General features: G+C 40.9%; 7 protein-coding genes and 2 long non-coding RNA genes across 12 annotated transcripts; 5 read left to right on the forward strand and 4 right to left on the reverse strand.

The window, feature by feature from the left end:
• The first annotated feature begins 14,044 nt into the window (after positions 1 to 14,044).
• On the forward strand, positions 14,045 to 61,549 carry gsap (gamma-secretase activating protein). 3 transcript variants are annotated; one of them, XM_054739649.2, is made up of 33 exons: positions 14,048 to 14,212; positions 14,285 to 14,387; positions 14,912 to 14,982; positions 15,811 to 15,867; positions 15,943 to 16,012; positions 16,377 to 16,424; positions 16,509 to 16,597; positions 24,021 to 24,090; positions 24,168 to 24,217; positions 24,401 to 24,511; positions 24,677 to 24,733; positions 24,823 to 24,869; positions 25,006 to 25,091; positions 28,062 to 28,139; positions 28,246 to 28,332; positions 28,539 to 28,631; positions 28,745 to 28,913; positions 29,122 to 29,212; positions 33,657 to 33,726; positions 34,150 to 34,229; positions 34,434 to 34,514; positions 34,823 to 34,945; positions 35,074 to 35,129; positions 37,976 to 38,007; positions 40,991 to 41,052; positions 44,264 to 44,359; positions 50,141 to 50,211; positions 50,334 to 50,428; positions 52,015 to 52,134; positions 58,295 to 58,356; positions 59,714 to 59,818; positions 59,931 to 60,027; positions 60,175 to 61,549. In XM_054739649.2, exons 1-33 carry the CDS (start codon positions 14,210 to 14,212, stop codon positions 60,273 to 60,275), a joined length of 2,631 nt encoding a protein of 876 aa, XP_054595624.2. In that variant the 5' UTR covers positions 14,048 to 14,209; the 3' UTR covers positions 60,276 to 61,549. The 3 variants fall into 3 exon arrangements, with proteins under 3 accessions (XP_015813493.3, XP_054595623.2, XP_054595624.2); XM_015958007.3 differs by having other exon boundaries at positions 14,045 to 14,212; positions 59,931 to 61,549; XM_054739648.2 differs by having other exon boundaries at positions 14,045 to 14,387; positions 59,931 to 61,549.
• A 1,297-nt stretch (positions 61,550 to 62,846) lies between these two features.
• Positions 62,847 to 152,147, reverse strand: ccdc146 (coiled-coil domain containing 146). The gene is given in 24 exon segments (XM_015957976.3): positions 62,847 to 63,362; positions 63,364 to 63,504; positions 68,893 to 69,015; positions 79,941 to 80,066; positions 80,222 to 80,359; positions 80,444 to 80,554; positions 115,623 to 115,851; positions 115,946 to 116,094; positions 117,312 to 117,387; positions 117,500 to 117,664; positions 119,727 to 119,815; positions 119,968 to 120,135; positions 120,468 to 120,560; positions 121,378 to 121,474; positions 122,995 to 123,084; positions 123,179 to 123,406; positions 123,830 to 123,903; positions 124,144 to 124,234; positions 125,056 to 125,138; positions 127,294 to 127,345; positions 130,704 to 130,916; positions 132,574 to 132,656; positions 151,158 to 151,312; positions 151,831 to 152,147. Coding segments are annotated over 24 exon segments (2,826 nt in total). The 5' UTR covers positions 151,832 to 152,147; the 3' UTR covers positions 62,847 to 63,311.
• LOC139068070 (uncharacterized) lies at positions 77,336 to 79,920 on the reverse strand. The gene is made up of 2 exons (XR_011519731.1): positions 78,312 to 79,920; positions 77,336 to 77,582 (listed from the first exon to the last, which is right to left on the reverse strand). It is a non-coding gene; the product is annotated as an uncharacterized lncRNA (long non-coding RNA).
• On the forward strand, positions 107,251 to 115,881 carry LOC139068080 (uncharacterized). The gene is made up of 4 exons (XR_011519733.1): positions 107,251 to 107,579; positions 108,167 to 108,277; positions 109,437 to 109,494; positions 115,749 to 115,881. It is a non-coding gene; the product is annotated as an uncharacterized lncRNA (long non-coding RNA).
• On the forward strand, positions 136,994 to 151,094 carry fgl2a (fibrinogen-like 2a). Its single transcript, XM_015957988.3, has 5 exons — positions 136,994 to 137,830; positions 138,380 to 138,584; positions 146,333 to 146,552; positions 147,798 to 147,968; positions 149,531 to 151,094. The coding sequence occupies exons 1-5, from the start codon at positions 137,228 to 137,230 to the stop codon at positions 149,844 to 149,846; spliced, it is 1,515 nt and encodes a 504-aa protein (XP_015813474.3). The 5' UTR covers positions 136,994 to 137,227; the 3' UTR covers positions 149,847 to 151,094.
• A 32,102-nt stretch (positions 152,148 to 184,249) lies between the features above and the next one.
• On the forward strand, positions 184,250 to 208,415 carry lrrc17 (leucine rich repeat containing 17). Its single transcript, XM_015957969.3, has 5 exons — positions 184,250 to 184,542; positions 193,649 to 193,995; positions 195,156 to 195,636; positions 202,582 to 202,737; positions 207,292 to 208,415. Exons 2-5 carry the CDS (start codon positions 193,723 to 193,725, stop codon positions 207,729 to 207,731), a joined length of 1,350 nt encoding a protein of 449 aa, XP_015813455.3. The 5' UTR covers positions 184,250 to 184,542; positions 193,649 to 193,722; the 3' UTR covers positions 207,732 to 208,415.
• A 3,555-nt stretch (positions 208,416 to 211,970) lies between these two features.
• LOC107384610 (ras-related protein Rab-19) lies at positions 211,971 to 217,194 on the reverse strand. 2 transcript variants are annotated; one of them, XM_070549017.1, is made up of 5 exons: positions 216,532 to 217,194; positions 215,761 to 215,904; positions 212,948 to 213,131; positions 212,519 to 212,622; positions 211,971 to 212,433 (listed from the first exon to the last, which is right to left on the reverse strand). In XM_070549017.1, exons 2-5 carry the CDS (start codon positions 215,839 to 215,841, stop codon positions 212,242 to 212,244), a joined length of 561 nt encoding a protein of 186 aa, XP_070405118.1. In that variant the 5' UTR covers positions 215,842 to 215,904; positions 216,532 to 217,194; the 3' UTR covers positions 211,971 to 212,241. The 2 variants fall into 2 exon arrangements, with proteins under 2 accessions (XP_070405118.1, XP_015813443.3); XM_015957957.3 differs by having other exon boundaries at positions 215,761 to 217,194.
• A 1,087-nt stretch (positions 217,195 to 218,281) lies between these two features.
• Positions 218,282 to 229,674, forward strand: LOC107384600 (tetraspanin-8). Its single transcript, XM_015957944.3, has 9 exons — positions 218,282 to 218,538; positions 219,034 to 219,099; positions 219,364 to 219,477; positions 219,590 to 219,664; positions 219,741 to 219,839; positions 222,591 to 222,677; positions 223,104 to 223,163; positions 225,873 to 225,956; positions 226,041 to 229,674. The coding sequence occupies exons 1-9, from the start codon at positions 218,458 to 218,460 to the stop codon at positions 226,143 to 226,145; spliced, it is 771 nt and encodes a 256-aa protein (XP_015813430.1). The 5' UTR covers positions 218,282 to 218,457; the 3' UTR covers positions 226,146 to 229,674.
• A 13,776-nt stretch (positions 229,675 to 243,450) lies between these two features.
• On the reverse strand, positions 243,451 to 256,592 carry LOC139061514 (tetraspanin-8-like). Its single transcript, XM_070549016.1, has 9 exons — positions 256,473 to 256,592; positions 255,790 to 255,855; positions 255,374 to 255,490; positions 255,213 to 255,287; positions 254,981 to 255,076; positions 250,514 to 250,609; positions 250,309 to 250,347; positions 245,802 to 245,885; positions 243,451 to 244,503 (listed from the first exon to the last, which is right to left on the reverse strand). Exons 1-9 carry the CDS (start codon positions 256,530 to 256,532, stop codon positions 244,369 to 244,371), a joined length of 768 nt encoding a protein of 255 aa, XP_070405117.1. The 5' UTR covers positions 256,533 to 256,592; the 3' UTR covers positions 243,451 to 244,368.
• Positions 256,593 to 263,517: the final 6,925 nt, after the last annotated feature.

Here is a 263,517-nt window from a genome sequence, read left to right on the forward strand (position 1 = left end):
CGACCCCTGGTCTATGTCTATGCGAGGACAATAAAGTTTTGAGGTTTTACAATTACTTCTGGGGGCAGAGTTGCAATGACATGCGCACTGCGTTGTCCTAGAAGCAATTGGACAGGGATACAGGGCCAACATTACCAGTAATCAAAGATGTACCCGTTACATTTAAATCGGATGTCTGGACTAATTTCTGTTTTGGGATCCTGGATGTGAAAGAATCACTTAACACAGTATTTGTTTACTATTTTTAAGTTCAGTAATATTCTATCTTAAAGCTGCTCTACCGAAAACATTATTTCTTATATTATTTAAGTAATTATAGGCAGCACACTTTAAACATTATTGCTCACTATAGTGAATAGATGAATGTTCTGTTTTTCAGGGATTTCAAAATCAAAAAGAAATTGAAAACTATTCTTCTGCTTTTATTAAGTAATGAAAATTTTTGTGTGAAGAATCGTGATGCATTTCAGACTCAAATCGAATCGTTAGGCAGATTATCGGAATCGGATCGAATTGTGAGGCAGGTAGAGATGCACACCACTATTAGTTACACAGTGTTTATAAAAGCCCCTCAGACGTTACTGACATGTTCTAATATTATCAGATGAAAAACTAAATGATCAGACATGCGGTCTCATCTGCTTCTTTTCTAAACTTGCAAAAAGTAACAAAACCATTTGAAAGCCACTATTTGTGGAAAGTTTCCATGGAGTGTGTGACAACTTATTTCATCATTGATCCTATCGTCTAATCTCACAGCTGAAACAAGCATCCTTAATAATCTGCAGAGGCGGTTTTACCATTAGGCATAGGTAGGCGGCCGCCTGGGGTCCCCTTGTGTTGGGGGCCCCCTACCCTTGACCGCCGGCACTCCTCTGTTAATGCCACAATATTCTTATTACGAACCTGTGGCCGCAGACGGGATTGGACATGTGCAATTCTCATTACCATAATTCCTGAACCGTTCAAGATATCATTAAAATTCCAAAAGTGCTGAAAAGTTTACAAATGGGGCTTTTCGTGCATATACAATACATTACGGTAGCCACCGGGATTCCCTGCCTTGAGCGCAACAAATCACAACACAGATTCAGAGACGTGCTGAGTTTGTCATCCAAAATGCTCCGTTTTATAACTTTTGAATGGCTAATCAGATTCAAATAATTCCAACGATTCCTAAAAGTACATAAAAGCAGCTTTCCAACGATCTATAGCATGAAGCAATCAGAGTTAGGGAAAATATCACTACGAGCAAGGCCGGATTAACCATATGGGCAACTGGGCAATTGCCCAGGGCACACAAACTCTAAAGGGCCCAGGGCAGCAAGGGCACGAGCACATTACTGTATCTGTAATCTCCCGCTTTATATTAAACTAGTGTGACCGAACGTCCTGTTTACCCCGGGCATGTCCGCTTTTCACTCTGTCCGGGATGTCCGGACTGGGGGTTCTTGATGAAAATGTCCGGCTTTTCATCCAGGAGCAGGGATGGGGGAGCTGTATATCCTACACATCCAGGGGAGTCGGAAAAAAGTTTTCTACCTATATTACATCATTCATGGACTCTTTTCAGCAGAGAGCAGCAGAGCGATGATCGGTGCGCAGCGCTCCAGACTGCTGCGTCCAGCGCACGGTCCATTCTCAAAGTGGCGCAATCAAAAAAGTATGATTAACACACGATCGTTCATGTCCGCACATGTTCTCTACTTTCTGTCTTATTTGTGCCTGAAGCGCTCTGCGGAGCTCATCACCTGTGCTGCGGTGATTTCACCTCACTGACGCATCGAAACGCGCTCTCCGCTTTGCAGTCAGGAGATTCCTTTGATCTGCTCAAAAGTAACTGATGAGGTGAAAAAGTAAGAATCCAGGCAGCAGTTTTTCTGGAGAGTTTAGAGGAGATGCAGGAAGATGAGAGACAGACAGGACAGGAAAATATAGTTAAATAAATACAAGAAAACAAAACAAAGTGTTGAAAAGTAAAATGTAGGTAGATTTATCTCCACTACATGTTTTCCCTGCAAAACAATAAGTTATACATGTAATATTTATACATCTGATACAATTCAGATCACCTTCAAAACTCAGTCACACACCCAGGGCCGTTTCAAGACATTTTGGGGGCCAAGGCAAAATGACCCCCCCCTCCCCACCACCACCCCCACCACCCCACCCCCATAGCTGGGCTCCCCAGAAGCCTCTGTGTAATCCATACCCTCTCCAGGAGTATTAGTTATACAGTGTTTATAAAAGCCCCTCACACATTACTGACATGTTCTAATATTATCAGATGAAAAACTAAATTATCACACATGCTGTCTCATCTGCTGCTTTTCTAAACTTGCAAAAAGTAACAAAACCATTTGAAAGCCACTATTTGTGGATTCTCTGAAAGTTTCCAGTGTGACAACTTATTTTTCATTGATCCTATCGTCTAATCTCACAGCTGAAACAAGCATCCTTAATAATCTGTGCACAGGAAGCGTACCGATGCTGTAGTAAAACAAAAGTTATAATTTATTATTAATAAAACCTTATTGCAGCACTAAAGCAGAAAAATGAGATTTTGCAGTAAGTATTTCTTGTTTTAGAGCCCTTTTATTGGCAGAATCTGATATTAATTTAGTTCTTACAAAAAAATGGGTCCAAGCATTGTGTGGCGTTGCCATAGTGTGACATCATAGGCACAGATCCCCTGTCCTCTTTTTTGGAAATGGAAATATGATCACCCTATATTAAACAAACTGTCCACCCGGGCTTTTGCGCTGCACAGAGACTGTTTGCTGCCAATGACTTTGAACGTCAGTTGAGAGTCAGTCTCTTGCAGACTGACCAATGAAGAGAGGGTCTCAAGTTAAGACCCTCTCCTCATTGGTCAGTCCACACAAGGTGGGTCAAAGGTTACCCTGAGCGGGTTACGTGATGTCAGGCATTCAAGTATTGAGTATATTTACTGCATATTACAGTAAAATATTCTGTATGTGACCATATTATGGTGATCCGTGGGTCGTGATGATGGGGCCTTTGAATATTGTTGCCCAGGGTACGACGAAGTCTTAATTTGGCCCTGGCTACGAGGGGAAATCCTGCTGTACTACAGCCTGATTGAAACGGAGCGCAGCGCCACGGTGAAAGCGGATAACGGAACGGGGAAGCTAATCAGCATAAAAAGCAAGCATGAAATTATGGAAATGCCTCAAAGAAAATCAACACGATCTATTAGGTGTCCCAGAAGGCTTAAACAAAGTCTTTAGTGAAAATATTTAGTTTATTTAAAAATAAAGAAGTAAATAAATAAATAAATATCCTGGGTAAATGAATAAAGCCTTTACTAAATAAATTTGAAAAAAGCCTGTGTGAGTGGTAATTGCTGATAATGATCGCTGCAGCTGCTTAAGGAGTGAAGTTAAAGTGTAAAATAAAATTCTAAAGAAAAAATAAATAGGAGAGAAAAAAGCTTTGGCTCCGCCCACTCGGCTACTATGGCAACCATGTTGACAGCACTCAAACAATTAACTAGAACATTTCTGTAGAACTGAATTGTCCCATAAAGGTTTGAACAATACTTGTCAAATCCTTCAATGTTGGTTCCCTAATTTCCTCATCCTCAGTGTCCCCCAGGTCGACTGCAGCTCCATCCTCCATCTCCCCAACATCAGACTGTTGCACCGTCTCCTTGATTTCCCCTTTGTTGCCATGATTTCAGAAAGATACTGCTTGTTTCTACATGATATAAGAAAGATACTGCTTGTTTCTTTATGATGTCAGAAGGAGACTGCTTGTTTCTACATGATGTCAGAAGGAGACTGCTTGTTTCTTTATGATGTCAGAAGGATACTGCTTGTTTCTTTATGATGTCAGTAGGAGACTGCTTGTTTCTTTATGATGTCAGAAGGAGACTGCTCGTTTCTTTATGATGTCAGTAGGAGACTGCTTGTTTCTTTATGATGTCAGAAGGAGACTGCTTGTTTCTTTATGATGTCAGAAGGAGACTGCTTGTTTCTTTATGATGTCAGAAGGAGACCGCTTGTTTCTTTATGATGTCAGAAGGAGACCGCTTGTTTCTTTATGATGTCAGAAAGAGACTGCTTGTTTAGAAAAATGAACATTTTAACGTTTTAATGAACCTATAAACGTTTTTAAAAATGAACATTTAAACGTTTTAAAGAAAAATTTAACATTTTAATGAACCTTTAAACGTTTTAAAAAATGAACATTTGAACGTTTTAATGAACATTTAAAAATTTAATGAACATTTTAACATTTTAATGAAGAATTTAATGTTTTAATGAACATTTAAACATTTTAATGAACATTTTAACATTTTTAAAAATGAACATTTAAACATTTTAATGAAGATTTTAACATTTTAATGAACATTTTAACATTTTAATGAACATTTAAATGTTTTAATGAACATTTTAACGTTTTTAAAAAATGAACATTTAACCATTTTAATGAAGAATTTAACGTTTTAATGAACATTTAAACATTTCAATGATGATTTTAACGTTTTAATGAATATTTTAACATTTTAATGAACATTTTAACGTTTTAATGAACATTTAAACGTTTTAATGAACATTTTAACGTTTTAATGAACCTTTTAACGGTTTTAAAAATGAACATTTAAACGTTTGAATGAAGAATTTAACATTTTAATGGACATTTAAACGTTTTCTTGAAAATTTAAACGTTTTTAAAAATGAAGATTTTAACGTTCTAATGAAGATTTTAACATTTTAATGAACATTTAAACGTTTTAATGAACATTTTAACGTTTTTAAAAATGAACATTTAAAGGAGCATGAGGCAGGATGAAGAAACGAAACTCATTAGCGACGCACTCGGCGCTGTGAGTAACTGCAGCCCGGCACGAGAGCGCGCACAAACTCTTCACTAGAAAAAAAAAAGTTACAGTGATGTACGGCCAGAGCGCGGCTCGAACAAGGCACCATGTCGAGCGATGAAGTAAGTAACATTGTTACTTTAGTCTAATATTTGTAAAGTTCCATGACAACATTAGCATTTTAATTTAGCCATGACACTCGTGATGTAAAGCAAGTGCTCCTTCCTATGAAATATTCATAAGCCAGTTTTGTGACTGGTTAGCAAGACAGTAACATGATGCTACTTTATCAGCATAAGGCTTTGTGGCTGCAGGTGATTTCTGATGTTTTTAGACCAATTACAGTTATTATTTTGCACTAAGCTTACTAACAAGCTAATGTTATTGTTTATACATCATGTAAGAACATCCAATTTCAAGTCACTGACATCATTTGTGAAACCAATTTCATTACAGGACAGGCATCACAACAATGTAAATAAGAACATAAATATCAATGTTTAGTTCAAAAATGCATCAAAAATAAAATCATAATATCAACAAGACATACAGGGTAATAGTCATTTTTATCATTACTGTCATTGATTTTCAGGAATTCATATTGGAAGCAGTGATGGAAGACAGTTCAGATGGAGTGTGCCCGAGCCTGCCACAGACTTTGATGTGTCGTGGTAAAGTCTGAGACCAGGGGCTAAAGGAAAGGGGAGAGGAAAAGGTCGCTCTGAGGGTCGGGGAAGGACACGCTCAAGGGGTGAGGGCAGCAGGTTGAGGTCCAGAGCTCCTTCTAGAGGACCAGGGCGCCGGGGTAGGCAGCGAACAGCTTTCAGAGAAGAGGACCGAGACCGGCTTGCACAGCTGAGAGCTGCCAGTATAGCTGAGATGCAGGTTGGTTGTAGCCATTTGTGTAAAAAAATAAAATAATAGAGAGATGCCAAAAACGAAAACATCACTCACTGTAGATATGAATCTAGTCATGTAAACATATGCTCTTTAATTTCTAGACAGCTTTACAACACCTGAGCCAGGAGGAGAGAGATTATATTCTCGAGTGGTGACCCGTCTTCCAGGGGTGATGCTGGATATCCAGGAGTTTCGGCAAGAGATGCCAGGACACCGTCTTCCTGACTGAGGGCACCCTAACCCAAAAATCCAAACCGTTTATCTACAACTACAGTAGTTCCAAAACAGCACAATACCTCAAAATAACTTTAGCTGAAGACAGCATTTTCACCCAAAAATGAACAAACAGTTTGTGCAATATATTTATTTTTATTTATGTACAAAAAAGTTCTGTTATTTGCATTTGTACATAGTATTTTTTCTTAATTTCTAATAAATCTGTGTGCATGAAAGAAGTCATTCCTGTCTTTTGATGCTTCACGTAGCTGGGGCCTTTATGGAGAGGAGAACAGCAGCATTAGATCATACATGAGAATGTAATTCTGGAAACTCTCCAGTTCTGAAGTTGACCTGTAAAAAAACAAAAGCTACAACTTTATAGATTATTAGGAAACACACTTTTGATTGCCTTTTCACCCACAATTGTCATTTCTATATGTAAATTTTCAGCTTTGATATTGACACTTTAGCTTTTTTGCTTATGAAAATGTTATTAATATACCTAAAGGTCAGATTGGTGACATCCTTCAACCAGCGTCTGTTGAACATGATTCGTTGAAGAGCCTCGTGTGGTGGAGATCCTGGCACCATGCCACGTTGCATCAAGTGGTCCATGGTCACATTTGCCACGGGTCCATTCATGCTTCCCTGTGACATGGTGAAGCACACCCACCCACATGTCCTAACAGAAAAAATACGTTTTATTTGAAAACTTTACATGTGACAGAAGCGCTCACAAACAGAAACACGAGAGCTGGCACTATTATGAAAAGAAAGGTTATTATGTCAATGTGCGTTGTTGTCTTGTCCAAAAGATGTCACAATACTTACATTAAACATATCACGATGTTGTGCTTTCTGACAAATGTACCAAAATTGGTTGAAGATGTCATTCAGCCACACAAGTAGGATGGAAATTCCCTTTAGGATCCCAGCCTGTGAACAAGGATAAAACAACAATTCCATCTTTTAGTTCTTTTTAAAACATAGAAGGGTTTTATTTACCTGCAACGTTTTGTTTGCGGCTGCAAACTTCGTCAGCCTGACAAAGTTTTCATAACAGTTCTATTCTGTTATGAAAACAATAAATAAAAGTAGAATTAATATATTTTTTTAAGACGTTGGAGTTTAAAAAAAGAGTGTAGATAAGAATAGGGCTGGGCAATATGGCCTCAAATCTATATTGCGATATAATCTGAAGCATGTGCAGTAACGATATATATTGCGATATATTTTTTCATCTGTTTATAGATGTCAAATTGACATGCTTTTAGATATCCTCATGTGGCAAATATATGCCACTTGAGGCATATAGGCCTCCTCCTCCGCCCACTCCATGCTTGCAGTCACCGCCATTCTGTTGTCCCATTGTCAGCAGGGTGCACATCTTAGTGACGTCACGTGTTATCACAATATCGCCGTATTGCGATATAGCCAAAAACTATCATTACCTGTTACAGACGTTGTCTGTTTTGTGGCCACAAGGTGGCCTCAGAGCTCCTACCTGTTCACCTGGCTCTAGCTGAGCCAGGTGTCGCTAATCTTCTCAGTCAGGGAGCTTCCTATAAAAGGCAGCTCCCTCTGTCATTCGAGGAGGGAAGCTTAGCAGAGGCCTGGTGTTAAAGCGAGCGTTCCTCTTTTTCCCTCCTAGCAAACCAGACGTTAAAGTCTTCGTTTTGATTACCTGTGTGGTACACTTCCTAGTAGCCAGAGCTCGTTTTTGTCTCCATTAGAATACTCTTTAAAGAGTTCAGCTCACCCTTTTGGTGTAGCCTTTTGTGTTTGTCTCATTCCTTTACTTTCCCGGATTAGTACCGGCGTTTTGCGTTTATTAATAGTATTGTTATTTACCCTGTATTGGATGATCCTTCTGTTTAGTATTGTTAATTCCCCAGTGGGACGTCCTTTTGGTTTTGTATTCATTTTGTCTTAGCCTGCATAAAGCAGTGTTTTTTAGTTAATAAACTCCTCTAAGAGAGTAAATCTTGGTTTTGTCCGGTAATTCACATATCTTTCTTTACGCCCCCTTTAACATCATCTCCTAGACGAGCTGGGGGCCGTAAAATTACCCAATTTTATATCATTTCTACCTTATATCGTTTATATTGCCCACCCCTAGATAAGAAGACATTGCAACTCACACACTGTTGAGTAAGTTGTTTGCTTGGTCCTCATCAATTTGGACTGCATCCGTAGCTAGATCCATGGATTTGAAACTACAGACAACACAATAATATTTGTTGTATGTAAAGATAAATACTGGAACTTACCTGAAATGGTACTGATTCTAAAGAGATAAATGTGGAGCCTAATACATCTGTCATTAATTCTTTCTGCAAATAACAACAATCTGCTGTGAATTGACACTTCACAACATAAATATATATAATGACATATATTTGCTGAACTATTGTGTTTTTATCTTTTTTACACATATTACAGCAGTAATTTCCTGCATATATGGCAAGACTTCTCATGAACATATTTACCTTTCTTCAAAAGGATCCAAATCTAGGTCATCAGCTAAGGCCTCAACACCAGCCATTAGAAAATATTCCCTGTAAAGATAATGTCAGAAGTGTTTGGTGGTGTGATGTTAGTTCTGAACCAAGTGTGGATATGCAAGGTGTAATTTAATGTATGAAATATCATAGCACAAAAACGTGAATATTTGTTTTACAGAAAAGATACTAACCCCTCAGACACAGGTTCAGTTGGAGATAATCGATGAGACATTTTAGCTGCTGTTCGCTTACTGGGTGTTGAGGTTGACTGCACATTACCTCCCTGAATTGCAGTTTCAGGAGCCTGCTTCTCCGGGTAGCTGGAAAACACATTTTTAAGCAAAAATGTCAACAAGTTGGTTGAGACTCTACACCTTCTGTTTACATAGATCAATAATGGCTAAGCTTCTTTACCTGTGGCACAACTAGTAATATGAAAATGCATGTCAGTCATAAAAAAAATTTATTTATCATTTTCACAAACATATTTTATTCTGACCTACATTCAACTGGACAAATTTAGAAAAATAAATACAAACTTCTGCACAACTTTACTTTTAGTCAAACGTGTTGTTATGGCTGACTTATTATTTATTCTTATGTAGCACAGCAATAGCGCTAGGAAAATATATTCTGATGGGGTTCTGTTACACAAACCCCACGAATAACATTATCTACTGAAGTAACAGTCCTGCTTAGAGGTTGGACTGTAGATCAAATATGACATAATTCTAAAGACTCATCTTTGGTTTGGAAAATGTCCGTTCTCTTCTGTGGTACATACAAACTGAAACGTGATCGCAGCTAACATGCTAACGCACGCTAGCTCTCTCCGGCTGAGCGGTATAATCAAATCAAGCTCTGTTTACTTTTCTCGTCAGAATAAACGGAGCATCCATTTATCTCCAAACACATGCGGCGTGTCGTCCACAAAACGTAGAAGTGATCTGATTACACCTTAGTTGCTTTTAGCTGTTTTAAACTGATCAGGAAGCCATATGCTAAACACTGTTAGCTTAGATAAGTTTCTTGTTCATCTGCACAAAGATTTGTTAGATTACCTAAATCAGCATTATCTAAATCCATAAGTTTAATTTTATTTTCTCAAATTGTGCAGATACAGCTCTGATATGTTTACCTACTCGTTACTGAAACCTACAGCAGAAATAAGGAGACCAACACTTACCTGGTCACTAGAAAATGTGCCATGTCCGCATCCTTTTTCAGGCACCAAATCCAGTTCAAGCAGCCTCCATTCTTCCAGAGCGTAACCAATAGATATTCGGGTCCCTGACCGACTTTTATCATATTTTCTTTTTGACTCTCGAGATGCCGCTGATAAAACCTTTTTCTTTGTGCCACTCTTTAGTGGGCTTTGAGTTGCGCTTGGTCGTTTGCTAGTTGTTGAATCCATTTCCAGGGTTCTTCCTCTTCTGTTTGAGGTTTTAACGTGGCTAGTAGTGAAAGACGCATTACCGCCACCTAGCAAGCTTCCAAAAGTTTTTCCGGGTTTGAACCTTGTCGAGAACGCGCTTGAAGCGTCAAATAACGTCACATCCTTAAAACAGCGCGGGAAATTCGGATGCGACATGTTTTGCATTTTGAAGCACACAGCCTGTTTAACAAAATGGAATGATAAACTGGTTTCATCATTCTTTTTAGTTTAAAATGCTTCATCACCCATAAGCTTCACAAGAATGAACATTTACTTTTTGTTTTTGGACAATTCTACCCCATGCTCCTTTAACAAGCTAATTGTGTGCAGCTTGTTGATTGTGAGCAGGAGGGTTTAAACAAGCTGTAGACGGGTTTATTTCAGTTTGTTTGATTCTACGTTTTAAAAATATTCCCCACAGTTTGAGTAGGTTATAAACCTTTTACATTATTAGTTTTATTTGGGATTTTTTGTACAATACGTTGCTGGTTGCTGTATCAACACGAACACGCATCAGAAATGGAAGCACAAGAAGAAGAAGAAAATATCTTTTCTATAGCGCCTCTCAAGATAAAAATCACGAGGCACTTCACAAAAACAAAAAATGTAAAAATATAAAAAAGCTTTTAGAAAATGTTTAAAAATATATTAAAATGAGCAAAAATAGACAATTGGGATTTAAAAAATGTTAAGAAAGAGAGAGAGTGAACAGGAAAGAGGGAAATCAGTGGATCCTGAGGAAGGTGGAATAGGAGGGGAGAGCAGAATAAAGAGAGAGTGGTGAAGAAGGTCATACAAAAGCCAGCTTGAACAAGTGAGTCTTCAGCTGCTTTTTAAAGGAGACCACTGAGTCCACTGATCTCAGGCTCAGGGGGAGAGAGTTCCAGAGTCTGGGGGCCACAGCAGCAAATGATCTGTCACCTTTGGTCTTTAGCCTGGTGCGCTGCACAACCAGTAGGCTTTGATCACTGGACCTCAGGGACCTGCTGGGGGTGTAGGGACTAAGAAGATCACCAATGTAAGATGGTGCTTGTCCATGTAAGGCCCTATAGACCAGAACCAGGATCTTGAACTGAACCCTGAAGTTGACTGGCAGCCAGTGAAGCTGGAGGAGAAGCGGGATGATGTGGAGAGACCAATAATAAAGAAAAATGTGATTGTGAAGACAAGTGATTATTTAATATTTTTTCAGTTAATAACACTGACTACAACACACTGCTGAAGCATGAGACAAACAGGATTACGAGCGTAAGAAGATATGTTCTGTTTTGTGTACTCAATAAGAATAGAATTACGATATTTCAAGAACAGTAGTCGAACACAATAACTTTTAAAAATTAGACATTTTCCATAAAACTGCTCTTTTCCACTTGCTTTATAATATTAGCATTTGCAATTTTGTTATTAAGTAAGGAATATCAAGAAATAAGAATGAACAATAACATAAATATCAATAATTAAATGTCAAAGAATAACTAAAACAAAAATCTTATGTAACCATTAAAGGTTAAACTGTGCTGTGTGTCCATCTTCATGTTGTCATAGTGGCTGAGCGGAGAGCTGACCAGGAACAACGGTGGTGGCAAAACCCAGTTGGGTCTGTGATGGAGTGATGCACACCTGGAGTGATTGCCATCTCATCCACAGTGAGCACACTCTCTTCCCATCTCTGTCAGATTTTTAACCTTCAAACTGAGCATGTCACACACCTCTCCTAACACACCTGGTTCCAGCTTAATGGGCTGCATTTGTCTTTGCAGGGTTCTAACATCAGGCAGAGGGATACTCTTGTCCTGAAGAAACCTGCAGCCTGTTGAACCCACTGAAAAACAGAGTTGTACGGCCTTTTTGATTGTCTGTTTACTCCATTTAATGCCTCTTAAGTTTTTCATGCCTTTTGGATTTTCTATTTGCTCCCTTAGGGTTTCCAGCTGGGTTCCCTGGTTGCAGCCTGGTCCTGTCTCCTCCTGGCCCTGATGCCGGCTCCTCATGGCTTCCTGGGATGTCCACCCCTCTCCTGATACCATCTCATATCCCCCCTCACTGTCCCTCATCTCATTTGCCTCACTGCTGCTGCTGTTTTCCTCTTTCTCTGAAATTATAATAGCACTGTTAGAATAAAGAATCATTTTTCAATAAAATACATACAAATGTCTAATATTTCTAAAGATTCGTACCACAGTTTACTTGAGTACAACATGTGTGGTCACTGGTCAGTGGATCAACATGCAGTGGTTCTGCTGTGCTTCTCACTGAGGGATCCTTCCTCCTCCTTGGTTCAGGGCGATGAACAAGCACAGCATCAGCCCTGAGTCTCACCTTGCCTTGCCTAGTCTTAGTAAACTGTCCCTCCTCAAAATGTGCTTGTAGAGTGATGTATTACTGTAGTTTATTTCCTGCCACATTTAACAGTTTAATTACAGCCTTGTGCAGAGCCAGATGAAATAAATGGACTACACTAGGCAGGCTGCATTTTTTGCCCCCCCCCCCCCCCCCCATCGATGTTATTTAATGAATTAAAATGTTCAAAATATTAAATGATTGTTCCGTCTTTATATTTTTTTTATTTGAACAACCCTCAACTATTTGCTAATTGTAAGATTCAGCTTCATTCCAGCATTATTTATCTTTTTACCATAAATAATTATTTTTGCTAAAACAAAAGTTTTTGGTATAGCAGTGCACGGTGTGCAAGAGAAGCACCCCATGGCAGTGGGAGGTCCGCTCTGCCTGCAGCTGGAGAGAAACTGCTTCAAGGCCTACCATCAAATAAAAACGTCTGAAAGTTTACAAAAATGAATGGTCTTAAAAACAGCTAAAAAAAAGATACCAAGGTTCAAACTTTTTAAAGAACAGATGCATTACAGTTCAAAGTTTAAATTGTTTGCCCAGAAATTTTGAAGTTCCTGTTCAGTAATAAATGTAAAAAATTCAAATCCGTTTTTTGCTTTTTTCACTTTTAAGCTGATTTTTTAAAGGCTTTACTAGAAATAAATTCTAAATACAAACCATACACTGAAAGCTGAGGTTGTTCTGAAAAAGGAGAGAGTTACACACACTTTTCACTTTTTATTACAATTTTACAGCCATAAGATTAAAAAAATACCAGGCGGCCCTGTTATAATTATGGTCATAAGAGGGTTATTAAGACGGCGATGCACAAACTGGAAGTGATTGGTAGTCATTCCACTCCAATCCAGTTGGTGGCGGTAATGCACCAAATTGTTGTTTGCCAAGTGCCATAAGACCACAAATAATAAGAAGAAGAGAGGCAGGGGCGTTCGTAACAAACCCAAAGCGATAGTCAAACATTAAGCATGAAATGGAGTTATCCTAGTGGCTCCAATAAGAGAAAGAAGCAGCTTGCTTCATAAAAGCTTTTCACTTCTGAAAGTGACGTCATTTTTCAATGTAAACATCAAAAGGAAGCAGAAAGGAAAGACAATGGAAAATGTTTCAAGGGAGGAAAACAGACCAAAATGGAAAATTGAAAAAAAAAAAAAAAACTGAGGCTAAATCACAGGAGCACTGACAGGAAGAAGAAAGCAGAGCAAATATTGAAGGCACTCAAAGGGAGGGAAAAACAGGAAAAAAGAGGAGGACTAATAAAAAGTGAAAATAACTCGTGTCAGAAGAGGGGAGAGTTTCGCAAATCCAGTTAAAGGTAAGATTGTCGAAAATTTAGTGTAAGGGGCCCCATGTCTGTGTTCGCCTTGGGCCCCCAAATTGCTAAATCCGCCCCTGATAATCTGCACAGGAAACAAAATGTATCATAATTTATGTGACCATATTATGGTGATCCTTGGGTTGTGATGATGGGGCCCTTTAATATTGTTGCCCAGGGTACAACAAAGTCTTAATCTGGCCCTGGCCACAGTCTATATAGAAATGTAAAATTACAAGCTATAGGAATATTTAGAATATATAATGGAGATTAATAAAAATATGTAAAAGAAGGATGATTTTGTGAACTAAACACAGTTGTTACTCTGGCTTTAAACCACTGCAGCTGTCACACACCACTGTGTGAAGTTCCATGAGAGGCTGCCGAGGCGGTGAGATTCCAGCCCGCTGGATGGACGCTTTCACCGGCCAATGGCAGCCATCCTCCCGGGCTTGTGATCCAGGAGGAAGGAGGTGTTCATTTTGGACCAGCCAGCGTGCCATTTCCGCATCTTAGCACAAATAAGTTAAAGAAGAGGAAGTGGGAGACAGTCAAACCAGGCGCTGCAGCTGCTGTTTTCTGTTTCTGACGTGTGTCAGCGGAAAAAAAAAACAACCCGTTTCGGTCACGTGATTACGTCTATGGTGAGCGGAAACCAGGCGTTAGGTGCTGCTTTAGTTTAATGAGACTTTTTCTAACTGTACTTTTATGCTTAGCAACAAAGGGACAAAATGCTGAAATTAGAGGAAACGTTCGACCTGCAAAAAGATGTGGTGTTTGATATCCTGAGGAAAGAAGCGTCGGTTTGCCGAGTGAAAGGTGGGACGTTCAGGTGTTCACAACCGCTAAAGCTGTCTGTTATACGTCCAGTAACGCTACTTTCATGATGTTTGACATACATAGGTCAAATTAGCTATAATAACCGAGAAGTGAAATAGAACTCGCAGTTTCGGACAGTTGTTAACTGATAATGAGGCGGAATTTCTGTGATTTATTTTGCTATCACATAAATTAGCCAGCGGATGGCGCTGTTTCACTATTTTACCCTAGAGTTCTAGTCCTGCAGGATTTTAGACAAACACAATTTAATTTAGAGCATTTACCTGATCTAATCGATAACATGCATATTAATGAGTAATATAACAAACGTAATAATGTTTACAATAATCCAAATAGCAAATGTACACAACTGGACTCTTGCTAGTATGTAATAAAGGATTACACAGCAGAAAAAGACTATGCAGATTTTTGTTTACATGATTTGTGTGTTAATTCTGAGCTGTAGTTGTGCTATCTTGGGTTAATTATCATCTATAATAATTATAATAACGCTGTCTTCCCAGAATACTCTGAAGCAGTGGACACTCGCATCCTAAACATTGAAAGCGATGGGAGCATCCTTTACTCTTGGAAGGTAAAAGAGCATATTCTGCTGTTAGGGATGCATTTATTCTAATCTGATATTTCAGAGTTTCAAGAGGTTTCGAGATTTTCCTTGTTGGTTAGTAATACAGATAAAGAATAGAATGATCTTGCCATGAAACTTGCGTAATAAATTATAGATACATACATACATACATACAGTACACACACATACATACAGTACACACACATACATATATATATATATATATATATATATATATATATATATATATATATATACATACATATATACATACATACATACATACATATATATATATATATATATATATATATATATATATATATATACGTATATATAGATATATATGTATATATTTATATATATATATATATATATATATATATACATATATATATATGTATGCTTCTTGTCTCCTTCAAAGCGTTTTTATACTAAAACTATTAAATTCCTAGAAGCTGTTTTCTAAAACATCTATCCTCCTCACCTAGGCCCTACTGGATGAAAAATGTGACACATTTGCTATTTTTGGAATCCCTGCTAGAATTAAAAAGTACGATCTGAGTGTGAAACTGCGATCTTCGATACTACATGAATTTTTAACGAGGTGCGGCTGGAGAAGGTTAAAGAGGGCGTGCTACAGCAGCGGCCCATCTGAGCTGCTTTTGCAGCACCTGCTTTCACAGCTTCATCCAACTATGGCTTTGCTTGCAGATTTTCATAACAATATGGACACAGAAAGTTTAAAGAGAATGTGTGATTGGGGTAATAAAGAGGTCAAACATGCATGTTAGCACATACTGATGTGGGGTTTTCTCTGTTATGTCATGATAGGGATCAACCGGCACCACCAGGATCGGGAAATATAACTCTAACAACAAACAGAACAAGGTTTGTGTGTGTGTGTGTCTGCCTGTTTTGTCCCACTAAACGTGCATCTCCATAAACTCATTTTCCCTTCGATAGCTCCTCTACACCTTCGACAAGCAGGTGTGTGTCAGCAGCTGCTCCCTGAACAAGGAAGAGACGCTTTTAGGTGTGTGTTGACCTCAATTTTACCCTTTAGAACCCAACCCCTTTTGAATTAGAAAACAGATTGGTATAAATACATCTAAATGTAGGGAAAACATCTAACAAAGAAGTATAATAATTTACAATATATGTGTGGATAGAATGTCACTTGGGGTTTTAAATATTTGACATAAGAAGCAATTTTGCAGATGTTTGAAATTGGTTGTGACACCAGTGTCACCACGGGTCCCAAGGGTCAAGGTCTGGAAACAGTAAAGTACCAAACAGAACAGCAGATGGCGCCTTTTCATCACTATCTTCTCTATTTGTAAGGGTAAAATTTAAAGATTGAAATGAATGTAAATAAATAATTGCTTTTGTTTCTCCAGCTGTCAGTTTGACTCAAAACACCAGCGAAGAGGAACGTCTTAAGCCAAGTAAAGTCTCCACTCTCCTAAAATAGTTCAAATCTGTTGTTTACCGTTTGCCTTCATAATTGTTTCACCTTCCTGTTTGTGCAGTATCAAAGTGTCTGACACTCCTGATAGAAATCCATCCCATAAACAACACTAAAGTCCTCAAGGCGGTGGACTGCAGAGTCAAAGTGCAGGTAGAGTTTAATTGGGTTTTGCAGTTTCTGATTTGTACGGCGGCTGAAATAGCTCTTTATCTGAGCTCGGCGTGTGTGAAACAATTTCTGATTCACGGGCTTCCCCGAAAGTTCCCCGCTACCACTCCTTCAGTTTGCTTTGTGTTTACCCCAATCTGGTGTTCTCGGTCATGATTTGTTGTTATCAGCATATAAGTCATCGTTATGAAGCTTTTTTATGAAAACACAAAGACCAGGAAATTGATTTTTTGGAAGTTCAAGCAGAAAATCTGCAGAAACCTAATTGCTTTGTTTGAATTAATTCTCATTTGGATTTTTGTTCAGTTTAAAATAAAAAAGTGGTTTTTTTTGTCTTTTCTGAAAAACTTTTCGTTGACCCTGAAGGAACTTGTTACACAGTCCAAAAAAAGCTCGGCAGAATGCCTTTTTATTGACCCTTTGCATGTGACGTCATGCCATGGGACCACCCCCTTTGCCATGGTGGATGGCAAAAAGAGCATTTACACACGCTGAAACTCAAGTGAAGCTGGTCAAAACAAGCCAGTTTGTAGCCTTTTATCACTTATTTAGTTGATTTAACAGAAAAATGGTAACAGCTTGCTGCACGGTTGGCTGCACTAACTGACAAGGATGTAAAGTCAACTCGTTTTGTTTTTTCAAATAACTTTGATGGAGACTGAGAACGGATATAAACTGCAGCGAGCAATCAAACGGACTAGCAGCTCTCAAAGTATCTTCAGATTTGCAGCGAACATCCATTTTTTAGTTCTTATTTTACACAGTTTAGTAAAAATGATTAATTTTCCTTACATTAGGGCTGGGCAGTAAATTGAAAATTTATCATTATCGAAATTTCTGACTGTTATTGAGATAATTTTTCCCATGTCAATAAATCTGATAATAAAAAAATGAAAAGATGTGTGTAGGTTGGCAACATTCACATTCCTTTAAGAAGCTGCACCACCTTGAGTCACGTAAAAATGTGACTCAACGTAATATATGTGACACTCCCATCTAGTGGACAACTTTTGTTTCTGCGCATACCTGTAGTTATCGTCTATTTATCGTTATCGAGGTGAAATCCTCAATATATCGTGATATTGATTTTAGGCCATATCGTCCAGCCCAACCTTACATGTTTCAGCCAGTAGCTCTAGCCATCCTTATAGATATCCAGTGATGGTGGCATCACTTCCTTTTATCTGGAAAAAAAAGGATTACAGGCAAAACCACAAAATGAACGCACAAAACTGTTGCAGCGAACATGTTTTACTGGGTAAGATTAACTTTCATATATTTCATGAGGAAGACAGGGACAGGGATAGATGTGATGTGTTTATAATACTTATTGATGGATGGATATTTCATCACTAAGGACGTGCGGTGCCGTCCACTGTAGTGAAATGCGAGATCATTTTTCGCAATAACATTGTTCCAGTGTACAATTACGTGTTAACATCGCGTTATTTATTTAGTACGAGTGTTCGCCGTTCAGACATATCTTGTCTCATCCTGGTGGGAGAGCAGCAGCTGAACCCGGTGACACCACCACCAACAAAACTGGTAGGGATCCGTACTTTTTTTTAATCTGCTTCGGTGCAAAGTGAAACGATGTTTACAACACAATGCTATAAAGACAGTGGGGTGAATTTTGACAAAGTCAAGAACTTGTTTACATCAGTGAACAGAGAGAGGTATTTACAAAAGTTAAGTGTTAGCTAGCTTAAGAACATTAGCTTAAGTTCTCTCTGTGAGCTCCATAGGTGTGTTACTTCTTCTGATAACTGAACTGGGCTTGAACTAGTTGAAGGAATGCAAAATGTTGCTAAATACATCAACAAAAACAACCAAAAACAATTTCAAGCTCTACTTTTCCCTTTGTTTAGTACTTGTGTCGGACGCTCACTGTTTACATGCTTTTGCCATCCGTAGACCCATGTGATGAGGTGACGTCGGTGCAAAGAGTCAATATGAAATATAAGATTATTGCGTGTGCAAAGGGAATCAGACTACAATTAATTTTAGTAAAACCAACCAGAAAACCCTGGTGAGCACATTTACAACATTATTTCATGTGATATGTGAATATGTTTACTTAATTGAGTTGATTTGAGTGAATTTTAATAATAAAAATTCCTCCAAAAGGTCTTATAATTTAAAGTATAATAAAAAACTGTTAATCTAGACTTGCATTTCTTTAAATATTTTATTCCCTCAAAGCCTTTGCATGCCTTTGCATACAGTTACGATCCAGGCTGTCTAGGGAGCCTGGGGTAAAAATGTAGGATGCATGTTCTCGTGTTAAAATTAAAACATTTATTTACATAAATATAACACAAAACACAGACACATCAGCAGCAACTCAAAACTAGTAACAACTAAATTCTCTCGTTAACCAAATCATCACTAAAACTTCGAAAGACCATCACATAACTTCCTTAACCGAGTGATGTCTTATTTAAAGCAAAGCAAAGTGTAAAGTCTCCTTTCCACTTAAAACAGTTAAAGTTAAACACAGAGAGTTTTCTACTCACCCACCAAAGTTGTTACATAAAACTTAATTTCACAAAACCAAATGCTGCTGAGGAGACAACAGACCAGAGATATTCTCTCTGGTCTGCTGCTCCCTGAACTGAGGGCTGGCTAATTTTTATGTTGCTGGCAGAGGTGATCATCAGGAGCAGCTGGGAGAGTCTACCTGGGAAGCAATCTAGTGAGATGGGAGACAGGTGCTGAATCTCCTCACACACACACACACACACACACACACACACACACACACACACACACACACACACACACACACACACACACACACACACACACACACACACACACACACACACACACACACACACACACACACACACGGGAAACCCAAATAGGCCCTGGGCCATAACACTTCCCCTCTAAAAATAATTAAATTTCTCACACTTTAATTATACTACATCACATATCCCCCCCTTTCCTTTGTTTTTCTCAAGACCTGCTCTCAACTCAACTTTATTTATAAGTTGTGCCTTACAGGCAAAAAGATGCCACCAAGGCACTACACAGATCAAGTAAAAACATAAAAAATTAAATCCAGAAAATAAAAACATTATATCACAAGATATAGATAAAAATACAGTAAATGCACAGATCGCTATAAGTAAAACAATAAAAACTAGTTAGAAATGTTAAAAGACAGATCATAAAAATAGGTTTTTAGCCTTGCCTTAAAACCGCAACAGAGGTGGAGGCCCTTATGCTGAGACGAAGCTCGTTCCAAAGCTTAGGACCTGGCACAGCAAAGGCCCTATCACCACGTGTCTTTAGTCTCGATCTTGGGACCGAGAGGAGCATGAGGTTCTCCGAGCAGAGTGACCGTGCAGGGGTGTACGGTTGAAGCAGTGACACCATTTAACATTTTAAAAACCAGCAAAAATATTTTAAAACGAATCCTTACATCAATGGGCAGCCAATGAAGCGCAGCCAGGACAGGAGTAATGTGTTCATACCTGCGCCTGCCCTCTAAAAATCTGGCAGCAGCATTCTGCACCATTTGCAACCTGGCTATTGAGCCCTTGCTCACACAGAATAAAACAGAGTTACAGTAGTCCAATCGCATCATGATAAAAGCATGGACTACCGTCTCAAGATCACGTCGTGACAAGAAAGGTTTGATCTTTGCCAGCCGACGCAGGTGGAAAAAGGAGGAGGAGATCACTCTATCGATGTGGGTGTCAAAACTAAGGGCGCTATCCAGTTTAACACCAAGATTAGCCTACTGTGTCTACGGTGCCATCCGAAGCAACCCCTACTCCTGAAATTCCCTCAGTGGAACAACATGCAGCGGGAAAGTGACAATCAGTGCTGGGTTGATGATGCGGACTCAACGGTGCCCAAAAGTCCCACATCCACTGATCACGCAGGGTCCAGCTGAACTCTGTCTTCGATGGTGATCCACTGTCTGCTCACTCCGTTCTCCCAGACAGGATTCCATCAAAGTCTTAGTCCACAGTGAGAAGATAATGAATTCTGACCTCCTATTTCCAGAGTCGTTAGGCAGGCTTCCACAGCAGGAATATTCCATCTGTGAAAACAGGGGGGTGGGGGTTGGGGATGGGGTGGGTGGGGTTGGTGGGGGTGGGGGGCACCTGGCCGCTGGAGTAGTGTCCCTGTCAGACATTCCACCACCAAGCGGGTTCCTCTCACCCACTGAAGATCAATCCCTCTCATGATCCATCCTGTAGATCCGCCTTCCGGGCCACAACTGAAGTGTCATCTCCCCGCTCCCACACCATGCACCACCAAGGTTTCAGAATGGAGCGGCTGTGAACTATTCCAAAAGTAAAACATAAGTAATAACAATAAACCAGAGAACATGTGTCCAAGTAAGGTTTGGGATCAAAAGATCCCGGACGAGCCCCCATTTGTTACACCAGTTATTATGTTACCCCTCCACCACAACAAACTTCCATCTAAGGGTTTGTAACAAAAATGGGGGCTCGTCCGGGATTTGAACCGAGGACCTCTCGCAGTCAAGACACAAAACACAGAAGGTGTTTAAAAAACAGAGTCAATAACATTGCCACCAAGTTAACCTTTAAAACAATCCCCCTGGATCACTCAGAGTTTTACCCTTTAATTCAATTCAATTCAATTCAATTCAAAAATACTTTATTAATCCCAGAGGGAAATTGATTAAAAGCTCATCACTCAGAGTTAAAACTACCAAAGTTAAAACTCATCAAAAGAAAGAGGTTGAAACCAAAATCCGAGGCCTGGAGGACAGTAGAATCCCTGCACTGCTGCCTCCCAGACTGCTGAAGGCAGAGCCTTTTGTTTATTGTTTATTCTTATGTTACTGGAAATTTATTTTCTAAAAAGTAGAACTCAACTTACTTAGACGGAAAATCACGCAGACATCTTCTCCTAAATAATGTTTTTATATGTTCATTAGAGGTGGGAAAAGATAAAAAACATGTATCTAATTAATTAGCGGCTTTGTAATGAATGAATGTTGATGAGTTGCATTTTAATCATTCAAGACAATTTGCGCCCAAGCTATTTTTTTAACTCATTCACTGCTGTTGACGACCAAAGTCGTCATTTTAAATACAACCACTTGCTGCCATTGTGTTTTTTAATGGGGCGGACTTGGGAACGATCCTTATTTGAGAGTAAACATCACTGTTTGATGTTGATCTTCACCCGTGTGTGTCACATGTCATATGATCATGAAGCAGACAGTCCATGAATTAGGAGATCGTTTTGGGATGCTGCTGTGCTTAAAGCAAGGTACAAACCGGAAAAGCTTATGAAGCTCACAGTTTGACAACGGATTGTGAAAGAACATAAAAAGCTTGAAAAACACTGATTCTTCGTGATAACAGAAGTGAGTCTACTCTTCCTTTTGGTAGTGTTGGTGTTCACATGATCATAGAGCACAATATCCTGTGACTCTTCAAAAAAACAGTAAAAACGCTCAAAAACTATGGCAGTCAGGGGCCTTCTATTCAGAAAATGGCTGGCAGTTAATGAATTAATCAAAAATAATGTTATTGAGGCACAGATGACATACCCACATTTTAATGAGTATATTTCTGTAGCCACAAGGTCTGTTTGATTACTTTGGTTATATAGGTCAGTGGTTCCTAGCCTGGGGGTCCCGACCCCCACAAGGGGGCGCCAAAGCCTCTCAGTGGGTCGCCAGGACCTCTCCACTTTAAGGGGTTAAAACTTCATTTATTACTTGTTTATAGCCTACATTTTGCTCACATTTTTTTTCATGAGTGGAAAGTTTACTGATATTAAGACAGGAAATAATTAGTACAGAAAAAGTAACACACTTTTAAGAACATTTTGCTCAGCTCACTGTTTTATTTTCAAGTGTCAAAAGTTCATTAAAGATAGGACTGGTTGATTAATCACAGCCTTTACAGTAAATAATCTAGTATAAACAGTAATAAACACATTTAAGTACATTTTGCTCAGTGTATTTTTTATGTGTCAAACGTTTATTGAAAGGAATAATTGATTTATCAGTGTTTACAAGAAACTATTGTTCAGAAAAGTAACACAAACTGTCAAGCACATTATGCTCTGTTTGGTTTTGTTAATGACTTTGTTCTGTACTGGAGCCTACTATTACTGTTATCTATTGAATCAAAGCATATTAAAATGTGCTTGAACAATTTTATCATTTCTCAATAATGTTTGTACTGGAAGAGAGAATGGGAGGCGGTCGCCAAAAATTGTACTGGTAAAAAACGGGGTCCCTTGGGAAAAAGGTTGGGAACCACTGATATAGGTAACCATTGTAGGATTTGTTGGGATGTGTAAATGTTAGTATATGAGTTATTGATCAAGTGTAATGGACATGGAACATTGTAAATGTTGTGTAATGAACTGAACACTAGGTGGAAGCAGAGCACTGCTAATATATATAGAGGTGTAGTGTAGAGTTCAGGGGAAGTTCTGCTGAGAGTTACAAGATGAATGCTGCGCATATGCTTTTCCCTCCTGCCTGCCTGCTTCTGCCAACTAAAAAACATAACAGTAAATTAATTCTTTGCTACGTTTTTCTGTGTTTTTATCAGAAATCTTTTTTGTGGTTCTTCATCTAACACAGAGTAAGGTGAAAACAAGCTCCTCTTACTTTGTGTGAGACGAAGACCCACAAAAACTGTTAAATTATATTTTTCTTCCTAATTTTTCAACTTTGCAAAGCAAACAGAGTCCATGGTAGAGTTTCGTTGCAATCAGCCAATAAGAGGTGAGAAGTCCAAATATATCAGTAAATAAGACTCCAGATCCTGCCATCTGAATTTACTTTCTTCTCCAGCTGAATTCTACGTCCTGAAACAGGCGCACTAGTGCAAACTAGTTTTTGAATGGGAATCAAGATTTTAATGAAAATGATGAATATTCTCGTCAAGTTTTCTTCATTTTGCAGGAACCCCAGTCTGCCAGGCCTTAAATGTGGTTCATCTACAGGTGATTCAGCACCAGCAGGAAAAGAAGAACAAGCATTTTTCTGTTTGGAACTGGAACACGCTGCACTGCTCTTGATCAAATATTCCTAAATATATAAAATTAAGACAAAGAAAAACATGATTTTATTGTCCCTGAGTGTTTAAGTTCTCTTTTTCTCCTGTTTGATGTCGACACCTCAGCCCAAGAAAAGCCGACACATTTCCCTTCGCTGGTGCAGCTGTCTCCTGCTGAGATGCTTTACTGAAGCGAGATATTTCTTCCTTTTTTAAAAACAAAACACCAATTTATTCAAGCAGTCTGTTTCCTAGTGCAGTCAACAAAAGTCATATATTTGAGTGCTTTAAGTGCGCTTTGATGCAGATAATTGATGCTTGCAGCTTTATTTCCTTCTGTTTGATGCAAAAAACTAATGAACTTTATTTTTTTTTTAAATATATTTTAGTTTCTCCATCAAGAATGTGACAGGAAATCAGTGCTGGAGAGCCATCTACTTCTACTGACCGAAGATGGATGTATGTTTTTCATATTAATGGAAGGTTTAATGACAATCTGCTGCGTTGGTGTTAATTTAACATTTTTGCTTCTTCAGATGTGGATCTATACCATGTACTGCTGTGCAAACAGGAAGGCTACAGAGTGGTAAGTTGTATATATTTGTAGAAACTTCTTAATTAGCCAGTTAAATGATTGGGAGAGTGTTTTCATAACTCAAGCTTAAAGAACAGTCAGTTTCAGCCTTCTGCAGCCGGATATGATCTCCTCCTGAGGAGCTTTGGATAAAAGAGTCCGTGTGTCTGCAAGTGAATGTGTTTGTGCCAACAGGTGATGGCAAATCCAGACCGTTTGTCCAAGATAGCTGAGAGAATTGCGGACGATTTCTCCTGGGTTCAGTGGGACGGACACACACAAAGACTCTACTACCTCACGCTCAAGGTGGAACACAAACACACACACACACACACACACACACACACACACACACACACACACACACACACACACTCGGACCCTGGCGGTGCAGCGATTCGTGTGCATAAATATTAATGTGGATGTGAATAACACGGGCTAACGAAAGGTGTGTGAAAATGTGTTTGACAGGAGAAGTTCCTGCTGCGCTGCATTCAGTTCTACCTGACTCACACCTGGGAGACTGTGGTGAGTCTGTAGGTGCAGTATTTATGTCACATTATTATATTTTATTTTATTTTAATTGTACTTTTTCCTTCATGTTTTTCTCCAAACAGCTGGAGCTTACCTTAGAGTTACCTGTCAATTCTTTCCACACGGTCAAGTAAGACGATCAATGTTACTATGGTAGAAAAAAAAAAGATAAAAAATGAACTCAAAACACTTCAAAACCTGTATATTTTTCATATTTTTGCACCTTATTTAGTAGAAAAGGTATCCTGAGCTGCTTTCTCCAACAGGTTTGTTAATCTGGGTTTTGACCACTTTAATGCTGAGAAGTCTGACAAGGATCTCATCAGGATGCAGGTGTTCACAAACCAGATCGGTAATACACACATCTCATCTGATGACACACATTCTCGTGTTTTTATTTAAAAAAAAACACCCAGAGTTTTTGTATGTTTGTGTTTTCCATTTTTCTATGGGGCGAAATAAAGAAGGTAAGTCTGAGTCAACAAAATGATGCAGCAAACTGAAAAAGAAGATTATTGTTTGATTTAAATTCTACCTGGAGATTAACTGGATCGGGTTTTAGTGGAAGATCTGATTACCCAGCACAAGGGCTTTGCTTTCCAAAGGCAGTAGGAAACATAATAAACAAATAAGATCAAACTTTGTTATTTTTTCACAGTGGATAAGGCTCCAATGTTACATATTTGAGCTGCACACTTATGCAAATGTCAGAGATTAGCAGAAAAAAGAACATGTTTGTGGACCATTGGAGAAACTGAACTGCCATGTAGGAGTTTGTTACTTAACAGCAACTAAGTGTGTAATATTGGACTCATATCTTTAATACATATCTGTCTGTTAAATGTGATTTATTTGGTTTAGTGGCTTCTCTTCACTTACTTTTGGGGTTAGTGGTTTAAGATCATAAGGGTTATACTGAAAATGCAGAACATTTTAAAGGTGTCCTAGAATTTAAAACCACATTTACCGTAAATCCTCTAATACAGGCCGGTATTCAATTAAAGGCCGGGTCTCCAATTTTGGCCGGTGTCGGAGTCGGCGGAGGTGAATAATGGCCGGTCTCTTATTGTGGCCAGGTGGAATGTGGTAACAAGCAAGTACGGGGGGCGGTTGTGTCATCGTCTCACTTTTGATTTGCCAGTGATAGACCGCGAAGGTAACTAACCGTGCGGAGACAAAGAGGAGGCGAAAATTTGATATCAAGTTCAAAGAGAACGTGCTGATTATGCTGCAGAACACTGGGGAGCAGTAGCAGGGGTTGTATGAACTAGTCAACTTCACTATAGTGACTTTTTATGCCTGTCGTCGACTAGTCGCTGTCACATGATAATGACCGGCAAGATGCAGCCCTCGGAAAAGACAGAAGCCTGCTGTCAGCAGGTGACAAGCTCCTGCGCTTGGGGGGGGGAGGTTAACGCGCTTTGCCAGAGCGTCGGTACTGACACGCGATCGTTCATGTTGGTTCATTTCCTTTAATGTTTTCTGTCTTTTATTTGCGCCTGATGTGTTTCGCTGCTGTGGAGCGGGGCACTTCACCTTGTCCTCCGACGCACCGATCACTGATGCGGCCCCCAAGCAGGGAGCACTCCGCTGTTTTTGCGGTCGGTAGATCTGCCTCCTGAGCACGGCCACAGTAACAATCAGGTGTCGCCACCTCAAAAACTAAGTTAACACGCGATCGTTCATGTTGGTTCATTTCCTTTAATGTTTTCTGTCTTTTATTTGCGCCTGATGCGTTTTGCTGTGAGCGGGGCGCATCACCTTGTCATCCGGTGACGTACCGATCACTGATACGGCCACCAAGCAGCGAGCACTCCACTGTTTTTGCGGTCGGTAGATCTTTTAGAACTGCAGATCAAAGGTAACATGAGGTGAATATATATGAACCCAGGTAGCAGTTTCTCTTTAGGATTGAGAGGAGATGCAGGAAGATGATAAACAGGCAGGACAGAAAAATAGTCAAATAAGAACAAGTTAGTTTTTGTACCTGGTGGTTGCAACAAACAGACACCATTGAAGGTAATCAGAAGTGAGGAACAGAAAATGAAATAATTATTTTAATGTTTAGAGCAGCAGGAACTCCGAGAGGCTGCAGGCGCATCAGTGAGTTTGCCGCCGCTGCGCAGGGGGAGGGGAGAGAGGGCTGAAGCATAAACTATCGTTGTTAAAAGAAATGTGTTTAACTTTGACAATGTGGGCGCAATTTTAATTGTCAAAAACTCCAGCGAACCATTAGTTCATTTTGCTCAAATAGAAATAGAGAATACTGGCCCTCCTTCCAATAAAGGCCTGGAGCTTGAGTCAAATACAGGCCCGGGCCTGTATTAGAGGATTTACGGTAACTTGACTTTTCAGCTCGTAGTGTCTAATGTAGCAGACCAAAAAGTCTGTGTCCTCTCTGACCTGGTTTCCTATATAAGTTAGTAATTTTGAAATGGCCGCAGAGAAACGGTTTGTTCTGAGAAAAGCTGGTGTAACACTTCATAAGCTTTTTCTAGCTAGCCTGAGTTTCTGTTAAAGCTAGCCTGAGTTACTGCTAATGCTATACTGAATTACTGCCTATGCTAGCCTGAGCTACTGCTAATGCTAGCCTGAGTTACTACCAATGCTAGCCTGAGCTACTGCTAATGCTAGCCCGAGTTACTACTAATGCTAGCTTGAGCTACTGCTAATGCTAGCCTGTGGTACTGCTATTGCCATAGATTGACGAGAGGAAAACAACAAAGAAGAATGTCAGAGCTTACATAAAACGTTCCAGGATGTACTGGAAAAACCTCTTCCTTGTTTGTTCATCCCACCATCCCTCTCTTTTGTCCCTCATTCTTATACCCCCTACACACACCCACACGCACGCAAGCACGCGCGCACAGGGGCGGGGCAAACCAATGTTTCCATTATGGGACTTTATTATGGGATTGTGTTTGGGCATTTATCAGGGCTCCTGGGACACTGTGAGACCCAACAAAGTTTTATAAGCATTATAGAACGCTCAAAGAACAGGTCGTAATAGTAAAAAATACATTGTTCTAGTACACCTTTAAAAAACAACTTGTTTGCTGTAAATGCAGCAGACTGGTTTATCCTGGTTCATCCCCTGAGTTTTTTGCAATCTTTTGGGAACTTTAGTTTAAAATTTGAATTTTTAAAGCAGCTAATTAAAATTCTAAAGACTTTCACCAATGGCACTTTTTAAATGAGAATGCCTGGCTGCTTGGAAGCAAAATATGATGAAACAAGAGAATGTTCGTGTTTTTTTCTAAACACAAACTAGCAGCATATGGAGTCTGATGTTTGGTTCCCTAAATCTTTGGTGTAATTTCAGGAAGCATGTGTGTTTGCTATAGCCAGCTGCTGAAGGACAAACAGGACCTGATCTACAAGATCGTTTTAATTCACAAAGGTGTGTCGTCTTAGTAACTCTTCATCTCTCCATTAATTAACTTTTTTGTAAAAGTCATTTATCTTGAGCTAATGTTGACTCATTTGCTTCCTCTCGAATCTGGCAGATTGCAGCAAGAAGTTCAAAGTGTCTCTGAGCAGTGATAAGTCATCCCAGAAACACTCTCAGCTCCATCCGCTCTTCATCCCTATAGGTCACCACACACACTGAAATCCATAAACATACACACTTTTATTGACATATATGTTTTTGTTCCCAGCCAGTGTTAAACTGCATGTTTTACAGTCAGAACAGAAATAGCCCAAGCATAGAAGAATGTGTTCATCCTACAGAGGAGTAATACTAGGGTAGCTGCTCTGCAGGAAGCATGCAAACACAGACTGTGGCCTTATTGTGCAGGTTACTACATCCTGGTGTATCTGCAGGGTCATTTTCTCCACTGCATCAACACGAGACAGCCGGAGCTTCTCTGCCACTCTCTTTTCCTAGCCGGTAACTCTGGTTGACTTATGCGGCAAAAAAAACAAAAACAAAAAAAAAAAAAACAAGCGCCCCTCATTGTGATGTTCCTATATTTTTTTCTGTGTATCCCTCAAAAATAAAAGGTGACGAGGTGAACTTGGGCCTGCAGTGCGATCCGGTGACCGCCACCGTGCTGCACACGGAGGATCGGTCCAGTGGTCAGCTGCTGGACCTGGCAGGAGGAACGATCCACTCAGCCGAGCTCAGCCCCGTCTTCCTGCTACAGATTCTGCGTTCAGACGCACGTCCTAGGTGGGGATGATGTTTAAAGTTTGTGCAGAAAATGCAGGGTTGTTCATTAGGGCGTCTTAGAAAACACAAAGGAGAAATTCTGTAGGTGTTATTTTTGTGTGTGGGAATAAATACTTCTGTTTACTCATTCCAGCTAGCGTCTGTTCAGGTCGTTTCTCTCTTAGTGTTTCAGTCGTCTAAATGTTTTTTGTTCTACTCTCTGTTCAAGATGTCCCAGCAGTAAGAGTGACCCCCAGCGCCTGGCTGCCCTCCACTGCCTCCTGGTTTACATGGGAGATGATCCAAACCTGGAGCTGAAGGTGCAGACTGCAGACAGAACAGTTTACTCTTAAGCATGATACAAGAGAATAACAATCAGAAAATTATTCATCTTATATAATTATGAAAAACATGTTATAAGGTCAAAATACATTGTTACTACAGTAATAAATACAAATAAATGGTACTTGTGCAGTACTTTGATCTTCAACAAGAGGCGGACGACTTGTACAGAATTTGTTCATTGGAGCAAACGTTTAAGGAATGTACTAATCCTGTTAAGGAGTTCCAAGAAACTTTACAATATCCATCCATCCACCCCTCCATCCACTTCCCTTCTCTGTAGGGAGGCCCAGATTTCCCTCTCCCCAGCCGCTTGTGGCCAGCTCCTCTTGAGGATTCCCAAGGCGTTCCCTGGCCAGCCAAGAGACATAGTCCCTCCAGCATGTCCTGGGTCTTCCTTTTGGTCTTTTCCTGGTTGGATGTGCTTTACCAGATGCCCACACAACCTCAAGTGGCTTCTCTTGATGTGGAGGAGCAGCGGTTCTACTCGAGTCCCTCCCGAATGACTGAGCTTCCCACCCTATTGCTATTCCCGACACCCTGCGGAGAAAACCCATTTCGGCTGCTTGTATTCACAATCTGGTTCTTTCAGTCACTACCCAAAGCTCGTGACCATAGGTGAGGGTTGGAACGTAGATCAACCGGTAAATCAAGAGCTTTGCCTTTCAGTACAATGGATGCATCGCTGCAGACGCAGCACCAATCCGCCTGTCGAGCTTACGTTCCGTCTTTCCCTTACTTGACACCAAGATACTTAAACTCCTCCACTAAGGCAGGTCCTCATCCCTGACCTGGAGAAGGCATTCTACCATTTTCCGACTCAAGATCATGGTCTCAGATTTAAGAGAAACTGATTTTCATCCCAGCTGCTTCACTCTCAGCTGTGAACCACTTTAACAAAAGCTGGAGATCACGTTCTGATGAAGCCAACAGGAAGACATCCTCTGCAAAAAGCAGAGACCTGATCCTCATGCCACTAAAGCAGATGGCTGTGCCTACAAATCCTGTCCTTAAAAGTTATAAACGTAACATAAATATGAGACATTTTGCTTGAAATGATTAAAATCAGGATTTTTATTCTGCGTACCAGAACTTCCAGCTGAGATTCATTAACGGGTAGAAAAACACAAGGTTAATCGCAGTAGCTGAGGTGGATGGAAGAACTTTTTATTCAAGAAAAACTGATGCAGAGTTATTGGAGAGGTAGAAACTTCACCCTGTGCTTCTGCGTAACTTCAGTAGGTGTCAACCTTGAGCTGGGAGCCAGGAGTTGGTGGAAAGAAAGAAAATGATGAGTAAAAATAAAATCACATGATAAAAGAAGCGAGAAGGAGAAAGGTAAAAATGGGCAAGAGTCCAAGCAGAGCCACAGACAGAAACGAATGGCTGGATGTTCGGTTTGGGCACAGTGCTGACTATGACTAAGCCTTTATTAGTATTAGATCTAAAATAAAATGTTCCAGCTGCTCGATAGATGAAATAAATTATTTCTCTAAAGGTCACATGAGTCACCGGCTTCATTAGTGCACCTAGCGGGGGGAAATGGGACACAGAAGTCTTGCAGACTGTTTGGCCAACAGCAGCAAAGTAAAGCCTCTAATGAAGCTTCTTAACACAATTTCTTTGTTAATAGGAGTTTGTAACCTTAAGGAACGGCTGCGTTAATTAAACTCTCCAACTTCTAGCTTTTTTTATCCACTTTGTGTTCTGGTTACTGGAATCAAGACTGATCAAAGAAATGTGAAATTTGAGGTAATTATGAATCCTGAAGGATGTCATTTTAGTTTCATGTTTCTGGAAAGCAGACCATTTGTTCCAAAATGATACAATAATGAGAAAAGGCATAACTAAGAGCCGACTTTGCTGTAATAATTGGGCTGCATTGTGGCGCAGTGGTTAGCACTGTTGCCTCGCAGCACGAAGGTCGCAGGTTCGAAACTCGGCTGCAGCCTTTCTGCGTGGAGTTGCGTGTTCTCCCCATGCATGCGTGGGTTTCCTCTGGGTACTCCGGTTTCCCCCACAGATCACAACATGCCCTACAGGTTAAGAGTTGTAAATCACTTTGGATAAAGGCGTCTGCTAAATGAATAAACATGAACATAATAATACTCAGGCACCAAGTGAATCTCTTTGGTATGTTCTTACTCTGTCTGATTTCTAATTCCATTTTTGGTTCTTTTTCAAAACACAGAAAAGGTTTATTTTTTTTATTTTTTCATTTTTTTTACCTTGCTGATGGCGGTTTTGTTCGCGGCTGCAAACATCCTCAGAGCTGACGCTGATGGTGGCGGATAAACGGAGTAGGAACTGACGCCACCATCAGCGTCAGCTCTGAGGAAGTTTGCAGCCGTGAACGAAACCACCAACAGCAAGGTAAATAAATAAATAAATAAAATAAACCTTTTCTGTGTTTTGAAAAAGAACCAAAAATGGGACAAAGTGAATCTTATCCTGATGAGAGTCCAACTTAGCTTTATAAGTATTTGTTCATTATTCTATTTATTTGACGAAACTTTTAAATGATAAACAGTTTAAAGTTGAGGCAAGGCCAAGATCATGAATATCTGCAGCTGAAACTATAAAACTTATAAAGTTTGTGTGGATCTACAAAAATAAAAGTCTAATTAAACCTCCTGAATAGGTTTAGGCTACAAAAGTACTTGATTATGGTATTTAGAAATTAATTTTTGAAGTGGTTGTTGACACTAAACAATCAGAAACGTTATTAATCTATAACCTTTCAAAATCTGAATACTTCCACATATATTACACACATCAGTGTGTGAATGTGTGTGTGAATGGATGAATGATACACTGTAGTATAAAGCGCTTTGGAGTCCTTACTCTGAGAGGCGCTATACAAGTGCAGGTCATTTATCATTAAGATGTATTTGTTTCAATTATTGGACAATTTCTCCCTTCTCCCAGCTGGAATCTTTAATCACACATGTTTAATACTAGTAATAATGTGGGACGGAGCTGGAAACCCTGATCTTTTCAAGCAGGAAGACATTTCTGTCATTATTTGAACCTTAGGCTTTTCTTTGTTTTTATTTTCTATAGAATAACTAGTGATGGGAATAACGCCATTTAAAATGATGGCGTTACTAAAAAAGTAGTTTTTTCAGTAGCGAGTAAACTAATTATTTATCGTCTTCTTTTATCATAACGCCGTTTCTGTTACTGATCAGAAAATGCGTGCGTTACTAATTCAGCAGCGTGGTGTGTTGAAGCTGTCATCAGCTGATTGGGAGCTAAAGAGGCGGATGTTTTCATCCCAGCGCATCACGGCCCGTGAAGAACAAGGGAGACGTGATAAATAGTTACAGATGCAGACTCGCAGAGTCGCTGCTGCAGGTGTGGATCTACAGCCGTGTTTTTCTTGATGTGTCAGCGGGACGTCCCGAAGGTCTGCCCACCTGTTCACCGCCGAGACGTCCTGATCTTCTACCTTCCTAGATCATCCAGCTGTAACCTGTTTTTATCATGTCTTTAGCCCCGCTGTAACACTGATGCATCAGTCTCAGACGTCATGGAGCTCAGGTGTTATTAGAACTTCCTGTGTGTGTTTACCACCCAGCTTCAGCTCTTCTGTGATTGGGTCTGACCCACGTTAGTACATTTAAGTCCTCCATCATATTTGTGCCTCTTCTAGTGTCATTTTAAAGGGTTTTCATTCATTAATTTAACTATTACTAGATTAGCAGCAACAGAAATGCTGCTACAACACACAATTATGCAAAGCTGGAAAAATTAGAATACTGTACAAAATTACATTTATTTCAGTAATTTAACTAGACTGAGAGACCATTTAAAGGCACAGAAACCTTTACATGTGTTTCTATTTGCAATTAGAAATTTTAGCTGATTGGGGTCTTGTTAAATACCACACAGTGACATGTTAATAGTCTAGATTAGTGTAATGCTCCTGATTGTAGTTCCTCTTGTTAAGTGCCCATTTATTTCAATTATTCAGTTTTGTAACAAACATTTGGACATACATTTTATTATGTTCCAGTCATTAGTCTTTTACATTTCACTATTGGAGTAATTTATAGTAACTTAAGTATGATTAATTAAGAGGGGAACCCATTTTTCATGTCATTCTTTAATGAAAAAAGTAACGAAATAGTTATTTTTCTTAATAATTAGTTACTTTTATAATCTTGTGACTTGGTAAGTAACTGACAAAGAGATGTGTCTTTAGGTCTTACATGCACACTAAGCTAACTAGCTCAGCTAACTATAAGCATAGAAATAGGAGCTCTAACACTGATGCATCAGTCTCAGACGTGTCTCAGTTGGGATAAAGTCCTGCCTTACTCCTCCATATTTCTCTCATGCTGTAGGAAAACAAATGTTTTCATAATTGTTCTTAATGAGTGAAAAAGTAATAATTATCAACCTTCTGTTGTTTTTAAGATAATCGAGTGGCTGTGTGACAACATGAACCCGTTTGAATCCTTTGATCAAGTCCAGGAGTTCATTTTAGGTGAGTTGGAGCTAAACACGACTCATTGCTGCTCACATCTGTCCAGAGGACCTACACACATCTGCACAGCTAGAGAATGAAGTTAGTATGAGAACATTTTTCCACTAAGAGAAAACATTAGCCTGAGCATCGATGGTTACAGAACACCTGGATGAGTAAATACTCTTTTAGTGGAGCTTAGTTTGTGAATTGTTTGTTCACTAACAATGGCAATAAACCTATTCTGATTCTGATTAAATAACTACAGTATTGGCACAGTGTGATTATTGGAGGACACATTTCAGAAATTCTTTGTTGGTTTAGTAATTTGGCTCCAACTTGTGATTTCCCTTCCTGTTTAGGTCTAGATAAATCAAGAAATCTGCATAAATTTCTGAATGTCTAAATAACTAATTTGTGTTTGTGCTCCGTCTGCCTACACAGCCTCTTTGTACAGGATAGTTTATGAGAAGTGTCTCAGTTTGGATAAAGTCCTGCCTTACTCCTCCATATTTGAAAAGAAGGTACCACGCATGCACACAGACACACACACACACACACACACACACACACACACACACACACACACACACACACACACACACACACACACACACACACACACACACACACACACACACACACACACACACACACACACACACACACACACACACACACACACACACACACACACACTCATTGTGTGCTTGGTGTTTGTGTTGCAGGAGGTCCCAGTGTGTTTGCTGGAGATCCCTGGTGTGGTGTGTACCACTGAGCTGCATATTGAAACTGATTTTAAGGGCAAGGTAAGGACAAAATGTCCTAAACTTAATTACTTCTGAAAATGATATGACTCATAAATATTAGATAAGTGTGACCTTTTGGATGTTGATTTAAAGAAAATGTATTAAAATCAAAAGTTCTATGAATTTCTGATAGCATATTGGGGTGAATTCAGGGAAATATGATGACAGTTCTGAAAAGTATTTTATGTATACCTTTACATACTACACTGCAGGAGGCCATCAGCTACAGAACAGACCCCCTCTCCAGATATTACCTTTTTAATTTAACATAAAAACATTGAGAGTGTAATTATATGATTGATGTGCAGGCCAGAGGTGCCCAGAGGTTCTGGTCAGAGCTGCAGTGGAACGCAGAGAAGACAAAGTATTTGGATGCCGTTCCAAATCCCAGATACAGAACCACACACATCCAGGCTGAGAGGGAAAAAGCTGTGAGCGTCTTTCATCTGTCACCATAAATCACTTCTGACTATTAGAATCGGTCCTTCTCAGAATACCTGTGGGCTTTTGGTCACAGTGTATTTTCATCCTTCCCTTGTTGATGTTATTGTTGTTGCAGAGGTCAGAGAGAAGACTCTCCAGCCAATTGAATCACATAGAGGAGAACACAAAGAAGTAGGTCTGCCTCCCGCTGGAGCTTTCTTAGATAATGTCCTGAAACAGGAGGGAGGGAATGCATGACTGCTCCTCGGCACTGCCTGTAAAGGATGTGCTAAAAGGTTAAAACCTCGAAAAGCTGCTGTTTTAAAGGTTGAGCATATGGAGCTTTTATCCTTTAATCCTCGTCATTTCAAGTTTCATCTGAGTGTCCTTTATAATTGTTGTTAAGTGAAGTTTTAGTTTAACACACTTTCAGGTGTGTCCAACTTGACTGAGGAGGGTGGAATTAAATCCAAGAGTAAATCAGCTAATGTCCTAAAACAAAAGCAAAAGCAAATTCATAAAGTAAAGTAAAGTAAAGTAAAGTATGGTGGCCCATTAGGGTCAACAAAATAGAAAAACCACACCGTGATGACAAAACCTTCAGTAGCATTAATAAAAAATGGAAGATTTGGCTCATTGCAACTTACGCTAAAACGGAAGCTAAGCTAATTCACTAATTATGCCAAAACATACATGGACGACAGCAGCATTGGGGACCTGGTCATCGGTCTCACAACCCTACTGTAAAATCCCACATGTAGGCTTAGTGGTGTTGCAGCTTTGGTATTTCGTTGAACCTTCTGGGCCACCATAGTAAAACATGAAATTGAACAATGTGAGGCAAATCTAACTCTTCACACAGATGGTTAAGGTTAATGTGGTAGATAAGGTTAATGTGGTAGAGAAATCATACACAAAGATAAGGAGACCCAGGTGGACAGCTTGAGGGTGGGACAGGATCACAGGCGGGAAACACAAACAGGAGGGGGTCTGAAATGAAATAATGTGCAGAAAAGAAACAAGAAGTAAATAAAAGCCAAACACATAAATCAAGATTGAAAATATTAAAGCCCTATTAGTTATGACACACACTGATGTGTGGTGAAATGTGTTCTCTGAATTTGACCCGTCCCCTGGGGGAGCAGTGAGCTGCAGACACGGCTTTGCTCGGGAACTCTTTAGTGGTTTTACCCCCCAATCCAACCCCTTAAAGCTGAGTGTCATTTTTAATGTCTTTGGTATGACCCGACTGAGGATTTGAACCCACATTCTCCCAGTCATAGGGAGGACTCTAATACCATTAGGCCACTGAGCTGGCCAAAATCTAAAGTATAGGTAACAACCAGAAGAGATCGTAGGTTTGATAAAATGGCTCTAAAACAGGAGTTATTTAGCCTGGATGCTCTTATTGGTTCATTGAGCTCAGCTCAGTCACTAATCCTGGATTTCTTAATCCAATTTTTGTTCAGTAAAACCCCAGAAGTTCAGTTGATTATAAAAAAAAAACACTTTCAACAGTATGGTACATCTTACGTCAAATTTAACAAAAACAGAAACTAAATCTGTATTTATTAGTATTTACATAAATGCTCATTTTAAATATGGAGGAGTGTGAATGACTAAGTTCACTGAGAAACCATTTACTTGTTATTTTTCAAATAAAAATGGTCACTCTGAGTTTCACATACAGGCTAAAGGTAAAAATAGTCTTCTCCCCCTTTTTCCTGGTTTAGCCACGGATAGAAAATAGACAGTGAAATGCTCAGATTAGAAAAGTCTGACACATCTACGTCACACTAAAATTTAACATCCATGGACTCACACATTTTGGTAAGTGACGGGGAAGGCTGTTGTTGGTTTAGCGTTCAGGAAACAGCAAAGAACGTCTTGGCTAGTAGAAGCTAACCATTAGCATTAGCACCTCCACAACATGGCAGAACTCCTTCAGACTGAAACATCAACGTTTCAGAGCAAACTGAGTCATTCCAAGGGATTGCACATTCCTTCACTGCCTGATGCAGTTAAAAATCCCGGACGAGCCCCCATTTATGTTACGTCCCCAATAGGAGGTGTTGAAATGTGAAGGAGGGGGTAACATAAGAAACACAATAGTGGGTTTAAAATGGGTTTAATTGTCATAAAAGGTTCTAAAAACAATGCAAACAGGTGGCAAGCATTATTAAAATAATGCCAAACAAAAAACAAAACTCTCAAAAAAGGTTAACATTAAAAGAGCAATTACCAACATTAAAAAACACCTGGTTAAAACTTATTAAAAGTTTTACCAAATAGAAGGTGTTTCCAAAATCCACAAAGTTGATACAAGTTCTAAAACAATCTTTTGACATAAAACACCTGGTTAAAACTTATGTTAAAAGTTTTACCGGAACAGAAGGTGTTTTAAAACCAAGGTCAATAAAATTGCACCACCAAGTTAACCTTTAAAACGATCCCTCTGGATCACTCAGAGTTACAACAATAAAAGTTAAAACACATCTAATCAAAGGGGTTGGAAACAAACTGAGGCCTGGAGGACAGCAGAACACCTGCGCTTCTGCCTCCCAGACTGCTGAAGGCACAGCCTTTTTGTCCCAGGTGTCGGTCGTCAGAAGGATTCAGCTAAGCTGTGCTCCTCAGCAGCCTGGAAGAGAGGAGGAGGAAGGGCGGTGTCGGGGCCGGGTGATCCTGGCTCCTTCACCTGAAGAGGCAAGGCTGGTGGCCATAACAGTGGAGTCACGACTTTGTTAGCCAATCAAAGGAGAGATGTCTGAATATCAGGAAATAATAATGAGTAAGACTCCAAATCCTGACGACTTCGTCTCACCTTTGCTCCGGCTAACTGCTAGTTCCTGAAACAGGAGCGCCAAGGCTTTCTTCCCTACAGAGATCGACTCTCAAGACATGCATTTATACTAGACTACTGCAAATGTGTTGAGAAAATGAGTGAACTTGGTCTTTAATGCTTTTATTCTATGGAATAGCTATTCATAAAATACTGACTAACTGCTTTTCCTAAAGTTTTCTCTTTTTTCTTTTAGAGTTCTTTCTATGGTAGACACCTGGTGTCTTGGTAAGACACACACACACACACACACACACACACACACACACACACACACACACACACACACACACACACACACACACACACACACACACACACACACACACACACTATCTGGACTTCAGACTTCTAATGTTACACCAAACTCTGTGAGTGTGTTCCGGTTTGTGTATCCCTTTGAGCCTGCGCTCTTCTTTCCCATCGGAGATGTCACTGAACCTCCACACCAATTTATCTTGGAGGGAGAAGTTATGAAATAGAGATAATGCTAGGATTACATAACAATGAGGAGTTCGGTACTTCCCTCTCCCTCAACTCTTATTTCTACTTTCTGTTTTTGTCTCATGACCGTACTGCAGCTGTTTTAAGTCGGCCCGAACTCTGGACCTCCCCTTACCTCAGATGAAACAGATATGATCTCACACGTCCACAAGCCTTCCTAGATTCACAAGTAAACAGCGACCCAAACACTGCGCTACCATCCTCTCTACCTCCCAGAATCAGTAACATGACTACATAGCAACACACCACTTCATCAATAGTAAATAATTTTATTGGTGGATTAAAGGAATATGAAAATATTTTTCTCAGCTGGCAAAAAATTGATCTTTGTGTTTAATCTGGGAAAAATATAAACCATCATCTGCAAAATGTTTGGCTTTTCTGTCAGACTTAGTTGCAATAATGGGAATACTGGGAGTGAACAAATGTCAGTGTCAGTCAAATACAACATGATTTAAAACAAAATGTAGTTTTCAAATTATTATTTAATCGATTAGGAGGTAAAAGACTATTAAAACCACCCTTTTCCCACGTGTAAAGGAAATTTCTTTACTCATGAATTCACAAAAGACCGTAGGTCCAAATTTGGATTATGGTTACATTATAGATACAGTAGAATGGCACCGAATACAGCACTAAAAAACTTGACACACTTCCAAACCCATCAGTGTGCTCCATATTGACTGGTGGGCTGGCCCTCACTTCACACCCGGTGCCTCCATCGCTGGGTTCTCTTCATACAAGACAATCCTGGGAAAGACACCTCCCTACCTTTCATCTCTTCTTCATGCTACTCATGACACTTACCTAACAAGATCAAGTAACATTATCAAGTTTAACACCCAAACAAATAAACACTAAAAACTAATTAACAACTGTGTTAGCAAAGCTGAGTTCCTTTTACTATACCCCAGACCTGATTACAGTCAGATCTATAAGAATTAAGAAATCACTAGAATCAGTGGTTCAGTAGAACCTATCTGACAACATGACGTATGCTGAAAGATCTGAAAGATCTCAAAAAGCAATACAACATGCCCCATTGATACCCAGAACAACACCTAAAGCACTGTAGGCCCCACTTGGTTAAGGTCAGAGGTCATGATTCAACAATAGCAAAAGAGACGGTGGGCAACAAGTGGCATTCGTGGGAGAGGTCCAAGGCCAAAACCTTTGCGGACCAAAAAGACCACAAAAGCCAAAAATCCCCTTCATTTTCTAGAAGACTTTGGGGGAAACTCTTCTGTGGACTGATGAGACAAGAGTGGAATGTTGTGGGAGGTGTGTGTTATGTTATAGCATCATACCAACACTTACACATGGTGGTGGTAGAGTAATGGTCTGGGGCTGTTTTGCTGCTCTGAATTCCGCTCTACCAGAAAATCTTGAAGGAAGATCTCTGACCTTTGACCTTAAATAGCTCGTTCCAACTGGAAACCCCTCCAGTGTAGCTGTATCTCTCCCCGGTGATGTGAAAGACTTGTTACCTGTTATTATAAACCCATAAATGAAGTTGTCACAAACAACCAGTTATAAGGTTTAGGGGTCAAATGTTTTTGACTGGTTGGTTTAGATGTCTTGTTTGCTGATTTGAAACATTTAAGTGTGACAAAAAAAAAAAGAAGCAAAAACAGCACCATCTGTTAGTCAGCATGTAAAATTACTTATGATGTTGTTTTTTATATTAGATGCCAACCATAGATTATTCTAGGACTGGTTTTACAAACCTCAAATGCAGAAAGCTGTTAATCCTTGGAGATTCTTGTGAATGGAAAAGCAGCTAATTATCTCAGAAAACTCACCAATACTTAGCATTTTCTCCCCCCTCGGTAACCTGCTGAGGGTACAGTATATATGCAGTAAAATCATTGATGATTAATTCAAAGCTCTGGTGGGCTTATGAAAACAGTCTGCTGTCATTTAGTCAGATCATCGGTTTCCATCTTTCCCCGTCCTTTACGCCTTCCTCGGTCACACCAGCCGACCGCGCGTCCTCACCCACCGCATCCATAAAACTTCCTTCTCGGCTTGCCTCCTCGCTCCTAACTGTGTCGCTCCATCATCAGCATCCTTCACCCAGGACACCCAGCAAGTCTCTTTGGCACATCTGTTCAACCTGAGCCATGTAGTTCTAATCTTTCCCATCCCCATCACACCCAGTAAGATTAATAGATAAATATAGCAAAAATAAAAAAAAATATATATATATAATTGGTAGGCTTGTGAGAGTATCCTCTAGGCTGCTGTCTAGCATGCTTCAAATCAGGCAACACTTTCTGCAAGTTAGCCCTGCCCAAAGAGAGCTATTAATAGCTCTAGCATGTGATACTGTAACATCAAAAAGCTGCATTTTGTGTGCATGATCAAAGATGGTGCACAGTTGTGTGTGCGAGCAACTAAACCGAAGCACTTTCATGAGACTGACATAAAACGGCAGACGCGCTCTTTCCAGCACAGCAGGGATGCTGCCCCCCCCCCCCCCCCCAAGGCAAAGCGATGCATCTTTAAAGCAAAATATCCACCAAAAAGAATTGATAAATGAATCAGTTCTTTAAAAACCAAAGTCATAAACAGGTCAGGAGTTTTTTGTTTTTGACCAATGGCCTGGTTTAATGGTGGCGCTGCGCTGGTGCATTCAAGGCAACCTTTCATGTTCGCTTTTCAAAGCTGAAGCATCAAATCTTTCTTCTGTGTTTGTTTTGTGCAGATAAGAAGCTGGTGCCTCTTTTTCAGGAGGAAGATCATCAACAGAGGGCACTCATAGGCCTGGTGAGAGAACTGCCTGCCTGCATTCACACAAACTTAAAACTTTGTCAGGCAAATAAATCTGAACGCTTTGGTTGAGATTTCCAAATCAGAGGAAACAGATTTTGGAAAGGCCTTTTCCTGTTTAGAGGAAGCAGTGCACAGGGAAATGTTTTTGGAAAGTGTGCATACGTGACTTTTACTGGTCCTGACATCAACACTGGAGATGAATCAGACATCCAAGTTTGTGTATGTTTTATAAAATACCACAACTGTAAAGAAAACATGTTTAGGATGGAACGGTTAACAAAAAATAGACAAAACTGATTAAACAATACATTTGTGCTTTTATGTTTAAATAAATAAATAATCCTACCAACAAACAAACAAACAAAAATGAATAAATTCTATCAAAAGATAAAAAAAGTTAATAAAATCAGATCAATGTTTTTGCAAACTTTCCTCAAAAGACTCCTAATAATCAGTTTTGCATTTGATGCATCTATGTTGATGCTTCTTAAATAGTTTATTTTTTAATTTTTTTGGTCTTATTGGAAACATTTGTTGATCTTGTATATAAAACTGTATTGTTCTCACTCTTTTCGTCCCAGAGCAGTCAAAGGCAGCCCAGTCCTCATGCAGCCGCCTGTTTAAGGGCTGGTAACAATTCTATTAAGCTGTTAAGCTAATAGCTAATTACAAAGGAGCCAATTTATTTGTAGTTATAAATTTAACAAATAACAAATTATTTTACAAATAATTTAACTCATCTGTGGTGTGGGATGTGGACTGTTTCTCAAACACGAGCATCATGTTTTAGCTGCTTGCTATTGCAGTCCAGCTAGCAGTTTCTGCTAACTTATGATGTCACAGTAAAAACATTCTTGAACAATATTCCAAAGGAGGAACCATGTTTAATCTAAACTGCTAAATTAGTTTTAAAGCTACTAATGAAACTGCTAACATGATCACAAACACGGTCACGGAACACTCACCCTTCCCCTTTGGTGTCTTTCCTGGATCTGCCTCCCCCGGAAACCCGCATTGCCAGAGGAAATGAGATAGCGCTAAACACCAGTTGCTCTTTCATTGTTCGTGACTTCAAATGGTGTTTTTCTTTTTGGGACTCTGGTAGTTTGTCCTAAAGTTGAAGTGGTAGCAGCCGGCTGTTTCTCCTTCTCTGCAACACATTCTCACTCCCAGTGCCTCAAAAACAAACGCTTGGTCAGCCACCCTCCGCGTCAGACCCTTGACGCCAAAAGTGCCCTTTTTCGTCATTTATGTGCGAAAAGGGTTTTTCCCTTTTCTGACTGCAGATCCCAATGCAGCGTAAAACTGACGCAATGGGATATCTGCTGATGCGGCACCAAACCAGCTCATTTCACCACACCTAAACTTTAATGTTTTACAATTTATAACCTTCCCCTCACCCTCATCCTAACCTTAACCCTCTTGCTATCTAAAACGTTACTCACACTGTGATCAAGCATTTGTTTCCTATGCATTCTGACTGTGAATTTTCGTATTTGCCGCCCAAGGGGAACGTTGGAACATACCATCTGGCGAGGGGGAGGTTACAAATACCCTCTGCTTTAAACCTCCACCTTGGTAGTTGAAACCTCCCCCTCGCGTTGCCTCGGTCCAAACCCGACCAATGACGAGGTGGCTCCTGCCGTTCACTTCATAGAGCCGGCTTTTTGAGCGACGGACACATCACTAACGTGTTAGCTAGCAAGATGGTTAAGGTTAGGATAGGGGTGAGGGGAAGGTTAAATAACAAGAGGATAAGCTTAGGGTGAGGTACAATGAGCTTGTTTGGTGCCCTGGCTGCGCACATCCCATCGCGTCAGTTTTACGCTGCATTGGGATCTGCAATCAGAAAAGGGAAAAATCCCCTTTCACACATAAGTGACGAAAAAGGGCACTTTTGGCGTCAAGGGTCTGACGCGAAGGGTGGCTGACCAAGCGTTTGTTTTTGACGCGTTGGGAGTGAGAATGTGTTGTTCTCTGATATCATTGAGCGGAGAGCCTTTCACACCAGTAGTGTTTTCTTGCTAAATACATGAGTGCTTAATGAATGGAGGACCCAGGGAAGTGCGGAAGAGCGGTAGTTTGGCGAGACTGACAACCGGATGGTCCTGTGGTTGCTTTCTGTCCAAAACGTGCTATTGGCGGTGTTTTTGGACAAATGCAAGAGAACTTTTTTATTAATTTCTTTTTAATCTCCACAATATATTTATAGCTCTACTATGTTAAACGTTGTTAAGGGGCATGAAAAAAAGTTTTAAGCTAATTTGTTTTCCAAATTTGCCACTGGAGCTTTAAAATGCTAAAATAAACTGGGATTGGTTTTAACGCAGGAATAAAAGCCAAGTCAACGGGTGGATTTGCATCAAAACATGATGAATTCTAAAAGCAAACGGGGGAAAAACAAAAACTTAAAGTGTTTAGAATTTGATTTGTCTGGATGGGATTTTAAAGTGACACATTTAACGTTGATGGGAAAAGCTGTTTTGAGTTGAAACTGTTAGTATTGTTGATGCGATGCTGTTCATAAGTGCTTCAGTGTCACATGGCCTAGGAGCGGTTCAACACCAATCGAGAGTCCAACATTAACAGCAGTTGGTGGTGAATGCTTCCTTCAACACGAGCTGATATATAGACCATCGAGAATCTACGGCGAAATGCTGACAACTGATTATTTCTATCCGTAGTCATCTGTTAAAGTGAAGCTCCTGTTCCGCTTCAGATGAGTCGACACTTTAAAAAAGGAGGCATCTTAAGGTTCCTGTCCTGTTTTTTTTATGTTTGATGGACAATTTCATATCTTGTACTTTCCCCTGTACTCAGCATAGTTGGTAAAGAGCAGATAGCTTCAGTTTAATGGAGTTCAGAGGAGATGCAGTCTCTCAGCTATTCTTAGAATGACCTGGCTTTCTAGTTTCTGTTCGTTTTATTCCCTCCATTACTTCTTCCATTCACATCACCGTTACATTTGTCCTCCCATTTCTCCACTAGACCGTTTCCTTTTCATCTTTCACATTTATTTGACTCTTTTCCACCCCTCACATCCGCTGGTCTTTTGGAAAATGTCGCCTACGGGAAATGTAGCATGAACTCTATTTAACCCTCCTGGTACTTTCTAGAAGATGCATGAAAAAGCATGCAAACAGAAAGTTTGGCTTTACACCACATATACGGGAAATAATGAGTGTGCATGTTTTTACATTTACAGACGGTTGACAAGCTCCGAGAGCACCTCAACCGGCATCTGCCTCGACTGGGGAAGAAGAAGACTGACTTACTGGTTGTCAAATATGTAGCCAAACTGGTTGGTACAGCCTGTGTGTGTGAGTGTGTGTGTGTGTGTTGGTCACAGATGAAGAGGCTCTGCAGAAATTATATTTAATTTTAATTCTTACCCTTTTTACTGGAGGCTAAGTGGCGCAGCAGGGATCACTCAGTGGAAAAAAGGCTGTGAGTTTCCACATAAATGGTTTGACTTTACTTCAGAGAGGTCGCTAGAAGCCATCAGAGGACTCTCCCCACTCGCTAAAACAAACATCACTCTCGGAGCACATTACAGACACCTGATTTTGGAAAACTATTTTTGTGCTTTTGATAACATTTTTAAAGTGTCTTAAAGAGCAGCAGCAATGGATTCTCAGACTGAAATTCCCCAGGTTTTGCCTTCCAGCCTCTATGCACCTTATAGTTCATCCAAAGTGAAGCCAGGGCAGCGCCGGCATCACGCATTGTGTGTAGGGCGCCAAGTGGTCAAGGGGGCGGCAAACAGTCTGGCTTAGACAAAAAAAAAGACCTCCGTTAGATGCAATAAACAAAAAATACCAACATTTCTAAATCTCAGACTAGAGAATGGCACCAAGGTAAACATTTGACAAAAATAAATACATTTCTATGCATTTAATCTGCTGATGAATTTATGGGCATGATTTCTTAAGACAGCGTGAAGGGAGGTAACTTGTAAATATTTATAGAAGGAAAATATTGAGATATTTCAATTCAATTCAGTTTATTTATATAGCGCCAAATCAAAGCAAGAGTCGTCTCAAGGCACTTCACAAAGTAAACATCCCAATACAGGTGAGTTTATTATGCCAGTCAGGATAAAATTTCCTATATAAGGAACCCAGCAGATTGCGTCGAGGACTTTAGAGCAATCCCCAGCAAGCATGTAGCAACAACGGAGAAGGAGTAGTGTTTGTATGGCTACATTGTGATTTCTTACCTATTAAGAGATACATTTTATTGTCTTTATATGTGTATATATATATATATATATATATATATATATATATATATATATATATATGAGATATACGTTTTCGTTCATATCGCCCAGCCCTGGTCCTGATCCTTTAAACTATTAACCAGTAAAGGGTTAAAAACATAATACTGTCTAAAGGTTTAACTTAAAAAGAAGAAAATAAATGACTGCTGACAGGGGGAATTGAACCAGCGGCAGGACATGACAAAAACAGCCTGAAAGACAGATTCTCTGCCCACTGTACCACCAAACTGAATACAAAAGGACAGTTACCTTATAGATAGAAGATAGATAGATCTGCAGATGCAAATATGCTTCGAGCTAAATCTGGTATAATGCATCGAATTTCAATATTTATGCTTAGTATTGTACATGGTCCATAGATAGATAGATAGATAGATAGATAGATAGATAGATAGATAGATAGATAGATAGATAGATAGATAGATAGATAGATAGATAGATAGAGGCAGGTCTTGTGCATCCTTGTGGACAGGATGCGCAACAAACATCAGACGCCCCAGAGCACATCTGCTAGCAACCCACCTCTCACCCACCCAGTGATCCAGGTGAATGGCAATTGGGAGAAGCTTCGAAGGCAGAGCTGAAGCACAGCAGAGTGGGCAGGAGCTACAAGTTATATTGTTTATATACATTTTTAAAGTATTCTGTAAATTAGGTTTTAATCCCATGGTTCCAGATTTGGTTAGGGTTGGAGTTGAGTGGACCCAACTGTGCAGGTAAATGCAATGCATGAAGGCAGATAGAATCCAGGTCCCTCATTTAGTAACCGTACGTGCGAACACATCTGTGCGTATTTCGTGTGTGGGAACGATTTTACGCATTGGGTGGTATTTACCTGTCTGTACTTGTGTGTGAAGATGTTCCTAAATATAAGAACAGCTCTGACCACGCGTAGGAACAGCATCTAGTGGTTGAACGGGGAACAGCAGTACCAAAGGTCATCCACGCGTGCTCCTCATCCACAAATTATATTTACCCAGTATATAGTTATGTGGTGAAAAAACGGCTTTTACAATTGGTGCTAAAACCAATCAAAGACAAGTGACTGATGTGAATCTGACATATCGTGTATAATCTGTATTATTTGAGGATTTAACAGCACATGCACACTGGAGGGAACGCGTTCTCCGTGACCACGCTGATCTCAAAAGAAATCCTTCTGCTACGCTGAGATTGGGGACCCTTTGTGGTGCGACAGACAAACCACACAAATCTGATTTCAGTTCATTCATTCATTTCATTTCTTTATCTATTTAATAGGGACTGTGCATATTAATGAACTTCAACAATAACTTGCATCAGTAAATATGCCAGATTGTAGCACCAGTGCTAATTTACATCTGCAGTCCCTGGGCAGGTAATAAAAGCAATACATGAAAGTAAAGTATTATATTTAAAACTAGGAAAGAAAACACACAAAACACCACTGTGAGGACAAATTACTTGTGGATACAGGTTTGGTTCTCCTTCAACCATTGTTTAAGTTTGAATTTGAAGGAACTGTATGATTGTGAGTCTCTAATGCTGAGTGGTAGACTAATAGTTCCTATTTTATTTTAAAACTACGAGAACCCCCCAGAACCACCTCTGCTCCCCGGTCATTCACACAACCAGACTGAATGAGAGCTCAGGAGAGGCAGAAGCTGCATGCTCAGACATTTCCAAATGAAACTAACTCCAAACAGAACGACTCCTTAAATGTAAATGAAAGCCTGTGTTGCTGCCCCTTGGCATCCAAAAGAAATAAGGAGGAGAGCTTCGACAGGTGCAACGTTTTATTTGCGTCAGGCTGTAGATGCACACATCTCGTTCCCGGAATCGCACCGAGCACCTGGTGCCAGTCACTGTGCAAACACCGTGAAATCTGAAAATACATAATTTACAAACTAATTAAAGACAATCGCCGACAATCAGGAGCAACAAACAGAAACAAAGAACAAATACCTTGCTCCTCTTGCCATGGGGTGCAATCAAAGTAATATCACACAGAGGTTTGGCACAGCGAGACCATAGACTAAATGTACAAGCACTTGTTAGGGCGACACGTTCTTATTTAATCAATTTTAGTCAAAATACCCGCACTTACGTGGAGGTTTGGTCTGCTGCAACACGCCAAGCCAGGTGGAATGCCAACACCATGTCCACATCCGGGTTAACGCCCACTTACATGCAATTGAATGAGTGACGTTGACAATCCACCTGCTCGCAGCCATTTACAACCTGTTACTCGTGATTTATCAAATCCATTTTTATTCATTTCTGACGGGAACCTCTCCTCCGTCCCGACCGCGTTTATAACCTCTGCAACTTGTTTAGTTCTTTAGCGCTTCGGCAGCCAGTGTCTCCATCTCTCTGTCAATAAAGTTTTTATTTTTTCTAGACAAAAAACAGGGAATCCCTTCATGTGCTGAGGACGTAACGTGACCAAATATGGTTAATTGAGGGTGTTTCTGTATGTAAATGACGGTGAACAGACATGAGCACCTGGGTACGCACAGGTGGGATTTATCATCAGATGATTGCGGAGGAACATGCGTACGAGAGGCCACCGCACCTTTCATGAATCAATCTTTGTTCGTACACACATTCTACATTTTGGTCATGAGTATGGGACAGTTTCTACGAACGTTTGATAAATGAGGGCCCTGGTGTTTTGATTGAAGAGGGGAAAAAGGCTTCACAGGATAGCAAAGAGTGAATGAGAAGCAACAGTGGAAGAGGAAAACTGAGGAATATAAATACTGGGAGAGTTGGTAGCAGAGTGAAAGCAGCCGAGGGAGAATGAGCAAACAACAGCAATGAGAAAAATCAACAACAGTAAAACAGTAGTAGCGATGATGAAGAGACCAAGTATAAACAAAGAGAATAAAACAGGAAAACATCATTATGGCACAGAAACATACACTGAAAACACAAAGTACTCGGACCAAATGCTAAATAACAGACAGAAAAATAACATAAGTCTCAGCAGCTGAAGCACAGCAGAGAGGGAGGGGGAGGAAGTTTTTAACATGTCACAATCCAGACAGAATGGAGATAATAAACTGTAAAGGAGAAAATAAAAAGGAACTGGATTACAACTCAGCAGATATTTAGATTTATTTTTAGCTAATTATGTGACCAGAAGCAGTGAATATAAAAAAACTTTAAGCTGAAAATGTACCATTTCTTGCTTTAAAGAAAAGAAAGGCTACATTTATCATTTATTAAAGATGTCTTTTTGCATAACTAAGTAAAAAAACCTCTCCACCTTTCTGTCCCTGTCTCCTTGAGACTGCGGGTTCAGTAAAGTTGGTTTTTAGTATTCTTGTGAGGTAAATCCCTTCGCAGTTTTCAGGTGCTGAAAGCAGACGCGCGGCATATATCAGCACAGCTGTATGAATCAGGCCAAGGGTAAAGCAGGAATTGAATAGAAAGCAGAATGCGCCCCCGTTTTGGGACTTGCAAATGACAGAGCAAGAGAAATCCTCCACGCTCAGCGTCTCGCTGCGACAGGCTCTGGAGTTTAAACCCACGCCTTCAGAACCCGATTGAACGCAGAGGAAAGAGGTGCGCCTGCAATAATTTTGGCTTTGCTCTGGCTCAGACACACGAGGCGATTATTGGGTTTATTCAGCTGAGTGGAACACAGACAGACACTTATTAAAAACACAAACACGGGCCGACGAAGAGCAGCCTTCAGGGACGCTTCAGCTCGGAAGCTTCTAGTCCAGCTGACTCCTGCCGTGAGAACTTTCTTTGAAACTTCCCCTCTACAGATCCAGAGCATCTCCCTCTCCTGCTGGTGCTTATTGAGACTAATGGCGGCATTGACACGAGGGAGAATTTAGGCATGAAATAGATTACAGCTTTTAGGAGCCACGAAAGCCTCGCGTTGATGAATTACAACTCATTATCGTCACCGATATTTATTTCCTGCCCCACTTTCTGCAAACAACTGAGCACCAAAACGATGCTTTAAAGGCACAGAGAAACGAAGCTAAAGCAGTGAAATGAAACTGGATGCAGGATTCTTGTTTATTTGACCCTCATGGTTACTCACCGTTTCCGCTTACTGCTCGCTCATCAAGACAAATGGCTACGCCTAGGTTAGATTTATTAGAGTTTGGAAAGCCAACGGAGTCTGTGGCTGTTTGACTTTCCCCAGCACAAAAGAAACCCAACATGAGATTACGCAGCATATGCATGTTAGAAAACACCAACATAGGAGAAATCTGGTGCTAATAAAGGCTTTTGGTGACTAAAATCCTTTTGCTTCTTCGTGGGTGATTAGCTGTATGCAAATATGCAAAGTTTGATGAAACAGTGTAAGGGATAAAAGCCCAGAGGAACCTATTATAATGATTTTTTTTAGTTTTAGGCTAGTCTGTTACATAAGTGAAGCTAATTGAAATTCCCCCCCTCGGGTCATGGGGCGGCGTTGCTGCTGGCAGCAGGTGCACGTTTCCCACTGGTGCTCAGGATGTGGATGAGCCAGACCATCTTCCTGTTTTTGTTCAGCGTCAGTGGGAACACACGTGCAGCAGGCGGCTTTCAAACAAGCCCCTTCTGATAAATGTGCCGCTACAAAAGTGCTGCTCTTGAATGGGGGAATAGATTGTTAGAACAAGTGTACATTTCCGAGAAGAAAGGATCCTCGTAGCAGAGGAAAATGTCTGAATGGCGTGTTTTCAGGCACTGCAGAGGAAATGCTGGTGTTGTGCAAAGTTTCTGAGTGACTGGTTTCTGTAAAATATTTCATCCGAATCTAATGGAGCAAGGTGTGTGTGTGTGTGTGTGTGTGTGTGTGTGTGTGTGTAGCTGGAGCTCATCAGGCACATGCTGGAGTCGGTGTGGCTGAAGTCTAAACTTGGCCCTTGTGTTCTGTGCCTGTAAGTAGCTCTTTTAGTTTTTTCTAACTTGTTTTAGGTGTCAGATGTGAAGCTCAGTCTGTCGTTGTTAGGTAGAAATTATGCACAATGTTTTGTATCATGTTATATAAACAATCCTCCAGGATGCAGCAGGGCAGCCCAGCTGAGTGGTCTGTGCTTCACTTCATGCTTCGGATTCTAGAGTCAACTCGGGGCCTTTCCCTTCCCCTCCCTCCTGGTACCCCCCCTAACACACACACACACACACACACACACACACACACACACACACACACACACACACACTGTAATCCTGTCCGTCTCTCTTCTGTCGGGCTGCATGGTGGCGCAGTGGTTAGCACTGTTGCCTCGCAGCAAGAAGGTTGCAGGTTCGAAACTCGGCAGTGGCCCTTCTGCGTGGAGTTGCGTGTTCTCCCCATGCATGCGTGGGTTTCCTCCGGGTACTCCGGTTTCCCCCACAGATCACAACATGCCCTACAAGTTAAATAAATTGTACGTCGCTTTGGATAAAAGCGTCTGCTAAATGAATAAACATAAACCAAACAGAAGTGCTTCTACCGAGCAGGACCACCTGTTAGCATTAGCATTAGCTATGTGCTGACTCTGCTTAGGCAGCATGTGAATAAATCTTCACTGCACAGAGTTTGCTGATGCTTGTGGCACTTTTTTTCATTTCAGTCACTCATGAATAAAAATCAAAACTATTGTGAGAAAGAAGCAGGAAACAGGAAATGCCACCATGAAGTGTGATTGAGCGCAGGACGGTGTGCAGCAGGCATAGGGTGACCACATGTGTCGGTCTACACAGCTTTTTTTTCTTTTTGGGTTTTATCCAGTGAGCAGGACAAAAGCTCTTAAATATTTCTCCAACTGAGCCCATTTGGGGCGAACGCTCAGAGGAGAACCACTCCAGAGGAGATCCTGATAGGCCTACCCAGTCTCTCAGCCTCTCCAGTGGCAGGTGATGGTCAACAGTGTCAAAGGCTGCAGTCAGGTCCAGCAGGACCAGAACAGAACAGTCCCCTGCATCACTGTGAGTCAGAAGGTCGTTAGAGACCCTAAGCAGAGCTGTTTCAGTAGAATGAGCTCTACGGAAACCTGACTGGAAACTACCATAGATGCTATGTTCATCAAGAGCAGCTGTGAGTTGTTTAGCCACAACCTTTTCCAAGATCTTGGAGAGAATGGACGTAAGCAGCTCAGTGGCCTAGTGGTATGAGTGCCCACCCTGAGACTGAGAGATCATGGGTTCAAATCAATGGTCGGGTCATACCAAAGACTTTATAAACAGGACCCAATACCACCCCGCTTGACATTTAGGTTTAAAGAGTTTGACTGGGAGGCTAAACCACCAAAATGTCTCCAAACGCAGCCGTCTCTGCAGCTCAGTGCTACCCCCAGGAGATGGGTCAAATGCAGATCACCAGTGTGTGATGACTATTGGGACTTTAACTTTAAAAGTTGCTTGGCTAGAATTCTTAAAACCAGCAAAAGAATCTAAAATTAGATTTGTTGGTTCTCGTCAAGCGACTTTTGCTTACCCCGTTGGCAGATTTCCCTTTTTGCTCAAAACAAGAAAATTTGGATCATATGTAAGTATATTTATCTTATTTTAAAGTAATACTTTTTCCTACACTAAAAATAAGATAAAATGTCTAAAAATGAGTTGTTGTTTTTTTTAACCTTCCTCAGAAATCCGTTTTTGCAGTGTAGCACATTATGTAGTCAGTTTTAGCCTTGTTGTTTTTTGCTGGCGCCTTTTCCAGAAAGTTAAATCATTGTTTTTCTCCCCCACCCCTCCAGGCTATCACACTCTGCTTTCAGTGTTTGCCGTCCGCTGCCTCCCTCATCACACATTTTTACAGTACATTGACCACGGCTTCCTGCAGCTCACTGAAACGTTTGTGTCTCGGCTCATGACAGGTACATAAACACGTTCTCCTAACGGTAAAATGTAATCATGTACAAAAGACTGCAGTCATACCTGACTTATTTATAATTTGTCTTCAAATGAGCTTCTTGTAATCTCCTAAAGCGATCTGGAGCAATTGTTCTTCAGGCTCTTTGAAGGTCTTTTAATGTATTTTTCTTTGATCTGCTCTGCTTTTTCATTTATTTTCAATCCAGTTTGTGGAACAAACTGCATCTTTTCCGAACTAATTTACAAAATGCCAGAAATGTAAATGAAAAACGGGTTTATTTCTTTTTCTTTTATCCATCCTTGATGGATACATTGATGTTGCTACAGAAACTGGATCAAAGCTGATATCAGTGAAAATAGTTCTCTGTGATTCATAATTTTACTATTTTGGCACAAAATGTTTATTTTTGTGACACAATATCAGATTTTTTATTTGTAATGCAGTTTTGGAAGTTTAGATTCAGTCATGCTTGTTGCATTATTGTTGATGGTTTATATGTTTGAATTAGAGATCCACCAATATGGTTTTTTTAATTGCCGATGCCGATACGTAGCGGTCATGGTCAGCCTATGGCTGATTTTGGGGGCAGATTTTCACCTTATTTTCAAGCTAAAATGTCACTAAAAACATCAGTTCATGCTCCAAGTTTCTAAGTCTGAATCAGTTTCTGAACTCTGAATTTAATCAACTGTTAAATCTTAATTTTGTTCACTGGTCAGTGTTTAAATCAGACATTGAAAGTTAATCAAACAAATATCAATTAACTGCTCCAGAGTTAAATATTCAAACGTGGTGTATAAAAATACATTTTTAGAGCATTTATTAAGCAGATGTTACACAGGGACATAAATACACACTTAAATAAATTGTGCAGCAGCACCGGACTGCTCAAGGATGCGTCTGACTTCAAATCGGCTTCACTAAAGGAGGTATTTACACAAGAAATTGTAAATATCGGTCCGATATATCAGGCGACTGATACATCGATCTACCTCTAACCTGAATCCCACTCATTAAATGAAACATAACACTTTCCTCTGGTTCCCCACCTGCTAACATCTTTCTGACAAGTATGCTAATATTGTGTGTTAGCTCATGAGACTTTCCTTTTATCTCTGAACAGAGAAAATGTGTTTTTCCAACAAGCAGCCCCCTCATTTTAGAACTGGCTACAAAACCACCCAAACTGGTGCCACTAGAATAAATTGAGAGACTTTTGTAACAACTTGGTGGTAGGCGTAGCTGATTATCATCTATCACTGTCCCGTTTTTGACCCACAGTAACTGCTAACTGTAGTGTAGATGGGATGCAGTTGGTGTGATGGAGGGCCTAAATGCCGGGAAAGCTCCGGAGGCACAAAGATGTGGGAAAAATCATTTTAAGCTTAATCAGTTTTAATGAAAAAGGCAGAAAGTTCTAAATCAAATGTGAAAACTGAGCTTCAGTCTGGTCAAAGAAAATAGAATGAGTAAGAAGCAGCGATTATCATATTTATACACAGTGCAGGTGTGAAAGTGAGAATCATTTGTGCTTTTATGTTTAAATAAATAAATAATCCTACCAACAAACAAACAAACAACAAACAAACAAAAATGAATAAATTCTATTCTTGTTTGATCCCGAGAAGCAAAGAAATACTCCATTGGATTCAGACAGTGAATAAAAAAATATAAACACTCAATAGCTGTCGGCTTTATGCTAACGGAGAGCACTTTCTCTGATGCTGTGAGGCGCACTGTCACGTAGACGACGCGGGCCGTCAGAGGTAAAAAACCCAACAATGAGGGAGACCGCGATGATCCAACTGAAGAGTTAGGCAATTTTTTGCTTTTTCTCGTCAGACAGTTTAATTTTTCTGAGCCCTTGCACAAGCAGCTGGTAGCAACACAACCAGATGGCAAGCCACTATAAACACAATTTAGATGGCCTCCAGTAGTGCTGGGATTGGCTGACTCTTGCAGGACAGACCGTTGTTTGGTTCGGGTTCAGCGAGTGAAAACACAATTGGAAGCGCCGGAAGCACTGCGAGCATCCACACAGTGAAAAGTAAACCTTTGTAAAGGAGTTCATTTACATCTAATTAATGGACTGTAAGACATAAGATTCCATAGTAAATATGAAATCAATCTTACGGACCGTTGGGTTATTTTAACCAGAAGATTGGAACTTTTTATTGCAGGGATTATGTAACACTTGTATTAACTGAGAGACAAGAGAAGACAGAGTCACCTTTAAACCGTTTAAGAAGATTTATTTCTAACCATTTTACAGAATTTTAAACCAGACTAACTCTAAATGATGAATGGATCTGGTGTGAATGAGACATGAGATGGATGGTGTATGTGTGAGTGATGTTGGTATCAGAACTCTCGCATCCGGAGAAGCAAGTCTGATTGATGTTGTTATGTTTTGCTTTAGCTATGATCAGAGTTTGATAAGAGTTCCATAAACACATGAGACGCCATATTTGTCGCTCTGCACATACCCTTCAGATGAGACCTCCGTACAGATCCAGAATGCCAGGTCCTCTAACCCCCCTTTCAGTACTGGAGCCGAAGAAACAGCGTCAGCAGTACGACAGACTAGTCTTTGGATTGTCTCCAGGTAAAAAGCGACAGTTGGTTCACAGCATCAGATGGACCCCCCTTGGGTCTGGTGTGAGTTCAGCTTTTATTCTGAAAGGTACTGTTGCTTGGTTGGAAAAATGCAACAGATTTTGTCCAGCTTGTTGGTTCTTTACTTAAAAAGGAAGTCCGGGTGGCCGGTCCGATACTCCTCTAGCATGCGGTGAACTGCAGAGAACTCCAGTAAACTGTTAAGAACTGAACTAAGATGGCATGGGACTGGTTTTACTGATCTGGATGTTTTGATTTCTGGTCAAACCAAACCTGGCAGATATATAAACACCACAGAGACTATGCCACGCTTCAGAAAGGAAGGTTCTGATTGGTTGAGTAAACAATGTGTCATGCATTTACATTACGTGTAGTCAGAATGTCTAGTGCAGCTAGATTAAAGTCATATTACTTATTAAAGCATACTAATCATTACATTGTCATTTCACAGATTGGCCAACATTATATTATTGACTAATACTTTGTTTGATTAGCTTTATTAAAAATAGAGTTCTTTGATTTATTAAAAGGAAAGAGTCCTTTATCTTCATTCTTCTCTTGAGCTGGAAAGAAAGCAGTTTAGAAGCAAATGCATGACCTTGAGGCAGTCTCATGCAGATTAGTTCTGTGTCAGAGGTATCTGAGGAGAGAGGGTAAACAACCTTCGGTGGAATAGCTCCTTCATCTCGTTACACCCTGCTGCCAAATGTGATTCACTTTTTCCCACTTTGTATGATCAAGTATCTGGAAAGCAGAACAAATATTTTTAGATTGATCCTGTTCTCTGAAATGCTAAAAGATCAAGATCACACTTCTTAGAAAACGAGAGTCCCACTAAAGCCAGGAAAGTCAGTAAAGAGCTCTAAAGACTTAAGCCAGTGTCTCCGGGCTGCTACCGTTGGTGATGAATTTTTGCTCTGAGGTCAATGAAAGTTGAAATGTTTACTAAAGTCCTGTAAAACTAATTTTCTTTGTAAGGCAGGAATTCTTTCTGCCATTTTGAATCTCCAGAAATAAAATCTGTGCTGAGAAACCGTGATTCTGTTTTGACTAAATTATTTTTGTTTAATTGAATTTTACACTTTCTTTTTAATTAACTAAAAGTTTGAACATAATGTTCAGTTGCTAAGAATAGTTTTTTTAAATGAACATTTCCTAGTCTGCCAAACTCTTTTTGCAAGTTTCTCATTTCCTTTTCCTCAGAACCGTCAGCATACACAAAAAGATACACGTTGCTCAGAATGACCCGTTCCACTTCCTCTTCATTTCTAAAAACCTGAATATTTTAGTCGCGTACCTGGTAGTATCCCTGAATGCTTATCAGCACCAGGATGTTTAAGCTGGAGGTGATGTAGAAAAAGAGAAAGAAAAATAGAAACCAACAAAGCCCAGGTGTTAAAGGTGGTCCAGTGAAGAATAGAAGTTCACCAACTAGCAAACAGAGCAGAGAGAGGAGGTCCGACAGAGCTAAGATGAAGAAAAGGCGCTGCGACATGGAGGAGCCTCGCAGATGCCTGCTGCGTTTGATAATCACACTGATGTTAGCTGGAATACCCAACAGGCAGCTGATTGCTGAAATCACACCAGCAGCGATGTACCAGGGAGAAAGACAGACAGTCGCAGGGGTTCCTGAGGAGGAGCAGTTGTAAAGGAGGGAGGAAAAGGTGTGGGCACCATCAAAAAGAGCCATAGTGGAATAGGAGATGACCTGTTGCCCCATCTGTTGTTGAGCTTGTGACGGCTTCACTGTCATGGGCTCGTTTTGTTAGAATGTGTTGTGGTTTAGCGGTCTGCAGTCTGATGTGCATTTCAGAACATCTGTGGGCTTCTGTGTTAAAGTTACAAAGAGATCAGCAGTTACTAGAGAAAAGGACAGAGTCCACCTGGTATTTATGATGAAATTCTTATCAATACCTGATCTGTTATATTTTAATTTAAAGAAATATTGTTGGGAACTGCTCAGCTTCGGTCAGTATATTTTGCCAACCACGACCATCTGGGAGGTTGATTAGTGTCACACCTGTTGTGAATCAGTTTAGATTGCCCCAAAGACCCACAAAACCAGATGAGCACTTGAGAGCAGCTCTAAAATGGAACGATAAGAAATAAATTCCAGAAAACTGAAAGAGATGAGAAAAAAACTAGTTTGATATGGAGTTAAACTTCTATGCAACCATGTTCTCATTATAAAGCTGCAAACAGGACCCAAGTGGAGCAGAAACTTAAAACGAATTAGTACAAAATCCCAAAATAAAAGTAACAGCAACAACACTAGAAATGACACAGAAACAAGACAAGGAAGGAGCAGAACAAAGGGGCATATATACAGGTGTGGGTGATTGGTGAGTGAGAACAGGTGTGCTGAGAATAAATAAGAAACAGGTGCGAGACGATGGCGACATCTTGAGACATGCAGATTAGTTCTCTGGGATTAATAAAGTATCTTTGAATTAGAATTAGAATTTGAAAAATATTTCAAACTAAAACCTCAAATCCCAGTGAAAGTTAATAAAACCATAGAGGAAGTACTTCAAAAATAAACAAAAATCCATGACAGTAGTTCTAAATAATTAGCAGAAAGTGTCTGTTTGATATCTTTCAGATTCCCAAATGTCAGTGGGGGTTTTTTCTTCTGTTTAGTGGTGTGGCTGAGTTACATTTTTATTGCAAAAACATTAAATGCTAAAAATAAACCAGGCCTAATCAATTCATTATCCAGCTTGTTTTAGTTCTAACCCTGCTCCAACACACCTGATTTTACAGGTGACTGATGAGTTTTGAACTGTCGTGATGTGGCGCTATTCAAAGAAACTTGAATTGAATTGAAATTGAATGAGCTGATGCACAGGTGATTGAACCACTGAATCCAGTGTGTGGGAGCAGAGAAACCACAAAAACGTGCAGGACACCAGCCCTCAAGGCCCGGAACTGAATAGTCCTGCTCTAGAGTAGTTCTGTTACACCAAAGAATCATTAAGAAATCACAAAACAAACAGGGAAAGGGCCAGAGCTCTCGGTTCAATCGTATAATGTATTAGGTGTAAGAAAAAAAAACTAATGTTTCGACAGAATGTCCTTCACCATTAAGAAATCAGTGTGATGTCCAGTTTATTCAACACAATGTATAGCTGCTGCTTAGTGGAGTCCTGACTTGTGAACCTGTAAAAGCAGGTCACCGTACACTGTGTGGTGGCTGGCTGCCATGGTAACAAGGTTTTAACAGCATGCTGTTACCTGTTTACCAGACTGACTCATAAAAAAGGTCAAACAGTTTACATAAAAGTGGACCCTTATAGACCCGATGCTGTGACACGGCAGAACCAGAATATGCTGCTCTTTGGTTACAAACAGCAGTCTGGTGCAGACTTGTGATGTTCTCATCTACATACATTCTAAAGGTAAACAAATGCCCAGTGTAGATATGGATCAGTTCCTGAAGCACATCTTTGTGTTCAGGGTAAGTTGTGCAAAGATGATGTAGGAATTGCGTCCAGAGGAGTAACAAAGGACATATTTTCTGATATTTTTCTCATTTTTGTGTTTAGATTTGGACAACAGTGACGCCAACGAGAGTTTGAAGTTCAGCATACTCAAGAGACTCCCTCGGGTAAAGGGTGTTTGTGTGTGTGTGTGTGTGGGTGGGTGGGTGGGTGGGTGGGGGGTGGGGGGGTGGGGGGGTGGGTCTCTACAATTACACTGATGCCCAGTAGGAGGTAGTAAATTATTCCTATGAAAGATAAAAGCCTCAAACAAACAAAAATGATTTCTACATTTTACAGGAGATTTTATATAAATAATTATTTAAGCCTAAAACTTAACAATCAATTTTTCTTCAGCCTTGAGTTTAGAAAAACGAGTAGGAGAAAAAATAAATGGCTGCCAGCCACAAAAGTACAGAAACCAGAAATGGTAAAGCAACAGCCGGGTCAATAAGGTCTGCAGGAAGCAAAAAATCCAGGAAAGCAGCGTCCATCGTTTTCTTCGACTGGCGGTAATGTTCATCTTTCCTCTTGTGGCTCTCTCCCCAAACTTCCCGCTCTGCTCCAATTATGAGATTGAAGTTATTTTAGGTCTCGTCTCCCTGAAGCCCCCCTTGGGCTCATCGCAGAACACTTGTGTAACCAGCTGGGGTGTGTGTGTGTGTGTGGACAGGATGTTAGGTGCTGTAACTTCCACATTGTCCCTTTTTGTGGAAATTCTGTCTGTGTTTTGTTTACATTGTGATCAGACCAATAGACTGTTTTGTGTCTGGTTGCTCGATTACCATGATGGTCCTAAAGATAATCTTATCAGATATTCCTGCCATGTGTGGTGCGTTAAGAGTGCTCTGGTCTGCTCAGAAATATGTTGGGACTGCTCAGATCATACACTGGGGACATTAAACACATTGAATCGTCTTGTTCTGATTTTCAAGGGGAAGCAAACACGCTGCCTTTTAAATGTGACATGTAGCCAATCATCAGAAACCAAGGTTAAGGAACCATGCTGCATGCTCCTCCTTCGCCATGTTTGGAAATGTTTGTGTGTAGCTTTTGTTGCATGGGCGTACACCACACCCAGTAGGACCAAATCTAGTAACTAATAAATAAAAACAAATAGCCAGATTAAAAGTTTGTGTTCTGATGGTAAAGTATAGAAAGTGATTCTAATTTCCAAGGGAACAGAAAGTTTTTGTTTCACATTTGTGATTCAGCAGCTATTCATCAGCTCTGCATGTTTTAGAGTAAACTGGAGGAAAAGGCTGTATTTTCTCCTCCCGTCACTCACACCTGTAGTGTCTGTTTGCTTAAGCGTGATTTATTATTTCTCTGGAAGCCCTCATTAGCAGTCCGCTCCTCGATGACGCTTTCCATTTGGCAGGAAAAAAATAAAGACAGCTGTTCACAGTCACCGGGGATCAGTTTTGTGTTTTCCATGGAAACATGAACTACATGCCTTAAATATAAACATGTGTGTGTGTGTAGCATATGGAGCAGAGGATCTGTCACATGTGGGATCATCCTGTCAGTTCGGCCTCAATCTCCAGAGATTATGTCAAAACTCTGCTGGAGAAGCACAACAAATCTAAGGTGGGGATTGTGTTTGTTGTGACGAGTTAAGGTGACTCGTCTCAGTTGCTGCAGCAGAAATGTCTTAATGTGTCTTTTTTTTTTTTTTTTTTTTTTACCTTTTTCTCCTCAGGGATTTCATTTCACCGGGAGAGACAAGCCTGGCTTCAGACCAGAGTTTCTGCCTCTTACCTACTTGGCAAAAATGCTCTCTGATATTGAAGCAAAGGGTAGTGTGTGTGTGTGTGTGTGTGTGTGTGTGTGTGTCCAGTTCTGTTGGAGGATTTATTGTGGGGACATAAATGCAAAAGCCTCTATCTCTGAGGAGCAGAGAGTTTTTAAGGTGGTGTTTTATTTTCCGTCTTCCCTTCATGCAGCTTCAAACCCGTTCGAGGAACAGGAGAACGTGGACGCCAGGTTCGTGGAGGAGACGGCTCTGATGCAGACGCTGATCCTGCTGGGCTCTGAGACTAAATGAAGGATGTGTCGAGGGCTGCGATGGTTGACGAGGAAAACCTGTTTGTGGGATGGGAAAATGAAATTTTTGCGGCAGATTGCTCATAAACTATCTTTGCAGTTTACTAAATGACCTGCAGAATTCACTTAATTTAAAAAAGAAAAGCAAACATGCAGCCATGCTAGAGGCAGAGCAGCACTTTATTATAAAATAAAGGAGCACACGTGTGCTGTAATCAAAGCTAAGGGTGGTCCAACAAAATATTAGTGTGTGACCTTTTTTTTTATGGCTACTTGTGTTTTGGCCGGGCAGCATGCTGTCAGCAACCAAACAAAAACTCAGGGACACAGTTTCAGCTGGAGAAAAATGTATTTACCACAGGCAGCTCTACAACGTCTCCCCACAAGCTACAACCCAATTGCCTTCCTTCCATATGATTAATAAGCATCGACATCAAACATTAACTGTATTTATAAATCAAACGTGTGTTTTTTTTTAAATCCCCTCCTGCTGTGCTTCCTGTAACGCCGCTACATCCCATCAACTTGATTACGTGCTGACAAAAGCGCTGCAGACAGCGAGGCTCGATACGGTCTGCTGTGCATTAAATCAGATTTTGACACTGATTTGTACAGAAGCTTTGCAGCAGAATGCATAAATGCACAGAGTGGTACTCTGACGTTTTACCAAGTACCTGGATTTAACTTTGCTTCTGGGGGAGGAAAGTAAATCACTGCTTTTGATAAACAGAACAAGGTGGTTAATAATTAAAGTGTAAATAGAGGATGTGCTTTTAATCGTTTTACAGTTGTTTCCTCTACAAGTTCTTACTAAAAATATTTTTATATTTCTTATCCATGACTGGACTGATTTTCCAGTATTTTTTTTAAAGAAAAAAGGGATTTCCTAATCAAAGTTTACAGTAAAAACCTGAATAAATGCAATGTAAATAAATATATTTTTACTGAATTTCCTTCTCTTCATTTCCAAGTTTTAAAGTTGTTTAGCCACCTGCAGTCTTTGTCATTTTAAACTTAAGAAGCACTGTAAAAAAATCTTTTCTTCTTTTAGTCTTCAACAGTCAAAGGTTAGTCGTTCTCAATCAAGATTTACTGGTAACAAGCAGGATTGGTGGCTCCATGATGCGTACACCACCGTGTTTGACTGTTGTTACAATGACTGTTGCTTTTTGAGATCGTTTAACCTCAGCGATGGTGGCACAGGAGTTGGAAGTGTTTCTGAAGTGGGAAACTGGGTGGCACAAAGTGGCAGCTGCTACTGTATAAAACTACATGTACTGTAGATTTTTATAAAATAGAAACCCTCTTATTTTAAACTACAAAATGTCACCAACAAAATTAAAGTTCTCTCAGTGAAGAGCTAATAACTAATGTATGAAACCACATACTGAAATTATTCAAAGAAAAATATCAAAAGAGGTACGTAAAATATTTTTTATTGATTTCATCTTTTCTTTACTCCAGCACAGAGTAGCATCAACATTAGCATGAATGCTAATAGGACACATCACCGATTTATGCTAGGAGTAATAACCTAAACCTCTAGAATACCAAGTGAGAAGAAAATATATTTAAAAACGTGCACAAAACTAAATTAAAATAACTTTTTGTTTCAAAATCCATTAAACTTATTACAGTTTAAAGGCACACTGTTGGGGCAGCAATAACCTTCGCCCCCTTGCAGGAGTTATACCCCACAAATTTGCCACCGAAAGTAAAATCTGTAGATCTGCCACTGCTTTGAAGCCTGGAGACAAACAGAAACAAATTCCAGAGTTCATGAAAGGCTCTGAGGAGGAGGAAGTGAGCTGTCAGAATCCTAAAGCGTTTGGGACAAACCCAGCAGAGTTTCGCCAAACTCAGCTGAGTCATATTTAGTGACAAACACGCTCTGCTGCACGCTCAAAGCTTAGAGACACTGGAACCATTTGTTAATTTAAACTTCATTTCTTAGGGGGAGGGGTGTAAAATAAATGTGATCATGAAGAAACAAATTTACCCCCACACACACACACTCACACACAAACACACACACTGTTATGCAGTCAGTGTTATGTATCAGCTTAACAGCAAGGGGTTGAGTTAATCTGACAGCTTCCAGCATGATTGTGTCGTGGACGAACGCACACCACTGGGTTGACTCAGCAGCAGCAGCAGGTCTACCTGGTAGCACACCAGCTGTTCCATAACCAATTTAGGACTTTTCGAAACTTTATATACTCTCTTTATTTGAAGTTATTTATTACTTTTTAAGAATGTTTTCTTTATTTTCAGCTACATTACTTTTGCAGTTGCTGACAGACTTCCGCAGCCTTTAGTAAAGAGCTTCAAAGAGAACCAGCTTTGATTCCGGTCACAAGTAACCAACTCTAAACTCTCGACTCAATTTACAACCCCTCTTTCATCCTGCTCTGACTTTGACTCCCTTCTGCTGCTGCTTTCCTTTTCTGCTATCCGCTTCATTTAAATTCCTCTTTCTCTTTGTCATTCTCTATGCTTCCCCTCCAGTTTTATCATTTCAGGCATTATGCAAGCACCCCCCCCCCCCCCACACACACACACATATCCTTGCTCAAAGCTTAAACTCGTCACAATTTATTCAAAGATTACAGCCGTGAAGGGCGAGACAACAACGAGGTGGAAAAATGCGTGGAAATATCCAGGCATTCCTGAGGAATGGGATTGTTTTCGAGGTAAGGGAAGTCCGAACATTAGTGAAATTTACACTAAACCATGCTGCTGAAAATGATGTAACACATACCTAGAATTCCTTGTGTTTCCTGTCAGTGTTGCTGCAAGCTGAGTGTAAACACTGCCAGTAAATTTGTCAAAAACCAAACAATTGCTAACAGATGAAGCTCAAATGATAAAAAAGTCAATGAATTTATAAAGACGGGAAACAGGTTGCATTGGTTAGCACTGGAATTTCAAATGCATCCTTCAGATTCTCATATTTTTTATTTTAACAAGTAAATTTTTAGTGAATACCTTTGAATATGTAAAAAAAATATTCATTTCGCCGTCATTAATCAGTTTCCTAGGATCTGAGACTCGGTTCACGGATGTGTCTCATGTTGGCCCCTTGTTTTGGTGGGTTTGCAAGGGGCCAGGGCTCCGTAGGGTCTGGGGAGACCAAGCGGGTCGTTCTGGGGGATGTAAGAGTCGGGACGGGCTTCGGCTGTAGTATACTTTCCATTTGGCATCTGGTTCCATCCATTTGCCTCAAGAATCTGCACACATACACACACACACACACACACACACACACACACACACACACACACACACACACACACACACACACACACACACACACACACACACACACAGAGAGAGAGAGAGAGAGAGAGAGAGAGAAAACACACCAGCAGCAGATTTAATATTTAACCAGGATTGCATGACCTTGAATGGAACGCTTGAATTTTAAACTTTTCCCAAACTTAATCAAGTAAATGGAATAATCAACAATGCAATTCATCTTTTATAAGAACTAAAGACAGACACAAGGGCACTGGCTAACACAGAATATGAGTAGAGAATAACAAGGTTGGTCAAAGTTGGAGATAACAGAGATGGTCTGTTCGGTCCTTATTACAACATTTGGTATTTGGGGTTGGAGCCAAACAGGTAAAAAGGATTGTTGGCCAAAAACTATCAGCTTGTTTCCTGTAAAAATCATTTAGATATTTGTGTGTGGGAGTCCTCTAGACAACACCTGCACGGTTTTTGAAATACTTTGTTCAAAGTTTAGCAAATTATCAAAGCCGTAATCAAACCTAAGAGGCAATCATCAGTCTTCACTGATTTTCCCAAAAACAAAGAAAAGTCAGATGTTGTATCTCAGTTGTGGTTCAGTAGATGACTTTTAAAAAGCAAACTAATAAAATGGACAAAAGCAATGCTATACCTTGAACATTTAAAACTAATGTGACCACAAGGACATGTTAAACTAAGGTGTGTTCTGTATTTTGCATTCCAGGTGCCTTCGGTCTTGTAGTCAGTTGGTTTAAAACAAAAGTTGTCACAGTGCTGTTTGGGGTGAGAGTGTGTACCACACTGAACATGGACCATAGAAAGCTCAGGACAGAGTTGTCTCAGCAGAAATGAAAGACTGTTACTGACCAGCATGTTAAAAATAGAAAATAGAAGATCATCCCCAGCTAAAACCTAAAAGACCACCTCCACACAGCTAAAAGCTAGAAGACCATCTCCAAACAGCTAAAAGCTAGAAGACCACCTCCACACAGCTAAAAGCTAGAAGACCATCTCCAAACAGCTAAAAGCTAGAAGAGCATCTCCACACGGCTAAAAGCTAGAAGAGCACCCTCAAACAGCTAAAAGCTAGAAGAGCATCTCCAAACAGCTAAAAGCTAGAAGACCATTTCCACACGGCTAAAAGCTAGAAGACCATCTCCAAACAGCTAAAAGCTAGAAGACCATTTCCACACGGCTAAAAGCTAGAAGACCATCTCCAAACAGCTAAAAGCTAGAAGACCATCTCCAAACAGCTAAAAGCTAGAAGACCATCTCCACACGGCTGAAGGCTAGAAGACCATCTCCACACGGCTAAAAGCTAGAAGAGCATCCTCAAACAGCTAAAAGCTAGAAGAGCATCTCCACACGGCTAAAAGCTAGAAGACCATCTCCACACGGCTAAAAGCTAGAAGACCATCTCCACACAGCTAAAAGCTTGAAGACCATCTCCACACAGCTAAAAGCTAGAAGACCAACTCCACACAGCTAAAAGCTAGAAGACCAACTCCACACAGCTAAAAGCTTGAAGATCATCTCCACACAGCTAAAAGCTAGAAGACCATCTCCACACAGCTAAAAGCTAGACGACCATCTCCAAACAGCTAAAAGCTTGAAGATCATCTCCAAACAGCTAAAAGCTAGAGGACCATCTCCAAATTGTTAAAGGCTAGAAGACCATCTCCACACGGCTAAAAGCTAGAAGACCATCTCCACACAGCTAAAAGCTAGAAGACCATCTCCAAACAGGTAAAAGCTAGAAGACCATCTCCAAACAGGTAAAAGCTAGAAGACCATCTCCAAACAGCTAAAAGCTAGAAGACCATCTCCACACGGCTAAAAGCTAGAAGACCATCTCCAAACAGCTAAAAGCTAGAAGACCATCTCCAAACAGGTAAAAGCTAGAAGACCATCTCCAAACAGCTAAATGCTTGAAGACCATCTCCAAACAGCTAAATGCTTGAAGACCATCTCCAAACAGCTAAAAGCTATAAGATAATCTCCAAACAGGTAAAAGCTAGAAGACCATCTCCAAATAGTTAAAGGCTAGAAGACCATCTCCAAACAGGTAAAAGCTAGAAGATAATCTCCAAACAGCTAAAAGCTAGAAGACCATCTCCAAACAGCTAAAAGCTAGAAGACCATCTCCACACAGCTAAAAGCTAGAAGACCATCTTCACACAGCTAAAAGCTAGAAGACCATCTTCACACAGCTAAAAGCTAGAAGACCATCTCCAAACAGCTAAAAGCTAGAAGACCATCTCCAAACAGCTAAAAGCTAGAAGACCATCTCCAAACAGCTAAAAGCTAGAAGACCATCTCCACACAGCTAAAAGCTAGAAGACCATCTCCACACAGCTAAAAGCTAGAAGACCAACTCCACACAGCTAAAAGCTTGAAGATCATCTCCAAACAGCTAAAAGCTAGAGGACCATCTCCAAATTGTTAAAGGCTAGAAGACCATCTCCACACGGCTAAAAGCTAGAAGACCATCTCCAAACAGCTAAAAGCTAGAAGACCATCTCCAAACAGGTAAAAGCTAGAAGACCATCTCCAAACAGCTAAAAGCTAGAAGACCATCTCCAAACAGCTAAAAGCTAGAAGACCATCTCCACACAGCTAAAAGCTAGAAGACCATCTTCACACAGCTAAAAGCTAGAAGACCACCTCCAAACAGCTAAAAGCTAGAAGACCATCTCCAAACAGCTAAATGCTTGAAGACCATCTCCAAACAGCTAAATGCTTGAAGACCATCTCCAAACAGCTAAAAGCTAGAAGATAATCTCCAAACAGGTAAAAGCTAGAAGACCATCTCCAAATAGTTAAAGGCTAGAAGACCATCTCCAAACAGGTAAAAGCTAGAAGACAATCTCCAAACAGCTAAAAGCTAGAAGACCATCTCCAAACAGCTAAAAGCTAGAAGACCATCTCCACACAGCTAAAAGCTAGAAGACCATCTCCACAGAGCTAAAAGCTAGAAGACCAACTCCACACAGCTAAAAGCTTGAAGATCATCTCCAAACAGCTAAAAGCTAGACGACCATCTCCAAACAGCTAAAAGCTAGAAGATCATCTCCAAACAGCTAAAAGCTAGAGGACCATCTCCAAATTGTTAAAGGCTAGAAGACCATCTCCACACGGCTAAAAGCTAGAAGACCATCTCCAAACAGCTAAAAGCTAGAAGACCATCTCCACACAGCTAAAAGCTAGAAGACCATCTCCAAACAGCTAAAAGCTAGAAGACCATCTCCAAACAGGTAAAAGCTAGAAGACCATCTCCAAACAGCTAAAAGCTAGAAGACCATCTCCACACAGCTAAAAGCTAGAAGACCATCTCCAAACAGCTAAAAGCTAGAAGACCATCTCCACACAGCTAAAAGCTAGAAGACCATCTTCACACAGCTAAAAGCTAGAAGACCACCTCCAAACAGCTAAAAGCTAGAAGACCATCTCCAAACAGCTAAATGCTTGAAGACCATCTCCAAACAGCTAAATGCTAGAAGACCATCTCCAAACAGCTAAAAGCTAGAAGATAATCTCCAAACAGCTAAAAGCTAGAAGACCATCTCCAAACAGCTAAAAGCTAGAAGACCATCTCCAAACAGGTCAAAGGTAGAAGACCATCTCCAAACAGGTAAAAGCTAGAAGACCATCTCCAAACAGCTAAAAGCTAGAAGACGAACTCCACACAGCTAAAAGCTAGAAGACCATCTCCAAACAGCTAAAAGCTAGAAGGCCATCTCCAAACAGCTAAAAGCTAGAAGATCATCTTTGAAAGCAATCCAAGACTGGATTTACCAAGATGCAGACTGAAAAGCCACTAACTCAAGCCTCGTTCACACCAAAAGCAGGATGGACGCTCAAAGACAAAATAATAAAGCATTGATTGAATCTAGACAAACCATAGCTGAAGCTTTTTTTGCTCTGCAGGTCAGTCTAACGGCCTCAACAGTTTTGTGTCTTGCCAATCACAGCGCTCTATGTTTGTTAGGTGAGCTTAATGCTAGAGCTGTAACGGTGATAAGCTACAAAAATGGCCTCGTTTGATGTGGCTTTGGCAGCAACTTTGGACCATTTGGCTTGTCTTTGAGACATGTAGCGCTACTTAAGTTTTTTATTTAAAAAACAGACAAATTTGCTTCTTTGATAGCATATGGCAGACTGCCCTGTTGACTGACATCTGTAGTGGCGAGTATTTCACATTGTTTGTTACTTCAATTGATCCAAGTGCTGTCCAAATGCAATCTGAGACAGTCTGAAGGAGAACCGTATTCAGCCCAATGACTGGGATATACATGTTGGATGGCTTGCCAGGCTAAACAGACTGTTTATCAGTTTGACTTACAGACTGTAATTCATCTTTAGAACAAAGAATGATTGTAAAAATATTTTTAGTTTTTCAAAGAGTTCACAAACCAAATATTAAGCTAAACTTTTCTTTTGAGGCTAAAATAATTTTGGTCTTTTGGGATCCAGTGCTTGTAAACTACCAAAGATGTTGAAAAATTGTTTCAAAGTGTGCTCCATTTCTCTACAATGAAACCTCTGAACAGATGAAACACAAGCTGAAGCTCAAACTTCCTCATCTATGAGTGGTTCAGGAACACTTAAAACTAAACTGACCAAAACTACCTGTAAATGGTGCAGATAAAAAAGTAAACACACTTTAAGATACTTTAGTTGGGGGTGTATTTTTTTTACTGAGGAAGGAAAAGTTCCTTTTTCCTTTTCCAATAAAGTCGATAGCGCGGTTGACAGAACACAGACAGCAGCAGGCAGGATTGATTCAAACCCAATGTGGGTGATGGATCAATGCGTAATCTGTGTGGAGCCCTGCCGAGAAAAAAAATCTGGTTCAATTGTGTACATTTCCTTGTGACGCTCTCTTTGACTTCCAACACAACAGCATGCAAATGAACTGTGGCAAAATCTCACGGAGACTTCAAAGGGATGGCGGTTTTCTCATGGACACGGACAGTTTATCAGCTGGCGTGTGATGTGAGGAGCGCACAGAAAGCAGACGGGAATGGCTTTGAATGTAAAACTGAAATGGCTGATAAACAAGAAAAGAACATTTTTGGGGTCAAAAACCAAAAAGTGTCAAATGCTCAAATGAGAGTGACCCAAAATGAACATGTTTTTGCAGATTGTCTCCTATTTTGAGATATTTGGACATGTGCATTTATGAACCTGTGGCTGGAAGCAGCAAAATAATGCATAAAGCAGTCAGCTGGACTGATTTTATACATACTTAATCCCTAAATATGGACCACTTTTTGGTGCTTGCTTGAAAAGATTCCCGCTGGTGTGCTTTTGGGAATGTGCTTTAGTTTCTTGTTGCTGCTTCGCTCTGTTTCTACGTTTACCCTCTGCTTCTCTTCTTTGTCCTTCTGTCTCCTCTTCTTATCCTGGACCATCCTTCTCAACTCTTCCTCCATCTCAGGCCATGGCAACAGGCCCTGCTCCAGACGACGCTGGCATCTGTCCATCTGGAAACACAAAAAAGCTGCTTAGAAACTGCTCACTTCTTATTTGTGTGTTTATTTATTTAGAAGACAGTTTTTATTCAAAGTGACGTATGATTGAGAGTAAAGCAATACAGTTGATTATGTTTTTGGTTCTGTTGGAAGAAACTAGAGAACTCAGAAAAAAGACACTCCACGCTGAAATGTCACAGGCAGCTTTTGAACATGCAACCTCTTTCCAGAGACAATAGTGCTACCAACAGCGCCACAATGCAACCATATTACTTTCACTCTGTCCAGTCGACACTCGTGGACCGGCTCACCCAAAAGCAGATGGTTGAATAAGTGGCACAATATTGGCAACAATGTAATGTACATCTCCATTTTTCTACCTTTAGTTCATGTGGTGTGCTGCAGGCATGCATCCGCTGCAGGGGTTCAACAGGTTATTAATACAAATATCTTGAAGTGTTTACTGTGCATGTGAGGAATCCACAAATGTTTGCTAGGTCATTTTTTATAGAAATGGGAAGCAGAGACTTCTTTGATCTCTTAGTTGTTTTGAGCAAGCGATTACAGGCTATGATAATGTTTTTCATTGATTGTGTGAATGACCAAAGTGTGATGTGAGAAACTAAAATGAAAGTCTGGTACATCTTAAATGCTTAAATTTTAAACTAAGATCATCTAATGTTGAGAAACAATGGAGTTGTAGTTGTTTTAGTCAATAGTTTGTCCAATTATGTGTAATATCGCCCATGATGACCTGTACAAAGTTAGAGCCGTGTTTGGTTTTACTAAGGATGTTTAACAGTTGGGCTGAGCCCTCCAGGGAGCCAGCTCCCCCACTGGCCCCAATAGGCACCTCTGTTGTCAAATTGCCACCCAGGGCATGGAGACCCCAGCCCATCCTGCCAGGGCCCAAAGCAGCAGCATTACAGAGCCTCACAGAGTTCGAGGGCACCAACCCAGCCCCACACCAGCAGAATATCTATGCCCATCCCTGCATTTGCACAACTTCCAGAATATATAAGACATAGGACATCCAGGTAAGGTTGGGTCCTCCCCCTCCTGGACCTCCCCCTCCCCTGTGATGGAACAGCAGAGGAGCCAAGTCTACTCGAGACCCCTGAACCCGGGCCAGGCACTGCTGCATGTTCCTGCCTTCTTCCCGGCAGCATACATGTCAGGACCCGACCCCCAAGGCCACGCCCAGATCCCCACACAGGACCGGCCACCCCCACACCCCGAGCCCCCAGGCCCCCACCCAGGCCCGCCCAGGGGCAATGCAACTGCCAGGCAGTGATCCATGGCCGCCGCCAAGACCTCCAAGGGGCCCCACTCACAACCGCCATGAGTCCACCCCCCGAGGCAACCCAAGCACCTCCAGAGGGGGGCAACGGCCCCCCAGTCCCAGACACCCCCAGTGAACCCACCTCCAGGGAACATCTGGATACTCCAAACTCAGACCCTCCACCCCCCCACCCACATGATCCCGTAGGACAACATCAACGGCCCCCCATCATCGCTATGTGATGGAACCGATCCAAGGAGCCCAGAGAGATTGATTTGAAGTGGAAGCAGAGGCTATATCAAGTGTAATATGATCTAACAAAAGATTTCTATACTGGTTAATGCAGAGAGTTTCTCTATTTTTCCAATTCAAGAGGATAGTTTTCTTAGCGATGCATATGGCAGTCAGAACCACGTGAACCAAAGATGTTTCAATCGGGACATCGTCCAGGCTTCCCAGTAAACAACGAGAGGGGGAAGTGGGGATATGACATTTCAGACATTTTGACAGATCCTCACATACTCTACCCCAAAATTCCTGGACAGGTGGACAGGACCACAGTGCATGAATGTAATTGTCAGGAATGTTGTTTGTGCAGTGTGTACAAGTGTCAGATGACACAAACCCCATCTTGAACATCCGATGACCTGTATAGTGTACTCTGTGTAGAATTTTGTACTGAAATAATTGTAAATTGGGGTGTCTGATCATTTTAAAACTTTTTAAACAAGTGTAGCGTTATGAATATGCTATTTTCTGCCCTTAACAGCTGCCCTTTGACACAGTGACAGTGTGCATAAATTGCCAAGGTCGTGCGCTTGCTTCTGATGTTTACATTCTAGCAAAGAAAACAGAAGAAGGACGAAGAACGTTTTTCATTAGTTAATCAAAGAACTTTATTTTTAATAAAGCTAATCAAAACAACTGTTGGTCAATAATAATCAGGTGACTGATCTGTGAAATCACAATGTATGATTTATGTGTAATGAATGCTAGACATCCTGATCCACATAAGATAAACACATGACACATTGTTCATCCAATCAGAACTTCCGTTCTGTTGCGGGGCAGAGTTCTGTGGTGTTTACTTAATCTGTCCACTCCGGTTGGCTAAGATTCATAAACATCTAAGCTTAATAAAACAGAACCACGCCATTTTAATTCAGTTCCATCGAGTTCCACCGCAAGTTTCAACGTAGTTCCAACGTGAGCTCAACCAGCTCTCAAATCCATCATCGCTAAGTGAAGTGCAGACTGGCCAGCTGTATTTTCTACTTTAAGCTGAGAACTGTCAAGCTGGAAAAATTCTGTCGTTTATCAACAAGACGACGGTTCCTTCAGAATAAAAGCTGAACTCTCTACGTGACGCTGACACCTGCCGTTGCTACCGGGAGTCTATCTGTAGACTGGTTTGTCATGCTGCAGACGCTGTGCTATCAGTTCCAGCACCGAAACGAGGGTCAGAGGACCTGGCATTCCGGATCTAACACAGGAGTCTCCGAAGGTACGTAGACCGGCATAGATGGTGTTTCATGTCTCTTCCTCCTGAATTCCCTCGTGGTTAGTTAGTCAAAACAAAATCTTACACTCAGACTCGCCTGCATCAGAGGGAGATTCTGAACTGACACACACCAGGGTATCTGCAGGTTTAAGGGAGCCAAATTTAAGACTTTTTAAGACCTTTTTAAAGGCCACTTTGACCAAATTTAAGCTATTTTTGAAAATTTAATTTCTGCTATAATTTCCGGCTATTGCCTGGAACCGTTGCTAACCACGTCGCGAATGTGGGATTAGCCATCCAATTACCATTAAACTTGCACTTCCCCATGGCGCAAGCTCCCACTAGCTTAACCAGCTAATGTGCTCATCTAAAAATAGCCCCCTTTCACAACCAGCTGAACGTGTACGGTTCTGCTTACGCCAACATCATACACAAAAAATGCTGAACACTAACTAGAAATTCACGAAAATGTCATAGAAACAAAATAATCTAGTTTATTGGGTCTTTGGTAATTTAAGACCTTTGGAAACAGTATTTAAGGATTATTTGTCATCTTTAAGGACTTTCAAGGCCTTAAATTTGGAAAAGTAAATTTAAGACTTTTTAAGACTTTTTAAGGACCCGCGGATACCCTGACACACACACCAACACTTCAGCTCACATTCATCTTCATCCATCATTAGAGAGTTAGTCCTGGTGATTGTTTTGAATAATTATAAAATAAATATTCTTAAACGTCCCATCTCTCTCTTTTCTTGTCTCTAAGTCAATACAAAGTGTTTGAGTAAAACTCCCTGTGGTAAAAACAACCTCTTCTGATTCTAAGGTAAGATTAATATCTGTACCTTAATAAAGTGTAAGAACATACCGACTATGTTCCGCTACACAAGTTTGGGACCAGAAGTTCTGTCAAAGCTAACTGATAGATCCACCTCCCATTTTTCAATAGGGATTGCATTTTTATTGTCTATTTTGGACAGTGTCTTATATACTTTAGACAGTAGTTTGGGGGGGTTGAGATTATAGAAGTTAAATACCCTTGGTGGTGTTTGTAATTCTATTTATTGAGCTTAAATTTTTGTTTGACTACAGATTTAATTTGGTGATATTCTAAAAAGCTATTCTTATCCATTCCAAATTGGGAGACTATTCGATTAAATGGGATGAAGTCCAATCCTTCATAGATGTGTTCCAGGTATTCCTTTATTTTTCCAGTCTGGAAGGTTCATCATTTGGTTATTTTGCAAAATGTCAGGATTATTCCAGATAGGTGTGCGTCTGCATGGTACTAAAAAAAGAGTTTATCAGTTCTATTGAATGGGAGAGAGAAGATTGAGAATTCTGGAGAAAGAGTCCCTCCTCATGTCACCATCTACAGAAACAGCCTTCTGGGACACCTGACCAACCAGGTGGATTTTATTTGTGATGTTTCCATAACTTTATAAAAGCTGCTGATGAAGATGATCAGACTGTCTCCTCCCTTTGGTTCTCTGCTCTCCCGTCGCGGTTCGCTCCGTTTCTTTCAGTGACGATGCAAAGCTGGTTTCCTTCTAATAGCGATTTTTGGAGTAACAAGAATTACATCATGTAATACCTCATTGGAAGGCTCGCTTTATGTACTTTTAGAAACCATCTGAATTATTTTTATTTGATTAGTAATTCAGAAGTTATGACCCGGAGAATCTAGAGTGAGAAATATCAACATCTGTGATTCTTTATTGAGTTTGTTCAACACTTCAGGAGAAGTCTCTCTCATGTCTCATTTTCTGTCCCAGACAAGCAGCTACCTGACTCTGCTCCACACACACCAACCACCGACTCAAACACACGTAAACAAAAGCTCTGATATTAAAATCCATCCAGCTGACGTGAAGCAGGCAGAAAAAAAAACGTACAGGTAGATGAACGCAGACTCCTGCCCACAGGCAAAACACCGGTCTGTCGTCTCCATGGCTACAAGGTAGAGCGACAGCAGAGACAACCAATTACACGTTAGTATGATGCGGCAGAGCCAATCAATGACCTTGTTGGCGTGTCTAAGGGAAAATAGGCTTCAGCTTGAGGCGGCTGCCTCCGCATGGTCCTTTTGCCCGATAGGTATCACAGTATACCAGTTTTGTACGGTAAAATCTGACGAACGACCGGAAAAAGGGCATTCGGACAAAAGGGGCAGGTGCTCAAGGACCCCCCCCCCCCCCCCCCCCCCCGAGAGTAATGAATTACAGTAATCCATTCTTGATGTAATAAATGCATGACCTAGTTTTTCAGCATCACTCCTGGAAAGGATGCTTCTAATCTTAGCAATATTCCGAAGGTGGAAAAAGGAAATCCTACAAATCTGTTTAACGTGGGATTTGAATGACATGTTCTGGTCAAAGATAACACCAAGGTTCCTTACTTTGTTCTTGGAGATTAATTTAATGCCATTCCTGTCAGGTGATTGACTAAGCAATTTCCTTTTCTGAATTTCAGGTCCAAAGATGAGAACTTCAATCTCGTCTTGATTTAAAAGCAGAAAGTTTTGAGTCATTCAATTTTTTATGTCTTCAAGACAAGCCTGTAATCTAACTAACCATTTAAGTTAATCAGGGTTAATGGATAGATATAACTGAGTATTGGCAGCATAACAGTGGAAGTTTATCCCATGCTGTCTAATGATTTTACCAATTGGAAGCATATATATAGTAAAAATAATTGGTCCAAGCACTCAACCCTGTGGTACTCCAAAAGTAACCCTGGATTTTGAAGATGATTTGTCATGTACATTTACAAAATGAAATCTATCAGACAGGTAGGATTTAAACCAGGCTAACGCTGTTCCTTTGATCCCTACAACATGTTCAAGCCTTTCTAAAAGAACATTGTGATCAACTGTGATAACACTGACATCTAACAAGACATCTAACACTGACATCTAACAAGACTAGAACCGACACAAGATTCTTATCTGAGGCCATGAGAATATCATTTGTAACTCTCACTAATGCAGTTTCAGTGCTGTGATACTCTCTAAAACCAGACTGAAATTCCTCAAACAGAGCATTAGTGTTTAAATGCTCACATATTTGGATGGCCACTATTTTCTCCAGGACTTTGGATAAAAATGTAAGGTTGGATATTGATCTATAATTCATTGGGTCATCTGGATCCAGAGAAGGTTTCTTAAGTGAAGGTTTGATTACAGCAAACTTAAAATCTTGTGGTACATACCCATTTCGTAAGGATAGATTGATTATATCTAGAATGGGGGCAGTAACCAAAGGAAATGCTTCTTTAAATAATTTGGTTGGGATTGGATCTAAAATGCAAATGGAAGGTTTAGATGAAGCTAATATATTTGATAACTCTGAAAGCTCAACTGGATCAAAATGGTTCAAACACAGATGAGGTTGTACAGTTACCTCTGATGCTGCCTCACTAAAGCCGGGCGTACACTGTGCGACTTTTTCACTTGCAGCGTTCAGCTTCAGCTCAAACTGTACGACTTCCTCGCAGAGCAGATCTCACGAGTCATGTGTTCACACTGCACGACCCATTTCTCGCATGTGACCTGACTGCTCACACTGTACGTCTGATAGCAACACGTCGGCCCTAAAAATATGCTAAAAATAGCAGTTTTTACTCAACACGTCAGACTTTTTTGTCTTGTTTTAGCTGTTGTCCTTCAAGAGTGCTGCAGGAGGACACACGGGGTTTTATGGGGGTTGGATGAGGAAAACAAAATAAAGAAAGTGAATCTGTGTTTTGTGATCAGTTTAATTTGACATGAACATGACAAACACGCTTTCTTGACAATCTTTGTGAGTAAAAAAACGTGTAGAAACAAAAACGAACAGCGTGTGTTATTAGGGAAATAGCGAGCGAGCGGCGTTGATGCAGGATTGCGCATGCGCCCTGAGCAGTTCTGGTACTTTTTGGGTCGCAGCTGCTCGCAGCGCCACTTCAACAGTGCGATACCCTCACGAGGGACGAGCGAAATATTAAACACGCCAGAAGTCCGTGCGAGCTCACGACTGCTGATCGGCACGTGACCACCATGGTCATGTGGTGTTAATCGCCTCTCGTAACCCCCTGTACACTACACGACCGCTCGGCGCAAAACTCGCCCGATGTCGTGGATTCTCGCATGAGTGGAAAATCGGCTCAAAAAAGTGAAAAAGTCGCACAGTGTACGCCCGGCTTTACTGAGGAAGAAGAAATGACATTAGGGAGGATGCTAAAGATTTTGTTTCTAATAGAATTAATTTTACTCGTGAAAAATCCCATAAAGTCGTTGCTGCTGAGGGCTAAGGGAATAGATGGCTCAGAGCTATGATTCTGTGTAAGTTTGGCAACTGTACTGAAAATAAATTTAGGATTATTCTTATTCTCCTCAATTAGCGATGAAAAATAAGCAGTTCTAGCCTGTTGAAGCTTATTTTTATAAAGCGCAAGACTATTTTTCCAGGATAAGTAGGACTCCTCCTGGTGTGTAGAGCGCCATGTTCTCTCCAATTTTCTAGAGTTTTGTTTGAAGTTTGTAAATCAGAATAAAACCAGGGAGCCAACTTCCTGTGCTTAATTACCTTCTTTTTTAAAGGGGCAACATCATCTAATGCCACACGTAAAGAAGAAGTAACATTATGAACTAAATCATCTATTAGTGAAGGGCTAGAAATGAAAATATTGCCCTCTGCTACGTTCCTCTGAGATGCTGAGGACAGTGAAGATGGAACAGTTGATTTAAAAGATGCAACAGCATTGTCAGATAGAGACCGACTATAGTGAAATTTACTTTCATGTCTCGAGAACTCAGTTATAAAAACTCAAAGGTTATCAAAAAGTGGTCAGAGAGGACTGGATTATACAGAAATATCGTTATTTCCTCACACTCTATGCCATAAGTCAGCACAAGGTCTAATGTATGATGGCAGGAGTGGGTGTAGCTATGTATTCTTTCAGTAAAACCAATTGAGTCTAAGATATTACTAAAGGCTATATTGAGGCTTTCATTTTCAATGTCCACATGAATGTTAAAATCTTTAGTATATACCTAAAGTCAAGAAAGTAACATCACCTTGAGATCAAAAGAGTAATGACTGGGTTTTCTCATCAGAAATATAAGTAGACAGTTGACCAAGATGATAAGGGTGCACCAATGACCAAGCCTCCAGGTGGCCAAAGCAGGTGAACCCACCCTTCGGTAAAACTCACACTAACGTGTCAAATATTTGTAATGAATCTCAGTGAAACATGGAAAGTAGTGTCTATGCTATGGAGACCCTGACCCTTTCACTGAAAGCATACAGTCTGTATGAAAACATGACAGCATCAGTGTGTTTTCTTATGTTAAAATAAAACTTTCTGCAGAAAAAAGCGAGGCTGAGATGTAACCATAGCAGTGAATAATTGTGTCATCTATAGGGCTGCAACTAACGATTATTTTCATAATCGATTAATCTGTCGATTATTTTTTCGATTAATCGATTAATCGGTTTGTTACTGTTTAGCTATTTAACCTATACAAGTGATGGATGCATTTCAGTTAAGAAAAAAAAAACATAAGAGAATTGTGCAGTTGACTGCAATCTATTTTATTGCACATGAACACAGTCAGCAGTAGAAAATGAGCTAAACAGTGCAAAATATCAGTCCAGAATAATTTTTAGCATTAGCTGGAAGCCTGCTCCTTCCACCATGGATAGTGGCCTCATGTCTTTTACCAGCATGTTTAGAATAGAGTTTGTAAGTGGTATGAATTGCTGGGGGGTGAGTGTCTTGTTCCCCATGTAGTTGTCCATCGTTGCTTGTTTTTTTCTGCATAAGAAACACAAATAGACTGAAATAAGTACACATATAAAATAAAGCAGCACACACACTACAACACTAAATCAATGTTAAATTATTTGAATTAATTAACAATATACAGTGATCATTTATTTTGAGGGTTACGTTCTACAAAATAGCCCGCAACAGGAGATATTAAGAAAAAAAGTCTAATTTTTTTACTATTAAAAAGCTCTAAGTAAGAAGCTCATGAGGTTTTTACTTTGAGTCGGGAGTGTTTAAATTAGCTAGAGAAATGTGAAAAATGTTTATTTTGTGTAATACTGTTTAAGAAACATGATAAAAATGTGTTGTGAGGCGTTTTACAGCGTTAGACAGTAAAACAGCCTTTTAATAGTAAAAAAATGACTTTTTCTGAATTTCTCCTGTATTTAAAAATTGAAAGCGTACAACTATGCCGCGTTATATTCACCTGGACACAGCTCGTCTGTATATTTTTCACCGCAGAGTTGTCCTTTTTTGAATGAGGAACATAGTTATGGGTTTGTGCCGTTTTTCTCTTAACGAGAACATTCTTATAAACAGACGTGCTGAATTTGGCAAGCGCATGATTCACAACACGGAGGAGATTCACGATTGCATCTAGTCAATCAGAAGTAGAACACCGTAGACTGACGCGACAAAAAAACATGTTTAACATCCACTATAACGAACTCAGCTAAAACACTAAGTCCAGCTTGTTTATTTTCTGTTACTTACCGGGCTGGCTCTTCCAAATGACGGCTCACTTGACCGCGGTGCTCTTCCTCAGCCCCCACGTTTTCGTCTCAAATGTTCACTTAGGGACGTCGTGCTTCCGTGCCATGCTAGATGGTTTTTGCATATTTTGCCTTTTCAAGGCATCTAGACTGAAGTGCTCCCATACTCGTGAGGTTTTTGTCCGGGGTTTCTCTAAAGTTTTGTCGCTTCTATTTTCTTCCGTATTTCCTCTTGTTCCGCCATCTCTCACAGCAAGATGAGCGTCAGTAACGTGATACGTCATGAAAACCGAGGGCACTCATTGGCTCATTTCTTCTTCTACGGCTCCACTGGTAGATCAGTGGCTCATTACTGCCACACACTGGCGGCAAATTTAACAGCTTGTAACCGATGTCAGATTGTGGTAAAAATAGACTTTATGCGGTAAAATATGATTATTAAACAACTAATCGATGACTAAAAAAGTTGTTAACTATTTTAATAATCGATTATAATCGATTAAATCGATTAGTTGTTTCAGCTCTAGTCATCTATCAAAAAAGCAAATGTCCACATTAAGAGGAAAGGCCAAGTTCATTAAAGTAAATAATAAAAAGGGAAGACCCATTACAGGGCCCTGTGGCACTCCATTTCTGAAAATCCTAGAGACCTTCACATTTGTCAGTTTCCTAATCTAGTTTTTAAAATAATTTAAGAAAACAGTTCAAAATAAGAAATTCAAAGAAACTTAACAGCGACTAAGTTTATTAGTTACCAAATGAACTTTTGAGGTTTTTTTAAATGTCTCATCTCTCCTATCAACATTTCTCTCCCATAATCTTTTTGGCAGCACAGACCTTTGATAAACCTTTCTGTTTGTTTTGTGAACACTTTCAAAAACACTGATTTCTGTTGGAACTGCAAACTCATTTAGCTAATGAACGAAAAGCAGAATTAAACTTGTTTCAATCTCAAGACCATCTGCTCAAAGAATAGTCTTTAGACACCTGTAAGGAGGAAAACACAAGATAATCAATGTAACTGTGGCTCAAATGTTAGCAATGAAATATCCTGGTTGCTATAGTTACAGAGGTCATTAAGATGATAACTCTTAGCCTAACTTCTGCCTTTCCCTTCAAACTGAATTATGAATAAATGTGTAAAGGGAAATTTGACTATCATGCAACCATTTCACATATCACACCATCTACACAGATTCTCCAGAAATAAATTGACTGTTTGCAGCAGAGATGACTGAACACTCAGCACAGTTGCTAAATATTAATTCAGATTCCCTGACGCTCCCGCTTACTGTGCTCCCACCACTCATTCCTCTGCTCCTGCTCAAGCCTTGTTTTCTTTTTTCCTTTATATCATGTGTTTAAATTTTATAAGCCCTTTGAAGTCGTGTTTTTTTTCTGAATCTACTTCTAAGTGCGTTCCACTGTGCAAATAAGCTGCATAAACAGGTCTAGAGTGGGGAACAAGACACTTAGAAGACACTGTTTGCTTTCTTTGATTGTGATTAGTGGAGGGCAACCGTTATAATGAGGAAGACAGTACAGACGGTGGGTTGAATCTGCAAAGAGTGTGGACGTGAGGACGACATTGTGATGAATACGGGAGGTGTGTGACGTGATCTTGTCTGACCTGAAGCTCTTTGTCTTTGATCTGCTGTTGCTGAGACAGAGCAGCTGCTTGCTTTATTGAGAGCTCGGCAGAAATGGCCATCAAACGGTGGTTGGTGCTGACTATGTTTGTCCGGACTTCGTTCAGCTGGAAGCACATGCAAAGATTAGACTCAACCTAAAATTTCAATTTGTATTCTCACTAGCTTTGTTGCACCTTCATTGTACTTGCAGTTACAGTGAATCCTGACTCTGTGGTAAAGTGGGATATTCTGTTATCTGATCTGTCTGAAGATGCTTTACCTTCTTTGCCAGTATTAGACTGTCCTGCTTGCAGTTCTCCACCTGCTGCCTGAGCGGCTCAGACAGCTGAGTCACCTGCTTCACCAGGAGTTCTTTTTCCAGCAGCTGCCTCTCGCATTTGGCTAGATTCACCTCCAGCTACACGCACGCAAACACACAAGTACGAAGCAGCTGTAGACTGAAAATGGCTCTAAATTCATGGGATGCTGTTTGATACGATACCTGCTCCATTTTATGGACGAGCTCTGCTTCTGATGGGTCTTTGCCTTTTAGCTCCCTGTAGCCAACGGGTTGATTCAGACCTTTTAGGGTGTTGTCTCTGGCTTCGGACAACTGTAAAAAGCAGAAATAATAAATAAATTATTTCAAGACACTAATAAGTTTACATGTTCTGGTATTTTCACATGAATTGAAATTAAGGTCTGAAATTTCATAATGGAATGCTTATTGCAAATGCAATCACATAATCTCACGATATTGAGGAATTTTGGAATATGACTTAAGATAGCTTATTTCCTGATATTGGGTATCTCTCCTCTGATTGCCTTACAGCAACGTGACGCTACCACTGACTCCGTTTTCTCTGTATTGAAGTTTTAGCTCTACAAATAACACAAGCCTGAAGGAGTTCTGCTGTGTGGTGGAGTTGATAATACTAACGATTAGCTTCTCCTATCCGAGATGTTCTCTAACCATTAACAGCCTTCTCAGTCATGAGGCAAGATGGATGAGTCCATGAATGTTAAGTGAGAGTGTGACGTAGATCTGTCAGGTTTTTCAAATCCTAGAGTTTCACCGCCTATTTTCTATCAGAAGCTAATGCAAGAGATAAGTGTAGGAGACTGTTTTATGTTCAGCCTGCATGAAAAACTCAATAGAGACCAGTTTCGATCAGAAAAATAATAAAAAGATGGCCTTTCAATGAATCACACCTTTAAGTCAATATATGTAAAACTGGCCAAGTTATGGCTATATTTATGATAGTTAAATTTGATTAGATGTGACAACCTTGTTAAATCAGACTGACTCTAGAACCTATTCAGTCGCAGATGTAGGGCTTTATTACACCTTTTTCCACTAGCACTTACTCAGCACGGCCCCACTTAGCTCGACATGACTCTAGAGTACGGTTTGGGTGGTTTTCCATTACTACTAAGGTCTATTAACAGCAATTAACAGCTCTAGTGGGCGGGGTTGTTCTAGCAGGGCGGTCCCCTGATTTCAAACACAAGGTGATGTGTACACAACACAAACAATGGCGGACGTTTTAGCAATGTTAAAGATTCTTATTAGTTGATAGCTTTTTTCAGACTCAACAAAAACAAGAGAATGAAAGGCAAGATGGAAGAACAGGAAAGAGTTCCCCTACCAATCAGTGACCAACAGTATTCTGACTTTGCAATTTCCACCTGGTTTGATATACTTGGAATCACATAGAATTTGATACTAAAAATGGGTGTCAACCTGGTACCCTTTACTAATGGAAAAGCTTTGGTACCGTGCCAAGCCAAGTTGTCACATTGAATAGGAATGAGTGGGCTTTTAGAGTCTGCTAAACCGGGGGAAGAGGGTGGGGGTGGGGGTGGGGGTAGTAGGGCGGATTCCAACTGTCATAAGTGAAACCAACGTGGAAGTGATAAAAACTGCAGTTCCCTCCTCATGTGCTAGGGGTTGGCTCCAGAAAGGAGCAAGCTCCCATTGGCTCTCATGTTACAATGCCAACTTCACAGCAGGAAAAAACATGTTTAAAGTTTGGTTCTAAAAAAGATTTTAGGTTTAATAGGTCTAGTTTAAGATCATGACAACTCTGATTGGGTGAATGTTTTGTAACTTATCCATTTAGATGTAAATGAAGGTTTAAATTACGAATAGTTAGGGGGCGTGTCCTAGGGGCTGATAGGTAGCAGATGAGCTGTTAGCGCTAGCAGCTTGAGCCGGGCGTACACTGTGCGACTTTTTCACTTTTTTGAGCCAATTTTCCACTCGTGCGAGAATCCACAAGATCGGGGCGAGTTTTGCGCTGAGTGTCGTGTAGTGTACAGGGGGTTACGAGAGGTGATTAACACCAAGTGACCAGCTACCGATCAGCAATCGTGAGCTTGCACGGACTTCTGGAGTGTTTGATATTTTGCACGTTCCTCGTGAGGGTTGAAGCGGTGCAGTGAGCGGCTGCGACCCAAAAAGTACCAGAACCGCTCAAGGTGCATGCGCAATCATGCATCAACACCGCTCACCCGCTATTTCCCTAATAACACACGTTGTTTGTTTTTATTTCTACATGTTTTTTTACACACAATGACAAGGATTTTCAAGAAAGCGTGCTTGTCGTGTTCATGTCAAATTAAACTGATCACAAAACACAGATTTACTTTCTTTATTTCGTTTTCCTCATCCAACCCCCATAAATCCCTGTGTGTCCTCCTGCAGCACTCTTGAAGGACAACAGGCAAAACAAGACAAAAAAGTCTGACATGTTGTGTAAAAACAGCTACTTTTAGCATATTTTTTAGAGCCGACGTGTTGCTACCAGACGTACAGTGCGAGCACGACTCGTGAGATCTCCCCTGCGAGGAAGTCGTACAGTTTGAGCTGAAGCTGAGTGCTACGAGAGAAAAAGTCACACAATGTCCACCCAGCTTTACCCCCCTGCTGGCTATAGGGAAGGCCTCAGCCTCACGTAAAAAGTGTTACAGCCTCGAAGGCTGCAGAGTTACTCAACTGTGGTTTTCTGGCTAAAAGAACAGCCAACTTTTCTTAGCTGTTAGCTTGTAGCTAGATTGGCTCAGAGTTTAATAAGTGTCAATCATCTGTCCCCACCCTTACAGCCCTGCTCTCAGCTCCCTTTTTGTATTCGGGAGTGACAAGACGTGATACGACCAAGATGGCGGTGGTGGGAACTGCCCACTGAGCTTCAATTGAGTTCTTCAGAAACCTACGGGTGACAGCACGGAGCAGGGGCGGATTAAGGACTGAAGAAGATCCGGGGCTTAACACACATACACACACGCGCGCACACACACACACACGTGATACGCACTAGTCAACATATATATTTGTCTTGTACCACATAATTTTTAATCTGAAGCTACATATTAAGCATATTCAGGGCAGAATATTGTTCCTGTTAGTGTTTAGTGTGAGATGATAGTAAATATTCCCTTTCTTTCTCCATCAACTTTACCTGATAAGCTAACTTTAAGCAAACCAGCAGCACAACAAATATTTTCAAATAAGACTCACAAACCCGAGTCAACACCAGTCTCATCAAAGCTGGGGTTCTGTCGAGCTACTTTTGGTCTAAAAAACGTCCTTATGTCCATCTTCACACATGCGTTTCAGGCAGAGTAGAAAAAACAGGCACTGCAGAAGAAACCAGCTGCTGAAGGGCTTCTTCAGTGGTGGAGGCTCAGGCAGGCTGTATACAAACTACTGCTAGCTGCTCCCTCTCTGTTGGACTTTGGTACTGCATGTTACTTCCACGTTTGAGATCCAGGGCTTTTCATTAAATATTCGGGGCTTCAGCCCAAGTAGCCGGGCCTAACGCCGCCCCAGGTGCGGAGGGCTCATCAATGCAGTCATCATAGTCAATGGTTAAAACCCATCCAGTGGTTTAGAAGATTGTTTGCTAACAGAGAAAAAAAGGCTAACTTGAAAAATGGCAATCCAAATGTTTAAACAAAGATGTTTAGATTGTGTTATGCATCATACCTAAATATACAATGTCACAAATTGTAAAAGTTTTGGATTTAGTTAAAGTTGCACGATTTATGTTTGTATTTGCCATTTTGGTAATTAGTTTAAGTTGCATGATTTGTGTTTTATTGACATGCTTATTTTGTGTTTTGAATGGTTTTTCCCTTTGTGGTACCTCCCAGAGACACTAATTTGGACAAATGGGTACAGGTGAGGAATGCCCACAGCACCTGGGCATTGCACCAATGGACTAAAAACGAGGTATAAAAGGAACTGAGGATAGAGTCCAGGAGGGCAGCAGACACCAGGGAGACATGGATGAGGCCTGATTGAGACCAAGAGTGACGTCTCTGTCATGGACACAAAGCGCCCGAACCCCCGGAATGCAGATTGGCACCTGGAGCACCGGGATGTGAACAAGTGGCCAAGTGTGGAGGATTGTGGGTTGCCCTCGCCTCACCCATGTGAGTGGTGCAATTTTGGTGCTGGTGCCTCTGTCTTGTTAGGGCCTTGGGCCGAGGAGGGCGTGACGTGTCCAAGGAGCGGAGCTTTGCCAGGGGGCTGCAGAGAGACCGCGGTGCACGCGGCAGCCAGCGGGCGAGGGGATGACGCTGGAGCCATGGTGGCAGCACAGACAGGTTGAGGTCGACTTTGTGCCTGACAGCCAAAGGACAAGGTGGAGCAGATTGGGTCCCAGCTCCGTGGGTCAACATGGTCAGCTGGAGCCAAGAGGTGGCTCCTTGTACTGGACACCGTCCTGCCCCTGGTGATGCACAGCACAGGATGTTTTAGACTGTTTTTAGGACTGCTTTTATGTTTTTACTCCTGCACACTTTGAAGACTGGAACTTTTAGCATTGTCCTTGCTCCTCCCAATAAATGATCTATTTGTGTTCAGTGGTTCCCCTGCCTGTTCTTTGGCCCATGAGTTGCTTGTTTTGCCCTTGTATCTGGAACCTACAGCCGTGGTCGAGCTGCTGTGGGGTGACAACATCAAATTTTTGCTTGACATTACCAAAAGTGGCTAAGCCACAGCTATGTTTGTACATCTTAAAGTCAATTAACTGTAGCGGACATCTTGAAATGAGTTGATACTGTAACTATGCTTTCCGCGAGATTCTGTTGGCATATTTTTTGCTCTTTGTAGGTAGTAAAAGCTCAAACATAAACCCCAAAGGAAGGAGCAGTAGTATGGAAATATATTGTACGGAGGAAAAATGTTCACAAAATGAATAAATCTAGAGACTAAGACTCAGCTACTGTCTGGCTGTGTTGTCCTCTGGGCATTTTCGATACTTACTGCTCTGGGATTTATAAGAAAATACCTTTCATAGCTAAATGTAGCGCCTACTGTACATCGGGAGCTGCTTCCCACTAGGTGACAAGTCACTGGCAAGTCACTGGCAAAGTGTGATAAAAGAAGCCAGATTCCTCAAAGGAAGTAGATGTTTTTGTTTCCTGACATCCCATAAGAAAGCAAAAATAGACGGCTTAGGATAAGAGAAAGCACAAAGGGGATGAATCAAACAGACTTTAGAGAGACATAAAAGCAGGTAGTGACGGGGCACAGTTGGTGTTTTAGATTCAAGCCTTCAGCTGACACACTTCTCCCAAAAACTGCTGCAGTCAGTGAGTTAGAGTAGAAGTGCTGACGGGACTAAAGATTAACCGTTTAAAGGAACGACGGGGAACAAACTCAAAACGACAGATGACGACAGCATCAAAAAATAAAACATATGAAATAGCATATATTTTTTTTTGTTTCAAAGATCATGTCACAGAGTCGACTAACACTTCATGTCGTGATCTTTTTTACTGAGGGATAAAGTTTCTCATTTTCTATGAATAATGTACAAAATGAGACAAAGACTATTAAATAAGTTAAGACTCTTAACACACCACAGAAGGTAGGATTAACTGATAAGATTATCTTTAGAGCTGTTAAGGTAATTGTGCATATCCTTAAGACTGTCAAGAGGGGAAGAGTGGGTGAAAAGCCAGAATGATTATCCTGCTGTGTGAACTAGCCTGCAGCTATCGCCAGACCTCACTTTCCCCAGCCACTTCTCTAGCTCATCAAAATGAACTCCAAGGTGTTCCAAGGCTGTCTGTGATACAAAACCTTTGTAGCAAGTCCTGGGTCCGCCCCAAAGTCTCCTCTTAGTGGGACACATCTGAAAAATCACCCATGGAAAGCACCCAAATGACACCATTACCAGATGCCCAAACCACCTCAGCTATTTTTGATGAGGAGGAGCGGCAGCTCTTCTCTAAGCTCCTCCTGAATAGCCAATTTCCTCACCCTATAGCCCTTTCTACAAGACACATCATGCTGGCAAATCAGCGTAATATTACTGCAACGGTGTGTCTTATAAACGTGCCACGCCGGCATGGCGATGTGCCAATTTTGCAGTCTTCGTTCTGCTACGCTTGGTAGTAATATTGCATTAATTGTCTGTCTGACCACTTATAAATGACCCAAGGCTCCCTGATGCCCCTTCAGCATTGCGGAAAAATGGCAACATTGTTTTGTAAAAACCTCTTACTCCTCAGAGTGAGTCCTGCCACTTGGCCAAGAAAACTACCTTTAACGGTCATGATCCAGTTCTTTTTGTCATAGTTCCTGAACATATGAGGGTTGGAAGGTGCATCCATCAACTTCACCTTTTCACTCCGTCCTCCCTTTACCACAATCAGTACTGCGTCTATGTCACTGCATACCCCAATGGAGGTTCAGTTTACCAGAACTTTATCAAAACACAATGTTTCGAGCTGGCGACAAACTTTTTCTTTTTATCCACAGTATAAAACGCATTTAAAAATGAGCAAAGTGATTGAAACTATTTGTTAGATAAGCCTCATTTAATTCAGCAGGACTTAATATTACAAACTGGTATAGAAATATTTCTGCAAAAAGGTGTAAACACATTATAAAACACCACTAGAATACACAAAAACTGTTTACTACCACTTAAAAAGGAACAATTACGCAAGATATTGATTTGACAAAGACAGAAAGGCTGAAACAAGATTCCTTGTTGGATAAACCAGCGTAGACCAGTATAGTTGGTAATCAGCATACGTTGTGTTTGGTGATGCATGGGATGTTGGACCAACACTGTATGCTAAACCAGCACCAAAACACAACATATGCTGGCAGGCCCGGAGTGGCTAATCGGGAGGGTCTGGAGAATTCCCGGTGGGCCGCGCGATGTTTGGGCCGCATGGGCCGGTGCTCTCGTTTTTGTTTTTTATCATTTTATTTTTATTTTTTGGTGCCGGTGTTCAGTCATGGCACTGAGGCCGCCGGGCTGATCTCATAATGCTCCTCCCGGCTGTCTCTACCTGCAGGCTGCAGCTCGTTTTTTTTTCTTTTTCCCCTATATGCGCCTGTGCGCACCACGTGACCACGCAGTTGACGGAAAGATGGAAAGTAGAAAGAGCAAGGGTGGCGCGGAAAAGGCAAGAATTAAAAAGAGGAAAGCGCTGGAAACAGATGCAGCTAAATGTGCAAAAATGAGCACCTTTTTTTCTCAAACAAGCTTGCGGTCTTTAACTTCAAATGAAGATAAAACGGGTAAGGCAAGTCAAGATGTTAAACTTTACCGGCTGCAAATCACCATTCAAGTTAATTAAGCATCAATAATGAATTATATGGCGTCATGACATAACGTTATGTAATATAGTCAACAGTATGATGTGACTGATGCCACCACACTGTCTTGTAGCCCACAAGATCCAGTAGGCCTAATAAGCACCAGGCAGAAACCCACAAATCCAGAGCGGACATGTACAGGTACTACTTATTGAGTCAGTGAACTGAATATTATTAAAATTTATATGATGAAAACTATCCTGGCTCTATATGAAAGTGTTCTAAAATGCTAGATGATTCAGCATTGATCAGAAAGTGTGTAAAAAAGGAAAATGAATGCTGAATTGTGACCATTTTCACACAGTGTGATTTAGTGTCAGAAGAAGAGCCAGGAGCCAGCAGTGAGGGTATTGCTCCTGTTGGGATAGAAGGTGAGCCAACTCATGTGCAAACAAGCAAACATTAGTTTCATTATAATAATTTTAATGTCCAAATAATAGTAGTGACCTGTTGTATTTTTATTAGTAAATGCACAAAGCCCACAACAGATCGCTATTAGAATGAAAGTAAAATTAAATAAGCCTGCATATTTTGCATAGAAAATATTTTAATTGGTTACAAAGATGTGTTTTCCATATCAAATGTGCTAAAGCTTTACAGATGATTATTTTAATTGTGTGCAGGTGAGTCTAGGGAAACTGGAAAAAGTGTGAAAGGGAGTGCTGAGTCATTTCATTTTAAAGGTTTGAAAATCTCAGAACAGCTGTTTGAACAGAATGTAGATTGTTATATTGTTAGAGAATGTGTTGTATAGAACAATGTTGGAGATGTGCACTGATGTTCAAATAAACCTACATTGTAAAGCAACTCTTTCTTGCACTGAATTACAAGGCTTTACCAAGTAGTGTGCTTTTGTAGACTATACATATAAAGTTCTAACATGATTTTAATAATAATTCGTTAAGTGGGCCGGTCTGGGGTCTGAAACTCCAGGGCTGAAAATGTGTCCCACTCCGGCCCTGTATGCTGGTTGCCAACTGTGCTGGTCTATGATGGTTTTTCCAGCATTTCTATAACCTTCAAATCCATATAAAGATGTTTTCCCTTCATAACAACTAGAGGCCTATCTGTCCAGTTTTAAGAAGAATATATGTTTTTATCTCATATCTAATAATTAAATTGCAGGTCTCTTTATAACCTAAACAGATAAAAAGCTGCTCTATCTCACCGGAACAGTTAATTCAAATTCACTCAGCTCCATTTCAGCAAAACTAATATTTTTACACATAAAAATACATGAGCCAGAGAGGATCAAGGGAGCCATAAAACATATAAAAAGAGGAGGAAAACAGACAAATAAATGAATGATCGTGAAATACAATATAAGTCTGGAGACATGAGGGGCAAAGAAAAGAGGAAGTGTTTTCTTTCAGACTGGAGATCTAAAAATGATGAAAGAGAGAAAATGAGAAAAACGTGTGACCTGACAAGACCTGGCCTAGAAAAATGCTAGCTTCACTACATTTAGCAATACAGATCTGTGCATCAGCGGCTGTTTACACTGCTGTATCTAATGTTAGTGAAGAACGACAGAGCAGAACCATGTAATGATTTCCATGTATACCTCCCCTCATTAAAAGAATTAATGAAGGGCTCCTTTAGCACACAGAAAGCAAATCATATAAAAACAGACTCAGGCGATCCGTCCGCTAAAAAGCCTCTCATTCATCTCATGTTGTGTTTTTAACTAACAGGTTTGTTGGATTAAAGAATCAGAGCCAAAAAAGGTGTGCAGCATTAAAAAAAAAGACTGACAGTGTAGAGATGGTGGACTGAAAGGTGAGATGTGCTCAGAGGGAGTGATAAAAGACGGATCAAATAAAAGGATGGCATGAAGGCCAAAGAGGGAAGGGTGAGAAATACGACGGGAAGCAAACAAGAAAGACAGAAGTGGAAAGGAAAGAGAAGCAGAGACTCAAGAACTGAGGCTGACCACTAGGGATGAGAAACCTGAACTTGTAAATATTTGATAATTTTAAAACAAATCTGGTAAATCTTTTCCTAAAATAACGCTTACTGAATATTTTTAAATTCAATTCAGAATATTTTACTTTTTATCTTTTAGAAAGAGGTACACATATTTTGGGAACATCCCTGCAAAGTTGCTGTGAAAAGTTCAAGCCTGCATGACAGAAGCAAGGTGTTAGCTTTACTGTCGCCGTTCCTGGTTTGCGTACAGAATACTGAAAACAGGTGATGCAAAAATTACACGATCAGTGTAAGAACGTTTTTAGAAAACAAGGACAACTTTCAAAAAGCACTTGGATCTTCTTCTGAAACAAAGTAAAACTAATAATGCCAATAAAGCACAGGCTGAGAGTGGGAACTGCTAGTTTTCACATGTGAAACGTACCTGCAGCTGCACACGATTCCAAGTTTTAGTTTGACAAGAAATGAATCAATTAAACCCTGGCATGATGGGTTCTTTTAGGACTGCAATCTTGAGAAAATCCAGAGGCCTCACAGGGTAAATAAATAACGAGTCTTTAACATCGTCTCCTCTCCACCAAACTTTTAAATCAGCATTAGCATCATCTCCTGGAGCCACTCGGTTCAAACACAAGCCTTCTTCTAAATAAACATCTTCTGGGCAAGAAGGGGATTTAATAATACAGCTCCAGCTCTTTCCCATCATATACTCCTTCTGAAGAATTGCTGGTGAAGAATCAGTCCACAAATTGACCCTTAACCTGCTAATAATCAGCTGAGCAAAATTATGTGCAAGAAAAAAAAAAGATTAAATGCAATAAGAAGCTACTTCCTTACAAGGTTATTTTAACACCGGTGGTTATTTAAGATCAAAGGTTGGATGTTCTCCATCAGGACTTTCCGGTAGAGAGCAGAATCGGGGGTTCAGTCACACATTCTGTAACAGGAAACCCTCAACAGAAAGTTCTACTTTAGTTCAGTCACTCCACAAGACATTTTCCCCAAAGTCTCAGGGATCATTGATTTGTTTTAGCTAATGTGAGGTCAACGTTTTAGCTTTTAACATTAACCAGGTTAGACCATTGGTTCTTTAGATGTTGTGGGTTTGAACTGGGCAGAGTGTGTTGCAGATCTTTTAGTTATCAGGCTCCTCTCCTGTGGAACCAGCTCCCAGCTTTAGTCCGTGAGACACCTTGTCTACTTTTAAGACTAGGCTTAAAACATTTTTATTTGATAGGGCCTATGGTTAAAATCTGATGTTAGCCTAGATCTGGACAAGTGGGGGAGTAGAGGGAGGTGGAGAGTACAGTCAGTAAAGACTACTCTCCCTTGCCCTGCCTCCAACATGCCTCCATCTAAAAGGCTAGGTTATCCAGAGTAATCTCTGTAGTTATGCTGTTATAGGCTTATAGTGCTGGAGGACATACTGACCACTTTCCACACTCGACTACTTTCTTCTACAATTTCTCTCTTAACTGTATTATTTCCTGCAATTTCAGCTGTTAACTTTAATTTTTCTAAAAGTGTTTTTCTCCCCAGAAGAAGCTACAATGATGTTCTGCTGAGCTGTGGTGGCCTCATGTTGGGGGTCATTGGCTTGAACAATGTTGCTAACCACTTAAACATTCTCCCTCTCCTGATAATAACATTTTACTTTCTTTAACATTGAATGTGCTACTACTAGTTTACTCGCTTAATTATAGATTCACTAGGATAAATACAATAAAGTTTATCTCTCACCAAATAGAATATTTGCTAAGAAATCACTATGTAACCATAGAAACACAACTTGGTATATATATGTGTTGTGTGTGTGTGTGTGTGTTTGTGTGTGTGCATGTGTGTGTGTGTGTGTGTGTCTGCTCTGTCTTCTCCATCCCCAGTGAGTCGTGGTGGATGGCTGCTTATACTGAGCCAGGATCCTCTGGAGGTTTCTTCCTGTTAAAAGGGAGTTTTCCTCTCCACTGTCGCTAAATGCTTGCTTAGTATGAGGATTGCTGTAAAGATGCAATTTGCTGGGTTCCTTATATAGGAAACTTTTTTCTGATTGGCTTAATGAACTGACCTGTATTGGAATGTTTACGATGTAAAGTGCCTTGGGACGACTCTTGTCGTGATTTGGCGCTATTTAAATAAATGTGCATTGAAATTGAATTGCTTGTTGAGGTCTTTTGGTTTTTCATGTTGTCAGATGGGTTTTGTTCTAGAACTAAATGGGCATCGGTGTGGTTGAACCTAAACACAACTTTTCAAATAATGTGGTTAATAATGGTGAGTTCATGATTTTACAACAGTCAGCTACTTTTCTACACAGAAACAGGTTGGTTGTTTTTTTAATCTCTTAAAGAGCAAGTCACCCACGACCAGATTCTTACTCAACTCCCACTTCCTGTTGCCTAGCAGACTGAGAGGGTGGAGCCGCTAACAAATACACACACTCACAACATTGTGACATCATAATGTACCATCTAACATCATAGTGTACCTCTTAGCCAATAGCGATGGCAGATTTCAATTCAAATGCAGTGCTGGGTTTTTGCCTGACGAGGGTGCATCTCTGAGTTTTAGGCAGATTTTTAAAATTTTAACTAAGATGGACTAAAATGCCAAATTATTGACTACATTTGTCTGCAGCACAATCAGACACTCATTTATGTAGTTTATCAGCAAAAAAAAAAAGTTTATTTGGAGTGACTTGCTCTTTAAAGACTAAGTTCACAAATGTTTTTCAAATCAGAGCATTTTTCTCTCTACCTTATATAGATGGCTAATGCAGGAAATAGGGTTAGAAGACTAATTTCATGTTCATTCTGAATGTCAGAGTGAACAATCATAATTAAAAATGGTTTCTCTGTCAACTTGGCTTTTAAATGAGGTGACAACCTTCTCCTCCAGTTCTTATGTTTCAGGTTAGTAGGCAGCACCTGGGGAAGGATTGTCTGAGGATGACTGAGGCCTTCTGGGCTTGATGTCAAGAACTCCACCTGTAGTCGGATGGAGAGGGCCTTTCTTCCCTGCGCTCAAATGTCAGGTGCTTTTTCCCCTCTCTTGTTTCTGTTAAACTCCCTGGTTTTCTTCAATCTTGGATTTTAAAACCAGTCTTTAAGCATGTCCGTCTGAGGGCGGATGCCAGAGCATCTTGTGTAGTATCCTCTGTTGAGAGTTTGAGATTTTAGAGTTGAAATCTCTTCATTCTAGTTGTCAGATCTATCTGAGAATTGCATCAGACGTTTGTGCAAGGGGAAGAGAGATCCTCTCCATCAGACTTCTTCTTCTTCTTCTTCTGTAGAAATTAATGGCAGTTGGCCACCAGTTCTAGGGCATTACCGCCACATACCAAACCGGAGTAATACTCATCAATAAAATGATCAGAGGAAACTTTACATTGAACAACAATAACCTATCAATTCCAAGTAATTAATCAATACTTTTAAATTTGAAAAAATAGTTTAGTACCTATCAAATATTGCATCAACACTTTCCTAATTAATATGCTTGAGTCCCCCAAAAGGGTACAAAGTGATAATACTTTGTTCTCCTTATCCATGATTAACTTAAGTCCAGTTCTCTGTTCCACATATTGCTGACATTCTATTAAAACTTGTTTCACAGTTTCTTGTTGTCCACAATAATCACACAAACCCGACTGATGTTTTCCAATTTTCTTAAGTGAATAATTTAAACCTGTATGACCTATCCTCAATCTAGACAAAACCGATTCTTGTCTACGATTTCCCTCAATAATTCTCTTATATGCAACACTATTTTGAATATTATACAAATGTCTCCCAGTATCACTAATATCCAACAGTCCTGCCACAGTTGTAAAACTTTGAAATTAATATAGGATTTCCCTTCTGCTCGACTAATTGGGACATGTATATTTATCTCTTCTGAGCTCAGTGCTTGTTTGGCCAAAATATCAGCCTCTTCATTAACTTCCACACCTACATGGGCAGGAATCCAAATAAATATAACCTTTATGTTTTTGTTCATTAACTGCAACAGAAGGAGATAAACGTTATTCAACAAGTCTTTCCTACATGAATTTCCTGTTTCAATACTGAGTAGAACTGCTTGACTATCAGAAGCTATGATCATTTTCTCCATACAATTTGCATCATTTTCATTCATCCAAGTCAGTGCAAGTATAATTGCAACTAATTCAGCAGTATACACTGCAAGATAATCCGACAATCTCTTTCTAATCTGAATCTCCTGCCTTTGAATATTCACTGCTGCACTCGTCCTTCTGCTACAAGAATCTTTAGATCCATCTGTATATAAAACCAAACTATCCTTTTTGCAGATGATGTGGTCCTGCTGGCTTCATCAGAACATGATCTTCAGCTTTCGCTGGAGCGGTTCGCAGCCGAGTGTGAAGCAGCTGGGATGAGAATCAGCTCCTCTAAATCTGAGACCATGGTCTTGATTCGGAAAAGGGTGGAATGCCTTCTCCGGGTCAGGGATGAGGTCCTGCCCCAAGTGGAGGAGTTTAAGTATCTTGGGGTCTTGTTCACGAGTGAGGGAAAACTGGAGCGTGAGATCGATAGGCGGATTGGTGCTGCATCTGCAGTGATGCAGGCGTTGTACCGGTCTGTCGTAGTGAAGAGAGAGCTGAGTCAGAAGGCGAAGCTCTCGATTTACCGGTCGATCTACGTTCCTACCCTCACCTATGGTCATGAGCTTGGGGTAGTGACCGAAAGAACGAGATCGCGAATACAAGCGGCCGAAATTAGTTTTCTCCAAAGAGTGGCTAGGCTCTCCCTTAGAAATAGGGCGAGAAGCTCGGTCATTAAGGAGGGACACGGAGTAGACCCGCTGCTCCTCCACATCGAGAGGAGCTAGTTGAGGTGGCTCAGGCATCTGGTCAGGATGCCTCCTGGATACCTCCCTGATGAGGTTTTCCGGGCACGTCCAATCAGGAGGAGACCTAAAGGTAGACCCAGGACACAGTAGAAGGACTATGTCTCTCACCTGGCCAGGGAACGCCTTGGGATTCCCTCTGAGGAGCTGGCCCAAGTGGCTGGGGAGAGGGAAGTCTGGGCCTCTCGCCTTAGGCTACTGCCCCCGCGACCCGACTCCGGATAAGCAGATGAAAATGGATGGATGGATGGAAGTTACCCAGAAATCTTACAACACTAACTTGTTCCAAATTTCTTCCCATAAAGATTTAATGTTATTTCCCTGTGCCTTGTCAAAAAACAAATAACCTGAGTTTTTGCCACTGACAATTTAACAGCCCATTTATTTGCCCATTCCTCTACCGCTCCAATTGCTTGTTGCATTTTCCTTTGAAGGTATTGTAAGTTACGACCCCTCATCCAAATAGCCCCATCATCAGCACACAGTGATTTCCCAACATTTTCCCCCACTTCTTCAAATATATCAATCATAACATCAAACAATACCGGGCTACACATGCGGAGCTCCATTTTCATCTAACTTCAAACTCGAAAAGTTGTCCCTACTCTAACCTCAATTTTCCTATCATTTAAAAAATCAAGTACCCAATTATACATTCCCCCCCCAATTCCAAGTTTCATTAATTTTATCAATAACCCTTCCCCCCACAACATGTCGTAAGCCTTTTCTATATCGAAGAAAACTGCCACTACTATTTCTTTGTCAGGGCTTTTCTTATTTCCGACTCTAAACATAAAATTGCATCTAAAGTATTTCTTCCTTTCCGAAATCCGCTTTGATAAGGGCTAAATAAATTCTCGCTGTCAAGAAAATATAACCTCTCTGTAATTATTCGTTCCATAGTTTTATCTAATTGCGATGCAAGGGCTATAGGTCTATAACACAATGGATCTGCAGCATTTTTACCTGGTCTCAAAACTGGCACTATTATCGACTGTTTCCAAACAGAAGGAATTGTCCCAGTTTCCCAAATTAAAGTAAAAAGCTTAAATATTACAGTCAGAGACAAATCATCCATTCTAGCCAACATTAAATAACAAATATCATCCTTCCCTGGAGTAGATTGCTTTACACAAGAGAGAACTCTTTTTAATTCAAATAAAGAAATCGGTTTATCTAAATTATCACCAAATGTCCTTTTCTTAATCAGAATTCCTGGATTTTCTGACAGTGTAATATCTCTTCCTTTTTTAGCCTCCTTTGTAAGATTTCCTGAGCTATGTACTTTAACAAAATTATTCACAAACATCTCAGCTTTTTCATCGTTTTCAACGGCTGTTACACCTTCACTTTGTAAAACCGATATATTATTCCTTCTAATACCATTCATTTTTCTAATAGTACCCCATATTTCTGATAATTTTGTTTCTCGTCCAATATTATTACTATATTTCCTCCAACATAACCTTTTTGCTTCTCTAATTGTTTTCAAATCAAATCAAAATCAAATCAAATCACTTTTATTGCACGTCACATGTGCAGGTACACTGGTACAGTACATGCGAGTGAAATTCTTGTGTGCGAGCTTCACAGCAACAGAGTTGTGCAAAAATACAGTAATGTAAAAACATGTAAAATATAAAAATGGCTAATCTAAATATACAAATGAATAAAGTAACCAATAAGATAAGAGATATAAATATACAGAGGCTGGTATGTGCAAAACAGTGGCATTAATGTACAGTATGGAGCATGTAATGTTGGAGTTTCAGTAGTGAGGGTGAGGTGTCTGCGATGTGTTCAGCAGTCTGATGGCCTGATGGAAAAAGCTGTCTCTCAGTCTGCTGGTTCTGGACCGGATGCTGCAGAACCTCCTTTCTGATGGAAGTAGTCTGAACAGTTTATGGCTGGGGTGACTTGAGTCCTTGATGATCCTCCCCGCTTTCCTCAGGCACCGCTTCTTATAGATGTCCTGGAGGGAGGGAAGCTCACCTCCTATAATCCTTTCAGCACACCGCACTACTCTCTGGAGAGCTTTGCGGTTGTAAGCGGTGCTGTTGCCATACCAGGCGGAGATGCATCCAGTGAGGATGCTCTCAATGGCACAGCGATAGAAGGTCCTGAGGATGCGGTGGCTCATGCCAAATCTTTTCAGTCTTCTGAGAAAGAAGAGGTGCTGCTGTGCCTTCTTCACTGTATTTTCCGTGTGCACTGACCACGTTAGATCCTCTGCCAGGTGAACTCCAAGGAAACGGAAACTGCTCACCCTCTCCACAGCGTCGCCGTTGATGGTGATGGGGGTGTGTATTCCTCTGCTCCTCCGGAAGTCCACTATCATCTCCTTTGTCTTTGTGACGTTGAGGGTGAGACTGTTGTCCTGACACCAGTGGGTCAGGGCGCTGATCTCCTCCCTGTAGGCCGTCTCATCGTCGTTGGTGATGAGACCTACCACTGTGGTGTCGTCCGCATACTTCACAATTATGTTGGAGTTTCTCGTGGCCGTGCAGTCGTAGGTGTAGAGTGAGTACAGGAGAGGGCTCAGCACACACCCCTGCGGTGCACCAGTGTTCAGTGTGACGGGGGATGAGGTGGTGCTGCCCAGTCTGACCACCTGGCATCTGTCAGACAGAAAGTTCAGGATCCAGCTGCAGAGGGAGCTGCTCAGTCCTAGATCCTGCAGTTTCCTTTCCAGCTTCGAGGGAACAATGGTGTTGAATGCTGAGCTGTAATCTACAAACAGCATTCTCACATACGTGTCCCTTTTCTCCAGGTGTGACAGGGCAGCATGAAGTGTCAGGGCTATGGCATCATCAGTGGACCCGTTGTGGCGGTATGCAAACTGTAGAGGGTCCAGTGAATGAGGCAGTGCAGAGCAGATGAAGTCCCTGACCAACTTCTCGAAGCATTTGCTCACGATGGGGGTCAGGGCTACAGGTCGCCAGTCATTCAATGAGGAGATGGTGGAGGATTTGGGTACAGGGACAATGGTGGCCATTTTGAAGCAGGCTGGGACTACCGACAGAGAGAGGGAAAGGTTGAAGATGTGTGTAAACACTCCAGCCAGCTGACCCGAGCATTACCTTAGGACGCGGCCGGGAATCCCGTCCGGACCAGTAGCTTTGCGTGCGTTCACCCTCCTGAAGCACCTCCGCACATCCTCTTCAGACACAGTGTGCGCACTGACGTCATCCGCGGTGCGCTCACTGTCCGGTCTCATGGAGTTCGCTGTGTCGAATCTGGCATAGAATGCATTTAGATCCTCACACAGAGAGGCCGTGGTCTGCGGTGTGCTGGTTCTCCCTCTAAAGTCTGTGATTGTGTTTAGTCCCTGCCACATACTCCGGGGGTTGTCAAACTGTTGCTCCACCCTGTCTCTGTACTCACGTTTGGCTGCTTTGATCGTCTTCCGGAGTTGGCAATGTGCGTGTTTGTAGTCTGATGTGTTCGCGGAGGCAAAGGCGGTGCTCCGCGCCGCCAGCGCCATTCGCACACCTCCATTAATCCAGGGTTTTTGATTCGGGAAGGATTTAACTGTTAATGGATGGGACAACATCTTCCACGCATTTCCTGATAAATCCGCAGACTGAGTCTGTGTACTCATCAATGTCTCTAGCAGCTGCGTCGCTTTGGACAAAAGCGTCTGCTAAATACATAAACATAAACATAAACATTTCCCAGTCCGCCCGATCAAAACAATCCTGCAGCGCAGACTCCGATTGGTCCGACCAACGATGCACCGCCCTCAGGGTTGGAGCTTCCTGTTTTAGCTTCTGCCTGTAGGCAGGTATTAGCAGGATGGAGCGGTGATCTGACTGGCCGAATGGGGCGCGTGGGAGGGCTTTGTACGCATCTCGGAAAGAGGTGTAGCAGTGGTCGAGTAGCCGGTCTCCACGTGTATTGAAATGGATGTGTTGGTGTAGTTTTGGTGAGACTTTCTTCAGGTTACCCTTATTAAAGTCCCCAATCGTAATAAACGCCGCCTCTGGGTGTGCGGTTTCCTCATTGCTGATCGCGCTGTACAGTTCTCTGAGTGCTCGGTCAGTGTCGGCTTGTGGGGGAATGTAAACAGCCGTCATAACCACCGCTGTGAATTCTCTCAGTAGCCAAAATGGCCGGCACTTAATCATCAGGTACTCCAGGTCCGGAGAGCAGAAGGATTTGACCGGGTGCACGTTCGCATAATCACACCAGCTGTTGTTGATCATGAAACACACACCACCACCTCTGCTTTTCCCAGTAAGCTCCTGTGACCTGTCCGCGCAGTGCACGGAGAACCCCGGTAGTTGTACTGCGGGATCCGGTACTTTGTCCGATAGCCAGGTTTCTATGAGACAGATCGCGCTGCAGTCCCACATCTCTCGCTGGAATGAGATCCGAGCCCGAAGCTCACACAGCTTGTTCTCCAGGGACTGCACATTAGCCAGTAGTAAACTGGGTAATGGTGGTCTGTTAGTGCGCCGTCTCAGTCGAACCAGAACGCCAGATCTTCTCCCTCTGCGTCGGCGCTTGCGGCCTCCACGGGCCCATAACAAAGGCGTCTCAGGTGAGATGAATGGGGGATCTGTAAATGGCGGGTCCGTGATGAAAGACCTGAACTCCGGGAAGCAATGAGAAACTCTGTCTTTTATGTCCAGTAAGGTTTGTTGGTCGTACACAAGGATACATGTGCTACTCGTGAAAAAATAAAGAAAAAGAAAAAGTAGTAAACACAAAAAACAGCTGTTGCTTGGTGGAGCTCGCAACGAGGCAGCCATACTCGGCGCCATCTTTACTATGGCTTGAGTTTTCTTATAATTATTCAAAGATTCCATAGAAAAACGTTTTCTAACCTGTTTAAAAGCTCTATTTCTCTTTTAAATTGCTTCCCTACATCTTTTATTCCACCATGGTGCACTCCTTTTATTCCCTCTCCCTACCACCTTAGGAATTGAGACCTCTGCTGCTCTTGTAATAGCCCTAACAATTTCCTCATTAAATATTTCAACATCTAAAAATTCTATATCATTTAATTCAACACACAGATTTCTCAAAACTATTTTTAAAATCCGCCCAGTTTGCTCCATGCAAATTCCACCTCGGCATAACAATCTCTTCTAATACATTAATCCCAATTCCCCCATTAATAAAAATAGGAAAATTATCACTTCCCATAAGGCAGTTCCTTCTTACTTCCCAGGTAAATCTACTCGCCATTGTACTAGAAACAAAAGTCAAGTCTAAAACACTCTCTGTATTGTTTCTACAATTATATCTTGTGCCACTTCCATCATTTGAACAAACCAGTGAATTATTTTCAATAAATTCTCCTAACACAATTCCGTTTAAATCTGAATTTGAACTCCCCCAGAGTCCATTATGTGAATTAAAATCACCACACCAAACAACCTTTCCTCTATCCTGTGCACATATTGTTTCCAATGAATTAACACTTAACTTACCTACAGGAATATAAAAATTAACAATCAAAATTTGATAAATACCAGTCCATATTCTCACAGCAATTGATTCATCATCTTTTCCTATCCTTTCTATTTTAAATCCCAACCCAAATCTCACAAAAGTAACAACTCCTCCTCCTTGTCTTTGACATCTATCATTTCTTATTGATGTATATCCTGGAATAATAAAATCCAGCTGTGGTTTAAGCCATGTCTCTTGAACACAGATTACACGAGGCTTCTCCACCAAGTCTGAAATATATTTCTTGAACTCCTGTCCATTACTAATCAGACTCTTTTTTTATTTTATTTTTTATTTTTTTACAGTGTCCTGTCTGGCTGTGAAGCAAGCAGAATTGATGTCTGAATGCTGGTGACAAGCCTAACAGATTTATTCTCAGGTGGAGCATCAAAGCATTTGCTTTTAATGTCACGCCTGATACTTAAAACTTTATTGTTATTGTTGTTGAATGCTTTGTAATTCCGACCAGACACGGAGACAGAGGTGAAAGAGAGAGGAAAAGAAAAGGGGGGGAGAGAGAGGGGGGGGAGGGGGGGTTCCACAAAAACAAACAATAATGAACAAGAGTCTGCTTCCAGACCTGCAGAAAAAAGACAAAAAAAAAAAACAAAGGGACACAAAAAAAGGGACACAACAACAATACAACAAGATCTACCTATCACTGCATCAACTTGATGAAAAGAAAAATATATATATATATATAATCAACATTGCTTAACTGAAGAATCACGATAATAAATCACAACGCATTAAGTGCCCACCATAGTCTTAAGACCTGTGTTTAATGTGCCCAAGCCCATACTTTTGAGAGCACCATGTGAGCACCTGTGTGTGTACACGCGCTTGTTTATTTAAGGTTTTTCTATAGGAGCGCCCAACAGAGAGTGTGAGGGACCACAGATCTGCCCCCCAAAGATGCGCAGGAGACGGGGGGAGCTCCAAGTCCCAGAGATCCAGGCGCTGCCCCAGAACGCAGGAACCCCAAGGAGACTGCAACCAGGAAGGCCCCCGCCCCCCTCGAGAGGCACAGAGGATCGCCCCGGGGGGCCACAACCCGCAGCCGGCAGAGTCCCCGGAGATATCAGCGGCAAGCCCACAGGCCCGCCCGCAGCCTCCTACCCCCTAGCCGGCCGAGCCCGGGACCCAGCAACCCGGGACCCAGGGGAGACCACCCCCGCCGGGGACCCAGCAGAGCCCAGGGACCCAGACCCCACCAGGCAGCCACCGGGATCTAACAGGCAGATGCCAAAATCTTAAACCCCCAGACCCGGTTGCCCCGAACACTCAGGCAGACCAAGGCACAAGCCCCCACACCAGGTGTGGCAGGGGGAGGGGGGACAGAGATCTATATCATCAAGAGAAGTTCCAGGAGAGGGGAGGACCCAAAGGCCCCACCTGACATATACAGTCATACACAAACACAGTCACACGCTCCCTCCCTCATGCTCACACATGCACATACAACCCAAGACTTACAAAAATGCACGCCGGACACCCCCTCATGCTCCCCATACACACCCTATTCACTCTGGTCCCGGTACTGCTGCACATTGGGTACAACCATCACCGGTAACCAGAGTTTGACCCTTTCTGCTGGGGTGCTGATGAGCAGGCTCCCCCGCCCAACACAGCAACCCACCACCCCAGACCCCAACCAGACGGCCAGATCTCCCTCCTAGCCTCCAGCCCCAGGAAGCCTAGCAACAACAGAGGTGGCTAAGACCCCTAGTCTCCCTCCGCCTGCTTCAATATAGTGTTGTGTGATCATGAGGTGTATTCCATGGCTGTGGTGAGTGGGCAGTGTGGGCTTCATCCAGCATATGCCAGCTGATGCCACCGCACCACCCCACTTACACCCTCAGCCATCAGTGTCTAAGTGCAGTTTAAAATTGGAAGTGGGCACCGGCACTCGGGAGGAGGCTGAAATATCCCCCTGCCAAATGCCGTTGAATGTGCTCACTCCCAAGGCCCTAAGTGTGTGTTTGTGTGGAATGTCGTCAGTGGAAGTGTATAAGGTGCAAATAAAATTGGGGGGCAGGTTTCCACAGGAATGCGGAAATGGGGTCCATACCCGCACTCCCTGACTTGCCTACCCCCCAAGGTCCTATGTGTATGTTTGTGTGATGATGTGAGGGAGCAGGAGGAGAGAAATATGCGGGGATGGGGAGGAATGGCTGGTTGGGCTTAGCCCTCCAGGGAGCCAGCTCCCTTACTGGCCCCAGTAGGCACCTCTGTTGTCAAACTGCCACCCAGGGCATGGAGACCCCAGCCCATCCTGCCAGGGCCCAAAGCAGCAGCATTACAGAGCCTCACGGAGTCCGAGGGCACCAACCCAGCCCCACCCCAGCAGAATATCTATGCCCACCCCTGCATTTGCACAACTTCCAGAATATATAAGACATGGGACATCCAGGTAAGGTTGGGTCCTCCCCCTCCTGGACCTCCCCCTCCCCTGTGATGGAACGGCAGAGGAGCCAAGGCCTACCTGAGGCCCCCGAGCCCGGGCCAGGCACTGCTGGGTGTCCCTGCCTTCTTCCCGGCAGCATACATGTCAGGACCCGACCCCCAAAGCCCCGCCCAGATCCCCACACGGGGCCGGCCACCCCCAAACCCCGAGCCCCCAGGCCCCCACCCAGACCCGCCCAGGGGCATTGCAGCTGCCAGGCAGTGACCCATGGCCGCCGCCAAGATCCCCAAGAGGCCCTACTCACAACCGCCAGCAGTCCACCCCCCGAGGCAACCCAAGCACCTCCAGAGGGGGGCAACGGCCCCCCAGTCCCAGACACCCCCAGTGAACCCACCTCCAGGGAACATCCGGATACTCCAAACTCAGACCCCACACCCCCCCACCCACACCATCCTGCAGGACAACATCAACGGCCCCCACCCTCGCTATGTGATGGAACCGATCAAAGGAGCCCAGAGAGATTGATCTGAAGTGGAAGCAGAGGCTATATCAAGTGCAATATGATCTAACAAAAGATTTCTATACTGGTTAATGCAGAGACTTTCTCTATTTTTCCAATTCAAGAAGATAGTTTTCTTAGCGATGCATATGGCAGTCAGAACCACGTGAACCAAAGATACTAATCAGACTCTTAGCATTCCATTGCAATATAATTAACATCCAGAGGACATGCCACCACTACTGTACATGTTTGGGACTCTTGAGGGTCAGCTTTTAACCTAAGTTCTTCCAGTATGTCTTCCCATCCAATATTTGTAATCCCAAGACATCGTTCTGCAGCCCTGAAAATAATTTTAATTCTTTCAGTGTTTCCTTTTGCTTGTGCTGCACAGTTTACCACATCCGCCAAAGACATTAAAAAGGACCTTTTCTCCAGCAACAATGTGTTTTCATTTATTTTACTACTACTGTGATGTAGTAAACTACTACCCATCCCTTCAGTGCTCGTTTTTGGTGCTAGTACAGGGACCTTTTTACAGCTTCTGCATATGAAACTCCCTCTACAACTTTGATTTTCTGCACTTCAGCTGCCCTTTTTGACACATAGCAACCCCCATATGCAGAACTATGCTCTCCTCCACAATTGCAGCATTTGACTTTTGCCCCTTCTTCACATTTGCCACATTCATGCTCTCCAGCACATCTTCCGCACCGCAGCTTCCCTTAACATATAGCAGCAATATGTCCAAACTTTTGACATTTGAAACAACGTAATGGAGGAGGAAAGTATTGGCGGGCATCATAACTCATAAATCCAATGTAGACTTTATCTGGAAGAACTTTCTCATCAAGTTTAATCATGACAGACTCTTTTTCCATCCCTCGACGCTTTCAACCCTCTCACATCTACAACTTTACCTCCCTTTAGATGGGTTTTTATTTCCTCACATGAAATTTCAGGTGAGATTCCTGAAATAACCCCATTCACAAACCTTTTACTCTCCATCTCCTTCCCAGTCACTTTTTCCCCGCAATTTTATCCATTCTGAGTGCTTTTTTCTTCTCTTCCATACTGTTGCAGATAATCAACAATGATCCACCACGCAAAATTTTTGCGCTCTTCACAGCTCCAATGCGTTTGTTAATCTCGGAGGTAAGTTTAACTGGATTACATTTATCAAATGTCTCACCTTAAGTAACTTGTTTCAACACAATTTTATACTCTGTTTTTCAACCTCCATCACATCACGTTGATCAATACTTTGTAAAGACTGTCGAATTATTTTCTTACGTTTACGTTGTGTATTTTGTGTATCCCAAAAGCCGTGTTTTTTGCTTCACGTGTCACTTTCTGATTCATCAATTCCCTCTTCCATTTATCCAACAACTCACAACCCAACCTTAGTTCTAGGAATGCTCCCTTCTCTAACTGGTCAACCACCAATAATTCAAGGATTATTTCCAACTGAACCTCTCTCTGATGGTTTGTTCCTGTCTACTCTCCAAAACTTTGACAACCCATCCCATCAGACTTCAGGATGGAGTGGAGTTCTTAAACACATCACGCCCAGGTGTCCTCAATCATCAGATGATTCTGCTTCAGGTGCCATCAACTAAGCTGAAAGCTAAGAACTGGAGGAGAAGGTCATCACTATGAAATTCACGCATTATCTTTGTGTAATATTGAAACTTACTTCCTGATGTCAAAAATGTACAACTGACAAAAAAGCACAAACAGATGTAATGCATAAAGAGACAAATACTTCGTAACAGTGCTGTAAAGTGATAGCTTTCACTTCTCTTTTGATCAGTCTAAATGGAATGTTTTTCATACAAATGTTGCTTTTGACCCGATAAAAAAATAAGCATCAGTATGTGTTGATGTTTTTGCATAAATTAAAGCTGATGTGTGATAACTGAAGTCCAAATTGTCAAGATTGTTCAGTCTGTCTGAAAGCTTTTATGACAGCAAAGCAGTTTGGTTCATCAAACCCCAGAACGAGACAAGTGTGTGGCCAACCTTCATTTGCGAGTCTGATTGATCCGTGCTCCATCCTCACCCGTTACCACCCTAAGTCACTTGAACACCGCTTGATGGATGGCTTACACGGTGTCTTCTCTCCACTCTTCAATCAATCCTTTTTTCCCTTGCTTGTAGCCTTTTACATCCATCCCATCCACTGACGTTTGTCTGCTTGTGTTCACCCGTCTCTGCGTCAGCGTCTCTGTTCTGCCTGCCTGCTTCATTGTTTTCCCTCATCTGACAGTAACAAATCACAAGCTTTTTTCTTTTCTTTTTGGCTCATGACTGCTGTAAAACAATGCAGATATGACAGCTTCCACACAGCCTTCACATTTGCATCACATTTGCATAATTTCAGCTTAGTGGGTAGTTAACATGATGGTTTAAAAAGCCGCACAATAGATGGTATGCTGCACACAAAACAGAGTTATAAAAGTGAATAACGACCTTATTTATATACCGCATCCTGAGATTAGGTTATAAAAAAGCCTAATAATAAGCAAAGATAAAGCAACAGATTAGTAAAGCAGAAAAGGTTGTATAGGGTGATGAAATGTTAATTGGCAAAACATGTGAGCAAAGGAGTTGAACTGAAGCTCCATGTGGTATAAATACTAATTAAATATGAAACGATCCGTTAGGACTGCCTTTCTTATGTCTCTCTGGAGAAAACAACGTCAACAGTTGGTTTAAATTGCAAGAAATGATCTCACAAACAGCAGTTTGCCTTTACCATAGCTGAAAAAGCAGCTTATTTGAAACTGTCAGAGTATATGTAGTAAAGCGATCAAAAAGATGATACGGAGTGCAGAAGCGAAATTATATTTATCAAATTTTCAAGACTTACAGCTCTGACTTTTATTCTTTAACAGCGCTCTAGCAGTTTTTACTCAGATTTTGGACTGAAATGACTGCAGGCTACATGATCGTGCATTAGATAATAAAAGAAATAATGGATGATCTACGTGGTCTAGAACAAGAAATATGCTGTTGAGGGAATAACTGGTTTAAACATGTGGTTCACTGAAAACCTTCTGATTATAATTTGGTCACTTTGAGTGTTTCATGCAGGCAGAACATGAAAATATTTTCCTACACCCATCTCCTGCATTTGCATCTGATAGAAAATAGATGGTGAAACAAAGATTTGAAAGCCTGACAGATCTATGTCACACTGTCACTTAACATTGATCGACTCACCCATTTTGACTCGTGACAGCGTTGGTTTAGCATCCAGGAAACAGCAGAGAACTTCTCGACTAGTAGAAGCTAACTGTTAGCGTTAGCAACTCTACCACACAGCAGCACTCCTCCAGGCTTGTGTTGCTTGTGGAGATAAAACATCAACGTTGCAGAGCAAACAGTGGTAGAGTCTTGTTGCTGTTAGCCAATCCAAGGTAAGGTGTCCAAATATCAAGAAATAATTAAACTGAACCACACCTTTAAAGTCTTTTTCACACCAATTGCGGTACGGAAGTGGTACGATTTCTGTACAGCTTTCGGGTAGACTGTCAATCACACTGACTGCGGTTTGAGTGCTGAAAGTCTCCAGATGTCTGCTCCCACAAGAACATCAAATGATCAGAAATGTGACGTAATACGTTTAAAGATATGCCTGTAAAAATGTTGCATGAACTATCAAACACTGAGAACTGATACCCTCATCATTAATTAAGATTTGGACATTGCTGTAAAGTCTCTGACACGTCAGTGACTTGATGCAATCTGCTGGGTTCCTCGTGTAGGAATTGTTTCACTGGCATAATGAACTTAACTCAACTGCAATGTTTATTTTGTGAAATGCCTTGAAATGACTCTTGTCATAATTTGGTGTTATATAAATAAACTGAGTTGAACTGCATTAATAATAAAACTAAAGCCAGCAAAAATAATTGAATACAGGTTATATTTTGAAATATATCTGCTGCACCTCGCTGCTCCTCGTCTCGCCACCTGTCTGGCTCATGTAATTTATTTAATGTCATGACAATCCACATGCAGCATCTGGAAAAATTTTGACTCCTTGCGGAAACTTTCCAGAGCTCCACATCTGGATCTGCACTGCAGCTGGTGTGAATACTCTGATTGGAGTCAATTGTTTTTGGTTATGCAGAAGTTGTACGGAAGCCGGACAGTTCCTCTCAAGTTCAGGCATGTTCACGTGATTAAAAACTACGTCTATGTAGAGGCGTTGGTACACAAACGCCACACTCGTCTTCTCAAACCATCATACATTGTAAACTAATTTCTCCTGTCATAAGAAGCCAGGCAGAATGATGCAAAATGAGTTTTATTTTGAATAAACCAGATGCTTATTGCTAGCACTCATATCACTTCCTGTATGGTTCATGCCCTGGGACGTAATTTTGGGGGGGGACGGGTGGGAAATGTCCCCCCCACTTTTTCAAAAGGCAGTTTCGGTCCCCTTCACTTTTTTCCGTCCAAAAACAATGTTACGCTCCATTAAATGGATTTGGTTGAGCACTACGACCGAAACGGAAACCGGTTTCCTATTAGACCCACCCAAAAGCTAATCTATTGGCTCTGCTGATACTTGCTAACGTATTATTGGCTGTTGCTGCTGTCACTCCAAGTAGTAAACAGAACGTGCTCACGTTGTTTTGCTAGTTTGGAGCCGCTAGGGAACACCGGTACTGAGTCACATCGTCAACTAGACGCTGTGTAATATCAGAGCTCAGCTCAGCTTCCATTACACAACATTTGAATAAGTGTTCATTTGTGAGTGTTTGGTAGTTATGCACAGCCAGGAGGCAGCATGTCAAGAAACAAAAGTGGATATAAGAGACTTCTTTCAAAGTCAAAACGTAAGTTGGAACATGTGACACCCCTGCATTAAGCTCAGACTCACCTCCTCCTTCACAAACATACTCAAAACTAACTTTTACAAACTCATCTCCTCCACATAACTGACTCCTCAGACACAATTTATTCGTATTATTATAATTATTATGTTTTTAATATTACTATTATCATCATAATTATTATTACTAGTAGTAGTAGTAGTAGAAGTGTAACTTCAAAACTTTTATCATTTAACTTTATTGTAAACTTATCTATTGCAATGCATATTTTCACATTAAAAAGCTCTGAAAAATGAACAGTATCATCGTCAACAGATTTTTTTAAGCTTAATGTCAAAGATGTACACTTTTCATTAGATTTATCTTATTTTTTCCATTTATTTTTTGTGTGTTGAAATGCAACAACTGTTTAAACACTTTTAAGGGAAAAAACATATTTAATATGTTTTTATACACTCAAATTGGTAATGAATAATTTACACATTATATTAATAATAATTGTGAATCATACTAGAACCATCCTGTAAATATTTCTGTTTGTTCCATTCCAAAATCTCCCACTGTTTATAGTTCATGCATCTTTTTTTCAGGTGACCGACAGAGATGCAGGAGGAGAGACCGGTGAAGGTACAGCAGGAGAGGCTGTAGGAGATGGAGGACGAGAGCCTGGAGGAGATGGAGCAGAGGCTGGAGGCTCACAGGTGAGGTTGAAATAATGAAGATACGATAGACATAAAATTGATCATTGTGACAAATGTTAGGGTGATGATCATGTGTAAAACATTAGTTCAGCATGTCCTCTAACACAGCAAATGAAATAACGGCCAGATCTCAGGAGGGACCGTTTATGTATAAATACTTTTTTTACTTTTGACTAGGCCTGGGAAAGTAACAAATTTTGCTGGATGATATTTTGTCCAAAAAAATTGTTGATGATAAACAATATCATTGTCAACATTATCTAGACCAAAATAACCACTAATATAATGTTAATATATCATAATAATGCAAGTACACCCTTTAAAATGCAACAAATAAACCTTCATTTAACATTGAAATGTCCAGAACCAGAACTTCTAAATGAATAAAAATAACAAACAAAAATTAAATAAAAAAAAGAATCTCACTCCCTGTTAGAAAATGTTGCACCAAAAACAATAAAAAAAGACCCAAAACAATAAATACAATGGCCTATCCATTGTCAACAGCCAAAACTGCACTTCAATAATGATAATAAATATTAATGATAATAGAGTTGTACATTTTTTAACTTTGATATATATATATATATATATATATATATATATATATATATATATATATATATATATATATATATATATATATTGAGGATGGAAAAATTATTGAGATGGGCATGTGACGTGTCAAAGGGTCTTTACATAACACCCCCACCCCAAATCCGCACAAGCCTGGTGTGTCCCCCCCACTTCTGAAATCAAAATTTCGTCCCTGTTCATGCCAATCATAAATTCTTCTTCTTCATAGAAACCATGTAGACTACGCACCTCCTTATCAGGATCTGCACCCCAGCCGGTGGAAGTGCTGTAACTAGGCTCAATGATTTTTGGTCTTTGCGGAAGTTTTACGGATTTCGAGCCGTCAATGAGGCTTGAAGAGGCTTTTTAAACCAAAAACTGGGCCGGTCTGTTATATGAATGTTTTGTTGTATTTTTTTTAACATGGTGTAAAGAAAAATAAAAGCTCTAAATGACAACTCCATAATGTACTACACACTTCATTATAATATGTGGAGCTTTAAGTTATTGTATATTTCATATGTTGGGCAAAAAAAAAAAAGGTTTCTATTTTCATGCATTTTTTTTTTTTTTGTTTATGCAGGTTGCCATGTAATTGTGTCAGAGGGGTTTAGTTGTGCTGCAATTAGCTTGAGCTTTTGGTAAGTAAGCAGATATGAATCTTACCACAGCAGATGGTTTAAACAGGGCCAAACAAAAGCCTGCAGGTTCAGGAGTAACACCAGTTTGATTTATTAACAAGCTTTAATCACAGTAAAACTAAAAAAAACCAAGACAAAGGTTATGTTCCAAACATTTTTAAACTTTATGAAACATAATTCACTTGAATAAAGATTATTTTAATGATTTACTCCTATGTTAGCCTGACAACAGTGGTGTATTAAAACCGAGAAAAAAGAGTCTCCAAGTTTAAACTGTTCTGAAAAAAGATGAAACGTTGGGGGTTACAAGCGCAGATTCAATATTTGCTCCTCCAGCTTAATCCTCACCAGATAAAATATCATATAAGAGTCTAAATCTTATCCACAGAACTCTAAATACTCACAACGCATTTGAAGCTAGTAAAAATTAGTTTTGCTATCTGGTGAAAAATGAGCTTTAGACAAGATTTCTCTGTATTTCCATACATTTTTGACAGATGGTGCACAGCTCCAAATGCAAAAAAAGAATTATGTTAAAAATGTACCAAAACAAATTCTTACTTAAAGTCACTGTAGCTCATTTACATAAAGGCATTATGGGAGCCACAGAGAGGAAGTGAAACAGAATCAGGAGGAAGATTGTCGTTTTCTAGTTTTTAGACGAGCTAGAATGTTGAGGAAAACATTTTTACTTTGAGAACAAAAGAAGAATCCTAAACTAAGCCAGCAGCAATCCACCGCAGACTCACAGCTACTTTGTATTTTACTCTGTTTCGCTCAAACACATCTGTTTTCTGTGAGCAATGTGCAAAAACACCCAGCAACCTGAGGCCAGAGGGTAAGACCAGAAAATGTAGCGTTTGTTTGCAGCTGTTAGTTTATAAAATTTGAATGTTTGGGATGAAAAAAACGTTGCTCTTTTCCTGTCGCATTTGGAGTCGCTGCTGCTTGAAATGTCCTATCAGCCCCGTTTGTCCACACAGCAAATGCAGCTGCTGTCTGCTGCAGGTGCAACACAAACATTCACACAAAATGTCAGTTAAGTAAAAAATAAAAAAATACATTAAATGGCGTCCGCAGAGTATTTAAAACACTGTTAACCCCACAGTGATCCTCATTCCACCGTTGCCCAAACCCAGAAAAGCATTTTAGTCAGCTTGTTGTGCTTCTCTACCTGTCTGGCTGCTACAGTCCTTCTCAGTGTGAAGACAGAATTCATGGAGGGCGTCCCCATCGTAATAAGTTCCAGAATGTTTGGACAAAGATTTAAGGGTGGGCCAAACAAACTGCATGACTCACCACCATAGGGACATCACAGTTTGTCATCAGCCACACCTTCTATAAATGTGTGTGTGTGTGTGTGTGTGTGTGTGTGTGTGTGTGTGTGTGTGTGTGTGTGTGTGTGTGTGTGTGTGGGTATTGCCTATGCGACTTAACAGGCGTGTAGAGTAACTAGTCATTAGACGACAGTTTGTCCAAAACATAGTTGCCACTGACGTTGCAGAGATCCGAATGTGTGTTGATGCACAAGCACCTGTATCGAGTGTGTGTTGGTGCACGCGCGACTGTGTTGAGTGTGTGTTGGTGCATGTGCACCTGTAAGCTGTCGACCTGCCAGCCTCTCATAAACAAGCAGTAAATTCAAAATCAGACAACAACCTCAGTTTATTTTGCAGCAATTAAAATTCCTCAGAGTAATGAAAGCCTCCGAGTGTATTGAACTTCAATAATATAACAGACGGCCCAATCTATCTTTGTCAAAATTTCTCATCAAAGGAAAGGAGGGGGCATTCATCTGCAATGAGCAGATAAACTGGTCACAGATGAATACAAATAGACAATATATATGATAAATCGAGAGTAACACAGTTGCACAGAGATTGAATCCGCATAGAGAATGAATGGAGCTGGCATGCTTCCAACTAAAGGAGAGAAATCCATGATTCATTTTGTTTTTGTACCCGGGGGAGCAAGATGGCCGGACGAGGGAAATTTAGAAAATGATTCGCTATTTAAACACAGAGAAGGAGAAATATCGAATGACTTGGTGGCTGAATAGACGGACAAACAGATTATGAAAAACTGATCAGGATGTAACAGAAAGTTCCAGGAATATCCAATAAAAAGTGTCCAATTGTGCTGATGAAAGCGTGATCTATTGACTACAGGAGTGTGAAAAAAGCTAAAAACAGACATTTGCATAATTCCTGCTTCGTGGCCAGCTTGGCACCTAAGATGTGAGCTGCTGCTGGGCGCTCCATCGATTTCCACCAGTTAGATGGTCAGTAGAACATATTTGGGAACTCTACGGTTTGTGAAACCAAATTCACAGAGAAGAGGAAAGTAAAGATGAGCTGGAGAGATCGAGTGAAAGGAGGGAAGACTAACATGGTAAATGATAAATGGCCTGTATTTGATATAGCGCCTTCTAGAGTCCTGGAACCCCCCAAGGCGCTTTACAACACAATCAGTCATTCACCCATTCACACACACATTCACACACTGGTGGGGATGAGCTACGATGTAGCCACAGCTGCCCTGGGGCGCACTGACAGAGGCGAGGCTGCCGAGCACACACGCCACCGGTCCCTCCGACCACCACCAGCAGGCCCAAGGACACAACAACACCGACAGATTGAGTGGGGCTCGAACCTGCAACCTTCCGATTACGGGGCGAGCACTTAACTCCTGTGCCACCGTCGCCCCATGAAACAATGAGACAAACAAGGAGACAAACAAAAATGAAAGTGGATGAAAAGATGACAGCTCCAACGTGGCTGGCCAGATATAGTAAATTATAAACAGCAGAAGGAGAAAACAGATGGAAAAAGGAAGAAAAAAATGTGTTTTTTAAATGCACGACACATGGTGAAATCAGTTCCAGGGCTGCTTTCATCCAAAAGAGTAGAAGACTTGTGTGTATTGGTCCAGCAGCAAGTCCCATCCAGTCGCTCTGATCCAGAGCAGCAACACGCCCAATCTCTTTCCCTTGGCAGGATGCTCACTGAGTGTGTTTGTGTGAGTGTTTATGTGTGTGCGTGCGTGCGTGCGTGCGTTTGTGTGTGTGTGTTTGAGAGACTCAAATCTCTGTGCATGCATCATGTCACTGAAATTTGCAAAGCTGTGTTGTGATTTATTCATGTGGGCCTTGGTTGGAACAGGTGTCACTGTATGTGGTTGTTTGGATTTTGACTTTAGTGACAAAGAACTATTTTGTTAGCCTAGAATCAAGAACGTCATTTGCCGAAGCAAACTATTTTGGCTTTTCATGTCGGTCTAGTACCGCTCCGTCAGAACCTCAGCAGCCCCGGCCAGTATTGGTGTTGACCAATCACTGCACGTTTATTTAGAAAAGTACTATGTATTTTCACCAGCAGGATGTTAGCACTGCTGAGCTAACAAGATGGCGACAGCCCCATAGCAGTTCAATCACAGTGCTCTATTGGTTTGATGGGCCAATCACAACAGTCTGTTGGTGGGCGGTATGTTACTGAAAAATCAAAGATGACGACGGCTCATTTGAAAAGGCTTTAGCATCAACTTTGGACTATTTAGACTTGGGCTTTTCTTTGAGTCAAGAGCAGATAGAGGTACTTAGGTTTATTTAGAAAAAGGACATATTTGCATCTTCTTTGATGGTGTATGGCGGACTGCCCAATTGACTGACATCCGTAGCGGTAAGTCCGTCACATTTTTTGTTGTCCAATAGCATGCAGAGACAGTTAGAAAGACAAATGTACATCCCACCCCATGACTGAGAGCCACTGATGGGCTGTGGCCAGACTATATATACAAATGTATAGGATGGCTTGCCAGGCTACTATTTTGTGTGTCTGTTCCATTATTTATCAAAAGTCTGGACCAGTTTTTGGGCCATTCTAGACAAATCCTCATGAACATTACCCTGACCTAAAACGGTGAACGCGAGAGTTATTTGCAGGCCTGTGATTAGCCCAGTGACTGCTTATTGAGCCCTCTCATGACCGAAGTCAGTCTCTTAACAGTAAGCACTGCTTGAAAATCTATCATTCCCATTTGCAATCAACCAATGAAAATACACCCAGGAAGAGAGACACAAACAACTAGTGACAACACGAGAGCAGAATTAGCAACATTAGCAACAGAGCTACAAGCAGGAACACGTGGACCATTCTGCTTTGGAGTTTGGTTTGGAGTCTAACAAAATAAGTGTTAAAGGTGGTGCTTTTTCTCTTCTCATCGTTGTTGTCATGGGGATCTGTCAGATTTTAATGATGTGTGCTTTTTGGCGAGTGCGCTCTTGATGTTAGTATGTCCTGCTACAGCGAGACATTGAGCCACTTGGCTCACTGAAATCTTGGATCATACAGTGTACCACCTGTCTGGAGTCTTCTCAGTGTGACATGAAGCAATCCTGTGCATCAGTCAAAAAACACACAATGTGGTCTGGGCTTCAGTTAGAGTAGCGGAGTTCAGCAACACTCTGGGACATTCTAATGTGTTCCCAAGTCAGAGACGATGTATAAGCCCTCTAGAGTGTTTGGGTATCCTCCCAGTGGGATTGTGCCCAGAACCTCCTCAAATTAGACCAGTGTTTCCCAACCCTGGTCCTCAAGGCACAATGTCCTGCATGTTTTCCATGTTGCCCTTTTAAACACTAGTGTTTCCCTGCTGCCATACCTAACGTAAATGAATGAGTGATTAACAGGCATCAGCAGCACTTGGTGTCCTCCTGAGGAGCAAATGTAAAACAGGTGGGCTGAAGCAGAGGCATGGGAAACAAGTTGGACAGTGTTCCCTGAGGACCAGGGTCGGGAAACAGTGAATTAGGGCAATCAGAAGGCATCTTTGATGTCCAAACCACCTCAGCTGCCTCATTGACCATAGACCAGTAAATTAGGAGCTTTTTCCAGCTTTTAGCAGCAAAGTCCATCATAGGTTTCATCATTTGCTAACAAGGCATTAAGATACTTTAACTTCTCTGATTATGATCTGATTCAGAACCATGTCCTCAAATTTGGAGGAGCTGCCTCATTCTCAGCCTTTCCCACTGACAGTAGAAAACAAAGAAACACATCATCTGCAAAAAGCAAAAATGAGACTGAACTTTCCAAACCAAACGCCCTTCACTCAGTGAAGGTTTTCAAATTCTGCCCATGAACACCACAGACAGGGTCAAAGACAAGGAGCAGGTCTTGCAGAGTTCAGTCCTCATGAGCTCCACTTTAAATGTGAAAAAATACTTTTGACAAGATCCCATCGCTCTGAACAAATAAGGTCTGCAAACAACTCAGGGCCAGTGCAAGCTGAAAATAAAGAATCACAACTCTACATTTTAATGTGACTGTCATAAAAATGCTCATCTGATCATAAAATAACTCATTCAATTCATCGCAAGTGAATAAAAATTATATTAAATTCTAATGAACCACAGAAAATAACATTTTGAAAGTCTATATAGAGAGGATGTTCTACATTATTTATTTACCAGAGCTGCTCAAAAGTCAAATTACAGGCAGAAGCTCTGAACATGTTTCAGACCAGAAACTTCCTCATTAGTGGTGTCCTGTCCATTGGTACTGCTATGTATTCTGTCTTCCAGAGGACTAATAACCTAGTTTTCTCTTTTGCATCTGTGTTGAACGACAAATGTGTTTTTTCTCCTCCAGGGAAGGACAGAGCGAATGGTAACGCACGTATGCCTCACATGGTGGGCGAAAGTCATCATTCTGATGTGGACACATAAACAAACACATCATTTGCAGGAAAAGCTCTGAGAAAAGAAAATAGTGCAGACGCTTGCAATCAGCCTCATCAGAGCAGCTTTTATCATCTGAACTCACACAGAAGCACTAATTGACAGGTTTTATTGCTGCCTGATGGGGTTTTGATTATATATAGAGGCGAGACATGGACACCAGAATTCTGCAGGGCAACAATCTTCACCAATTAGTGGCTGCAGGAAAAATGAATGAAGAAATAACACTAGCAAGCTATTGACAAGATTCATTCAAGACAATAAACTGTCTGATAGACACCCTAGCAATAAACCATGCAAGGTACAGAAATTATGCAGTTGCACTTGATTTATGAGTTTCCTGTTCTAAAAGTTAGTTTGAGGTCTTTCTGATTAGAGCATTTTTTCTTACCTCTATCTGCAGCATGGCGATCTCTCCCTCCAGTTTTCTCTTCAGGAGCACCTCCTTCCTCTTCAGCTCTATGTGTCTCCTATCATTGTTCATTTCTAACTGTAATTCTCTCATGTCCTTCTCCAGGGTTTCCAGAGCCATGTTGCCCTTGGCGACGGCTGCCTCAAGGTTGTTCAACTGCTCACGATAGTTGACCAAAACTTCATCTTGTTCCAAGAGCTGAATTCTGCTGTATGTGTACCAAATAGGATCCCAGTCATGATCATTTCTAGTTGTTCTGACACATTTATGGACATTTGGGAAATTTCAAGCCATGAACTTACAGAAATGTCTGTCGCTGAGTGGCCTTGTCTAGTCTTGTATTGACCTCCAGAAGCACCCCCCGTTGGAGTTTAATCATTTGTTGCAGTTGTGTGAGTTCTTGTTCATTGTCTTTGCTCTGCTGGCTGAGCTGATGTTGCATCCAGGTGACCTACAAGATATTAGGAAACAGAAAATTTGGGTATTTATATAATAAGTGTACCTCATTAGTACTGAGTTGGATCCTATTTTTTTATGTCAAAAGTTCAACAAAGTGTTGGAAACATTCTTCAGTGGTTCTGGTCAACATGGAAATGGTAGGGTTAGAGTTGCTGTAGATTTATCAGCTGCACTTTAGTTCATCCCCACCAGTGTGTGAATGGGTGAATGACTGGTGTGTTGTAAAGTGCCTTGGGGGAGTTGTGGAGCTCTACATAAATCCAGGCCATTTAACATTTACATTAGCAGTCTGAAGTATCGATGCATGGCAGAATGGATTCATGCTTTCATGTTGTTAACACCAAATTCTGACCCGACCATCTGAATGTTGTATCTAAAATCGAAACTCATCGATCCTGGTGATCCTGAGTAAATTGAAGCTGCAGTTTCCTGTTCTTAGCATAAACTCAGTGAGGTCTTCTGCTGTACCTAATAATCAGTGAGTTTATTTTCTCATGTATTTTCACTATTACTGTCCCCTCTATTGATATGTGGCATATGAAGCATAAAAGAAGCAGATGGGGGCATCCAGCTCTGCTCCTATGTGTATAAACTACCTCTGACAGGCCATAACCAGCTCTGTAATAAATCTCTTTGTTCTTTATATCATTTGCTTGTTTTACTTTGGGAGTGTTTAGCAGACGTTGCTTGGCATAAATTACAGCTGGATAGCATCAACTCTTGCATATATTAGTCTGCATGTAAAAAAAAAAAAAAAGCAAACAAAAAAAACCTATGTATTATATCTAATTGCCAAAGCAATTTGGAAGTGCAAGCAGCATGTAATGTTTCCTCACAGCCGTAGAAAATGACTTTAAAAAACAGCGGGAGGGTTTTAACCACTGCACATTCACGCACTCTTGTAAAGTGTGCTTTACCGTTCAAGTGCCTTGTGAAAAGCAAAAAGACAAGACTGAATGTGTGCTTGCTTCTCCCTCTGCAGAGGTTCAAAACAAGAGCAACGAGCCCCCGTTAAAAAGTTGGAGCACACTTGCTAACAAAATCAGCAGCAGTTTCAACGGTTTTAATTGTTTAGTATTGATTTTGCTGAGAGCGTTTCTCTAATTCTGGACCAATCACTGTGTTGTTTGGCTTAATCTGTTTAAGTGTGACTGATGATTCGAGTTTATGACAAAGACATTTTCTCCCTCTTGTGTGTTTTGTGTGGACCTCTGAGATGTCATTACGGAGTTTGTCTCTGGTTTTGGAGCAATTAGAAACCTCCATACGAGTCTTTGTGAGTGATCTGGAACAGACATGTGGAAAGAGCCAGATTAAGCTGATGTGGTTGCACATTAAACTAAGCCTTGTGACGGTATTTTTATGGACAACTGTACCGAGGAAACTGTCAAACGCACCTGTCCTTGCTGACAGTGATAGCGTGCTGCATTTCCATCTCGTTTTCCAGGACTTTAATCTGCTCCGTCAATTCTGTGATAGTCTGTGAGGCAGTCTCCTTCAGTCGGACATACTTGTTCTTCTCCTCCGTGATTAGATCACACAGCTTTGAATATTGTGATAATCTGAGGGGAAAATAAAGAATAATAAGCTAAGCTACAGATAAACTATTGATCTTAATATCAGGTTTATGACAGGTAATTCACATCTGTATGCCTTTGTTCAGCAAGCATATTTGTATCTACTTACGATATAGCTAATGTTATTTAGATATACCCATAAAACAACATAAATATTTTTAAGGGGTGCAAAAGTGGCTACTGGCTGGAATACAAACAATAATGCTGAAATCATACTAGCGAAGACAAAACGCCTACACAAGTGGAATTAGAAAAATACATTTTCAGCCCTATTTGGTTGCAATTTCTCTTTCTTCTGGGGGCCCATGATTCGGAAGTAGATGGGTGTGACTTAGGCTTCTTATATATATATATATATATATATATGTATATATATACATATACATATTTACTTCCGGCTGCGATGGACTGGTAGATGGGTTCCCAGATAAAACGAAATAATGAATGTTATCTTCAACCAGGACATGTCATTCAAATCCCACGTTAAACTGGTTTGTAGGATTTCCTTTTTCCACCTTCGGAATATTGCTAAAATTAGAAGCATACATTCCAGGAGTGATGCTGAAAAACTAGTTCATGCATTTATTACATTAAGACTGGATTACTGTAATTCATTACTCTCAGGAAGTCAACAGAATGTAGTTAAAAGTCTTCAGCTTGTCCAAAATGATGCAACTAGAGTTCTGATGAGAATTAAAAAGAGAGATCATATCTCTCCTGTCTTAGCTTCCTTACATTGGCTGCCTGTTATATTCTGAAAAGAAATTAAGATCCTCCTTCTCACATATAAAGCTCTTAATAATCAGTGACCTGATTGTTCCATACCTCCCTAGTGTTTCCTGTTGAAGGTCAGTTGATGTTTTGTTTGCTAAGGTTATGTTGCTGTAAAGCTTTCTAGTTAAGTTGACCTCTTTTAGGGGCCCCATTTTGTCATTTTTGTATTTTTTGTTAAATTGGGTGAATAAAACCCTGATTTTTCTGATTTCTTTTTCCTGTTGCTCATTTAAAATAGTTCGGCCCCTGACAAGCTTGCTTAAAAGGCCATAAAAGAAAAAAAATGAAGAAAAAACTATACCAAACAATATTTTTTACTTTTGTTTTTGTTAAGAAAGGTCCAACAATAGGTTCACCACTGCCACAAAGTAATTTTAATTCAAAATTAGAGTATTTAAAGAGCAAGTCACCCCCTACAAGAAACTTACTCCACTCCCACTTCATGTTTGAAAAATGCAACAACTGCTGTTGCTTGGCAGAGCGAGAGGGCGGAGCCGCTAACAAATACACACACACACAGGCTCACAATGGCATTGTGACATCATAATGTACCAGATGACATCATAGCATACCTCTTAGCCAATAGCGGTGGCCGATTTAAATTCAGATACAGTGCAGAATTTTCCCTGACGACGGCGCAACACTGACAGTTGTAGGCAGAATATTTGAATTTTAACCAAGATGCACTGAGCTGCCAAATTACTGTCTACACGTGTCTGTAGCATGGTTAGACACTCCTTTATATAGTTTATCAGCAAAAAAAATGTGATTTGGGGGTGACTAGCTCTTTAATTCAAACAAACAGTAGATTACAAACATTAGCTAGATGACAACTCATGGATTCAATCAGTTTTGATTTAAAATTTGAGAAGTGTGAACAATGACTGGTAAATATTACAAGTGTGAGAAGATAAACAACTTTTAATTATCATCCTTCTCTTTCTTTTCCTGCTTTGTTTTGATTTTGGGAAATTGGTTCCATGTTGAGTGCAACAACGTCGGGACGCCGTCTGTTAACATGACCTTAATGAATGTATCCAAAGAGCTTGTTGTTGTGCTGTGAGGCGCTGTAGGCATTAGTCTGTGTCTGCACACTCAAGTATGACCAATTAGCAAGACACGGATTTGTGTGCAGCGTCATCTTTATCAGGACACACACACGCACGCACACACACACACACACACACACACACACACACACACACACACACACACACACACACACACACACACACACACACACACACACACACACACACACACACACACCTACCTGTGCTGTAGCCCTGTGTAGAGCTTGTTGTGGTCCATCACCATCAGGTCTTTCTCTCTCAGCTCCTGCTGGATGCGCTCGTTCAGATGCTGTGGGGAGATTATGCAGAAAAAAAAAATTCCACCATCATCACATCTGTTTTGTCTGCACTTGCAGGTGTTGTCTGACATTTTGACTAAATAAACAAAAGCAAGCAATGCAGAGATCATGTTTATTTAAATGCATGTTTGTGTGATAGTGCCTTGGTCCTGAGCAGTCTATGGTGCTTCTGGCTCCTCTCCTCGGTTCTGATCTGTCTCAGACATCTGAGGTTGTGGAGCTCTTCTCTGAGGCGGTTCGACTCCCCGAGCAGCTCCTGAACCATCCCGTACTGCTGCTTCTTCTGGCTTTCCTCTTCAGCCAGAGCAAGCTGATGGGGGGAACACATTTCTCCAGTAAAAACTCATGAAAACTTGGGTGAAACTGAAAAGTTCTTGACAGCAGGAAAACAGATAAGTCAATCAATACGAGGGATGAAGATGACTGCTGAGAGTTCTCCATGAGAGAATTTTAGTTTTCTAATGGGAGAAACATAATAAACCATGAAAGAATATCTTTTAAATTTTTAATAAATACTGTATCTATTCTGGAAAGCTAAACAGACAAAGTGATGTAACAAACGAATCAAGGCTTGTATGTTAAAAACACAAAACCCGGTAGAAACTGCTTTAGGCTATCACAGCTTTAGCCACATACCCCCACCTGTTTTTCAAAGCTGGCTTTGAGAGCATCCACCTCTTTCTGAAGCTCCAACCTTTGCTGAATACCGGTCTCCCGTTTGGGAACAGCATCTAACTGAATATTCAGAGTAGAGAAAAAAATTGTTCAAATTTTCATCTCAAGATGAGATCTTTCCTCTGCAACCGTGCAGGAAAACACCTTGACTTCTCACTACTCACTAGCTTTGTGTCGTGAACAGCAAATATAAAACTCGGGGTTCCTTTCAGAAAGAATGCAACAATACCAATTGTATGAGTGAAGCACTTAATAAAGCATAATGTATAATAAATTCAGACCACAATTCTATGGAAATATTAAAGCCATTAATCACATCCGTTAGAATGAGATGCCTTTCTGTGGTAAAACCCACGAACTCCTCTAAACAGCTGTCACAGCCACATTTATTATGAGCAGCTAGTCATTTGGGACTAATTATTGACAATTAAATGGAGTGAATCACATTGTACAATAGCTTAGTTGTCACAGTTGTGTGAAACTGAGACTTTCCTAATGCGTCACGTTGATTTCCTGTCACCTTTTTTTTTTGTGCCGTTGAGAGACGTGCTGACGCATTTCCAAATAGTTTTGATCTTCCCTTTAATTTTGCATTCTAGTCAAAAAACTGTGAAAATAAACTGCAAAACAACAGGAAGATAAAGGAGTTTTAAAGCCCTGAGGGTGTAGTACAGATACCTGTGGCCAGATCTGGAAAATCTTTTCTCAAAGTAAAACAAAAATCATTATACAAATGACAGAATGTGCTGCAAATGCTTCCTATTAGAGGTTTACGGGTCAACTCTGAATATTTTAAGCTTTAATTAGAAGTGAAGCATTTACACATATATTAAATTAAAACATCAGGACCAACTGCTTTAAAATAAAGTTAAAACACCTGTGCTTGCAGCTCTTTGTAGACGGCCTGTGTGTGTGTCAGCTGCTCAGAAGCCACGGCCAGAGCCTGCTCCATCCTGGTGAGGGCTTGCGTCTGCCTGAGGAGAAACAAACAAGAGAGTCTTTAAAATATTTATAATGCTCATCATCTTCACATTTCTACCAGAGTCATCCATTGTTGTTTAGGGTTTCCTGCCAAGTTTAAACGAGGCAAAAAATGTAGCAATGCACAAGCAAAGACATGGAAGAGTAGGGCTGCAATCTGGCAAACTTTATGGAAAAATGCTGTTTTCTGTGCATATTAGGAACCAGCTGTAGCTCTCAGAAGAGCAGGTCTACTCAAATCCACCGCACGTCAGAAAATTTTATAGAAAAAAGGAATTTTGGCCCATTTTTTTACGATTCTTTGAAAAGGTTATCTCACTGACTGCGGACTGCTTCTCGAACAGACTTTGTTTAGAGAAGCAGCTTTTTCCCCCTCAGGACTACGACAAGCTAGTCCATGTGCAGCCAAGACCAAACTGCAATGTTACCATATCCAAACAAACAACAACAAATAACTAAATGAAGTGGTTCATACAGCTGTATTTCCTAAAGGTTTAATCTGCTGTTAATTTCACTTTATACATTTATTTTTTAAAGAAGTCAGTTTTACATTCTTAAAGGTGCAACATGTAAGAATGACATCCTGTGGTCAAATGTGGGTACCGCAGTCCATTATTTTCCACAAAACGTAACTTTGTGACTATACTGTTCCATGAGTTTTATGGCTGCTGCTGGTTATGGATCCGTGCCAGAAGATTTTAGAGGACAACCGAAGACAAGTTATACACAGTAAGTTGACAAGTGGGTGAATACATTGCTATTTCTGGTGTTAGCCCCCTTGCTGGTGTTTTATGGTGGGGAGCACTTACTACACTTATTACGGTAGTATGCCTCCAACATTAGAGGAAGGGTGGTTGTCTTCCTTCTTACTGTTGTAGTTCTGAATGACTAATTTTGATGACTAATAACTAAAATATTTATTAAATATCAGAATGGCAACTGGATGTAGCACTTTGGTGCAAAGGTCGAGTCTGGCAGGAATTTCTTATGAAGTAATATTTGCACAAACTGCTAAAAAATAGGAGTTGTTTAGGCTCCTTTGGCTGTGGTTTGGCATCCACAGATGCAGACATGTGCTCTTCCATTATGATATTTTATTCTGTTTATCCAATATAATGTTTCATTAGAGAAACTCAGCCTCAGTTAAAAATATTTTTTTCTAATTAATACAATTTAGGAAAATGTTTTCCAATTTATTTTATATTTTTGTTTAAGTTTAAATAAAAATAAGAACTGAAGAAAGGTTCAGGTCTCATGAGGTTGTTGCAGGAATACGCTTTGGTCTCAGTTAGCTTATCAGTCCTGAAGGATGTGCAATACTTTACTTAGCTCAGTCAGATTTATAACACTCAAAACAATTATACCTTCGACACAGAAACACATTTAGAAATGGAGGAAATTTTCCCCTCAGCATTTAGCACAGCTCAAATGTAACAACTACTTTGTTTGGAGAAGAACTGAATACAATGTGTGGAAAAGTGGGAGAGATGGCGAGTCAGACTTCCTTTAGTACCTGCTTTTCTCCCTGAGCAGCACAGATCGCCTCTCGTACAGGTGCTTTCTGTCACTCATCAGGTTCTGCAGCTTCATTTCCAAGATACCTCTGGTAAACAAAACCCTACTTTACAGCAGCAGATCCTTTACTTCTTATAAATATAAAATAAGGCACTTTTAGTCTTCTTGAGTGAAGTCGCCACCTGTTTCCCAGGAGTTCAGCCATCTCCTCTTTGCTGACCTCCTGCTCCATCAGTAGCCGTCTCTGCTCCTTCAAGCAAACCTCTGTTTGGGCCTTCAGACCCTCCAGCTCCTGAATCGCCTCCTCCCGCATCATCCTCAGGGACTGGTTACGCTCATCCACCACCTTCACCTCATGCTCCGTCTCTGATCCCTCCAGATTTAATGACTCCATCTTCTTCATGTCAGCTCTGGAATTTATTTTGGGAAATAAAAACACATAAAACTCATGAACAGTTATTAGGATTTGCTGCATCTTTTGCATGAACTCACTGAATCTTTCAGCTTTTTGAATTTCTAATTAGCCTGTGCTCGTATTGCTCGTACAGGCGGTTTCCTCACATGACTTGAAAACCAAACATCAAAGTTTAAATAAACATAAAAAAGATGAACTGCTTTGATGCTACATGTTAACCATGCTACAGCAGCACTCCTTTTCAAAAATTAATGATTAAAATCTGGAGCTGGTGGTTGAAGTTACTCTTTAAAGCAGCTCTGGTGATTTTTTAAGCATGTTTTGCTGCCATTTATCACATTTAAGCCTCTGGTGAATGGCCATGGACCACTTGCTTCATGCTGCTGGATCTACATTGAGTTGAGTTAGCTGTACTCACTCCCACTCGGAGCGTTTCCTCTCCATCTCCTTTAATATTTGGCTGTTTATCCCGATAATTCCAGCTTTTTCAGCCTTGTAACAACAATGCAGTCAAATAAAACACAACATGAGAAAAAGCAGATGAAAAGGTTATTAATTAATGAAGTACTTGTAGTTTCTCACTCTCTGTCTCTGTCTCTCTCTCTCTCTCTCTCTCACTCACACACACACACACACACACACACACACACACACACACACACACACACACACACACACACACACACACACACACACACACACACACACACACACACACACACACACACACACCTCTTTGAGTGCGATGATCTTCTTCATTTCTTCCAGCTCATCGTGTTTCAGTACCAACATTTCATGTGTTTCAACGTCCTCCGACAGGTTTCTGAACGCATGATGAGAATTTAAGTAAATGAACCATATTTTAAACAGCTGTGGTGATTCTTATCAAACAGGCGCCATTTGAAGACACAAACATAGAAAAAAAAACGCCAACTGAGTAAAGTTATGTTTAAAAAACATTTAAAAATTTACATACAAAGGACAGCAAATAAACAGATAAACAACAAAAAGAACATAAAAACAAAAAGAAGAAAACTGGTAAATTAAAATGAAATCTGTTTAGTTTAATCTGGTTATATAACTGTATATGAATTTTTTTTGTTTACTAAATTAATAATAATTGTAGAAGGAAAACTTAATGTTTATAAATATATATTGGTGCTAATTTGGTTCAACTTCATTTAAATTAGATGGAATGACATGTCAATAAATTCATAGATTCATTAATTAAATCAAATATGAATGTATAAGTACTCGGTCATAAAGCAAGACATGGAGAAGAATACAACAAAATATGTCCATTCGTAATTAAAATAAAACTATAACAATCCAACTCAGAATTTAGTTTTTGATCAAATAGAACAAGAAACAGATTAATGGGAGGAGTATATATACAAATATTAATCTACAGAAATCAGTGTGGATTAAAAATTAAATAGAATGATAAAATAAATTAGATGATAGGCTTATTCCATTTTTATTCCAGTTGCCGACTCATCACAGGGCAACAGAAATATGAAAATGCAAACTCGTGTTTGATTTAATCACCTAACAGGCCTTGTTAGAGTTAGCATCTGAATAAGCCCCCTCAAGCTCAGGAAAGATAAAAATGCATCTCTAATCTACATCTTCAAGATGCATTACCTGACATCCAGCTGTCTCAGGGCCACCTCTTTCCTCAGATCCTCACATTCATCCTTTAAGGCCTTTGTGTTGCTTTCCAGCTCCTGGAGGACCCAGAATCACATATCAACAGAGTCCAGTTAGGGTGATGATGTCGCTGAGCTGAAGCTACAAACCCTTCACAGACTCTAGGTGTAGGATTAGAAACACCATCACTATGTGTGACGGCTGTGTCTAGGAGACACGGATTGATGCAAATTTTAAGCAACTCAACATGCTTGACTCTATTTAGCAGGAATAATTTCCTCCACAGCACCCATAATATTATGAACTTTCCTGAATTAATTAAATGGTTTGGTTTTATGTGCTGATGCAGTGAGTGCAGTTATTTTCTTTTTCAACAAGAAGCAAATTAGTTCTCCGAAACTGTATAGTTTTGGCTCCAATCATGTGTTTAAATATTCACCATGGGCTTTTTCTCCATTTCAAGGCCCCTGGGCCAGTGGAAGTGCCAGACAAACCTTGGCTCACTTGGAATGATCAGAAAATATTTTAACATTTGAAAGGTATCAAAACACCTCCAAATGTTACAGAAGCGAGCTTCTAAATTTATTCCAGTCGTTCCAGTCTCAGAGTATAAATTCTTCAGCAGCGCAGGCAACAGATTTGATAGAGTTTGATGCAATGCTATTGCGATTTACCCAAGGGTCTTGAGTTTATTCATCTCCTTCAAATCAATTTTTTTTCTTCCTTACAGAAAATGGCATGTTTCAATTCCTTTTTCTAGCCAATGTCTCAAAAGTAAGGCGGTGTAGCTTGGTAAGATTTGAAAATGCTCCACAGAAATGTGATGGAATTCTCACAATGTGAAGTAATGCAGGGTTAATACGCCCTGAGGCATCACGACTTCCAGCGGAGGCTGGGAGTTTAATATAATGGGTCCATAAAATGACGTATTTGGTTCCCTTCAATAAAACTTATAGAAAATATCAAACATAGAAAATGTATGCTTGCTTAAATTTTGAAATAAATAAATAAAAGACTTGTCTGAACTAAAATAAGTGTTGGGATTAAGAAAACTCTAAGCAAAGCAAAGAGATAATAGATATACCTCTAGAACATGTTCTGTCTGAAAAACTGCTAACAGAACGTGTTTCATCTGGGTTGAATGGGCTGCAACTTTTAGCAACTAGTTGGATACTCTAATTTGTTGTAGTACTGTCACTCAAAGGTTATGTGCTTTTGCTGGGAAAAGAAGCGTGACAAATGAGGGATGTGAACTATACAAATACAATTATGGCAACTTTTCCCGGTAGAGAACTTATTCACACCCCAAAAAAATGTATTTATATGAAAACGAAAATCCCCTTAAGACGTAGCATCTCATTTTTGAAGGGGGTCTAAAATAAAAGTTACAAAACCAGCACATACAAGTAAGTTAAAAACAGCAACACAAAAGCATACTAAAAATCGGTGAATGTGGACGTGTGACGCTTGAATCTTCCGGATGTAGGGACAGTTGTTCTCCCACCAAGTTAGCCACAGTTCGCTACTTCTTTGTTGCCCCAGATATCACTAAGGACTCATTTGAGGGCACTTATGTCCAAAAATATTTTGAACATGTTCCATGCAAGAGCAAAGCCTTGCAATTCATGCAAGGAAACCAAGAACTCCAGCGAGACCATTTAAGAACTTCTTTAAAATACAGCTTGCTAATTTGTTGCAGCTCAGTGAATCTTTAACGACCATTTCAACCAAGACCGTTTTAGACGTGACAATAGGTTTTAAAACTTTAAACGATGGAGACGGTGGCAGAGAACTTTATTGCCCGCCTCGTAACTGGAGGGTTCCTCAGGCGAGACACTCTACTCTCCTTGCCTGCTGGCGGTCAGAGGGACCAGAGGTGTTCGGCAGCCAGCTGTGGCTCATTGAATTGTAGCTCATCACTACCAGCATGTGAATGGATGAGTGCATGAGGGAATGACTGATTGTGTTGCGAAGCATCTTGGGGGGTTATAGAACCCTGAAAGATGATATGTCAAGTACAGGCCATTTACCATAAAAATATTTAACTTAAATGTTGAGCAAAATGACATAAAATCTTATTACATTTTAAAGGAAAACATCCAGTCTTCATTTGTATGTATGAAACCTGGCTGCAGGCTTTTATGTAAAGCTTACACATAACATTTTTTAGTCAGGTATGACAGCGATAATTCATGCAACTCACGCTACCCGAAATGTGCAAGAATAACTTACAGCAGGTTTGGTTTTAACATCTTTTTCCAGACATTGCTTTTCCTCCCAGAGACTGCACGTGTGAGGCAATATACAAAAGAAAAAAAAACATCAGAGAGAGAAATAAATGACAAGTTTCAGTTCCAGATTCAAGGGAAAGAGGAATGCACTGAAACAAAAGTGAATCAACATTTTGGGAATCTGACTAAGTTAAAAAGCCCACTGGAGAAGAAAAGAAGCAGAAGTCTATTTTATGTGGCGTCCTGTTAGACACACTGGTAGCATACAAATGCACCAGCACACTGGCTTCGTCTTACGTAAGCACATAAATCTCGGGTTCCACCACACAGTACGAATGTGCATTTGAGATCATAATTCCTGTGAATTTTTCATTTCCCTGCGGCAGATGCTTTTTGAGCAGTCGATTAGAGTTTGTATGAAATAATTTCAAGTCAGCTATGTCATTATGAAAAACCTTACAACAGCACATACTGTATGGTAGCACATTTCACAAAGCAAATGATATTAATCTTCCTGACAACTTGATATATTGGATATTAACTGATACCGAGAAAAACTGCTTGAATGCTGGATCAAGGAGAAAAAATGTGCTGAATTCCTGCGCACGTTTGGCTAAAGATAAAGAAAGCGACAGTTTTTAAAAGAGCTAATTTTCATGCTGAGTATCTGCAGGCTGATGGCCATGTGGAAAACAGGCGAGAAAGGAAAACAAACCGTGGAGAATTGAAAAATAAATAAATAAAAGTAGGGGAGAGAGAGAATAGATTCTGCTAGAGGGGATGGAGGAAGGAGTGGAAGGAGAAACTGAGGCAGTGAGAGAATAAAGCTCACTCGCAAAAAGATACCATAAATAACATGCACACTCAGTGTGTTACACTGTAGATTACTGCATCCGCGGAGAACATCCTGTGAGTGGTTTTTATTTAATCTTTCAGTTACTGCTGGGCCAACAACTCTGTGAATCAGCAGTAAAACCCTCTATACTACAGATCATAATGCTTTTTTTCTTTTTTTTTTTTACATATAGAGGAGACTTTATGTTTAATAAAGTGTGTTTAATATGAAACACCACAAAAATCAAACATAGATATGATAAAAGAAAATTGGATTATTTTACTAGAACTATAGGTTTGTTTTGGTCATGTGTTTGTTAGCAAAATATCTCACATCATATCATGTGAGAAACTTAAATAAATCTTACAGAATGATTCCCCTGGATGGACATGCAAATGGCCGTCACAAGTAATCAAAAGCAGCTAAATCTCAGTTTTTGTTATTTACTGTCCTGTCATGTCTTATTGTGTCTTGTGTTTGCGCATTGGGACAGCAAGAGAGGTAATTTCAACTCCTTTGTCTAGTGCAGGTGAAGAAATAGACAATAAAAGCTTTCTTATTTCTATCTCAATTTTACAGAAAGATCAGGAAGGTTTTTGCCATTAATTCAACAAATTGCCACCATAGCAAAGTATCTGCTGAGAGATTTTAAACTCTAGGGAAGTAACCACCGCACAGTTTTGAAGCCAAGCCAAATCAAGATGGCCGCCACAGCCAAATGACAATGGAAAATACAAAAAAGAAAAAAAAAGTAAACAAGTCAATTTTACAGACAATTAACTAAAAGTTGGTGTTGCGGTACATTGTATACACTTTTTGTAACATCTCAGATTGCAGTTTGAACATTTCCTGTCAAAGCCAACCCTGTTTGGTGGCCTCGTTTCCCATGAACCACTGGACAGAACATTCTGAAAGGTTTTTGAATGTATATCAACAACTGGATAACGTTACGAGTCAACCACATCAAAGATGGTGGCCACAGAAAATCAACTTTGGAAAACATGAAACTAGTTGAAACTCAATCAGTTTGAGATAATGAGGACAAAAGTGGACACGTAAAAGGAGAAAAGTCTTTCTCAAGTCGTATTGTCATCTAAAAAAATCAAGCTATTTCCAATATTGGGCCAAATATATAGCTTACAAGTCTACGCAAACCATAGAAGTCGCAAAAGATTTTGCTCTGCAGGTTGGCCTAGCCACGCTACATTGTAGCTTCAGCGTTAGCTCAACTAAGCGTTGGCCTGGCCAGTCACAGAGCTCTGTGTTTGCAGAGAGCCATTAGCACCATTAAGGCTGATTTTAATTATGATGACATTTGGACTTGGGCTTTTCTTTAAGACATGAGCAGATAGAGGTACTTCTTCTTTGATGGTTTATGGCAGACTGTCCGTTGAATGATTTATGTCGCTATGATTTTGTTATATTGTCCTTTTTGGTCCTAGTGCTGTCCAACTGTGTGCAGAGACAATGGTAGATCTTGTCCTGAGTCTAATGGTTGTGGCCAGACTATGTATTTACATATGGTATATAAGATGGCTTACCAAACAAGTATTTCTCTGATAATTCTCAACAAAAATTTAGCACAATATAGCATTAAACTTGGCCTTTAACTTATACAGCAATAATGTGTATGACAATAATAAATCTATTATGATATGAATTATTATTCAATCCTCCCCTTTACCCTCTTTTGTGGAATCTCCCCCTTCTTTCACACCATATTGGACCATTTCTCATTTATCCTTTTTAAAGACGCGTTGGGCTGAATGGAATGCAGGAATGTTACACACACTGACTGATAAATGATTGTCCAACATTTTTCCATACAACGTGAGGTCATGAGTATGTTACGCTGTTTTCAAGAGCCATAAGTCAAAATATTTGTCAAAATATTCAGGGAACCACCGGGGTGTGTTATCGTGTTTCCTAGAGATGTTCCAGCAACCTCCCTTTGGCACTTGACTCAGTGACGTTTGTGTATAGAGAACGTGTGTGCATGTGTGTGTGTGTGTGCGGGGGGGGGGGGGGGTAAACAGAGTTTGTTCTTTCCTGTTACAGTGGACGTGTTTGACCTTCTGGACGAGTGGATTTGAGTGAGTTGGAAGAGGGTTACAAAATGGAAACCTGCAGAAGAGGAGAGGAAGTTTTTATGAGGTGAGACTAAAGAAGAACATCCTTTAGGCATACATTTTTTGAGCATTATTGTTTTTGTTTTCAGGAATAAACTCCTGTCAGCCAAGTGAGGCGCAAACAGCATTGGTGTTTATGTCTGTAATTCTTTCACCTTCACCTCAGTCCAAAGTCAATAAAAAGATGCTGCCTCATGGAGCTATTTGGTCCCCAGTTACAGCTGTGCATGTGTGTGTGTGTGTGTGTGTGTGTGTGTGTGTGTTACTGCACACGTAAGCTTTCCTGTCATAGCAACTTCTCTTTCCAGCACTCCAATTTCACTTCTGTCTTTTGCCCTCGCTCTCTCTCGTCCCTTGTGTTTCTCTCGGTTGTGACACTTTGCATGTTTCCAACTAAAGCATGTGATTAATTCGACTGTAAGGCCGACTGAAACCGTGTGCGCTCACCACTTCAGTTCGTGATGGGTTTCGTACTCTCTCTCCTCAGCAGCTTTCAGCTGGTTGTAAGCCTGGAGGAGCTGTCGCATCAGCTTGCTGACCTCACTCTCAGGATCCTCGGAGCTGCTCTGCTCCAATCGTTCTACTTCAGACTGAAGCTTCTTCAGCTTAACCCGATGTCTTTTTGCCTCTCCCAAAAGTCGGATCTCTGAATTCTGGGAGCTGTTGGATGAAACAATGGGACTAGGCATTTTATTATTAACTGTTTATCTGTGAGACAGAGAACACCATTCACAGAAATAATATAGGCCAGTGCCAGAGGATTTGTGATGAAATGTCAAACTTAGCAAAAATGTCCTTCACAAGCGCACTTTCAAATATCCAACCCTGTAGAAATGAAATAATTATGGACAAACACATTTTTTAGTAAAGCATCTTACATTACATCTATAAATTTATATCACATTTTATCTCTAATAAAATTATGCGCTGGTTAATTTTATGCATTTACCATAGTTAAAGAGGCCCTTCACTGAGAAGCCTTATTATTTGTGGCAATGATTGAGTTTAACATGCAGGCTGAACATGAAAATAGTCTCCTATACCCATCTCCTGCATTGCCTTCTGACAGAAAATAGGCAGTGAAACTCTAGGATTTGAAAAGCTTGACAGATCTATGCCACACTGTCACTTAACACTCATGACTCTTCCATCTTGGCTCACAATGAGGAAGGCTGTTGTCGGTTTATGTTTATGTTTATTATGTTTATTTATTTGGCAGACGCGTTTATCCAAAGCGACTTACAATCTATAACCTATAGGGCATGTTGTGATCTGTGGGGGAAACCGGAGTACCCTGAGGAAACCCACGCATGCATGGGGAGAACACGCAACTCCACGCAGAAAGGCCGCAGCTGAGTTTTGAACCTGCAACCTTCGTGCTGCGAGGCAACAGTGCTAACCACTGCGCCACCATGCAGCCAGGTTTAGCGTCCAGGTAACAGCAGAGAACGTTTCAACTAGCAGAAGCTGATGGTTAGCATTAGCAACTCCACCACACAGCAGATCTCCTCCAAGCTTGAGTTAATGGTGGGGATAAAACATCAACGTTGCAGAGCAAATAGAATCAGAGTCATGTTGCTGTTATCCATTCCGAAGCAAGATCTCCAAACATCAGGAAATACAACTCCAAATCTTGCTGTGTGAAGCTTTCTCCTCCAGCTGAACTCTCCATTCTCAAACAGGCTCACCAAAACTTTTCTTCCCCAGAGTACGACTTACAAGGCATTCCTTCCTTCTATAGACCACTGCGAATGCGTTCAAAATACCTCTTTCGAATTCTGAATACAGAAGTGGATTATTTGGTTTTTAAAAGTCTTCCATCAGTTGATGACCTCATAAAAACTTTAGAACTCCTTTTGCAATCGTGCTGATGGCTTGATAAATCTGAGAATACATCTTGAATGTTAAAGAACTTATCCTGTTCTGACAGTTTAGGGAGATAAGAGTGGATCTGAGACCCTTACTCCATCACATCAGATTTTGGAGATTTCCTTCCTGTTACTTCCTGCATGACAAACCACATCTGGGTTGGTAGGTGTGTGAATAGTAAATAAAGTGGTTGAATTTTACTGGACTTCTAGGTTTTAAAATCTCTTTTAACATGAGAATTACAGACGCAATGCCCTTTTCCATAGTTGTGCTTTTAACATGATCACAAATTAATCTGATGAGGAGAAAACCTTGTCATGCAGGGTAGTAAATTAAAGTGATAAGAAGGATTTAAGACACATTTTATTATTAATCGTTCAAATGTTGTGTGCTCAGCATCTTAAAAGTCAACTATTAAGTCAATACTTGGTAAGAAAAAACAAAATACCATTTCAAGGTTTGATGGAGTAGTTTGAAGTTGGCTTTCAGTTTTGCTGCAGTCGTCTGGTTAATTTTGTTGAGTGACAACATCTGAAAAACAGAAAACAACCATTTTTAGAAATACCAGAAAGAAGAAAATAGATAACTCAGTCTGTTAAAAAAAGTTATGGGAAATTTAAAACTGCTTACTGATCAATACACAGCAATATTTTGTGACAAATCTTAAAAAAGGAAAACATATTACTTTGGTTCTGAAATTCATTTTCGGAATTTGTTTAAATATTTTCTGTGCTTTTAGTGACCAGCTCATTAACAAACCAGCTTATGTGTAAATAAAAATGATCTAAAGTGTTATCTTTACAGAAGTTATCACAAACTTAGATACATTTATCAAATAAATCAGAAACAAACACCACACCCATCTGCAATTGCTAACTGATCTTAATAAATGCAGACCAAAACCAAAAAGGTTATAAAGTCATAAACAGCGTACGAATACAGCTGTGTGTGCGTCTGGCAGGGGTTGAAACGGGGGACAGGTGCTGCTCTCTTATCTTCAGAGGCGGGTCTGCAGAGGGACGAGTAATGAGGGATTGCCTCGTCTGTATCGGAGAGGTGCAGGATTTAAGATATCTCTGGTCGGATTGGGAAGCGGGTTCTCCGACAGCACACCAACACGCACGCGGGATGATATCTCGTCCCCATTTCAAACGGCAGGGACAGATTATTGTGTTCACAGATTCACCCCAATATATTGTTTGTCATCGTAAGCCGTGCTCCAAGGTCTAAAAAAGGACAGAGATATGAAAACGGTGAATGATGTGGATCGTTAAAATGATTTGTTCTAATAGTTTTAAGCTCCGTCATCTGAGGTCAAACTAGTGTGATGAAAAACTGTGAGCAGCATCTGAAAATGTGACGTTCTGCCCTAAAACCAGCACCTGAATTGGACTTTTACCAAGAACAAAAATGATAATTGGAGGTAATCAGGATTTTGTGACTGCGTTCAGGTGATATGAGAGGTGGAACAAACATTCTGGCTGTACTCTGGACATTTATCAGTGAGGAGCAGCCTGAGGCCGTTTCTGCTGCCAGCACTTATCTGCAGCTGGAAGGTTTTATGAGGCGGCTGCACGAGGCTCACGTGTGGCAAACTCCTTCTAAAGCGAGGCGGGAACAATTACTAAAAGATATTAATGCAGGCACTTGAACGCACCAGTCCATCCTCTCCTGCATGCTCTCCAGCAAGCGTTATACCTCCTGCACTAGGCCCTCCGCAGCACATATATGTGAGCATTAATACTCCGTACCCTCAGGGGGAAACATAATGACAATGGCTGCGAGGCAGACTCCTGCATTCCGCTGCCTGGTGAAGAGAGACACCAGCTTTGTGTTTTTACATTCGTGTCCTTCTCACTGTTTGAATTGGAGGAGAGCCCACAGCCAGATGGAACTGCTTTGTTCGGGGAAGTTTTGTGCTGTAAAGAAGGATTCTCCTAAGAGGCAGTGGATCATTTATGTTACTAAAACCGTGTCACTTCTTCAAAAACATGATGCATGGGGCATTTTAAAGCTTTTGATTTCATAACTCTGAATCCCGTAACAGACCAAAACATTAGCTTTGTGTCATAAACTCTGTGTCACGCAAATCGAGCTGAGAGCGCTTGATGGAAATTTGGTTTCAGTAGATAATTATTGCCTCACCATCTCTATACGATGAGCTGATTTGTGGTACTTCATTAATTCTAAAACCACTAAAGACTCTCCATTACTGTAGTAAACAAAACAACTTTACAGCCTTATTTTTTAAAGGCTTCATTGTTTGTGATTAGACTGAACTAATCCACAAATCCATTATTGGTGAGGCCACAGCAGTTAAAACGCTTCATCCAATCAGCAGCTGGCGCCTCTGAGCTACAGGGCGAGGCCAGAGTTTTGGTTAACACCACAACGCCTTTGCTGAATGGAGGAAGGTGCTCATTTTAGAAGTTTTCACAAGGATAAATACTCTTTGGTTTAACATTTAAGAGATATTATCGACTGCTTTGGTAAAATTTATAATTTCACGTTTCTTTAGGTGTGGAACACTTGTTTAATTAATACATGTATTTAGTAGGAATTATTGCTATGTAACTAGGGCTGGGCAATGAATAGAAAATGTATCTTTATCGAAATTTCTGACTCTTATCGAGATAAATGTTCCCATGTCAATAAATCTGATAATAAAAAAATGGAAAGATGTGTGTAGGTTGGCAACATTCATGTCCCTTTAAGAAGCTGTACCACCTTGAGTCACGTAAAAATGTGACTTAACGTAATACATGTGACAGCCCCATCTAGTGGACAACTTTTGTTTCTGCGCATACCTGTAGTTATCGTCCATTTATCGTTAACAAAGTGAATCCTCAATATATTGTGATATTGATTTTAGGCCACATCGCCCAGCCCTATTTGTAAGTCATACTTGGAGGAGGTGGTGTCACCACAAAAAAAAGATACATCATTTCCAGGAGCTAGAAATGAGCCACATCACAGCTGAGCTTAAGGCAGAAGGTTTTGGAGTCATACTTCCTGATATTTGGACATCTCGTCTCAGATTGGATAACAGCAATGCAACTTGGCCACTGATGTCCAATGCTGATGTTTTATCTCCACAAATAACACAATCCTGGAGGAGTTGTGCTGTATGGTAGAGTTGTGAATGCTAACGGCTAGCTTCTATCAGCGCTCTCTGCTGTTTCTTGAACTCTGAACCTACAACAGCCTTCCCTGTCGTGAGTCAAGATGGGTGACTCCATGAATGTTAAGTGACAGTGTGACGTAGATCTGTGAGGAATTTCCAATCCTAAAGTTTCACCGTCTATCACATCAGCGGCTAATGCAGGAGATAGGTGAGAGACTATTTTCATATTCAGCCTGTGTGAAAATCTCAGCGTCAATGGTTATAATCAGAAATAAGATTTTAAAAATGTTTTTTCAATTTTCCACTCCTTGAAAAAATACTCACATAAATTTAGAGCGAGTTGTCCAGTAATCAGAAAGTTGCAGGTTTGATCCCGGCTCCGACCAAATAATTCTGCTATTGTGTCCATGGGAAAGACGCTTGTCTAAAATAAACAGTTTTATATAATTTTTCTCTCCTGTATTTTGCTTGCAGTGTTAAAATAAATAGAATACCTACTCTATCGTAGAAGGGAAAGTGTTTTTCCTACAGATGAAGCTCGTTTTAATCTGAACTAGAGTAGAAATGCTGTGTTTGAATCTTACAGGCATCCTGTGGACATCCTAAAAGACAACAGCCCTTTATCATGCACACAAGCAACAACAGAGATGAACTTAATATAGTTTTTATGTTAGTTTTTCATATTTCCACTTAGGTGGACAATATCTGTTTTAACTTTGAAATATGTATGTGACAAATATTCCTGTTTAAAATGCACGGATTCATGTACAGCTGATACAAATCTTGGTCAATGCTGATTTATCTCCAGTCACAGTATTAACTGGAACTGGATAGTATTTTTGTATTTCTGAAATATCTACAAATTATGATTCTATAAATAAAAACGCACACATGAAAGATGTTAAGTGCCTATAAACAGTGAATATGCAGCCTAGGGAATTAAAAAAAAAAAAATATATATATATATATATATATATACATATATATATATATATATTTTTTTTTTGCAGCTTCGTGCATTCATAGGCCAAAAATAAACTACGTATTGAAATTTAAGCTGGCTGACCGTAGATGAATTTGCTGAAGATTGGCTGATTCTGATATGATTTAGGGATGCATCTCTATTTTTAACATAACTATAATTAATATTTAGAATTGTATTTTTGCTATTATTATTAGAAGTTCACTGCAGTAACTATTATACACTTTAGTGCAAATGCATCATCATAAACTCTAAACCTACATGGATAAAATGACCACATTAGTGACTTTTTCCTGAGTCTCACTGAACCAAAAATTCCTTTTGGCCGTTGAGATTAGTTTGGGTGATTCAAAGACTAAATAAAAGTCACAAAGAAGTCTTGAAACTTTACAAACACTCAGCCCAGCAAAAAGTGACAAAGCGTGAAAAAGCATCACCCTAATGTCAGTTGAGTGCCTAGTGACCGTTCACTGAGTCACTTTGCTCCTTAGGGAGAGGAGCTGACTCCAGATTAGGGCAAGTGAGGAATATTACCTGAAGGATGTTAAAGGAACGACATTTGATCTTTACACATTTACCTGCCTTCCCGACACATCTAACCAGACTCTTCTCTCCGTCTTGGTTCTGGTGAAATGGTGTTTTGCAATAGTCCTGCCCCTCCCGTCCTCTTCAACTCAGCACTTTCTCTCTCCCTCTCCATCACTCCCTCTACCTAACTCCCTCCCTCCCTCTCTCTCGTCCTGATATTAATGACACAGCTATCTGAGGCAGCAGCAGTTCCTCTGCGCTCTCCTCCTTCTGCATACTGCACTCACTCACACACACGCACACACACTTACAAACAGAGGAGCCCGCTACAAACACAGATACCGGACGCACATTCACATCCTCTTTTTCTTAGACGCACACAAACATACACTGCAAGTTCATTTTAAAGAGATTTGCATTTAGTCTTGATTTTTTTAATTTTCAGTCTTTTACAAATTTCACAAAAACATGCGGAGAGATTCACTTTGCGTTTGTCTCCTGCTCACAGTGGGCTTGGTGTTGCAAACCAGCCAGGCTGCAGACTTTTCGGTTAACTCATACCAGCGATGGGATGCTAGAGGACCCTACAATCTGGGAGCTGAATCTGGTAACCCTAATTCATGCCCCATGAAACTTAGACCCTTGGGCCACTGTGGGAGCTCTGGGCCTGGGGCAGAGGAGGGGGAGGATTGTCCCTACCAGCTCACCCTGCCTCCTCTCACCATTCAGCTGCCCAAACAGTTTAGGCTGCTGGAGAAGACCATGAAGGAGCTGCAGAACCTGAAGGAGGTGGTGAACAAGCTGAAAAGTGGATGCCAGGAGAGCTGTGGGACACAGGGCAATGACGCTTTTGGATATCACCGAACGGAACAAGGACAGACGCAAGCCTCCGTTCAAATGGATGCTGGAGAAGAAGCCAGACCGGACCTGATGGCACAGGGAATACAGGAAAGCCAAGAGGAGAGGGGAGACGGCGTGATTCCTGGAGCAACTAGGGATGATGCTGGGCTGACACGAGGGACCTTTTTTGGGAAAATGACCCCAAACCCAAGCACAATGCAGGAGATGCAGGTAAGAGGCAAAACGTTGTCACACTATTCAAAACCTAACCAACAATGGTTGGATTTTTACCAAAATGTTAAGTTAGGCTCAGGAGTCTTTCTCAGGGCACAATCCCAAAAAATCATACACATGATAATAGTTTGGAAAAGTACAAACACAAAAAAGTGATCCATTTCAGGATCTCTCAAAATGGGCATGAAATGTGCTTCATAAACATTCTACAACCCATCAACCCAAACATTTGTTCAGCCAAATGCACCCAAGCCTAGGTGCTGAAATCCCTGTGATGTCTGATCTGGCACCGATCCACCAGGGAACATTCCTGGTACTGTAAACAGGGTGGGGGATCAGCATTAGACACCAGCCAAACGGCGGTAAATTTCAGCTGCCCAGTAAAGCTTGTTGATTCTCACAGCCACTTTGGCAAACAGCCAAGCATCGCGCAGACACCGTTTCCATTCTAAAGCTCCCGTTGGCTGGTGCCTTCAGTAATCCACCCTGCTTTGTAGTTGGTGCCAAAAACAATTTTCTTTGCCCCCACTCTGGCCTTTTTCTCAGGTGAAGCTGAATAGGATGTCAGCCAGCCTGCGCAACGCCAGAAACCAAATCTCCGCTCTGCAGGGGCGTTTGGAGGAGCTCAACCTGCTCAACATGGACAACGTGCAGGCTATGGTGGACAGACGGGTGGAGAACATCACCGGGGTGGTGAACAAGCTCAGCTCCAACTGCAACACCCAATGTGCAGTCCAGAACAGCCCCCAATGTGAGCTCCTTTCCTTTTTTCTTCTGTTTTTAAAGATAAACAAATCCTGGAGGTGAAGTCCTTGGCATGGTTTCTGTCTAATCATTCCTAAGTGGACAGTCTAATCACTTGAAAAGCAATATTTGCTCAGTCACCTTCACCTTACAAGGTTGTTCTTTTTTAGGAAAAGGGAAGTGACATCTTCCAAGCTGATGATCTGTTTGCTGCCTTTTCTATTATCCAATTGAACAATTTGCAAAGGAGATCCACGAATGATTAAAGCAAATGTTTCATCACTGTCAAGGGAATACTCCTTAATTCTCCATCTTATTTCATCTGAGGCTTTTTAGTGCAAGATCGCTTTTAAATAAGATCTTATAGTACTACGGAGAGGTAATATAAAAGTCAGACACAAATATGGAATTCCAATTAGCTCTTATGTAACTAATTCAAGGGCTCTCGCCCTCCATGTGCAGAAGCTCAGAAAAGCAGAGACAGATACTTGGCATCACCAAAATAAAAGCTTCAAATGTGAAATCTCATTCCAATGTCTGTGAAACTATAAGCAGGAACTACAAACTGGCTAAGCATAAAAAAAACTTGTATAAGATGTAAGCTCGCTCGGATGAGAGCACAGCAGAAAGGCGGGCCACTTTTCAGTCACCAAGTGAATAATATCCTGATACTGCATGAATGGATGTGGCACTATATTGGAGCTTTCATGTGGAAAACAGATGTGAGCTTATTTCTAAGCAGATTAGCTGGGACAGTGGTGTGAAGGGAATCCTGTCTCCTTCTCATGTGTGTGTGTGTGTGTGTGTGTTTGCTTTTCCTTCCCAAACGTCTCCTCCAAACTCTCCTCTACGCTCTTTTCATTTCCACACAACTCATTCGTGTTTTGTAAAAGGACTTATCTTTCATTTTCCACTATTTCTCATTTCTCTTCTGCTTCTCTAACTTTTCGTTACTAGTCATTTTCCAGTTCACCTCCCTCTGCCTCTGCCCTTGTTTCCCTGCTTCTACTCTTGCTCTAGAACTCAGGCTCTCCGATAACACAAGACGAAATTGAGGCAGACCCTCTGACATTGCACCAGTCATGGTCCACAAAGCATCAGCAACACTCATCTTTATACATCAGTCCATCACTTTATCTGTCATGTTTTGCCCATTTATGTAACAAGCTACTTTGCCTCTGGGAATCGTACCTGATAGTACGAGGTCAATCCCAGAGGAGGAGAAGACGAGAAACGGCTGTTTATACAAAAAGAACGGGCCAACGTTTTGCGATAAGACTGCAGTTTCGCAACATGGCTATCAGCAAGTGTGTAAATCCTGTTTCACTTGAATACTATTTCTTAATCTAAAAAGACACTGAAACTGATACGATGGAAAACATTTGACTTGCTTTAGCAAAACAAGTCCAACACCCAACCATGTTAGACGAATTAATGTTTTTTATCTTCAGTATCTTACCAGAGCCTCAGTGTAAGAGCTGTTCCTTAGCCTGCCCAGGCCTTGGGGCTGCTCAACTGTCTGCCTGAAGGAACGAGGTCACTGTAGAGGTATCTGGTCAGCTGCCATGTTGTGTTTTAAATGTGCTCTATAAACGATAGACGGATGGTTGTATAGGTGGGATTCATCATGGCTTTATTTGTCCTGGTTTTGCAGGTGTAATTATCCTCTAGAGAGGAAAGCTACTGTTCATTTGTTGCAGCACCTTCTTGTCAACGTCAGAACAGTTCCCAAACCAGACAGGTATGGGAGATGTCAGGACACTCCACCCCACACCAGTGAGAAGAATAGCAGCATTCTTCAGCCTCCTTGTAGCAGGGTCATGAAGTGAGCATTTTAAAGTATGTTAGCATTGTTAATAGTCCATGTAAGTTCAGTGGATAAGCAGGTCCAATTATTCAGCTGTTTCCACAAGCTTTACAGTTTCTCCTCCAGTTGTGGGAAGAAGACGAGTATAGGCTCTTGTTTTGAAATCCAACAACATCTTAACTGGAGATGCACAATATATCAGCATCAACATAAATATAGGCACGTTTTAATCATTTTTAATATCCGTATCTGTACGTTAAGGCAAACTGGGCTGATATAATGAAAATGCACATTTCCATTTTGTTTCCATTTGCACGTGTTTCAGGAGGGGGAAGGGATTGGTCATTTGGTATTTGTTTGGGCATGTCAGTGATAGTGGTAAATGACCTGTATTTGTATAGCACCCCTAAAGGCGCATTTCAACACAATAAGTCATTCATCCATTCTCACACACATTCACACACTGGTGGAGATGAGCTACAATGTAGCCACAGCTACCCTGGGGCGCACTGACAGAGGCGAGACTGTAGAGCACTGGCACCACCGGTCCCTCCGAACACCACCAGCAGGTGAGGCGGGTTAAGTGTTTTCCCAAGGACACAACAGCAGCATTCTCTGACAGGAGTCGGCATTGAACCTACAACCTTCTGATTGCTGGACAACCTGCTCTACCTCCTGAGCTTCTGCTGGCCCCATACAGTGATGCAGCGCAGGATTGTCGAGTCTTTCACTGAAGTAGACAAGCAATTTAGTAGATAATAACTTTAACACAGTGTTGAATGCGTAGGGAAATATACATACTGCCTGTAAATATCAATTATAAAGGCATCATTATTAATATCAGATGTCAACATCAGCCCAAATTTTCATATGGGTGAATTACTAATCTTCACTCAATCAGCAACCTTTTTTACCTCCCTCCTATTAGATTGACTTTCGTCGTAAATAAAACCAACAACAGCAATGTTATCTGCAAACCTGCAAATGGGTGGTGTGTACACCTGAAGGTTGCACGTTCGATCCCAGCTAGGACCAGAGAATGCTGCTGTTGTGTCCTTGGGAGAGACACTTAACCCCCCTTGCCTGCTGGTGGTAGTCGGAGGGACCGGTGGCGCCAGTGTTCGGCAGCCTCGACTCTGTCAGTTGGCGCCAGGGCAGCTGTAGCTACATCCTAGCTCATCCCACCAGTGAGTGAATGTGTGTGTGAATGGGTGAATGACTGATTGTGTTGTGAAGCGCCTTGGGGGGTTGTAGAACCCTAAGAAGGCGCTATACAGATACAGGCCATTTACCATTTACAGGAGAGGGCTAAAGACACATCTGTGTAAAGGGCCTGGGTTTAGTGGCAGGCAATGAAAGACAATAGGTCTACACATAAACATGTCTAGATATTTTACGAGGCAGAATTTCAGTTTCACAATTGAACAGAACTAGGAAAAGCACTGTGAGAAAGTGTTGGAAACTTCATCTCAGACGATTCTCCATCTTGTTGTCATAACCACATTTCATATTTGGATCTCAAGACGAGTGGACAGAACTTCAAGCTACATTAACTCAATTATAAAAGCTGGGAATAGACTCTCACTTCTCCATTGTCTCTTGAGCTGTAAGTTTCTAAATGTGATGACTCTTTATGAGTTTCTGTCCATCCAAAATGGACTGCTGTATTTAATTTTAGCTTTATGGGCGATGTATCACATTATCACTTTCAATGCAGAATATATTTACTTCCTGTTGCTAACTCTCCAGATAACATTTGTTTCCTGTTTAAAAACCATGCCTGCAGACAGATGCCAAACAGTCAATCTGATGATTAAGAGACAAGTGTTCAGTCTGCCAAGAGGCCATCTTTAAAAACACATTCATTTGTCAGACTAGGATGTTTACACCAACCTTATTGTCAGTAAAAAAAAAAAATGCGTTAAATGTTTGAGATCAGAAAACAAATTTTAATACCCATCCATCCATTTTCGGGCCGCTTATCCGGGATTGGGTTGCGACCCCATGCATCACTGAATGGGGGCAGCAGTAGCCTAAGCAGGGAGGTCCAGACTTTCCTTTCCCCAGCCACCTGGGCCAGCTCCTCCGAGGAAATCCTAAGGCGTTCCCTGGCCAGTCGTGAGACATAGTCTCTCCAGCGTGTCCTGGGTCTTCCTTTGGGTCTCCTCCCAGTTGGACGTGCCCAGAAAACCTCACCAGGGAGGTGTCCTGCAAGCATCCTGACCAGATGCCCGAGCCACCTCAACTGGCTCCTCTTGATGTGGAGGAGCAGCGGGTCTACTCCGAGTCCCTCCCGGTTGACCGAGCTTCCCTCCCTATCTTTAACGGAGAGCCCAGCCACCATGCGGAGAAAACTAATTTCAGCCGCTTGAATCAGCAATCTCATTCTTTCACCCACTATCCAAAGCTTGTGACCATAAGTGAGGGTTGGAACATAGATCAACTGGTAAATCAAGAGCTTTGCCTATCTCCAGTGGTCAACGGGCAATCAGGCGGGGTACAACCTGGACAGAGAGCCAGTCCATCGCAGGACAACACAGAGACACACAGGAATTACAATCATGCACACACACACTCACACCTAAGGACACTTTGGACAGACCATTCAACCTAACAGTCATGTTTTTGGACTGTGGGAGGAAGCCGGAGTACCCGGAGAGAACCCACGCATGCACAGGGAGAACATGCAAACTCCATGCAGAAAGATCCCAGGCAGGGAAGCGAACCCAGGACCTTCTTGCTACAAGGCAACAGCTCTAACCACTGTGCAGCCTGCAGTTGAACTCTTTCTCCAAATCTACAAAACACATATAGATTGGTTGGGCAAACTCCCACGCACCCTCCTGGACCCTCCTAATTTTAATACTAGATAAAAAAATAAATCATGAATTTATTTTTTAGGGGGAAAAAAAGCTATCTAAACCAACCTGGCCCTATCCAAAAATGAAATTGGCAACTAAAGCTAATAACTGGTTGTAACATCCTAGGCAGCAACAACCGCAATCAAGCGTTTGTGGTAATTGATAGAAAAATCCTAGGTGGAGACGCAGAAAATGACAAGTTAAAGAAGATGCAATAATGATCTGAAATATAAACATCATTAGGAGAAACACTGTCAGCATTTAGACCCAGGGTAAAAACAAGGTCCAGAGTGTGCCCCCTGGTGTGTGTGGGGCCAGAAACATGCTGATTAAAACTGAAAGAGTCCATGAGGCTGGAGAAGCCCATGGCAAAGTGGTCTGAGGCATCATCAATGTGAATGTTAAAACAAAATTAAAAGTTAAAGTCCCATTAGTTATCACACACTGGTGAAATTCATACCTGCATTTGACTCATTTCCATGGGTAGTGGTGAGCTGCTGCTGTGGCCGTGCTTGGTATTTATTTGGTGATTGAACTCCCCAATCCAACCCCTTAAAAGTTGCGGAAACACTGTGGAGGAGTTTCCGTCAACTCTTTTTCCAGAAATGACATGAAGAGCTTGGCCACACCATCACCTCAATCAGCTTTGGGTCTGGACTTTAAATAGGCCAAGACCTTTGATTAGCTAATCTAAAATGGACATACTGCATGGGCTGCATGGTGGCGCAGTTGTTAGCACTGTTGCCTTGCAGCAAGAAGGTTGCAGGTTTGAAACTCGGCTGTGGCCTTTCTGCGTGGAGTTGTATGTTCTCCCCATGCATGCGTGGGTTTCCTCCGGGTACTCCGGTTTCCCCTACAGATCACAACATGCCCTACAAGTTAAAAATTGCATGTCACTTTGGATAAAAGCGTCTGCCAAATAAATAAACATAAACATACAGTAAACATACTCATACTGACTGAATAACCCCAGTGTCCTTGAGATTAAGGTGACAAAATGATGGCTGGACATTCTGATATAGGATTTTCTGGGAGAAGCAGAATTCATGGTCCCATTATTTATAGTCAGTCATCATAAAGCAGCATAGCATCCCCCGACCATTACACTACCTTTATTATGTTTGAGTACTGGTATGATGTTCTATTTCAATATCACACCAGATGTAATGGCACACACACCTCCCAAATCTTTCCCTCATTTGTCCACAATATATTTTTCCAGATATCTTAGCAATCATCACGATAAGTCTTTGTACATGAGAGGGGCCTTTTTGTTTTTTTGGGTCAGCAGAAATTTAGGCTATGGAACTGTAGCTGCCATTTTCTTTCTCCACCGCCTCCGTTTTGCTGTTGAATCATGAACTCTGACCCTAATCTTTGCCTGCAGTGCTTTAGATGTTGTCCTGAGCTCTTATGTTCTTTCTTTAAAACAGGGATTGGTGTGTTGGTTTGGGAAATCTTTGGTCATCAGACAGGTTCCATTTAAGTGATTTCCTCAGGTCAGGCCTGGGTCTGGCTGATAAAAATGAACTTCCACATAGCGTGGTTTTCCATGTCACCTAATTATTTGAAAACTGCATCTTGTATTTACCCAGGTTATATTTGTGTGTTGTAGAAAAGTCTTTTCTGATCTGAAACATTTAAAAGAAGAACCCTGTAAGGGGGTAGATACTTCCTCATAGCACTGTAGGTATTGTGTGATCAGATGCACACAGCAGGAAAAAAACTTATGCTTTTGATACATTTAAGCTTCACTGATCTGTTCAACCATATGGTCCACCTCCATCTGTAGCCTGTGCAATACCAGTCACACCCAATTTAAACAACGGCCAAAGCAAATCTACTTTTGCCATTTTGGGGGGCATTTGCAGACATGACTGATGCCCTTTATCTCTTGCTAAATCAGTCCCTGAGCAATTATCCCCTGATCTGACTCAACAACCCAACAGTCAGCCAAGAGTCTTTTAGACATGAGTAAGTGACTAATGTTTGAGTTATTTAAGGTGAGCCCCAGGGCCAGACTTGTATGATGGAGATGGTTCTTGTTCGTACAGGGGCACTGGCTGTCCGGTGAAATTGATGGGGACAAAAAGAGAGAGGAGAAGTGAAGTAGAGAAACTGCAGTTGAACATTTAAAAAGAGAGAGACACTAAAAGAATTTACAGGTCAATCCTCTTGAATGCCAAATGCCAACAGATATTAACGTGACAGGAATACATTTCTACCCTCATGTTTGCTTGTGAATCTGTTCTCCATATGGAAACAGTAACCATCTGCAGCCTTTTTGCACTTTAAGTGCTGTTTGAAACGTGGGAGGAAAGTTAAGTAGACAGTCAAAGCAACTGGAAATAGCACAGAATTCAGTCCAGACCCTTTGAATCTACTGTCCAACTAAACAGATTGAGCTGTAAGCCTAAATTGTATCAACAAAACAAACTCAAAACTACATACAGTTAGTAGGATTTAGACATAAGGTGCCATATGGGCATGGACTGCCTTTCTAATTCGGTTTTACACATTCCCAGGTTTTGACAAGTCTGTCCTTTTTAGTTCATAAATGCTGACTGACACAGACCTTTAGATCCAGAGTGCATGACCAGCAATGTCACAGAGCAAACGACCAAGGCCAATGAGCGTACAGAGGTATAAAAATAGTAAAGGTAGAAAGACACCTCAGCAAAAGTCAAGGTGCTGAAAAGATTCTTGATGTCATATTTGAAAAATGAAAATAAGTCAAGGAATAGTCAATATTTAATAAAAGCAGAATTCATTGTCAAATGCTGCTATTACTGATGTGCTAAAAATCACTGTTGTTTGATGAAGTTGTTTTTAAATTCAGGAAGGCAGAAAATCAAACAATGAACATTTTAGCACATTTACCTTAAAAGTAATAAGTTATAATAAATAAATAATAGTTATAAATAATAAGAAATAATAATTTTTTCACTTTTCACTTGCCTCAGGGGCTACATAGTATAAGCTTTTTGTTTGGCGCAGAAGTAAGCCGGACCAATGTGAAAGATTATTGAATCCATCCAGTAAAATCCTCCTAAACTACGGTCTCTTGTGTTTGTATTCCTCCCACAGTTATCTTAGCTCCTCGGGACTGCTCAGACTACAATGTGCTGGAGGTGAGGAAGAACGGTGTTTATCGCGTGACCCCTGACCCCCGTAATGGGACATTTGAGGTCTTCTGTGAAATGGAGTCCTTTGGTGGTGGTTGGACTGTGATACAGCAACGTCTCGATGGATCCGTCAGCTTTAACCGCACCTGGGCCGAGTATAAGAAGGGGTTCGGAAACCTCGGGTAGGTATTTTCCAAGCTTTTATGAAGCTATTTAGAAAATAATCAAAACTAATACTGGGCACATGGCTGAAAGCATGAAAAATAACCCCATTCACATCAAGGTTAATTTAGCTTAGCACTAATCTGGACTGTAAAGTCAGGCTTTAACAGGAATGGGATGTAATAAAAGCTGCAACTGAAACACATTATAGAGTTTCTAGGATGCAGCGTTTTATGAAGCTTTACTTGTTTTATGGAAGTGAAGTAATAAATTGTTACAGCAATTTTCTATTAATGGAATACGGGCAATGCTTAAAAAAAGAAATATTTGCAGATTAAACTCAATGCCACAGCGTCTGTAGAAAGCAATTACTGCCGAACATTGCTGCTGATCTTTTGGCACTAAAACGAAAAATAGATTTTCACAGGATTGGTTAAGTCACATTTGGTTTGCAAAGCAATTTTTTAAATCAGTGAAATACAACTGGAATGGAACAACTGCTGCATGTGTGCAACAACATAAACTAAATCCCAAAACTAACAGACCTGTGGGTCAGTTTTATATGCTACAACTAGCTGGAACCAGCTATTTTCTCAGGTAAACAGAAGTAACCAAGAAATATAGCAATCTCAACTAAAAGACCAGCTTTTCCACACAAAAACAAAAAAATAAACCAAATGCTACTGAATTATTTCAGCCATCACAACTTGGTAGCGCCCAGTCTGCTTTTAGGGGCCATAACAATAACAATGTACACCTGTTCTCACCATCACCGAATGTTCGCCACTTGTTTTCACTAAAGCTGATGGATCATCGCTCATAAAACTAAACAAATGCTCTGGTAAACTTGATTCTGATTTAGCAGATTGCAAACTTCCAATATCTATTATTTAAGACGTTAGAGCATTAATGTTTAGAAACACTGGTCAGTGAAGGATATGCTGGGCTTTCAGATCGATTTCCTCTCTCCGCTTTTTCTTTTTTCTCTTGTTTTGTGAGGAATAATGGTAACTCCTTGATAAGTATGCCTGCAGCTCTTGCATTCCGTCCCACTAAAAAAATAATAACCCGTCTCATCCATTTTTCACTGTCACACTTTGCTTGCATCTCCACTATATCCTCCCAGGTGTGAAAATAACTTCATTTTTGTTTGAATAAATGTATCTATTTTCTAACCAACTGTGCCAGCAGATGAGTTATTTATATTACATGCTTCATTTTTTTAAGTTTTCTCTCATCCTTTTGCTCCATCTTATGTTTTGCAGAGGTGAGTTCTGGCTGGGCAGCGACTATATCCATTTGCTGACAAAGGCCAAAGACATGGTTCTGCGTATAGAGTTGGAGGACTTCGAGGGAGTTCGGGAATATGCAAAGTATGACCAGTTCTATGTGGCTAATGAGTACCTGCGCTACCGGCTCTCTATCAGCGGATACAGGTACAGTATAGCCTATAGATGAAGGCTGTCGATCTTCAAAGGCATAGTAATCCTATTGAGCACACAAAAAAGGACAACTAAAGTTTTTTGCTACCTAGAAGATGTTTCTCTTCTCATTAAGGTACATTTTCAGTTCAAGCAGAAAAACGTGGAGCAACACATTTTTTTTTACCTGTAGTCGGAGCTCCATTATTGCAAGCTAGTTTCAAAATAAATCCGCCTTGGAGTTGTGGTGTAGCATGGTGAACACACAAAGGCCCGAAACACCGCTATGAGGGAGGGCTTCACCCGTACATCAGTGCACATATGCATTGCCCAGCCTAGAAGTCTATGCAGACTGTAGCAGAAGCAACAGGATTTTACTCCACAGGTCGATCTAGCCGCTCTATTGTAGCCTCAATAGGTCTACCATTGGCCTGAGCAGTTTTGTGTCTTGCCAATCAAAGCGTTCTGCTGGTTTGGTGGGCGGGACGTTAATGACATGGAGCGAAACAGCAAAAGTCGCGGCGGCTCCTTTGAAATGACTTTGGCCTCGACTTTGGACTATTTAGGCTTGGGCTTTTCTTTGAATCAAGAGCAAATAGAGGTACTTAAGTCATTTATTTAGAAAAAATATGTTTTTGCGTCTTCTTCAATGGTGTTTGGCGGACTGCCCTTTGACTGGCATATGTAACAATGAGTTAGTCACGTTGCTTGTTGCCTAATAGCTTGCAGACAGTTTGAAAGACAACTGTTGCTTACGCCCAACAACTGAGCTTTGTATGGGTCATGGCCAGACTATATATTCACATATATAGGATGGCTTGCCAGGTTAGGCAATTCTTTGAGTTTCAACCAACACTTCAGCCGACACCAAAGCTTCATTAAAGTTAAAGTCTCAATAGTCATCATCACACCTTGGTGAAATTACATCTCCACGTTTGACCCATCCCAGTGGGGCACAGTGAACTGCAGCAGTGGCTGCGCTCAGAAACTATCTGGTGAGTTTGAAGGTTCACTAAGCACATTTTTTCATATTTAGAAATCATTTTCTTGAGCCGCCCTTTACATGGTGAATGAATAGTCTATCAGCCCCCTCCGCTCCTTGTGGGGAGAATATTATGATTGCAACATGTGTCTCTTTGGACTGGTGACCTGAAGTCTCACAAAGCCACGTATTTCACGAGAAGAAGTAATCTTTACAGGAATCCATGTTTACATCTCAGAAGAGAGGATCTAGAGATGGTTGGCATTTATTGTATTGTGTTCATCGTGGTGGAGCCTCTGAAGAAACAAAGAAAACCTTTATTCAATGAAACAGAAAGAAAATAAAGAACATCTGACGTCCTGGTCCGCTAGCAAATTCTCAAAAAACCTTTAGGAGGGAGGATTAGAGGTTGGATTTGAAAACTAGCTAGCAGTAAAGAAGCAGTATTTTTCCGCTTGAATAGAAAAAGCTCCTTGGCTGAGAAGCAACACATTTTTGTGAAAGCTAAAAGAGGTTGATTCCCCTATTTCTGAACCTACTAGTATTAGATTTCAGGTTTGATCACCGTAGGTGATATGTGGATGTATCATTGCAGTGGGACAGCTGGCAATGCCATGAGTTTCAACAAGCACTTCAACCACGACCAGAAGTTCTTCTCCACACCAGACCGAGACAACGACATGTACCCGTCTGGAAACTGTGGCGCCTACTACAGCTCCGGCTGGTGGTTCGACGCTTGCATGTCCGCCAACCTAAATGGGAAGTACTATCACAAGAGGTACAAGGGAGTCCGGAACGGGATCTTTTGGGGAACGTGGCACAACATGTCTACAGAGTTCTACCCCACCAACTACAGACAGGCCTTTAAAACTGTCAAGATGATGATACGGCCCAAAAACTATGCTCCTTAAGAGGGACGAGTGAATATTTGCAAATATGGTCTGATGTTTAAGACGAAGACAAACAAAAAAATGGAGGAAAGTCTCTGTAATGATTCATTTGTACACATGTCCACATGTATCCATGTACACAAAAAAAAAAGAGTTTGAACGCAGTGCTAACAAAATTATCGTGAAAAATCTTATTGTACATTACATTTTGCCCCATAGGGAGTGTGGCCTTTAAAGTGATGAATTAATGTGATGATGGGAGTGAAAGAAAACGAATGATCTATGGATAACGATGGAGTAAAACACACATGCGGCAGAAAGGCCAGCTTCCTACAGGGGCCATGATATTACACAGAAGCTTGCCATGAATAATTTTTCACTGGTCTCTGACATTTTTCCACTTTTTGTGCTGCTGCCTCCTGCTATAAACCCCGCTGAGGTACGGCGCAGCACACACCAGTAGTAAAAACTAATGAGCTATCATTTTCTCCGCTGCAAATGATTTTATAATTAACAGCAACTGCTCAAGTGAGGTAGCTTATTATACACTTTTGTGCATAAAATTCCTCATGAAAGACTTCACGCTGGGGGGTCAGACAATTTCATAAATCTTTAGTGAAGATCTGCAAAAAAATGAAAATTGGATGTCATTTATTTTACACTGGGGTGGTTCTGTAATGTATCATTATCCTAGACATTAAGCTTTCAAGAAAAAAGAAGCATCCTGATGTATTCCTCTAGAGTGCTCCCCACATTTGTTACATCCTATTAATGATGCTCTGCTAAATTGTTTTTGACAGCTGTTATCAAGCGGGACATTAAACAAATCCAGCTGTTTTCTCCATCCCTGTCTCTGGATACACAGCACAATTATTGATGCCCTTCAACAGATTTCATCTGTAAAAATCCTTCATTCACCATGTGTACAATACCGCCATCTAAAGTTAGGAAACTGTACAGCACTGTGTAATCCATTTTATACAAAGAAAGGAGGAAGATGGACTAAAGAAATGTTTCATTTGAAGGATGTGTACAGTATTTATTTGACTTGGAGAGATATCAGAGCTTTTATATAATATGTGCTGTAAATCTTGCAGTACAGTTTGATTATTCATAGTAAAACACTGATAAATGATGGATAAGTGTGGGCATTCTTAGATAAAACCAACATATTTGAACACTTGTGTGTGGTGGTTTTTTTTTTCATAATAACCTGTCATGTAAAAAAATCTACATTTTTTAATAATAAAAGATGAATAGAGAAAAAAATTACATGTTACATGTTTGTTTTCATTCAAAAACATGATCACTACTAGTGTTTAGGTGTTTTACCTCATCTAGAATCTGGAAGGCAGAACTAGCAGAGATCTCGGCAAGGGGTGCATCAGGAGAGAGAGCAACAGGGTCAAGAGGTTTTGCTTGTCCTTCAAACTCTGCCGCTTTTGTGCTAGAAGGCCTGTCTTCCTGCTTCTCCTCAGACACATCCACTGATCCAAAATACACAAGAACAATAAGATCAATTAAACCCGTATGAATCAACCTGCTGCAGACAACAAAGAAAAATATCAGCAGGGTTTGTGACAAAAACGTAAACCCGTTCACCATTTTTAGGGTAGGAGAAACCATGATATTTTGTATAGTTATCTAAAGACATTCCAAAAGGGGGTGGTGGTGGGGGGGGGGGGGGGGGGGAATACAAATAATATGTTTATTATTTAAAAAATGTGGCTTTATTAGCTTTAAAAGCAAAATGGTGCTTTTATTTTGGAAGCATTTTTCTAGCCGAATTTGAAATAAAGACAGACATTTTACAGTTTAAAACTGATAAAAGCACCGGAACATTTAAAACACTTTTTAATTAAGCGAATTTAACTGTATGTGTTTGCTCCTTCAGTATGCTAACAACAAGCTACAACCTGAATACGTGTCTGAAAGTTAGTGTCACGGTGTAGGAGGTGGAGACGGCGGACCATGTGTGGATGAGAAGATAAAGATGAAGTCTTACTGTTTAACTTTTCCTGTCTTCAAGTATTAAATCTCTTTATCCAACAAAACTACTCAACAGTACGTTTTTAAAATTGTCCAGCGGAACCAAATCACGGTTCTCCATTTCCGGAAGAACGATCGTGTTGCGGTTACCATGACTACGTAAGAAAAAAAAAACAGGTGCTGCCCTTTTTTCAGTCCGTACGAGAACAGTTAAATAAATCAAATATTTAAAGATACGTTGAAAAATCTAAGTTTTAAATGCTTGAACTACAATTTCTTTCAAACAAAATAATGTCAGCAACACCTAATCACATTTGGTGACGTGTTGGAGTTTGTTCTATTTCTGTAAGCCTGTTTTTCCTTTGGAAGGGTTAGAAAACCTTTATTTACAGAACCATCAGAGATACTAAATAAATATAAAACAAGCAAATACTTAAGAACATAAATGGAACAAATACAAATGATGGCAGAAACATGATATTCTCCATATTTTTAATAATGACATAGAATAAAATAGACTTTAATAATCCCACAGTGGGGAAATGCACGTGTTACAGCAGCACCAACACTTAAGATAATAATTTGAAGAAAAATAAGAACAAGGTACATGTATTTATATACACATAGGTAGTAAGCTATTGTAACCTTCGACCAATAAAAACCACACGTAAAAAAGGAAAAATTTGGATCCCAGAACTATGCAGCCTACTGTAAGGGACACAGACGTACTATGTAAATCAGGTATTGATCACATACTGAGTATTGTATTGGAGTTATGGTGTACCAGGATAATGCCAGTACAAGGAGTTTTACACTCTTACTGCAGAGGGGATGAGAGATCTATGGGAGTGTTGCCAAACTTAGCAAAAATATCTAACCAAAGGAAACAAATTTAGGAGTAAATGGAAATAACACATATTTTTCTATTAGGATTGTATAAGAATGTGGATTTTTTTTCTTCTGAAAATTAAATTAAAATGTTTCTAAAGCTTTATTGTATGAAATGTTTAGATCATATTTAGTGTTTAAATGCAAACCAAGCATAATGGGGTAATGAACACAAGTGATATTAATTTAATTATGTTGTCTTTAGTTTATGGCGGTAATTCAATCAATCAATCAAGGCTTTATTTACATGGTGCCTTCCTCACCCATTACAGTGGGCCAAGGTGCTGAAGAACAAAATGCAATCATGATAAAAGAAAATTAAACATCGAACATGAAACAACAGAATAAAAAGAAAAAATATATAAACTACATAAAAGCTTCAAGCATGTTCAGGAAATGCTAAATGAAAATACATTTTTAAAATTACTTTTAATTATTAAAGTGAGATGATCAATATAGTCCTGTTTTTGATTTGTTTATATTTAAGCTCATTATAAAATTCATAGCTTTCATCTAGTTGCCTGGCAAGCCCGACTAAATAAATATATTATTCAACTTTATCAAACTTATCAAAGCAAGAATTTGGTCTAGTTCACTAGGCTGGTCATCTAGTTTCCTCATTTTTTATTCCATTTCCATAGTTGGTCCAGTAGATGGCAGCAAACAGTAATTAAGTTTGGTTTGAAGTCATAAACGAACATTAAAAGCCAACAGGATGAGAAGAAATTACAATATGAAACTAAGCTACAAAGGTACATTAATAAACTTTAGGTTGACTTTAATGGGAAATGATGATGATGAAACACTGCTGCTCTTATTTTTGAAATACTTTCCCACACTGAGAGCTATGTACCATCATTCACTCCATTCAACAGCTGCAGGGTGTGCTTCATTTCAAATATGCGCAGCTTATGTGCATGATAAAGTCATATTTTTCATGCCACAACCAAAGAGAGAGAGAGAGAGAGAGAGAGAGAGAGAGAGAGAGAGAGAGAGAGAGAGAGAGAGAGAGAGAGAGAGAGAGAGAGAGAGAGAGAGAGAGAGAGAGAGAGAGAGAGAGAGAGAGAGAGAGAGAGAGAGAGAGAGAGAGAGATTTTGGATGTGCTTGTAACAGGAAGACAAATCTTTAATGTAATTTCTCTTCTAAGAAGGGAGCTTTTTATGTCTTCCTCCCTGGTCTGGTATGGATCTTCACAGACTTAAACAAGGAAAACAATGCAAAAATGACAAATAAAACCCAGAAATACGTAGCATGTATAAAGTGATGACTCTGTCTAAACATTTTCAGTAATATCAAAACTAGATCACCCCAGTTTTTGCAGGTTTCTGAGACTTCAAGACTGGGAGTGGAAAAAGGGGGAAAATAAAAGGGAAAAACAGCCAAAAGAAACTTGTTAGCTGTGTAATTTTGCTTTTACCAGCCCTTGTTAGGTTCGAACAAATCACAGGCTGCTTGGGAGCAAATGTTTCAGACGGAAGTTGTGGTCTCTAAATTACACTTGAAAAGCATCCAACAGTGTGGATGTGAGAACTTGGCAGGCTTCAGTCAGCCTTGCAATGGGAACCTGGTCCACCATGTGCCCGGGCAACACCATGTTTGGTCAAATTAGAATCACAATTCAGGTCATAATTCAGAATTAAACTATTTTTGGGTGTAAAAGTCTGGAAAACTATGTCTGGGAAGCATGAATCTGAGTAAAACTAACATCATGCAAAGGTTCGCTGTTTAAAGAACTCAATACAAACATGTTGATATTAGTATTCCCTTGCAGGTTTTGTTTTAGTATCTCATTTCCAAAAGTGTCATAAGTGTCTACTTACTACGTATGCAGTAAAACTATTTTTCACCATGACTTCCCATCACCCTAGCCATAATAACTGGCTGATTCATTGCTTTTCTCGCCACAGTTCAGAATAACTACTGTGAAGTTTAACAATCTCCCAGCAGATGTTGATGATGCATGTTGAGTTGGGCAGCAGAGCTGGCAGGAATAAAAACGGGCACCAACATGCAAAGAAACCCTCAAGAAACTATGATTGTATTTGCAAGGATCTGTGATTTATTGTTGAATTATAGTCACTGTGTTAGAAAAAAAAGATTAAACTTGATATTCACTGTTTGTATGTCTAAGTTTGGGGCTGTCAAAAAAAAAAATTGGGGGGAAAGCTTTTGGCAAAATCTATGTCTGATGTCATTTTCAGCTTTTTTTCAAGTATCCCTGCAGAGAATTCAGTGTATTGTTCCACAGTGTTTCAGTGGGCTGACTCAGAACTGAAAGACCCCCTTCAGCTTCAGCTTCTATGACTCATAAAGCTTTAGCAGACCAAGAGAGAAAACAACATGAACAACTGTTTCTGTGATTCCTGTATTAGTTTCTTAGGAAAATCAGCCAAAAACCATTAACGAGTGTAAATAATGCATTTTTCCTCACATGCTGATTAAACTGGGATTCATTCTAATTTTTAGAGTGTGTTCAATCAATGTAATTAGTGGTTTTACAGCCAGATGAAGACAATACATAACACAAAGAGGGCTCTGTCAAACATTGTGATAATGTAAAAGCATCTTGGCTCAGTGGTAGGTGGGATTTAAAAACTTTAACTAAATTAGCTTCGAATAAGCCCCTAAAAGCTTTGTTTTCTTCAACACAACAAACAACTTTTCTTACATCACTGGAGCTCAAATTGGAATCCATACTTTGTCTTGATTTTGACCAAATTCAATTCAAAAATACTTTATTAATCCCAGAGGGAAATCCCAATTTATCCCTTTTTGTTACATTTTGCATTGTATAAAGATAGAATTCCAAAGATACCAAAGAAAATACCAAAGATAATAGAAGCAGATATAAAATATGGTTTCATAGGATGAGCAGGTTTTAACTGCTGCTTCGAACAACACCTGGTAAGAATACGGTGCGTGTAACACATGTGTATGCAAGAGTCAGATATTTTGGCTGACATCTGAAGTTTTTGCCTTTGCAAGCCTCTGGGATGAAGTCATGTTTGTTCTTTCCTTTACACAGAGCCACTTACAGTGAACATCCTGAATAATACTTTATATTATTCTACAGTATAGAGCTGACAAACCTACAAAACTTGAAAATATGGGGCTGACTAACTGGTTCCAGGTATGTAACCCTACATGACTTAAAGGTGGATTTTATCCCGAGACACTTTACAAACATCCCTGAGGATTAGAGTCTAAATTGCAACCAGCTTTCTGCTTCCACTGAAGACAGGATATAAAATCCTGTATCTATTTCACTGCTTTCCTTCAACCTGCATGAGTTTCATGGGCAAGGATTTGGGGGTAAAGTTAGGTCACATTAACCCAAATTAACAGACATGGTCAAGTTGCTTTACTGAATGTAGCAAAAAGAAAATAAATCTGTCACTCGTGGTGAATTTGTTTGAATTAATTATTAAAGACTGGACTTGGGTTGCAAAAACAATCATCTCCTTAAAAGTTGGTCCAGATGACTCTGTGTTAACGTGACCGTAGTATAGTTTTAATTATGCCATTGTGTTGTGTCATGGCCTGTGTTTGTATAGTGCCTTCTTAAGGTTCTGCAACCCTCAAGTTGCTTCACAACACAACCAATCATTCACCCATTCATACACAGATTCACACGCTGGTGGGTATGAGCTACAATTCTATTTTCATTACAATCCAAAGGGGTTTGAATGAAGGCAACTGGACTTGGGTTTCTTGAAGACGTTAGGCAGATTGGTGCTGTGTCAACAGTACTGTAAAGTACAATTCCTTTTCAAAAATTAGCATATTGTGATAACGTTCATTATTGTCTGTAATGTACTGATAAACATTAGACTTTCATATATATTAGATTCATTACACACAACTGAAGTAATTCATGCCTTTTATTGTTTCTAATAGTGATGATTTTGGCATACAGCTCATGAAAACCCAAAATTCCTATCTCAAAAAATTTGCATATTTCATCCGACCAATAAAAGAAAAGTGTTTTTAACACAAAAAAAGTCTACCTTAAAATAATTATGTTCAGTTATGCACTCAATACTTGGTCAGGAATCCTTTTGCAGAAATGACTTCTTCAATGTGGCGTGGCGTGGAGGCAATCAGCCTGTGGCACTGCTGAGGTGTTATGGAGGACCAGGATGCTTCGATAGCGGCCTTAAGCTCATCCAGAGTGTTGGGTCTTGCGTGTCAACTTTCTCTTCACAATATCCCACAGATTCTCTATGGGGTTCAGGTCAGGATAGTTGGCAGACCAACTGAGCACAGTAATACCATGGTCAGTGAACCATTTACCAGTGGTTTTGGCGCTGTGAGCAGGTGCCAGGTTGTGCTGAAAAATCTAATCTTCATCTCCATAAAGCTTTTCAGCAGATGGAAGCATGACGTGCTCCAAAATCTCCTGACAGCTAGCTGCATTGACCCTGTCCTTGATAAAACACAGTGGACCAACACCAGCAGCTGTCATGGCACCCCAGACCATCACTGACTGTGGGTACTTGACACTGGACTTCAGGCATTTTGGCATTTCCCTCAACCCAGACTTCCTCCAGACTGGCACCTTGATTTCTGAATGACATGCAAAATTTGCTTTCATCCAAAAAAGTACTTTGGACCACTGAGCAACAGTCCAGTGCTGCTTCTCTGTAGCCCAGGTCAGGCGCTTCTGCCACTGTTTCTGGTTCAAATGTGGCTTGACCTGGGGAATGCGGCACCTATAGCCCATTTCCTACACACGCCTGTACACGGTGGCTCTGGATGTTTCCACTCCAGACTCAGTTCACTGCTTCCGCAGGTCACCCATGGTCTGGGATCGGTCCTTCTCCACAATGTTCCTCAGGGGCCGGTCACCTCTCCTCGTTGTGCAGCGTTTTCTGCCACACTTTTTCCTTCCCACAGACTTCCCACTGAGGTGCCTTGATACAGCACTCTGGAAACAGCCTATTTGTTCAGAAATTTCTTTCTGTGTCTTACCCTCTTGCTTGAGGGTGTCAATGATGGCCTTCTGGACAGCAGTCAGGTCGGCAGTCTTACCCATGATTGCAGTTTTGAGTAATGAACCAGGCTGGGAGTTTTTAAAAGCCTCAGGAATTTTTTGCAGGTGTTTAGAGTTAATTAGTTGATTCAGATGATTAGATTAACAGCTCGTTTAGAGAACCTTTTCATGATATGCTAATTTTTTGAGATAGGAATTTTGGGTTTTCGTGAGCTGTATGCCATAATCATCGATATTAGAAAAAATAAAAGGCTTGAACTACTTCAGTTGTGTGTAATGAATCTAATATATATGAAAGTCTAATGTTTATCAGTACATTACAGACAATAATGAACTTCATCACAATATGGAATTTTTTTGAGAAGGACCTGTGCTACACTACTACTGATTAAAAAGTTCCATCAGTGTTCCTACCCTCACCTATGGTCACGAGCTTTGGGTAGTGACCAAAAGACTGAGATCGCAAATACAAGCAGCTGAAATGAGTTTTTCACAGGGTGGCTGGACTTTCCCTTAGAGATAGGGTGAGAAGCTTGGTCATTCGAGAGGGGCTCAGAGTAGACTTGCTCTTCCTCCACATCGAAAGGAGCCAGTTCAGGTGGCTCGGAGACCTGGTCAGGATGCCTCCTGGGCTGGTGAGGCTTTCCAGGCACATCCAACCGGGAGGAGACCCAAGTCTCGCTGAAGGAACTATGTTTATGTATTTAGCAGATTATTTTGTCCAAAGCGACTTACAGGTAACAATCAAGCAATCAGGTTGTCCTTGATGCTAATAACAAACACTATTCAGTCAATCCTAGGTGGCAGTGAGACAGCACAATAGATCATAGAGGGAGGTGAACATGGAGTGTGCAGAAGAGAGGGGGACAGGTGCTGGGAGAGTGCTAGTTTAGAAGATGCTCTCTGAAGAGCAGGGTCTTCAGGAGTTTCTTGAAAATCGACAAGGAAGTCCCTGTTATAGTAGAGCTTGGTAGGTCATTCCACATTTGTGGAACAACACATGAAAAGAGTCTGGATTGTCCTGAGCGTGGTGCAGGCACTGCTAGCCGACAATTCTTCGATGACCGGGGTGGCCGGGCCGTGATGTAAACCTTTGCAAAAGGTTTCAGGTAGATGGAAGCTGCACCATCCAGGATATTGTATGCTAGTGCTAGCGATTTGAATTTCATGCGAGCAGCTGGCGGTAGCCAATGGAGCTCAATGAATAAAGAGGTGACATGTGCTCTTTTAGGCTGATTGAAGACCAGATGCGCCGCTGCATTCTGGACCATTTGAAGAGGTCTCACAGTGCAAGCTGGAAGACCAGTTAGTAGGACATTGCAGTAGTCTATGCGGGAGATGACAGTAGATTGCACAAGGAGCTGGGTGGCATTTTGTGTAAGGTACGGTCTGACCTTTTGTATATTATACAGGGCAAGCATGAACGAGCGGCAGAGGCAGCATGATAAGCTGTCTCAGCTGGCCAGGGAACTCCATGGGATTGTCCCGAAGGAGCTGTCCCAAGTGGCTTGGTAGAAGGAAGTCTGGGCCTCTCTGCTTAGGCTGCTGCCCCCACGACCCGACCTCAGTTACGCAGAAGAAAATGAATGGATGAATGGAAGGATGGATGGGTTTCGCTTTTCAGACTTCTTCAAGAAACTTTCAATTCAATTCAAGTTTATTTATGTAGCGCCAAATCACGACAAGAGTCGTCTCAAGGCACTTCACATGGTAAACATTGCAATACAGGTCAGTTCATTAAGCCAATCAGAAAAAAATTTCCTATATAAGGAACCCAGCAAATTGCATCGAGTCACTGACTACTGTCAGAGTCTTAACAGCAATCCTCATACTAAGCAAGCATGCAGCGACAATGGAGAGGAAAACTCCCTTTTAACAGGAAGAAACCTCTAGAGGATCCTGGCTCAGTATAAGCAGCCATCCACCACGACTCACTGGGGATCGAGAAGACAGAGCAGACACACACACACACACACACACACACACACACACACACACACACACACACACACACACACACACACACACACACACACACACACACACACACACACACACACACACACTGTAATTTTTCTATGGTTACATTTTGATTTAAATATTCTATTTGGTGAGAGATAAACTTTATTGTATTTACCCTAGTGAATCTATAATTAAAGGGTAAACTAGTAGTAGCACATTCAATTTCACGGAAAGTAAAATGTTATTATCAGGAGAGGGACAATGTTTTAATGGTTAGCAACAGTGTTCAAGCTGATGGCCCCCTCCATGAGGGCATCACAGCTCAGCAGAACATCATTGTAGCTTCTTCTGGGGAGAAAAACACTTATAGAAAAAATAAAGTTAACAGCTGAAATTGCAGGAAAAAATACAGTTAAAGAGCAAAATGTAGAAGAAAGTAGTAGAGTGTGGAAAGTGGTCAGTATGTCCTCCAGCAGTCTAAGCCTATAGCAGCATAACTACAGAGATTACTCTGGATAACCTAGCCTTTTAGATGGAGGCAGGGCAAGGGAGAGCCATCTTAACCGACTGTACACTCCACCTCCCTCTACTCCCCCACTTGTCCAGATATAAGCTAACATCAGATTTGAACCATATGCCCTATCAAATAAAAATGTTTTAAGCCTAGTCTTAAAAATAGACAAGGTGTCTGCCTCATGAACTAAAGCTGGGGGTTGGTTCCACCAAAGAGGAGCCTGATAGCTAAAAGATCTGTCTCCCATCCTAATTTTAGATATTCTGGGAACCAGCAGTAAACCTGCAGTCTGAGAGCGAAGTGCTCAGTTAGGAACATATGGAACAATCAGATTACTGATGTATGATGAAGCTTGATTATTAAGAGCTTTATACTGTATGTGATAAAGAGGATCTTACAATCTATTCTGAATTTAATAGGTAGCCAATGTAGGGAAGCTAAGACAGGAGAGGTATGATCTCACTTTTTAATCCTCATCAGAACTCTAGCTGCAGCATTTTGGACAAGCTGAAGACTTTTAACTACATTCTGTGGACTTCCTGAGAGTAATGAATTACAGTAATCCAGTCTTGATGTAATAAATGCATGAACTAGTTTCTCAGCATCACTCCTGGAAAGGATGATTCTAATCTTAGCAATATTCCGAGGGTGAAAAAAGGAAATCCTAGAAACCTGTTTAACGTGAAATCAAAGAAGTACAGTCGAATTTGCTTCCTTTTTGGTAGAATTTGTTTCTGTGTTGGTAGAATTTGTTTCTGTGTTGGTAGAATTTGTTTTCCTGTTGGTAGAATTTGTTTTCCTGTTGGTAGAATTTGTTTTCCTGTTGATAGAAACGAGAAAGAAAAATCTAAGCCCAGCCAAAGAATAAAAAAAAAATTCCCTCAAGGACTGTGTGTTCGTCTGCTAAAATAAAAACATGGAATGAATTAAATTCATCTGTTCCACAGATCTTGAGGATAGCCTCTAGTTTACATACATGTTCACTCAGTCACTGAGTGTGTATGTGTCTATGTGTGTGCGTGTGTGTGTGTGTGTGCTCTCCCCACAGAAGTAGGAAGGACTCCTTCAGGGCCGTCTGGCCTCCTTCCTTTTTTCATCCTTGCTACAGCCATCAGGGGACAGCCACATCCCTGAAAACCTCTCACCAAGATGTTCAAGTCTGGAAAAAAGAAAACTTCAGGTTTCTCTGCTTTGTGTCTTTGTCCATCTGTGTTTAAATCTGTCCTGTTTTGTGTGAACATGCAGCTTTTCTCATACTGAAACATCATCATCCTTTAATGCACACCTTCCCACACACGTTTATGTTTTCACCACTTCAGCTGAAACACATAACAAATAAATGACTAAAGCAGAACCTCAGCAGGGAGAATAGTCATTTTATTTTCCTGCAGTGGGTGTATAAAACTTATATTAAAAAGACCATGTCGGAAAAGGATGTTGATGTGCATCACAGCACATACTAAATTGTTTTCATGCTTAAACATACCAAAACTATAACAGGAATATGCATATTCATGTGCAGTATATACACAAAAGACAAACTTTTAGAAACTGAATTTCATCTCTTTTCCCTGCATGCGTCTACAATCCATTTAATCCCAAAGCTCCAACTCCTATTTTCCTTTGTTTTGCTTTTTAAAAAAATGTACAAACCACAGACAGACTGTAATTTTCTGTGGTTGGTGGTTCCATCTTCATTGAGGCACGGTTTAATTTAATGGCATGATATGCTGCATCAACAACTTTTTTTTATGTGCTTTTGCTTTCTAGTCCGTGGAAACGGTGGGTTTCTCTGTCTGGTCCTCGAGGGAGTAGTCGTCGCTGCAAAACCACAATTACAGAGAACCGAGCTCAGAGAATACGCAGCTAAAATGATACAATGCATCAAATCTTCAAAAGAACTAACTTAGTTTCAGTTGTGAATTTAGGAAAACTAAATCAGACCGAAGAAGTTTCAGCTGTGTGCCATTAGAGGAAAAGGCAGAGAATGAAGAAAAATGCCAATTTTCTGTTAGTTTCATAATCTATGTTCACAGATTGCTGTACCGTGGGCGTAGTTTATCAGCTGATGGAAAAGATTTACTCATCTCCATATTTTCTGCCTCTTGACTCAGTGGATCCCCAACACCCCCCACAGCCATCCGGTCTTCACACCCCAACATGCATTCTCAATAGTCTGTCAGACTTCAGTCATCACTAAGGATACGTTTATTTTGTCTGTCAACCAAATAACAGATGTGCTCAGTGAAGGTGAGCGAGGAGCAGATGCTGAGATCATGGCTGAGATATGCAGCTCAAGTGTCAGCTACTCTCTGTGACCTCTGAACTTTTAGCGGGGGGGTTGAGAATGGAGCGACTGCAGTTTACACCACATGTGTGCACTACTGCAAACACAATTTCATGTCTTGAATGAAATGGTTGTATCCTGTTATCCTCGGATTGAGGAGAAGAAATGTGAGTTTTAAGCTGGCTGTGGGTCTGTGGACCAAAGGGGGATGGCCGGAGATTAACAGGTGGATTGGGGCCATGTCGGACTGTGGTGGAGAAAGAGCTGAGCTGGAAGGTGAAGCACTCCTTTGCAGCCTGGCTGAGCTCAGCCTTAGGGGGGAAGGAGCTAGTATAGAGGTGAGGGACCGTACCGGATGAGATGGAAGTGATGAGAAGTGTCACAGAAATGTCTTATTTATTTTTTCTTTTTTTTTCATGTCCTGTCTGGCTGTTAAGCAAACAGAATTAATGTCTGAATGCGGGTGACAAGCCTTACAGATTAACTCACAGGTGGAGCATCAAAGCGTCTGCTTTTAATGTCACGCCTGATACTTAAATCTTTATTGTTATTGTTTTTTTTGAATCCTTTGTAATTCCGACCAGACACGGAGACGGAGGTGAAAGAGAAAGGAAGAGACAAAGGGGGGTGGGGGGATCACAGGAATTTCTTGCTAGGGCTGCCACCCCTTTGCGGCTTTGGTGGTGTTGGGGTATCAAAAGGATTCAAATTGTATACTTCTTTTTGAGATGTGTGGTCAATACATCACAGCTTGCTATACTTCAGTAAAAGTAAGTAGAAATGGATCACAAATGCCTTGTGAAAAAGTAACCTTGCACCCTCAAAAAAAGCAAACAAGCAAAAATGACATCCATGTCTTCTTGGAAAATAAAATGCCTATTTGCAATAGTTTACTCAACCCGTACCCTATCCCTAGAACACCCCAAACCATTATAGTTGACTGTCAGCTTGTTTTCAGACATTTTATATGAAATCCTGCTTAAACTTTGTAGGTACTAACCACTTTTATAATATATAAAATAAAGCTTCTGTGTTGTGTGAAGTGAAGTTAACATGCCAGTTTTACTCCAGTAAACAGTGTAGTGACACCAATATTAGCACGAATTGGGGAACACTTTTCATCTTCATCATCTGCAACACATGTGTAGGGGGTTTATTTTGGTAGCTGCTGGGTGTATCATTGTCTGCTATGTTGTTGCTAGGCAACAAAGCACAACAACGTAAACCGTTTACTGCAATGTTTGCAGATTTCAACGGTGCCTTTCTCTCTGCGACCCTTACAATTTTCCAGCGGCTTGTCAACTAAAATAAGAAGGAAAACGGGTCTGCGTGCAATGCATTATGAGCTGTATGAAGTTAAATGTTTGGGAGGGAGAGAAATACGGGATGTGGGTAGAATGAGAGGGTTGGTGGTGATGGTTAGGATGGAAAAAGTAAAAGCAAGCTGCAAAGTAAAAAAATAAAAATCCCTCTAGAACTGTGGGTTTTGTCCTCTTTTTCCCTGCAATAAAAAAGGAGCCAGAGACTTAAAGCTTGACTTGATTAAAACATTTCATCCATCAGAGGTTTTACTCTATGCACAAATCTTATTTAATACAACTGTTTTATATATTTCATAAAGCAGTGAGCCACACTTGCTTTTACTGTGGTGATGAATGATTTGTAGGTTATTAAAACAAACAGGCATATAAATGGGATCCTTATTGTCTTCTGATCTGATCACAACCCTGAGAAGTACCCCTTTCTCAAGCAGATACTTAAACTAATATTTAAGAAAAAACACAACAATCCAGCAACACATGGAAACCAGGGTTAGGGGCGATATAGTATTTATCTGAATGAGAGTGCATGCTTTTTATGCAAGATTTTTTTGTCACATAAAGCTGACATTAATGCCAGGTGCCCTAGAGCAGTATCATATAGTAAATTACAACATGGGAAAAAAGTTTTAAATGCTCCTAACCCTATAACTTTAACTTGATGTGAGTAATTTAGCTGCAGTACAACTGGTGATTTTTAAAGTCCTTAAGAACAAGGACATGTATATTTTCTGCTGGAGCTTCAGAACATCTAACCCTTTCACTTGAATAGTGATGCCATTATTTTCAGTTCATGTATTTTATGAAGCCTTTAAGTAGTAGCACATAAGGTGAAGAAACCTAATAAATATTTTAGGACAGTTGATTTGATTTATGCTTGGTTTGATCTAAAAGATTGCAAGACTGCTTTATTAGCTCTTATCTTTATTTGGGTCAAATGGACCCCCCCCCCCCCCCCCCCAAAAAAAAAACTTCCATTTTTAAAAGTTTTTTTAACTGAGAAAATGGGAGGGGATGAAATATTTGGAAGATAACCATGCTTAATTTCCCCCCCAGAGTTGTGTGTTTGAGTATGTGTTAACAAAATATAATATATAACAAAATTTAATAAGTGTTCTACATGGTGTTTGATGACATTTAATCAGCAAAAGGAGAAGTTTCTACTTTTCATTTGTTTTCTCTAATTTCCCTCTGGGATTAATAAAGTACTGATTGATTGATTGATTATTTTTCATTTTGTTGTAGAGTATATACCTTCTCATTACTTCAGACAATTTGTGTCATTCATGTATTTTATGATAATTTTTTAAATAAATAATTTTCATGCATTTTGATGGACTTTTCCCCTTGTTTTAATTGTAGTTTTTTAGCCAGGCAATAACAAATTGGGGTCTTGTCCGGGATTTAAACCTGCAACTACTCATGGTGACATGATTTGTTTTGTTAATGAGGATGTAGAAGTAGTTAATCAAAATGACAAGGCAGACAAATAAAAAAAACTGATTAATTAAAGATTAAAACTTTGTTATGTAAGGAAGATAATTAGGGCCACTAAAACGAGAAAAAGAAAAGAAATGAAAAAGGAATTTGACTTTTATATAATCTGAGATTGATCTCAATGCCTAACATTTTTTTTCAATTCAGTTCAAGTTTATTTATATAGCGCTAAATCACGACAAGAGTCGTCTCAAAGCACTTCACATAAAAAACATTCCAATACAGGTCAGTTCATTTTTTGACGTCTGAGATTAAAGTCAGAATTCCTTTTCTTTTTTTCAGTGGCCCTAATCCTGTTCCGTACTTACGAACCTCAACTGTTTATGGTGAAACTTATCTAGAGCAAGGAAACATTTGAAGAAGAGACAATCACTTTGGATTTTGATTTGGAGCCTCCATTTGGACTGAGAATGCTTAATTAAAGGATTGTTCGAGTTGATTAAGTAGCTGATGGTGAATAAAAAAAAACAAGCGTGACTATTACAGCAACAAAAACGTGACACAAGCTTGCACCTGAAAATAAATTATCTCCACATTTAGCACCATTAAAACAAAGTGACATGGCTTCCACTCTCTGAAATCCCTCTGTGTGATTTCTGCATCTTCCAGTATGTGTCTTATGTTCTGATTTAGCCACTAACCGAACGAAAGTTTTATTCTGAGAAAACAGACACTTATTACCCACCGTAATACATTTCTTTTGTAAACTTCGAAACAAGTTAGGAGCTTTTAAGCTGATTAAGAGATTTTTCATTTATTGCCCTGCTTAATTGAAGTCTCAAGACCAACCATCCAGTTAATACAAGTGGTTGGATGATTTGACACGTTGAGTGCAGGAGGTTAGGACCCAAAAATGCAGAACACCAGATCATGCGAGGCAGGAGCGGCTGTAGAAAGTGAAATCCTTTATTTGGGATGATGGGTAATTATCCAAAGGTGCAGGAGGCCAAACCGAAAATCCAGAAAAACAAACTGAGCTACAAAAACAAAGCTCATTCATGAGCAAAAACCTGAAGTTCCTGAGGAGGACAGAACAATGCTGACAATGACAATGGACCAACAAATACTGAGGGACAAGACAGGGTTTTTCAACACAGAGGGAAGCAATCAGGGGAACAGGTGACAGGTGTGAGGAGTGAGGTCTAGAGGGAAGACAGGTGCCATCAATAAACTAAATGGGGAAAGAACAAGCTGAGGGGAAGATAAACCATAACCTATAAAACACTAAATAACTAAATCTAAAGACTAAGGGCAAAGATAAACAACTAATGACTAAAGGGGTGAGGAGGACTAATACAAACCAATGGGAACTGCATGGGAGTGACTTGGAGGAAACATGAGGGAAGCCTAGAGGGAGCTGGAGAACACAAGGAGACACATGAGGAAACCTGGAGAGGGCTGGGGAAGCATAAGGACACAGAACACAAGGGGACACATGAGGGGAACGCAGAGGAAGAACGGGGTGGGGGGGTGGGGGGGGGGGTCGGACCAGGGGGACACAGAACATGACGGGATTAAAATGATGCTGGAGGCATCTGAGGAGAAAAGAAACTTATTTTATGACTAAAACAAAGCCCGCAGAACTGCAAAGGTAGGAATTTTTAACACAAACAAATAAATAAGAATGTTTAAAGTAATACAAATCACATAGAGTGAAAGAGTATTTATATGCAACTGATGGGTGTTTGGTGGATCCTGGTAAGGTAGAGAAAATTCTGTGAGAGTGTCGTGATTATTTTTTTAGGACAGATTGAAGAAAATAAGAAGTAGAAAAACTAAACCCAAACTACTCAATTAAAAGTCTGGAAAGATGAGATTTTCCTTAAGGTTTCACCAGCCTCTAGAAAGTTAACTACAAACAAACCAGAATGAAGAACGTCTCCATTTTCATTAAATGGACCTTTAATGTTTATGTATTTAGCAGACGCTTTTGTCCAAAGCGACAAAGCGACCTTTAAACTACTTTAGCAGAGCAACAACCTAACCACACATCTGCAAATTAAAACTATTTATTGTGCTGGAATTAAGGGAGAAGATTTTATTTTCACAAAGGCAAACTGAAACTTCTATCCACTTTACAGTTTAATATTACAGCTATCTTAGCTGAAAGGAGGCCACAGGACTGACTGAGGAACTTCCTTTTTCACTTTTAAATAGACAAAAGACTAAAAATAACAAAGACTCGTTAAATTAGCAGGCTATGTAAGCAATTAGGGATAAAATAACATTGTTGCTTCTGACAGGTTTGATTCTGATAGCAAAGTATCAGTGACAGTAAGGACAAAAAGTGCTGCTAATATAAATACATTTCTTAATTAAAAATGATTTAACTAAATGTGAAGTGGCATTTGTCACTCACAAAAACATAAAACGTGAAAGTGAAAATCTCCAACAGGCTCGAGGGTTGCCATGATTTACCTGAGAAGCTGTTCATGTTGCCAGATGTAGGGTTGAATATAGTTGCTTTTAAGCTTAATATATTACCTCTACTTATGACCAATAAGATGTGATATTCTATATAAATATAGAATATCAGTCTGCTTGGTCTTTGGATGTTTAATCAGAAGATTCTAGGATTCTTTGCTTTTTCAGGGATCAAACACACTTCATATCAATTCAGAAAGAGTCATGTTTATAAAAGGTAAGAATTTATTTTCTAAACAATGAAAAACATGACAAGTTAACTAAGACGATAGTGATGGATAAATCTAAGAGGATGGGATGTGATGTGCGGTGATTGAATGGTGTGTGTTTATCAGAACCTTGTATCTAGAAGAACGGAGTTCTGGGTGTGGAAAGAATTTGGTTTGCATTAAACTATGAAGTTGGTTCTTATCAAAACGGCATCAGACGCAATCATGCTGTGTCTACCTCACCCTTTCTTTGGAGGCCCTCTTCGTGGATCCGGAGGTCAGGAAGGTCGGATGACCTCTGGGCACCGAGGTTCAGTAGATTAACCGCAGCACCGACGCTCCAGTCCAGAGATGTCGCCAGGCACACAGGTTGGAACTAGTTTGCGTCTACAGCAGCTGTTTCTGAATAGCTGAAGGAACCGTTTTGCTGTGTCAGCTGTAGCTTGCTTTTAGCTTGTCGAAAGCTTGTCGAGAGATGCGGTGGTTACAGAGTTTCCTCCTGTGGCCAGTCTGGAGTTCTGCTCAAAAATAACAGAATGCTGAATCTCACAGAATGCTGGAATGCTCCGCAAGTGATCCTGTTTTAATATTCTCATATTATGATTTACTTGGCCAATCGGGACGTGCCTTGTTAAGAGGTGTTAACAAACAAACTTCAGGACATCACGCCTTCTCAGAAACAGGATGCTCTGATTTGTGGGTGAGAAAATATCTATGTGCAGTGACATTAGTTTAACTTTAATTTATCTCTAATGAACATTGTGTTTGAGTGTAGATAATGATTCACTTGTTAAATCAAACATTACTGATCATAACACCAAAATGTTTCATTGCAATATTAAAATTCACTTCAACCTTATTAACTTAGGCACAGATTATCAAAACATTTCATTTAACCATATTGTTCATTTCATTTAATGATTATTTAACTTATGAGTTGTAAAAGTGTTCACTTTACTCAGAGGCATGAGGAATCATGTAGAAGTGACAACGGAAGCTTAGGCCTTGAAACGGGAACAGTTTGTTGACAATATGTTATCATGTGTTCAGAGCTGCAGAATCTTCTGGGCTTGTTGGAAGCTAGGATGTAAAATCCACCTTAGAGGATGGAATTCATGTCTGCAGATGACCGGTGGCATGTAGGTCAATCTGCAGGTGAAAACTGACCATTGCTGGACGTTACACAGATTTAATAAAAGAGTAAACACTCTGTCTCATCCAGGCAGCCAGTGTTAAAACTAATATTTTAATATTAATATATTCAGTTTTCTTTTGGGCACCATAAACATTGGGTTTCCTTCAGCTCATGTTTTCTTGGCAGCAGAGTTCTGGTGCTGGATAACAAATTGTGGTGACCCAGCCATGCTCTTCCCACTGGGAGAACAGGCATGCAGCTTCTGGGACAAAACGTCAGTCTTGCTCTGCTGACTGTTACTCAAGTGTTTGTAGGCCTTGATGTGTTTTTTTAATTCAAACTATGTTGTGAATATTCTAAACCAGAACAAAAAGACTTTAATTAGTGGCAATCAGGGGTGAAATGTTCTGAACTATTAAAATGTATTTAAAACAGTATGTACGTTCAAACTGAACTTCTGCTTCATTCAAAAATGCAATAGATAAGATTATATCACGCGCTGCTGGTCAACTCGTGACAGGAGTAATCAGTTACCTTTCAGCAACAAAACCACAACAAAGCTCTGTCAGAACTCATTTCATGTGAAGAGAACCAGCATCACATGCTGGGCTGATTGTGAACGCTCTAAAAGAATGCTTTAATGTCGGGTTGCAGGATGCATCCACAATCAAAACAATCAAACCCAAGCCTGTAGCTGTCTGGATGTGTCTTCCAGCTGGACTAAACAACTCAAGCGTGTTGCAAAAATGATAGCAATGATAAAACTAAACATCTGAACCCACATTTCTTTCATTCTAATATCCTTATTTGCAACATTTACACACAGTGAGATGAGATTAGCCCTGACATCACACACTCTCTCCTATCTCCTAAGCAGCATTACACATTGTTTGGAACTGAGATGCAGTTATAATTCCGACTTTCTCTTTCTGTGGTTACTTTTTGTCAAAAGATGGTGACAAAGATGTTTAAGGAGTGAAGAAGGCGCCGTCAGAGTGACCAGTCGGTCCACAGTCTCCAAGGTCAGTGACGCCCACAGAGTCTGTGTCGTCTCTGCAGCAGGATCACTTCACCCTGGGGTGGTAAATCCACCTGCCCTAGATGACGTTTACGGTTGCAGTGGCACTCCACCTGAAATTCCGCACCCTGCAGTGTGAACACCACCTGCCGATGGAGGAGTTGATGGTGGCTCTGAGACTCCAGCTGAAGCCCAGTACCTTGCAGTGGGGACACCACCTGCCGAAGGGGGGGCTGACGACATCACTGACCCTACTCCACTACAGCTGGCGCTGGTGACCTCCTCTAGCCCTGAGGTTGGTGACTCACCTACCAAAGGGGGGGGGTTGACTGTCGCCCTGTACAACTACTGGCTGACCCTGATCCTCTGACTGCACCTGCGCGTCGACCGAGGGCCCTCCAGAGTGCTCACCTGCACCTCACCTGCGCCAAACCCTCGTAAGGCCGCGCCTGCACCTGTCTACAGTCTAAAACGTTTTTGGTTTTCAGCTTTTCAGGACTGACAAAGAAGAAGAAGAAGATATTTCTATAGCGCCTCTCAAGATAAAAATCACGAGGCGCTTCACAAAAACAAAAAATATAAAAATTGTAAAAATAGAAAAAAAGCGTTTTGAAAATGTTTAAAAATATATTTTAAATGAGCAAGAACAAGCAATTGCGATTTAAAAGGAAAAATGTTAAGAAAGAGAGAGAGTGAGTAGGAAAGAGGGAAATCAGTGGATCCTGAGGAAGGTGGAATAGGTGGGGAGAGCAGAATAAGGAGAGAGTGGTGAAGAAGGTCATACAAAAGCCAGCTTGAACAAGTGAGTCTTCAGCTGCTTTTTAAAGGAGACCACTGAGTCCACTGTTCTCAGGCTCAGGGGGAGAGAGTTCCAGAGTCTGGGGGCCACAGCAGCAAATGATCTGTCACCTTTGGTCTTTAGCCTGGTGCGCTGCACAACCAGTAGGCTTTGATCACTGGACCTCAGGGACCTGCTGGGGGTGTAGGGACTAAGAAGATCACCAATGTAAGATGGTGCTTGTCCATGTAAGGCCCTATAGACCAGAACCAGGATCTTGAAATGAACCCTGAAGTTGACTGGCAGCCAGTGAAGCTGGAGGAGAAGCGGGGTGATGTGGGTGTATTTGGAGGACTTGGTCAGAAGCCGAGCACAGGCATTCTGAACCACCTGTAGACGGTTCAGGGAGGTTCTGCTCAGACACGTGAAAAGAGAGTTACAGTAGTCTAAGCGTGAGGAGATGAAGGTGTGGAGAACTGTCTCAAGTTCAGAGCGGGACAGAATGGGACTCAGCTTAGCAATGTTCCTGAGATGGAAGAAGGAAGAGCGAACAAGAGAACTGGCATGAGAATCCAGGGTGAGAGCTGGGTCAAAGGTCACGCCAAGATTCCTGATGGAAGGTTTGGTGTGTGAAGCAAGCTGACCAAGAGAGTCTCTGACTTTGGGAACCATCTTGTCTGGGGCACAGATGAGGATCTCAGTCTTATCTTCATTCAGCTGTAGAAAGCTCCTAGCCATCCAGGTTTTGATAGAGTCTAAGCAGGTGTGTAACAGCTGCAGCTTAGACATGTCATGGGGCTTAAAGGAGACGTACAGTTGGATGTCATCTGCATAAAGATGGTAGGAGATTCCTTTGAAGGAGCTCAGGATGTGCTGAAGAGTAAGCAGATAGAGGAGGAAGATCAGAGGCCCCAGCACAGAACCTTGTGGGACACCATGGGTAAGGGAGGTGGTAGAGGACCTAAACTTGGAGACGGCCACAGAAAAGTAACGCTCAGAAAGACAAGAGGAGAACCTTTCCAGAGCAGATCCTGATAGGCCTACCCAGTCTCTCGGCCTCTCCAGTAGCAGGTGATGGTCAACAGTGTCAAAGGCTGCAGTCAGGTCCAGCAGGACCAGAACAGAACAGTCCTCTGCATCACTGTGAGTCAGAAGGTCATTAGAGACCCTAAGAAGAGCTGTTTCAGTAGAATGAGTTCTACGAAAACCTGACTGGAAGCTATCATAGATGTTATGTTCATCAAGAGCAGCCACAACCTTTTCCAAGATCTTGGAAATGAACGGAAGGTCATTAGCGACCCTAAGAAGAGCTGTTTCAGTAGAATGAGCTCTACGAAAACCTGACTGGAAGCTATCATAGATGTTATGTTCATCAAGAGCAGCTGTGAGTTGTTTAGCCACAACCTTTTCCAAGATCTTGGAGATGAACGGCAGTTTAGAGATAGGTCTGAAGCTGCTATGGAGAGAGGGGTCGAGACTCGTTTTTTAAGAAGCGGGTGGATTACAGCATTTTTTAAGTAGGCAGGGACCTGACCAGAAACCAGAGAAGCATTAATTATAGAGAGCACGCTGGGACCGATGGACTGAAAAGTACTTTTAAACAAAGATGAGGGTAAGATGTCGAGGGGGCATGCAGAGGTCTTCATAGAGTTAACTAGTTTGGTTAACTCAGGCAAAGAAACAGGAGCAAAGCTATCTAGGATGATGGGTCTGGTTGGAGTCAGGAGAGGCAGCGATAAGGCTGAAGGAGAGATGCTAGATCTAACCTTATTGACTTTGTCCACAAAGAAAGACAGAAAGTTCTCACAGTCTGTAACAGAGTGGATGGAGGCTGTAGGAGAGGCAGGAGAGACGATGCTGCTGATGGTGTTAAACAGCACCTTGGGGTTCCCGTTGCTCTGAGACACCAGGTTGGAGGAATGGGAAACCCAAGCGTCTCTGACTGCAGAGTTAAAGGATGTCAGAATATCCTTTAGGTGCAGCAGATGGACGTGGAGATGGGTTTTCTTCCACAAACACTCAATTTTTCTGCATTGGCGCTTCAGACTGCGAAGGCTGTCATTAAACCAGGGAGTAGGGTTCACTGCAGGAACTGATCTGGTTCTGACAGGACAGATGTTGTCCAGAATGGAGAGGCAGTGCTCATTAAACTGAGAAGTTAAGGAATCTGGGTCGTTATCAGAAGAACAGGGTGGATCAAAAGCAGCAGAAAAATTGCTAGCTGTGCTCTCATTAAGAAAACGAGAACTAACCATATGGCGAGCAGGAGGTGGGGACGCAGAAACTGACAAGTTAAAGAAAATGCAATGGTGATCTGAAATATAAACGTCCTCAGGACAAACACTGTCAGCATTTAGACTCAGGGTAAAAACAAGGTCTAGAGTGTGCCCCCTGGTGTGTGTGGGGCCAGAAACATGCTGGGTAAAGCTGAAGGTGTCCATAAGGCTGGAGAAATTCATGGCAAAGTAATCAGAGGAATCATCAACGTGGATAACATTTTTGCTCCAAAGCGTTGATTTTCCCTTGCATATATTATAGGGTTTGTTAATTTAGTTCTATTTGTAACACTTTTCCAGCACACGTAGTTTACTGCATTCATTTCTTTCACCTGAGCTCCGTTCACATAATTACTTCACATAGCACATATAGGTAGATATAGTGCTAGGTTTATTTTTGTTTATTAATTTACATCAGATGCAATCTATGTGTGTCTACATTCAAGTGCCCTACATGTGTGCTCTTCTCTCCTGGGTTTCACCTGTGGTCCTCGCTCCTGGGAGGACCTCTTTGCCTCATCGCCTGATTCTGCTGCCTGCTGCTGTGGGTCCGGTTCGTTTGGGTCTGGATGTCCTGTGGTTCCTGCCGTGGTCGCTGGAGTTCTACGGTTCGCCTGGAGCCTGATCCGGTCCCTGCTCGTCTGCTTCCTCCCTAAGGATTACGTTAGGTGGAATTATCATCGCCTGATTGGAATTATCTCTTCGAGTTTGGGAGTACCGTTGACTATTTTCTGTTGTGGGGGTTTGTTTTTCCTCACTCCTGATGCATTTGCCTGCGGACTAATCTTTTCTTCCTCGACTGAGTCCCTAGGGCCTCTGGGATTATTCAACGACTCATGGTTTCCGCCAGGACCCCGTGCCCTTGAAAAGGGGTTTATGTAATGTGCAGTAATGGTCAGTTTTAAGTACAGTTTGACCCTTCAATATCTGGTCGATGTGGAGACACGGGTCTGCATGTGTCTCCTTTAATCTGCCGTATCCTGCCTCCCATCAGCTTGAGTTCAGAGTCTTTCTGCAGCTCTGAACACATGATAACGTATTGTCAACAATCATCTTCCCTCCTCAAGGCCCAAGCTTCCCTTATCGTTCTACAGGTGCTGGCCAGTAAATTAGAATATCATCAAAAGGTTGAAAATATTTCAGTAATTCCATTCAAAACGTGAAACTTGTACATTATATTCATGCAATGCACACAGACCAATGTATTTCCGATGTTTATTACGTTTAATTTTGATATTTATAGGTGACAACCAATGAAAACATCAAATCTGGTATCTCAGAAAATTAGAATATTCTAAAGGCCAATGAAAAAATGTTTGTTTCTCTAATGTTGGCCAACTGAAAAGAATGAACATGAAAAGAATGTGCATGTATAGCACTCAATACTTAGTCGGGGCTCCTTTTGCCTCAATAACTGCAGTAATGCGGCGTGGCATGGACTCGATCAGTCTGTGGCACTGCTCAGGTGTTATGAGAGCCCAGGTTGCTCTGATAGTCGTCTTCAGCTCCTCTGCATTGTTGGGTCTAGCGTATTGCATCCTCCGCTTCACAATACCCCATAGATTTTCTATGGGGTTAAGGTCAGGCGAGTTTGCTGGCCAATCAAGGACAGGGATACCATGGTCCTTGAACCAGGTGCTGGTGGTTTTGGCACTGTGTGCAGGTGCCAAGTCCTGTTGAAAGGTGAAGTCTGCATCCCCATAAAGTTGGTCAGCAGCAGGAAGCATGAAGTGCTCTAAAACTTCCTGGTAGACGGCTGCATTGACCCTGGACCTCAGGAAACAGAGTGGGCCAACACCGGCAGATGACATGGCACCCCACACCATCACTGACGGTGGAAACTTTACACTGGACCTCATGCAACGTGGATTCTGTGCTTCTCCGCTCTTCCTCCAGACTCTGGGTCCTTGATTTCCAAAGGAAATGCAGAACTTGCTTTCATCAGAAAACATAACTTTGGACCACTCAGCATCAGTCCAGTCCTTTTTGTCCTTGGCCCAGGCGAGACGCTTCTTGCGCTGTTTCTTGTTCAAGAGTGGCTTGACACACGGAATGCGACACCTGAATCCCATGTCTTTCATGAGTCTCCTCGTGGTGGTTCTTGAAGCGCTGACTCCAGCTGCAGTCCACTCTTTGTGGATCTCCCCCACATTTTTGAATGGGTTTGTCGTCACAATTCTCTGCAGGGTGCGGTTATCCCTAGAGCTTGTACACTTTTTTCTACCACATTTTTTCCGTCCCTTCGCCTGTCTGTTAATGTGCTTGGACACAGAGCTCTGCGAACAGCCAGCTTCTTTAGCAATCACCTTTTGTGTCTTGCCCTCCTTGTGCAAGGTGTCAATGATTGTCTTTTGGACAGCTGTTAAGTCAGAAGTCTTCCCCATGATTGTGGTGCCTTCAAAACAAGACTGAGGGACCTTTTAAAGGCCTTTGCAGGTGTTTTGAGTAAATCAGCTGATTAGAGTGGCAGCAGGTGTCTTCTATATTCAGCCTTTTCAGAATATTCTAATTTTTTGAGATACCAAATTTGGAGTTTTCATTAGTTGTCACTTATGAATATCAAATTTAAATGTAATGAACATTGGAAATACATTGGTCTGTGTGCATTGCATGAATATAATGTACAAGTTTCACGTTTTGAATGGAATTACTGAAATATTTTCAACCTTTTGATGATATTCTAATTTACTGGCCAGCACCTGTATACAAACTACTGCCAGCTGCTCCCTCTCTGTTGGACTTTGGTACTGCATGTTACTTCCGCGATTTAGATCCAGGGATCTTCATAAAACATTCTGGGCTTGAGCCCAAGTAGCCGGGCCTAATGACACGTGACACATACATATTTTCTTACCCACAAATCAGAACCTTTGTATCTGAAAGAAGGCGTGTGTTTCTGAGATTCTTGGTAATATCCCTTAACATGGCACGCTCTGATTTGTTAAGATGTTAATATGAGAATATAAAAATAGAATCACTCTGGTGATTCAGCAGTTGCAATCAGTTCCAGTTCCAGTTTGAGTTCGAGTTGTAGAGGAAGCTATGGAAACGGCCGTCTGTAGTGAAGTCTCTTTAACCCAGAAGCAACCTTTGACACGCCGTCAAGGTTGCTGCAAAGCTGACACAGCAAACGGTTCCTGCAGAACAAAGCTGATTTTGTTCTGACTCCTTAAGAGTCCCAGACGCGCGGTCCCGTCCATCTGTCGTGACCCAAAACATCTGAAGAGTCGGTGCCACGGTATTATACAGCCCTCTGTGCCAGAGGTCATCCGACCTCTCTGACCTTCGGAGCTACGAAGAGGGTCTCTGAGAATGGGTGAAGTAGACACACAGATAGTGTCTGATGACTTTTGATAATAATCAGCTTCATAGCTTAACGCAAACCAAATTCTTTTACACTCAGATCTCAGCTTTCCTAGATACGGAAGTTCTGATAACATCATATTCACACATAGGCACCATATACCACATCTCCTCCATCTAGATTCATCCATCACAGTAAATATTAGTTAACTTGTCATGTTTTAACTGTTTGGAAAATAAATACTTTTACAAACTTGACTCTTTCATGAATCAAAACGAAGTGTTTACAATCCCTGAATAAACAAAGAATCCTAGAATCTTCTGATTAAACATACAAAACCAAGCAGGTTGATATTCTATATTTATATAGAGTATCACAGCTTATTGGTCATAATTAGAGATAATATAATGAGCTCTTAAAGCACTCAATTTACCAACTCCTACAACATCAACGTTGCAAAGGAAACTGATTCAGTCACGTTTCTGTTAGCCAATCAGAGAAGAGATGTTCAAATATCAGGAAATAAGACAAAATCCAACCGTTTGCTGCCAATTTCTCCTCCAGCTGACCTCTACATCCACAAACTGGAGCATCTGAGCTTTTTCCCCCCAGAGACAAGTCATTCATTCCCACTAGATACCACGGCAAATGTAATAAAATATGAGTAAGCTTGATGTTTGAAAGAATCTAAGATTTTCTCAGAAAAGGAAATGAGACGGGTAATAAGTCACAGTGGTTTCACCACCATCAACTTCTTTGATGCTCATTTGAAAAGCTGTTCATAAAAACAAATTACAGCTGTGTTAGGCAGCATTTGTGCATAAATCATACGTCATTAAGCAAAGTTGCATTCAGGCTCTTATGGGCATGCAAAGAATGCAGCTTTAGCCTAATTAGAAGGTTGTGTTCATGTTTACATGACAAAACTGCAAACCACTCTCCCAACCATGCAATTATAATGAATTAGATTTGAGTTTTTGAGTTTTTTTACCCCCCAGAAAGCTGTTTGATCTTTCTGGTTGCACACAGTTCTTCACATAAATATGTTTCAATCCATAAACACACCTGGAAACCCCCTTGTCTGACAACGTTGCACATGGGTATTACGTAACTGCATATTATTTGATTAAAAACCTGCTGCATACTGAGTTCTAGGCCTAAAAAGTAAACTGTACCCTCCAGAGAATATGTCTGGAAATGCATACCAATGCACACACAGCAGCTGGAGTGGCATGCAAACAAACTCTCTAACATTTGGCTTGTACATGTCCAGGGACAGGCTTTAAATAGGTTTGCCCATCTGTGTGCATTAGGTGTATTTGTATTTGAAACCAAAAGCCAGAGCTTCCACCAAGACTCCATCCTGACTTTTCCTGTGGTCTGGAAACATATTTAATGGCATATTTGGCAGTAAACAACAGCATAACAAAAGTTAGCAGAATGTTGGTCCAAACATGGAGCTGCTTTTCTGTGTTGATGCAGAGGAGAGAGAAGTGACATGTTGAATATCAGGAATTACTGTCTCCTATTAATTTGAACACAAAGTTCTTTAACAGTGGATTACAGTTCACCTGTAGCTGTTGTAAATGGACTGTATTTGTACAGCATCTTCTCAGGGTTCTGCAAACCCCCAGGGCTCTTCACAACACAATCAGTCATTCACCCATTCACACACACATTCACGTGCTGATGGGGATGAGCCATGATAGCTACAGCTGTCCTGGGGCGCCACCGGTCTCTCCCTCCACCAGGTCATTAACTCTATTTCAGTTCAGTTTATTTTCAATGAGTCGTCTCAAAGCACTTCACAAAGTATACGTTCCAATTGCGTTCAGTTCATTATGCCAATTAGGTAAAGGTTTCAAAATAACCAATCAGAAAAAATACAGAAATGCCAACTGTACCGCTATTCGGTTCAAGTTAATTCATATAGAGCTAAATCACAACAAGATTCGTCTCAAGGCACTTCACATAGTAAACATTCCAATACAGGTCAGTTCATTAAGCCAATCAGAAAAAGTTTACTATATAAGGACCCCAGCAAATTGCATCAAGCAATTACAGCAATCCTCATACTAAGCAAGCATTTAACGACAGTGGAGAGGAAAACTCCCCTTTAACAGTGTGGCAAGGTGTAGTAACGAGGGCCCGGGCGGGATTCGATCACCAGACTCCCGGGTGACAGTCACGCCCGCTAACCAGTCAGCCAAAGGGACATCCCCTTGGCCAAGTAGCCAGGGCGCATGATCTATCGGGACATTGTGACAGGACGCTCACACTGTCACATCTTCCCCCCTCTTTCCAGAAGCACGTCCTCGTGCTCCTGCGCTGGGTGACACAAACTTCACATCCATGGACCTACTTAACAGTACTACATGGATCCTGCAAACAACGCCAAATGTGGCAAGGTGGAGTAACGAGGGCCCGGGCGGGATTCGATTCCCAGACTCCCGGGTTAGAGTCACGCGTGCTAACCAGTCAGCCAAAGGGACATACCCTTGGCCAAGTAGCCAGGGCGCACGATCAATTGGGACATTGTGACAGGACGCTCCCACTGTCACAACAGGAAGAAACCTCCAGAGGATCCTGGCTCAGTACAGGTGCTGGCCAGTAAATTAGAATATCATCAAAAGGTTGAAAATATTTCAGTAATTCCATTCAAAACGTGAAACTTGTACATTATATTCATGCAATGCACACAGACCAATGTATTTCCGATGTTTATTACGTTTAATTTTGATATTTATAGGTGACAACCAATGAAAACATCAAATCTGGTATCTCAGAAAATTAGAATATTCTAAAGGCCAATGAAAAAATGTTTGTTTCTCTAATGTTGGCCAACTGAAAAGAATGAACATGAAAAGAATGTGCATGTATAGCACTCAATACTTAGTCGGGGCTCCTTTTGCCTCAATAACTGCAGTAATGCGGCGTGGCATGGACTCGATCAGTCTGTGGCACTGCTCAGGTGTTATGAGAGCCCAGGTTGCTCTGATAGTCGTCTTCAGCTCCTCTGCATTGTTGGGTCTAGCGTATTGCATCCTCCGCTTCACAATACCCCATAGATTTTCTATGGGGTTAAGGTCAGGCGAGTTTGCTGGCCAATCAAGGACAGGGATACCATGGTCCTTGAACCAGGTGCTGGTGGTTTTGGCACTGTGTGCAGGTGCCAAGTCCTGTTGAAAGGTGAAGTCTGCATCCCCATAAAGTTGGTCAGCAGCAGGAAGCATGAAGTGCTCTAAAACTTCCTGGTAGACGGCTGCATTGACCCTGGACCTCAGGAAACAGAGTGGGCCAACACCGGCAGATGACATGGCACCCCACACCATCACTGACGGTGGAAACTTTACACTGGACCTCATGCAACGTGGATTCTGTGCTTCTCCGCTCTTCCTCCAGACTCTGGGTCCTTGATTTCCAAAGGAAATGCAGAACTTGCTTTCATCAGAAAACATAACTTTGGACCACTCAGCATCAGTCCAGTCCTTTTTGTCCTTGGCCCAGGCGAGACGCTTCTTGCGCTGTTTCTTGTTCAAGAGTGGCTTGACACACGGAATGCGACACCTGAATCCCATGTCTTTCATGAGTCTCCTCGTGGTGGTTCTTGAAGCGCTGACTCCAGCTGCAGTCCACTCTTTGTGGATCTCCCCCACATTTTTGAATGGGTTTGTCGTCACAATTCTCTGCAGGGTGCGGTTATCCCTAGAGCTTGTACACTTTTTTCTACCACATTTTTTCCGTCCCTTCGCCTGTCTGTTAATGTGCTTGGACACAGAGCTCTGCGAACAGCCAGCTTCTTTAGCAATCACCTTTTGTGTCTTGCCCTCCTTGTGCAAGGTGTCAATGATTGTCTTTTGGACAGCTGTTAAGTCAGAAGTCTTCCCCATGATTGTGGTGCCTTCAAAACAAGACTGAGGGACCTTTTAAAGGCCTTTGCAGGTGTTTTGAGTAAATCAGCTGATTAGAGTGGCAGCAGGTGTCTTCTATATTCAGCCTTTTCAGAATATTCTAATTTTTTGAGATACCAAATTTGGAGTTTTCATTAGTTGTCACTTATGAATATCAAATTTAAATGTAATGAACATTGGAAATACATTGGTCTGTGTGCATTGCATGAATATAATGTACAAGTTTCACGTTTTGAATGGAATTACTGAAATATTTTCAACCTTTTGATGATATTCTAATTTACTGGCCAGCACCTGTATAAGCAGCCATCCACCACAACTCACTGGGGCTCAGGAAGACAGAGCACACACACACACACACACACACACACACACACACACACACACACACACACACACACACACACACACACACACACACACACACACACACACACACACACACACACACACACACACACACACACACACACACACACACACACAGACACACACACAACATATACACCAAGTAGTGTTTCTATGGTAACATTGTGATTTCTTAGTAAATATTCTATTTGGTGAGAGATGAACTTTATTGTATTTATCCTAGTGAATCTATAATTATATGGGTAAACTAGTAGTAGCACATTCAATGTCAAGGAAAGTAAAATGTTATTATCAGGAGAGGGAGAATGATTAAATGGTTAGCCTTTGTAGGAACCATAGGTAGGAACCCAGCAGATTGCATCGAGCCACCAACTTGTGTTGTTGACTTTACAGCAATCCCCATAGTAAGCAAGCATTTGGTGACAATGGAGAGGAAAACTCCCCTTTAACAGGAAGAAAGCTCAAACAGAACCTGACTCAATATGAGCAGCCATCCACCATGACTCACTAGCCTGGCCTGCCAGACTCATCCTCTTTTTAATTCTGCACGAAGAGTCTGGTTACTCGCAGACAGAGAGGCACCTGAGGAGCGGGACTAGGCAGCTCAAAAATACCAATCAGAAAAAAGACAGAAATGCCAACTGTACCGTGCAACGCTGCAGTTTTTTAGCTGAAGTAAAACATGGCGTCTGACAGTGGTGCAAACATCTTTTTTTTTTTTTAAGAAAGGCTTTTAGCGCTTCTGCTTGTGGTTTTAAAGACATTCAAGCCATTTAGAACAGAGGAAAGATCCGGAGCGAACTCCGCCTCTGTCTTTGTCGTTTATGAGAAACTGAGCGTTGCTGTGTGTGACGTCCACGACACTGTTGTTTTTTTGCTGTGGTCATAAATGACGTCTGGCGACAGCGCAAACATCTTTCTTTAGAAGAACGGCTTTTAGCGCTTCTACTTGTTGTTTTAAAGACGTGTTCAAGTCATTTAGAACAGAGCGAACTCCACTTCAGTCACCATGTTTAAGACTAACTCGGCATTGTGGTGTGTGACGTACGCTACCCAGCGCTGATTGGCTCGGTTAGAATTCTCACGGGGTGGGGTTATTTGAACAGGAGAGTTCGCAGACACTTTCTCTGTGCAGAATTAAACAGAGGAGGAGTCTGGCAGGCCAGGCTTATGACTCACTGGGGATCGAGAAGACAGAGCAGACACACGCAGATGATTATATCAGCAGTAGCTCAACAGGTTGAGCGGGTTGTCCAGTAATCGGAAGGTTGCAGGTTTGATCCCGGTTCCGGACAGAGAATTCTGCTGTTGTGTCCTTGGGCAAGACACTTAACCCACCTTGCCTGCTTGTGGTGGTCGGAGGGACCCGTGGCGCCGGTGCTCAGCAGCCTCGCCTCAGTTAGTGCACCCCAGGGCAGCTGTGGCTACATCATAGCTCACCACCACCAGTGTGTGAATGTGTGTGTGAATGGATGAATGATACACTGTAGTGTAAAGCGCGTTGGAGTCCTTACTCTGAGAGGCGCTATACAAGTGCGGTCCATTTGTCATTTATCATATATTTTATTAAAACGTATAAACTAAGGTGGGTCTGCACAGTGGTCAGTGGTCAGTACGCCACTGGGTTCACATCCCTGCCTGGGATCTTTCTGCATGGAGTTTGAATGTTCTCCCTGTGCATGCATGGGTTACCTCTGGGAGCTCCGGCTTCCTCCCACAGTCCAAAACAATGACTGTCATGTGTGTGCTTGATTGTTTGTCCTGTGTGTCTCTGTGTTGCCCTGCGATGGACAGGCTCTCTGTCCAGGGTGTACCCCACCAGCATGCCCGGAGACTGCTGGAGATAGGCACCAGCCCCCCCACGACCCTGCGTGGAAAAGTGATGGACGATGAACCGAGGTTGACCAAAGGTCTCTAAAATGCAACCAAAAAAACAAACAAACAAAAATACACAATTAGGACCAAAACAACAGGACAAACCCTAACAGCAACCCAAACCGATCCAAATGAAAAAGACAGCATTTGTTGTAATAACAAACCCATGAAGCCCGAGCCACACTGACAGTTTTGTGGATGTCGTAACTCTAGAGAGGTACACACGGTACGGTCCAAGATTTCAGAGAGCCAATCTGCACGTCTCGCTCTAGCATGACACGCTAAGATCACGAGCATACTCACAGAAAATCGTATGTCACTAAAAGTTGACAGATACCCAAGACAGCAAGGATGAAAAGAAAAAAAAACGTTAACTCTTAATTTATCAGACTCTGACGGTAACTACCTCTTCATCAACTACGTTGTTTTTTCATAGTTTTGAGATTTGTTTATTTTTGTTGAGCTGTCTATAAATCAGGTGTGTAAGAATAAGGCCCATCACACACATGGGCTCAGCTACTTTAACCAACCTGCGTATTTTTAGACATCACAACCTAAAGTTCCTCTGTTCTTGGTTTGCAGCACATTAACCAACCCAGACTCTTTTACTTGTCAATTTTTTCTTAGCATTCTGTATTTGTTGGCTATTATTACAAAATAGAAAGGTAATACTCACTTTATGAAGCAAGATTTAAGATTGGAGGAATCTTTCAGTTTTAATTGGCAGATGAAAAATAACATCAAGTGTTAGTGTGTTACATCATTTAGTATTTTTAAGAGGTTTATATACATTTGTCCAACTTTTTACTTTGTTGTTTGTGCAATAAGGGCAAAAATTTGGCTTATTTGGAGAAATCACAGGTTGGATGTGTGTCAGATGCAAAGGAGGTTGTTTTGTGGTTGTTAGGGATGCACCGATACCACTTTTTTCCAAACCGATACGATACCGATACTTGGATCTGAGTACTCACCGATGCCGATTACTGATACCGATACTTCCACCACACAAAAAAATGCAATGATTTGGAATACAGATTTTATTTTCTTCTCTGCTTTCAACAGGAAAAGACTGTGAGGAAGATTAAAAGTAAATATATGAATGGAAGTCATCACAAAACTAAAATAGTAGGTGAACAGAAATGACAAGTCACAGTGAAGCCATTTTCAAGCAACTGCATTGGTATCGGTTCCTGGTATCGGTTAACTTTTACCGATACGATACTGGTAATAGTATTGGTATCGGCACCGATACCGATACCAGTGTCGGTATCTGTGCACCCCTAGTGGTTGTGATCCGTTTAAAACCACAACATGCATGTGGAAAACCTTTTACTGTAGCAGCAATTCAGCTCAGCCACGTCCTAATCATGAACACAAACCAGTTTTTAAAATGGTGTCATGAGAGTTTTGCCACAATGGCATTCTATCCTGTGCCTGACATGACGGAAAGAAAAATAAATCCGACAGATGTGCACAGAGGTGTTTGCAGTAAGTACCTTTTTGCTCGTCTGCTACAGAGACTCAAGCTGTATTTGTCTTCTGCTTTGCCTGTCCGACCAGTTAGCTGCACATCCTACAGTGAGCCCACTGGTTAAACAGAGGGGACCAATAAAAGGGCTGCAGCCCTCCCACACGTGTGCGAGTGATGTGTGAGTGTGTAATGCTAAACCAGACACAGCCTTGTGGCTCCTATGAGAATCAGTTTTACTCAGCCTACGGTCTCTCTCTTTCTCCCTCTCCCCCAGTCTCCATCTTCACACTCTCAGTGTGACCCGGCTGAGCGGGTGCAAAGGAAGGGAGGGTGGGAGGCTGTCACTCTTGGTCCCTCGCTCCAGGCTCTCAAGAAGCCAGGCTGATATTCTTGGCTTGGATGCAGTGCTCATGACAGGCTTAGGTGCCTGGGACACAGGACCAACCGATCTGCAGGTTCCAGTGGAAGGACCCAAGCCAGAGTCTCACCCTGCACGGGTAAGGCTGAAACTTTTCACTCATCTGTACCAGTATTTCACACCTGCACAGGATTATCCAGCAGCAGTGAACATTTCTTCAGTTTCTGAACAGCCATCATTCAATGTGCACGAAAAGAAAGAAACATTTTTGGCCACTGTGGCTTTGGCTCCACTCTCAGCTCTGTTCTTGTTGAAAATAATCCTTCAAAGACTAAAATGAAATCCATCTAGAGAAATATGCAAAGCCAACTTTTTGTTTTTAATAGACACATGCACCATATTTGCATTCATTTGTATTGGATATTTTAAGCACAGGCTGACTTTGATTGAACTGGTCATAATGAGAGTTCATGTAATGTAATACTCTGCTGTTCTAGAAAACTGAGCCGGATGCATTGACTGAATTATTCAGCTTGAAAGTTTGTTGCAAAAGCATGTTGAGCATTACAAAACATCAAATTATAAACTAATTAATTTAAAGTTGCAAATTCAATCATTTTTGCCAAACCTTTTATTTTGGTGGTCCCAACCCCTCTCCTTGCTCTGACTGAAAGAGCTTCAAACATCTTCTGTCACAGTTAGGGTTTAATTTTTTCCACTTGGAACCCTTTTGTACGGCGAGGAAGCAACTCTAGCTGGGAGCGCTACACAAATGAGTCATGTTCATTGAACACTCCGCCAGTTAACTCTAAGTTGCAAAGAAAAACAAACAAAAAAAAAACCCACAATAAATGACTTTTAGGTAGTGGTAGGAGAAAGTCGGAGGAGACCTTTGCAAATTGTTTTGCATTTACAGCCCTCTTGCAGAAACTTACATTATACTTTTAACATAAATGCCAAACTCATGCGGTGCAGAGCTGGAGCACCATGTGGTTTCAGTCTGGAATTTTCCCCAGAAAAACAGGAGGTAGAGGAACTTGCATGTCTTGCAATTTCACTCTGATTATAAAAGCGCACAAATCCCTTTCACTGAATTTTCAGTTGTTTCAGTTAGCCACAGTTACATTTTAAAAACGCTTTGTAGTGTGTGTGTGTGTGTGTGTGTGTGTGTGTGTGTGTGTGTGTGTGTGTGTGTGTGTGTGTTTACCATGCAGATGTCTGGCGCTAATCCAAACCATTCCACATGGCAGAGTCGTGGGGGAAGGTCTGTCTAACGTCATGCGGCAGCGTTTTATAACTTTTTGACTCTAATGAGCCTGAAGAAGACGCTAAAGGAGTTTGATGAAGAAATATTGAACCAAAGTAGAAACAATTTTTTAATCTTATAGCAAATAAAGCCTAAATGGCACCTATGACGGTTACATGTCTAACGATTGTTATTCTGGACTCAACCTTTCTGACCCTTCCTAAAAATCTCCAGTGTCGTTTTCTGTTTTGAAACCTTTTTTTAAATCTTAGTCTTTCTTTTAGTTTTTTCCGTTGCAGAGATGAACTTTTTTGGTTCCAATTAGGCTCTCACGGATGTCTGTGGGTCCTCTTCAAGTTGCTCTTTAAACACAATGTTTGTCTCCAGCCGTCTCTAGTTTAAAATGACGTGGTTTCACTTCTTTGCATACTTGGTTGTAATCCTTGAACCGTAGCCCTGCCTTATTATACTTTTTATAGTTTTCTAACAGAACAAGCTTTGGGAAGGAAACTCCTCCAAAAGGAAACTGGAGGTTCGCTCTCAAAATTCACCTTCAGGGTCACTTATTGTCTCTGCATTCCAATTTTGTGTTTTTCTGCAATTAACTGACTAACTGCTCGTATACAACTTGGATGAAAGCGAGATGGAATTTTTTATTCATTGTTTGACATAGAAAGAGAAAAAAAAACACACTTTTGCCTTCACAGCTGCCCATTCTCTGTAACAGTGACCAGTGTGTTTCTGAACTGTTCCCTTTGGATGTTTGACCTCTTTCAGTCCAGTGTTGCTGGAGCTCCTCCTCTTAAAAACTAAGCAGATAGCAACATGCAGTCTACTTTCCAAGGTTCATGACAGATTTCTGTAACACGCACTTTATGTTTGCAGTTTAAATGGCTTCCTGGTCATTTGGTTTGCTATGTGCATTGTAAAAATCACATACCGGTAATTTATTGGGCCATTCCCATCTGTACCGGGTCGGCCCAGGCCGGGTAGTGTAGGTTGTTTACATATCTGGGTGGCCTGGTATTTTTCCGGGCCAACCAAGGCTCATTCTCAGCCCTCTTCTCGAGGGGGTCTGCTTCAGGCCGACCAGGGCCAACACACCCACTGCTGACAGCAAATTCACACCTTCCATTAGAGCAAGCCTCTGATTGGTGGGTAGAATCAGCCCACATGGGCTTAAGACAAGGATGTGTGGAATCAACCGGGCCGGGCTGGGGCCGACTGGGGCTACCCGGCCCGGGCCGACCCGGTACAGATGGGAATGGCCCATATGTTGCAGCCAAATAGAAGTGCTAAAGAAAATCAAAAGACTTTTTCTTCTATTTCACAAATTTTTGCTATCTACTATTTTATTTGTTGCTTTCTTGGTGGCCTGATTAGCTTTGTCCATGAGCTAATGTCCAGTCCAAGCACACGATCAGTTACATGGCATTATCGGGTTGTTTTGCACAATTATCACCACCACCTGTGCACCTACAAGTCGAGCCTCGCAGGAGTTTCTAACCATTTGTATGTGATGAAAATCTGACAGCCCTTCAAGAGGTTTTAAAAGAATAAGGGAAATAATTTGCTTCAAATTTTTGAGGACTGGAGCCGCTTTAGACTTAGCTGTGCTAGGGTTAGCAGTTAGCTTATTAGCACTGCTGGACATAAACACCATTCCTCTGGGGTAGTCAGGGCCCCCTTGTTCTGGCACAAGAGGACAGCCCAACGTCTGTTTTCGTCCTGCTGGTCGTCGCGGTCAGTTATGCCACACACATAATAAAGTCAGCTTCCCAACAGGAGGAGTAGCTGGTGTCCAGCTGGTGCTAGAGTGAGAATCTCTTGTCTTTGACAAGTCAAATTGGGCAGAGCCTTTTAAACATTGCTCATTGTGGTTGAAAATTTTACAAAATGTGAAAAAGGGACACATTAAATAGGGGAACCTTCCTGTTGCCATGTGCGTCATATGATGGTGTTAAAACCCAAACAGTTTGGGTAATTTTTGGTTTGATGAGGCTTGTTTGACCTATTTAACTTTAAATAAACAATTCTAAATAGACACACACAGCACCATTAGTGGTTTCATTTATTTTGTTTCCTTTAGTTCCTTTCATTTTTATTTACATAAATAAAATCGTTCCTAAGAACAAAATATAAAACCAACTTTTCCTTTTCTGTCTCTTGGCCTGTTTCAGATGACTTGAGATTCCTACCAACAATTTATTTTTACATAATCCAAACTGAGAGACATGCTGCTGCCACATTTTACATCCAGACCAAACTTCACCGCGGTTCAAGACAGTTGGCAGTGGCAGCCAAACAGTGTGCACATTAGTCTCGAGGGAAGTATATGACCATATAAGCGAGGGCGTTGATGTTTACAGCTGAACAGAGGCTGCTTTTTTATTTGAAGCTGGTTTGGGTTGGCACAGTTTGACCAATGGGAGCTTGGGTGGGAAATGATACAAGAGCAGGAGGACTCGTTCGAGTTTAGTGTGCCTACGGAGTCAGGGTGAACCACAGGGATGGGCTTGGCCCGAGCTGATTTGTTATGGTCACAGCTGGAATGTGCGCTGAATTCTGCTGGCTGACAGTGGCCATTTTCTTCCAGGAAGAGGTGGATTTTCTTTCAGCTGAACAGATGTGGAGAAGGGCCAGTCGTTGTTCGGATGATTTAGTGATGGATCTGTGATTGTAGAAGAATATGGTTATTGTTTTCTTTAAGTTTTACAACTGAGACTCTTGTCAAAGTTTGGGGGGAAATTGTGGAAATGGAGACTCCAAACCTAATAAAAAAAAGTTCAATCTGACTCAACAATCTCTATTAAACAGAGTTAACATAGTTTTTCTGATTTGAAAATGTAGTTTGGAATCAATTATTTCCTTAAAACTTTGATAGGATTCTACCTGGTAAGCATTTTAGCTGCTTTTTTTCTCATAGTTGTAGTTGTGGCTCCTCCCATCACCCAACGAAGGAGACTAGGACTTGTCATGGCTGCTCTCATTACTTTGAAGCAGACGGACGATTAACGAGTCATCTGCAAACAGTACAAACAGCATGGATGAAAGCAAATGCCTTAATGATGAAACATCCGAAAAGCACATTTTTTAGATTAAAGCCCATTAACTCATGCTCTCTGAGTTCTGTTTATTAAAAAAAAAAATAACATCCAGCACATCAGGTTGAAACTTAAAATCAACCTATGCCTCTTTGCACTGTGCCTGCCAAGTCCTGGCAATAAATATGTAATCCCCTTTCACTCCAACATTTTCAACCATCCAACTGGCCAGTTGGAGGAAACTCCGTATTGGAGAGAGGGTCTTAAAGTGATAGTGTGTATTTTTTCCTGGCGATAGGGAAGTATTTTTGTGTTGGAGTAAGACCTTACCAAATGGATGCCCATTAGGGTCTGAAAGCCCCAGGGAGTGCAAACTTCAGCAAAACAACAAGCACATTAGACTCCCTTTCATCACTGGCAACAAGTGAAGAGGTAAATGTGTAAAACAACAACATTTAAGAATGATGGCAGTTTGTAACCGTTTGTAACAAATCAGTAAATGCATTTGTTCTCATGGGCTCCCGTAGCAGGCAACATGGGATCTAATATGGTGTCGCCCAGACCCGCTCCCATCAATTTTAGACCTGATTTTTATGGTTATATGTTACAAAGCCGCAACTATTTTTCAACAACTGGACATCATTTCATTAATTTTCAACATTTTGATGGATACTTCCAGAATTGAATGGTAAAAACTACACATTGTCTCTTTAAGTAGAAAGGAGCTAAAACAGAAAGTTTCAAACAGAGATGGTATTTTTTGAATATTTTTGAAACATATAATCCTCTTAACCTCACGTAGCCTGTAAATCTAGACAAACTGTTGAAGTAGCACAAAGTGGTGTAGCCATGTAGCCTCAGACAACCCATGTCCAAACTGTCTATGAGTGGTGAACAGACTACATACTTACATAAATAGGATTAATATTTGGGCTAAATCTCACCTAGTATGATAAAAAATAGCACTGAACGCATTTAGGCTCTTTAATGTTTCCTTAAGTGTGGAAACCTGCTCCCAACCAGAAGTCTACAGGATGGAGTGGTGGAAGTTGTTGAGAAAGTGAATCATGTACTTGGAAGACACACACACACATACAAACACAGACAAACACACACACACACACACACACACACACACACACACACACACACACACACACACACACACACAGGAATTCCACTTTTAATATTAGGTTTTATTACCTGAGCAGGGTTGACCAACTGGAAGTCTACATCTGGAACACCACCCAGTGTATCAACCACCTGAACCAAAAGATTTAACCTAAAACTTAGGTGAACATTTTTATTAGAGATCTGTTCCTGCTGCAGGCTTTGCTTCATGTTTTCAGTCTGGCCTGGAGTTTGTACTGGCACCAGTCTCACCCAGAGCTGAAATGTGTCTTTCATCAGCTTTGTATGTAAAGCACAGACACAGGAAAATACATCCTGTTCTTGATGCAGTGTCCCAGCACATGCTTGGCATTTTTAACAGGGTTTTAGGTGAAACTGTCAGAGAGACAGGGTTGGTGGCTGAAAAGACTCAACTTTCTGTTGAGTTAGGAGAAATGGCTCACAAGAAGTGCAATCTTGCATTTAATAGCTTTAGCAAAAGGAGCTGAACTTTCAAGTTTGCTCCATTTGAGTTGATTAATAACATTGGACAGATGAGGAACCCTCTGCTAAATGGAAAGAAAGTGCAGCAACATTCTCAGCTGTTTCTGAGAAACTGAAATGCCCAGTCTGTTATTCAGTATGGAACTAAACCAGCTGCATGGACTGACTTGTTCCATTGGAAGAAGGTAGGAGGTCTGTGGTTTTGTACAGTTAAACTGAGTCAGTGTGTGTGTGTGTGCGTGCGTGTGTGTGTGTGTGTAGCTGTTTCTTTTTAAGATTTGATCACAAAAAAGAACAATTACTCACTTCACCATAAAACCTGCAACATTGCGAAATATCATGCTATTCAATAAGAAAGTGTAGTATGTTCACGGGTTATCGGAGTCTCTTCAAATACGTACTTCAGCAAGTATCTAACTGGGCAGTTCAAATTCCAATTCTAACCTGGAATCACACTGAATTGGGACTGAATTTACATAAGTTTTACGCATATCCAGGACCTGTGTGGAGTATGATGTAATGGCAAAGACATTATGAGAGATATGCAGCTGTTGTGCTAATTGTCTCCCAGCAAATGAACCACCCACATGGAAGCAAGTTGAAGTTTAAGTTGTGCCTTTTTTCCTGTCGCTATCTATTCCTTCTCTGTGTCAGATTCACAAACTGCACCAATTAGCTGAAACAAAGTTGCCCATGATGAGCAGCAGATGTAAGCTTTTATTACTTGTTAGTGTCTGAACCGGTCTGAACATGCTAAACACACACCATGGACAAAAATTATGGAGAAAAAAAAATGTTTGTTGCAGTGAGCTGCAGGTCTTAATGACTGAAGAACAAAGTCACTTTCCAAAACTTAACTGGAGCTCACTGACTAATTTCCTGCTTTAATGTGCAGCAAAGACTAATATTTCAACTCTAGAATCAGACACTCTTTCTCTTCAAGAGGATTTAACTTGATCTTCTCATCACTTTATTCAAAAAGGAAAATAAGAATCACAGTCTTGGTTTGATTCTTGATTTCACATTCCTCACAATGTTTTTGCTTTAATATATTTCAAAAAGTACAGTGTAGCTTTATGATTAACTGTTGACTTTTTGCTTTCCTGCCAACATCATTCACATGTTATTTTATCTACAGTCACTTAATTTAATCACTGCCTATAACTACTTTTTTCTACATCAAAAAGCATCAATGTTTTTGACAGGTGTGTTGTCTGTTAAAAGCCACTTTTAAACACAAGTTAAAGGTGTGGAACACTGAAAATATTTTTAGAATCATATTTCTGATTATCATCAGTCACTCTCAGTTTTTCATGCAGGAGCATGAAAATAGTCTCCTTCACACATATCCTGCATTAGCTCAAACGATAGGTGTTGAAACTCTAGGATTTGAAAAGCATGGCAGAACTACGTCACACCGTCACTTAACATTCATGGATTCATCCATCTTGACTCATAACGGGGAAGGTTGTTATTGGATTAGTGTCCAGGAAACAGCAGAGAACGTCTCAGCTAGTAGAAGCTCACTGTTAGCATAAGCAAGTACACCACACGGCAGAACTCCTCCAGGCTTGTTGTTTGTGGAGATAAAACATCAGTGTTGCAAGTTGACGGTTTAGTCGCTTTGCTGTTAAACAATCTGAGGCAAGATGTCCAAATATCAGGAAACCACACTCCAAAACCTGCCGTCTGAAGCGCAGCTGTGATGTGGCTCACTTCTGGGTGCACCAGCGCTTTTTACCTCACGAGTGCGACATTCATTCCTACCAGGGACCACTGCAAATGAATTGATTAAACAAGTGTTCCACACCTTTAAGACTTCAAAAGTTGTAACTAAATCATATTTTACAGACAACATTGAATGCATCGTGCAGGATTCCATTGGGTTCAGTAAACACCGCTCACAAGTGCTCTCTGTTACATGATGAGAACACGTTTTCAAAGGTTTGCCAGAGAGAAATTTTGAAGCAAGAGAAAATAAAACTTTATTAAAACCACATTTGGGTCAAGAGATCTCAGAGTAGATTTCCCTTTCTTCTCTTTTCAGCTCTCACTACCTTTGCCATTACTAGTAAGAATCATTCAGTTATAGAAAATATTTGATGTTATAGATATTATATAATATAACTCTGTTATAGAACATAAATATCACATCCCAATTACTTTGTTAGGTAACTAATTACTTTTACAATGTGTTAACTGAATTACTAACTCAATTACTTTTTGGAAAAAGTCTTTTGTAACTGTAACTAATTACTTTGTTAACGTAAGATGCCAAAATCCCGCAGAAAATCTATGGAGAGAACTGAATATCAAAGTTCATAACAGAAGCCCAGGGAACCTTAGTCTGGCCTGCCAGACTCGCCCTCTGTCTGCTCCACACAGAGGACGAGTCTGGATACTCAGAGGCAGAGAGAACCATGAGGGGCAGGAGTAGTCTGCTCAAAAACAACCAATCAGAAAAAAGGCGTAAATGATGACAATATCGTGCGACGTTGTCGTTTTTTAGCTGTAATCAAAGATGGCGTCCGTCGATGGCGCAAACATCTTTCTTTAGCTGAAAAGCTTTTAGCGCTTCTTCTTGTTGTGGTTTTAAAGACGTTTAGAACAGAGGAAAGAGCTGCAGCGAACTCTGCTTCAGATGCTGTTTATTTGTTTATGAGAAGGTGAGCATTGCTGTGTGTGACGTACGCTGCTCTGCACTGATTGGCTGAGTTACAGTTCTCAGGAAGCAGGGTTATTTGAATAGGTGCGTTAACAGGCCTGTTGCTTCCCATTGGCATGGCTGGCCAGGCTAAATGAACCTTCGTGTGAAAGAATGGGCCAGAATCCCTCCTGAGCAATGCAGGTCTCTCCATACAAGAGGCATGTAGAATCTGTAATCACCAGCAAAGGCTTTTCTACAAACTATTAAAGTGTGTTCATTACTTATTCCCTGTGTCATTTCATTTTATTTATTGGGACTAAACTTGTTTACTTAAATGTTCTGATGCCTTTGTGTGACTTCAAAAGTTGGCTTGATGGCAACATCTGGTGGAAATATTGTGTCGACAGCCAACTTAGAAATACCTTCAATGACAAAAACGTTGATGTGTCAAATACTTATTTTTCCTGCTGTACCAGAATTTTTGACCATTTTTAAAACAAAGTTTCTACATAACCTCTCCTCTCCCCCTTTAAAGCTCATGCAAATAATGTAATGTTACAATATCATGCAAATTTTGCTGTAAAATATCATCCATAATCAGAAATTTTCAATATGCATTTCTCACCAATTACGTCGCAAATTATGCTTCTGTAAATAAATGTCCTGTTTTTTTTTCTTCTCACCATGCATACAGCTCTGACTGGCTTCCTGTGTCCCTCCACATCCGCCTCCTAAAGCAACTTAGCTCCACCCTTCTGCTCCACCATCATGCGTCTCCTCAGCTGTGTCCTCCTCCTGCTGCTCCTCTGGTTGGCTGAACCTCGGAGAAACCCTGAGTCAAAGGTTACGGAGAGGGGCACCAGAGATCGTGTGCGAGGCCGAGGCAGGGCAGGGGTCTCTAGGCGTCAAACTCAGGAATGTAAAGAATACATGGAGGCAGGGGAGAAGTTCCTGGACTGCCAGGATAGGCAGCTGACTTCTGTGATGCAGGACTGGCCCAAAGATATTCAACATCTACTCCTGGCGAGGAATAAAATTCAGGTAATTGCAGCTAGATGGATTCTTCCATAATGAAAGTACAAGAAGTGGCACTAAACAGCCACAGAGGTTACAGAAACGGGTAACCAGGCAGTTTAGATGAAAACAACTAGAAAAGACGCATTATTCCATGCTTTTGTTATGCTAAACAACAGTGTGAAGACTGTAAAAATCAAGCAAAGAATTTGTGATTAATGCATGAAACCACCAATAAAAGGCACACTAAACTCATATTATTCATGGTTGTAACCAAGAAAGGCACGGTGGCGTTTAGGTCCTAATGGCTTTCAACGAGGCAGCCTTGAAATTTGTGATCATTTGCATTCAACACGTGGGCTTTTGTCTCACGTTTATTTTGTAATCAGATGTTTCGCTATTAAGTGAAAAAAAATAAACCTTCACCCGACTTCTTGAATGAATGAATATTCGTAAAAGCTTTCCTTTCTTTCTGATAGCTCATCACCTTGGTTTGTGCTTCTGTTAAATCTTGGAGTGCTCCAGCAGATTTCCAAATAAATCCAAGCTGCTGAATTTATAACGATGAAAGACCCCACGACGGTCAGATTGCTGGTTTTAAGGAGTTCTTAGTACTGTATTGGATAAACTTAGAGTTTACTACAGTTTTGTTTAACAAAACAAGGCTCAAACATCTCAGTTGAGTCTGAATGCAACCCCAGCCATCTTGTTCAGCATCTGTGCACCATTTATCTGGGACAGAGGTCAAAAACATCCGTGTGTGAACTTTTGTGTGTCTGATTGACCACACAGGATATGTATGTCACTGATGCAGTCCAGCACAACACTGGTAAAGATACACACTCACCATTTAGATGTTTAACTTGTGCATTTCATGATTTTTGCACATTATGTAGCCTTTAAACGAAACTGCTCCAGGAAGCTGATTGAGAGACCCCAATTGGTTTTGATCATTTTTCAGTAGATGGCATTCCACACATGGAGCACAGAATTCAACCTTAACTTCCACAAATAGATTTGGGTACATTGGGTCATTGGATGGGGTTTGTAGAAGAAATCTAGACGTTGGTCCATTTCCATTGAGGGGAAAAAGGGTCTGATCAGATGCACCACACAACCAGTTTAACTACAACAGACAACTGGTTAAATATATAACTACAGAGATAAGTTTTGGTGTTCTTCTCTAGGTTTTGAAGGACAACATGTTCGCCCAGTTCACCCAGCTGAAGAGCTTGGACCTCCAACAGAACATCATTTCTGTGGTGGAGGACAACGCATTCAGTGGACTCTCCAAGCTAACCACCCTCCTACTTCAACACAATCGTCTGAGAACAGCCTCAGAGGAGGTTCTACTCCCTCTGCCCCGCCTCACCTACCTCCGTTTCTTTGACAACCCCTGGAGCTGCCGCTGCCCATTGGACGGCCTGGTCAGGACCCTGCAGGTGCCAAGCAACCGTAACATAGGCAACTATGCCAGGTGTGCAGAGCCTTCTTCGATGAAGGGACAGAAGCTGAAAAAGTTAGATGCAGAACTGTTGTGCAAGGAAGAGACGAGGCCAGGGGACGGACAGGACCCACGGCCGGGGGGTCCACCAATGAAAGAGAAGCAAGAAGCTGTTTCTGTTTGCACCTATAAGTTCCCTAAACTTCTGGACTGCAGCAATAAAGGTATGCGAAGTTCTTAGACCCAGGTTTTATTAAAATGTTCTTCAATTCTCCAGAAAAAACAAGACACGTATAGGTTGGTGAGCTGTGGTGGCCATCTTGACCCCGACTGACTTGACAATCAGTTGTAGATGTGCATGTAATGATTACTTTCTGAAATCCTTCATTAAAGATCAAGTTCACTTATATTTTAGTACATTTGCAGTGACCTCTAGTGGGAATGAATGCCTTGTAATTCATTCTCTGCGGAAAAAATATCTCTGATGCTCCTGTTTGAGAACGTAGAAGTCATCCGGAAGAGAAAGTGACAGCAGACGGCAGGATTTAGTTTTATGCTGTAGTTCTTTTTTTAAAACACAGAGCAGTTTTGTTACCTGTTTTCCCGCTACGTTTCGTTTGCGGCTGCAAACTTCTTCAGGCTGACGCTGATGGTGGCGTCACTTCCTTCTCCGTTTATCCGCGGGCAGCAGAGGACGTTGTCGCCCTCTGCTGCCCGCTCTTTCCTCTCCGACGATGCAGTCCCATGCGCGGTCCAACGTGTAAACTCCATCGTCCCTGTTCATGGTCCCACATCCACGTCTCCTTATCTCAGATGTGGGAAAACAGGTAACAAAACTGTTCTGTGTTTTAAAAAAAGAACTACAGCATGGAATTAGAAATACGACACAGCAAGAACACACCTAAGATGTTCAAGGATTTAGTTTTATTTCCTGATACTCAGAAAGCTCACCTCTGATTGGCTAAAGCGACTCTACTACTGACTCTGTTTGCTCTGCAACGTCGATGCTCTATCTCTACAAATAAGACAAGCCTGGAGGAGTTCTGCCATGTTGTGGAGTTGCTATTACTAACAGTTAGCTTTTGCTAGCCAAGACGTGCTCTGATCCGGACGCTAAATCAACAGCAGCCTTCCCCGTAGCGAGTCAGAATGTCCATATTTGCTAATTGCTGACAGCGTGACATAGATCTGTCAGGTTTTTCTGAGTTGAGCGTTTTCCCATCCATTTTCTATCAGAAGCTAATACAGGAGATGGCTGTAGAAGATGATTTTCATATTCAGTATATAAAACTCAGAGATCATATTCAAACATAACATTGGTCAGCATCATATGTGTTGGTAATGACTCCTACCTTCAGTGGTATAAAATTTTATCCCCAATAATTAAAAAACACATCAAGTTTATTTCATTAGATGCATTTGGTCACGTTTTACTGGATTGTTCCTTAAAATGACTCAAATGTAGATGTTCAATGTGATTCGTGGTTCTTGAAATGTTTTAATAACACTATAGAAAACGAACACGTGCACGCACTCGTGCACACATTGAAGCAAAAGCATTTTTCATTTCTCTTTCTGGTGGCAGTTGATAAAAATAAATCCTTTATTAGATTTACTCAGCAGCCGGTGTGGAACTGTGTTTGCTTGTCCAGTTAAACTTGACACTCAAGATAAATTTACAGTCTTTAATTATTTTTAGAGCCAGACAGCATGGAGAAAAGTGTTTGTTTTCGTTACGCTAGCCACATGGAGAGGACGTCACTTCTCTGGTCTCCCTCTGAGACGGTTCATGCTTTGACGGCAGCTTTTAGCAGAAAGGTTTGCTTCAGCTGATCAGAATTCAGGCTCCCTGTTGTTTTTTTTAAACAGGAGCTTAACACTTGTATTATTTTGATTATTTTACACACGTTGTTTGATAAAAGTTGTCTCTCCTAGAGTTTTCCATGTGGGTCAGGATGGGTGTGGTTTTGCAGTTGTTGTGGGTTAATTTGATGCTGTAATATTTTGCAAATGCAGCTCTTACACTCCTATTTGATGGTTTTAACATGGACACATTTTTCTAATGTATGCCCAATTCTGGCTTTAAACCATCCAGATGTTTTCAGTCTGTATAAACAGCTCTGGACAGTTCAACAGAACTTTATTAAAATGAAAAGGTTAACAAAAGGAGAGAAAAACGACTTTGATTTTCCTTCTGTTCCTTTCATGCTGCACATCTGCTCTTGTCTGTGTTAAACGGACACTACAGGACTATTAAACTGATCATTTTTCAAGGACACAGAGATGTAGGGTTTAGGAAATTGAGTGCTTTCTGAGCTCAATATATATATATTACCTCTACTGATGACCAATAAGCTGTGAAACTCTATCTAAATATAGAATATCAACCCTGTCTGGTCTTTACTGTGTTAATCAGAAGATTCTAGGGTTCTTTATTTATTAGGGGATTGTACACACTTCGTTTTGATTCAGAAAAGAGTCAGGTTTATAAAAGTAAGAATTCATTTTTACCAACAATTAAAACATGTCAAGTTAACTAAGCATCTACTGTGATGGATGGAACTAGATGTGATGTATGAACCTATGTGTGAATGTGATGTTAGTCAGAACTTCCGGATCTAGGAGAGCTGAGTTCTGGATGCAAAAGAAGTTGGTTTGTGTTAAGCTATGAAGTTGATTATTATCAAAAACATGTCAGACGCTATCTGTGTGTCTACTTCACCCGTTTTTGGAGACCCTCTTAGTGGATGCGAAGGTCAGGGAAGTCGGATGACCTCTGGAAACGACTCTTCAGTCCAGAGATGTCTCGGGTCACTACAGATGGATGGAACCATCTTAAGGAGTCTAAACAATATCAGCTTGTTCTGCAGGAACTGTTGCGGTATCAGCTTTGCAGGTGCAAAAAGGTTTTGACGACTTGTCAAAAGCTTTGATGGTTAAAGAAGGTTTTGCTTCAGATGGCCGGTCTGAAGCTTTTCTCAAGAACTGAGGAATCCCAGAGTGATCTGGTTTTAATGTTCTCATGTTATGATTTGTGTAGCCAACCAGAGGTTGACAAGTTGAGGAATATTACCAAGAGTCTCAGAAACACGCCTTCTTTGATCCAGATGCTCTGATCTGGGGTAAAGGACTATCTATGTGTCACGCGTTTGACTTAAATTTACATTGTCCTTGTGTGAGGGCAAATGGTTATGACCTTGTCATATTAACATGCTGAAACATATATCAATCACTGTAATCATAACATAACATTCATTTAAAACTTCAATCATCTAAGTACAAATTAATGAAAGCATTTCATTATATTATCATTAAAGTAGCAATAAACAAACGTTTATTTAATGATTATCTTGCTTATAAGCTGTAGAAGTTCATATCTGATTTAGGAAATCATTCTTTGATTTAGCAACTAATCCGGGCTGCGAGTGTTCCTTACATGGAGGCATGGAGAATCCTGAAAGATTGGACCTTGAGGAGAGAACATTATTGTTGACAATTCGTTATCATGTATTCAGAGCTGCAGATACTCTGAGCTCCAGCTGATGGGATGAAGGCAGGCCGATTTAAAGGGAACACATGCAGTCTCGTGTCTCCTTTTTGACCAGATGTTGAATGATCAAACTGTACCTAAAAACTGACCATTGCTGGACATTACAGAGATGACAGATCCTAAAGAAATAAGATGGATCCCTTCTTTCTGTCTCATCTCCCTCCATTTCTCCCCCTTCTTTCAGCCCATTAAATCCATCACACAGCATTCAGACACAGTGTCTGTGTTGATTCCTTGTCCATCTATAAACCAACCTCTGCACCCATCAGAGGGAGCAACCCTTCACAGAGCTCCGACTAGCCAGAACCACACAATAACGAGTCTGTTGTGTCTGAATGCTTGAGGAAGCTTTTAGCATATTTTCCTAATTATTTGTTTTTTGCTCTCTGGTAAAACTTTTGAATCAGCTCTTTATCTGAACCACCATATAAGGTCCTTCAGATTTTCCCACAGCATGATCATCCCATCAGTCTCTGCACCTCTTTCCTCTCTTTTTTTAAAACCAGTAATAACTCCGGGTCTTGCTTCCGTTTCGACCCGAATGGATGAATGAAACGACTTATTTGATGTGTGAATGTAACAGTGTGCTGCTGCTGTGCATCATATTCAGATATGTTTTCTGTGTTTTGGACTTGAAAGGGCTTAACATATTAATATTTTGTGACATGTCCCAAGCTGACGAAAGTCTGGCTTCTTTAGCCTTTTCTGCTCTATTTTCCATTAATTACAGTGGGGGTCCTACCTCTGCGATTCTCCATAAGAACTTCCAGATGAAGTTTTCTGACCGAAATGTGTCATTGTTGGAGGTTTTTAGACAAATGCGAGAGAATCATTTTATTTAATTTTTTTCATTTTTTTATCTCCACAATAAATGCGCCATACTATGAAAAAATATTAAGCTAATTTGTTTAGCAAAATTGCCATTGCTCAACCAAAGTCTACTGGTTGTGCAGCACCAGGCTAAAGACCAAAGGTGACAGATCACAACTTCTGAGTTGTGGTCTGGTCTGTTGGGCTTAGAAAAAAACTGAGCTGGTATACCTGGCACTACAGTCTGGTTCCAGCATGTTTTCGATCATGAACACAGCTCATTTAGTGATGAACCACTGCTGTAGACACTAATGAAGGCTGGGAGACATGTCAGCTGTTAGATTAAAGCTGGACGGACATTGTGCGACTTTTTCACTTGTAGCACTCAGCTTCAGCTCAAACTGTAAGACTTCCTCGCAGGGCAGATCTCACGAGTCATGCGCTCACACTGTACGACCCAGTTCTCGGATGCGACCTGACTGCTCACACTGTAGTCTGATAGCAACACGTCGGCCCTAAAAAATATGCTAAAAATAGCAGTTGTTACACAACACGTCAGACTTTTTTCTCTTGTTTTGCCTGTTGTCCTTCGGGGGTGCTGCAGGAGGATACACACGGATTTATGGGGGTTGGATGAGGAAAACGAAATAAAGAAAGTAAATCTGTGTTTTGTGATAAGTTTAATCTGACATGAACACGACAAACACGCTTTCTTGACAATCTTTGTGAGTAAAAAAATGTGTAGAAACAAAAACGAACAACGTGTGTTGTTAGGGAAATAGCGGGCGAGCAGTGTTGATGCAGGATTGCGCATGCGCCGTGAGCGGTTCTGATACCTTTTGGGTCGCAGCTGCTCGCAGCGCCGCTTCAACCCTCACGAAGGACGAGCAAAATATTAAACACGCCAGAAGTCCGTGCGAGCTCACGATTGCTGATCGGTAGCTGGTCACGTGGTGTAAATCGCCCCTCGTAACCCCCTGTACACTACACGAAGCTGGGCGCAAAACTCGCCCCGATCTTGTGGATTCTCGCACGAGTGGAAAATCGGTTCAAAAAAGTGAAAAAGTCGCACAATGTACGCCCGGCTTAAGGTGTTAAAAAGACAAACGCACAGCGAGAAGATAGGTTTCATTTTTGGTTTAACCACAGAGGATTCATTATGGACACTAGGGGGTGCTAAATGCAAGCATAACTACCTAGCTTCCCTTTAAAGGCTCTCTGCATTTAACATGACCATTTCTTGGACCGAACATTCCTACAGAAGTAGATGTATCTTTAAAGTAATGATAATAGCAGATTCCAGTAGCGTCCAAGTCCAGCTGTGAATGACTGGCAATGACTTTTCCATGTTATCTCTCTTATGTTCATTCATTCATCTGTCTGATTGTTAAAAGTGTGTTTTAGCATTTGTTGAAGCAGCTGAAGATTTTATAAAATAAAAGAAGTCCCAAGATATTGCAAAGACTTGCTGATTTATCTCCAAGAAGCAAAAGTTGCAGCAACAGGTTCTGAGATCATTTTCATGTTTGGCTCCGGTATTTAGTCATGCAGTTCTGTCTCTGCTGAGAACGGGGTATTGAGGATTAACCTCCTTCACTGTAAAACACAGAGGACCACAGATGTATCGCCCCTGGACAGGAAAAAATAAAAAGTTGCTTTTGGCTCAGGAAGATGAAGTCTGTCAAAGGAGCCTGGGAATATGAGTTTCGGGTTGTCGTGCCAAAATCGTTTAAAGCTGGAGATCTACTCAGCCTAAGCTGAAGACACACGTAAAGGCGAGCCGGGGCTCACTTAGGATCATTTAAGGGGGATTAACGTTCTCACTGCACGACTGATAACTCGCAACAAGAAACCAAGAGCTCTGTTCCTCCCTTCCTCTGCTTGTGTTTAGTTATCTTCTGTCAGATTTACGTTAACGAGCCTTCATTTTAACATCTGTACCAATAAACCAGGTAGACAAAGACATTCGCTCCATAAAAGTGTCCACAAGCATCCGTTTCTGCAAAATATAGACAGCCTGTGTAAATAAATACATGCAGGAAACTTTTAAAACAGATTTATTTTTATCTGAATGTGAAAAAGAATCAATTTATTGTTTAAGATGTCTTATAAATAAAAAAAATAAATGATTGTGTTTGAGGGCACAGTCTAAACATTCTCACCCTCATCTGCATCCGTTTTGCTTCAGAAACAAACGATGCATGCTGCACAGCCCACCTACTCGGTTTAAACAGGACATGATTGCTGCTGCACGTGTGAGCTTTCACGCTCCTATAGCGTTGACATCCCAGCTGACAGGTGAAACAAACCACAAAATGGATTCGTAACCTGTTAAACGTCCGTGTGCAGTCACAGTTTTGTTTTCAGTCCTTTTGTGTTTGTAGATTAGATAGAAATGTGTAATGAGAAAACGTGAAAGGAAAAGATGACTTCCTGTGGCACCAGTTGAATATTGTTGAACATGTTGTCATCCTTTGTTGTTCTCCATCTTGAAAATGTAAAATGTCACACACACACACACACACACACACACACACACACACACACACACCACTAAACATCTTGAAAACATAAGATGCAGACAGATTGAATTTCCGACTCATGCTGATTTGGTTTTTGTTCAGCTCTCATGTGTTTTGCACATCTGCTCCAGAACTATAAAAGACACTGTGGCATATTTTTTCCTGTATTGATGGAAATATCTGTTTTTTAAGGGGGAGCGGAACAATATACATTTCACTTTACGAACAGTAAACTTTCCTTTCGTGCTTTCAGCATTGAACGTTCCTCTTCCTGTTTCCCTCCTCAGATCTGAATCATGTCCCACCCGAGCTTCCATCAGAGATCGTGAAGATAAATCTGTCCAACAACAGCATCAAACACCTCAGGCCCAAACAATTCCTGCTGTCCAAAGACCTCAAGCTGCTTAACCTCAGCAGCAACAACCTGCAGAAAATCGAGACAGGTAACAGTCAGTTGTGCACAAAGATCTGATTTTAGGGTTGAATCTGCATGTGCACGCAGAGACAGGAACATCCCTGCATGCATTTTCTCAACTTTTATAATCCCAGCTATCAAACCGTTCTCTTCTTCAGTTTTAAATCTGTTAGGGCTGCTCCATGCTTAATCAGCTGGTTCAAAACTAAAATATTTTGAAAATACTGAAAAAATACATGCATTATGCACGTAAATGCAGAAACAAAGCAGACTGCTGCCTCTCAGTTTAATGTGGAATATAACATATTTCTTCTGGCTGCATTCTTGAAGGTTTTTTTTTTAAGTAGTAAATATTGGAAATTTTGCGCTTCCCGTTGCAGAGGAGGGAAGCAGGCCCAAATGAATCATTCAGAAGGCGGAGTAATCCTGCATCTGATTTATTTTGAAGCAAAGAAGTCAAAGCACAGAAAAATGTCATTTGGATCTTCTTGTTCATGCTTCCTAAAAACCTCTGATGATCCTTTAACAACAGAAACAGAAACTAAAGATATCATAATTCCTGTGATTTTCTTTTGCTTTTTATAGTCTGTCGAAAACAAGATGGAGGTCTGAGTTGTTTATTCAAAACGCAGCAATGAAGACATTCTTATGCCAGTAGACAGAAGTCAAATTTTTGGTTGCAGTGGCCCTCCTTCCCCACCTTCAATGATCTCATCTGGCTTATTTGGTCACAATGTGGACAGGATGATGTGTTTAAGACAACTTACAAATAACCTAACTATTAAAGGTTGAATATGGAACGTGAACACCAAAGCGACGTCTAGTGTGTGGAGGTTGTAGCTGTAACAACAGAACAAGGTTTGCTGCCGATACGTGACATTTTTTATTTGGGCCCATCTGTTGTAGGCTTCACCTAAACTCATTCTGTTTCTAGATATTTCACGATCGCTCCTCTTCTGAGAAGGCTAACAACATCTTCTGGGTTCAGAAGCAGCTGACTGACTTGTTGAGTTCATCATTTTCCACATCCAGCCTCGCTGTGCCGAGCGGACCCGTAGTGGTGCCCTCTATTGGCTGGTAGATGTAAACATAAGCCCAGTGTCATGCCTGTCAAAATAAATATTTTTTTTTATTTTAAGTTTTTTATTAAAATACAGCTTTTAAAGGAAATACTGTACATTCATTCTGCACACCGCGCCCCATGAAGGTATTATTTTTAAAAATATAGCTTTTTATTAAATAGTTCCCTATTCAACCTTTAAACCACATTGGTATAATTTTTTTTAAAGAAATTAGAATATCACACATGCTCTAGATCAAAATGGGGACTAGAAATAAATTAATGACAAGTGAGAAAATCTTGTGTTTCAGAATTGTTTTGAGAACTTTCTTTGACTGAACATTCTTCTACAGCAGCTGAGCAACTCTTCATAAGCCTAATGATGTCAAGTCTTCCTGCCCAAGAGGGAAATCCTTCCCAAAAAATGCTTCAGCAGATGTAAACAATCTAGAGCGGCTCACCCCAGCGTGTCTAAAACCATTTGTAAACTGAAAAAGAAACTGTGTAAATGAGAGCTTGCGTCCTACCTGGAGACATGTGGTCTCAGTCCTCGCAGCTCGCTCTAATAACCCTCACATTTGTAGTAAATATAAAACAGTCTGATTATTTGTTCCTTTCATGTGGAGGATGACACAAAAAGCAGGAGATGAAAAGATGTGCAACATCAAGAGTCCTGATTTATTACTAACGGATGTGTAGTTGTTTAGTCTTGAGCTTGTTTGGCTAAAACCTGTGCTAGATCGTTGTGGCGTGTAGAGGATGATCTAAATGTAATTTCAACTTTTTCTAGTCCCACAGTTCAAAAAATGGAAAAGAAACAACTGTTTTTGAAAAGGATCTCAGGTGTGGAGTTCCTCAAGGACGTGTACAAAGACCTTTTTCTTATGGAAAATGATCATCGATTACTCAAATAAAGTTACAGTATAAGATTTGTTCTCCTGGGGAACAAAATCCTGTGAAAGTATTGTTTTGGGTCACAGTGGCTCCAGAATCCATATGAACAGTCAGTGAGAACTGCTGAGCCAGGATGTAAGAAAAACATCTGTTAGCTTCACAAACGTTTTCTCCCACCTCCTCCCCTCTTCCGCTCTTTAAGCATCAAAGCTGGGCTGGAGGCTGCTGGACAGCGAGAAACTGCCCCATTACTCCCTCTATAAACACTGGCACACGCATTCACATGCACACAAGAAAAGCACATTAATGACCATTCTGGAAGCTTTCGGAGAATTCATTAGCCCAGCTGTAAGTCCCTGTCTATTAATCTGTTCACAGCAGCTGCTCTTATTTTTTTGGCAGGTGTTTGTTGTGGTTATTTAGGACTCTGCAGCTGACTCGTAATCCTTAACTGTTGTTGTTTTTTAACTGATCGACGGTCACTGACCTTTTAGAAAAACTGTTATTAAAAACTGATTATTCTCAAAACATATTTGATAGATAAAACAGTTCTGATAATTTGATATTTGGGGAATTTTTCAGAGTAAAAATGCTCAGCTGAGGTCATGTTTAATTGCTTTGACATGATGCTCTCCTACTTCAGACGGGGGAGATAGAGCTCATTATTTATATTAAGTTTGATGGCTTTGTGATCATTTGGGTGTTTTGTTTCCAGCAACAGTGTGTTTGGGTTTCTGCAAAATGTTTTTCCAACAGTTTGTTTTATTCTTTTTCATCACAAAGCTGTAGTTCTCAAAGTTGGAGTCAGTTTTGAGTTCTATTTGAGAAATTAAACAAAAGAAAAGGTTATGTTACCAAAATAATGAGAAAAACAGAAATTCTTTCTGATTATGCTGCTTATCCAAAACTGGGTCATAGGGTCACAGAAACTGATACCTGACCTCCCTCTCCAAAGGGAGTCCGAGGCATTCCCAAGCCAGCTGTGAGATAAAGTGTCTCCAGCCAGTCCTGGATTCACAATCAACAAAAGTACAGAAGATATATATATATATATATATTTAGCAGACGCTTTTGTCCAAAGCAACTTACAAGTGATAATCGGCATATTGCCCTTGAGGCTAACAACAACAATAACAACAACAACATTGACATCAGTCATGGAGAGGAGGTAACAAGGAGTGGACAGTAGAGAAGGGGCACGGGTGCAGGGAGGGTGCTAGTTTAGAAGATGCTCTCTGAAGAGCAGGGTCTTCAGGAGTTTCTTGAAAATTGAAAAGGAAGCCACAGTTCTGGGAGTGCTTGGAAGGTCATTCCACATTTGTGGAACGATGCATGAGAAGAGTCTGGATTGTCCTGAGCGTGGTGTAGGCACTGCTAGCCGACGATCCTGTGATGACCGGAGCGGCCGGGCCGAGACGTAAGCCTTTGCAAGAGGATTCAGGTAGATGGGAGCCGTAACATCTCGGACTTTGTATGCTAGTGTTAGCAATTTGAATTTGATGCATGCAGCTGCTTTTTTGGCTGATTGAAGACCAGACGCGCTGCTGCGTTCTGGATCATTTGATGAGGTCTCACAGTACAAGCTGGAAGACCAGTTAGAAGGGCATTGCAGTAATCGAGGCGGGAGATGACAGGAGCTGGGTGGCATCTTGTGTTAGGTATGGTAAGCCTTCAAACTTACCTTCAGGGCCCACAAAGTACATTTCTTCTCCCTTGTTGTAAAAGATCAATTTCTGTACTAACGAACGTATCTTTTAACAAATTTCTGTTTAATAAAATGACCTTGAAATGAACTCAGCACAAAACATGTCTAAACAAACAGGCGAGGAACCACATAGATGGACAAACAGCTGACTGGACAGATGGATGGATGAGCTTAGCTCATTGGTACTTGCCTTTTCTTTTAAAGATGAATGTATTAAATCTGTCATGGAAGCTGTCATCACATGATGAATGAAAAACATGATGGCTCAGGCATCACTTGATTAACAGATATGTTGGTAAGAAAATAGAAAATGGAACTATCAGGTAAACGGTTATTTATTGCTCATTTTTTAGGATCTCTAATAGACTGGTGATCTGGGCTAAAGAGCTGATACCAGAGGTACAGCCCAGTTAATAAAATGCATCAAATACAATTCAATTCAGTTTGTTTATTTATAGCGCCAAATCACGACAAGTCGTCTCAAAGCACTTCAGGAAGTAAACATTCCAATACAGTTCAGTTCATGAAGCCAATCAGTAAAAAGTTTCCTATATTAGGAACCCAGCAGGTTGCATCGAGTCACTGACTGGTGTCCGAGTCTTTACAGCGATGTGAAGTAGGTCTTTTCACCTTGGTAGTCATGGGAAATGGCTCCTTTCTGGAGCCAGCCCCTAGTGGATGTGAGGGGAACTGCATTTTTGGAAACTTCTGCGTTGGCTCCACTTTTGGCAGGCAGTTTGCCCCTTGGTCATAACTAACCCACTCAAGGCAATCCATCCTTTTCTGGTAGAGGACTGTGGCATTTATTTTATAAATAAAAGGAAATGAATGGTTAATGAAATGGTCACTAAATTAATAAGGTTTTGAGGATGTTTGTGCATGTTGAAAGATATAATCCAAACCTCAACTTCTTTGCGTTCCAGCTGCTTTTGCAGGGCTGCTGTACCTCCGTGACCTTGATTTGTCCAACAACAGCCTCCATTACTTCCAGTACGGCGTACTGGAGGATCTGTACTTCCTACGGAAGCTTTCGCTGGAGAAAAACCCCTGGATCTGCGACTACAACATCCACTACCTGATCTACTGGCTCAAGCACCACCCCGATGTCCATTACTCAGGCCTGATCTGCTCCGAACCGCCAGAGTTCACGGGCTGGAACGTGGAGGACTACGTCAAAACCTACAATGGTGAATGTCCTGTGGACAAACAAACAGAAGGGACGGGCACTGGACAGGCCGCGCAGGGAGGTTTGGAGAACGAGGCACAAGAAGTGATGGGGGAGGGTGAGGGACAGGTGGGATTTCTACCACAGCCCCTGAAAGAGAAGAAGGACAACAAGTTTGAGATCATCAGACTGAGTTAGAAAGGATCAGCAGCCCAAATGGGTTCAGTTCAGGGAGAAATGTAGAGGTGGACGTCTGAGATCAATGATGGCAGAGCAGACTGAGTGCTTTGTGTAAAGAAAACTTACTGTGGGATGAGTTTGGGGTAAATGTTTAGTTCATCAGCATTATCTGGTTGGTTGGGTGGAATAAACCTGATGCTGGGTGTTCTGATGAAAAACATCTAATTGCATATTTTACTTTCAAGCAAAGAACAAGGTGGTTCCACAATTTTTTTTTCTTTTGCAACAACAGTTTATTTAATCAGAAACCTGTTCTTGAAATGTTCCACTGTCTTATTTTTGATTACCTTGGTGTAAAAAGTCTCTTTTGGTTATTCTTTTCTTTTCTTTTTTTTTTTTTTTTTACATAAATCTATATTATTGTCTGCTTTTATTTCTGGGAATTAAGAGGATTTTTTTCACTGAACAAATGTTTTACAGAGTTTTTCCAAAACCTTTGGAGAATAAACTTCAGCCATGATCGATGACAAAGCTGATGCTTCCAACAGTGACTCACCTTCTTTAATGAAGATGTGAAATAAATAAAAGAACTTTCTGAGATTTTGGCCAAAATCTGACTAAAATAGTTTTTATTACCTCTAATATCATAAAATGTTTATTATATAAACACTGAGTCCCATTAAAAAAAATATATGTTGTGTCTTTTGGCCTCTGAATCCACTTTTCTGCACCCATTTAGCATTTATGATAAACAATCTTTAGTGGTCAGAAAACGGAATTGTTTAAGAATCAAATATTAATCATTAATTGCTTGTCAGACTGCACAGATCTTTCATTCAACCTGTCCAACTTCTGTCCAACAAACCAACTAATGTAGATGAGACATCAGTGTGTTTCAGTCTGCTATTCTGGCTCAAAACACAAGGAAATATGATGTTTTAGATTTTTATTTATGTCTCTCAGCTTGCATTTAAACTTAGTTTACAGTTTCTGTGTATGCACACATTTCAGATAAGGTTATTTGCAAAATGCAAAAATTCAACTTGCAGCAAAAGATTGAGTAAACTTCCATCTAGTGGTTAGGTGAAAATACTGCATACGCTCACAAAGATCGTTTTTACTCTGACAAAATCCTGACATCATGCATCCTTTGCAGTGAAGAACATGATGTCATTCATATAGTTCAGAAGGATTTCCTTTGTTCAAGATTGTCTAAAATGCTTTAAAAAAATGCCTTTAGACTTAGCTTAAATATCAATGACGTGATTTATATTTAGATTGTATCAAAATATAGAAAACTGAATATTTACATTTGATTGTGGAGGAGTTTGAAGTAAATGTTTCAGGCTTACACAAACATAAGTGTCCTTTCAAAATAAAAGAAAGGAGGAGATCCTCTATATCAGGTTTTAGAGTTCTATGTTCTTTAAGTCCATTTTTTTGGTAATTTATCAATGTCAGGAAAACCAAGCCAGGAACATCGATAGAAGATCCACGATTGAATGGAAACATGCAAAGTTACCACAAAAAAGGGCACTGAGACATCGAATTGTTGATGTCTTTACCCCACTTTCCTTTTGGTAAATTACCTGTTTTATGATGGTCTGCTAAGACTAAATATAGATTTGAACACTCAGATTGTACTTTGTCTAAAATATTTAGATTTGATTATAAATATTCAGATTTAACTTAATGTATGGATTTCTTTCTGAGTGTTAAACTTCATTTATTTAAACTTGATTCTAGATGTTTTAATTTAAGTTTGAATGTATACATTTGAATCAAAATGTTATTTTTTAAGATTAAGATTTGATTTAAAATATTTTACATTTAACTTTAATTTCAAATATTTACATTAAAGAGCAAGTCACCCCCTGCAGAGTCTTACTCCACTCCCACTTCATGTTTGAATAATAATAATAATAATAATACATTTTATTTAAAAGCGCCTTTCAGGACACCCAAGGTCACTTTACAGAAAACACGTGATAAAATACAATAAAACAATAATAAAACCCAAACAAGAAAAAACAAAGAGAGAAACAGTTCAATAAAATCAGAGGTTGTAGGCAGATTTAAACATGTGTGTTTTGAGTTTTGTTTTGAAAAGGGTAAAACTGTCGATGTTCCTGATGTCTGGGGGAAGTGAGTTCCAGAGACGGGGAGCAGAGCGGCTGAAAGCTCTGCTCCCCATGGTAGCGAGACGGGAAGAAGGAACCGCAAGATGGATGGAAGAAGAAGATCTGAGTGACGGGATGGGGTGTGAATACTTATAAGGTCTGAGATATATGGAGGAGAGAGGTTGTGGATTGCTTTGAAGGTATGGAGGAGAATTTTGAAGATGGACCTGAATTTAACTGGGAGCCAGTGAAGCTGCTGGAGAACCGGGGTGATGTGGTGAAAGGAAGGGGTTCTGGTGATAATACGGGCTGCTGAATTCTGGACCATTTGCAGTTTATGAAGGAGTTTGTTGGGGAGACCATAAAGAAGTGAATTGCAATAGTCGATACGGGAGGTGACGAGGCTGTGGACGAGAATGGCGGCAGTGTGAGGGGTCAGTGAGGGACGGAGACGGTTTATGGAACGGTTTATGGAAAAATGCAACAAATGCTGTTGCCTGGCAGACAGAGAGGGCGGAGTAACTAACAAATACACACGCACACACACACAGGCCTTGTTCGAGTTGAGCAGCGCCTTGCCTGGAAACCAGCAGACGAAAGCAGCGGGGGGAGTGACTGAAAGCCAGCATTTAAGTCGAACAGATTTCCCTACATGTGTAGGTCGCGGGTGACAATGGATGAATGTATCGCGTTAGCGTTCACACTTGTTTAATTTTCTATTGTAATTCTGGTGCCTGTTAGCAGCTGAAACACATCCCCATGTGCTTGTGGATATCATATATTGTATATGAAGACATGACTGTAATAATAAGTAAAGGTTATCAGCTGTAGCTTTAGTGTGCTCATAGGAAACGTGACAAAAGAACACAAAACACATTTCTCTTTATGGCCCATATTGTTGTCATCATCAACGTAACATGATTTACAGAATACATGTGACCAACTAACACTTCATGTTCTACCACCGGATGTTTGGATCAAAATATGAACCAATCAGATCTTAGATCAGATGAGAGCCAGGCGTTTCTCGTCATCCTCTAGGTTTTGCAGCCGGTGGAGAGCAACTGCAGCACCTTGCTCCATAATCTGCGGCCGTCTTGATCTCACGAGGTTATCGTTGCCTACGTATGCATGACGTCAGAGCAAGTCGGACGCAAATCTAACCGGCAAGCGCTGCGCGCCGATCACCGCTGATCTAATCTGCGCAGAACTGGCTCATCTCGAAAACGGCCACAGGCTCACAACGGCATTGTGACATCATAGTGTACCAGTAAATGTCATAGTGTACCTCTTAGCCAATAGCAATGGCAGATTTATATGCAAATGCAGTGCAGAGTTTTTACCCAACGATGACACAACACTGACAGTTTTAGGCAGAATATTTAAATTTTAACAAAGATGCACTAAAGTGCCGAATTATTGACGACACGTGTCTACAGCACGATTAGACACACATTTATATAGTTATCAGCAACCAAAGTTGATTTGGGGGTGACTTGCTCTTTAAGCTCTTTATTTAGAATTGATTCTAAATTATTACAGACAACTGTTTTTGCATAAATGTATGAGTTAAAGTTTACATTTAACTTTAGAATTTGATATATTTCGATTAAATCATAAACATTTGTAATAAACTGTCGAGATTGTATTCAGAATATTTAGTTGCACCTTTAAAGTTGTCTCTACATATTTACATTAAACTTTTTATATTTAGATTTTATTAAAATATCTACTCTTGGTGAGTTTTAATGTGATTCTAATTTTAAATATAGTTTTAAATTTCATTTAGAATTTGTAATGAAGTTAATTTAGTTTCATAATTTTGACCCAATATTGAATTTCCAGAATTAATGCAGTCGAAAAGTTAATTTCCCATCTAATTTTTATTGTTAATAGAAGCTAAATGTAACCACGTGTATGTTCTTTTATTTATGTAAACAAGGCCCCATAAAATAGCTTTACAAACAATGGCAACATGAAAATACTCATACATGCTTGTCTTGTTGCAATCCTTTGGTTGTGTTGGGTTCAACACTTTCGAGGCAAGTAAGTGCTAAAAGGAAACAAAACATTTTTTTCTAAGAAATTCAGATCTGAATTAGCATCAGAAACTCACTAAATAAGATGTTTCTAGTCCTTTCAGCATTTATGACATCAGAGAACAGAATCAGTCCTTGTCCAGGGGATAAGGAGACTCTCCTGATCAGAGATCCGTGTGGTGACGATGACTCCTGCGTTTATTTCTCAATACTTGTATATCCTCTGGTCCTTGGCATCATCAAATAACTTCCCTGTTTTGAAATTTCATTCATTTCTTTCCAAAAATCCCAATAACTAAAAACAATCGTCCACCACAACTGTCCTTGTTTACTTTTGATTTATATCATCAGTCCTTTTCCGTTCCCACATCAGCAGCATGACTTTTTCTCAGGTGGCTTGTAAGCAGCTACGTGGGCAACTTCGACTGGTCGAGAGTTGCTTCTGAGGTGAATCTGAGGAGCGCTGCAGCTCTCCGTCTCTCCCTGCTGGACTTGGAGGCCATTGCGAGACATCAGCTCTCTGGCCATCATCAGAAAGGCTTCTTCCACATTTCGACTCTCCTGAACAGACAAAAAGCTTCTAGTGATCAATTCAACCCATTGTACACATGCCTGCGTTGCGTTCAGAATTATTTATGCGCATCACCTTTGCAGACGTCTCCAAAGCAGCGAGCATGCTGCTCTCCTTCGCCAGGCTGCAGGCCTTCTCAAATGGAACCTGGCGTTCCTGCTCCAAGTCACATTTGTTACCTGAAGGAAGATGATCCGGAAGCTGTTGGCACTGACAATTCTGCTTAAATCATCATTATTCATTTATATTATAAGATGCATGTTGCAAAAACAAAGCTGCAAGAAATGTTGAGGCCACGTTTGGAAGGGAAGCATGTATAGATTTGTCTTTGTAGTCAGTCAATAGTTTACATCTTACTGTGATTTTCATTTAAAGGCGGAACTTATTTGATTTTAAATGTTCAAACGAGCACACACACACACACACACACACACACACACACACACACACACACACACACACACACACACACACACACACACACCACTTTCAGATCACACCCACCTATGAGCACCAGAACCACGTTAGCTGCTCCATAAAGCTCAACCTCCTTGATCCAATGGCTCACCGAGTTAAAGGTCGAGCTTCTAGTGATGTCATACGCGATCACAGCACCGTGAGCACTACGGTAGTAACTCTGAGTGATGGTACGAAACCGCTCCTGACCAGCTGTGTCCCACACCTGCATCTGTACAACACGTGTTAAAAATAACAGCAATGAGTTGGTATCAAGTTAAAATGAGAGAAAAATAAAGTTACGGTCCTCGGTGACAGGAAACATTGTTTAAATTCAGACCCAAGTTACATGAAAAGTTTGTTCCCATCTATAGAAATTATACTTTCAAAGCTCTGACTTTAGGCATTGGTGAGCCCTTGCTCAGGAGGGAAAGAGAAAAAGATTAAACTAGCTTGACTTGTTAGATTAAATATCCTCATATCTCTAAAAAACAAACATAACAGAAATCTTGAAGTTGTACCTGAAGAAGACTTCAGTCTTAATGCACAGCGCACAAACACCTCAAACCAGCTGTTGGTTTTGCATGGTGGTGGTAACTTGATGATTTGGTCTTATTTAGCCGAGCTCATGGACGTAATTTTTTTGGGGGGGACGGGGGGACATGTCCCCCCCCCCACTTTTTCCAAAGTCAAGTTTTGACCCCCACACTTTTTACCACCCAAAAACAATATTACGCTATATTAACTTGACACTGGTTGAGCTCTAGGACCAAGCAGAAAACAACCGTTTGTGTTGAAGCCTGTTTCCCATTAGAACATACTGTAAAGATCACCCCCCCAAAGGGAAAATTACGTCCATGGCCGAGCTCATGAACTCAGTAGAAATGTGCACAAATACCTCCACAGATTTTAGTGAACCGAAGGAACTTAATAACTCGAAGACTGAAGTAAAATTCCACCTTAGCATGTTGGTGTGTTTTCTTTTTTTTAACCTTTACCGTACGTGACAGCCAAACTGAGATAATGATTACCGGCTGAAGGTTAGATTCTCTGAGGAAGTATTCTTTTTAATTTTAGGAGATGTGGCTTTGAGTTGGAGCACTAATGTTCAGCTTATCACCAAAGGAGGGCATCTGATGGAGGAACTAAACAGTTTTATGACTGGATGCAGAGATAATGTGCTTCTAAACTGCACAAAGCTTCAACTCACAAACCCTTGGACCTTTTTTCTGTCCAGATTAAAAATATGTATCTATAAAACAAAAAAATATATGTTTGCAATTTTTTTTACTTGGTGAAGTAAGAATCATATTATAAAAGTTATTAAATGATTACAAGAATAAATGTACTAAACACTAAATGCTAAAAACAAATGAAAGGGAATGTAAGTCCATGTCAATCACACTTCTGTGAAATCAAAGTGTCCACTTAGGAAGCAACGCTGATGGACAGTTTCACCGCTGCTGTGCAAATGGAATAGACAACAGGTGGAAATTAGAGGCAACTAACAAGACATCTCCAATAAAGGAGTGGTGCAGGTGGTGACCACAGACAACTTCTCAGTTCCTGTGCTTTCTGGCTGATGGTTTGGTCACTTCTGAATGCTGGCGAGGCTTTCACTCAAGTGGCAGAGTGCGACTCCAAATTCAGACCTTTATGGGTTTATAAATTTGATTTCCATTGTTGATATGAGTGATTTTTAGCACATTTAATTATGTAAAGAACAAAGTATTTAATAATAATTCATTCATTCAGGATGTCTTATTTTTGTGTTCCCATTTTTATGACCAGTGTAAATCCTAAGGTAACAATGTTTAGCTTTTATCTGAGCATCCCCGCATTTCTTAGATTGTTCTGAATATATTTCATACTTGAGCAATAATAGTGACTGAAATGAGTTTGACCAGAACCTCAGAGGGTTCAGCACATACTTGTTGGTCTCCCTGTAGAGAAAACCAGAGTCATTATAATATCTCTCAATGTGATCCCTGATGATCTAACAGTTGTAGCAACCAGTCCCACTCGACCAACCAGTTCACTGCTTTATCTTATTTGTTAGCCGGCTGTTTAAGAAAGTAAGGCTTGGTTTAACAGCTGACAGTTCACAATCCTTACACCGTAGGAATAAAAGAAACACGCGTTTGTGCTTCTTAAAGACACATTTCAGTGTTTAGTAAGTGTTGTAAATGTAGATTTAGTCACAACGTGAATTTGGTGCAACGATCAGCATCTTATGAGTCTAAAGATCATCGCCTCAGGTCCTAGCTGAAGATCACTGAGGAGACTGAAACATGAGCTGTCAAAATAACTTCAACCACACAGTTTGGGCGACTTCCACATTCACCCACTACAGCCTGAATGTGTGCAAAATCTGATTTTCAGATGCAAATATAAAAACATAAAATCTAGATAATTAAATATGAATGAACTTCTCGATTTGTTTATTTTAAGACAACAAAACTTCAGTCTAGCGTTGCAGCAGCTCTGAGGGGTCGTTCCAGATCCTGCTTCTGTCTGCACAACGGCTCTGTGAAACCTGAACGACAGGTTCTTCAAGTGAGAAACTTGAATGACTTCTTTTGGGTCGAGTCAAACTAAAGGACGCCTCGCTATGACGTCGTTCACTCTAAGAGAAATTTAATCTGACACACCAGTGACCAAAATGGAGCAAAAACACATCAAACATATCAGCTTTGTGTTGTTTAGATCAAATGCAAACACAGAAATTTTGATTTTCATTGAGCTCAAGTTGTCCTCATGACACGTTCAGGGCACCAACATGAAAACAGTCTGTTCTTCTTTTATTTTGTTGTTTGTGTCCACACAAATACTAAAAACAGACATCACGGATGACGTCTTACCTTCACTCTCTTGCCTTTGATGTCCACCGTCCTCACTGTGAAATCCACCCCGATGGTGTTCTGCTGTTTCTCAGTGAACATCCCGGACTTGAAATTCTGGACCACGCAGGTCTTGCCTACATTGGTGTCTCCAATGAGGATGATCTTAAACAGGAAATCAAAAGTGTCATCATGCTCATGACCTGGCGCCTGCATGATAGGAGGACAACTCGTGTCTTTTTTTCCAGAGTGAATGAAGGGAATGATCCCTCTGGAGGCTGAACTGGAAACTTGGAATATTTGACCCCTGAGGTCAAGAGTCGATAGGCTGAAGTTTACAAAACTGTAAAAAATATATAAATAAAGGGCGATGATTGATCAAAAAGTTGGAGTGGATTTAGTCAAGTTAGTCCAGTTGTCTTAATTGAAACGGATCAGAGCTGAGATGTTTTAAGGTTTTCAAAATTTGGAAATAAATCTATAAGATTTTTCCAAGTAAAAACATTTTTGATGAGGATTCAAAATACACCAAGTTGCAAATGACTAACATTTTGTTTGTTAAAATCCTAAATCTAAAAATGTCCACTCTTTTTTGTTTTTGTCCACAGACAGTCGAGTCCTTCTGGCTCAGTGAGACAAAACTCTCCTTTCAGCTCCGTCTCGGGTGTTGACCCACTTCTCTGTCCACAGCAGCAGACAGCATGAAAACACATCCCATCCTCTCAGTCCTCATGCACGTGTTCCAGTAGTTGATGAAAAATCAAAATCTTCTAGTAAATAAAATTAAGACACCTTCTGAGAGAGTTGCTGGTTAAATTCCCACTCAAGTTTCCTCCCCCGAGATTCTCCTTCCTTTACTCCTGCATATTTTCTCTCGTCTGCCTTTCCTGTTCTGACTGTCACTGACGTGAGTCTTTCTCCTTTCACACCACCTGTGGAAACAATAGAAACCCGCCCCACCTGTTCTTCCTTTGCAGCCCAGCCTCATACCTACAGTTGCATTCTGGGAAATGCAGTCAGAATTCATCTTTTAAATCCCTTTAGCTTCTTTACGGAAATGCAAACCAAAGACCGAGTTGATTATTATTGGATATCACTGGTGGAAAGAATGCCTGGTGGTGGTGGGCTTTGCAAAAGTCTTGAGCCTCTTTTAGTTCTCTATTTGTTTTTAGTGAGTTCGATTTTATTCAACAAATTCCCTGCAGGCTGTGGTAATATATTTGAGTAATTATTTATATTAACAATCTGCTACAACTGTTAGAGGCTATACAATCTATTTTTTAAGTTAATAAGTGAAAATCCACATGTAAATATAAAAATGTACACTGACTCAACTATCTGTAGCGTTGATAAAATGCCAGGGAAATCTGAGTTCACGAATGCTTGGGATCAGAAGGCGCCTCACTGGGATAGCGCCTGAGTTTCATCAAAGAAAAAGTTGCTCGTTTATTTCTGCTCTGATCATTTGAGCTGCCTACAGGTGGAAAAAGAGCTCAGTCTGTCAAAGCAAAAGGAAAACAAGCAGATTTTTGAGTTGTGTTTACTTTTTCCTTTTTGGCATTAGATCATTTTCATTCAGAAGTTAAATCTTAATATTTCTCTGCTTTAGCGTTGGTAAACTCAACTCAGCAAAATCTGTTAGCAGCGTTTTCCCCAACAGACAGAAACGAGCTGCAGCCTAGGAGAGTTGCAGCTGGGTTTGTGGCAGTGGTGCATTGCATTCTGGGAGTTTAATGGGGTTTGTGACATACACCCTTGAGCTGATCATAATCCATATCCTCCAGACAACCAAGTTTATTTTCTAGTGTGAAATCTAGGTTTTCCCATAGCTATTTGGGATTAGTAGGATCACAAAAACATATATGGGTAAAAAAAATGACAAGCATTGTTTTTGAACATTTTGGTTAAACTATTAAACTTGTGAAGTTTTTGCCTAAAATAAATAATATGACATTTAAATTCAGCCTAACAAAAACAAGTCAAAGTTAAACAGAATAAAATATTATAATGCTGCAAAATCATAGATCTTTTTACGTAATGCTGGGAGGTTGTCTAATATAATCTCAAGGGCCATATAGATACATACATACTTCTGTCAATCAGAGTGATTCTTTGGGGGAGATGAAGTAGGATTGTACCACTTGCATGGAATACTAAGTGATGGTGGATTATGACTCATAACAGCAGATGCTTGGATACTTGGTTTGAATGTAAATAAAAAACAGTGTTGTGGATTTTAAAGTATAAGACCCTCATATTAAAATGGCCTCCTACACTTTATAGTTTCTTGTGAGTGTGTCAAATCTGTTGGTTGTTTTTATATGAAAAACTGTACAATGTAATGTTTTTTTTCGATAAAACTTCAAAACACGTAGCATTTACACTGTTAAACCAATTCAATCTTAAATCAATTCGTTCACAATTGGAGAGCACATTAGATTTATAAATGCACATGACTACAGAAGCTAGTTTGATTTTCAAACCTCATTGAGGGCCGTGCTAATGCGGCCAAAATCACGTTAATCACGCTGAAACCATTATTTCCGAGTATCCCTGAATGCAGCGCAGACCCCACATCGGCGTGACGTCGAGTGCGGATAGATGCCCTTACTGCCTCCGCTGCAGCTTCGCTCATTTAACATTTTCTTATAAAACACCTTTTCTGAAGAGAAGGAAGCTTTTCTTTTAAAGCGTGGAGGCGGAAGCAGCGACACCAAGATGCAGAAGAGCTCGGTGGTCGTGGTGGCGGATAAAACCAGCCTGAAAAGGCCGTTTATTTTCGCTAATGCTGTGCATATGGTAGGTAACATTCCTAAAGGGTTTTAATGCAGTTTCACCGAAGAGGCCTCTCTCTCTCATCACTAGTTGTTTTTATTACTATATTATAAAATAAAATTACCACTCACATCTCAATAACTAACATTTTTTCCAAATTTGAGTAAAATGCAAATTTTGGACAAATAAACATAATAACGAAAGAGTCATTTGCATTAAACTCGCCATTTAACTGTATTTTTACACAGGAAAGTGAAATTCTCTTAATTGCTGTAAATTGTTTATTTTTTTAAGTCTCACATTTAGGCTAAACATTCGTTTGTTTTAGTGAAGAGCCTCTTCTCTTTTTTTTAAATTAATGAATTCACATAACCTTTAAGAAATGAGCTCACATTCATAAGAAATACCTAAAGTCAGGGGTTTAAATGATAATTTTTACATATTTAGAATATTCAAACAATCACATAAAGATTTCATGTGTTTGTAAGCCAAATAAATGCTTACCTTTCTCTCCCCAAGGCACTGTGCTTCTTCATGCTGAGGATGACCGTAATATGGCACAGGGACCTCATCCAAACTGGCAAAGTGAGTAAGGAAAAAGGTGTTGGGGATGTTTTTCCGATTGGATCAGCGTGCTTTCAGAAGCTCATGATATTTATCTGAGACAGCTAAGGAATTATTAATGACTCCTTCCATAAATATCCCCTGAATGCACCACAGCAGCACATTTTTACACTGTCTTTCTTTGGAAGAGTGTGTTTTGCGGGATCTTGATCTAAAGATTGAAGCATCGTGAAAAGGCTCTGCATGCTCCATTACATCCTGATAACACAGTGTTTTGTTTTTCAGATGGTTCCCAGTATCTCTGTAGCCATGATGTACGTCATCGAGGCTGGCTGCCTGCTGCTCTCAGTGCTCGGTGTGTTTGGAGCCTGCAAAGGAAAGAGATGGTGTTTAATTCTGGTAGAAATAACACTCCATGTTTTTATATTGCTCTTTTCTGTGTATATGCATCACTGAATGGATATTTTGAAACAATCTCCTGCTGAATAGTTATCTCCCTTTGTGTGTGCAGTATGCAGCTGGGATGGCAGCAGCCAGTCAAACAATTATCATCAGAACAGCATTAAGTTACCAAGACGTTTATGAGGTAGGGTGCTAAAACGACTCGTGTTTACGACTTGAAACAAATCCCTACGGGTCAGAATCATGAAATGTTGTTTTAGAAACGTGTTGTTCGTGAGGAGTCCAAGCTGCTGTCCATGATGCCGCTCAGCGGACCCATCAAAGCCAACCGGACGTTACTGCATAACATTCAAGAGGAAGTAAGCTGTGTTATTTTTTTTTAATTTTTAATTTTATTTTATTGTTTCAGCATTGGGAACATTTGAAGTTGTTCTCTGGGGGGACTTTTGGGAGTAGGTGTTATGTCAAGTACAGGGTTAGAATATGGTGCAAAGGCCTGTTTATTTCAGTAATTCAGCTTGGACTGAGAGACCATTTAAAGGCTCAGGAACACTTTGTAGGCGTTTTGGATTCATTAGAGATTAGAGTGTGAAATGTTTGATTTCATCAAATTGTGCCATTTACAGTGCTGCGGAAAAAGGGGTTTTCCTCCCGACAGATTCATCCCGATTTTCATTTCAGCAAATCAATTCCACTGTCAAACAAAGTTTATCAGGGCCTTATTTTTTGAATTAGAAAAAAAAAACTTTATTAGAAACTGTATGACAACGTGAAGTCAGCTAAAATATTCTAAAAAGCAACGCACGATGCCTCATTCCAAAGAAATATAAGAAATATACGACAGAGATGAGGCAAATAGGGCATCATGGGAGAGTTTTGACGCCAAGATGACCAGAAAAAACCAACAGCAACAATGATCGTACATATAACGGACGAACCTTCCGCACCGTCACCCGTTGGTTTCCAAAAAACTGAATTGGACGTCCAACTGGCGATTCCCACTACTGCCATCTTGGCCGTGTCACATGTCTTGTCACTCCTGGAAAAAAATATAAATGGAGCAGAGAGTGGGGCTGTGAGAGTGGAGGCAGATAACTGACACCCATCAAACTCTGAGCTGATGTAACTACAAACGTACTGAGCTAACCGAAGCTAACAAAGGTGGGCGGGTGCTTTTACCAGAAAATCGCTTTCTCCTTCTCTTTTCTGGCTGGGAACATGTTTAACGTGAGGCTGAGGCCTTTCCAAGCAGCAGGCAAGCTGCTAACACTGATGACTCATCTACTACCTGTCAATCAAAAGGACACACCCCTAAGTGTTTATAATTTAAAGCTTTAATCACATCTAAACAGACTAGTAACAAAATAATTCCCCTGCATCAGTTGTCATGATGCTAAACTAGACATATTAAACCTAAAATGTTTATTCGAACCAGACTGTAAACATGTCTATTTCTGCTGTGAAGTTGGTATTTTTAACATGGGAGTCAAAGAGAACTTGCTTCTTTCTGGAGCCGGCCCCTAGAGGATGAGGGTGGAACTGCAATCCTTGTTATAGTTATTTTCTCCTTGCAGTTAGGGTTAGGTAAAAAAATAATCTTGATCTTATCTGGATCATCATGATTTGGGGAAAATATTTTGTGGACTAATGAGACATGATGGGGTGTACAAAAAGGTGTTTGTTCTGTTACATCTGGACTAAAACTAAACTTATATTTCAGACAAGCAGCATCATCAGCATCAAACATGGTGGTGGTAGTGTGATGGTCTGGGGCTGCTTTTCTGCTTTGGGACATAGACAACTTAAATACTGCTCTCTAGCAGGAACTGTTGAAGGACCATTTCTGAATTTTCACCTTAAACTGGAGGTTCACACATCATTGCAGATGTTGCATACAAAGGTGTTACAACCAGTTAATACGTTTAGGGGTCAATTACTTAAAAAATATCATTGGAACACCACATTTTCTATTTAATTTTTATCAGTCGGTTTTCTTTTGGTGATCTGAAGCATTTTAATATGAGGAAAAACAGAAAATAAGCAAAAAACAAAAGTCAATATTTACTTTTTCTCATCACTTTATTAGAATAAACAGAATTTAAAAAGATCATAAAAAGGTTTGCGTCTCCTGAATTTTCTGGATGTTATCACTGCTGCGTCGCAGCAACAAGGTCGCAATCTGAATCTTGGCTGCAGCCGATCTGAGTTGAGTTAGCACGTTCTCTCCATGCATGTTTGCGTTTTCTCTGGGCACTCTAGTCTCCTCCCACAGGTCAAAAACGTGCATGTTTTCCCATATTTTAAATCACTGGGAAAAAAAGGCATCTGCAAATAAAACGGCAAAGGAAGCTTAAGTAAGGGATGAAAACCTCATTTTCTGCCACCTCCTCTCCTCTGTCCTCCTGCATGTGACCTGGAAAATCAATCATCTTGAAATGTGACTCAGCCTCTGAAATAAACATGGAGGAGAAAGGCAACTTGGCAAAATACGAAATTAAAAGCCTATGTTTTCATCCATGACACACACATGTCATGTAATAAACTGAATTTATTTACAGTGACATGAGCCCTGATCTGACCGAGATCAGAAAAGGCGGCACTGAGATCTAACAAAACGAGATGATTCAGCTGTTTTCAGTGTTTACATCAGCTGATGTTGGTCTTTGAAGGAAATTCCTACTTTATCTCACTTGCCTTTTGCTCCTTTTGGCAGGGGGGTCCAATCCTGGTCCTCGAGGGCCGGTATCCAGCACGTGTTCGTTTTAACCTGCTTCAACACACCTGATTTCAATCAGCAGGTGATTAACAGGCTTCTGCAGAGCCTGATGAGCTGCTGCACAGGTGATTCAACCAGCTAATCAAACGTGTTGAAGCAGGAAAACCACAAAACCTGCTGGTTACCGGCCCTCCAGGACCAGGATTGGACACCCCTGCCTTATGGTGTTGCAGCTAAACATGCAGACACTTTCATGCTGACCAAAAACAACTTAGAATACTGAAAAGATAAAAGAACCACAAGCAGAGGTTAAGGAAACACGACTCACCATAATGAACATTTAACACTATGTTTATTTAGACATCTTGTTTTTTCTCGTGTGTGTCGCCCCCAGTTTGAATGCTGTGGTCTCATCGAAGGCTACAAGGACTGGGGCGCTTCCATCCCCGCCTCCTGTAACTGTCACTATCCAGGAAAATGCGTGAGAATCATTTATTTACTTTGTCAACTCAATGATTTCCCTTCATGTGCTAAAAACCAAACATTTATTGACTTTCACTCATTAAGACTGTTTTTAATGACCTAATATTTATTGTCATTGCTTTAAAATCAATATTTTTCGAGTGGATGGATTTATGGAAAAGATGGGAATTTGATTAATGAAAACCTAAATGTTAATGATAAATGACCCGCACTTGTATAGCGCCTCTCAGAGTAAGGACTCCAAAGCGCTTTATACTACAGTGTATCATTCATCCATTCACACACTCATTCACACATTGACGGGGATGAGCTAGCCACAGCTGCCCTGGGGCGCACTGACAGAGGCACCCCAGGGCGCGTGATATGTTGTCGTTCAAACTTGTTTTTCCTGAAAAATTTAATAGGATTTTGTCCTTTCAACCAGATTCGACTAAGAGGCAGTGCTACAATCGGAGCTCCAAAGAACCAGTATGTTTATCGAGAGGTAAAGCTTAGTCTAATTGATTGTGTTTACATTTTTACATCTTAAAAGTGAAACTGTTTTTTTTTCTGGGTGAAACTGTCAGAAATCGTTGTTTATCCCAGATAAATTAATTTCGGCTAAACAAAGCCTTCCAAACCAACCTGGTTCTATTTTGGACAAGAAGGTCATACGAACAGCCAAACATAGTGGTGGTTGTGTGATGGTATGGGGCTGCTTTGCTGCTTCAGGACCTAGAAAACTTGTAATTGATGTAACCACTAATTTTGCTCTCTTGCAGAAAATGCTAAAGGATCATTTCTGACCCTTGACCTGAAACAGGCCATTAATGCTGGGAAACCCTTTAATGTGTCATTTTTTAAATGAGAGTTGGTAACATTCCTCTCCAGTGATGTGAGACGCTGTCTTCATATTTAGGGGAAACAACCATGTAAGGACCTGTCCTACCCGGTACACGTAGCCCGGTCTTTGCTTGACTACTTAGCATGAGCAACTATGAATTTGGAAGGTCTAGACTAAAGATTTTCTCCTTCCCCTTCTGCATTTGTCCTGTTGCCCAGCAATAGTGATGGTACTAAACAGAAGTTAGCCGCTATTATAGCTATAATAGTGGATGGGTGTTTTTCCACTGGCCGTGAAGCATCATCGTGTTTTGGACCCTTCCCAAAACTGTAGGTACGCGTTGCTCCTCTAAATTAACGCTTCAAGTCTACTTTTCCAGAACGTGTCATGCTCAGCAGTTCAGGTCAGGTCAAAACATGTAAGCAGTCAAAATCAATGAAAACTTTCAGAATAAAAGTCACGTCCATTTTCCACTTGCTTAACTTATTAAAAAAGTATCTGATTACCTGTGACGCCTATGTAGCCAAGGTATGCAGAACAGAATTTAAAGTACAAACCTTTTAGGATACATGCGGCCATCTTTGTCCTCACTTGTTATGGTGTGAACTTGCAGAATTGCGGGTGGTCTTCCAATTCTCTGGTCATTTTCCATATATTGCGTCACATACCGCTTATTTATCCATTGGGAAACCAGGATTAGCAGCAGTACATGAAAAAACACAAGGACGTGTTTGTGCACCGTATTTTGAATAGCGTTTGAGCCTTGTTGCTTTGCTGTGATGTAATTGGCCTTAAAAGGCTGATTTTGAATGATGCAGCCTCTGAATTTGGACAGACCTAATTACTCGTTATCACAAATGCTTGATTACAGTTGTTGCCACCACGGATGGTGCAACAAGTTATCAAGTATGAGGTCAAGTTACTTTTTCCCACAGTCTTTAGTGGACTTAAAGAGACAATGTGTAGTTTTACCATTAATACCTGAAAATATCCATCAGAATTTTGTTGAAAATGAATGAAATGATGCCCAGTTGTTGAAAAATATTGGCAGCTTTGTAATGCATAACCATACAAATCTGGTCTAAAATACATGAGAGCGAGTCTTGAGTCTCAGGGCGACGCCATATTAGATGCCATGTTTCCTTCTACGGGAGCCCATGAGGGCAAAATGCATTTACTTATTTGTAACAAACTGTTACAAAACCCTCGCCATTTTTAAATGTTGTTTTACACATTTACCTCCACTTGTTGCCAGTGATGAAAGGGACTCTGATGTGCTCCTCATTTTGCTGAAGCTTGCACTCCCCAGGGCTTTTTGACCCTAATGGGCACCCATTGGTAAGGTCTTAAGCCTGATTTATGCTTCTCTGTCTGCGTCAGTGCGGAGACACGCAACGCCATTATCCGTCCTTGCGTAGGGCTCCGGCAGGCACGCAAGTACGTACGGAGTCGAGCCCACTTTTTTTAAACATCCGTCGAACGAGACGGATTACGCAAGCTTGTGATTGGACAGGACGCCGCTGTTGTTTACAGCGCCGCCATTTTAAAGAGAGCCGAGTTTAACTAGCGGCAGACACGGAGAAGCTTGAAGAATACATCGCATAAAAACTCTAAAAATATGAACGTTTCATCCTCCCGTGACTAGAGGAGTGAAAAGATGCGCAGCAAGCGTTTTATTTGTGGACGGAAATGACAGGAAACGTGGGTTTAGAGGTGGGGAGCGCATGAAGAGGTGGGAGAATGAGAGACAGATATGTCCGTGTAAAAAGTCTCTTATATACACAAAAACACAATATAAACACACTATCTTGGACCGATACATGACAGGATACCACAGAACAGCGCTACGCCCTCTGTTGTCCTGCCGGGCAATTGCTTTGCAACACTCTCCAGGAGACGGAGAAGTATGAAAGCAAAACGCTTCCGTCAATCCGTGCGTGTCTGTCCCTTGCGGAGCTGACGGAGAAGCATAAACCAGGCTTTACTCCAAAACAAAACACACAAAAAAAACAACTGCTTGCTTGCAACAATTTAGGTATCTACTGCCCCGTATCGCCAGGAAAAATACACACACTTTAAGTTTAAAAAACAGATTTATTGTTGCATGTTTAATAATAAACACAATCTAATTAGGTATTTTCTTACAATTTCTACCATCAGAAGGACATTTCTTCCCAGTAATCCATCACTTTTTAGACCTTTTTTCTGTGTCGCACCTTTCTCTGTTGGCTTTAACAAGCGTCGAGCAGGTATAACTAATAAAGCAGCCAGTGAGTGTAATTGGACACAGAGGAAGACAAATTCTCCACTCAGATCAATATCCTGTTTACGACAACTTCTTTAAGCCTTTATGTGTCTCTTATTCCACAGCCTTGCCTTCCGATTTATGTTTCCGAGCTGAAGCTGGCATTCTCCTTGGTGATGGCCATACAGTTTGGCAGTGGGATATTTTGGGTACGTCTGCAAACCATTTCACAGCTTTTCAGATGGTAGACGAAACAACACCTAACTCATTCTTTCCTCTTCATCTGTCCTCAGATTATATTACTCTTCATGAGCATCAAGCTGATGGGGCAGATCAAAAAGAAGCAGGAATTTATCGCTTTTCTCCAGTCAAACAGATACGTGCCTGGTGCTTTCTAGTGCTGCTCAACAGTATGTTTTAATACACACTTGAAACTACCACCAGTGGTTTGAATTTGCACATAATGCTGTTACCATAACCTGGCTATTTTGTGCTGTAGCAATATATCTTATGATTTTACACATGTTACTGCATGTAACTGATATTTAAAAGTAATCTACATGCATAGATTAATATCATATTACTCCTTTAACGCCTTACTGCTGTAAAAAAGCTATTTAATCAAATTTATTCTTTTTTAAACAACCACTTTAAAAAATTTTTTTTCATATTTTGAACTTGTTCTCTCAAATGTTTTATTGTACTTAATATTTTTTAAGTATTTATTTATTTGTTGTTTATTTATTTATTCATTCACAGCTATCTTAAAACAATCTTTTTATTTACCTTTTTGGCTTTTTTAGCTCTCATATTGGTGGCAAGAAATGTCAAATGCATTGAGTAAGATAAAATTTTAACAGCATGTACATATAAATAATCTAATTATTTTCTTTTATTTCAACTGAACAAACATGCATTCTGAATCATTTTAAACACCAGGGGCACTCTTTTTAACAAGGAATATGTTCCACTTTTATTTGTGTTTATGGGGCATTGTTGTTGTTTTGGATGGGGGGGGGTGTTTCAGTGTAAAACTAATTTAAAAAAGACTCATTTTGTTGTGGTAAAAATCTTCCTGAATAGCCTATGTTTAGAGAAATAGAGTTAACATTTAGCGGATTTGCTGAGCTAACTGCTAATCTGAACTTAATCATGACCCGTGGGGATTAAATACATCAGTAACGTGTTTTAGTTTAAGATGGTTTGGACTAGCTGTTAGCTCATCAATCATAAACATGTTATTTCATCAAACTGAGGCTGTTCAGGGAGCTATGTACAAAGTAAGGCCCAGTGGACCTTTTTATGTTTATGTTTATTTATTTGGCAGACGCTTTTATCCACAACGACTTACAATTTATAACCTATAGGGCATGTTGTGATCTGTGGGGGAAACCGGAGTACCCGGAGGAAACCCACACATGCATGGGGAGAACACGCAACTCCACGCAGAAAGGCCACAGCCGAGCAGAGTTTTGAACCTGCAACCTTCGTGCAACGAGGCAACAGTGCTAACAACTGTGCCACCATGCAGCCCGGGTTCCTGGGTTTTTAACAGTAAATTCGTCATTGTGGTGTAAAAAGTTTTTTTGCTCATGCTCTGAAGCAGTTCCATTTCAATTTGTTTCCAACATCTGTGGATGCAGGACGACATTGTCTAAGGGCGATCAAGAGTGAGGAGCGGCTCTTGTTTACTAGAGGGAAAGTACTCACGTCTTCACGGTTAAGAATTACGTGCTGGGGTTAAGTGTTAGCCATGTTCACTCAGATGCGGTACCAAGTCTATTCTCCCGGAACAACTTCAACCCAGGAGTCGACATGTTAGGTAACACAAACGCCAGTTTTTGCAGCACAGGAATTGGAGAGCCAGGATCTAGAGGAGGCAAAGTAGATGACAAGGCTGGACCGTGATGATGCTATGTTAGCCGTGGTTAGCCCAGGTAGGTAAGTTGTGCTAAGCAAACTGCTAAAATGTAAGTGACTGGTGCTAAACTCATAGTTAGCTAAGAGCTGCCACCCATGCAAAATAAAATTAGAGCAATGCCAAATGATCAGTTTATTGTTCTAACATTATAATGTTTATGTTCGTGGACAGATATTTATCAGTTGTACAACTCTGCGTTGACTCAAGCTGGGTTTGGTGAACGTGAACCCATCCAGTATGGCGGCGACGTTGTTACGCTCTCCAATGCCCAGTGGCACGTCTACGGATTCTTGTCTGTGAGGATGCCGGTAACAAATGTTGCTCTTAAAATTATATTAAAACAAGTTATTAGGTTGATGGCATTTCACGTCAGACAACACACCAGCACTGTTATCAGTTAATAATGTTTTTCAACATTCATGTAATTCATCTTTCCAACAGAGAAGCGCTTGATTTTATTCATATTTACTCAAAAATTAAATGTACAATATTTCGGTACTTCAACTTGAAAATAAATCTTTTTGGAAAGGACAGTTTAGCCATTTTTGCACCTTCTTCCTAAAATTCCCACACTTCAGCAAAAGGGGCGGGTCCAAGCTTCACACTTGCGAATTAGGACACCCTACGTACTCGCACCACTGGACTGGAACATGAAATTGAGGCACAAGTGTGGAAGTGTTCTTATTAATATTGGGACTGGGTCTAAGACATTAATTTGTTACTTTAACACAAAAGCACTTCAATTGGTCCCCCAAAGTGTTTGTTCTGAGTGGGTTGGTTTTGTTTCCACTTAAAAATGAAGTCAACTTGTTGATGGATTGATGCCATATTTGATTTTATGAAACATATTTGTTTGCTGCATTGAGATCGAATGTGATAAAACAGGTCATACGTGACGAAGACTAGATCATACTAACATGAAATGCCTGTTTAGTAGCCTATGTATGTTTAATTCCTGTTTTTATAGATAAAATCTGCATAAAGCATAGTTTTATTTCCCTTAAATGTATCTTTTCATTTCTGGTTTTGATTTATATGCATTCTTTCAAATATTTGTCTTTATTTTGTTAAATTTAGACACTTTTGTGAATATTCACTTATAAAAAAAAAGAACTACCGCTGCTTTTTGCTGTGTTGTTTTCCCACATGGAACCAAAGTCTACTAAATCATTTTTGGTCAAAACTGTTCCCTACAGTTGTCAGTGAAGAATCTATGATACCAAAAACATTTTAATTTGCAGGTAAAAGTACTTTACATGGAAAGTGTACATGCATTGTTGAAGCATCTCCAAAAGGAAAACCTAAAACAGTTCAACCGTCTTGCATTAAATGTTTTATCTAGTGCACACACCATGTATTTGTAAACAAAACAACAACTAGTCATGTTTATGGATCACCCTGTTCAATCTGCTTTTATTGAACTTTAATCCTTGATTAAGTGATGCATTTTCTTGCATATATAATCAGGTTAGACAAAGGAATGAATCATGTCTCATTGTGACACTAGAATGTCTCGACTCCTCGTTATGCACTCTGTAAATATCCGAAATGCATTTGAGGCTCTTTTGCAAAAAGCACAGCGAACGAGTGAATTTACCTGCTATTAACTCCTCCTAAAGACGGGAAGGAGGTTCTTTTTTATTTTTGGTTGCATGCTGTCACGTTTATTTTATGTGTAAGGGAAATGGCATTGCAGAGATCCTCGGTAGGAAAACAAAGTCATTGATTTTCTTGCAGAGACTGTAACGCTCCAGCTGATCTTACTGAAGAAGACTTTTGCTTCACCACTTCTGATGACTCGCTACAAGAGCTGTCTGCAGTAAAGAATTTCATCTGAAACAGCAGATTCTGTCTTCCTGTGCACTTAAGCCATAAATGCCTGATAAACAGTTTGTTCTTTGGTGATTGTGTCATTTTTTTTGTCATACATGTGTAATTCTTTTTATTTTGTGATGAGTCAGATGTAATATTTTGTAAATAGAATAAATTAAACACTTTGATTCTTGTTTCTTGTGTAAAATGTTTTATTTTGAAACCTTATGCTCAAAAGATAAGACTATTATATGAAAATTTTACATTGCAATAAACACAAAACAGTCAAATGTTTTAATCCTTGGAAAGAAGGTTACATTCAAACAGCAGGGGTTTTTCAGTTTTTCTCCTTTAAAAAAAAACTAAAGATGGGCGTAATCTTTGGTTACAAACTGTGAGCCTGCAGGGTAGCCGAGTCCATGTGAGCTGCTGTGCTAGCATTTGTAATTCGACACTGGGTAAAGATCATAAGCCAGTAAACAGAAGTTATTTCTAGAAACCTTAAAAAGCCACTGCATCTTTTTGTTTTACTCTAAAATCAGGTTAAGAAGGCTAACATTGAGCTAACAATGCTAACAGTGAATTAGAAACCAGTTGTCAGCTCTGAAGAGTTTTTTTTAATTACCAACAACTGAACCTGTTATCTTCTTAGCAGCGTGCTGTAAATGACTCCTCTTTGCTTGTCATGTAGAATCTTCTGTTTTAAAAATCGGCTGCAGTAACCGAATCTGACCACAAGATGTCCTTCTTTATGTTTGCAAAAAGAGGCGGAGTTGTAATGTGAGGCGAGAAAAAATTGTTAAAATTCAGTTAATGTTGAATGAAATCGTACTGGTACTGAAGTGCATTTTGCTATATAAATAACTGATTCAAACACTCTACAAAAAGCTTTTAACCTTAAACTATAAATATGAATTTTAGGTTTACAAAGGGTTCACTGTATTAAACTGAATTTGATTATAATTTCACTTTATCCACTAAACGATGCATTTAAAGATTAATAAACTTATTCAGCACAGAAACAGAGTTAAACTTTGTTAAATGGATGTGGTGGGGTTTTACCTCTTCTTTCCATGTTTTACATTTGGCTAAACATTAAATGTTCTCAAAAATTTAGACACAATAATTGCAAATTCAAAACCAGTTCAAGTCTGATTAGAGTCTGGATCTTCTATCAGAGTGCTGTAGCTTCCTGTTGCTGCCTCATGACTGTAAACCACTTCAGGAGTTCCCAGCCTCTTATTCATCTGACACAAGATGGTGATACACAAAGCTACTGCCAACACCTGTAGTGGAAAATAAAACACAGTTCATCACTTACAGACCCCCTTCAATGATTAGTGGTTTTTAGTGAGTTGCAATATCAGCAACTGACACTAGAGGGCAGAAACAGTGAACACATTAATAGTACTTACCCATATAATATGAATCCTGACAGTATGCCTACTGCTATTTGAGCAAACCGGATGTAAGATGCAATCATGATTGGAAGGCACGGCTGAAAGAGGACTGGAAACCAGTCAGTGTGAGTAAAGCTTTGCTGTCATTTATTTTGTGTGGTTTAAATGTGGTATAAATGACATGATGATATTAGAAAAGCTTAAAATGCTTGAAATCATGGTTAATTTAGGGAAGTCAAAAGGTGAATGCATAAACACCAGAAAAGGATGTTTTCTTCCTTTATCTGTGGCAGCATTGCAATAGACTAGACTTATTTTAGTCTTATTTTATAACTATTTTAGTATTGTTGAATATCTAAATATCAAACAACAGTGATGACTCTTCTGGAAAACCTATGTAAAATAGAATTATGCTTCTTAGGTTTATGAAGGTAACTGCTTTTAAAAGTATCCTAAACACGGTGCATCAGATGTTTCCTGGGTGACTTTTGATCTCAGAACAAAAGGAGCTTTAGCTTTGGGCATATATCCGTGACTGAACCCCATAGCACATTTAACTTCATTTTGGGGAGTTGGTCATTAACACCAAGAATAGTTAATGTAACACTAAACAGAGTTATATAGTTGGTCTGTAACTCTGACTTGAAAGTTAAATTCAAGTGTTAAGAAGGAGTGTTTCCTAATCAACCCTGTAGGTGTCATTTTGGACTAAATAACTCCTGACAAGCTATCTCTGAACTCCCACATGACACCTGTAATTTGCAGACTCCACCCTTTCATTCTAAAAGTTGGACTGGTACTGCATGGCTGCAGAGAGTAAGGTGCATTGTGGGTAGTCATGTTTTATGTTATTTTGTTTTATTTTAGGGCATTTATATGTGTTTATTTTGGGGGGATTGTGTTCGTAGCACTTAATTCACTGTTACAAATGTGGTGTTACTTGTTGTGCCACGTTTGCACCACAAGTGTCAAAGAAATGGGACCGCTGTGCTGTTCTATTCTCACAATAAAAAGCGGTTCATAGTTCACCCCTAATTCTCAGGACTCTGCTCCTTGTGTTCCTCTCTCATTGGCTTCGTTATAGCCACGAGGAGTGCAAGGCATGAGTTAACGAGTGCTTTTCAGTGTGGCTGGTTGCTTCCTGGCATGACACACCGATAAGAATTAAAATTCATTAATACATGGAGTTGATTAATAACTGGATTTAACTCTAATGAGTGTAAAATTGTTACTGAACGGAACTCCTCGGAGAGTTAGGCCAACACTGTCCTCTTGGTGTGAAAATTTAACTCTGTTAATGTCTATGTAGAATTTTAACTCTAATTTGGTGTATTTAGTCAATTCTGCTTGTGTTAAAAATGAACACCAAAAGATTTTATTATTAACACTAAAATGGTGTGAAAATGTTAACTCTTAAAAGTGTTGATTTAACACTGAAGCAATGGTTCCCGTATAAACTCTGAAGGAGTGTTCATTTTAACTTTGTGTTAATTCTGAACTTTCAAATTTGCTCTGTGTTGAAAATAACAAAAATTTAACATTTTTTCTCGGAACACTACCTCAGAGTAAAACATGACAGGTTGTCCTTCCAGATTGCCGTTAAACCAGTTCTCAGCTCTTTGAGAATCACCCACCTAGAACATGTTCCTCATTAGTAAAACTGACTGGAAAAGATGCAAAGGTTCCAGTAAATTAAACAAGAGATCTTACTCAAGTCTTACTAAGACCAAGATCTGTGGGTACAAGAAAGTTTGAAAGTCTTACATCCACACACGGGTTGGTGGACTTGTCACCACACAAGCAGGTTTTTGGGATTTTGTTTCCCCAGTTCCTGTAGTTGTCCAGACGACAGCACTGCAACTGAGACAAAAGTTAACCCATTTGTGCCCACATTTTTTTCAGAGTCATAATGCAAATCATTTTATCAGTTAAGTCCCTCTGAATCATCTTATATACTTTTTTTTTCAATTATGTACTTTTTTGGGGGAAGAAAATGGCATATTTATGACTGGCAACTATTGTTGCCAGTGGTCACACAGCTTGTCAGTAGGTGAAATGTCACCTAATAATAGGAATAGAGAAGTAATAATAATATCGCTATAACTAGGGCCGACCCTGGGGCATTATTTTCTCTCTCACTCACACACACACACACACACACACACACACACACACACACACACACACACGCACACACACACACACACACGCACACACACACACACACACACACACACACACACACACACACACACACACACACACACACACACACACACACGTAACCTCACCCATGCATCCCACAAACAGGACACTGCTCTGTTATTCTGGCGCGCCTCACTGCAGCAATACCTCTCCCAATGGCTGTTCAAGGGCCAGCCCTGGCAATAACAAAGTAATAGCCTAATAATATTGTCATAAAAATAAGAAAGGACTCAGGTTCCCCTGTATGAAATTCAAACCAAGACACAATTTGAACCGTTTCCTTTATTCACTTTTTTAAAACTCAAAATCACAACAAACATGCTTTTTTAGAACATCTAACACACATTTATGTATATGACATAGTTCCCACACAATCCATCATTTGTTATGGATGGACTACTCAGTGTGGTACTTTTTGAAGCACTCCACATGTAGTGGCACATCACATTTGTTGTACGCAAATGGTGTGCGTCCGCCACATTTCTTGCACTACTTGTACCTGCTACCAATGTTGCTGGGCCAGTGATTCAAGCTGTCAAACCTGGTGGCATCAGTTATCGCCACCGCCATTGCAGATTTTCTGCCTTGCCTACTTGGCTTTGTTCCATGGTGCTGGAGGAGGGTCTGGGCTACCAGCCTCTGGAATGAGAGGAGATCCATCTGCCCGTTTTTCCAGGACCTAAATCAATGTCAAAACATGCATATTATGCTATTACTCAATCTTCAATATCATCCCTTGTGCATTGTCATGTTCCATATGTGGAACGTTCTGTAAAAGCAATATCACACTTGAGTTTGTGATGACAGATATCACCACTGGGGGGAGGGGGGGGGGGGTTGCATAGGTGTGTGTACTGATTATGTAAGCTCTTGTGTGCAAAGAAAAGTGCACCCCTACACATCAACATCTTCATTAGCTTGTCAACTAGCTAGCTATCATTAGACTGTGAGACACAAGCTAATGTTTGCTAGCAAGAAAATTATGTATGGTAACGTGTAAAAATCCTATACACACAGGCCTTGAATACGTGTGAAGTTATTTAGCTTAGAAAAGTATTCTAAGATGACTAAAATGAGCCATTGTGCATCATTCTAATATTTTAAATAAGTAAATTAGGAGCAATCCTGCAGAGAGTTTTCCTTTAGTTAGCGACATGCTTTGTGCTCACTGGCAACTATTGTTGCCACTCACAGAAATAAGCCTATTAAGAAAAAAAATATTTATATTTGGCATAATTTTTGGATGGAGGGTTACTCTAGAGACTTGAATGAGTAAATTATTACAAATATATTTTGGGGCAGTTCATCAGAAATGTCTAAAAATTACCTGTTTCCAGCATGATTTGAAGTCGCCATGTCTTCAGCGGGAAGGAGCAGGAAGCAGATGATGTCAATGTCATACGATAGGAAGCACTAGGAAACAAAAATTTTTTAAACAGAACTTTTGTCCAAGTTGTTTACTAGCAAATAAGTGGAAAATTTTGGATTAGTAACACTGTAATTTTTTATTGTGAGCCAAAAATTACAGTGATACACTTTGGCAACAATAGTTGCCAGTGGGGCTAAACAGGTTAAAGAACATTTATTTGGGATGTATTTTATTGATTTTATGTAAATACTGATATGCAGATGCACTCCAATGAATTTTTATTAGACTTTCTCTCAACAACAATACTGAATTTAGCTTTAATCAAACCGTGTTTGTTATTTTCCTCAAATATTGATCAACGACTAAATTTAAGACATGATTTACTTTAACCACCAGACAAACGTCTTGATGAACCTTTTCACTCATTAGGTTTTTTCTTCATTTTTTTCTACGTTTAAGATTTATATTAAAGAGTAAGTAACGCCTAAATTAACTTTTTTTGCTGATAACCTGTACAGAGGAGTGTCTAATGGTGCTGTACACATGTGTAATCATTAGTGTGGCAGTTTAGTGCAACTTTAAATTTCATATTTCAGCTCAAAACCATAAATATATTTCCATTTTCAGGTTAAAAACTCTTCTCCACATTTATGTAGAACCAGCTGTGGCTGATGGCTAAGCTGAAAATCGTGACGTTATCAGCAAAGTACTACGTGGCGGCACCTCACTGGTCTCCAGCTGAGCCAGGTGGAGGTGCGGCTCCAGAATGCTGCAGAATCTGTCTGCTTTTCTCCTGAGGGGTAAGTCTTGTGTGAGTGCGTGCTTGTGTGCACACGCGAGTGCACACATGCTCGTTAACAACTTGTTTTTAGATTGAGAAACTCCGACAGCACACGCGAGGGGGTTGTGGTCTATCACTGCCTCAGTGCCGCTCTCTCGGTCTGCCAGGCGACGCCTCTTTCAGAAGCGTTTTCCTAACAGGAAGTGTGGATGACCCAGGCATCGACTCTCACTTTAAAGACCCCAAACTGAACCGACACTTGTTAACATCTAAAGCATCTTGCTTTTATCTTTTAGACCTATACATGTGTTAGGGCAAGGGTGGCTCAGGGCTAAAGAGTTTGCCCTGTAACTGATAGGTTGAAGATTCAAATGTTGCCTCCTTCCATGTCAGTTGTGTCCTTGGGCAAGATACTTCCACCTCCAGACTTCATAAGATAAAAAAGGACATTATTCAAGTAGAAATCTGTCCATTTGTTTGATGAGTCCAAATTTGAAATATATAGTTTCCCCACCATGTCTTTAAGCACAGGGATTAATTTTCTTCATCCTTGATAGTGAAGAACAGAGGAGGCAGTATGATGGTATGGGAATGCTTTGCTGGCAACATTCTGGACTGTTTAACCAATAATTGTTTACTACATAATTTCAAATGTGATCCTTTGTGCTGTAATCCACCCACTTCTTAAAAAGCCGAGTCTTGACCCCTCTCTCCATAGCAGCTTCAGACCCATCTCTAAACTTCACCTCCAAGATCTTGGAAAAGGTTGTGGCTAAACAACTCACAGCTGCCCTTGATGAAAATAACAGCTATGACAGATTCTAGTCAGGGTTTTGTAGAGTTCATTCTACTGAAACAGCTCTTCTTATGGTCTCTAATGACCTTCTGACTCACAGGGATGCAGGGGACTGTTTCTCTATGGCCGTCTCCAAGTTTGGGTTCCCCACCACATCCCTCACTCATGGTATCCCACAAGGTTCTGTGCTGGGGCCTCTACTGTTTCTCTTCTATCTGCTTCCTCTTCAGCACATCCTGAGCTCCTTCAAAGGAATCTCCTACCATTTTTACGCAGATGACATCCAGCTGTACATCTCCTTTAAGCCCCATGAGATGTCTAAGCTGCAGCTGTTACACACCTGCTTAGACTCTATTCAAACCTGGATGGCTGGGAGCTTTCTTCAGCTGAATGAAGATAAGACTGAGATCCTCATCTGTGCCCCAGACAAGCTGGTTCCCAAAGTCAGAGGCTCTCTTGGTCAGCTTGCTTCCCACACCAAACTTTCCGTCAGGAATCTTGGTGTGACCTTTGACCCAGCTCTCACCCTGGATTCTCATGTCAGTTCTCTTGTTTGCTCTGCCTTCTTCCATCTCAGGAACATTGCTAAGCTGAGTCCCATTCTGTCCCACTCTGAACGTGAGACAGTTCTCCACACCTTCATCTCCTCACGCTTGGACTACTGTAACTCTCTTTTCACGTGTCTGAGCAGAACCTCCCTGAACCGTCTACAGGTGGTTCAGAATGCCTGTGCTCGACTTCTGACCAAGTCTGCCAAACACACCCACATCACCCCGCTTCCCCTCCAGCTTCACTGGCTGCCAGTCAACTTCAGGGTTCATTTCAAGATCCTGGTTCTGGTCTATAGGGCCTTACATGGACAAGCACCATCTTACATTGGTGATGTTCTCAGTCCCTACACCCCCCAGCAGGTCCCTGAGGTCCAGTGACCAAAGCCAGCTGGTTGTGCAGAGCACCAGGCTAAAGACCAAAGGTGACAGATCATCTGCTGCTGTGGCCCCCAGACTCTGGAACTCTCTCCCCCTGAGCCTGAGATCAGTGGACTCAGTGGTCTCCTTTAATAAACAGCTGAAGACCCACTTGTTCAGGCTTTGGTGTTACCTTAATCACCATTCTCTCCTTGTTCTGCTCTTTCGACTTATTCTGCGATCCAATGATTTCCCTCTTTCCTATTTATTTTCTCTCTCCCTTTCCTTACGTTTTTAATCACAATTTTTTCACTATATTTCTCTTTTTAAATATGTTTTAAATCATTTTTTGAAATCTTTTTTATGCTTTAAGTATTTTTTTTGTTTGTTTTTGTGAACTGCCTTGTGATTTTTATGTTGAGAGGCTCTACATAAAAGACTGTTTTCTTTCATTCTTTTGATCGTTTAGCTGTGTTCAGTACTGAAGCAAAGTCCAAAAAATAAATTAAAATAAAAATCTAATCTAACAAAGGGTTTCCAAACATTTGACTGGTGCTTAATACATAATATACATGTATAAATTGACTTACTTCTCTTTGTGTCTAACTGAGAGAGCGTAATTCATCCTGGCTGGAGCTGGCTAAGGGCAGGAGGTGGAGATAGTGATTTATCAGGGTATTTTCTATCTATACATCACAAAGCAAAGATAAAATTATATTATGATTATATTATAGACACATTTGTTCCTTTTAGCTGATGTGACTAAAGTTAGCAGTACTGACGGTACCTGTGATTGTGCAGTAACTGCTAAAATATCAGTGCCAACAGGTATAAAGCAGTTAGGATCCCTCCAACTGCAAACTGACACAAACATACAGGATTAAGATGTTATTTTATTTCTTTAGTTTATTTAGTGTTTGAAGTCTTAAGCATTTGTGCTCACTTACCACTATTAGAGCCCACTTCTTCCCCTTCCAGACTCTAATCCCACCAGAGATGGCTAAGAGGAGGGTTTTAGTGGAAAAGACATACACGAACTGCAGTCATACGATATGCTCCATCTAGGGAGAAAACAGATTTAAAAGCATGTTGAGTTGTGTCAAGCTGGAGGAAACTAGAACAGACGTAGTGACTCTTATTTGTGAGGGTTTTCAAGATGACCCTCTATGCTAATCTGGCTTTTGCATTCTTTTGTGTGGCCATGTGGGTTTCAAATACATTTTGAATATTTACAAATACAGATCCTCTTTTCCCTGATGTGGAACTGATGAAGTGAATTACCTTTTCACGGTTGTACAAGACTCCAAGATTAAAACAAGCGAGTCCCAGCAGCAGGATGCTGATGACCTACTGAGAGCAACACATTGTATCACTCCCTGCAACAACCAGGATGCATTTTTACTCCTCATCGCAGAATAATAAAAAAAGTTTTTCTGAGCTCCAAGGTTGGGTTTACAGCACACACACAGCTTCAAAAACATCCACAGTCCGCTGAATTTGTCCTCTAATGTCTAAAAAGTGTTCTGGCAAATGTGAGATGGGGCATTAGTGCTTTTTTTGTTTTGTTCAAATCCTCATTTAAAAACAGATTTTTCCTCAAGTCATCTCTGTCTTATATTGAAGTTTATTTCCTCATCTGAAACATTAAAATGTTTTTAAAAAGCAAAAACAGAACACATCCTGTATCATTTAAACACTTTTGACGTAATCACTCTGAAAGCAGTTTACAAGGCATTCTATCATTTTATGTCTTTTCTTTCCCCCCACAACTACAGAAGGGATTCATATCCTCCCTGGTGTTTATTTCCAACCAGTTTCATTTCCTCTCATGAGCTCCAGCTGTAGCGGCTGCAGGCCAAAAACGACAACACTAACTCAGGGTCTGGTAGTGGATAATGTCTTTTTTACTGGGTTGTTATCTAATAAAAGAAAAACACTCACCGCGATCAGAATAGTCACTCCAATGCAACTCCATGCCAAGTAGATGTTCACTTTCCCCATGTTCTGTCCCTTCCCAGCACTCAAGCAGAAGTTTGTTTTTCACAGATTTGATCTACAGCAACTAACAGTTCTGGATGCAGAAATTCAAGGGGAGGAGAATGGGGCGCACCATTATGCTCAGTTGATGACTGATTTTCCACATCTGCAAGGAGTGTGTGTGTGTGTGTGTGTGTGTGTGTGTGTGTGACAGTGGTCAGACCTTAAATTGATCTGTTACATGTTTGCTGATGAAAAACAGCCTCCTCAGTGCTACAACATGCTTTACGTTCTTCCCGTTTGTCCTGGCGACTAACGCCCAACACATGAGGCACATTCCTGTATCATAGAATTTACTCTAAAAACTAAAAAACAGGTGAACAATGAACATCTGGAGTCAGAGTTTCCAGGACTTACAGGAAGTTGTGCAGTTGATCTTGGCTCTGAAGCCCAGATTTCCCTCGACCGGCAGGAACAGGTCTCTTTTACACTCTGGAGAATGTGCATTTGTTGTTTTTCATTCCACTGAAGACCGAGTTGTCCCCTGCTCTTTCAGAACCCCGCCATGGCAGTTGTGTAATAAATCTATTTCATTACATTCCTCACATCTGGCTTGGAGGGATCATTTTCGGAAAGACAACAGAACCGACTGTGGAACAGATTTGAAGCTGTGGGTTGGACTCAACCAGAATGATTCTGAATTCAGATCTCATTTTTTGGTATTTAGGATTTCATGGTGCATCTGTAGAGGAAAGGCGCCCTGTGGGGGATGCTCCAGAAGAATGGGGGGTGGTTGGCTTTTTGTTAAGGGCCATTCAGTCTCTTTACCAGAGGAGCATGAGTTTGGTCCACATAGCTGGTAGTAAGTCGGACCTGTTCCCGGTGAGGGTTGGACTCCGCCAGGGCTGCCCTTTGTCACCGGTTCTGTTCATTACCTTTATGGACAGAATTTCTAAGCGCAGTCGTGGTGTGGAGGGTGTCGAGTTTGGTGGCAGGAGAATCTCGTCTCTGCTTTTTGCGGATGATGTGGTCCTCCTAGCTTTAGCCAGCTCTGACCTTCAGCTCTTGCTGGGTAGGTTTGCGGCCGAGTGTGAAGCGGCTGGGATGAGGATCAGCACCTCCAAATCTGAGACCATGGTTCTCGACTGGAAAAGGGTAGCTTGCCAACTCCAGGTCGGGAGAGAGGTCCTACCTCAAGTGGAGGAGTTTAAGTATCTCGGGGTCTTGTTCACGAGTGAGGGTAGGAGGGATCGGGAGATCGACAGGCGGATTGGTTCGGCGTCTGCAGTGATGCGGACGCTGAGCTGATCTGTCGTGGTGAAGAGGGAGCTGAGCCAGAAAGCCAGGCTCTCGATTTACCGGTCGATCTACGTCCCAATCCTCACCTATGGTCATGAGCTTTGGGTAATGACCGAAAGAACGAGATCGCAGATTCAAGCGGCCGAAATGACTTTCCTCCGTAGGGTGGCCAGGCTCAGCCTTAGAGATAGGGTGAGGAGCTTGGACATTCGGGAGGGACTCAGAGTAGAAACGCTGCTCCTCCTGATCGAAAGGAGCCAGTTGAAGTGGTTTGGGCATCTGGTCAGGATGCCTCCTGGACGCCTCCCTGGGGAGGTGTTTTGGGCATATCCTGCCAGCAGGAGGCCCCCGGGTCGACCCGGGACACGTTGGAGAGGTTACATCTCCAATCTGGTCCAGGAACGCCTTGGGGTCCTGTCGGAGGAGCTGGTGGAGGTGGCTGGGGAGAGGACGGTCTGGAGCTCCCTAGTTGGGATGCTGGGATGCTACCCGGATAAGCGGAGGAAGACGACGACGATCTGTAGAGGAAAGTGTGTCTAGTTTGTTTTCTGTAGATAAACTTTTAGGTTACGGCCCAGTTGTGGTTTAGTTCAATCAACGGTGCAAGGATTCCCATCTACAGTTAAGTGTTTCATAAAATAAAAGAGATTGTGCTTGATTTCAGGACAAATCAGCCTCCAGCTGAACCAAAGTACACCAATAATAAAAGCCTGGGCAAATACCTGGGTAATATCCAGAGATGTTCTTCTTAAGGAAATGGAAAGTTTTTAAATGTTGGCCTAAATCTATTTGGGATGGTTTGTTAGCATGGTAACCTCAGTATGGAAACAGAAAGAGGATGTTGGACCTAGCTGAGGTGTTCCAAGGTCACCAGGACCAATCATCATCATGAATTTATAAAGCACCTTCCTACATTAATAATGCACAACACAGTAAAATACACAAAAAAAAAAGCTAAATAACAGGAATACTCCTCAAAAATTCCATCGGTGGAACTTGTCTGACCACTATAATACATTTAATTACAGGCGCCTTTCAAAACCCAAGGTCACCTTACAAGACATGAAAAAGTACAAACAAAACAACGATAAGATCAGCTAAAACAGCGCTTTATCTGCTTTGAGGGCCAATCAGGGCCCTCTATTCGTTGGGTAGGCGAGATGATGCAACAGAGTGGAACAAGATGGTGACAGCTCGTTTGAAACGGCTTTTCAAAGTTTAGAAAAAGGATGTATTCAACATTCTTCAACAGTGGACTGCCTCATTTACTGACATCCGTTGCAGTGAGTACATCACGTTGTTCATTGTCCAGCAGCATGCGGAGATCATTTGAAAGACAACGGTAAAACCCGCCCACAACTGAGAGCCGTCAATGGAGCATTGCCAGACTAAATCATATATTCATTTAGTCTGGCTTGCCAGGCTAGGGGAACATCATTTGATGGGGAAATGCAAATTGATGGTACACAGGTGACGAACTGTTCTTAGAATAAAAAAATTTAGATTTTTTTTGCCAAGATTTTACTCATTCTTTTATCATACAATTTTTACTGTTATCCTGCTTTAATGTTGAATTAGCTTTTTCCCCCCGTGTCCTGTCTGGCTGTGAAGCAAACAGAATTGATGTCTGAATGCTGGTGACAAGTCTTACAGATTTACTCTCAGGTGGAGCATCAAAGCTTCTGCTTTTAACGTCACGCCTGATACTTAAAACTTTATTATTGTTGTTTTTCTGAATGCTTGTAATTCCTCATTGCAGGGGGGGGGGGGGGGGGGGTTCCACAAAACAAACAAATCAATGATGAACAAGAGTCTGCTTCTAGACCTGCAGAAGGAGAAAACATAAAAAAAGAAGAAATGGGACACACAACAATACAACAGGAGCAAGCTATCACTGCGTCAACCTGATGAGGAAATATAAAATCAACATTGTTTTACTGAACAATCACACAATAATAAATCACACTGCATTAAGTGCCAACCACAGCCTTAAGACCTGTGTTGAACATGCCCAAGTCCATACTTGAGCACCATGTGAGCACCTGTGTGCGTACACGCTCTTGTATACGTAAGGTTTCTCTATAGGAGTGTCCAATAGTGAGTGTGAGGGGCCACAGATCTGCCCCTGAAAGATGTGTAGGAGATGGAGGGAGCTCCAAATCCCAGAGATCCAGGAGCTGCCCCAGAGCACAGGAACCCCAGGGAGACTGCGACCAGAAAAGCATCTGCCCCCCTCGAGAGGCGCAGAGGATTGCCCCGGGGGGCCACAACCAATGTTGAATTAGCTTTAAGCAAACATTATATTTTTACTTTTCTTATAATTTTTACCTTTATCTTATCTTACTTCAATTTGTCATGACCCAACCTTAGAGGACCCGTGAAGACACCAAACACAGTAAGACAATTAACCATCTTTATGAGCCTGAAGCTATGAGGAGGTGTTACCAGAGTAATACTCAGGTAAGGGCAGAGACGAAGAGAGGCGTGGATCAAAGTCAGATTGGGACGAAGCAGGTACAGGGAGCAGGCTAGAGACGTGGTCCTAGACAGGCGAGGGTCGTGGTGGCAGGCAGAGTTCTTGATGATGGTCAGACATGGAAACAAGGTTGAGATGCTATGATCAGGCAGGATGACAAAAGGCTGGAAGATCTACAAGCAGGAGCGTTCAATAATCTGGCAGAGTGCTGGTGGTTGACTGTGGAATATATAACTGGTGAGGCAGGTGTGTGGCATGAGCTTGATAGTGAGTTGGCTGTGGTTGCTGGGGAAACAGGGCTTGGCTGGAGCTTGATGAGGGGACCAGGTGTGGTGCATGAAGGCTGATGAGGTGAATGAGGGTGCATGGAGGTCAGGACCTGGCAGGATCATGACACAATTTTAATGTTTAATTGCCTACTACTTTATTTTGACTAACAAAAAATGAACAAATACCTAAATACCACGTGGCACATTTACTCTATTACTCAATTGCCTTTTGGATTATACCAACTACAACTCCAAACCAAAAGCTATTTTTCTGTCAGGCATGACAAATGGTTGCTTGTACTGAGCCAGGTTCTGTTAGAGGTATCTTCCTGTTTAAGGGGAGTTTTCCTCTCCACTGTCGCTACATGTTTGCTTAGTATGGGAATTGCTTTGAAGTCACTGACACATGTCAGGGACTTGATGATTTTCTTACATAGGAAACATTTAATTAATGGCATAATGAACTGAACACAATGCACTAAACAGATTCAGTTGAAATGTTTAATTTATTAAATGCCTTGAGATCACTCTGGTGAAAAAAACTGAACTGAATAGACTCATGAAAGCAAATACATAAATGGACTTTCACATGGACATGGACATGATCATGATTTCTGTTAATTAGAGAATCATAATTCAAAGATTATAAAAACTTGAGAAAATAAATAACATTGTTTGCATGGATTTATTAAACTCATTTCTGCTACAGTCAGACCATTTTACAGTTGTGCAAGCAGAAAGATATTAATTTACTTAGACAAAATCTGCATGAAAGCTTCAAATCTGCTACATTCCTACTAAAAAGCTTGGAGAGAAATTAAAATGATCCCAAATGCAACATTTTGTAGATTTAAAGTAGGTATTGAAATGATTGAAATGCTAACAGTTTCCATTCACTTACATTGTTTATGCTAAAGCAAACAGAATGCTGCCAGATTAGGAGGATGACTGTGCTGGTTATAAAATGTTTATTTACCTCGGTGAAATAGCCAGTATCCATGGTCTAAGAAATAGTGGTTACCTTCCTTGACTGATTTTAAAAGTACTGTTTAGGTGTGTGTGTGTGTGTGTGTGTGTGTGTGTGTGTGTGTGTGTGTGTGTGTGTGTGTGTGTGTGTGTGTGTGTGTGTGTGTTTAAATAATCACAGCATTTCTTTTTATTTTCTGAATTGTAGCTTTGATGTTCTTCAACTGGACATTGTAGGTTGTTTTTGAATAGTAAAAGACATATTTGTTTGCGTTTACTGTAAAAGAAAGATATAGAAGTCTTTCAAATGGGGTGATTCTGTACATGTTTAATACGACCTTTAAGAGGTCAGTAAGTCATTTCTTGGTCAGATAAAAAAAATGTTGATGTTAATGCAAACTAATTAGGAATAAAATAAATATTTTACAACTATTATAATGGATTAGATTCCATGTGAATCTGTAGTTTCTGTGAGATCCTCATTGACTTTTGCGTCGGGGCTGTAAGCCAGTACAAGGGTTTCTACCTTCTTGTTCATTTGACACAAGATGGCGATACACAACACTGTGGGCAACACCTGTGGAAAAGAAAAACAAAATTATTTCCTGTTCTTAAGATTTTATGTTCAGTTTGGTGTTGGGATCTTATAGAGTAGTAAAGAGGCAAAAATAAATCCACAATTGACATAAGAGAAATTGCTTGTTGGAAAATAAAAAGAATAATTTCAAGATGGTGGTTAGTTTGGAACTGCCTAGCAGAAGACTGCGTTGATTTTACGACCAGAAGAGAGCAGCTCGGCTAGCGGCACTCACCAACATGATGGAACCTATACCATAGAAATCTATGTCGATGGATGGAACACGTTTAACCAAGCTTGTGTTATTTGTGAATAGAACCAGCAATGCCACTGCTTAAGGGGCCAGTGGAACCGGGTCCCACCAGATAGCACTGTGGAGCGCTACGCTTGCTCAAAATAATCAGTCAAATAAAGTGTTTTTAAGAGTAATATCGTATAAAAACCCATTCTGTCACCAAGTATATCACCTTCTTAGAGTTCTATAAGCCCCAAGATGCTTCACAACACAATCATTCACACGCTGGTGGGGATGAGCTACGATGTAGCCACAGCTGCTCTGGGGCACACTGACAGAGGTGAGGCCTGCCAATCACTGGCATCACCGGTCCTTCTGACCATCACCAGCAGGCAAGGTGGGTAAAGCTTGGTTTATGCTTGACGCATTCACTTTCCGCGCGGTGATGCGGCTCGCGGATGGAACGCGCTTCACAACTCGCAGTGTTTATGGTTCGTGCGGCTCGTCTCTGCGGTGAGCCAATATTCTCCCAAACTGAACGGGGCAGCATGGAGCTCTACGGCATGCATCCAACACTACACCATAGTAGAAGTAGAAATTACTGTTTACAACATGGCATTTCAGCATTTCTAACAGCGTTCTCGTCTTTTCCGACAGTGCGAGCTATTTCTCTCCAAGAATTATTAACAACATGTTGATCACGGTGATCTTTGAGAGCTGAATCATACAAATGTCTGTTTTTACGAACCTCTGCCATACTAGTTCTTGCCGATCTGCCATGTTTTCCCGCGTCCGTCCATCCGCGTGGTTAGAAATTTTCCGAGGTGCGCGTTGCGGAAATTCTGGGCCGTGCGGAGGCGCGGTGGAGGGGCGTGGTTGTTAAAATGACAACTTTTCCGCGCGGAGCTGTGCGGACCTCGCGGACGCGTCAAGCATAAACCAACCTTTAGTGTCTTGCCCAAGGACACAACAGCAGTTTTCTTTGGTCAAAGCCGGGATTGAACCTGCAACCTTCCAACGTGGTGTAAAAAGAATAAACAATAATAAAGACACTCGTACGTACCGTAAATAATGTCTGTCCCAGCAGTATGCCTGTTAGAGCCACCAGAACATCTTTGGCCAGTTGAATCAAGACTGGAAGGCACGGCTGAAACACGAGAGGTCAGTCAATGCAACGTTTTGGAAATACTCATTTGAAAATGCTGTACTTTTTTGTTTGTTTGAATTGGTAATGGAACATGTCAAAGTTGTAGTCATTTGCAGATACATTTGGAGACTAGACTTCAACCAAGCGTTAAAGGGATACTAAAGCCTGAGTCATGCTTCTCCGTCAGCTCCACCAGAGAGAGACACGCACGCACAGATGGAGACATTTTGCCCTCACACTTCTCCGTCTCCTGGAGAGTGTTGCAAAGCAATTCCCTGCCAGGACAACAGAGGGCGTAGCGCTGTTCTATGGTATCCTTTCATGTATCCGGTCCAAGATAGTTTGTTTATATTGTGTTTTTTGTATTTAAGAGACTTTTTAACAGACAAATTTGTCTCTCATCCTCCTCCACCTCTTCATGCGCTCGCCACCTCTAAACCCGTGTTTCCTGTCATTTCCGTCCACAAATAAAATGCTTGCTGTGTATCTTTTCACTCCTCCAGTCACGGGGGAATTAAACGTTCATATTTTTAGTTTTTTCGCGAGGTATTCTTCAATCTTCTTCGCGTCTGCCGCTAGTTATTCTCGGCTCTCTTTATGTTTTTGAGGGCGCAATGGCGGCGGTGTAGACAACAGTGGTGCCCTGACCATCACAAGCTTGCGATCTCCGTCTCCACGGACGGATGTTTAGAAAAGAGAGCTCGACTCCGTCCGTCCTTGCGAGCCTGCTGGAGAGCCCTCGCAAGGACGGATAATGGCGTTGTGTGTCTCCGCACTGATGCAGACGCAGATGCATGACTCAGGCTTTAGCAGTTTTGCTTGCTTTTAGCACCCCCTGGTGTTTGTTATTAATTATCTGTGGTCAAAGCAAAAATAAAATGTCGCCTTGCTGTGTGTTCGTCTTTTAAACACCTTAATCCAACAACTGAAATCAGGGCCAGATTGACACTTTTTTTTCCAGAACTGTGCTGCTCTGGGCGGCTGCATGTTGGAGTAGCTCTGTTGACTATATGTAAGTTTTGCCTTTTCTTGGGTATTTTTTTTCTAGTTTCTCAAGAAAAACTGTATTTTTTTGGACACTTTTACTTTTCTGTTTCTGGTGCTGTGAAGCTTGGAGGATTTTTACAGCTATTTTTTTTAGCTTTTTTCACTTTTTGAGCATTTGTTATGATGCGTAACCATGGCAACAAGCTGGTTTACAATCGGGAGCAGCTGATTAACGTTGGAAAGACTGAAATAATACCTCAACTGAAGCCACAAATCCCAAATGAGCTAAAACGCAAGAAGCGTGGGTGCAGAGCGGGAGCAAAACGGAGACAGAGAAAGAGGAAATTCAAACCATCTCTTCCATCGATCATAATGGGCAATGTGAGATCACCGGCCAACAAGATGGAGGAACTCCAAGCCCTTTCAAGGACTCAGCCAGAGTTTCGGCAGTTTCGGAACCGCTGGAGGAGATAATGCAAAGAAGGATTCGCCAGAGAATCAAGAAAACTATGGACAACCCTGAGCATTCTCTTCACAAGACTGTCCGACAACGGAAGAGTGTCTTCAGTCAGAGGCTTCTTCAGTTTGGCTGCAACACTGACCGCTACTGGAGATCCTTCCTGCCAACAGCCATCGTAATATACAACAACTCTTTGATGACTTGATTATTATTATAATTCTGAGCTACTACAGCAATCAATTTCCCTCTGGGATTAATAAAGTATTTTTGAATTTGAATTGAATTGTACCCTGGGCAACAATATTCAAGGGCCCCATCATCACGACCCGAGGATCACCATAATATGGTCACATACAGAATATTTTACTGTAATATGCAGTAAATATACTCAATACTTGAATGCCTCACATCACGTAACCCGCCCAGAGTAACCTTTGGCCCACCTTGTGTGGACTGACCAATGAGGGTCTTAACTTGATGCCCTCTCTTCATTGGTCAGTCTGCATGAGACTGACTCTCAACTGACGTTCAAAGTCATAGGCAGCGAAGCGTCTCTGTGCAGCGCAAAAGCTCGGGTGGACAGTTTGTTTAATATAGGGTGATCATATTTCCATTTCCAAAAAGGAGGACAGGGGATCTGTGCCTATGACGTCACACTATGGCAACACCACACACACCACGTTGGGACCCATTTTTTGTAAGAACTAAATTAATATCAGATTCTGCCAATAAAAGGGCTCTAAAACAATTCATATGTAAATATTTAGCATATTTAATGGAAAATCTCATTTTTCTGCTTTAGTGCTGCAACAAGATTGTATTAATAATAAATTATTATACCTTTTGTTTTACTACAGCATCGGTAAACTTCCTGTGCACAGATTATTAAGGATGCTTGTTTCAGCTGTGAGATGATAGGGTCAATGATAAAATAAGTTGTCACACACTCCATGGAAACTTCCAGAGAATCCACAAATAGTGGCTTTCAAATGATTTTGTTACTTTTTGCAAGTTTAGAAAAGCAGCGGATGAGACAGCATGTGTGATAATTTAGTTTTTCATCTGATAATATTAGAACATGTCAGTAATGTCTGAGTCTTTTTTACAAACACTGTGTAACTAACACTACTGGAGAGTGTATGAACTACACAGAGGCTTCTGGGGAGCCCAGTTATGGGGGTGGGTGGGGTCATTTTGCCTTGGCCCCCAAAATGTCTTGAAACGGCCCTGGGTGTGTGACTGAGTTTTGAAGGTGATCTGAACTGTATCAAATGTATAAATATTACATGTGTAGAACTTATTGTTTTGCAGGTAAAAACATGTAGTGGAGATAAATCCACATACATTTTACTTTTCAACACTTTGTTTAGTTTTCTTGTTTTTATTGAACTATTTTCCTGTCCTGTCTGTCTCTCATCTTCCTGCATCTCCTCTAAACTCTCCAGAAAATCTGCTGCCTAGATTCTTACTTTTTCACCTCATCAGTTACTTTTCAGCAGATCAAAGGGATCTCCTGACCGCAAAGTGCAGTGCGCCTTTCGTTGCTGCGTCAGTGAGGTGAAATCACCGCAGCACCACGCAGCACAGGTGATGAGCTGCGCAGTAGCAGAGCGCTTCAGGCTCAAATAAGACAGAAAATAGAGAACATGTGCAGACATGAACGATCGTGTGCTAATTATAGTTTTTTGGTTGCGCCACTTTGAGAATGGACCGTGCGTTGGAAGCAGCAGCCTGGAGCGCTGCGCAAGAACGCGCTGTGCCACTCTATGCTCAGAAGAGCCCATAAATGATGTAATATAGGTAGAAAACTTGTTTCCGGCTCCCCTGGATGTGTAGGATATACAGCTCCCCCATAGGTCAATCCCTGCTCCTGGATGAAAAGCCGGACATTTTCATCAATACAAGAACCCCCAGTCCGGACGCCCGGACAGAGAGTGAAAAGTGGACATGTCCGGGGAAAACCGGACATACGGTCACCCTAGTTTAATATAATGCGGGAGATTACAGATATGCCTACAGTATTTTGCTCGTGCCCTTACTGCCCTGGGCCCCTTAGAGTTCGTGGGCCCATATGGTTAATCCGGCCTTGGCTGAAATGTCTCCTCAGTCTTCCGTAGTGTCTACGGTAGTGGTTCGTCACCAGATCAAACAAATCAGCTATGTTCATCACCTATAACACGCAGGAAATGAGCTGGAAGCAGACTGCAGTGTAGGTCCACAGGTGGCGGCCCGACACTCTGAAGTTGCAAATGTAGAATTCTGCCCACAGAGGGCGGTAGAGGTCTGATTGCCTGTTACAGCTGCTGCAATGAGAAACCATGCTCCCAACTGACAAACAAATGTTGCTGTGCCAGTGCGACCAGCTGATTGGCTACTTAGGATGTCCATGCCTACGGCCCTCTGTGACCATTGGTCTGGCTTTGTGTAGCCTGCAATTGATTATGAGTGGCTGAACCTGGGGATGCAGCATAAAAGGCTGTTTGGTGCAACTCCAAAGGCATGAGTCTGCTCAGAGAGATCTCCTTGATAGCTCCTGCCTGAGTGGCAGTGGGTGAGACCTTTTGGAGGCTGATTTAAAAGTAAAAAAAAAAAAAAAAAACTCAACTCCCACTATGTGTCCAGGCCTACTCCTTATGTTGCAATCTCACAAGCCAGGCTGTAACAGTGACATTTCATTAACCCTATAAAGGGCAATTTTACACATACAAGAAAATTATTAAAAAATATGAAAAAGCTGGATTGTATCTCTTTCATTTTTATGAGCTACTTTTAATTCTTGCATGTATTTTTGTGGTTGTTAGTGTGAGACAAAGGAATTTTGTTTTATTAAGTAATATAATTATATATTCAATAATACGTTATATCAGTCACAAAGCAGCCAGCGTAGATGATGCCCAAGACCCCTGAGACCATTTCTAAGTGTCAACTTACAGCTGAATCCAAACTCCATTAGGGTTTGTGATGATTTGTATTTACCTCAGAATGAATCATTGTGGTCTGCAACTCCACACTGACCTGAATCGCAAAACAACCAAACATAAATATTTAATGGTAATCACTAGAAAGGCAACCGTAAATTAGACAGAATCAGTCCTGGTGTCTCATAGCTAATGCAAATGCTATTTTACACCCATAAATACACTTAACTACAATAAGAAGCATCAAAGTGTTTGAAACTTACATTAGTACATTTGTTAGTAGACCCCTCAGTGCACACACACGATTCTGGAATGTCATTTCCCCACTCTGTGTAACTCTCCAGACCACAGCAATGGAACTGAAGAAAACAATAGAAGAGAATATTACAGCTATTACAAATGATGGCCTTTTTGTCACAATTCAATGTTTCAGCAAATAGATTTCAAAATCAGGATGATCTGAGGAAACACAAAAAGGCATTTTTCAAACAACTTCTTTATTCAAACAGACAATAGAACAAGCCAAACTAACCTGGTCTATGTGGAAAAGTACTCAAATGAATTAACCGATTAACCACTTTTGGAAATTTGACATTAGGGGCAGCAAGCCACATTCTAGCCAGAATACTACCAGGCCTATAGGATGGATAAATATCTTCAAAATAAGATGTGTCTCACATCAAGAAACTGGATCTCAAAACATCTAAAGCATTGCAAGTCTCTCTTGGTTAGGGTTAATGCCAGAGGTCATGAGTGAGAGTTTTTTTATTTTTTTGTTAAGTGGTACTAATTAGTGGCAGTGGCACTCCCAAGGGGTGGCCATGGCCACCCCTACAAAGTTGTTGCCTCCCCAGAAAAGACCAGTGTTGATAAATCATATGTTCACTCAAACCATAAAGTAATGATATTTATTCAAGACATAAATGTAAAACACAATGAAAAAATTTATGCATTTAGAGTAAAGAGTCAGTCGTTTCTCTGCTACGTCCTGTTCAAATTTTTCTTTAGAGTTTAAAAACTCTAATTTCTGGTTCTCCAGGTGAATGTGTCGTGTTCTGTGTCCCCTTGATCCCCAGTCCCCTCCTGTTCTCCCTCAGGTTCTCCTCATGTGTCTTCTTGTGTTCCCCAGCTCCCTCTAGGCTTTCCTCATGTTTTCCTCCTAGTAACTCCCTTGTAATTCCCATTTGTTTGCATTAGTCCTCCTCACCCCTCTAGTCATAACCGAGCAGCCTATTTGCCTGCACTTTTGAAGCTGATGGGGGTCAGCTTCACAGAGCTCCCACAGCTGAGGAGGGAAAGAGGAGGTAAACAGCGAGTGGATCACAGGGACTGAACTGATGTTTTTGAGCAAAACTGCGGTAAAAATGGCTGCTTGTCCTCATTAGCGAATTACAATTCTTTTTTAAAAACGTAATCAAGTAAAAGTAAAAGTACAGATTTTAAAAACGACTTAAAAAGTATAAATAAACAAAAAAAGCTACTCAATTACAGTAATGTGAGTAAACGTAATTAGTTACTTTCCACCTCTGGTGGCTTCAGTTGAGGTAATATTTCAGCCTTTCCAATGTTAATCAGCTGCTCCCGATTGTAAACCAGCTTGTTGCCATGGTTATGCATCATAACAAATGCTCAAAAAGTGAAAAAAGCAAAGAAATTGCAGTAAAAATCCTCCAAGCTTCACAGCACCAGAAACAGAAAAGTAAAATGTCCAAAAAAATACAGTTTTTCTTGAGAAACTGGAAGAAAAAATGTCCAAGAAAAGGCAAAACTTACATATCGTCAACAAAGCTACTCCAACATGCAGCCACCCAGAGCAGCGCAGTTCCAGAAAGTTCAGTCATCATGCCGCTGGGTTGATCCCCAAGGCTGCCTACCTATGCTGACAGTGCCTATCATCAGGTGTCAGGTAACACCAGGGCTGACTCTACCCAATTTGATGCCCCAGGCTTGATTAATGCTTGATGCTCCCCGTCCTTGCCACATGCACGCACGCACACACTGCACCCCCACAAACACATACACACACAGACTCGCAATGATCAGAATGATCAGACATTTTAAACTCTCATTTAAATCCTTTTAGACTTTCATTGAAATCACTTTTAGCTTCTTCTACAGCTTTAATAAACTCCAGATGAATGTTTTCAGCTTTCAAACATTTTGTCTCATCATATAGAGTCCATGGACGTACATTTTTTTTGCCGGGGGGGGGGGGGGGGGGGACATGTAGCGTCAAGAGGCCCAGACTTCCCTCTCCCCAGCCGCCTGAGCCGGCTCCTCCGGGGGAATCCCAAGGGGACGCCAGAAGCTGTCGGAGCGGACTTCTTACCGGACCTGGCCGGGGAACCCCTTGGGATTCCCCCGGAGGAGCTAGCTCCGGCGGCTGGGGAGAGGGAAGTAAGGGCCTCTCGACGCTACTGCCCCCGCAACCCGACTCTGGATAAGCGGATGAAAATGGATGGATGGATGGAAAAATAACAGATTTACACGTAAGTAGTTTAAATGGAGTGCTGTGCTGTTTGAATGTATAAACTGAACGCCAAGAGAAATCACTAGTTTGATTTTTTTTTCCGTGAATAAAATAAATATGTCAGGCAGGAGCGTCTCAGGATCTGTCTGAGATCTGTCTTGGTGAGACAGATAATAGCAATCCAAAGTGCTTTTTAATGTGTGATCTGACAATTGATCAACCATTGCTTAAAATTTAAATACAGCTTAGCCGGTTAATTGCTGTGATCATAAAACACGTAAACGGCAGCACGCAGAAATCACGAGGCAACGTTTTACGTGACGTTTACTTGTTACTATGAGTAATAAGACAGAAAAAGCCACGCCAAAATAAGTTTAGGAAGCCTGCTAAGAATCGTAATAAAAGCATTTCAAATAAATACCATATACAGTTGAGGAAACGTTAGTTTAAGCACCTGATATGAAGCGGTCGCTGCATAAGTGAAAACCTTTACTCTCGGGGTCCCACAGTTTCATTTTAGCCCAGTCACTAGGGCGTTTTATTACAATGATCCAACGTTTGCGGCGCTCCGGATCTTGGGGAATCCTGTAGAAGGATCTTCCCTTGACTTGTCCCCGTCTGTTCTGGCATCCTGGGGCACAACAGGAATCGACCATATTTCCCGTGTGAGATTTATGACAACAAATAGTCTAGCTGCCGGCTTCTGCCTGCCAAAATGGTGCCGTTTCGATTTGAACTGTTGCATGCTGGGAGAAGAGACGTCAACTCCCGGAGCTCTATATGTAAGTTTTGCCTTTTCTTGGGCATTTTTTCTTCTAGTTTCTCAAGAAAAACTGCATTTTTTGAACACTTTACTTTTCTGTTTCTGGTGCTGTGAAGCTTGGAGGATTTTTACTGCTATTTTTTAGCTTTTTTCACCTTTTGAGCATTTGTTATGATGCGTAACCATGGCAACAAGCAGGTTTACAAAATCTTTAGCAGCTGATTAACATTGGAAAGGATGAAATAATACCTCAACTGAAGCCACAAATCCCAAATGAGCTAAAACGCAAGAAGCGTGGGTGCAGAGCGGGAGCAAAACGGAGACAGAGAAAGAGGAAATTCAAACCATCTCTTCCATCGATCATAATGGGCAATGTGAGATCACTGGCCAACAAGATGGAGGAACTCCAAGTCCTTTCAAGGACTCAGCCAGAGTTTTGGCAGTTTCTGAACCGCTGGAGGAGATAATGCAAAGAAGGATTCTCCAGAGAATCAAGAAAATGATGGACAACCCTGAGCATTCTCTTCACAAGACTGTCTGACAACAGAAGAGTGTCTTCAGTCAGAGGCTTCTTCAGTTTGGCTGCAACACTGACCGCTACCGGAGATCCTTCCTGCCAACAGCCATCGTAATATACAATAACTCTTTGATGACTTTATTATTATTATTCTGAGCTACTACAGCAATCAATTTCCGTCTGGGATTAATAAAGTATTTTTGAATTGAATTGAAATCGTCAGAGTTACTCCAACATGCAGCCTTCCTGCAGATTCTCTCTGAGAAGTTGAATATTTAATTCCTGTTTGAGCAGAAATTGTCTATCTGTAATCTCATGCTTTAATTCGATCTTTTTCTGCTCAAACTAAGTTTTAAAATATTTTTTATACATTTTTTTCTACTGCTCACCATTAAAAAAAGTTTATATCTCCATAGTTTTTTGTAAAGACAGCAACAGGTGTATTAAACAAAAATAAATAAGATTCCAAAAATACATTTTGAAATTACTTTTCAAAAAACTGAAATGTTTGTGTTTCTCAAATTTGAGTTAAGTATTTTAGATATATATTGTTCTTTAATATAAAAACACGAAATGAGTAATTCAATGCATCGCCACAGGCTAAACCCTCCAAGAGTTATCACAAATACCAATTTGGTGTGCCAACCAAAGATTTTCTTTGGCCCCATCTGGCCACCCTAATCAAAAATTTCTGGGGGCGCCCCTGGCTAGTGGTACTAGAATATTATTGATTTTGCTGAATTAAAGCAATTTTTTCTCAAGAAAGTTGCAACAGAATTCCTCTGATTTCACGCAGTGCTCACAAATGCCTTTTTTGGGTTTTCATCACTAAGACTGTTAATAGGTTTAAGGGTTGCTTATTTTTGCACCTAGGGTCAGGGTATATATAAATATATATCATGCTCAGTCCACAGTAAAAACCATAAAAAGGATTCTCTGTAAAACTCAGCTTACCAACAAATCCACTCGTGGTTACTTACTATATTCTGAATTTCTGAAGTGAAACTTGATTCACTTTCTTCGCTTCTTGTCAGATGCAAGAACCTGAGGAATACCTCCTTTGGCTTGTTTTCCATCTATGCAACATAAAATATTAAAATAAAAATATAAAATTGTGCAGTATATGTCCTAAGCCTCTTTAGATCTCACTAAATGCATTTATGTACACAAAAACACTCTTACTGAAAAACATTACCATTTAACTAGTAATACCTCATGACGGAAAGCCAAGGAACTAAATATTAAGAAGAGCAGAAAGAGGCTGCGCAGGATCGTTCCAGCTGCAAACTGACACAATCACACAGAAGTCACAAGTTGAGCTTTCATTTGATTCAGGTTTTAAATCTTAAACACAAGTGTTGTCCTCCACCTACCACCATCAGCGCCCATTGCTTGTCTGCACTGATCCCAAATCCACCAATGAGTGTGAATAACAGAGTTATACTTAGGAAAACATAACAGATGACAAACCCCACACTAACGCCATATTCCTGTGTAACACACACACACACACACACACACACACACACACACACACACACACACACACACACACACACACACACACACACACACACACACACACACACACACACACACACACACACACACACACACACACACACACACACACACACACACACACACACATTACAAAAGATGTTTCTTTCAGAAAACAGTAGCATTTCATGTTTGTAACACTTTGTAATACAATTTTTCAATTTTAGCTGATCACTTAATTATTGCTTTGCTACCAGTTTAGGATCTCTCCGCTTCTGGTGTGCGTTACCTTTGCATCATTTTGCAAGCTCCCTTGAATTGATGCGAGTAATCCCAGCAACAGCAAACTGATGATCTGACAACAACAATACATTTTTCAGAGCTACAACCGGGAGGGTGTTTATTTTTGCACAATAATGGGAAATGCAACATCAGGGTGGCACAATCAAACACTTTTGCCAGAAAGTCATTTAAATATTTTAGATTGTAAATAAAAATCTGGATTAAGTTATTATGAGTGTAAGAAAGTTGCAATTTGAAAAGGAATTGCACTTTCTGAACTCTTTATTTTTCCATTTTGTCGAGCTCCAACAACTCTACATCCACCCATCAGAGTCACCACACCATCTGGATATCTGGATCCCCATCCTGTACCATGTGCAAGCATCTTTAATCTGGATTCAATCTTCTGCTAGAGAATATTTTCATGGTGAGTTTATACACTGATGGACTGGGCTCTTCTGTTTTACAGACTTTGGGGTATTTATCTAACTGGTAACCAAAACAGACTGTATAAAAAATTAAGTGAAAATTTGCAAAAATATCATGTTTACTGATCCTCTATCTACCCAACATCACAGGAAAAAGATAAACTTATCAGCAAGTTCTTAGACTGTAATCCACAAGACACTTGAAATAACACACACAAGTTTTGAATGGATTTAGTTGATTTAAATAACAAAAAACACTTACCCCCATCACACTTATCAAGACAGTGTAACTCCATCTTAAGCAGATGTGCACTTTTGCCATTGTATCTCACTCTGTCTCTCCACACCAGAAGCTTTCTGTGAACGGACCTGATTTATCCAGAGGAGGCAGGGTTTTGGTGCTTGTGCTCGTGGGAGGAGAAAGATCAATAAGGATGATTAAATACCCTCCTTATCATCAGGAAAGAGCTGTGTGTGTTCAGATGTCACACACACACACACACACACACACACACACACACACACACACACACACACACACACACACACACACACACACACACACACACACACACACATTGTGTATATGAATCTAACAGTTTCTAAATATTGTAATTTATTTTTCACTTCAAAGACTTTCTAAATCAGAGGTAATCAATAGGCGGGCCCCCTCTTTGTGGCCCCCGAAGTAAACCCGGTTGTCCAAGTTGTTCTTTATATATAGAAATAGTATAAAATCTTCTCTAAGGTTCCTGTTGAGCAGAACTCAAGAAAAATCATTTTAGAAGTTCCAGCATGAAAGATGAGCTAAGTATTTTTTTTTTTTTATCAGAATAGGTTTATTGCCACTGTCAGTGAACAAACAATTCACAAACTAGGAACTTGCTTCGGTACTAATGTGCTACATATAACATGAATAATAAGATTTAAAATAGAATAAAACTAGCATAAAACTTTCAGCTATAAAAAAAGGCAGGTAATGGTAACATGGCCGATAACGTGACGTTGTGTCAAGTACAGAAGACGAGCATGGTTGTGTGTTTATAAGCTATTCACAAGTCTAACGGCAGATGGAAAGAAGCTGTTCTTATGGCGGGAGGTTCTGGTCCAGATGGACCGTAACCTCCTGCCTGAGGGAAGCGGCTCAAAAAGTCTGTGACCCGGGTGCGAAGGGTCAGCTGCTATCCGACCTGCACGCCCCCGAGTTCTGGAGACGTACTGGTCCTGGAGAGATGGAAGGCTGCAGCCAATCACCTTCTCAGCAGAGCGCACAATGCGCTGCAGTCTATTTTTGTCCCTCACTGTGGCTCCAGCGTACCACACATAGATGGAGTAGGTGAGGATGGACTCAATGATGGCCGTGTAAAACTGCACCATCATCTGGGCCGGCAGCTTGGCCTTTTTCAACTGCCGCAGAAAGTACAACCTCTGCTGGGCCTTTTTGAGCAGGGAGCTGATGGATGGCTCCCACCTAAGGTCATGTGTGATGGTGGTTCCGAGGAAGCGGAAGGAGTCCACAGTGGTGACGGGGGTGTCCGTCAGGACGAGGGGGAGAGATGGGGCTGTGACTTTCCTGAAGTCCACAATCATCTCCACTGTCTTCTGAGCATTGAGCTCCAGGTTGTTGCTGCTGCACCAGTACACCAGCCGATCCACCTCCCTCCTGTAGGCGGACTCATCACCGTCAGAGATGAGCCCGATGAGGGTGGTGTCATCCACAAACTTGATCAGTTTAACGGAGTCATGGCTCGAGGTGCAGCAGTTTGTGTACAGGGAGAAGAGCAGAGGAGAAAGTACACAGCCCTGTGGAGATCCTGTGCTAATTGTCTTAGCGGTGGAAACATTCTTTCCCAGCCGCACGCACTGCCTTCGGTCCATCAGGAAGTCAGTGATAAACCTGCAGGTGGAATTGGGTACGTTGAGCATGGAGAGCTTGTCCTGGAGCAGAGCAGGGAGGATGGTATTGAACGCAGAGCTGAATTCCACAAACAGGATCCTAGCGTAGGTTCCCGGGAAGTCCAGGTGCTGCAGGATGAAGTGAAGGGCCAGGTTGATGGCGTCATCTACAGACCTATTGGCTCTGTATGCGAACTGCAGAGGGTCCAGGTGGGGGGAGGTGAAGGACTTGAGATGAGGGAGGACCAGGCACTCAAAAGACTTCATGACTACAGACGTCAGCGCCACAGGCCTGTAATCATTCAGTCCAGTGATACGGGGTTTCTTAGGGACAGGGACAATGGTGGACAGCTTAAAGCAGGCTGGAACATGGCAGGACTCCAAGGAGATGTTAAAGATGTCCGTGAAGATTGGAGACAGTACCTCTGCGCAGTGTATCAGGGTAGCGGGGGAGACACTGTCCGGGCCCGGGGATTTCCGTGGGTTTTGCTTACGGAAAAGCCTAAGCACATCCTCTTCTGTCACTGAGAAGGCAGTGGAGGGGGAGGGGTGGTCAGCGGGGACTGTACTATTCACAGTGGTGAAGGTGGTAGGGGAGGCATGTGACACTAGAGTGGCTGAAGAAACCTGTGCAGTAGGGGGTGTGGGGGAGGGGTGTTGCACTTCAAACCTTGCATAAAAGGAGTTAAGTTGTTCAGCCAGTTGTAGGTACAAAAAGATAAGCACTTTATAGTGTCTACCACTAGGGGGCAGTGTAAGAAAGGAGCACGTAGGTTAGAGTGAGAAGAAGTGAATGAGGGTGTTAAAATGGATGCCTTAAGCCGGGCGTACACTGTGTGACTTTTTCACTCGTAGCACTCAGCTTCAGCTCAAACTGTACGACTTCCTCGCAGGGCAGATCTCACGAGTCATGTGCTCAAACTGCACGACCCAGTTCTCGGATGTGACCTGACTGCTCACACTGTACGTCTGGTAGCAACACGTCGGCCCTAAAAATATGCTAAAAATAGCAGTTTTTACTCAACACTTCAGACTTTTTTGTCTTGTTTTGCCTGTTGTCCTTCGGGAGTGCTGCAGGAGGACACACAGGGATTTATGGGGGTTGGATGAGGAAAACGAAATAAAGAAAGTGAATCTGTGTTTTGTGATCAGTTTAATTTGACATGAACACGACAAACACGCTTTCTTGACAATCTTTGTGAGTAAAAAAAACGTGTAGAAACAAAAACGAACAGCGTGTGTTATTAGGGAAATAGCGAGTGAGCGGCGTTGATGCAGGATTGCGCATACGCCGTGAGCGGTTCTGATACATTTTGGGTCGCAGCTGCTCGCAGTGCCGCTTCAACAGTGCGATACCCTCACGAGGGACGAGCGAAATATTAAACACACCAGAAGTCCGTGCGACCTCACGATTGCTGATCGGTAGCTGGTCACGTGGTGCTAATCGCCTCTCGTAACCCCCTGTACACTACACGACGCTCGGCGCAAAACTCGCCCCGATCTCGTGGATTCTCGCACGAGTGGAAAATTGGCTCAAAAAAGTGAAAAAGTCGCACAGTGTACGCCCGGCTTAAGACTGCTACATGTGATGCAGGTTGAATAAAGCTTGGAGAAGGAATTATTTCCCACTCATAATACTTTTCTTTGAGTCCTGTCCCACTGTAAAGCAATCAGAACTGATGTCCGAGTATTGAAGACAAGCCTTCCAGTTTTACTCAGGTGGAGCAGTATAGCTTCAGCTACAATGCCTCGCCTGATACTAAAACTTTGTTAGAAATACTTTTGGTGGTTTTAAATACCAATGGATACGCAGGCAGAAAAAAATAATAAACAAACTCTTATTTAGCTCCTCAAGATATAAACCACGAGGTGCTTCACAAAAACAAAAACAATTTAAGATAAGAAAGCAACGCATTCTCACTCCCAACGTGTTGGTAACAAACACTTGGTCAGTCACCCTCCATGTCAGACACCAATGCCAAAATTGCTCTTTTTTTGTCACCTTCACGCGAAGAGGGTTTTTTCTGTGTGCAAATCCCAATGCGGCGTCAGAGTGATGGGATATCCGTGGGCGCTGTACCGATCAAGCACATTTCAGCACATCCGAACCTTCCCATCACCCACATGCTAACCTGAACCATCAGTTTTAGTCCTCTAAGGACGTTTTGCCAGCTCGGTATTCCTTCTCCTAGAAAACAAATAACGTGTTAAGAGGCTGTAGTTGCACACGTTGAGACTTACTTGGTAAAATTAAATATTCATCCAAAGATGTTTTATTCACTTATCCACTCATTTAATCCTTTAGATCAGGGATAACAAGACTGGACTCAAGTCATGAAACATGAGCTCAAACAGTAAGTTTATTCATGCCAGGAAATCCAAAAACTGTTTGCTAGTGAATGACTCAGAAGGGACTATGTACAAATGTCTCATGGAATGGATGGCTGCATCAGAGAATCATGCAGATCCAATGACCCCAGTGGCTCATGAACTGTCGCTACCCCCAACCAATTCCAGAACTGAAAAGGTCTTTTGAATTAAAACTGAAGACACAATGAAAGAACAATTGTCTTCGGTTGAACTCTTAGGGCACATTCTGGATGACTGAAGATCTGCAACAAAACATTTTTCAACCAAAGTGGTTTGTACCAGTTTTAGAAATGCCATGTCACTTTGCACAACAGTCTGATGTTATTTACTTTTTACTAGCTGCACCAACATGTGAATACTGGATGGACACGATTAGCAACCAGAGGATGGAAAGCTTCTATGCTCAATCATCTAAAGACATGAATAACCCAAAAAACATTCTGTCAAGGGCAGACCTTTTAAATTACAATACAGAGTTAAGTGCCCATAACCGAGGCTTGCATGTTCATGGCCTGCTTTGTCAGTCCTTGGGCAAGGCACTTCTCCTTGCCTGCTGGTGGTGGTTAATTTGGAGGGAACTGGTGGTGCCAGCATTTGACCGCCTTGTCTCGGTCAGTTTGCCCCAGGGCAGCTGTGGTTACATTGTAGTACCATCAGTGTAGGAATGGGTTTATGACTGTTGTGATGTAAAGATCCTGGAGGGGGAGAGGGTGTCAAGGACTCTAGATGTTACCATAGGAATATTTATCATTTGAATAGAATATAAAATCCTTCTGTTGTCCCTCAGTGGGGAAATTATGGACAAAACTGTGCAATGGCAGACCAGATGTCTTGAGAATCCAGAGGTGTGTCATCCCCCGTAGCATTTTCGGGGTGCTGTGAGCATTATACAGTTAAAGAGCTCTATACAAATACAGTCATAGCCAGAGCTGCAGCCACAGTCTTGGCACCGATGTGTGGTTCCCCACCTGATCCGGAAATGTTTATAAATAATTGCCGAACAGCAGAAGTGCACCAGTGAAAGGGTTGTACCATTTTTAAACCCAAGAGTTGGAATTCCTTTAAGTTTTTATTATTACATGTAACAGTTGCAGTTGTAGCCCTCTTGGGGTTTGTTTTGTTACTTAACTTTGGGCCGGCCAATCATTTGGCCAAATGGAAACTAAAATAAATCATTGGTTTAACCAGACCCCTCCGAAACAGCAAGGATAAAGTTATAAAGATCGATTTAGTCTATAAGATTCACACTGATTTATAATATATATATATTATAGGTCATCTTTACCAGCTCTATAGCAGCTAGCATCTGCAGTTACGGCAGCTCTACCTCATATAAAAGCGACTTTTAAAAGTATTAAGAAGCAGAATGCACACATGCAATATTAATGCTTCTAAATGTTTTGCAACAGCTGGTTTATGATGGAAAGTCTTGAAATGTTGATGTAATTTTATTGTTCAATATTAAAACAGGATGCCGTTTAAAAGGTTTGCACATTTAAGAGGAAAATCACATAAGAGCAGCAAGGAGACAAACAAGTCTCAGTTTATATAATTATTTATCCAGCCATTAGTGCCTCATTACCTTTATTCCTTGGAGTCAGTGATAGATTTGACTGTGGACTACTCCACACTTTGCTGTTGAACCCCTTATATGAGATCAGATGAAATTTTCATTTCTTCCAACTCCAACCAGACCTTTGAACAATCTTTAGCAACACTAAATCAGTGGTTGTTAAACGTTTCAGCACTGGACCTGTATGCCAACCGAAAAAACCTCCTGGGTTGAACTGTCACATGCTGCTAAAAAGCTGAGGTAAAAAAAAAAACACCCAAAAATGATCAAGGGCATAACTGAACCAGCCTTCAGTCATAGATCCATTTCAGACTAAAACTTAGAGTTGTATGAACAAATATGATAAAGAATGTTTTTTTTAATTAATTTTATTGGATTTCTGCCAGTGGTTCCCAAAGGTGGGGTCAGGACCCCACTGTGGAGCACCAAGTACTACACAGAAAGTCTTTGATTCTGTTTATTTTAATCTGCTTTTGCATCTTCTATTCAGATTAGTTTTGGCGTATTTGGTAAAAAAAAAAAAAAAAAAAGTCCCCAGCACAGATGCATGCACACAAACACTGTAGGTTTTCATATCGTTTCCAAAAGCTCCAAATGCACTCATAAATACACATTCTTGTGTTTGTATGTTCACGTCGTCTACTATCAGGCTCAAATGATAAATCACACTAGGCTGAAAAATACAAACACAAAAAGCACGAGTCATTCACCAACAAATGCTTTGGCAAACACTCCATCTGGCCCTCCATCTGCACCATAAAACAAACATTCAGTATCTTTTCAGAGTAATTTTCTTTCATTGTGAAAATTTGCAGAAAAGGGGCGTGCCACATATTCCCACGGATCTCAAGCACTGTGGGGTACTCAGAAAAACTATGATTGTGGTCTTATTCGGAAAAAGCAACAAAGCTTGACTTGATCCAAGTCCTTCCTCCGTGGAAAACACTTATGACCTGTCAAAGCAGCTGAGCTCTGAATTAGAAACTCCAGGAGCATTAGACCTGACAGTTACATCCTCACATCTCAGTCTTTAATGGATTGTCAAAACAACTCAGAGTGGATTGATTTGTAGCCTGTGATGAGCTCTCAGAAAACAACAGAGTGAAGGGCTTTTAGCAGGTCAGCAGCTCTTTAGGAGCACCACTTACAGTTGAGTTTGAGGACTGTGCACTTATAGATGATACGTGTTTGTGTTTCAGGGGGAAAATGCTGTGAAGACGTTTAGCTTCATCAGCTGACAACGCCTCTTAATCCCTGATGGTCCACACCTGCTGAATAGTGAACCAGCCTGTTCTTTTTAACAGAATGAGTCATTTTAATAACTGCTCTGGATCTTGTTCCCAGCTAGAGATCTCAAATTCAGCTGCTTCTAAAAACTATACCCAACAAGCACCATCAAACAGGAATGTAATGAAACCAGCTGCTGAGCTGACAGGAGGATTAATACTGGAGAGGGTGATTACTGAAC

Source organism: Nothobranchius furzeri, chromosome 1 (assembly GCF_043380555.1).
Source record: "Nothobranchius furzeri strain GRZ-AD chromosome 1, NfurGRZ-RIMD1, whole genome shotgun sequence".
NCBI classification, from domain to species: Eukaryota; Metazoa; Chordata; class Actinopteri; order Cyprinodontiformes; family Nothobranchiidae; genus Nothobranchius; species Nothobranchius furzeri.

What these genes read in the sequence shown, in the direction of transcription:
- gsap (XM_015958007.3), top strand. An exon ending in TCTACTGACCGAAGATGGAT is followed by an intron (nt 24,091 to 24,167) that starts GTATGTTTTTCA and finishes TTGCTTCTTCAG; the next exon opens with ATGTGGATCTATACCATGTA. An exon ending in AATTCTTTCCACACGGTCAA is followed by an intron (nt 24,870 to 25,005) that starts GTAAGACGATCA and finishes TTTCTCCAACAG; the next exon opens with GTTTGTTAATCTGGGTTTTG.
- fgl2a (XM_015957988.3), top strand. Translation starts at nt 137,228, where the DNA reads ATGCGGAGAGATTCACTTTGCGTTTGTCTCCTGCTCACAGTGGGCTTG. An exon ending in AGTCCAGAACAGCCCCCAAT is followed by an intron (nt 138,585 to 146,332) that starts GTGAGCTCCTTT and finishes TTCCTCCCACAG; the next exon opens with TTATCTTAGCTCCTCGGGAC. An exon ending in AAGGGGTTCGGAAACCTCGG is followed by an intron (nt 146,553 to 147,797) that starts GTAGGTATTTTC and finishes TATGTTTTGCAG; the next exon opens with AGGTGAGTTCTGGCTGGGCA.
- lrrc17 (XM_015957969.3), top strand. Translation starts at nt 193,723, where the DNA reads ATGCGTCTCCTCAGCTGTGTCCTCCTCCTGCTGCTCCTCTGGTTGGCT. An exon ending in TGGCGAGGAATAAAATTCAG is followed by an intron (nt 193,996 to 195,155) that starts GTAATTGCAGCT and finishes GTTCTTCTCTAG; the next exon opens with GTTTTGAAGGACAACATGTT. An exon ending in CCTGCAGAAAATCGAGACAG is followed by an intron (nt 202,738 to 207,291) that starts GTAACAGTCAGT and finishes TTTGCGTTCCAG; the next exon opens with CTGCTTTTGCAGGGCTGCTG.
- LOC107384610 (XM_015957957.3), bottom strand. Translation starts at nt 215,955, where the DNA reads ATGCAGGCGCCAGGTCATGAGCATGATGACACTTTTGATTTCCTGTTT. An exon ending in CGTGGTTCTGGTGCTCATAG is followed by an intron (nt 212,623 to 212,947) that starts GTGGGTGTGATC and finishes ATCTTCCTTCAG; the next exon opens with GTAACAAATGTGACTTGGAG. An exon ending in CTTTGGAGACGTCTGCAAAG is followed by an intron (nt 212,434 to 212,518) that starts GTGATGCGCATA and finishes TTGTCTGTTCAG; the next exon opens with GAGAGTCGAAATGTGGAAGA.
- LOC107384600 (XM_015957944.3), top strand. Translation starts at nt 218,458, where the DNA reads ATGCAGAAGAGCTCGGTGGTCGTGGTGGCGGATAAAACCAGCCTGAAA. An exon ending in ACCTCATCCAAACTGGCAAA is followed by an intron (nt 219,100 to 219,363) that starts GTGAGTAAGGAA and finishes TTTGTTTTTCAG; the next exon opens with ATGGTTCCCAGTATCTCTGT. An exon ending in AGAGATGGTGTTTAATTCTG is followed by an intron (nt 219,478 to 219,589) that starts GTAGAAATAACA and finishes TTGTGTGTGCAG; the next exon opens with TATGCAGCTGGGATGGCAGC.
- LOC139061514 (XM_070549016.1), bottom strand. Translation starts at nt 256,532, where the DNA reads ATGGCAAAAGTGCACATCTGCTTAAGATGGAGTTACACTGTCTTGATA. An exon ending in CCTTGGCTTTCCGTCATGAG is followed by an intron (nt 255,077 to 255,212) that starts GTATTACTAGTT and finishes TATGTTGCATAG; the next exon opens with ATGGAAAACAAGCCAAAGGA. An exon ending in CTTCAGAAATTCAGAATATA is followed by an intron (nt 250,610 to 254,980) that starts GTAAGTAACCAC and finishes TGTTTTCTTCAG; the next exon opens with TTCCATTGCTGTGGTCTGGA.